This window comes from Centrocercus urophasianus, unplaced genomic scaffold (genome assembly GCF_019232065.1).
Source record: "Centrocercus urophasianus isolate 14NV4802_14NV808 unplaced genomic scaffold, USGS_Curo_1.0 seq_19, whole genome shotgun sequence".
NCBI lineage: Eukaryota > Metazoa > Chordata > Aves > Galliformes > Phasianidae > Centrocercus > Centrocercus urophasianus.
Genome location: NW_024884744.1, coordinates 15,151,910 through 15,417,550, shown reverse-complemented (window position 1 = coordinate 15,417,550; position 265,641 = coordinate 15,151,910). Strand labels below are relative to the sequence as shown.

The window sequence follows — 265,641 nt, the reverse complement described above, 5'->3', positions numbered from 1 at the left end:
ACATGCATAATTCCCCTTACTCCTACAACTGTCAGCAATATTTGACTATTAAAATAAACGAGGAGGAAAAAAAAAAAAAAAAGATTGCAGCAGGAAACAGAATGACCCAGTCCTGCTCCACAGAGAGCCCAAATGGCTCACTGCAAGTACAGGGGCAGATGTTTTAGGGTTTGACCTCTTTCTGTAAGGTCCCATTGCAGAAAAAAAAGGAACAAAACAGCTTTTGCATGTTGCTGTGGGAAATACAGCAAGTGTGTTCTCTTTAAAGCCAGAATTGGGGGAGCGCTGTTGGTTTTTTTTTTTTTTTTTTTTTTTTTCTGTACATGACTGCACACTTTGCATGTGATATCTGCTTTCAGATTTGTATGAATATGTGATGCAGTAACCATAGCTATAAAATAGTCTCTTCACTTTCCTTATCTTCCCCGTTGGGTGATACAATTGAAAAAAAATCATTCTTTTTATCACAACTTCTACAACCTAAGAAAAAATGTATATATTTTTAATTCCACAGAGATAGGCACCAGCAAAAGAGGCATCCAAAGAGTGAAGCACAGGGCAGATTTGAATTGAGTGTGTGGTGAATTCTGCCAGAAGTAGTTCTGCCAAATGCAGAATCTTATTCAAAATCACTGAAAGAACAGCAAAGCTCAGGACAACCAGGTAAATGTATGCTTTTAGTGTCCTGTCTCTGTTCCTCCTCTGCAGATCACAATAATGTCTTGCTGACTAACTTTGTGCGCACGGGAGCTGTGTTGGTCCAGTCCCCAACCCACAGCTAGCTGATGCTTCCACCTGTGGTGTGCAGTCTGAGCTGTGCAAAAGGAAGACAGGCAGCAAAAGCTTTTTTTGCTTTCTCATTCCTTACAACTTTTGACTAGGCTGTGTTTAAACAAAATTTCTGTTGCATTTGAATGATACCACAAATAAACATTAAAATATGACAGCATAAACAGCTCAACAGTTCCAAAATCAAAACAGTCTGAAATACTTCCAAACATTCTCACAAGCAGGAAGGAAATGAGACTCTGTGGCACTGTCTGAGCCCTGCTCTATCCATCAGCAACCTGACTCAGCAGACAGAACCCCTGCTGGTGTGCCCATCCCACAGCCCCACTCCTTGTCTGAGCCTTGCTGGCTCTGGTTGGTGCAAGCAGGCTGACTGTGCTCTGCATGCAGAGCCTGGCAGGAGATGTGCTGAGGCTGCTGCAATGAGTGCGTCGTGTAGTGGCACATTTCAGAAACAGGTCTAACCAGACAATGTACATAATAACAAAAATTAACGCTGTGCAACCAGTGCTGGCTTCCCTTGCAGTACCTGACCCACTTCAAGGTTGATGGAATAATACATGGAATAATAATGAAGTCCTTAACAGACTGATTCAAGTCTCTGTTCAAGTGCAAACTTATGCCTGTAATGCATGCCTGTGACTGTCATCTTGCACAAGATGACTGCAAAATACCCTGGCAGACTGATGGCCTGTAATTCCCAGCACTACAGCTTCTCCTACAGCAGCAGCTGCTGCAATTACTGTACAGACTGTTTCTCTTGTACCCAGCCTTGGTCTCTGTCAAACAAAGACTGCAGCAGTGCAGTGTAACTGTGCGAAAGCCTGGCATCCTTGCTGCTCTGCTTCTACCACACTGAGAAATGGCAGACTCTTGTGCTAGTTCCATTTTCTAGCTTTGAGCCTCACTGTCAGTAGAGAGTTTATACAGGCAGTGTGGTTTGGTCAGAACAAGACCTGTGTGCTCACATTACACACACACAAAATAAAAAATGTCAATGCTTCAGCTGTTGCAACCAATAGGGAAAGCTGCAATGGTGGTAAAACAAGTGGTTCAGGTGCAGACATTTTCCTACCTGGTAATGCAATGTTAGAGAGGAACAAATGTGTATACAATGTGTCAGAAAATGGCCAGAAAGAGGCAGATGCTTCAAACTACTGGAGGCTAATTTTCAGAGAAAATGTGTTTGTTAGGAGAAAAATAAGCACTGTGCTCCACCCCAGGTGGAAATAAGAGATCACACTGTAGCACCATCATGCACCAAGACTCCAAGGTTAAGAGAAGAATCATCCTGGTGCATCAAACACCTGCAGGGAAAGTGGCTTCTGTGAGTGCTGCCATTGAAATCAATTAGGAAAAGACTGCAAGACAAAATGATTGGACACTGAAGCTAGATTAAAATCATTTCAGCACTGAAGGTAATTATTCCTTAAAACCAGTTACCAAGGGATGTGACAGATCCTTATTCACTCTGTCAGCTGAAGCTTGGTATCTTGCTGAATAGCAAGCCAGAATCCAAACAGAGCAAGTTTTGTCAGGATGGACTGAGCTGCTTTCTGCATAGCAGGAGCTCTGATCACCAAGGTGCTCCCATCAGCTGTACCATCACAGCAGCCCACCTGCAGCAGGCAGGCAGGCAGTGGGTAGGCCCTGAATAGGCAGCAGGTAGGCTGTGCAGCTGCTCAGTGGCACACAGTGCCAGCAGGGACATTTCTCCAGGTGCCTGGCAGATCTGCTTCTTGTGGGAACTTAGTGCCAGCTCAGTTTCCTTGGGAGTGAAGGAAGTTGCTTTGAGAGTTGAGGGGAAAGCCTGTTATCACATTTTGGCAGTCATGCTTGCCAGAGATTACCATGCTTCTGGCCAGTACCAACTTTCATGCCTCAGCTACACTGATGCTTCCTGTTAGTTAAGTGACAGACTTGGTCAGCCTGCATTCTTGAAATGCCTGTATGTTTGTGGCCATTTCACACTCTGGTATAAACTCTAGGTTTCTCACATGGAAATTTTCTCCTCTTAAACATGTGCATTGTTTTAAAAGTTATTTAATCACAGCGTGTCTACTCAGATGCAGTTTGTATTCTTTCCAGATCTTTTGCACTGCCACACAAAGCCTTAGGTAGCAAGGTGAATGATCTTTAGTCAAGGTTCACCTATGTACTGGAGAAGCAGCTGGGCCTGTGTAAGAGATGACAGGCATTCAGACATTTGTCATCACAGCAGCCGTCCAGCCAGCCCTATTGAACAGTGAAGATGGTACTCACTGATCCTGTTGCCTTTGAAACACGTGAGGAGTGAGTGCCCAGGTGATTTGTTTTGGACACCTGAACTATACCAGGAAGAGGGTAATTTCCATTTTAAGGATGGGAACGCACGTCTTTGAACTCCACAAGGCCATCTCTACAATGGCCACATGACTGTAGCCTCAGAAAATACTCATTATTTTCAGGGCTGCCAGTAAACATCCTCTTCCAGACCTGGCTCTGCAGGCTAAAGATCCTGGGACTGGAATTGTCACTCCTGGAAATCAGGCCTCTTTTTGCAGCTTTGCAGGCTGGAATTATGCTGCTCTCTCCCAGATCTGCCCTGGACAAAGCACGCTGCTGGGCACAAGCCCACATTTGTCAGTTCTTTGAATTAACCCAGCTGACCTTGCCTGAAGCAGAGTATTGTGCACTTATTTCCTGGACACACACACATTTTTGGCAGAGCTGTGCAGGTGGTAGGTAGCTCAGCTATGGTGAAAATGCAGAACTAGAGGGCGAGGGAGCAAGGCTTTCAAAGTCAAAGAGGCTTGCAAACTGAATACTCACAAGTGGTCTCTTAAGTCCTTAGGTTGGCTGCCCAATGCAACTGTCTGGTTTTTCAGTTCTGCATAATAAACATCCCTGAAAATCACAACTGTCCGTCAGCCTTTACACAGCTTTCAATTCAACTTCAAGATTGAGTTCAATGCAAAAAGTGACCTGTTTAATGGATTTTATATAATGACAATAAATTTAGACACTATTCTTCTTCAAAGTAGACAATTATTTGTAATATCTTTACTACACTATTATCTAAGGGCCAACTAACAATTTTCATAGCCAGCACCAGACAAGCACAAAAAATTATAGACAGCCTTTTCATGTGAACAAGTTTGTAAATGATGTTGATAAGGTAGGTTACAGGGAAGGTGTGGCAGGACTAAGATTGTGGTTCTCAGATTTTCAGTCTGAAAAGAGTCCTAAAGCAGCCCACCTCTCTAAACAGTCATGCCATGGAATGCAATTAAGGATAAGCTTTTGATGTCAACGAGGTATTTGTTTTACCTTCAGGAAATACCGAAATAAACACTGTCTTGGTAGTATGACAATGCCTGGTAAAAGATATACTCAAAGGTAATTAGAAGACAAAGGACAGAAAAAACAAAATAGGATGAAGAACTATATACACTAGAGTGCAAATCTACATCTATGCATGACTGCAGTATCAAGATAGGCATACTACGTCTAGCAAAATCTTCCCAATAGAAATGTAGTGTGTATCAACTAAGGTTTGTTACTAATGTACTTTATCCAAGCCTGATGTGCTGAAAAGATATTTGGACAACAGTAATAAGTTTTGCAGTGGTACTCGGAATGGCAGTCAATTTCTTAGCATCTCTTTCTGACCTAAACTCTTTCTGAGGACTGAAATCTGTTGTGGCCAGATCTCAATGCATACTTGGCTCCACTTACCTGGCTAGAGGTTGTTTTATTCATGTCATTATTAAAGTCACTGCTTAGATTTAAAATGCTTTTAAAGAGTTTGCAGATTCTGCCCAGGTAGCATAAGCCAAGAAATATTCTTCAAATGAGGCATACAGGTTGCACCCAGCACTCCTGAAAATCATTTGTATTGCATATATTTGTGATCTGCTAAATTTAAGCAAATAGCAAAATTGGTACCATAGTAAAATGATATGAATTTATAAAATGCCTCTCTTTTAATATTGATAGAGAATACTAGTAGTAAATTTAAGACAATGTAAGACAATAAGAATGATTTTTGAAATATAATAATCTCCTTTTCAGTTCAAAATGATCCTGCTATGTGTAACTGGGGGTGGAGGAATACAGAATTCTACAAGTTACTTGCCTTTAATCTCCTTTTCTATTTTTCTGGTTCTTCTAAGTGATGAGTTATAACAATTACAGATGAGCGTGTGCTATCAGCAGAGACCTTTGCCAACCAATAATATAGATTCAGTTACATGATTCATTACTTTCTATTGGCTTCAGGATTTTAGTATTAAAGAACGTGAAAATTATGAAATAATCATAATATATTGGGATTTTCAAAATGATGCAATTTCACTTTTTCATCAATATTACTTAATATTTCCTTCAAGTTTACTTTGGAATTCGTCATAACAGACATCTCTGACATCTCCAATATGCAGGATGCCTTTGTGTATTCACATATATTAGAAATACCTTCTATTCATTTGCCTGTGATGGAGGACGTTTGTCACTAGGGCTCCAGCCTGCACTCCCTGAGTCACAGAATGTACTATGTGTGGTTAGGAAGTGCAGGCTTGGTGCTGGTGCCTGCCAGAAGCAGTACCCAGATGGAACCGTGGGCACCAGCAGCTGGGCTCTTCCAGGCTCCCTCAGGCCTCGGTTTGCTTTACTAAAGACATCCGTGAATTCTCCTCCTCAAAGATTTCCCATCTTATTTTGCTATTTTTTAAGCCAAGTAGGCATCTTAGCAGAAAAGGAATTTGACAAGCATATGCATAAATGAAAAACACACGGCATAAATGCTAACTGCAAGCTTAGTCTCCAGCACCAGATTGTTCAGAAAAATAACAGCAAGAAAATTCCAAGGTGGTCCCACAGTGTTTCAGAAATAATAGAAGCGATGTTCCTACTGTAGCCATTTCACTGCTGAAATCCTGCAGTTTAGGAATTCTTAGACACTGAACAACAGCTCAGCAAAGCCTGCTTGGTTTGCAAATTTCTTAAAACCAGGAGTGCCAAAGATTTTTTTTCTGCCAAATTACTTGATGTCAGCCAAATGAAAAGGTGTAAATCCTTTTCTCTTGCGCACTCAGTTCCTGTAGCAGTTCTCAGGACCTGACAGAGATTGAAATTACCTGCTATTAGCAACAAGAAAGAGTATGAGGCAGAATGCCAACTTCTAAATTAAACAAACAAAAATCCTTTTCTAGCTAGCTTTAAAGACGAGTATATTTCTTTCACACCTAGTGCTCAATACACAGTCAAGTTTAAGCGAGCAGCTGGAAAAGTACCAAAGACATATATACTTACATGCATTTTTGAACACATCCCAAAGGTCTCTGAAGACATCCCTGTCTCCGTCTCTGAGCCAGCTGCAATACTGGGAGTTGGGAAGATTTTTTTATCAGAGTGGAAAGGCCTAAGGATCGTTGCACAAGTCCCATCAGCATCATGCTGGCACAGTTGTCTTTCAAGAAACACATCTAGAGAATTTTGTAACTGAATTCTCTCCTTAATTTTATTGTAGATTTTCACTCAAGAATATTGATATGTTTTTGTTTTGTTTCGTTTGATTTTTAGATTTGCTTTTACACTTCGGGACTCCTCTAACTTCTTCAGGAAATTATTCTAGTGAACAGAAGTCCAAGAAAGCCTTTTCTCAAATGCATCCATTATCCTTAATAACACATTCCAAACAGTTCTTCACTATGAGTAAGAAAACAACAGATAAATGAGCTCTTTTCTGAAAGATAGAGAAATGACTAAAAATGACTTGTTTATTGCAGGTTTCCGTAACATAAGCGTGCACCATATGCAGGAACTGGGGTGTTTCATTGTACACTGTGGTCCCAGTAAATATAATGCTGGTCTTATTAAACAGTAATGTATGTTGTTTACTGACAAGAAAAAATGTACATGTCTGTAAGGAGTACGATGATATTCCAGACTTGCTTCATAGTATTTGTAGGAAAGAACCCATAAAGAAGAGAGGAACTTCAAAGTCCAGCTCTTCAAACCATCTGCCAAATTCCTAAACCTTGCTAGAAAGCAAGGTTGGTTCAGAAGGGGGCTAAAGACATAGTTAAATAGATGCAATTCCTTCTAATATTAACAGTCTTCCAGGCTTCTATGAATCTCCTGCTAAACCTTATGGGGTGATACATAGGCCTACGCTAGAAAACTGCTTCTCTAAGTTCAGAAGGACATGCTGATTCACTGGCTCCCTAAATCTTCATATTTGGTGTTTTTATACTTTGGCATTCAGTCCTACACCAGCTGCAGAAGTACGTGACAGGACATGCTGGAAAACTCTGATTTGCCACCACTTGGCGTGATGTTGATGTGCTCCCGTCCCCTGCCAGTGGTGAGAGGCTGCTTAGACCTCAATCAATTCACTCTGGTACTTCTTCCTATTCAAAGGTGAGAGTGAAGACGAGCTTGCCTCTCTTCCTTTGGTGGAAGTGCTGTTGAAAAGCCACATATTACTATAGTGCTCCACATACAGAGAAGACAGATCAGCAACAGGAAGAAAAATGAATACAGACGCCATCCTACGAGCCCTTGCCCACAGCTTGTTCAGAAAATACCTCAGACATTCTGCAAAACTCTGAACAGTGCCTTGCTCAGAATATACCCATCCAGTTTTAATATACTTCAGTGGTAAGATTCTTCTCAGACAGAAGCTCGAGTTCCTGTCTTAGAAAGGTTAACAGAAACAGTACAGAAATGCTTTTTTACCATCAAGATGTCCAAGATTTTCTAGTCATAATTCAGTAGAGCCTAAAACACTTGAACTCTTTCTTCATGTCATTTTACATTTTTCCTTTTTTTTCTAGATATTCATATCAAAAAAGAAATACCAGCCATCTTCCCCTGCAGAGAAGTCTATACCATACCAACCATTTCCTTATGTAGTTATACCAAGCTCTTTATGCATGTGTTAGCATTTGCTTGTGAAAATATTTTTTGGACTTTCCCTTCTGATCAAAACTCTTTGCATCTACTTCTGTGACTTCCTCCTGTGTGCAGCTGTGTCAGACATCAAGGTCTTTGAAACCGTCACGGTGCTGAACAGAGCAGGCAAGGCAGGCTGCTGTCACTGCTCTATAGTTGTTACTTGCACCAGACGTCTTCCTTTAAAAAAATATACATATTTATGTGCACATATTTATATACACACATACATGCATATATATTTATTCTCAGTAGCCTTAGTTTGCTTAACAACAATACATATTTTAAGATACACCTCATCATTCATAATAACATATGTATTACCAAGGCTTATTTGTGAAGGCCTTTTAAACTTGAAACTTAAACATTTAATTAAAACTTACTGTGCTTTTCAGGCCTGCTTGCATGGGGCCAAGCTGGGGGTAGAGCTTCAGAGCTCAAGTCTCCTTTCTACAGCAGTAAGGAAAAATGGTGCCTCTCTTCAGATGACAGAAATTTAAGCATTAGAGCAGAATTTTCCTCACAGTGTTTTCTCTTTGGTATTATGTGGTAGGTGAAATGCAGAGGATTTTGCTCTCTGTTTTAATGACAACTTGTGGCAACAGCAGAATTTTTCATTCAGGGATTTCTCAGGGCCATAGGAATGACTTGGCTTGAAGGACTGTGCGTCCAAACACACAAATTACCCAATAAAATCTATTATTTTCCTCATGCTCAACAATGCTAGCTCTATGAATCAAAAGCTCTGTTGGCTAATCCCATATCTTAATTATAATTTAGTGACAGGTATGGATTTGAAGGATTTTTCGGGGTTAATTTGACCGTGTAGTTTTCAGGTGCTGGAAAGATGTTCTAGCAATCCTACCTCATTTTCCATTTGTTAAAGTGTTGTGCAAGTGTTGTGCTTACAGTACTCAAGAAAATGTCACAGTGATATGAATAATCCTGAATGCAGGACAGCTTGTTCAGTTACCTAATACACAGTGTTTGTCAGAGCAGCACAGAGCTGGGCACCCTGCTCTGTGGCAGCAGCCTGCTGCTCAGGAACGGGCATTGATCTGGAGTCAGAATACTCCACTGCAAGTCCCTCTCCTAACCCTCAAGGAGAAGGAACCAAGCCATAGAACTGAAGATGTTAGTCTGTATTAGAAAAGTGGCCTCAAACCTGTTTAATAACTCCTTCACTTTAGGTTTGGAAGCAGGCAATGAAACGAAACCTTCAATGCCCATACTTAAACACGAGGGGAGAGAAGACATACTGCCTTATTGCACTAAGACGCCCCAGCAAGTTGCATGCCTGAAACTCCATTATGGATTTTGGCATCCTGCTTCCACAGGATAAAATGAGGAATGAAACTATTGGCTTAGAGGCAGCAAAGGAAATCCGGTAAGCAAAGGAAACCGATGCAATGCAGAGAGTGTTGTATTAATGACCAATCCTTTGAAAGAATTGTTGCTACAGACTGGGGTTGGCTTTACCTGAGTTTCTACTTTCAGCTGTAGTTAAGATTATAATAACTAGCCTATACACGTTACTGGACAGCAGGATTACTATTGTTTTTAATGTATTACACCATCAGACAAGCTGTTGGGAGAGAACATCTGGACAAGTTGGAGCTAGCCTCCTCTCAATTAGCTGTTAATGATTCTGTTTCTCAGTAATGAACTCGCATCCCTCCAGTTTTACATCCCTACTAGTTTATTTCAGCTAACAAAACAAGATCCAGAGTACATATCTGTTGATTTGGAGCACCAGAGCTGTATGCTGAATCATCTCCCCTACAGCCTCACTGTACGTTGCTCTACTTTTCTGTTTTCCCTTAGGAAAATGTGGGCAACACCATTTACCTACCTTACAAGTATCACTATTACAAGGCTTTGAAGACATGGTACAGTTCAGTCTAGTAACTGATGATTACTTTAAACAGAGCACAGGCCCATCAAGCAGAAATAAATAAACATTTTAAAACAAATTAACAGTCTAGTTTTAACCAATTTATCATAAGTGTTTCTATTGGGAAGTCATTGGTAAAGGACTGAAAAGATACCTGGAACTTAGGACTCCTCACCTGCCTAGCAATGATTTCTAGCTGCTTGCATATAAAGCACAGTGTGTAGCTCAGATTTTCCCAGTCAAGGTTCATTTGGAGCTGATTTGTTTGCATTGCAGTGCTTTATAAATAGCAGGCATCCCCTTTCCCAGAATGCTATTCTATCAAAGTAGGGAAAAAGGAGAAAAGAAAGGGGGAAACTCGCCAAGCAGCAACAAAGGAGCATACAGAGCCACCGAGGGGCTTCAGGCACTGCTGTGCAGGCAGCAAAGAGGCAAAATTACTCAAAAAGATGTACAATCCTGCACGCTTGGAAACAATTACATGCACACAAATTACAGCATGCTTTCTGTCCACACAAACAAATTACAGTGCATTTGCTGTCATTTCCATATTATTCCATGCAGCCAAAGATAGCATTGCTCCTCTGAATTGTCATTTGTATTACAGTACAGCTCCTGTTTTACATATACATAGCTGCTTCATCCCACTTCACTAATTCCACACCATATCTCAGAGTAGCTTTTGTCCCCTGTCCAGGAAAGCCCACAACTTGGATTTCTCTTGCTTTCAGCACTAAGTGTAGCAGTCCTGGTTGGGATGATGAGCAAAGCAGGACAGCACACTGCAGCAAGGGGGCAGCTGCACTTGTGAAAGATTTTTCTAAAGCCCAATGACCTTCCCACATTTGGGCAGATTTCTGCTCTGTCTGTCATGAGGACAATGGGATTTCTAAGCAGATAAGAAATCTGCACAGAAGCATGGGGTGCACACGCTGACTGGTTGGTTCTGATCCTGGAGCTGAGCACCAGCTATTTATCTTGCTTCTTGGACAGCTTTCACAATGTTTGTCAAGTTCTTTGTTGCTTCAACTAAACCGCTTCATCCGGATGGGGCAGGACTAGTTCAACTGCACTACAGAGGGGTGCAAATACAAATTCTTACTCTAAACAAAACAGCCTTTCAACAAATTACTCATTTTAAAATAAAAGAGAGACATTCAATCCCTACCCACCTCCTAAGAGCAACTATATGGAATTATTTTTGCTGAAATCAAGATGGTCCAAGTTAGGTTTCAAAACATTACGTTTGGCAAAAGTAATTATCAAGGAAAAATTAGTCATTAGGGGAATTGCTGAAAATCTGAAATATGTATAGCTCCACATTAGAATTAAAAGTCTCAGTTGTATTTTTACCATCCAAATCAGAGCAAAACTGAGCACAAATCCAAAATCAGAACAAAGTCTGCTATTGTCCCTGAATTACCCCAGGAGGTTTTGGATAGAAACAGCATGTCCTACACAGACCAAAATGGTACAGTGCATTTTCAGGAGGTAGTCTGGATGACTAAGATTAATCTTCTTTTTTTCTTTTTACCATTGCAAAAGGTACTTCCTGTTACTGAGGATTGTTGTAATCAACCACAACAGAAGTTGGGCCAACAATTTAAACTCTGTGGTGAATCTTTTCAAACATCTAATTGTATTTATTCTGGCTATATTTATTCTGTTTTGGGCCCACAATGGAGGACCTACTTGCATTATGATCTGAACTCACTGGGTAGAGATACATAAAGCTAGGCAGCACAACTTCAGAAAGTGCATCAGAAAGACCTGTTCTCTTGACTTCTTGGTGATATAGGGTTTTCCTTTCTCTACTCTCCACATCATCTTGACAGACTGTGCCTTTCAAGTTCGTTTATCACTGATTGGATGCAGGGGGTATTTCAGGAATGAAAGGAAAATTAAGGAAATTGTAAGTAATCCTCCATCAGGACCCACCAGTGGAACAGCCACACGCCCATCACAGAGCACAGCTCACTCATCCCTACTCAGTCCTCCCAGACAGATGGTTGGAGAGTCAGGTGCTAGTTAGATCATCACCAACACCTACAGTTTCAAAAGAGAGAGATCAAAAAGGAGATTACAGTTGTAGGTGGAGACACAGAAAACATAAAGCTAAGTTGCAGTGCCTCTACTTGCTATCAGCTAGTCTGTATCTGAGTTTCTTATCCTACCAACTCACCCTACTGCAGTCAGGCAGGTCACGAATTCTTCAGGTAAGCCCTTATCCCTTGTAACAAATAAAAGTGCCATAACAACCAACCGACACTTAACACCTCCCCCTCCCTTTACAGGATGAACAGAAGTCTCATCCCAGCATACTTTCAAGGACCCACTGGCACACACTGCACAAGGACACAAGCATTTTATTCTTTCAATCTTCCTTTTCCCACAGCGTTCATTTGCACATCACTAGAAGCTAAATTTTGTCCTTAAAACTTACTTCCTTCTAGCTCCTTAGCCATCCTTGCTTGAACATTTAAAAACTCGTGGCTAGTAGCCTTTCTACATAACAAAGCCACTGTTTCATTAGAACCCCTTAGCCACCCCTCTCTGCCTTTTGGTCCTCTCCTATTATCATCACAGATTTCCACCAGGATTTTCCATTAGCATTTACCATTCTCCATTAACTTATCAATTTTAGCTGTCTTGCTTAAGTGAGGAAAACCTTTGTGTACTTTCCCATTTTCCTAAAATGCAATGCTGTCAAAGCTCAGGCCCAGTTCTTCCTGGGGATCATGGGAGCTGTAATTTTCTGAAAACCAAGCCTGTGCCCCCCTAAAGCTATCAGCTAAAAGGGATAGCAAACTTCACCTTCTCATAGAATTGATCCAAGTATTTTTCAGGCAAAAATAACCTGTAAGCTTTTCTCATGCTGTAAGTTCTATCCCAGAAAATTTGAGGAAACATATTTCTTAATCATGACATGAGAAATGTAGGTATGTTATATATAATTTTATTGCAAAATAGTACCAGGAGGAGAAAAAAAAGGAAGGAGGCTGAATGTTATATGAAGTACCAAGAAATTATCTGTGAAAGGTATCTCTAGGGAAAGGGTAGCCAAGGAGAGAGTTCACTAGATGAGAGAGGCTTTCAATTTGAAATAAGGCTGGATGTGATGGTGACTGGGGCAGAACTCAGACAAGAGGAAAGTAAAACCATCAGTTTAGTAAATAAGATTTGCAATTTAACAGTTACAGGTTTGTCTCAGACCAATGACACAGGACACCTGAGTCACCTCTTAAGGACAAAACCTGCGTGTATCTAATACAACACAATGGAGTTTAGATGAATTATCCCTTCTAAAGGTAAGTTAGTAGTTTCTTACAGTATTTAAGTCAAGTACTATGAGTTTGAGCACCCTCATGGTGGCAGGCTTTTCCTTTGGCCTGAGTTGTACATTCTTCAGCATGAACCTAATGCCTCTCGCTCCTCTACCACTTGAGCACCTATCAGAAAAAAACAGGTTTCATCTTCCATGGCCCCAGCAGGCAGCTGCAGTCAATGCTCAGATCCTCCCTGAGCCTTCTCAAAGCTAACCAAAGGCGCTTCCCTCACGTTGCCCTGGGATGCCATGTGCCCTGGGCCCTCCCCAGAGAAGGGGCTGTTCACAGGACTATGCTTAGGCAATGTAAAAAAGTGCATAAAATTATTTGCCATGACTTGAGCTACCACTGCACTGCACCCTCCCCATGCCCTGGTTTCAGCCTAGATAGTGCCAGTCACACTGATGTTTGGTTCTTGCTGAGTGAGGTGTGTGCCCTCTGGCTGGGCCAGGCCTCTCAGCCAGGAAGAACTGCTGCCATGATGGTGTGGGGCAGGGGGTGGCCACGGGATGGGCTGAGCCAAGCCGCATACGTTGCACATGTCTGATTTTATCTGTTATTGTCACTTTAACTGCTGGGGATATGTTGCAGAATTACTTTGGGTTTTTGAGCTGCGTCCTTGGAGACTTTTATTACATGGCTGATTATAGGTGACATCAACAGTACCCTTATTTTTAAAGTACAGGGCAGGACAGCTGATGGAAGAGAAATATACTACAGACTCTGCAAATACAACCTTGCTTAACAGCACAGCCTGTGCCAGCTAGTATAAAACTATTTCTTCATTTGACCCAAGTACCTTGAAATCTGTAGTTACTTTTCCAAAAGAACAAGACCCCAGAAAGCAATCAGACAGCTTCATATGCTAATATGTTAAACTGCATGGCTTTGAGTACAATACAGATGTAATAGCACAGCACCAAAGATTGATGAGCCTTGGCTTTTATCCATTTTTGCATTATTCTTTACTGCATTCTTCTAGTCTCCTGGATAATCATGCTGTCTGTGAGCTACAGCAGAAATGAGCCTGGCCCATGCAATCATGACAAATGATTCTTTGTAGCTTATTGCAATGATGCTAAAGCTGGAACAAATTCCATTAACCAGCAATCAGAAGCCAACATACCAGTAATGAGCTATTTTCTATTTGGAAAACAAAGACATTGGATACCTACTGTCAAAGGTAGGAAGTGATACAAGCTGCAAGCTAAAGAAAATACCCAGGAGACGTGCACAAAGACTTTAAATAGAAAGTTTTGTGAAGTGAATGTAAACACAGGGTTTGTTTCTCCTTTGTATTACACATATTTTCATTGATGCAGTCCTGATTTCCCCAGGCTCAGAAATTAATAATGCCCAGGAAGGGAAATGCCAGGGGAATACAGAGCAATTCAAGCACAGGAAGAGATTAACTACATGGGCAGCATACATGGAAAGATGAGGGAAAGGGAATGATGCCAAAGGCTATCGAGCTCTGTGAACAAATCATTCATTCCTTAAATTCCCTCCCTTTCAGTGTTAAAGGGCACTTGTGAATAGGTTTTGGATCTGAGCTGGTAACTTTTCTTGACAGTTTTGCAAAACTGATTTAAATACTATTGACACAGTCTTACATCTCCACCTCAGCTTAACAGTTAACCAGAGGAGGTGGGTTTTTGAAAGCCTTCTTTAGGTAAGGCCTGCACTAGTACAATTTCACTGAAGTTCAGTTAGCCTACATTGATGACATTTAAATTTTGCCTCGGGTCTTTACTAAGAATTCATATATAACTGCTGGGGTTCTTAAATACATCTATCAAAAATAGAGCCATGCAAACAATGCAGGATCTCATATGTTCTATGTTTATTTTTATTTGTAATCGAGATTCTACATCTGCTGTCTTCATGGTTTGGTAGCACGAAGTACTGGAAGCCTACCAATACATATTAATATAACTTCTCTTTTGGTCTCTTTTGGTCAAAGGACAGATTCCTTTTCTCTTCAAGTCACTAATAAGTCACTGCAGGCTGTCTAGACTAATATGAACACATGATATCTCAACAACGAATGTGAGGCTAAGTTTAAAGTAAGGATGCTAAAAAGAACAGTGTACTGGGGATCTTTAGAGACGGAGATTGCTGGCATCCACTTGGAGAAAGTATTCTGTTATTGTGGTGGTATTCTGAGCTCAGACTGAAATGTTTAGAATGTGATCTCAGATGGTTACAGCAGTCCTTACACATGGCTATTCACATATGGCTCTTCACTGTAGCTAATAATTGCACGACAGAAAGAAAAAGTAGTAAAAAGGAGGATGGCCTTGCATACACAGACTAAGAAAGTCAGTGACTACATTCTCCAAGTCTGCAACCAGAATTTATAAACAGCTATATTGCCTACCTTCACTTCTCATCTAATTGAAGAAAAAAGCATATACAGTTCTTGCAGTCAGCCCATTTATTTTGCTGAACTATCTGTGCCCAAGGATGCTGCTTATTACTAGCTGGGTAGAAGTACAACAAAAGGCCAGGGAAAATTGCCTTTTGATTTTGTCAGGTATGGATGAATATCTTTTTGGCAAGGCCACAGCAGCCCATTTCTGAATTAACTGACTTTTCAACACAAAGGCAGAAGAAACATAAGATACAAGCACTCACAGACTGTCAGGAAGACTGCAGAGCTTTACAGGGGTTGCAGAACTTGGGCTGCTGTTTGGCTTCCAGACACATCACATTTAGCAATTTGTACAGGACAGGTACACTTGATCTGTACTTAACCCAGTCAGCCCATCAGCACTGGGCACTTTGGTGCTTATGGAAAGGAAAAGATGTGCATTTGTGAAGACCACTGAGGACTTCCCAAACTGAGGTATCCCATGTCCTCAGACAAGGATCAGTCGCAGAGGAAAATAACTGTCCAATTCTGCCTGAACTTATCTCCATTTGCTCTAGTTGGTCTGGGAGGCAAGAGACCCTTTGAAACCAAAGCATCTTACTCCAACCTCTCCTTTGCATATCCTTTGCATTTACTTGTCAAAGCAGGTGGCATTTTGCTCCAGGCCACTACGGTGGGTCAGCATGTGTCAGTATACACTGAGAGACTTGAATACACCACACCAGGAGCAATTATGTTCACAAACAGATTGAGAAAGGGAGTACTGTTTTCTTCATTTGACACAGAGTGGGCTGAGATTCAGAAGCACATAGGGTGTTCTGTCTCTTAAATATTTTATGAATTGTAGTACTGATTACGAAAAGATCCGTGCCAAAAGAATAACAAATAACAAATAATAAAAAAATCACGGCAGAATATTGTAAACCTTCTATCTTGCTGTATGTTCTCTTACTTGGATGGCTTCCATAGTTCAGCTAGAGATGGGAAAGGTGATGAGGACACATCGTGGCTGTGGACTGCAAAGGGCCACCAACGACCTGCTTACGAGCAGTATGGCTTGAAAGGTCTTCCTCCAATTTTCTCCCATAATGCCAAATAAACCTGGAAAAAAATGACAGAATCAATTCACTAATCAAAGGAAGGGCTAAAGCAACAATCATTAATTCGATTCCAGTATGAATTATCTTGTGCAATACAAGTTACACAGGCATTAATTTGAACTTTGGATAGATTTCCTGAATTGCATCTCTAAATCTTTTTGGTAGTTCCTTATCTTTATTACAAAAAATAATCAGATTGTTTATTTAGGTGTTATGCAAACCATAAGAAAAATTAAAGATATGAAAGTATTTACTTATTTAATTTGCAAATCTCTATACTGATTCAAGTATTATAAACATAAAAATAGTAGTTTTTAAATGTAAATTGGAAGCAACAAGCAGAAATACACAGTTCTTACAGGATTTAGCATTCATCTTCTCTCATTTTATACAGCTTTATCTTCTTGATTTGTCACTGCAAGTGTCACTTAGTTGCATTCATGTTAGCTACAAGTTTTTATGTGGGCAAAATTTGCACAGACAAAAAAATGATCTATAATCATACAGCAAGTTACATTTGTACTGATGGCAATAACAGATGTGTGCTCAGATTATTTGTGGTTCCTATTTGTGACTGTGACCGAGCAGCCAGCTTGTCCTTCAGGTAAGTGAAGCGAAGCGAAGGGTGCCCACACTGTGATGGGGGAAGCTGTGTGCTGACACCACCTGTGGCTCCTGGGGCCACCCAGGGAAGCAGAAGGAGATCCCACCTGCTGATCACGGGGCTGTGGGTGAGACTTTCTGCCCCTGTGGATGATGGGCAGCTCTCCTGGACATTTTTCCTTGAAGACCCATTCAAGCAGATGGATGCAACTCTTGAAAACAAAATGAAACAAAACACCTTTTCCCTTTCGTGAGTGTGTAAGAGCAAAAATACTGGTGCACAGGAGAAGCAGAAGGGGGCTCAGGCTGAGCTGCACAAGGGCTGGGCAGCACCCACCTCTGGGCCATGATGTGGTGCACTACAGGTGCCTCAGCACAGCCAACAGGCGTCCCATCTGCATCTCATCTGATGCTGAAAAGCATGAGCTCTCACGGGCACACATTTACATAAATATTTTGTATTACCTGGGAAATGCAGAGGGCTTTGTGTACACACTGGACTACGTGAAGGCTTAGCTAGCCCTCTGCGGCACAGCTGTAGGCATGCATCAAGCTTTTATCATTTCTCCCAAGCCCAGGCACTGTTTGGCTGGAGACCGATTTTGAGAAAATCTCTGCTTGATTGACCAGAGAAGCCCCACGAGAGCTGTGAGGTGGAAAGAGAGGTCAGGAAAAGGACTGTCCTCATCAGAAAGGCATCACCGAAGCTCAGTGCAAGGTTACCAGCTGAGCGATGTGCCACCTGCAGGGCAGAGCGACGGAGCGATGCTCTGTGCCACAGTGCCCACGGCAGGGTGCTCCCACCGCACACAGCCTCGTGAACGGACGCCCCGCCGCCTCGCACCTTCCCCAAAGGCTGTCGGCCGCGGGCCTGCCTCGCCGCCTCATGCAGTAGGGCAGGGCCTCGCCGTGCCACCGCCCCCGGGCCGCCTCGGGGGCCGGCGGCGCCGGGAGGGGAGGCGGCCCCCGGCGGCGGCGCTGGGCGGCGGGAGGACCGCCTGGGCGGGCGGCGGTGTCGCGGTGCCCGGCGCCGGGAGGGCGGTGGCGCGATGGTGAGCGGGCCCGGGGACACGGAGGGGGTCGGGGCGGCCGGCTGCCTCTCGGCGGGCAGGAGCGGCGGCCGCGCGGGCTCGGTTGCGGACGGGTGTGGGGTCGTTGGGCGGTCAGCCCGTTCTGCTTGCGGGCTGCCGGGCGACATCTGCGAAATAGCGTGCGAGACGTCTGCTCCGTTCCGCTTCACGCTTGTAGGAGGCCAAGATAACGGTTATGCTTTTAACTGAGAGATGCAATGCCTGTCAAACGTTATTTGGAGTCTTAAACTGCGGTGGGAGGGCACGTTTGGGCTGCAGTTGGAAAATCGGTGTATCTTTTCTGTGTTCCTACTTGCTTTTGCAGTATGGATTTATAAATACATGCCTGAAGTCTTTGGTGGTTGATAAGTACGGTGAAGAAATATGGGAAAAATTAAGGTAAGGTGTTTGCAATAAATGCAGTGCAATGTATTGAAAGAAATTGTTCACAAATTTAGCAGAAGATTCTAATTCCTTACTGATAAATGGCAGCTGATGTGTATCTCAAATAGTTATTAGAGGCAGGTAACAGAGCAAAAGCAAAAGTTCTGGTATTAATTTGTTCAAATTAATTTGTTACACTACGTAATTAAGCATGACATTTTGTCTTACGGACAATTGTGTGATAGACTCACTGTGACAAAAATCTGAAAGTAATTACACAGAAGAGCTGTCATTCTCAATAAGAAGTCAGTTTCATTCCAGTACCTTCTGGAAAACAGCTAAATATATAATCTTTTCTGCTTTCGTCATTACTGCATGAGCATTCTGGCATTTTCCAAGAGCTAAAGATATATAAACGATACTTAGATATCCACAAAAAATAGCCACCGAAGCCTGTATAAAAATTCAGTTTTGGTCAGGACTGTGGAGACCCAACAGCTTGCTAATGTGGCCCTATTGAGCAACAAGCAAGTAGAGCAGGAGACAAGCTAACACACTAATTGCTCCAGTACCTCCACATTAGGAGTTGGACTCAATGATCCTTTATGGGTTCCTCCCAACTCGGGATATCCTGTGATTGTATGGTGCCCTAATCCTTGAAAGAATTTGTCATAATGCATTAACGTGAATTAGCACAAGTGTGGAGGCAGATACACTCTTAAACCATTAGTGAAAGTAGTGTGTTTCAATATAATGTGTGAAGGAGTTTAAGGAATCGGTGAGCTAAGTAGTGTTTGATGAATGCTGATTCAGTCATCATACTTACACCACTGAGAGAAGGATATTGTCTCTTCTGTTGTAGACTCCAGGCTGGAGTTCAGGATAGTTTCTTGACTTTTGGAGTTTACAAAGATGAGATCACAATGCAACTTGTTGACAAAGCCTGCAAAATATTAGGTATGTGTCACCACACCTTAAAAATAAACCCTCCAGATTCACTCCTGAGACTACATCACAGATTTCCTCCTCTGCTCTTCAGGATGCCTTTCCTATGTTGCAAACATTCTGCATTCACTCTTAATCCATCTGACAGCACTACCAGAATTTCCAGGCCTTTTGTATTTATTAAGATATTATCTTGCCAGGTGTTCCTGCTGATATGGTTCTGAGAGAATTTGGAGAGTATTTCTTTGAATTTTGTAAACGTTCAGGTTATGACCACATGCTGAGAACGCTGGGTGGAAATTTGTATGAGTTCATAGAGAACCTGGATGCATTACACAGCTACCTGTCCCTGTCTTACCAGGCAAGTTCAAGTAGTAATTACTGTGTGGGTATGGGTGTGCTCTGACAGTTTGCAACCCAAGGAACAGCATGTTGTAGGTATGAATAAGGAAGAAAGAGGCCATAACAGCCTCTACTGTGTTCTAAAACTCATTCATCCAAAATGTTAGGAGAAGTTTTTTAAAGTATTCTTTTCTGAGTAGTTCTCAAAAGTAGATATTGTTTAGCATATTAACTCTACTGGATAGGAGATAACCCTTCACAGTTGAGCATATTTAATTTTCTATATTTTAGCTTATTCATATTACTGCTGATTTCATTAAGGCACAGGATGCTTTTATACAATTGAAATTTACCATATTTCTTATCAAAGAAGGATACTGAAAGTTGTTCTTTTGTCTCATCAGGAGATGAATGCACCATCTTTCAGAGTAGAAAAGAATGAAGACGGGTCAATGCATTTACATTACTATTCAGATAGAAGAGGTCTGTACCATATTGTGCCAGGTAATACAGAATACAGATCAACTGGTATGCAGTATATGTATGGACTAACCATATATTTGCAGAAATACTTTTCTCAGGTTTCAGAATCTTTTTCTCAGATGAAGACTGGCCAAAAAATTCAAACCTGGTAATCAGACAGCAGACCTCTGTATTTCCCTGCCTGCCTAATCACTTGTAGCTACCACTGGCTTCTACAAGATTTGCACATGCCAACCCAGCCCTTATGTGTCTGTTGCTGCTATAGAATTCCAGTAGAGTTCCTTTGGTGGAAGGAAAATTGAATTTCATGTTTGTATTGATGTTGATTGATTCTCAGTAATTCATATTCTTTAAATTACAGTGAATAGCAGTGGTAGTTTGAAAGCATATGTATAATCCTTAGATATGTACTCCTGCAGTACATGCAGTTTTGTAAATCTGCTGTTGGGCCCTGCTCAAAACTGAATCTTACTCCAGCAATGGTAAGAGTTAAGATTTTTTAACTTTGGGAATCTCCGCAATTATTCTTATGCAAGAGTTAAATATCTACAAGTATGTAAGAGATAATCATATTCATTTATTTCCTAGATGTTTCTAAATGAAATATTTTTATCAATTCCCCCTCCCCCCACCACCACTCCATATCAAAATTCATTTCATATTCCTCTCGAAATACAGTTACTTGGAATTTTCATTTTGTCCAGTATTTCACTTAGTAGCTAAGAAGAAATGAGAAGACAGATATTGCATCTTCGTGAAAGACTTACTTGAAAACATTCTGCACCATTCTAGAATATTCTGCAAAATCTGTTTCATATTCTACTGAAATAGATTGTTTTAACAGAATCTCTTTAGAGCCTGTACAGTTCTGGGGCTTTGGGAATTTGTATTTTTTGCTATGTATGACATTTGGTCACATTATTCAGGTATTCTGAGCTTTTTCTAGTGAAAGTAAGCATTTGTTGTCAGACAAAGCAAACAAATAATAAAAAAAACTCCCAAACTATAACCTTAAAAAATATCTCATATGTACATAATCTCATCCTAGTAACACACTGGTAGTAGGAACAACATAGGTAACTACAGGCCACTTTCTTCTTCCAGTCTCATTTGGTAAAGCAGTTCCTGAAACAGTGAAATATCATTGTGAGCTTGCTGAAAGGGAAATGGAAAGATTTTGCTGTTGGCAATGTTGTGTTTTTTGTTTTGCTCTCAGGAATCATCGGTGCAGCAGCCCTGGATTTTTTTAACATTGAGATTTCAATGGAAATAGTCAATCAAACGGAAGAAGAAGAAAGAACTGGGAAAAAAGAGCATATTGTTTTTCTCGTCACTCAAAACCCTGTACTTCCATATAAAGAAAGAAATAAATTTTTCTCACCTCAGTATCTTGCTGACTCTGAAAAACAAAATGATACTCAACTGAACAGTAAGGTATTTTAAGATTCATTATATCAACAAAATACGATTAAAATAATACACCCTTGAAAATCCCCTTGGATTTATTTCAACAGGATCTTGAGAAATCAGAGAATACTATTAGAGGAGGCTCGGTTTGTCCTGTCAAGAAAAGTCACTGGAAAACTATAAGAGGAATAATCACATTAGGAAAAGGTGAGAACATTCGGAGTGAGCTTGTCATTATCTATGAGTCTTTTCAGTAAGAAAGTCAGTAAGCCTCGCTGAGTCCCCCCACCCCTCCATGTTGAAGTTACCATTTGTGTTTCCTCTTCTTCTTTTCAAGATGTTTCTGGTTAAACTTCTTTCAGTTAGGCACTGGCAATCAAAAAAAAGAAGTGCAGATAATAAGCATGCTTACTAGTGACAGATACTTAGATGGAATATGACCTGTCACTTTTGTCTCGTAAACAGTCTTCTGAAAAGTGTTCTGTAAAGTACTGTTCTGTGGAATGTCTCATACTTCCCTGTCATGTCACATTGAACTGATGAATTTAAGAGAGTGCTTTTTTAACTTAGTTACAGCTATTTCTTCCAACTGTAGTAAATTGCTCTGTGCTTTTTGTATTTCAAACCTGGCCATCTCATTATAACGTGGAGTCCTGTCTTATAGAATGTGATGCTGACTGGTCTTATGAGGTGCAATGTGACTGAAATCTATACGCTTATCTTGCCACAGGTAAACTCCTGAGAGGGTTTGACCCTGTTTATCCCAAGACTCTCTGGATTGACACAAAAACATTTTGCAATGGGCTTCCTTTTCATATGGTTTTTGACAAAGAGGTAGGACAGCAATATAGTAAGGACATTTAATTTGCCTAAAGCATATAGTTATTTTCTGCTGCTGTGACAGTCCTACAGATCATTCCTATGTATGCTCTCTGTACAGAGCATGTTCCTTTTTAGCATTTACAGAAATGCTTTGGATAGAGACATGAAATAAAAGTTGCTCATAATAACAGTCGCTTAATTTTCTACAATAGAAATCACCTTTGACTTTATTGAGATCCCCACAAATGAAACAGTCACAGTTGTGCCAACAAGGTATGTTGTAGCAGTCTACCAAACACAGAACAGAATTTTCTGAGGTTTCTGGCAACTTTCCTGTCCTTTCATGTGCCAAAGACACGATCCATCCTTTAAATTGGCTTTGCATTTAACAAGCTAGTCTCCCTTCTCCCAGTTAACAATCTATGCTAAGGCTTTCTTAAGACTTGCTTTGCAGCTGAAGCCCTGCATGCTTTCTGAGACTCCACAGCGGAAAAACCCAGACATCTACTACTCTTTAACTAGTAGGAACTGGACCCAAAACTTTATCTTGCTCTTTGAATCTTTCATATGCATATATTCTCTAGAGCAGTGGAATTGCCTTTCCCTTTGCAGGGGCTACTCTGTGGATAGTTTCCAAATAGCCTGGGCCGCCAACAAGGTGCAGTACCTCTTGCTCCCAGTTTTGTGCAGAAATTAGCTTAACAGAGGAGCAAAGACAGAAGAGTCTGAGAACTGAACTGCAGAAGATAGCTGATTGCAGCCATTCAGGAACATGTTCTGGCACTGTGCTGATAGAGAATATGCCACTGTCTACATTAGCCAAAGTTTATTTTCTAACCTTTTGAGACATCCTTTCATAATAAAATTCATGGTGTGGAATAAGGGCAACTCCTGCAGCCATTGTTGGTGGCTGGGTTAGAGTATCCCTGATGACAAGGAGTGATGGCAGACTGGACATTTCTGCAGGATTTAAAAGCTCATATATGGTCATCAGGCTAAAAGAGAATGACTGAACATTTATACAGTAATAGTTAAAAGAAGATAATCAGTGGCATCCTTTAGAAAACTAAAGGTTTTCAGGACCTTTTGTGTCACAATTATTTTCTATTTAGAATGCTGGTATCTCTATTTTTCTCTTTCAGTTACATACAAGGCTGAGAGGATTCGTCTTCATATATACATGTATATTGTATCATGCCTGTAGCTGCATACAGAATGTATATAAAGTATACCTGTTTAGTTTTAGATTTTAGAAGGAGGTATTAGAGACATCTCCCTTGAACATTCTCATACAAACATAGATGCTTGCAAGAGCCATGAGAAATTAGGGCTTCCTATAGCTGCTATGGAGCTGGAGAAGCTGGGCCTGGGAGCACATGCCTCCTGTCTCCCACTCATCCTGCTGTTAATAGTTGGATAAAGAAGCTGTAGCCTCCTTTATCTGCTTTCTTTCCCCTAAGGAGTCTACAAGGTACAACATAAGTAATAAACTACTTTTAAAGAAATTGTATCATCTGGCACTAAAATCATAAATTCCCTTTTGTCCAAAGTTACTGTGATATCAGTTATCCTTAGGGAGGAGTGCAAGGATGAAAAAAAGGGAAAAAAGTGGAAGACTGAAATGCTTATTTCTTTACAACACTAGCAAGTATACTGAAAATTACTGTGTGTGCTATCATCCTGTAAAATATTGCCATGAAACAGTGAATTTTCTTCCCTCAGTAGTATGCTTAAATGTGCTGGAATCAGCAAGATTACATTAGGCAAACACAAGTATATGCAAAATAAGAGCAGATATGATTTTTTTTTAAAAAAATTGATACTGAACAGCACTTGGATAATAATATTCCTTTCTGGGCCCTTGGTCTTGCTATGAAGAAAACTCATTCAGAGTTTTATAGTAATAAGATAGTTTTGTACTGAGTAATAAGAGTTTGGCTAATAACATAGAAATAATCCACATGGTATTACAAGGCTGAGTGTGTATATGTATGTAAACAGTACTAAGCTGCAGCTTGGTCTGACACCAAACAGGATGTGCATTGTATCACATTGTCTGTATTCTCTTTTTAAGCTCAGAGTGAAGCAAGCTGGGGTGAGCATTCAAAAGATCGTACCTGGCCTTCAGACCATGGGCATCTGTCTGGATCACTATTTCAGTATCGTTCATCCAGAAGTACCCTTCACCATCTCTAGCATTCAGAAATTTATCAACAGCCAATTTGTTTTCCAGACCAAGAGAGAAATGATGCCAGAGTCATGGAAACAGCGGCCAATGCTGGAGCTGAGAGGTACTTCACTGTTTTCAGAAGCGTGAATGCTCATACTAAATGAAGAATAATGCTGGAGTTAAACTAATGTCTTTCTGTGGACTCCTGGCTTCACATAAATTTTAGAAGTAGACTTGTTTGCAGCAAGGGAAGGATTAGATCATTCTCTGTACATAAATAGTACTTCGAAATGCTCATAGACAAACTCAAATATTATCTCATGAGATTTTGGAGGCTTTCAGTTCGTACCAGCATTCCCATTTGAAAGGCTTGGAAAGCCTTGGGACCTGTGGAATGTGGAAGAGATACAGAGCCAGCTTCTGCTCTCAGAACCATTAGGCAGAATGTGGAGATGCAGTGAGCTGTGTAAAACTGTCTGGGTCTCACCTTCCCATAGCCTGCAAATCAGCATATCCACCTGAAATAGAATCACTTTGCATTGCTAAGAATTTTCTTTGATGAAAAAATTACTTCTTTGTACTTGGAACAACATTTTGAGCCCAGCCAACTAGCACAGATACCAGTGCACAGATCTTGGATTACATCCCTGGCACGTAAAGAAAACAGTTAAAACAATGGGTGAGGATTCCAGCAATACACAGCAAAACACATCTCTGCTGTCAGTGTGCAGTTCCAGTTCTGTCAGGGGAAGGGGAGAAAAGGGACAGAGAAAGAGGGAGGAGCTTAAAGATAAATTCCTGGTAAAATTTCTACAGCTGGAAGAAGAGAAATGTCTTCCCCTGTGACTCCGCACATTCTGATCTCTATAGTGTGAATATATTAATTATACAGATTTACTTCATACCTTTGAAGGGAGTTATTTGGTATACTGGCTAGGTTTCAAATGCGGATAAAAATAAATTAGTTAATGGTGCTTTTTTATTATTCACATTTGCAGATTGATTTGTCTTTTTTTTTTTTTTTTCTCTCTATTATGTTATGGAAGAGTTTACTGGTTGAAATTGTTGTAGCAATAGAGATTTTATTTTGCTCTATTTTTACTAAGAGAAATGAGGGAATGAGCGTAGAATAATTCTCCATGTAATTAACTGAAATGACAGTTGTTTTAAGTACTCTGTGACCTCAGTTTTGCTCCTTTGAACTATAGAATATGACCTAACTTTCCTTTATTTCCTATCACCTCTACGTGATGAGTGCCAAATCATGAGATTCAGAAAAAAACAAAGAGTTTAGGGAGACCTTGAAAAAAGTGTTGTTAACAAAAAAGGAATTTTAGCCACGGGTAAAATTTTACTTCCTATTATTCAGTTAGGTTTTTTAAAATAGAACACAAAATAACAACAAAAGAAACCCATAACCAAATCTCAACCCTGAAAACAAAAACCCAATCCTCCACTAAAAATCTCTTATAACTTTCAGACATATTTGTACCTGTTTATTTATGTGAGTTTTCAACTTAAAGCTCCAGCTTCTAGAAGAGAAACTTCATTGACTTTACTGGGACCACAATTTACCCACTATGAAATTTAAGTCTTTCACTTAAATTACTTTGAATCTCAGTTTCCCAGTGTACAATGCAAGGGAAAGGAGAGATGTTGTGAGCAATTGTGATTCCTATTGAAGAGAAGGAACCCAAAACATAGTTAGGCTCTATCTTGCATTTACAATGAATGAGTGACTGCTTTCTGAGTCCTGAAATCTTGTTATTTACCTAGTACACTTCATCCATACCAACCCACTTAGTTCTAGGAAACAATTGCAGTGATGACACAGACCCTACAGAAAGCTACCGTCCTTAGAAATCATTCCCTGGTATTCACATCAGTAGCACTGAACCTTACACAGAATTTCAGGGTGATGAACTCTCTTATCAGCACTTGTTTTAAACAGGCCAGATGATCTGGATGGAGTCTCTGCAGTGCATGCTCTATCTCTGCTCACCTTTACTTCGCACTTTACATGAGCTGGAGGAGCGACAGATGCATATTGCAGACATTGCACCTCATGACGTGACCAGGGATTTGATTCTTCTCAATCAGCAGCGACTGGCAGAGATGGAGCTCTCTAACCAGCTGGAGAGGAAGAAGGAAGAACTGCGGGTACTGTCAAAGCACCTGGAAGAAGAGAAGAAAAAGACTGAAGCTCTGCTCTACGCCATGCTTCCTCAACATGTAGCAAACCAGCTGAAAGAGGGGAAGCGAGTTGAGGCAGGTGAATGAACAGTATTCATTCATAAAGCATGAATTGTGCACCCAGTGTGATGGTGATAGAGAGACTGGGAACTAGCACAGCCACAAAGTCATTGCTGTGAAGTAGATTTTCTACTTAATGACACTCATGGGTAGTAAATCGGAGAACGACAGACCCTTCATTTCACTGGTAAGGTAGATTAGATTATTATTTTATTTCAGACATAACTTTGGAAGCTATTTGCCAGTATTGTTTCCTAGGAAATGAAAGGTAGCAGCTGCCCATTCAGGGACAAAATTTGGTGTTTCAACAGTAAAATGGGCTTTTGTTTTTAAAATGAGTATACAGGGACATGAGGGCTCAAAAAAGAAATACAGAAATCAGTTTTTCTTAGAAAATTTTCCTAGCTTCTCTGTGCTGCCTGTAAACCTGGAGTTATCATGATTCCTATTTCTCTTAAGGATAGTAAGAATATTCTTATATTCCCTTTAGTAAACACATGTATGAAATCCAGGATGAAGAGCTTTGTATTTCCTGAATGTAGGTGAGCATAGGAACATATTCAGATGTCTGAACTGTTTGAAATGATGTGTTGTAGTTTTTATATTTGAAATATTCTTATATCAACATCTTTCATATCTGAACACGTGTAAGTACTACAGCTGAAAAGTCATGTGTCCTAAAACAGTGACTAGAAAGAAATCCTTGCAGGAAACTGCCATGGTTACCCAGCCATTACTGTTATTTACATCTGTTTTTTTCTGCTTGCAGGAGAATTCAAGGAATGCACCATATTGTTCAGTGATGTAGTGACCTTTACCAACATTTGTGCCCAATGTGAGCCTATTCAGATAGTTCTCATGTTAAATTCAATGTACTTGCAGTTTGACAGACTGACCACAGTGCATGATGTATACAAGGTATGTTGTTGATTAACACTATAGAAATAGTCTGGAATCAGACTGTTTGCTTATTTATTTATTATTATTATATATTTGTAATGCACTTAACTGCTCTTTACCCCAGCATGATTTCCTAGAAACCATAAAATACTGCATATTTATAGTGACCATATAGAGAAACAAAAAATCAAAAACATATGAAGACGTGATTAAATGTGTTGAAAATTTTGAAAAGGAGAGTAACTTCTGTCATTGGCTAGAGTCTGTTCAAAATACTAATACCAGAACTGCTGTTTTGATACATCTCTCTCAAACACCCATCCAAGATCCTAGGATATCCCAGTTCGTGGACCAATCTGAATAATTTTCCTAGTCCCTTTATTCCAATCTCTTGTAAAGCATGTCAGTGTGTTATTAGATGTCTCCTTTGGTGGAGATAACTACACAAACAGTCAAAAGCTGGGCTTTGATTTCTTTGATTTTGATTCACGGAGATCTTACGCAATGGTATGCATCTCCTCTTGACCTCTGAGAGCACTGATTAGATCTAAACTGTAACACACATACTGTCTTCAAACTGTGAAGGAAGGATGAGAGCCCTGCACAGCACAGCACTGTTAACAACTCCAGAGCTACTTAGGTTTTAACAGCTGATCCTAATTTTGTCTGTCCCTAGCACATTAAATATTTAAGAAGGCAGAAATAGCAAAGAGTGAAATCCAAACCTCATTCATTCCTTATTGGGGCAAGACAAGCAGTTCATCCTGCAATAAATTTGTACCGGGAAATCAGAAGGATTTCTGCCTTGGCAGGGAAACTCTTCTCAATAATTGAAGCAACCAGAATATGGCCTTCAGATTTTAGAATGGATTAGCATCATGTTCTATCTAAATCATACATCTTGAGTGAATTATCTGTCGCTATAATAATCTCCTTTTGATGCTGCATACAACTCCCATTAATATTAAAGGAGGTAGCTAGAGCACAGGGAAGGAAGACAAGATGATTATTTCAGGGATCTGTGAAAGAAATGAAATACTGAAATTGATCAATGAAACTTGGCCCATGCTTTTAAATGCCTGAAGTCATGAATTAATCTTGTTAAATTAAATAACCTGTCACAGCCTAAAGATAGTTGGGGTATCTATTTGTGTTAGTAGCCTCTTACAGTTATTTTTGTCTTGTTAGAGAAATTACTGGTATTACTGTGGTGTGTATATCTTGATAGCAAGTATGTACAGGAACATGTTTTTCAGGACTGAACTACTGAACTGTTTTGAGTCATTATGTTAGTGATCAAGCCCAAAGATGCTCATTAGTAAGAAATCCAGTTAATCTAATTTAAGATGGTCTCTTATTTGCTGATGGTGAATGTAACAGTGAAATCTTATAAGAGCAGTTTACAAAATTTCTTGGCTGTGTAAGAGACTCTTACAATGAATCTCAAATGAATTCTGTGTTTCAAAAGGCCGTATTGCATTCCCAGCAAAATCCCTGATATGGGGACAAACCCTGAAGTATTACTCAGGTGCATTTCAGTGTGCATTTCAGGGAGAATGAACACCTGAAGTAGGACTAACCTTTCAGAATCTTTCTCACTGGCAGCACCATGTTGTGGGAGAACATCTGATTGTAAGGAAGGATATTCACAAAGTGCTTGGTTCACACCCTGCATTCTCTGACATTGTGCCATTGGGAATTGTAGGCTTCCTAATTTCACATGAACCACTTAATAATCACCAATGGATAGACTCTCTTGATTTGTTGTGACTTTTAAAATGGAAATACACTTTTAATACCAATTGTGAACTGGAGCTAATTAATAGTATTTAACTATCAGATAACTTTCTGGCTCAGGAGTTGTGCTTGAGGATAGTTCCTTACATATAGATCTGCCCTGGTGGGGTGGAAGACAAGAAGTCTGGCACTTTCCCAGCATCTCTTACTCCTTAGGGTTTCTCACAATGGTATCTAAGCTGGGTCAAGTAAGCAGGGACAGAACACACTGAATTTTTCAGTTTGGAATCAAGGAATAGATCCCCATCTCAAGGAAATTCACACGTGCTAGAGCATGATTGGAAGCATGTTTTAGAAGGAAGAGGGAGTTGGTGCAGGTAAGGAGAGCCTCCAACAGCAAAGCACTAACCTGAAGGAGAATTATAGGCAGTGCTCATATACTTGTCCTTCTCAATTAAAGGTGGAGACAATTGGAGATGCCTATATGGTAGTAGGTGGAGTCCCTGTGCCTGTATCCACTCATGCTGAGCGCGTTGCTAACTTTGCCTTGGGGATTATAATAGCAGCTAAAGGAGTACAGAACCCAGTTTCTGGAAATCCAATCCAAGTAAGTGGTTAACACACAGACTGATTCTTGGGTTGGGCTTCTGGTTAATGTATTGCAGTGGGACATCAAAGAGCTGCTTTTAATTTCTCTGTGACTGTGGTCACGTGGGTGCATTTTCCAGCAAAAGCCTTTCCCTGCGGATATTTGGTATTTTGCTAGCACCCAGTGTTGTGTTAAGGTGGACTTTTAGGTGACTCAGTAGCATTAAGAAAGGTCGTAAATAACAAGTGACGTTTTTGGGGGGTGTTTTATGTCTTTGTAAAGATTAGAGTTGGGATCCATACAGGTCCTGTCTTGGCTGGAGTTGTTGGAGAAAAGATGCCTCGTTATTGCCTGTTTGGAGACACAGTGAATATAGCTTCCCGCATGGAGAGTCATGGTGTCCCAAGTAAAATTCATCTGAGCTCCAGTGCCTATCAGTGAGTAATTCTGATGAAAAATTTTCCTATTAAAAGCTGTGCTAAAAACACTGTCTTACAGATGCAGCTTTCAGATGTAGACGGTCCTGTCTTTTGTTATGCAGCTTACTTGTAAAGAAAAATCACTGCTTGCAAAGAACTTAGTTTTGATCATTTCAGATGTCCTTGTATATAGAGGTTTGAAAGTCTCGATCCCAGAAAGTACAAGATGAAAAAAATAGATGTGATTTTTTTTGAAAGTACCAATAGCCTGATGTAAATGCTGGAAATACATATAATTTAATTTGACATCCTGCATAACCAGAGCTTTAAAATCTCTCTTATTGAGTACAATACTCTGTGGCAGAATAGTTTTATTTGCACCTATTATGGATAAACTGTATAAATCACTATGTTATTCATGAAGTGAGGAATTCACTTTCCCAAAGCTCTTGTCAATAAAAATTAAATACTGCATTTTCAAGAATCTTATATATGCACAAAATATGCAGGAAGAGGTGAAAGTGAAGACAAGCTGCAGAGGAGTAGAAAAACATGGACTGGGCACCTATGAGTGGTATTAGGAAATAGGAAAGCCAGAGACCACGTTAGCACTGATGGGTTTTTTTGTTTGTTTGTTTGTTTGCTAACCTTGAATTTTCCTCTGTCATTTTAGGTGTCTAAAATACAAAAATTTTGAGATGACAGAAAGAGGAGAAATAGAAGTGAAAGGCAAAGGAAAGATGCATACATACTTCCTCATTAGAAATAAAACTGCATGTGAGAATGAGATTATGGGAAGGCCAATAAAAGACTTAGATTCTGGCCGTGAATCTGCTCAGTCCTTTCAAGAAGACAGGGCTGAGGCAGTGCCAAGTTCTCATCAGACAGGTAGAGTCAACTTGACATATCTTTATGTCCTTAAACAAATGAATGTTAATGCAACTACAGTAAGCGTTCTTTTCTGTTCTTTCAGCTACTCATAATCAGCCAGAGAAGGACCAGACCACAACCATTGCAATGAAGTATCTTGATGTTCCCACAGATGCACAAAACAGCCTCAAAAGAAGAAATCAAGCAAAAATTGCAGATTTAACAGGTAGTTATTTAGTTACCATCTAGAAAAGGCAACAATTACAAAGCAACTTAGGAGGCTTATTATTGCGGTTTCATTGTATTCCACTTCTGAATGCTGTGGCTTTATTTGAGACAGGAATTCATAGCCAGTATATGTATGTTGGGTAAACTAACCAACTAGCACATTGCTTAAGGCCAAACAAATTCACCTTCAGAGCAATCAGAACTGTTGGTCTTGCATTAGGTGGAAAGAAGCTGACATAGCTGTCAGATTTCAGCATCAGATAATGCAAAGAACTGATAACTTTTAGACAGCTCTACGTGAGGGTAGACACAATTATTCATATGCACAACTTCTCCTAGAAAAACTGCCATTATTTTATGTAGTTATGGGGAAACCCTGATCAAGCCTGAGAGAGAGAGACCTTGTTGGCTCTGCAGCCTGTCAGTCCTCAAACCAGTCTCCTGTGGGGATTAGAAGGATTTATTTCCATGCCCACTTTCTACAGTCAAAGCTCAGTCTTTACTCAAGTAACGGATACTGAGTGATGAGTTTGATGCCTTAACAGTCTAATCTAATGCAGCAAGTCTTGTAATTCTATTTGTTTAACCTGTAGGTTTCATAAAGACTAAGAATATTGCCATTGATTGATTTCTGGGAGATGTTTTATTCCCCTCCCACCTATTTAGAAGTAGTAGTTAATCTAATATATGACAAATAGAAACCTCTGTGGTCATTAAAAACTCACACTGAAGGAGTATTTCTTTTCAGGCAAAAATTACAATTCAAAAAGCTATGGGAGTCTCCCTGGCAACCAGCATTCAGATGATGCTCCTCATCCTCTGAACAGGGGAAGAGTCAAACCAGATACTGAAGAGCCACAAATCAGAAACGTTCGCTCCAATTTTTGCAATTTGCTCTAAGTTTCTGACTTTTTACATTAATCAGAGCATTTTTATTATTATTTAGTGCATTTTCCTGTTTTGGGACCAGTTTTCTATATGAGATTCTACATCGTTTTCTTAAAAAACAAAAAAGACAGAAAAGACATTTCATCACAATTTTCAGCAAAAGGAATGGAAAGTGATGTTTTTTTTAACCAATCTGCACACGTCAGATGACACTCCCAGTGGAGAATGAGACCACCACAAGATAAGTTGAAGATGCATTTTTCGGCTTCTCCCATTTCTTTGAATATCTCTACTAAAAAATGACTGTTTGGTATCTCATGCAGCAGTAGGGAAAGAGGTGAGTCATGCAATTAGAAATGTTCATACTCAAGCAAGCAAGCAGTACAAGAAACATTCCCTGAAGGGACCATCTGTCTTCAGCACAGCCAACAACCTCCTTGTGTAAGGTCAGCAGAATTTGGTCTGTTCTATCTATTTAACTATGATGACAATTAATCTCTAGTGAGTCGTTTGCTGAGGAAAAGTATTCTGCAGTAAAAGTGCAGAATAGATTTCTATATAATACAGCTTATATTTTTGCCATCCTGAGGAGACAGTACTGCCTACTTTGTAGCACGTAACAATAAAAAACATAAAACAGTCTATGATCTTTGAGTCAGCTGTGTATGCTGTACTTAGAAGGCTTAAGAAGGAAATACACATTGTGAAATTAAGCGATATTGAATTCATCTCAACACTGAAGGCCTGTTCAAGGCCAATGAATTATCTGAGACCTTCCAACAAGCTTCAAGTTTATTTCCTATGGTCTCACTTCAGCTAAACGAAATTAAGGCTTCAGAACTACACAGGGAGTACATCAATGCTGAAATTAATGCTGCTAACATCACTGAAAATAACAGTGTTAAGGGTCAGCATTGCTTACCTGGTGTCAGAGGCTCCCTTGCTGAGTTACTTCCATTCTGATATATTCTTAGATTGCACCTAATCAGAAATAGCAGAGAAAAATCAGAGTTCAGCTGTCAAGGATGTAAGATAGAGGAGCAAAATATAATTGATAAAAAGACTGTGGACAGTCTGGCGTATCATAAATCATCCTCTTGTTCCTGTATGTGGAGCTTGTAGTAGATGGAATGTACTGTGTTTTGGGTGAGTTTGACATGTGATGTACCCTGCACACTGATGTACTATCTTTGTGTGTGGATTCATTGTGTTAAATATACAAACATGAGACCCATTTGAACTTCCAGCAAGAACCCAGCGGACAAGTCTATAGTGTGACTCCTCCCTTACAGCCTGGAGCATCACATTTCTGCCTCTGTCTGTGGCACGATCAAAGCCTTTTAAACACCAGATGGAGAGGTAAGACTGATGAAAGGAATTGCCTTCTCCCTATAGTGTAGCAAGATGAAATTTCACCTCGTTAGGTTTTGTTTTTAAATCCATTGGACAGTAGCTGTCCTGGCTGGGTGCTCTGTGGCTCTATGAACAAGCAGTGCATGCAGACCGATGGAGGAGGATGTGTAGGGTGAAACTGTGCTGCTCTCCACACATTGGGTATTTCATGTGGTAGCACACACGAAATGCCTGTTAGCTTTTTGAGCACCTTACAAGTGCATCTCTCAGCTTATTTTCATCCAGAAGAGATCCATTAATGTGCTTTGAGACCACTCTACGATTTAAAATGAAGTTCAGTTAGTGAGCATAACTAGAAATTCACTTACAAATGTATTCTGGACACTGACTAAAATGCACTTATGAACGCACCCTTTAAAGCTTTAGCACTTTCAGCAATAAAACTGGGCAGCGCCAGCCTGGGAGAGTGCAATTTTCTGTCTGTCAGCATTTATTAATGTTTTTACGTAGATGGAGTTTTCTATCTAGACATTGTTCATTATTGTGGAGAGGTTGATGTATGCTGTAGAGTGAATATACATCTAAGCATTACTGTTAAACTGGGTACGAAGATTCGAAGCACTTGATGGTGTGCTGCGCTCAGACATGCCTGCATTTCACCTGCAGTCTTAGCAACTCCACCCCATGTGGCACAGCTTCTGTTGTTCATGGCTTTGTTTTTTCATGTTGTTACCAACCTTTAAAACAACATTCCTAAGGAAAGCCAATGCCTGATTTCTTTCTCATTCACAGTGGTGTAAATCTGCAGTAACAGTTAAGTCAGCACTATCCCACCGATTTAACATGAAAATTGACAAAATTTTCTTGCCTTCAGCCTACAGATGCATTTCACACTGATAAAACAGAACTTGTCATTTAACAAATGACAGTGATGGGCTCCATCTTTTTCTGCATTTGTGATGGCTACATAAAGCCACATAGCCCCAAACTCACGTGTTGCACAGGAGGAAACATCACAGTTGCCAGTTAGTGCAGGAGGGAACTTCTTGCTGTCCCAGCTGCTCCCGCAGGCTGTACCTGCATGGCTAAATCACTTACTCTCTCTTTAGAAGGGAGAATTTTTGATTGGAAGCACTCTGTAGCCCAACAAGCCTTGCCATCAGCGACTAGGATGTGGTATATGTTAAAGAGTTTAGGTATGAATCCTCTATGGGAGGAAGACAGAAATGGTTCATGGCTTAATTGCTGTCTGCATTACTTTGCGCAAATTTTAACACTTGCTTTGCTTATACCTGTCCTTTCTGCACTGAGCAATCTATGAATATTTAATATTGGGATGTTTTAATTGCCAGTAAGTGCACCATGGTCAGATACTTTACGCTGTACTTCAGTGCATTTGATGTGCTCAGTGGTTTCTCTGTGGCCTCTGCTACTGTCTGGTCTTCTGCTTCCCTGTTGGAGATGTGGACCTTGGTCAAATCTGAACATCTTGAACTGCTTTTAAAAACGCCTGTGCACTGTCCTGTGTTCTTAAATCTGTGGATACTGCTAAAGATGTCAGTAATACAGAACTATCATTCAAAAATAAATGTTTCCATTAATGGACCGATTGTCATTTTTCAATGTCTAGTTTGATTCCTTTCCTTCTTTTCCACCATTTTTAGTTCTTCTTATGAATATAAAAAAAAAAGTTAAGACCGTGACACCTCCAATAAACAAAGTTTAATTTCTTGACTATACACAGTGATATGCATTTTTGTGGCATCAGAATCAGCAGCCTGGTACAGTTAACACTGCTGTGTGCTAATACATGTGCTAACACGCAGGGACTGACCTGCACTGAACTGACACAGGAGGGGTGGGAGAGCAGAATTCGCACCGCTGCTTTGAGAAGGTTGAGGCAGACAGGATTTAAAAGTTGAGATTTTTGAAAGCCGTCTGGAGCACATGGATTCCCAAATCCCATTAAATCTGGTGTTCAAGCATGAATGTTCAAAAGCACTTGGGGTACCTTTAGAAGTCTAGAGGCCAGGTTTTCAAAGACGCTTGTTTCTCTGTTAAGTGAAACCAGCTGGATTTAGGTACTTTACACACGTCTAGTTTCTTGCAATTGAGCTTTCATTAAAACATTTAAAAAGCATTTCCTTGTGCATGCTTTCAGAAAAGAGCTGTTCAGCAAACTTTCCTAACTGTAACCCAATTTGCTGGGAGTCTTTGATTAAAAACACTTCTAACATTACAGTGCAGCTCTGTATGGAGTCAAGCTGAAAATAAAATCCACAAATGAAATAGTGGTGAAACTGAAAAGATCATTTCATTGGGAATGTATTAAAAATGTTCTTGAATATATAAAACAATTTCAAAATAAAAAAGGGACTGATATTTTTTACACATGTATAAAACATCACTGAAAGTCAGGATGGTTTCTTTGTCTACCAGCTCTCTGCTTTCACTTTTGAAGACTCCAGAGTGTAAAAGGTAGACAATAAGACTGACAATTTGGGCAGTATTCACTCATCGGTACAGCCTGCGTGTTAAAAACATAACAAACATTTGCTTGTGGCCAAAGCAAACAGCACATGGGACACTATCCTTACTCACACTACCAGATCTATGTTATCAAGCACTCCTCATTTTTTATAAGCCATTTTATTCTTCCTTTGGTTTTGCACCAGTATGCTGGACGTCTGCTAATGATTCTTGATCTGAGCTGTGTTCAGACACCATTCCTGAAAACATTTGAGTCCTCTGGTTCAGAGTCCTTCCTGCTCTCTCTTGGGGTACGATATCTCTGATGGACACCAGCTCAGAAACAGATTTGCAGTCATGTTTACATATTGATTAGCACCTTGTGCTCCTGTCGAGTTGGACCTGAAGTGGACATCAGCAGTCACAGACAAGATTTGCAAAAGTTCGGAGTAATGTTGACTGGTTCTGTAACATCGCCTTGACTTTGCTGTGTTGGTATTGTGAAATCTGAAGTTTTAAGTACAGAAGAGACTCCCAGGTCCTTTAGCAGCTCTTCATCTTTTGCAACAAATACCTCACCTGTCAAGGGATCAGCAAACACAAGATGTGATTTGGTTTCCGCTTTTTGCAACAAACATAGCAAACCAGCTTTAACATCCTGTTTAAAGCAGTGCTGAGATGAGGGAGCCTCGAGTCGTGTTGAGCAGAAGCTGCTTTCTGGAGGAGCATTGCTATCATGTGGCTCCATCGCAGCATACATGCTTCCAGCCAGTTTTGTCATGGCTTCCATTTCCTTGCTGAACAACAGGGCAGTGACCCGAAACACCGTCTGGGTGAGTCTGTGAAGGCAGCCTGCCAAAGCGTTTTGCAGATAAGGAACCTGACACATAGCTATCATTTAAGGCCAATTTATCTCGAGAATCAATGGGCCTTTAAAAATTCACCAGCTCACATATCCTTTTCAGTGATGGTACTTAACTGTTTTGTGTCCTGATTTTGCAGGCTTTTGAAAGAACCTTGATTTCCAGCATAAGACACATCCATTGGTAACAGGAAACTAACAGCCTTTACTTTACCCCTGGAGAAAAATGAGAAAGGATTATGAGGATCGCAAATGTATAAAATGTGCACAAAACCCCCACCAGCAAGCCAAAAGTGAATGCAGGCAGCACTTGCATGATGTGTGTGGGCAGAATTTCCTGCCCTGCTGACACTGAGCTCACACAGCTCCCCAGGGGCCAGGCACGGTGTTGGCTGGCTGGCTGCTGGGAGCATCTGCCTTTGTCCATTAAGTCTTACAGTTCCATGCACTCCTGGCTCCTCTAGATAAATCCAAGGGGATACATCTGAATAGTAACTTCCAAAGGAAAAAATACTCAGTATCTCACATATGGTTATGATGTTAGAGCAAAATGTGAGAGACCTACTACTAAAATCATGAAGACCTGTTGCAGTGCAAAATGCCATCCCTATAAAAAATTATGCTTCATTAGCTTGGAGAACTCATTGCTACAAGTTATCCTGCTAGTAAAAGGCTTACCAAGATTTCTGCCTGCCTTAGCCCTCTGTGTGTAAGCGGCAATGGCCACAATTATGGCCTGAAAACATATGAAGCCTTTTATTCACACAAATCTCAGAATTTCATGCTTTGAGATGTGACTTGGACTGTTGGTAAGGTGAGGTTAAAAAACAAAACAAAACAAAACAACCTCACTCCATAGTTATTTCTTCTGTTAAAGCAGCCAACAGTGCATTGACACAAGACCCTGTGCCAGACTTGGTGCAGGCCAGTGCTGCCAAGGCAGCTCTAAAGGGAATGATAAAATAATCAGCAATATTCCTGTTACTATTAAGTAACCAGTGCTTTTCGTCCACAGATCACAAAGCATCAGTTGTAAGACATCTACACTGCTAGCTTGATAACTCTGAAAACTTTTTCCCTTTGGGAGAAAATGTTGACATTTGCCAGTGCCCCCTGCACGCTGAGTGCACATCCTGACACAAAGGCTCCCAAGCGAGGTGCCTCCAGGGCAGAACTCTCTAAAGTGTCTACGTGCATCGACTCAGAAGTCTGCCAGAACCAAGCAAAGCATATGCTGAAACCCAGCGCTATGGGGTCAGGGTGCTTTTGAAAGCGAGATGTGTTCCCTGCCTGGGTCTAAATTTACTTGTTAAAATGCTGTAAAGCACCTGACCCTGAAACATTCTTACAACAAAACAGGTGTAAGTGTTCAAGCCCACGGTTTTCTCCTGCTTAAGTGCACACTTGGAGGCCGTTTGGGCTGTCTCTGTTTTAAGCACAGCATGATTGGCACTAAAAGCAGCTATGTAAAGGGAGTCACACCGTGTGTAACAGCAGCGGGAGGGTCTGGAGCTGCTGAGTATCACAGACTCACCATTAGAGCCCTTACTTTAAATTATTGCTGTGTGTTGGAGAGCTTTTCGCCAGCGAGCAGAGGTGCTCACAACTTCTCCAGGAGCCATTCCATTCAATATAGAGCCCTGAGAACATTATTCTCGAGGCTGAAAGCATTAATTTGTAATGCTTCAGCTACAGGAGCAAAATGATGTAGAGAATCTGCATCCATGCACCACTTTATCATGCTTCCAGAAGCACAGCACAGGGTAACTCTGTATCCCTTCGCTCCTGGAACTTGGCTTGTCAGACCTGCCTACCAACCTGCAAAACCCCCTCTGCTCTGGTGGGAAGAACACTGCAACCCCTTCCCCCTTTCCTCACCCGCTCCTTTGTTTTTGGAAACGTAAGCTGCTAACACTGACCATTGGGGAGGTTTGGCAGGAGGAGCAGGACATCCCACCCTACGTATCTCCCCTCTGCTCAGTGCCTAGAGACATTTAGACAATCCGACGTATCGCTGCCGCTGAACTGAAACCCAAAGCAGAGCCACGGCCAGGTGAAACCAGGTGTGAAGGCACACTGCCCCTACCTGCACCTGCGGACGTGCTCCTGGAACAGCCTCATTTTGCTGGAACTACTGCTGGAGAAGCAGTTGGCTGGGCTCTTCCCAAGGCCTCTGCCCGCATCGCTGAGGTGCTGTGCTGCAGTGGGACAGGCGTGCAAATTGGCCCTGCCCCGCTCCTCCAGCTGCACGCTGCTCGGGGGCTGCTTGCTGGCACGGTGCGGCCTTGAGGGTGCTGATGCTGCGGTGGAGTAGCGCCGCACCGTCATGGTGGTGTCTGTGGAGCAGAGAGAAGAGCGGAGCTGGGAACAAATGCAGCCAACTTTTGGGAGAGCCCTGCCTTAGGAATATTTGCTGGAGGGCACTCAGACTGTGACGGCAGCTGTGGCAGTGCCAGGAAGCTGTCACTGAATGCTTTTGGTGGCCTAGGTGCTACAGACGGCACAGACTGCACTCACCAGCCTGACCCTGCAGCCACCACATCCACTTCTGGACAACTGCTTCTCACCTAACAGCATTTTTGCTCTTTCTGCTTCACTAAATCTTCCATGAGTGCCAACCAAGCTACAAAAGAGGAAATACTCCATCTTCTCTCCACTCTAGTAAGAGTGGGAAAAGACAGCCTTCCTTTCCTGTTTATTGCCTCGTTTCTTCCTCAGACAAAACTAACTGCCTATCTGCAAGAAGAACCTGCACCTCTGATGTGGTGTGTGAAACATCTCCCATTTGTTACTGCTAGGAGATTGTTCCCAGCTTTTTCTGAAGTGAGGTGACAACACAATTACAGTTGTTAGTCCTTTTCAGAGGACAGAAACACCCAAAACAGCACTGCGGTAGCCCATACCCACGAAATCTCATGGCACCAAATCAAATTCTGCTTAAATAAAGACAAACTGAGCTCTGAGCAGAACGCCTCAAGAACAGCAAAGCACTACACTGAGCCCAGTACAGGGGTGCAGGCACCATATAGAGGGTCGCAGACACCTCTAACATGGGTCTGGATGTGGGCACTGAAGGAGGCCGGAGCACATGGTTATGTCTGCTAGATACACAGCTGTGGCCCACCTTTGTCTCCCTGCAGATCCATAACAGCCCAACTGGAGTCACACACGAACGTCACTGTACCTGCCTGATCCACTGGGGCCGTGGGCAATGCATCAGATCCTTCTGTGGGGCAGGATGGGCTGCCCATCTCCCTGCTGCCACCTCGCACAGCGGCACTCAGCCCGCAGGTACGCAGCTCTTCTCTCAACATTCGGTTCTCCTGCTCCAGCTTGTCGATCTGGGAGTGCATCTCGCGGATGACCTGAAGGAGGTCCCTTTCCATGGCCTCCCCGACCTTCTACTGATGGCTCAGCTGGCAGCGAGCTCTTCCTGCTCTTAAAGCAGAGCCTGCGCCCTCTTTCACCACCAGCATTGCTGGATGAAGCCATCAGGTTGCTATGAGAGGGCCCATGATTTATTCATCCCAAGTGTCACTTTTCAGAGCTGAGCCCTACATGCTGGCACAAATCAGTGACATCTCAGTCCTGTTTCACCAACAGAGCCCTTCTCTGTGCCTTCACTTGCTGCAGGGTTGAGATATTCCATGGGACCAAGGCAGAAGAGTCCGCCTGGAACCCACATCCCTCAGGTGATACATGAATGCAACCCTGCATCTGCTGCACCAAGCGTGTGGCCTTTGCTGTGTCATCTTCTTTTTCTTCTTTGCAGAAGTTTATCTTCTCTTGACTGACAGCAGGCACAGAGCTTGCACTGCACCAAAGCCTCCAAAGAAACAGTGTTCCACGTGTAACCTCACCCTGCTGCTCCTAATGCCTTTAGTGCCTGTGGAGCAAAGGGCCACCATGGGGATGAGCTGGAGGAACTGGTGGAGCTCTGTGTGCCTGTCAGCACATTCCCTGTGACCAGACAGCACCACACCTGCAGCCTGGTGGAAATTCAGTGTGGTCCAAGGCATATGTGAAACACCTTGAAGTCATTTAACATAAATAACAGCTTCTCCCATCTGAACTTCTTCAGCAAGCTTCAAAAGACGTTGAACAAGGGGGAGGTTTATTCACCTTCAGCCACATCCAGATCTCTCCACTAAAAACAACTGAACAGGGGGGTGAAGTTGGGGCAGGTGAAGGGATGTAGCAGCCGCAGTGCCCTGATTTCCATGCAGCAGGTTGGCCCTGTCCCTGCAGGCTGTATGAGCTGCATACTGACTAGCATTGCTGCAGCAAACATACAGACACTGGGAGGAGCTCACGTTTTTGCTCACACCCTCCTGGCACACTGCATGAAGTCTGGGGACGTTTGTGAGTGTTTTCTCCTGAAAACTGATTTCAAGGGCTGCTGAGCTCTCGTGGGAAGAGCAGTGCCATCGCAACCCGACCGCAGCAACGCAGCTGAAACATCACCTCTGCAAAAGGAGCTTCTCTGAGCCAGCTGCGGCACAGCAATTTGTCTGTTTAACTGGTACGTAATCTGTCAATGCCCACTGAACATCCTTCGTGTTTTGCCAGCACCATTCTTGGTTCTCCCAGCTGCCTGAGCCCCAGTATGTGCACCACATGCACACAGGAGATCCCACGCAATGAAACATCAGTGACACGAACTGCTTTGACTCTTGAGTACTCGAGGCTCTGAAAAGGGTCTCATTTCCAGCAGGGGATGCTCAATGCTTTCTGAAAACCAGGCTTAACCCGAACACGGGAAACACTGAAATGCACAAGGCACATCCAGAAACCTCAACTGTGTTTTGGACAGCTGAGCATGTCTATATAGGAACACTTCGTACTTTCGGAGAGCACTTCAATGCCTGCATGTGGCATTTGATGCCTCTGGGCTCCTTTTCCTTTAAACAGCCGCAGGTTGGTCCGCAGCAGTGGGAATTATTCTGCTGTGTGCCAGCTCCCTGCAAGCACAACATATGCTGCTGGGCACAAACCTGCCTCTCGTGCATGAAAATACGTGCAGCAGGAGACGTTCATAAATAGGAATGGGGCCTTTAGCTACCCACACAGGGATGGGAGGGCTTACAAAGTAAAGCAGTGGTCACTTATGGGATATGGACTCATGGTTACTGAGCAGTGCAAAGCAGAAATCCATTTTAAATCTGGAAGAGACATTATTTCTTAATCAATTTTCTATTCTCAAACAAAAAATACCACATAAAATGCACGCCACGTTATACGTACCCAACTCAATATGATTCTGTATGCAACCTGCATACATACATTGAAAAATGCTTACATGACTGAAACTGTAAGAAATGCCATAGGATTGTTGCAGGTTCTGAAAATATATTGCACGGTCACAGATTGCTATGAGTAGTGCCATAGTAATGGCATGGTGATGAGGAATAGCTCCTAAATTTGAGGCATAAGGCCAGGAATGCAGACCACAAGCCATGTTAGCAAAAGGGAGCGTGCCCCATCCACACGGATCACCTCGCTCACCAACATTTCTCCTTGCTTTGGAAATAACCCATGCCCATGGTCTCTGCTCAGTGACAGCAACAAGTGATTGTTGCTAACTAAGGCATCTAGGGAGCAGAGCACAAAGTGCAAACAGAAAATGCATCTTATATCAATTTGACGGGAAACTGATAGGATGAAAGGGAAACATGCACTTCATTACCACCAGCATTGCAACGTTCAGGAGGAGGCATTCACCTGTGAAAATTTTGCAATACTGAGAATTTTCAAAAAAATAACATCAACACAACGTATGTAGCACTCATGTATGCATCCCATGGGGACTATAACTCCTGCCCTGAAGGACACCCATCACTCAGCCTCCACCCACACTGCCCGGTTGTGCCAGGACCACAGGAATGCACCAGCAGCTGGCTGTAGACCTGGATGTGAAGCTGATGGTCCTTCCACAGTCAAGGTAACAGTTCTACATGGGCTTACCTATTTGTGTCTTTTGGATTAATTTTAATTATCTCAGCACAATTCACTTAACTGAGAAACACATTCTGTTCCTTCCTTTTCTTCTCTTCCTTTTCCATCCTTCTTCTTCCTGCCTTTCCCTATTGCTTAGATGCTGTTCTCAAAATCCCTTATCTCTGCTTGCATTTAATATTATTCACATCCTTCAATTTTAACTGCCTTGCTTCAAAGCTCATCTTATGGCTTTAATTTGCTCATTATGAGTGTATAAAACTCATTCTTTCTGTGATAATTTAAATTTTACCGCATACTAAACTTGCTAGAAATTGGGAAATATATTCAAACACAAACCAAATGCTTCTAAATTATCCTCGCTAGATCATCTGTCCTGAAGATTCATCCTCCCCTATCAATCATAGCTGTAATACTGAGTTGTCAGACACCAGTTTAAAAATGCTCAAAGCTAAGCTGCAATGCAGCCACTGCCTCATTTCAACATGTGCAGTGCTCCGTTTTTTGTACCGAGCCCCAGAGCACTGTGCTCAATGCTGCAGTGAATCTCACCTGCCTTGGTTCCCAGCGCAGCCCTGCTGGCGTCATGCAGCCACCAACACTCCATGAGCAGGGCCATGGAAGCACGCATGGCCTTCCCCAGCACTGCACACCATCACCCTGCTCCTCACTTGGATATTACTCAAGAAACAAAAATCCCTGTTCAGACCAACATTATGTTGCCAGCATACTGTCTCTCCAGTGAACGTTAAGATATAATTACCCTGTAAGGAATGATTCCTATTAAACATTTAACACGCCTCCCTCTAATTGAAATCTAAGCCTTTGGTTGCGGTTGGGTGTCACTAAAGATGTGATTAAACATAAAATATGTATAATGCTTAATTCCTTTAGGCGTGCTGGGAGAGATTCCACTAACTTTTTTTTTTTTTTTTTTTTTAAACTCCAGAACTTCTCATTGCTGGATTTCATTTGATCATAGAATCATTAATGCTGAAAAGACCAATAATATCATCTAGTCCACCCATCAGCCCATGCCTGTTCTAGGCCAGGTCTCTCAGTGCCACACCTGCCCTTTTCATGAGCACCTCCAGAGCTGGTGACTCCACCACTGCCCTGGGCAGCCCACCTGAGGCATGAGCAGCCATTTGAGGCTGTTGCAGAGCAGGAGCAGGCTGAGGTGTGCCCCAGTGCCCTGGCAGCCCTTGGCAGCCCCTGCTGCCAGTCCTCAGCAGTCTGCCTAGAGATGGGCACGGTATGGAGTGTCCCAGGGTCGCTCCTCTTTGGGAACTCCCTGCCTCAGATCCCTGTAGGTGCTTGGCTTGGGGAGGTGTTTATCCTACATTTTCACTGCTTGGAACAGCTTGCTGCTTGCATGAAGTGCTGTACCCAGTAGTTGAAGGCTCGGTGTCTCTCAGACACCGAATAGCAGTGGGGACTCGGGGCACTAGCGTGCTTGGCGGCTGTGTCCGACACTGGAAGATGATGCTCAGTCCTCGTTTCTGTCACAAAACACAATAGAAAAGTGACTCTCAAAGGAGGAAGGCCTCCTCAGGGTGGGCCGTGCTGGAAAGCAATGTGGGGAAGGCTGCTGTGTCTGTGCACCAGGGGGATGCAGCTCCCCAGCCTCCTCCCTCCAGAGCCACCGGGAAGTCCTCAGTCTGCCTGGGAGTTAAGTTACAGGTGTTTTCCCTCTAATTTCCATACTGTGATATTTATTCATGACTCAGGCAGCAACTCATGATGCAAGGGCACCACAGGAGAGCTGGAAAGGAAATTTGTGAGGGAGATATTCTGCTAAGGTGGCAAAAGAACAGCTGGCCTGGGAATCAGAGTGTTGTCTTCCTCAAATAGGTTAGATTGTATGAAAGACCTTAGTGCTAATTAACACATCCTAGAAGAAAAAAAAAAGGATACATTAAGCTTGCTATGAAATGAAAGACATTATTCATTTGCACCGTAGTAAAAAAAAACAAAAACAAACAGGACTTCAGTACCTGACACAGTACAAAATCAAGCACAGCTCCTGGTCCTGCTGAACACCTCACTGCTTGCAGTGTCCTTCACCTCAGTGCCAGCCCACGGCAGCCACTGGCCATGGGAGCACTGCTTTGTTGCCAGCAGGCCTGCCCCTCTTGGGGCTGCAACCAAAGATGAACTGTGGACACCGTGCTGATGAGCACTTTTGCAGAAAGCATCTCCCAGAGGTGTTGGGGTTGAAGTCTGAGAGAGGGCTGCACCTCTCTGTGCCTCCAGACTACTTTGTAAAAGGTACAAGGAAGCATCTGGCCTTAAAAATCCACACATTCTCCTCCAACATCAGCGCAAGCACAGCAGGAAACCACGAGTGCTACCTCAGTTCTAAGTGCAGAGAGAAACAATTTTCTACACAAATAACATTCGTAAATCCAGCAGCAGAATATTTCATCAGTTCTGCAATATCAAAGTCATACTGCAGGGCACAAAAAGAGCAACAGTGTCAGTAAGGGTCATCACAATTGACGAGTGATTGGCTTCTGTCTTGATTACTCACTGCAAACTGTCAGTCCTTCACAAATCTGCTACGAACAGTTACGAGGCACGCTGACTTTTTTCCCCTCCCTTACATGGAGCAATTTACTGCTCTTAAGCATGACAGGCCTGCACAAGAGGCAGAGTCCCATGCTCTCAGGAGGAGCCCATCTCCACAGGCCAGCCTGCTTTCTCTCTTGCTCCAGAAGCCAAGGATCACTGCCAGACTTGGGCAGATTTCTAAAAACTCAAATTCCTTCCCTGAAACCCTGGCTCTTCTGTTTTGTACCTTCTAAGCTCGCACTTACAAGCCTTCTTACACAGAACTGGTTGGAGAAAGTGTTTAGGGATTTAAAAGCCCACAGATTGGGATGGATGTGGGATTCAGCTCTGAAACATCCACCCCCTGCAGTTCTGGTAGCTGAATTTTGTGGCAGCAAAGCAACAAACCACATTTCGTAACAACTCTACAGCCTCACACTCTTCTGCATTTGTCATCTTCTCCCCTGAAAGCTGGAACAATTCATGGTCATTGCTTTGTCTCTCCCCCTGTTGTAGACCTGGTTCAAAGCTAATGTCTGCTAATTGCTTTCATGCAACTATGTTGAAAGTGCTTGGACACAGCAGGAGAGCAAATGCCATCTGGAATAATGAAATTCAAGCCCGATCATCTCAGATACCAGTAATAAGGTAACAGCTAGCATAAGGGCTCAATTTTCAACCCCTGAGAAGGCTGCAAAGCTGGCTGCTCAAAATGAAACAAAACAAACCCCACAACTCTTAGACTGAAAAATGAAACCCATTCTGAGTTCAAGTAATTGAGAAAACAATCCAGGGATCTCCCCAGCCTAGTGTCAGCTTGATGCGTCTCTCAGTGCAAACCATCCTTTAGCAATACGTGTTGTTTCCAAAGAAGCCCAACAGATTTAGTGGCTCAGTTCTTGTTAATATTAATTAGAAATCACCTTGACGTCTTCTGAGGTACCCTCCATCAACACAAACCACAGTAAATGCAAACTGAGTTCTTGGCATTAAACCAGTGAGTCCAAACAAATCTGAAGCCCAGTGAGAACAGGACTTCTGGCCCAGGGCTCAGAGACCCACCTCCTCTATGCTGGGGGCTCCTATTGCCATCACCAATGACTGCATTCTCCCATCCACATAAACCATCAGGTAATTCCACGAATTAATACATATACAGCATACAGCAGGTTAAAACCTGGGCTCAGATCACTCCTTTGCATAGGATGATTTCAAACATCACAGTGTCTGAAGAGCAGAGCTGGACTTTCTGAGGACAGGATGAGGAGCATGTCAGGCTCCCCATCCCGCTGTGTGGTTGCACTGTGCTTTCCCTGTGAACACACTGCATGGCACGAGCGGACGGACAATCACAAGAGCCAGGTATTGCTTTGTCACCTGGGATTGTTCATGGGAATGCAGAGCTGGTGACACATCAGTCACAGTAAAGTGGATTTCCTTCTCTATGTACCACAGATAGCACAGGGCCCTGGCAGAGGAATAAACAAGAAGGACTGTGGAGGAACTGAGGTTGAAAGGAACTCAGAAGAGCTGACAGAGTAGGTCTACTTCATCCCAGCGTGATGCAGAACCATTTCACTTGAGGCACGTAGTTTCCCCAAAAGGCTGTGGGCAAAACTCAGGAATGAAAACTTCAAGGGAAGAAGAGCAGAGATTTCCTTGCCCTCAAGCAGGACTACGTGACCCTTATTTCTCAAGATGACCTCAATTTAAGACCACTCCTACAATCTGAAGCCATATTCTGCAGATGGTCATAAACTTCCCTCATCAGAGGCGGTAACACAACGCACAGACAGGAAGCAAGAGGCATCCTGATCTCTGCTGCTCTGCAATGTAACGATACGGGAATGAACCGATGCACAGGTCCTTAAAGAGGAAGTTTTATGGACGCTTTAAACACATACACAAATATTTTAATATAATAGTAACTGAAATGTTATCCATATTCTTAGTACGGCCATAATTAACTAAAAACATATTTTTTAAATTTTGTAAAAATGACATATTTTACACATCTTCTATTTACAATTGCAATATACTTAAATGTTATAAAACATCCACTCTGACCTTTAAAATATATGTATACTAGGACTTAGTATTAGATATATTATCATTTATAGCAAACTTAGGGTTTGCTGTGTAGCTACCTGTTCAGTGGAAATTGTATGATCAGCCTTAATAAAGACTCAATAAAGACTGCTCAAAACCAAAAACTGACAGCAACAACAACAAAAAAAAAGACAGGGAATGTGCAAATATTGGGGCAGGCAAAAAAAAAAAAAAAAATCAAGCTTGCAATTTTTAAAAAAACATCACTGTGAAAACTTCCAATAAATTAAAATCATAACACATGTCTTTTTTTTTTTCCTGGCATTGTCCGTGACCAAATTATTTTTCAGTACTATTAATCTAATAGGAAACGAAAACAAAATATCATCATCCCAGTCCTTCCATGGCTGCACGTTCCCCCACTCATGCCTCCATCAAGCATCAGGGTTGGATGGGGTGGCTGCTGCTGGCGCAGACGAGCTGGCTCTATTGATGATTCGTGAATACGTGCGCTCCATTCCTTGCTGTTTTGCTGAATCCTCCTTGTATGCAATCTTGTCATTAAAGAGAAAAGAAGAAAAAACGGTGAGAGAGATCTGGATATCTTGGTTTTTGCAGTACTTATAATCTAAGCAGTCATTTCCCATTTTTAGGTCATTAGATAACAATCTGCTGGAGAGAAAGAATCCCTGCTGAGGAGCCAGAAGTGACCAGAGGCTGCAGCAAGAAGGAGCGGGGGATACATGGGCCTGGGGTGCAAGTCACAGGCTTCTGCCAGCAGTGCTTCATGGGGCTCCCTGACCAAAGTTTCTCTAGCAGCTCTCACACAATCCCAGCCGAGAAGTCCCAAGCCAGCAAACACCTTCACTAGCATCTCCTCAGCATGGTATAGACTGCTCCCAGCTCAGCCCACGCAATCTTTCAAGGCATGCAGGATCCCCAGACCTTCTCACACACATCAACCACAAGACTGTGTCCAACAGCAGCCCTGGAGCCAACATCCTGCGGCGAGAAAGAGCTGAGCCACATGCCCAGGGAAGAACAGTAGCCAAATCTTGCTCCACCTTGCCTTAGCTGCAGCTTTTAGCAAAGAAGACTTCTTTTTGTTCCCTAAAAATGCTCTACTTAGCCATAGCTATTTTCCCTGTTTCAATATACACGTTCCCTTGGCCAAGCAGCCATCAGTGGTGGCAAAGAAACCTCTTGGTGCCATCAACCCTCAGACACCCCGGGCAGCTGGTCACAGCACAGCTTAGCCATGCCACATTTATTGCTCAGGCAAGCACATTTCTTGGCCTCAGGAGGATCCCACTGAGCTGCTTCACTGACCAACCCAAGTTTATGGCTAGGATCCTAACAACACGTGTCTCAACACATGTCAGGAATAATACACCACAGCAGCTTTTTGTTTTTTCTTAAAGAAAATAACACCTCCCTGTGCCTAAGGGAATCATTAGGCTTGAAACTAAATGAACATAGCACATACAAAAACCATCAAGTGAGAGAGTACATGACATTAAAAGAAAAAAGATGTAAGAAAAACGAACATACCACTTTTGGCTATAGTATTGAGGGAAATGTTAGACAGGGAAGAAGAGAAGCTGTATAAGCAAGGACCATGACAGAGCTGTCAGAAAAGAAGAACAAAACAAAACAAAAAAGAGAAAAACATATGGTGATGAAAGAGTCACTATCAGCGGGTGAGCAAGCAAAAAACTCTCTAGATCATGACAATGAGAAAGATGACAACGCTTACTGTCTTCGTAAAGAGCACAGTTATAATACAGACTTAAGCATTCCAACTGCAAAATAAACATTTTGGCTACAGTTTACAGTAGGTGATTTGCCGGAGGCAATGCTCTGCCCAGGAGCAGGGGTTTGTGCATTCCTCACAGAGGAATGGATTGTTTCCAAAAAGCCACACTGCACAGAAAACTTCTAAGTGCCCACAGTTATTAAGTGGGAGACTAGCTTCTGAACAGACTTTCAAAGTCTGCTGATTTTGGTTAAAGCTTTTTTAAGCAAAAGTCAATTTTGTCTTCCGTTGGATCAACTCTGTTACACATTAGCACAGTTATGTACAGGGCATTCTGTTTTATTTTGCCTCTTCTCTTGCATGAGGAAAACTCCAAGCACACGGATGCAGATAATAAAAACAGCTGTGAATATTTAATAGTTCCCTGAATATTTTATGCATGCTGAAACTCATGGGCTGCTCATGACTAATTTAAGCTGACCATCTTCCATTTTTGTGGGGAACACGAGAAATATGGTATCATCTCTGAACGTTAAGCAGCCAAAGCAACTTCCACCAGAGAGCAATGAGCAACCAAAGACACCTTTAGTAGAACAGTGATCAGTATTATTTATGGATGAAGTTACTGAAATGCACGAGGTTCACAAATCCTTACGCATCTAACTGGGAAGGGAGCACAGTTCACACAACAGCAACCACTGAGCCTGAAGTCTGGCACGCACCAAGCCCCTCAAAGCAGTTATGCAGGTTTATACCCTGGGAAAAGCCAGCTTCATTTCTCGGTAAGAACAGCAATGGGCCAAAAAAATCTTGTAAACCATTATTCTCCTCACACGTGAAGATGAAGAACATAGTATGGTCTAGTGGGGTGGAATCAGGCACCATCATTGAGATGCCATCATTGATACCAATGGTGAAATAAAGTAACTGCACAAGAGTAGCACCTATCTGTACTACGGGCAACTAAGGCATACAGAGAAGCTGGGAAAGAATAAATGCTTCTCAGGCACAGCGTAAGGTGGCCTACCCACAACCATAGAGAGGTACAATTAAGCATGCTTTAATTTGCAAGTAGTGTGCAGAATAGCTTAATTATTATTTACATTAAAACATAAAGCAATAAGTATCTGCATAGATACAGCATAGTGTGAATTTCAGTTCAGTATTATGGCACAGCATATAATGCAACCATGAATACTAAACCTAAAGTTGCTAGTAGCTAAAATGGAGTTTTTTGACATTATACTTTAAAAAAAATTTAAAAAATAAATCACTCTTACTCTGAAAGCCGAACACAAACATAAACTATTGAAATATCTTCTCCAGTTGTAAGTTAGGTCTTAAATGCAATTTACTGTTTTAATTAAATATGTCACAGGACATATTTAGGACAAAGCTGGCTGGCATAGAACAGTAGTTTAAATGATATTCTTTCCTCAGTCTGGACCTCAGTCTACAGTCCCATTAACATTCAAGTTTTCAATATCCAACAAGATGAGCAGAAGACAAATCTCTGTCAGGCAAGCAAGTTCACTGTATGTAATACAGCTGAAGTGAAGAAAAAAAGAGTGGAACTATGTTTTCTCAATGAATGCTGCACTACCCAATCTTACTTCTAGATTTCTGCTTTACAACTTCGTTTGTCACTAGAAGAAACAATGAACTGCTTTCATTTGGCCTCGAACATCGTTAAAGCAGACAAACTAACCTGCTCATTCATAACTGCAGAGAGCTCGCTGAGCATATCTCTATAGTGAGACTTCATTTCTCCCTGATATTCAAATTGGTCCTCCTTAATAAGGCGTTCGTTGACATCAAGAGCATGCCCGCATGCTTCTGCAAATTGCCTACAAACACAAAACCACATAGAACAACCATACAAATATTGCAGTAATGAAAATAAATACATACATACACATATACATATATCACTACTGTACCTTTTCCTCTCCTTGCACATTATACCTTGCCAGAAATTAATTTCAGAAATCATCCTCAAATTAAGAGTAAGACTGGCTGTCTCTAACCAACTGGGATAGGTTGAAGCTTCAGTAAATGTTCTCCTGAGAATGACTTGTAGGATACAGCAAATGCAGATGTAAACCAGTGTGCTTCAATTCAGAATAACTCCACGTCATGTCACTCCTCATATTAGAAGATGGCAAACCTAAGCTTAACGTTTACCTGAAGATTTCTTTCAGAAGCTTAACTTGATTATCAGGATATCTCTTTGCATTTGTTTCTTCCAGAAAAGCCCGAGCATAGGCCATTGGTCCAGCATTTACCTGGGAGAGAAATATACAGCTTAGGTGCATAAAACAAGTAGATTACTGTCCATTTTTCTTGTGCCTCAAAGGGAACTGGCCTCAGGTAACCAAGCTGGTGCAGAATATCAGAATCACTCCTCTTGCCACTTGGATGAAATCTGAAGAGTTTTACTGAGTAAAAAGGAGCTAAGTCAGCCCCACACTAACTGCAGATCTCTGCTGGCCTTTGGAGGCACTTAGCTTGTTAACCACCTAGAAAGCTGTGCATTTGAAGAGAATTTCAACTAGGACACCAGAAATGCATGCATGTATCACCAGTATCAACTTTTCTAATGAAACGAAAAAATTAATCCTGAAAAACCCTCACTTTAAAGTATTTGCATATTTGGCTGTGTGACAAGCTTTATTCTCAAGGGATACATGATGGTCTTGCTAGAAAGGTCTCAACATTTATTTAGAGAAGATTTGACAGAATTAGTTATGTTTGCACATAAATCCAACACTCAACATCAATGGAAAGCTTTCTACTGCCATATGTTTTTTGAGCAGGCTCCAACTGCACTGGAAAACAAGATACGACCAGAAGTACAAAACAGACAAAACATGTCCAGAAGGATGAAAACCAGAATAAGAATTCAGGTGAACGGGGGAAAAAAAAAAAAAACAAACCAAAACACAACAGCCAAGAAAAACAAAAACAGTGTGTCTAATTTTCATTACCTTGACACTGACGCTTCCTTGAAGTTTAAGCTGCAGTCGGATCATGTCCACTTCTTCCATTGTGCAAAGCTGATTGAGCTCCGAGACCTTTTTGGACATCTCATCAATCGCTACTTCAATGGGGTTCAGCTCTGTGCTGGTTTGGCTTATGACTTGAATACGCTTCTTCACATATGGAAACAAGTGGCTGGCTGCTCAAATGCAAGAAATACATTAGAGAGGCTCGGCTAGCAACAAGACAGTATTTAAGAAAGCAAAACAAGTCAGTCAAAGGTTTAGACCGTATTAACTTTGACACTGTCTACACAAATGGAGTTTTAATCACTAAGTAAGCAATAGAATTCAGCAGTTCTAAACTGAATTTTTGACAGATCTGGTACTGGAAAAACATTTCCTTTTGAATTCACCACCGTTTGCTACTGAGCTCTGCCAGATGCACATGGCAGAAAGCTCTCACCAATCAGATTTCAGAATGTATTAATTCCTTCTTCTGAATTAAAGCACCAAATGATAAACCTGTAATAAACTCCAAACACCTCAAATACCCCGTTGAACAAGTTTCACATCAGAGGCAGGAGCTTCTAGCTTAGCTGAATTGATTATTACATGCTAATAGATGAATCATTATCAAAGTGCCATGCTTAAAAAAAGTAAGGAGTCAGTTTTAGTATTCAACCTAATAATTACTATGGGAGCTGGTAGGGGAATCATTAATTGGTAAAGCCTCTTATTTCCAGTACAGCCATTTTCATGGATGTCAAGAAACCTGGCAATGATACAGCATGGGGTACTGTCTGATCTGAGCTGTTTAACCTTCTCCTGATTATCCTACACACTTTGTAAGACCTCGCAGACACCAAATAGGCCCTCCTTCAACGAGCATATGGTGCCAGGCAGCTCAGAGCTAAATGACCTCCATATAAGAGGGTGGCTGTCACTCCTTGGACAGCAGGAAACCAAGGACTTGCAGAGCTGGAAGGTCAAGTAACAACCAGGCATGGTAGAGAGCCAGACTGCAGCCATATCACCCTCATGCTCTGTGCAATACAAGGGCAGGACTCTGGAAAAGGGATGCCGAGCAGCCATCCAGTAACTTTGTCTGAGCACAAACAACTGCCATTAGTCCTCCAGCTGTCCTAATAAGCTTTGTTTTCTTCTCAAAATAAAAGCACTTCCGTTAGCATAGGAAGGAAGCAAAACTATTTGACTTGATCCAAAGGAAAACAGTGTTTCCTTCACAGAAGAGTACCAAGGTGAGGCAGTTGCCAGAGGGAAAGCAGGGGAGAGGTCATCAAATTCCCCCCTGATGCTGAAGATGGAGCCAGGCTGAGACTGCTGGCAGCTGATGGTGTCATGTAACAGCCAAAGGAAATTATTCTGCTGGACCAACAGCTTTCTCTGTTTTTGCCAGATGTACCACAATGGCTGCACTTTCAAGTCAGAGAAGCTGCCTGCTTCCGTACAGATCTCAAAACTCCCAAGTGCTGCTGAGGCACTTCAAAAAACCACACACAAGCAGTTCTTCCTTTCTTCTTCCCATAAACAGAGCTGTGTCATGTAACAAGATGCCCCCAGACACAGATACCTCTTTTCTGACTTGCCAGAACAAAACATTGAGGTGACTACGCCTACATTGAAAGCACCTTTCTTCACTTTGCCCTTTGGGGAAGCACACGCACTGAAGTTGGTGGAGAACAGGATTTTTGTCACTGAGAAGCCTTTGCTGTGAACATCCTCCTCCCTGCCTACTGTTGCTCAGGAGAGCAATGCTTCTATCTCAGGCAGTTCCTCATGCTCCCAGCCAAAATTCAGACAGGTCAGGTTTCAGTAGTAGTTTCACAGAGATTTCAGTCACGATAAAGAACTGAATGTCTTCTGTTTAACATGACTCAGTAAGAACAGACACGCAGTTCTCCCTACATTCCTGCCTTAAAACAGTGATTGTAACCACCAATGTGAAAGCTTGCCTCTCACATTAAAAATACTATGTAATGTGTCTTATTTCCATGCGGATAAAGTTCTTATCCAAGACTTACTCTTCACAGCAGAACAAGCACCCTACCTTGCTTTTAATTTCTTCTGTTTATTATTAAAAGAGCACTTCTGAGTGCTAAGCTGCCTTCAGCAGAACCCCTCCCAGACCCCATCATTATAAGATGCTGACAAGGAAAGATAAAAAAAAAAAAGCTGACAACTTCACAAATGAAAACAACTTCACCTGAGAAGGTCAGCAGGATTCTACGAACAAACATACTTTGCAAATAGGCACGTGGAAGAGAGAAGTTATCATTCTACATAAAGTGCTGTGCCTACTATCTGCAGAAAGGCTGGCACACGAATGCATTGTGAACCTTAGCTGCCCAAAGCAGGCTGGCGGGGCAAGCAGACGTACTGGTCAGGATGGTGCGCCTCTTGCACTGCTCTTCCACACCGCCGTGCTTCTTTCCTGAGAGCGTGAAAGGTGTTTCAAACACAAACCGGTTGACGTTGTGATGCATTTCAAAGTCAGTCTTTCGATCTTCTGCTTCCTTCTCCTCAAAGAAAGGCGTGACATATGTGACCTGAATATAGGCATACTTTGGATCCAGGTCTTTGGGGTTCACCTGTGTAACAGTGGCAAACAAACAATATTTTGTTAAGTGTGACAGACCGTCAAAGCATTTATTTCTTTTATCTACCACGGTAGTATCAACAAAAATGAGGCTTCCAAATGTTGCATTCAGACCATAAATTAATACAAACATTTTTAACTAGACACCCACATAAAAACAGTGGGATTTTTGATCAAAGATAATCCAGAAGTGAATGAGAGCTGCTTCTCCTTTACAGGAAACATTCACATGCTCTCTACATGCACATGGTGGCATATGCTCTCTTCCCACTAGCAGTAAAGCACTGCTCTAGCACTGGCATTTCCATACACACTCCCAATGCTATGAGGCTAGGTGCTTCTTTGGTTACAAAACTGGGTCATACTCGGTTCACATCTGTTCAAAAAACTGCTCACAAAACATGAACTCGCTTTTCTTTCTTGTACAGGAATCCTGTCTTTCATACCTTGTTGGAATCCTGGATGATCTTCACGTTATCTATTCCAAACTTGTCTGCGTACAGTTTCAGCAGCCTCTGAGAGATCTCAGACAAGCCAGTTAGTTTGGGCTCCTTATAGATATACTCTTTCCCTTCCTCTTCTTCAAAAAAACCCTGGTTGGAAAGAAATAGGATACAGTGAACACACTGGGCAAGGCAAAGCCTAATGGAGGCACCCAGGATGTGTCTGTATACCCACCAGTGCTTCCAATATGCCATTTTCAGCACCTAAGTAAAGGATTGACACCCTCCATCCTCACAGACACTGCCTCATGTCTGCTTTTATACAGGCTTGGTATCTCCTAACTTACCCAGTAAATAACTCATACACATTTTCCCATAAGAGATCTAGTTGTTTCAACAGTGACAGCACCTTCTCTAGAATTCTGATGTATGTAAAAAAAAAAAAAAAAAAAAAAGTCTAAGGAAATAAAACTTGGAGTTTTAACAAGGTTTCATTTGTAATAGGTTAAATTACTCGCTTGTGAAACAGTACAGTATGAGACCACAAGTACTGCAGCTGCCTGCTGGGTGCACAGCCTGGCTAGGATGTGGCACAGCCCCCAACACTGCAGCGATGGGCAGAGCTGTGGCACAGGGAGCCCCAGTGAACAGACCTGTCTGCCCAGGGCAGCTGAAGAGTAACTCTGGGGGCATCTTCAGAAGCAGCACTGGCCTCAGAAAATTAATGTGGCATTGCATCGCTACCGGTGAGACACAGCTGCTATGAGCATGTATATCAAACAGTGGAGAGCAGCAATCCCAGCTGAGCAGAAAGCAGCAGCTGACCCTTCAACAACTGGATTCATCCCAGCACCCTGAGCAGCACCAGCCTTCCCTCTAACATTTCATATGCTGCTGATGAAATTTGACAGTGTTAAATGCTGCAGCTGTACCCCTTTCACTGCAAGGTAAAGTGACCCAGTGGAAAATACCTGAAGCTGCAGGGATAACGATAAGAAAGACAGCATTATCAATGCCAGGCCCAAGGCCCTTTAAACTAAACATGATGTAGCTTGGGCAGGTAATTCTACAACATGCCCTGGCAAATTGCAATTTGTTGAAAAACAGAGTAGCACAACTGAATGAAGTCAGGAGAAATCTCCAAAATCTGTGGCAGGCACTCATTTAAAAAAACAAAACAAAACAAAAAAAACATAAAAACCAAACCAAAAAACAAACAAACAACACCTGAGCCCTTTCATGCTGAAGCATATTCCAAACTTTGGTCACTAAAATAATAGACTAGGCAAATTTTACAAAAATATACTTGTGATAAATCAGCTGTTAATTCTGAGCTTTGTTTTAGCAGAGATTAACAAATATCTGTGGCTTCTCCTCCAGTCAGGACAAGGGACAAGAAAACACCTGTTCACATCTGACAAGTGCCAAGAGTACTGTGGGCATTACTAAAACAAATGACTAATAGCACCAGCAGCTTGTCTGATAGTATCTTAATTAGCCTCACCATGACCTTCTAACACTGTGCCATTTATAACAATATTAATCAATTAATCACTGCAGGCATTGGGAAGAGCTACATAGGTAATTAGAGACCAAATCTAGAGCTCAAAAAGCTGACACCCTATTAACATTTACTGAGCTGTCACTTTCTAGTGATGCCACTGAGAAAGGATGTGCGGAATCACAGCCTGGTTTCTGATCTTGTTTCCACTGCAGAAATACCACTTTATGTGGAAACAGCTGAAAGCCTCATTAGTTTCACACAACCGTACTCAATCACGCTGCTAGGATTGTTTCTGTCAGAAAACATCCGCTGTCTGTCACTGTTCAATGCTTTTAACAAACAACAAAGCAAATACCAAAACTAAGACAAAAAAAGGCCCTTTTCCAAATTAATCACATAGCAACCTAGAACATCGCTTATCTTCTTATCTTAGATGCTAGTTCTGGATATGTTTGCATGCCGCAGGACAGCATTCATGTGCAAGGACCAAATCTGCTGCATGGCTTGCTAGGATGCTACCTCTGCTAATGGTGCTGCTCAGGAAAAAATTGAGATGAACGGTAAAAAGCAACACAAACCCCTCTAAAATAAAAAGACACAGCTAACAAATTCTGTCTCCTCTCTAACATGGGAGATAGCATTTATGAACAAATTCCCTGCAGTATTTCAGTGGACAGAAGTTAATTGTGAGCTATAAATAATCGTGTCTGCCATATGCTATATGTCTGCCTAAGACTATTGAAAGCGAGATTAAATACTTTTTAGGAGCCAAATATCCTCCAATTTAAGGATTCTAAAATGTTAAGCAGCCAGGGTCACACTATCAAAGCATATTCCCAGACTATTTGCATGCTGACTGTTTTTGCCCTTCGAGAACAGTGTAGCTTTACACCTGAAAATTACTAACATGGAGCAGCTGAATGTAAGTGAAGAGAGAACTACCTCACGGTGATGGACTTCCTCTGCACTCTGCCATGCTGTGACTGGGGCTGTGATCCCAGATGTTGGTGTGAGAGTGCTGAAAGGGCCCTTTTTACTCCTTGCATACCCACAGGTGCAGTCCTTAAAGCTCACAGTGCATTTCCTCCCTGCCCTTGGGTGGTAAAGAACACCCTGCTCCCACAGCAGGCAGAATGAGATGAGGCCTTATGCTTTAAAGATCTTTGCACAGGCCAAGTGCATGCTGGTGAGAAATGAGATTGCTGCTTATGTGGGCTAAAGTGGGCTAATGCTCCAATCCCTTACTACAGCAAGCACATCCCCACTGCAAAGAGAGAGCAAAGCACACCAACAACTCATTTCCTTAGCACCAGAGACAACCTAGCACTCACTCAGATGTTCTTGCATGGAACAGCATTTCCATAGCCAGCAAAGGCTGAGATTTGTTATTTAGAGGACTCTTCTCTGCCTGTATCGAGTGTGCAGTGCCAACATCACTTCCTGTACTAAGTGGCCTTGTGCACAACTCAATAAGAAGCTATTACAGCTGTTTTACTAGCAAATGTGGAAAAGATCATTCTGTCATCTTCAGACATAAACCTGCAGATATCTTACTGCTAAGAAAGTCTGTCCTCCAAATAACTACCAGAGCTGATTGAACAGATGGGAGAACAAAACCTCAACTTCACTCTTAGCTCACTGCACTGAACCATGTCTTGGATGGTTTTTGCTTATAAAAGCACAAGTTTTGAGCTATTCAACATAACCAGCAGCTCTCATGTATATATAATTTATATATATATATATATATATATATATATAAATTCAAGAAAGATCTTGACCTCTCAAAACATTCAACTGTGTATAAAATCATAAGCCCTGGCCCATAGCTAGTGTGGCCACTTGGTGGTGCAATGAGATGCTGTCACCAAAGGCCTTAACAGAATTTGCAGCCTAGAACAGCAGCTGCCCTGAGATCTGGCTCTCTGAACTAGTAAATAAAACTCTCCGGTAAAAATATAACAGGCACAGAGGCGCAAGCATTTCTGGCAATAGAAGAAACAAAAGGCTCCACACCTTTCCACCTGTACAGCCAACATGGAAGCAAACGGCACAAGGGACAAAGGAGCTGATAGAAACGCAGAAAAGAAACCTTCTGCAGGGGAGAAATGTGCAGGATGTGGGCGCGCACAGTTCTCTCTCCATTCTTCATGTGGTCAATCCCTATCTGTAATTCCTACATCTCATGTGGTGCTTGGTGTGTTGGTATACCTTCCTTAATCAGTTTTGCAACACTGAGTGCTATTATCCTTGGTAATTGAGGCACCAGTAATGTTGATGGGAATAATCTACCTTCAATTATTTGCACTGTGCCATACTCTTTAGTCACTATGTCTCTGCAAGGAGCAGTACAGAGCAGTTCCAATTTCTGCCACATAAAATCTCATCTGCAAAAGGAAATAAAGAAGCTGTGCTTGTTTGCATTTAGAGCTCAGTATCCATGTGCACCAGGGAATAAACTGAGCAACACACAGCTATGAAAAAGTCATATGCTTTCAAGCACTAAAGTTGTTTAAATGAAGTTGCCCTCGTGGCACCAGCAGCTGAAAGCCATCGCCCTGTAACAAAGATTTTAACCCAGTTGAGCAGAATTGCTGCAGCTAAATTACCCACTTAGATGTAGCTTCACTCCATGAGCTTGGCTGCTTGGTGTGGGGACAGCACAGGGGCAGCCCCAGCAAGAAGTTGTAAGCAGAGAGTCTTATTTTCCCCTTCACTGTCCCCACTTTGAGGAAGGGCATAAGTTAAAACTCTACTCTTCCTCAGGTACAGCAGTTTCTTGCATTTGGCAAGTTAAGCTTTGCTGATCTGTAGGGAGAGCCAGAACTCCTCACTGCCCTCTGCATCCCAAATTTGCATGCTCCTAAGAAGAGATCATGGGGCTTTGTGGCTGCCCCATGCCTAGGGTGCTCAGTTACTCCTGCCACCAAACACAGATGGACAACAGCCTTCCACTCTGGAGCTGCTGCACAGGCCAGGAAAGCAGTCTTGCATTCAAACAGCATTAGTGTGACACTGAGTTTTTGAGCACAGAAGGAAGGGGTTCAATCCTGCACCCAGTGAAGCTGAGAGGGAAACTGTCACTGAGATGAGGTGACAGCATTGAACCCCACAGTGCACATACAACATGGTGACAGATACAGCTTTGTAGTTTGGGTAACTGAACAAACAAAAATTAGTTTGCAGGATGCAACGATGAATGGAATATTATTTTTTCTGCCACAAACCAAAGAATTGAGAGTGCAGGTAAGTTAATGTTAAGTATGGCGAAGGATGGAAGATGTGTGAGGAGAATTAAACAAAACATGCAAAAGAACTAGACTTACCACAGCCTTGAATAAGATCAAAAGGAGAAAAGAGCAAATTTCTGTATTAAAATCTAATTAGCAAACAGAATGATTCACTTCAATCTGTTGTTTACACAACTTATTTTAAAGTATTGCTTGTATGCTTGTCAAAAATAGGTCTTAAAAAAGCATGCTGAATTTCTACACTGGTTTGTAGTGGAAGAAGGCACAAAATAATGCTTTGAGGATGCTGAAGCACAACAAAGGGAATAAAACTACTCTATAGTATATTGCACAGAATCAGAGGTGGCCTGAAAGCAGAAGTCAGACAGAGAGAAATAGAACATAAACCTACTGCATACCACTCTGCTTTAAGCTCTGTGAGAAGAAAAGGCCATATAAAAGAAAGATATTTTATTCAGTTTCATTTCAGTTTTATTCAGAAAAATCTGCTCTGCCTCAGTCTCAGTTTTGCTTGACAAAAAACAAGAACTAAATCTGATGTAAATGTTTGTTCTCCACTGCACCTCTAAATCCAATGTAGCAGTTTGCACAGATGCAACTGAGTGATCTCCCCTCTGAGTAAAGGCCTCCTGAGAGTTTGACCCATGATGCACTTTTTACTCCACGATTCCCTGCTGACTGTTTCCCTGTTTTAGCTTCCCTGAAATACAGCAGATTAGAAAGTACTGGCTGAAATCCAAGAATCCATGAAGACAAAAGAACACGAGTCAGCTTACCTGCCCATAGAATGCAACACGGTAGTATCGCCCAAACAGACGCTTCTCAGAGTTCACCACCTCTGCAACCTTCAGGTATGAGCGGTGGATGTCATAGTACAGATCAGACAGCCTCTGCATGGAGAGACAGAGCAAAAGAGAAGGTGAGGAGGAGCAAGTCCTCCAGGAAATGACAGAGAAGCTCTGCATAAGCATGGCTTGCTTAACTAGATACCCAAACCTTTGCAAAGATAGCTACATGTGTCAAGGGAGTAGTTAAACCTTGACATTAAAGAATTATTTCAAGGCTTCTGACATCTTCCAAGCATGCGGTTTTATAGCAGAGTGTCCACATGTGCAGGGTCACACTTCATCTCATGAAAAAGCAGTGATAGGAACTATCAAAGTGGTCAGAGGAAGCAAGTGTCCTCAGTGCAGGGAAGGGCAACGCGCCACCAACCCCAGTCAGCTTCCACACATGGTATGTTGCCCTCAGTTCCCACCACAAATGACAGTCTTGTGTACAGAGCCAAGAGTTCAAGTGAGTTTAAATCTGAGGACTTGCTTCTTCAAGATACAGCTTATACCTGCTCCTTTTCCTTTTTACTAATTTTAAACCAGAAAATCTGTATATGACATCATCATCAGGTTATCCGTTATGCTTTGAATTTCACTAGTAAACAAGAAATGAAGAAACCCTGGTGTCACGAAGCCATCACACACTTTATCAGTTATTTCTGAACTCAAATACAATGAAAATGTGATCTTGGTTTAAAAACATATGTAAAACATACATCGATTAACTGAGATAGATTTCTCCACGGGGACACGTAACGAGGGACATAACAAAAAGAATCTCAATGAAGTATGGCTAGCAGGATGTTGCTGTGGTTTTGATAACCTCTACAGGTTGATTTGTTTGAAAAGCTTTTGTTTGTTTATGGTTGCACTGATGCTGAAAAGAAACCAAAGTTTTTTTTTAATTTACTCATAGCATGAAGCACTAAAGGGAGAAATTACAGACAGGAAGAACAAAATATTCCCTGTAAAGAAGGCACATTAGTTTAAAAATATTGATCTTTACTGTTGGCTTACACTGATTTCCATAATAAAAAAGAACTTACTTTGAAGTCCCTCTGCTTCTCAAAAACAGCAATGATGGGCTTGTTAACCTCAGCAATAAGTTCATATCTCTCAGACTTCCACAAGTACTCAACACACAACTCCAGCTGCTCCACCAGGATGTTCTGCAATTCCACAAAGAATCGTATCAGTCAATAGCTGACAGCACTTCGTTATTAAGTGCATAGGAAAAGTACCTACCCACTGGTTTATTGTTATTCTGCATCTTCTGTACTAAAGTTTAGGCCAATCACACAATGTTTAGCCAGCTATTGGTGACCTAGCACTTCTTTAGACAACGAACTGGAAGTTGTGGTAATACTTGACTGCTCATTCAGTAGAACAGGATGGCACTGTGGGCTCCAACCCTGATACTTAATGCTCTGCTCAGCTGAATACTTATCCCAGATATTTAGCAAAACAGCTACGGTATTTCACTCAAAAGCAGCGTGCCTTTTAAAGTTGGGTGAATGCACTCTCACTGTAATTTGTTGCACAGGCATCCGTTAGAAATACTGCTGACTGTAAGTATAAAACAAGTCTATAAAAGTTAATGCCACTGACCTCATTATAGGGAGTATCTTGCATTCCAGAGTCTTCCTTCATAGCACCTTCTTCTTTAATGTTGGGGGTGATGCTCAGAAAAGCAGGCCATCCCATGGAAAATAAGCCTTGAAGTGCAAGTCAAAACAACATCAATTAATAACCGAATCACCACGCCCTTAAAGTTAGTTGATGCTATTAAAACAAAGCTGATTTTGTTGATGAGGTTTGTTACTTTTTCTTTCCCACAGCTCAAGTGATGAGAAGTACAAATGGAACTGACTGAGTTTATGAGACTATCATGCAATTCCTCTATGAATTAAATCAATTTGCTCAGGCAAAGGGTAACTGCAACATTTTTCTGATGCAATCTTATTTCCCTTTGGCATTTCAGTTCCTTAGCTGTGCAGGGCTACACATGCCACACTCCTTTACAAAGCAATTACCATTGCAGGTAAAGGGGTGACAATTTATACTCATGAAACCAATAAAGGCACAACACTAAATGCTGGGACTTGCAGTCGTTCCACCCATCCTGTCTCCTAACAGAGAGGCACAGTTGCCACAGGCTCATATCAGCTAATGCAGAGGTGGCCACTCCAGAATAAGCTGTGCCTCTGCTGGGCTCAAAGATGTCCCGACAGCTGTCCTCCTTATCCTGCCCTGGGAAAGAAGCGTGACCACCGTGCTGCTCGAGGAGCTCTTGTAGACAGCTCAGAGTGGTTGCTGAGGGAAGCCCTCCTTCTGCCAAGTTTCGGAAGAGTTTTGAGCAACTTATCCTTTTTACTGATGCGTAGGTTTAAAATTACCCAAAAGTTCTTCACTTTGTTTACTGTGATCTGTTATTTATACAAAGCATAAAAGTGAGACATCCCTGAAATACTGCTGTGTACAAAAGCCCCTTTCATCTTATCCACAGACACTTTCAAGATATCAGAGAACCATGGTCTTTCCAAAACTAAGTTTTCTTTTCCCAGCTTTCGTCCCTGGAAATTGCTCTTTATGAATGCTATTAAAATATCTCAAGCCGAAAATTCCTTCAAAACACACATTTCATGAACTAAATAACGCGCGGAAGCATTTCAAAGACATAAGCCTGCACTTTATTTCTCTAATTAGCTTTACAGATTAAAAAAAATCTTTATCTATACAAAGTTACATATGGATAATCTGATATTAATTCTGCCCTTGTCCCCCAGCTTTGGATAGTCAAGGAAACTGAATATGGATTTGTGTGCTAAACACCAATTGACCTGAGAAGATTGCTAATGAAGAGCAGACTGCTCTGTCCCCAGAAGAACCCTTAGCCAGAGCTGTTCTGTGCATTTCATCAAACCAGTCAAAGAGCATCAGGAAAGTAACACAATGCTTCTGACATTACTTGCTTGCTGTTACAGCCATCAACATGCACTATAAATATTTTCAGTTTGGTAGATATTTTTCCAGATCAGTTGAAGAACATTCATTCCCTAGCCACGTTATCTGACCCATGAACAGGCACGGTTAGAGCACTCACTTCCTCCAGTGTGAGTTGTTAGTAACACATTACTATCAGAGACTTGACCATCCTCCAGGAGCATACGTGAGGTACAAATCTTTTCCATTTTCCAGTAACCTATGGTAGCGTAAGATGGTATTAGTACACTGCTACTGGTATGTGTTAATACATGCATATTTAATAACAGCACATTAACAAGTGAAGCATTCTCTTTTAGCGCTACTCTACTAAACATTTAATTAACCCTCCACACAAAACACATACTGTCACTGTCCTAGTGCTGAGACTAGTACTTACAATGTATTAAAAATAAAGTATTTAGTAGAAGTTGAGCAGTTTTAAGAATACTTTATTTAAAGGTAAGGAAAGTAGAACAATCAAAAATTATTTTCAACGATATGATTTATAAATACATAGGGTTGATTTTGAACATACTGATCTTACCCTTTCTTTTTAGGTACTCCGCAATGAGAGCAGCGATGTGAATGTAGCACATAGCAGCCTGCAATGAGAGACCAAGATTCGTGTATATGAAGCACACTGACTTAGCACACGTGTGAAAAGGAATGGGCATGTACTTTCATTACTGACAAGCCACATTGCAGAAGAGGGAAAACAAAATTAATGTAACATTTTGAGCAAATAAAGGACTGAACGATGAAACCTAAAGGATTAAACAATGAAACCTCTCTGCATTTCACAAAATGCATCAGATAAAAGCACAGACTAAGTAGTAAATGAGGACACCAGGAAATTTGCTCAACAGAACAACATAAGATCAGTTAATAAACACAATAATGCTGGGCTAAGTACAGAGGTTCACATCAGTCATTCAGTTTTTTTTAAAAGGTTATGTTATAAATATGCAACTTCTCTCCTACACTGTTTAAGGTGGGGAAAAAAAAGAATTACACAAAAACCTGCATGTAAATAAAGCACTGTTTAAAACCTCGCTTACACTAACACACCTGTTAAGAGTGAAGCCGGTGAGATGCTAATATGATGCTGGACACATCTTCCCCATCAGAAGCTTTTAAGTCTTGCTCAATCACACGTCAGGCACTGTCACACTTAAGCAAACTGACGTAATAAGCACATCACGTCTCAAGGCATTGCTCAAACCTGTCTTCCAGTGTATGACAGATCGTATACATCTCTTAAATCACTGCTGTTATCTGTTTTCATGGCCCTTTTCATCTCAGCCTAATGACAAATGCATTTCCTACTCATCTGTTTATAAATTACCTCTGATAAATCTCCATTTCTTGCGTGAATCTTGGCCATGCTTTCAAGCCAGGTTCTGCGTAATTCAGGTGTGCTGGCATAGGAATTTGCTAGGCTGTACTGCAGGTCCACAAGCATCTCAGGGTCTTTCTCATGTTCCTTCATCTGAGCTGTGGCCATCAAAACTGTTCTGATGCGTTTGGTCAGATCCTTCACCTCTGCTGGGAAATTAACGTTCTTTGGGAAAGATAAGCGATACATCACTGAAACCATCCAAAGAACCACATGCAGCACCCCTGACTGAGCTCTCATTCTGCTTGTGGAACAACACCCCATCCCTGTAGTTCATTTGGTTGAAAACAGATTTACACTTCAACAGTATACACACAATTTACACTGTTACACTTGTTTTTGGCGCACATCAACTGAACAGATTAGGGACAGTTTGTAGACTTAAAGACCGCTAATTGTGGTAGCGTTTCATCAGTCATAATGCACAGCATCTTCTCTGATATCAGGTAGCCAAAATGTCTTCTGAGAATAAATTAAGCAGCAAGTAGCAAATACATTTCAATCTGAAATCTGTTGATCTAAATTATTAATTTTGTGATTTGTGAATTCATTGATGTCTGGTTGCCCCAGAAAGCATACTACATATGCACAAGTCACTGTGTAACCCAAGTCAGCAATTTTATTCACAGAAACACTTGCTCCTCTGAAGTTGTTGATATTTTGAAAGAGGTAGTGATTGATAAAATAAAAAGTTTCTTACTTTCATTTGCTTGTCTCCATTAGCAAAATTATTTATAATTGCAAGTGAATGTTGAAACCGGGATCCACCAATCCCTGCATCTGCTATCAGCTGGCTCACTGCTTTGATGAGCTGTACAAGTAGAGAGTAGCAACAAAGCCCAACAAATGGGGGAAAAAAAAAAGAAAAAAGAAAAAAGAATAGGGTGCAATTAGCAATGAAAATCAAGGATTCTAAACTTTTTTTAATGCCTGCTTTAATGCAACTTAATGTTCTAGTCAAGCAGAAATGCTCTTTTAGACCTATTTTAAGAAGATCATAGAACTGTTTGTTTTTAAGGGACCTAGAAGATCATCTAGTTCCAACCCCCTGCTATGGGCTGGGACACCTCCCACTGAATCAGGCTGCCCAGGGCCCCAGTCACCCTGCCCTGGAACACTTCCAGGGATGGCACATCTACAACTTCTGTGAGTAACCTTTCCGGTGCATAGCCACCCTCAGAGCAAAGAATTTCTGATGGAAATTCACCCTCTTAATTTAAAGCCACTATGCCTTGCCCTATCATTATATTCTCTGAATGCAGGGATTGTAAGAAAGCTTTTCATTTTTGCAATATAAGAGCATTGTTACTGGGCAATATGTTTCCGTTAATATATTATTGGATTCTGTTTAGCTACTTCATCAGCAATATTCTCAGTGCTGTAAGCAATGCACACAATTCAAGAATACCCTTATATCTGATTTATTTGGCCATGTGGCTGGGTTCACAGCTGTCTCTCTTTGGAATGGAGCCGAATAGGCCAAGAACAGAGAATTCATCCCAATGTCTTCAAACTTGGCAGAAAAATCAAACTGCCACAGAGAACTGTCTGGGGAATTCAAATGAACTGCTGTGCTGCAATGCATAATAATAATAGCAATAACGACAGAACAATGCACATCAAGTAAATACTGATAATCTTACACTTGACTCACCTGAAGATGGGATCTGACTATTGATTTCTGCTTATTAAATTCAAAGTTCTTCCTCATGAAAAAATAAAGTAGAGCAGATGCCTCCGTCTGAGTTGAACGTGACCTGTGGTTACAGCACTTCAGGATTTCATAGCAAAGTGAGCCACAGAGATCTGCTTGTCCTTGGAAGAATGCTGATGGGAACTATCGGGGAAAAAAAAAGTGTGGATATAAGCTCTCAGGCCTTGTTACAATTATTCTGAATCAACAGTGTTTGCCTGTCATGCTTCCAGTGAAAACAACCGTCTTTCACATACTCACTGACACCAGGGTTTAGTGAAGAAATTAGCCATTGGCTAAACATAATCCCATGTGCAAATCAAGTTCAAGTAAAAACAGCACACAGGTTTTCATGCAAACACCATATGCAATGCATCAATCAGGCTGACCTCTGAGAAGTCCAGACAGCAGCTGGTACACAGCAAGCATAAATGCAGAGCAGCCTATCTGCAAAGAATGCAGAACAGCTAAACAGGAAAAGAGGGGGGTGGTGGTCTGCTCTACTATAAAAGCTGCTCAGGGGAAAGAAAATGCTCTGAGCTGCAGACATTGAACTTCCAACAGTCAAGTGCTGGAACAATAGGGTGAAGGACAGCTCTGTAAGTGATACATAGTATTTATATACAGGGTGAATACAACAGAACACAGAGCAATGAAAGCTGGAAGTAGTATGTTCTGGGCACAGATCTCAAGTTTTGCCTAGAACATTCTGCTGCAGGAATCAAAACTGATCCCTGCTCCCACTGAACTACAAAGGAAGAAATTAATCCTGAGAGCTACGGAATGAATGAAAAGGCCAATCCTGCATATTTATCCATCCTCCCCACTGCATATACTCCCTCCATTCCTGACTGTCTGGTATGTAATTGAAAGCTGCCTGCGGCTGATCTACATTATATTTTGCCCATCCCCGAGGCACGTTACTGGGAGAAGCATGGTTTCCTTCCCTGACACAACCACCATCAGAGAAGGAGGCCATGTGGTTTAAACTTATCTACACTGTGTGCAGAAACATCTGGGAGACCAGGCTACCATTGGTTATTCTCACTTCCCCATACCAATTTTTATCTGCGCACTACATTTCGGCGATTTTTAAAAGGATCTCATCTAAGCCTATGACTTGGAAATTGAACAGCCTTTGCAGTTGGTACAAAATGTCTAATTGCTCACAGTTACTAATACATGTGCAATGCATGCACATAAAGAGAGTTTGATGAGCACGTTTTTGTCCAAAATCTATTCTATGTTGAAAATGACATGTTTGTAAAAATGTAATACTTCAGGTGACCTGCTGGGAAAGCCTACGAAATAATCTCCTGCTAGCTCCTCTGGGGACAGCTGGATTCTGCAACTCATCTGCCATGAGGACTGCAGACCTCTAGGATTTCATGCTTTCTTCCACAAACAACAAAAACAGGAAAGCCAAGAGGGCTGTGACATAGTCAGACACCAGACAAATTTTAATTACACATTTTACTTTTCTTTCGTAAGAATTTCAATATTTTTATTTTCCAACAGATGCAGTTTTTCAGAAGTTGTGTTTCCTGCTTTTAATCAATAAATCAGAAAATCTTCAGGAATGCGCATTCAATACAGTGCAAGTGAAAATTCTGTTGAAGTACTCAACTATCCTCAAGCTGCACTTGCTGTAACATTAATAGCTCAAATTAACAGAAGAAAACCATGGTTACCTTGCCTACAAACAGCCGGAGGGCAGCAAAGACATGCTTGAGAGCTGCTGCTGACTGGTTGATTTGCAAAAAGAGCATGTGTGTGTCAAAGACCTTCTTCATCAGTGCATTCTGGCAATCAGATTGCTGGAGCTGCCTCTGAAAAGCACACACAGAAGACAGAACGTGCTGGTTATTTAAAGGAATGAACAGGTGATGACCTGCTGGACTTGGCATTGATAGCTCCTAGTGAGGTGCTTTTTTTTTTTTTAATCAGTGTCTGCCCTGAAGTGTCAGCGGATGAGGCAGACCAGCTTGCTGCAGACATGTTTTGCTTGCAGCTTTCAGAAGGTAACACTTGCCCTGTACTCCTACTTTTGGCTGACATATATCAGATTTAAGGGTGCTGAAATGAGACACTAAACCTGAAAGGAGCTGCTTGCTCTTTTTGTAGCTATGAGACCTTCAAGAAGTCATCTGTGCTGACATTAATAGAACTAAAAAGTGAACTTAAAAACTCAAAATAGAACTTGAAGTGTAGAGGATTCACCTGTCAACTTGTGCAGATACAGATGAACATATGTAAGATGAGGTGACAGTAGATGAGCAAACCTTTCAAGCAGAGCACAGCTGTATATAGCCTTGGATATGCAGGATGCTCTGCATCCCATCTTTCTATTCAATTTGCACACTGTGAGTCAAACCATGAATGTTCATGAAATACCCTCACTGAGGACTGTTATCTTATTTCCTGATCTTGCTGTCTCAGGCATTTTGAGTCTTCTGTGTCCCTGACCCCGAGGTCTTTTCCCCACTGCAGAACTCACACAGCACCACTTCAAGCAGAAAACAAAACAGCAAAACATACCTGGTGGTTCAGAGTGTAAAGACACAACAGGTCAAGAATTGTGAGGGAAACTTCTGTAGCAATGTTTGCCTCTGTGTCCACGTATTGTATAATATCTGTTTCGTTCGAGCTGCCTAGAACATATGAAGCAATGACAATTTTCTGAGCATCCTTACAGATAATGAAATTTTGCATCCCTGTGCAGTAGAGATGGTATCCTAACTGTACATTTAAAATAAAGGGTATTTTAAAGAAAAATGTTCCTGGAAGATGGAAGGGACCATGTATTTTCTCATAATATATGCTGTCATTATTCAAGGTGACTAAAAACTACCAAATTCTGAGACAGTCCAAAGGGAAAAGAACCTTCTGTCCTGAAAAGGTCACTCTCATTGCTCAGTTTAATAAAAGTAATGCTTCAGTCAGCATGCGTCTGATTGCAGAGCAACTACGTAACCACAGATGGAAGGGATGCTGGGTATAGGGAGGATTACTTATCAGTAAGGCTACTATAATACGTCAGGTTACTTTAATTCTTTTTTTTTTTTTTTTTTTTTTTTTTTAAATGAACTTTCAAACCTTAGATTTCTTAGCATCTGAAAAAACAAGTGTAAACTCAGGTAGCTCTGAGTCCCTTCAGGCTCTCTCTCACAGACAAGCATGAAAACAGATTTAATTGTCTAGAGCTTGATCCAAATCCCATAGAAGTCTAGAGGGAAGTAAATACAATTTTTTTTGTATTTATATATACTTACATGCAGTACTGCTGTCTATCATCTGCAAGAGTTTGGGGTTAGAAAGTGCATTTTTGCCACGAATTATTGGTAACGTCTGAGATCTGTGATGTTTGTGGCCATCATGACTAGAAGCAGAATGCATCCTGAAATCCAAAGGTATCATTTAAAAATAGAAATAAGGAAAAAACTGATCATGCCTATACAAAACTTTTCCACATCAGAATTTTCTGAGGTACTTCTCAAATGCTAAAGTGAAACCAAGCAATGTGAAATTTTTCAAAGAAACAAAGAGAACATTAGAGAGGTGAACGAAACAAAACAGATGAACAGATGTTCTAGAGACCACAGGAGATGAAACTCATTGCGTATTCTCCAAAAAGCAACAGCTTAAATAGCTGGCTGGTGTTTAGAACACTGACGTTAGATGAAGAAAAATTAAAGTTAGTCCTGTTACAAAAAGAACACAGGAGAAACAGACCACACTCATGAAAGAACAAATACAGCTAAGTAGCTTCTACAAGGGGGAAAAGAATGCGAATGACAGTGACAGTGAAACTACGTGTGTTTGTATGCCTGTTCTTTTAATCTTTTTATGATGTTAAACAGTCTAAAGTATTTCATTATCATGAAAAGTTTATCGTAATTGGTGAAAGAACTTTGAATTTGTGACCACTACAGAATCCAGCAAGATTTAATATCAATCAAAGCTCAGGTTACTTATTCAAATATTATTTTTAAATGTAGCTTCATAAAATTGTGTAATTTATAGACGTTCTTGGAGAAAATTGCTTCCTGCACCTAGCTAAATCCTCTTTCATTAGTTGTCTATTAAAAAAACAACCAACCAACCAACCCAAAAAAGCCAGATTCTACATTTAACAAGAAAATTTCCAACTCAGGTATGAAACTAATGGCCAGACATTTGCCAGTCAACATGACAGTTTTCCATGATGGGTCACAGTGGAAGGATTCGGGTGGACATTTTGGCAAACCAGTGCATTGGATATTTGGAATTTTGATCTTGAGGTGTTCTGTGTTTTTGTTTTTTTTCCCCTTTGGTAGGAAGGTGATTCTCTATGAGCACGGTGACATTCAGCAAATTGGAATACATAAATGTCAATGCAAGTTAGAACTGATCAGCAATGCTTCATCTTTCAGCTCATCATCAAAGAATGCTCAGCATTACATCAGGCCAAATAAACAGCCTTTTGGACAACAAATCTGTGAGGGGGTAGTGTGTGAAGGCCCCGGAATCAGCACAAACGTTGGGTGGGTGCCCTACGTATGGGCAGTTTGTTCCCTCACAAATCTAATAAATCACATTTGCAACCTAAGAAATTGCTAGCATAAGAATACAAGACTATTAACAAGATGACCCACAAAATCAGACCCCAGTGTTTGTGACGAAGTCAAAGAAGTTTTCAGTCAGGAGAAGAACGCTCAGGAAAAAATAAAAACGTGGCCCTGAAAACTACATTCAGAAAGATGAAAGCCTCTGAAGGGCTTCGCAGCACCCTGAGCATCGCTCAGCTGTGAGAGACACACAAGGACTCTTGGCCAGCACATGCAGCTGGATATTGTGTAATAGATACATGCATATATATATATCTGTACATATATATACCAGTATATCTATGTGACTATCCCACCACATTTGTTCATCAGTGAATGTGAAGCAGAACAGCAGTTTCCTAAAGGCTGCTTGCCAGGTCCAGATAGGATAATGAAATCAGTGCTATTTCTTGAAAACTGCATGGTATGGGAACAAAGAAAGGAGCATGGGAGGGAAGCCATCTTCTCTCCTGTGTGCTAACTTTTCCACTCCAAAGTACATGCTTCTAGTAGCATGCAAATTCTAGCTACACGTAAATGAGAAAAGCCAACGATCCAAACATACAAGGAACTTTCTCAGCATGCTCTTAGATACAGCCACAAGGGTAGAGTCAAAAGTTCACTTTCTCTCTGGAGTTTTACATTATTAACTATGAAAATGCTCTGCTATTCCATAAAAGGGTCAAAAAGATTATTAAAGGTGCACTGCACTTGCAGTTCATTACTATGCTACCCATGAGAACAACTGAATCTTTCAGTCATTAGACTAGGAAGAGAAAGGAAAAAAGACAGTGAAAGACAGAGGCTGTGGAATGGCAACATGGAGGTAATGCTATAGTACTATGTTACACATAGCCACGTGGAATTAAAAAGACAGGGACCAAGCACACCTATTTTGAAGTTTGACTCTGTATTTCACAACCCAAGATTATCAAGAGACAAGTGATCTCCTGCTGTTATAAATGCATCCAAGAAATTCACCCAAAAAGCAGTAAGAATGCAAACATTTGAATTCATTCAGGTTGGGGAGAACTGTGAAGTATCTTTCAAATAGGCATCTGAGCAGAAAACAACAGCTACCCTTTCTGCATCACTTAGCAATATATTGACAGCAAGAATTTTTTGAACATAAAGTTTTAAGCAGCTTTTAAGTCCAGCTGAAGCTGAAGACTCAATTCTTTTACAGTTTACAGCTCTGGGGGCTCTGAAATGTGCTTCGGGTTGTGCTGGCTCCTTTACAATTAACGCTGTGGTTGTGCAAGATGGCTGCAGGATGACAAAAGCTGTGATTTTACAGGGGTTAATAATGAGGTGTGTCATTACCATTGTGAGAGCAGACCTGACGCCTGGCCAGAGGAGTTTGAACCTTTAAGGGTGCCATTATTCTGGGTGCCCTGAACAAATTTAAAAGCAGCAGCAATTTTCCTGTTAAAAGAAAATAACTGTTAATCTGTCAGGAATGGGACACTGATTTTGTCATGCCTCTGAAGAATAAACAAAGGCCTGACAGAACCTGCCACAGAGCATGAACTGGTTTATCTGGCGACCTTTCATTTCTCCACAGTGTGACATACAGATAAGTTTACAGTAGTAGCGTTAAATTAAAAATGAAACAGCAACTAAGACAAAGTGTGCGTTTCATATTATGCAGCTGGAAAAAGATCTCATGCTTTTTCAGGAAAGTGTGCAGAGACAGTAGATTTTTTTGTTTTTTGATTGCTGTGGAACACTTTTCTATGCCCATTAAAGCCATTTGTTCCATCACATAGATGAAAAATAGCATTCGGTTTCTTTTGTATGACATACATTGAAGTAAGGTTGAAGAATGGTTCAGAACTATGGGTTATAAATGCAACAGTGGCTCTCACAAGCAATTCATCTTTGACACCAGGCATGTACTCATCACTCTACAACATTATGATAAGAATGTCTGCATAGAAGAAAAAAATGCAGTGTACAACAGCTTGGTGTTTTCACAAGGAAACACAGGCAAAGATAAACAAAGGAAACATTCAGGCAATGTAATCAGCAACAATTTAATACTTTAACAGACAGCCTATAATATTGCAGTAATATTTAAATATTATAATTAGCTATAACCAAAAATTACCTTACAATATTGCGTTTTCCTAGATATCTGAAATTTTGAAGACACACCCTGAAAGATAAAGCAGCATTTATGTCTTTTAATGGCTTCCTAACTAAAAAGACAACAAGAAGCAGCTGAATTGTAGTGATTTGGGAAGACCTGCTGAATGTGTCTGCTCATTAGCAAACAAAATAGGATGCAGGAGTTTCCAGACTAAGTATGTAGAAGGTGTGGGGACCACATTGTTCACCCATTTTCACTTTCTCTCTGGTTGAAGATTCCTGCTTGGTCATGAGGCAAACTCAAAGGCAAAGATTTGGCTGTAAAAGCATTGCTTCCTCATCAGGTGAAGTTAAGTTGCATTTCACTTATCAAGTGGGAAGAGAATTCTGAAAATAGCTACCTGTGTGGATTCTATGGACATGCATGGGTTGGATTGAGTAGACCACCTTACAGAGATGAAAAAACAGACGTTCTTGGTTACATACCTTTTCTTAAGGTTTGCAAGGTTTAAGGAGCTAAATATTTTCCAAATGGAAGAAAAGAACCTCAATCCCATACAAGGAAATTACACTACTAAAATGTCTGGGAGAAAAACCCAAAGCATTAAGGCCTCTGTTCATAGAAATGGCCAACATATTGGAAGATGGGTTTTGTTACTAATGCCTCACTACGCCTTTGGAAGGGTATGGTAAAATAATCCCAGATACAATAGCTATTCTTAGCCTATACCATGAAGACGACAAACTCAAAAATTGACAGCATTGGCTTTCGAACATCATCACTCAGCCATTTAAATAATCATTTAATCAAATAACTGTAAAAATAAACTTACTCCAAAATGCTGAAAAAGTCTGTTATTTCTGAGAACGGTGCTCTCAGCCAGTAGGAAATTAGTGCATCTAAAGAGAGATATTAAAATATATTACGTATCTATTACAAGGAATTAAGTGTGCCACTGATAATTATTCTAATGTTCGTTTGGATTCGATATTCATACTATTTTATGACAACCTCACTCAGGCAGAGCACATTTTCCTCACCTTCTGAAATAGTTTTCATAATGTGAAGGAAACACATAAGAAGGCTTCTAGTTTCAGCTTGATCCAGCTTGTCAAAACGAAGAGTTGATCCAATCAAAGACAAAGGTCTCATGATCTGTTGAATTGACAGCAAAGGGCTTTGTTGAGCTCAGTGATAAGTATTCACATCTGGTAATCATTTTCAATATTTTCACATGTACCTTTTCACACGTGTCAGTTCTCTCACTGTTTTTTTCATTGGTACTTGGGTTAGATTCAAGACTTGCTAAGGAAGCTCTCGAGTCAGCATGGTTTGCTGCAGAGATAGCTATTGATGAAAAGGCTGTAAATGAAAGTCATAGCAAACATGCTAAACCAAAACATCTATGGATACAAAAACTAACAAGAAAAATGGAGAACTTAAAATGTGTCACATGCTGGATTGATACCAGTGCTTTGAACTTTCAATGCCAAAGATACTGATGAGTATGTTTGGTACAGAAAACATGCAATAAGTTGAAGAAAAATGATTCAGTTTGCCATTATTAATGTCATTGAAATGGCTTGTTGCATTCCATAACGCCTGACCCAAAGCCATGAAAATCATTGGGAAGATGTCCCTGAATTTCCCAGAATTGTTTGGACGCTGTGGACAAAGTAAGTTGTTTTCACCCTTCTGTTAAGCCTGGGAAAACTAAGAGTACTTTCCTCCAAGAGACTTTAGGAGTACTCGGGAGAAACCTTTGAACTATTCTTAAGACAGACAGACTGCAAGAATGAACTCAGGCACAGGGATCTGTGAGAGCCTGGCATCATTCCAAAGCAGGAGGGTAAGTGAAGCAGTGGAAGAAGAATAGCTTCACAGGAGAAATAAAATCAACCCAAAAACACCCAAAGGGAAGAGAAACATTGGATACCATGTTTCCTTGAGTATTGTATAAGATGGGTTAATGATATCATCCATGAATACTAAGCAGAAAGCACAATGGATTGAGATACACACAAATCCACCTGTGTGGATGATCAATCTGTCATACATACCTGCTATAGAGTTCAGAACATCTTTGGAAAAGGAAGTATCCACAGAGTTTGCATGTTTCATTGCTGTCTGGTTCTGAAATCCTCCAGTTGTGCTCAAATCATCCCTAGATCCCTGTATTTTGAAATAAACAGAACAAACTGCTAGATGATATCACTCATAACTTGTACAATGACAACACACATACAGTAATACACACATACAACCTCTAAGAGGTTGTCCCTCTTAGAGAGGGAGCTTGAAAACATACTTTCAGCTGTGGAGATGTGACAGCCTAAAAAAAACCCTCAAGGCTTACTGTAATATGCCAGAGCTATCTGCAATGTCAGTCAGTGGAGTTGAAAAGAATATATCAAGTCTAACTCCGCTTACTGGGTGTGCAAGCAAATCAGACCTGTATTTCATTAGCTAATTTCTGACAAGGATAAATTTGGATTTCTTCCTACCAGATTGGATTTTCTCAGACCTTGGAATCAGACCTCAGTTTGGTCAGTTGAACTGCTTTCAGTGTTCTGAAGCCACAAGAATTACCTGATTGGAAGTATTGATATTGAAAAGGAACATATCCTTCATGTAAATCCTTGGCATATTGTCCAAAAGCATTCCATAGAGCGGCATGTACAGGTTTGCTATTTGTGCCTGTTTTGCCTAAGAAGAAAAGATATAACATAAATCCAAAGAAACTAATTACTGTATACTGGTAGCTAAGGAAGTTTCACGTATTTAGCCGCTGTATGAACAAATAAGGAAAAAGAATAAACAAGTGTCTTTACCGGCTCTGCGTATCGATCATCAAATGAATGCTTTGCCATTAAATTTTTGAGCACAGCCAAAGCTAAGTGCCTAATATCCTGGTCTTCTTGCAAGGCAAACCCAACCTCCCGCAGCAGAACTCCAATTAAGAAATGTTTACGGCAAAATTCATTGGTCAATGTGTACTCTGGAATATCTTGGAACAGAAAGGACAAAAAAGCCTAAATTAATGCATGCTACAAAAAAAGCCGTCTCCTGTTTTCCAAACTTTCAATAACTGTGTTTTAGTCCACTGTTAAAGCTTGATTTCCTGGTCTGTCTGTCCCATTCATCCAGACTATATACACAATCCGAAACGACAAACTCAAATGTTTTGTACATAGTAAGACTGATCATTCCTCTGAGGCACTAAGTCCAAATTGTTATTCTCATTTTCTAGCTAAAATTTATAAAGTAGAAAGGTCTAGACTAACTTCACTTTTACAAATACTGACTAATATTTGGTTTAATTTAGTCCAATTCAGTGACAACAGTTGTTCATTATTAAGGCTCTTAGTGCAGAATTCTACTTGCTTCTTACACAGTAATTTGCTCATACCTGACGTTCGATATTCCTGGGTTGATTCTGAAGGTGTCATGGGGTCTTCATTTACCATAAATATAAAACAATAACAGGAAAAAAATATATGCTTTAAAAAATGAATAATCAAATACATGTACTTTGTAACTTTTTAAATAATTTGACTGGTATTTGAATGAAGCAGCTTCTACCAGTCTCTGCTTTCATTTCAACTTTGTACAACTGCTTTGTATGAAATAGAAGATGAATAAACAGTTTACATCATTACGCACAAGAAACCACTACAGTAAGTTTCAGCTTTTCAATTATACCAAAAAATACTACAAAATGGCCAAATGATTGTCTTCATAAAATGTTTCTAAAAATATATATTTTTTCACAATGACAAAGAAGTAATAAACTTCACAGTGGTTTAACAGCGACACGTTGCACAGCTTTTGCCCAAGCAGGTTAAAAATGAATTGTTAGCCAGTATTTGATATTTCTCCAAAATGTACTGCTTGGAAAACATAAAATCCCTGAAGCTTGCTAACAGTGATGAGCACCAGGACTGAACTCTCTTTATTGTGGCACAAACTAATGCAAAAGAAAAGAGACACTTCCCTTGAGAAATGCTGTACAGAAGGATAATTCTCCCATCCCTGAAAGGTACCCTCAGATCCCAGCGACTTCAGTGACTACATTCCAACAGAACACCCCCGAGCCCACAGAAAACTGTCAGAACTGGCAGCTGTACCTAGAGCTGAAATCCTACCATCTTTGAAACCAAGAAGAAAAGCACTTTGTAGCTGATATTGGCCACAGAGTTAGGTCCTAAACAACAGGCTTCAGTGTGCACAAAGGAGCAGCGCAGGGCTCTGCTCTCACTATCAATCAGCCTCATGCTCCAGGTCGAAGGAAACCTGCTGTGCATGCAGACTGTCCAGCTACAGGGTTGGTAGCCAGGGGGGTTGGGCCATCAGCTCAGGAAAACGTGGCTGCTACTTGTCTTGGGGCGTCAGCAGAGTAAATTAGCTCCTGCAACAAAGTCTAAACAAAATCTGCTTCTCATGTACGTTATCCACAGTATTTCCCACCTTCAGAAGTAGCTCAGGTGGCAGCACTAACACACCCTGAAATGAGCCGTTCTTGCCATGCTGCTCCATGCAAAACGCAGCAGAACTTGGTGACAATGTAAAGTGAATGCATTTGGAAGGAAAGAGTTATTGCATGGTACCCTCCTGCCAACCTAGAAATACTCTACAGATACTCCAGAGGCTAAAGTACCAACAGCCTCTTTTTCCATAAGAAGGAGGCTTCTAAATTCCTCACGTCCTCCTCCCAAGGGAAGGACTGTCATATGGACAAGTGATACAGTCAACTGCAGCAGGAAAGCTTTTCCCAGCAATTAGTTTCACAGTTCTCTAATCACCACAGCCTTTCTGTCTTCTCCTTTTTACTCTATCTGTTTAACTCCTTCCATGTGCAGAGGTTTTAGTAATTCAGGGTTTAGAGATTTCAACACATTTCCAGTAGGAGAGTCAGCTCCCACCTTCCAGCTGGGCAGGCAAGGGTTGCTTGTATTTACAGACACAGTGAAGCAACATTATTTTATCACAGTAAAATACCACATCTGACAAACTTTCATGGTTGATGTACAGACAGTACGTTAGAGTTATCTGAACCACCCAGTAATTCCCTACACTACAAAATCCTTTTAGGGGGCACCTTACCAGGAATGTTTGAAGATCGTATGGGCAGGCACAGAGGGATAAAGTGTTCATGGTGACAGACTTCTTGGAGAAAGTCAAATTTGAACTGATGTAAAGTCTGAAAATCGTAACAGGTAATAGCTCAGTTTACAGTAGAAGAAAGAAAACAGTAAGATAGAGCTGCTCTATTTATCTCTAACTGACATCCAATGATGCAACCTTATGGCTGGTTATGTTAAGCTACATGAATAACATTTGGTTTTCTTCTGTTATCAAAGGAACTTGTTGCACTCCAATCTTTACTGCATTCTTCAAATATGATTTTGTATTGAAGATGTACTGATAAATAAAAGCTTGATCCTCTACTGAGTAGAGGGTTTTCCTTGAAACATTTTATGGCACTATAGTACATCAGGAATACAGCTGTCCATGGAATTCAGGGTCTAACGGCAATTAAAGAAAGGAAGCACTTGAAGTACGTTTTCCAAGAAGAACTGAGTCTTTTTGAATGAATACCACAGTGAATTGAGTTCTAGGGAGATATTTATTCACAATTAGAATAAACGGAGACTGCAGTGTTATATATTGACACATGCACAGACTATTTATTCAGGCAGCAACAAATGCTGTTAAATTTCCTGAAAAGAGAGGCCAGATTATAGTATAGCCTTGTTGTAAAATAAACAATCCAGTTGAAGAAGGGCCATATACAAACGAACCCTGCAGGAAATTTTAACGCCTGACTCTTGCTTAGGTGTCTGACTGAAAATGAAGCCAATCCAAGACAGAGATTTCTGACCTCAGGGAAAGGCCTGTGATTTTACTTTATGGCTATTGTTTGTGTGTGATGCAAGCCTGTTCCAGCAGCACATCTGCATCGAATTCACAGTGATTTTCCTTCATGTGTCCCAGCAGATGGCTTTGGAAAGAAGCTGGGTGGCTGGCAATGTGTACATATTTACAGTTAAGGAGGCTGAATGCATTTAGATTTAGTGAATTTTGAAATACGGAAGTAATTTTCAGATTATATAATATTGCTCACAGAATTATAGGCTCCAGGTTACAACACTACTACCAAGAGACACCATCCATCTTCTCCAGAGATGATGTGAGAAATCTGTGTACAGCACGATATTTTGATTTACTAAGTGAAACAGATTGGAGTAATTCTCATTCATTACTTAAAAATACCCAGATCACCACTGAAGAGTTACAAAAAGTTAATGAACAAAAGTTTTGTAAGCTTTCTGGGAGAGATGAGTCACACAGATTGCGCATCCCGAATACATCCTGTTATCTGTTGTTTTAACAATGTGGTGAGATAGTTCACATACATGGCTGGAATAGGAGAAAGATATGTGACTTCTCTCACGGATTAAAAATGAAGGAATCGAGCTGAAAAATTTGGGACCTCCTGTAGTTTGACATTTACTATCCAAATTACATCACTGAGTATTATAGATGTTATAGAAGAAATTCATACTACGTGGAATTTCCTCATAGCAAGTGCAAAGTAATTTGGAGCTCACTGGCTTACTTGTGTTCTAAGCAAGGTACCATACAGTCAAATTTACACAATGGTAGTTTGTTCATATGCTCTTACTTTAATGCCCTCAAATAAAATTACTCTCAGATGTTACTAATATTTGTGGACCAAATCCCAAGCATATCCTCCCAAGAATCAAAGCTTAAATTCCAAGAATGGGTCGGCCTCTTTCATGTTTTACATGTTTTAGCAGCGCTCAGTGAGTAGTTGTTTGGACACAGCTCTTTACTTTCAGGAAGGAGAATAGATGGCCCCAAAGCAACCATAACAAAAAAAGCCCCACATTATGTTTGTTAATATTACTCACAGACTGGTAATTGCTAACAATACTTTACATGTAGCCAAGGTTTACACGAAATCTTTGTTAATACTTCATCTGTAAGGGAAAAGTGTACTTAAATGCACATCTGTTGATTTTTTTTTAATTTTTTTTTATTTTTATTTTTATTATTTTTTTTTTTTTGCATCTAAAGAATTTCCAGAAATGGTCATAAAAGTAATTTTCATGTTTGACCAGGAGTTCATCTGTAGGAGAACCCTTGTAAAATTAAGGTTTTAATGACTGAGTTCTGAGGATGGCAAAGCAATGGAATGCATTACGAATGCTTTTAAAATGAAATCATTCTCTATTAGTGAGTCACTTAGAAACTAACATCAAAACTATACCTTGCTATCTCCTGTTCCAAACATACTTATATAGTTGTTGACCATCTTGAACACAAATCCACGATCCATAAATGTAAAGCAGCGCTAAGAAAAGAGGAAAGAATATTATTTTATTGCTAAAAAAGCAGTACTTGACTTCATCAACCTCGCTTTTTGTCTTGCATCATCTGTAAACCTGCATCATTTGGGCAGGTGAAATCAGTAATAACAGGGGAAAGAACACTGGAAACTGATGAAAATCACCTCTTCCTCCCCGCAAATAATTACGCATTGATCACACTGTCCCTGTACCTATGTAATTGTTTCTGGCAGACCAGATTTGAAAAGAAATTAGAACAGAAACATATGCCTTATTGCATAACACAATACTATCATCTTCTCAGTTCAGATGAACAGTACAAAAATAACACACAAAACTGCAGCAACACAGATGTAACACCTCACAATACTGACTAAGCTTCTCCATCTATGCTTTTGCCTCAAACCAACATCATCTTCCAAGTGATATAAAGCCACAAATAGATGCAGCTATATATGCAGATAAGTGTGTAAACAGCTATTTGGACATCCATATTAAACAAGCAACAGAAGCCAATGTAATAGCAATTCCTATCTATTCTCAATTCTATTATTAATTTTATTTAGGTGCGAGTGTAGAGAAACCCACCTTCAGTTTGTGGTTGGTTTCCTTCTAACCTCACAGGAGCATTTACTGCTGGAATACAGCTTCCTCCTAATGCTGAGCTTCAATTCGTCATAAAAGATTTCGGCCTGGATTTCAGTGTATACTAATACAGCATTCCATATGCTAGGAGAAGGGTAGTTCCCTCCAACAGAAAGTTTAGGGGGAAATCACCAGATAAGCAGCTTCACACGCTACTTAGATAAATAGCTGGACACACCGCTTACTGAATGACAATTTTCCAATGCTTCACAACTAATTTGATGTTGGGAACTAAATATGACTGAGAAATACTAGGACAAAAAGAAAAAAACACAACCCACTTTATGACTTCTCCAACTCGCATATGAATTTGTTTATATCTAGTAAACAAAGGGATATTAAGAAAAAGGACATAAAGAGATAGGCTACAGTATTCCATACAATATTTGCACTTTGCTTATTCTGATTTGTAAAAGCTGCCTACTGTGTTTGTGATTAGGAAAAGTTTATCCACTCAGTCATTCAGAGCTCCAGTATTTAAGGAAAAAATACCGGTTCAGTGGGAAATATATATATATATATATATATATATCCAAATATAAATATATATATATATATATATTTTACCAAACTTTGTATTAATTTAAATATAACATAAGAATCTGTAGAATTCGCAAACTTGACTCTTAGGGAATAGATACAAATCCATCAAAACTGTTTTAAAACAGAATTAGAAAAAGCTTTTGCATTGTCAAAGACCCAAGGGAATAGAAAAACTGAACTATAATTCAATACTAAACTTGGAAATTGAACCACCACTCACTCAAAATTGCTTTTTCCCTTCAACTAGAGCAGAATAGCCTCAATCTTCCATTAAGTGTGGGCAATTAAGTGTAATGACAGAATATATACCTTGAGAAACCTGGCAGTGCTGTAGTTTGCATTCCTAGTTTCTTCAAGAGCTTCTTTGTACTTCCAAACAACATGGTCTGCCATGACCATCACAAGTGTATCCAGCTCAGTTTGAAATGACTCTGGAAACCTCTGAGTTCGAGAAACCTAAGCAGTAAATAGATCGTCACTTGAGACTATGTAACACTGCATATTAAACCTGAAATCATGTTTGGATCAAGAGTGAAGACAATGAAAAGCACAGATAATTCAATAGAAAATATGTAAGTATTTCTAGATTTTCATGAATCTTGTCCACAGAAAAGTGGGAAAAGCTATCTTCAGATGCCAGCACATGTACGCTTAAAGTACCCTTGAGAATTAGGCAGAAAGGAGGCCAGGAAGAAAAATGAACTTGTCTCCAGCTATTACAGGTTTTCTCAAAATTTTGTTTCAAGATCACCTATCTGCCATCTAGTTATCCTCTGCCAGGAAAAATTATAGAATTCTCATTCCATTCTAATCCATCTGTTACAAAGATGATGCAACTGTATTTTGGCTGACTAGTTCTGTACAAGCAATAATAGGTTTGAGCCCAGTAGGTCAGAGTTTTTGTGGGTAAAAACAGTATTTTAAGATGTGTAACAACTTTTTGGTTTTTTGTGCACTCAAGAAGAAATCTCCAAATACATTTATTTCACATGATTCTGCATTTTATATTTTCCCTTAGAACCTGATCACCTTGTTAATTATGAGCAACATATATGCTTACCTTTGTTTTCTTTGTATCAACCAAGTACTGTGCCATTGATTTTAACATGATTGCAAAGAAGAACCAGGAGTGCTGTTCAAAAGAAGGAAAAAAGAGATTAGGAAATATGATTATCTGACAAAGATTTTATGAGGCCAATTCCATTCTTTAGAGATGGAATGCATTTCTCAGTAAAGCACACTGTTAAACTCTCCATGACAAATAAGTGAAAGAGCAAGAGTACTGTGTACTTTAGTAACTGTAGCTTCATTAATGGGGCTTACACATGTATCAATTTCTTAGATCTTGCTTATGGGAGGAACTCAATACTTTTTATTTTGGTAACCACCCAAAAACAGCAGCTCAAATCAGATGTAAATGTCCTACTAACACATGACTATTCTCTGTGCAACAACTTCTAAAATAAAGATTAAACCAAAATATCCTAAGTGCTAATGTCATATGTGCAGTTAATTAGGTTTCCCATACAGACTTAGTAAGAGAAAGGAGGCATTTTTATGCAAACCAAGGACTCTGAGAAATGAATTATCTTAAGAAGTTGTAACTGTTGCAAGTCTGTTCTGCTGAATCAGTTCAGGTTGGATTTATGCAAAGCTCATACAGGAAAAGAAGACAAAAAAAAAAAAAAAAGAAGGGAAAAAGATGTCACAAGTAAGCTTCAGGCTGAAAAGCAGTTGTAAAATTACAAATGCTAATTCAGCATCATTCACCTTTAAAACCTGTTTCACGGTTGCTTGGTCATTTAACTTCAGAAGACCAGTCATATTCTTGGCCAGCTCCTCATGAATAGTCCTTTCCTCAAATGATTTGGTTCTGAACACATACTGAAGAATGAAAAAAAAGTCAAAATAGTACTGAAACAAACACAAAAAGTAGGTGAAGATAAATTATTGACCATAAACAGCTGACAATTTTTGCCTTCTAAAACATCTTGACTGAAAAATACGTTCACACAATCTTTAATGCCCTTAGCAGTAATGGTACAAATCTACTCCCTACAAAGTCTGAGTTTTAAGCGGAACTTGACACTGATTTCAACTCAGTGCTAAAAATCATTGCCACAACATATTTTTTCCTCCAGTAGGGCATACGATCCTCGTAACTCTAAAATGCCTTTCAAGCCATTCCACCAGGGAAGCAAAGAATAGGCAATTAGAAGGAGAAAGGAGGGTTTTTCACCCACCTAGGCAAGGCCACCTTTCACTTCCTCCTTTCTTCCAATGGCAACTGTTAGAGTAAGTAGCAACTCTTCATCCTGAAATGTGTAAAGCACCCACTAGAACTGATAGAAGGGAAACTAAACCCCATCAGGCCCTAAACATAGGAATTTAACTATCAAACTGCCCAGAACTAATAGATCTATTATTGAGGTTCATTTAATATTTTATTCAGATAATAATTTGGTACTGTGATCAATTACGGCTTCCCAAAAACAAGAGTGCTGCAACCACTTCAGTTAGGAAGAAACGTTATTTCAGTACAAGCAGAAAGAGTGTAAAAGAAAGAACTATCCCTTGAAAATATCTTATTACTATTCAGTTTTATTTCCAGAGCAGATGCAATAAGCTTCTCCCTATGCCATTTGACACTTCTGGGTCCTCTTAGTTAAGTGAGAGTAATTTCACATTATTACAGTATCTGAGTGACTCACAATTCTGAATTTACTTATTTGCAAAATAAAAGTAGGTATTATTCATTTCCTTACAGATAGATAAAAGAGATTAACAGTTATTAACTTTTGGCTGCTGCTAGAAATGGGAAACAAGCTAAATGGACTTTTGGTATAGCCTGATTAATCACCTGCTATTTCAAAGATATTTAATCACAATAGGTGTCTAATGCAAATCTCAAAAGTTATCAAGCAGATGTTAATACCCACTGAATTAACTATATTTATATGTTACAAACATTATTACTTTCACAGCCTCAACTGTTCTGCTGAACTTCAACAGAATTCCTCTGGGTTTCAGTTCTGGTACCTGAGATTAGAATTTGACTAAGGTGCTCAGATGCTTCACCCGTAAAACGCACCTCCATGAAGTATGAAAGTAAACCCACACCTTGGAGACATCAACTAACAGTTCTCAGTACTGAAACCAAGATTGAAGCACTGAATGGAGAGTCCCTACTGCATACGGTGCACTTAGGGCATGGAGGGGCAGGGTAATTTTTCCAAGGTGGCACAAAACACTTATGATAGGACTGGAATTCACTCTTCGAAGACCTCCTCGAAGTCTTGTCTTAGTTCCTCATTGCTGAGCCACCTAGCCTGCCAGTGGCAGAAAGGTGTAATGCTAACGCAGAGAAAGCTACAGAGAAGTACAACTAAGGGTAGACGAGAAGAAAAAAAACCACAAATCAAGACAAAATAGCTACATAAAATTACTTAAGTTTAGCAGCATTCATACCGTCACATAGGAATTGATGCAGTTGTCTAGCTGTTCTTCATGGCATTTAGCAACAATATTAGTAAGAACCCTGGAAAATAAACAAAAACCAAAAATACAAATTGAACTTTTGTGTCACAAGGCAGAGAAGGGTCATTTAACAAATCACTTTATTGTGTTATCAAGACCCAGTTTGAAACAGTCCTGCAGTGTCTGTGCACAGCCACAGCCCAAGTGTCTGAGCAGGCAGAGCTCTCATTTCTGTGCAGCAGGGAGAGGATGGGCATTCATGGCATTTGAAGATGCTTTGAGCTTCTGTGAAACACCCTGGTGATCATTAACATGGAAGAGAATTCCTCAGGTCATGCAAACACCAAACTTAAGCCTGTGCTTCTGTTAACAGCAGATGTAGAAGTATTTGAGATCAAGTGTTTCAGGAAGGTTATCTCTTAAATGTTTATGTGGGTCATTTTGCCTGACACCATCTTGTTTCAGAAAACACGTGAAGTTACCTTCAACTTAACCATATCATTTCTTCATTTAGGACTTTGTTTATTTTTCTTTTGTTTCAAATTTAAGATATTTTACATAGAAAACATCCTGAAATTTCATAATCTTAGCTTTATGTTAAAAGAACATAAATACAAAAACTTGGTAGACCGTATCTCAAATTCAAGGGCACTCATAATGATAGCACAACTGAAATGGATTATTAATACATAGAGACACCAACAGATACATGCCAGACTCTGGTCCACATACAAGCAGCTGTTTCTAATAGATGGGTGATCTAAGTAATTCTTATTGCAATCAAAAGCTTTGTAATTCTTTTAAGGTCATGTTTTTCACATATATCTAATTTCTTTTTGTAGAAGTAGTAAAACTTTCAGCAAGATACAAATTCTATGATGAAGTTAGTTGTGTCCATTGTGATCCTTCAGCCTTTACACTGAATTGAAAATGAAATAAGCTCTGGCAAAGATAAGACAGAGAAATGATGCCACGTCTGGGCATCTGGACAAGTAAGTAATCGTGAGAGAGTATGAAAGGCATAATGTTTTCTCCCAACACATAAGCAATTCTAAGCTTTCATTCTGTTGTTGTTGCTTTTAATAAGTTCAACATAATCTGCTCCAAGCTATTCAGAACAAAATACAATGTGTGTATATATAGGACACATCAATGAATAACGCACACAGCAGATGAGCAAATTCTTGTTGACATCAACAGTATTAGCACAAAAGCCACCACAAACTAGAAAAAACTGAGCATTCTTCCTTTTTTCTGTAACCAGGTGCGTTCTGATGCATGAAAAAAAAAAAAAAAAAAAAAGCATCTTCCTATTTTCCATCTAATCATTAAGTCTAATTTTTAAACAACTGCTTCTTCTGTTGTATTAATTTTCCTGTTGGTCAACTGATACTTCAATTCTAGCCAAGGTAAGGATTTTTCATTCTCCCTAACTGGTCTTAACACTAGTAGATTTGCTGGCTGTGAAGGATTCCAGGACAAAAGGCCAATTGTCTCTTTTCCTCGGAAAACTGCATGTAGTCATGAAATCACAGATTTCGAGGCATGTTTCCTAGCACCTAGATGTGGCAGGACTTTGTTCTGCAAGATGCCATGAACCTTTGATAAAGTATACTAAAACTCTATTTTCCCAAGGCTAAGATGAGGAATTTAGCTTCCTCATTTAAGTTTTCCTAGTTAATCCTTCTTCAGAAATGAATCCTGGAAAATAACTGGAGAAAGAAAATGTACTGACAGCAGTTGAGTATAACAGGGTTGTTGAGGGCTGAGAGTTGTCATTTTTTCCTACTAGCTATAGTCACAGTTTTTAGCTCCTGGCAGAAGTGCACCAGAAACACCCCTATAGCCAAAAGAAAACGCAGTGCCACTTTCTGCCCTCCTGCAGAGAAGAATAATAATCTTTCCAGTATTTTTTTTTTCCTGCTGCACTGATCAACAGCATCAATAAAAACAATTTCATTATGTGAGGGATGAGAAGCTCGGAAAATCATTCCAGCTGTTTGCTAGCTCACCAGAAAATGCTGCCCATGGCTTTCCAATTATTGCTGATATATATTTCTAATTAGAAAATGCCCTAGAAAAGCATAACTTGAATGCTTGACTCTTTGTTGGCTGTTGCAAGATGCTAAGTTCTTTCTATGCTGAATTCCACATCCTCACATTCAAATATAAATAAAAATTGATATTCAGGTTCATTAAGAAGTAATTAGCTCCTCAAGAATGAGACCTTTAACTGTCATTGCCTGTGGGTACAGGGACACATTCACCATGATCAGTGGTCTCTTTGTTGGTACCAGAGCCAACCACATGATGCCATGTGCTCTTGCATGAATTACTTGCAGAACCTTGTGTTAAGGGGAAGCAGGCATTCTCACTTATTGAAGTGTAAACACCGTAGTCAGCCTTCATGAGAGCAGCTATTTTTGGACAAACATGTACAGTTATGTCCTTTATATGAAACCTACTCAGATACCTGGTCACAGCTGTTGCAACTTCATCATCACTGTTTTGCACCAAAACCCAGAAGAGTTGATTCAGGACTATGGGAAGAAAGTTCATAATTACATGGATCTTCTCTATCCTCATCAAATTCTGTAACGGACATGAGAAAGAAAATTAAGAGATTTCCAAAACAAAAGCTAGTTATTTCCTCTCCTGTTTCAGCATGTGGAAGGCAGAACGGCTACTGTGATAGGAAATGGACAGCAAAGTGGAGGACTATTTCCTGATGCAGTTTGTTTTAAACATGAGTTGTTTTGAATAATCCATGAAACTATAGGTATTGTCCACATCTCAGAATTCCAATCTTTTGCTCTATCCTGATTAAAATACAAAGAAACAAAAAACCTGAGCCCAAAACCACAGCATTGAAAGAATGAACTATTTTTACAACACGCAAACATTTTTTGGTAAAATCATTCTATATTTGAATCTGGTGAAACGTACTTGTGGCTAAACTAATCATGTGAAAAGCACACTGATCAAAATATTAACATCCTGGCTTTATTAGAATGACATTATATTACCTTCTCTGATCAAGGAAGATATTGAGCTCTTAATTTAAAAATAAAATAAAATCCTTTAAATTCCTTCAATTTTTGCATTTCAGTCATTTCTAAATCTTTCCTAAATTTCTTCAAAGTTATTAATGATTTATAAATAAAAGAAAAATATCTCATGTAACATTATTCCTCAATTATATTGCATAATTAATCCCTTGTTACATACAACATTATCTCTATCTCCTAATAAAATCGATGAAATATTTTAAAAGGTAAGCTACAAGCAAATAAAACCCACTGAGATTCTGGTTATTCAGATAACTAGAAAGTAATGAAGCTTGGATTCCTGAACTTTGTCCAATATGCTTAACATTTACTCAAAAATTCACAAATAAGGTCTTCATTCAGTAGAGGTATAATCTACAATTAACTCACGCTTTCATTTTTGAAAGCATTCCTTAATCACTTTGTTAAATTAACTAGCACAAACTGTCAGTATTTAAAACCAAAGCAATCCTTTCAAATCACCCTTAAGGCCTTGCTCAGAGAACTGGGGCTGTAATTTATTGGAACATTTTGTTTGCTTATTATAGAAAATTCTCGAATATCATTATAAAATCTGCTCAAACATTAATGACAAATGAAACAGGAAAAGCACGTACACGATGGTCATGTCTAAACCCCCAAACAGCAATTAGATTTTACAGGCTGCCACAAGGAAAAATAATAAATACCAGCCACGTACAATCTTTTAGAGCTAATATAATGGTGCAACTAATGTCATAGCCATCCTTCAGTCTTCTCCTCGTCTTAAAGTTCAGTAAATAGAATGCAGAGTGCTAACTCATGAAGGAAGTGTTACAGTCCTACATTTACCCAATTCTCTTTTAAAACTGCTTGCTATACCTCTGCTACCTCACAGCTTTTGACCTCTACCAAATACAGACACATTTATCGTAGAATTTGAATCATTAAGGTTGGGAAAAGCCTCTAAGATCATCTAGTCCAACCGTATACCTACCACCAAAACATGTCTCTCAGTGGCACATCTACATGTTTCTTGAGCACCTCCAGCAATGGTGACACCACTACCTCCCTGAGCATCCTGTTCCAATGCCTCACCACTCTTTTGGAGAAGTTTTTCCTGATATCCAGCCTGAATCTCCCCTGGGACAACTTAAGGCCATTCCCCACTTTTCTGTTGCTATTACCTGGGAGCAGAGGCTGACCTCCACTTCACCACAATCTGCTCTACAACTCCCTGAAAGAGCTATAAGGTCTGCCCTGAGCCTCCTTTTCTCTAGACTGAACATCCCAGTTCCTTCAGCTGCTCACTATAAGACTTGAGCTCCGGACCCTTCACAGCTTCGTTGCCCTTCACTGGAATGCTCCAGGGATTCAATATCTTCCTTGTTGTGAGGGGCCTGCAAGTACTGAACACGGTACTTGAGGTGAAATGCTATTACTTGTTCATTTCATCTCCGCAGAAAGGATAGATTCTTACTGATTTCAGACCTTGGCAGGTAACTAGTACTCCTGATTTATACAAAGGCAAAGTACAATCCCCCCCCCTCCAAAAAAAGCCCTTTTAATTAGCAGTTTGCTGAGAAAAAAATCTTGAGACAAGTAGGAGGTAATACAAAACACAGTATATCTAAGGCAACAGAGGACGAGGGGGAATACCAGAAGCCAACAGGCCCCAGATCATTTATTTTGGACAGCCCTAGAGGAACAAAACAACACTCAACCATCTTTTAAAGGAAACTGAGGCTTTGCATAGGCTGGATTATCAAAACTGGGAATAAAACAGATGCACGTGTGCTCTAAATTGGAAAGGGAATGGGAGACATGTTTCTGACCAGCAGTACAGTTGCTGCACCAATGAAGCCTAACTGGAGTTGTCATGGACTCATTGCCTACTGCCAAATCTATGCCATGTTGAGAACTGTGCAGTGGTAGATCAGTTGAGATGAAGTCCTAATTACCATTTTATAACATAATTCTGTGCTGCAGGTTACTTTACCTTACAAGAACTTATGAAGTTTGAGGTAGGAGGCTGAGAGAAATCCTTCTCCCTTTCTTGGCACTGATAGAAAAAATTATTCAGGTACGGATCCTAAATGATAAACAAAAGTTCATGTTAATTCATGCTATAGAAAGGATTAGAATTCAACCCAATAAACTGGTTATAGAAATTTCCTGAAGACAACACTTGGTACCTAATGCCTTAAACGTAACTCCTTGGAAGATAGATCAAGTTATTTAGGTTAATCCACTGGCTACTATATATACCCTATTATATACAAAACATCTCTATGTCTTCTGTCCAATCTTTTCTTTTTGTGTTGTGAGTAATTAGTCTTCTTCTCACAATCCAGGGGATTTCAATGGCCAGAATTATTTTCCTAGCGCTCACAATTTCTGTTCTTCTTGTTAAACTGACATTTCATGACTCTTACTGTAGCATGACATTAAGTCATTTTTATTTTTTGTTAAAATGTGCATTCCATCATTGTCATCTTGCCATTCTATACTCAAGTAACCTTTAAACGTTAGAGAAACATATCATACAAGACTTGAGAGAAAGCATCTTTCAGACTTTCCATGATGCTTTTTACTTGTAAACAGAAAACAGAGCTAAGAGGAAATTCAGCTTACCTGAGTATTTACTGTTGATACAACAAAAGTAGACACTTTGAAAAGTGGCTTCCCACTATCTACCCATTTTACATCACAGCCGATCTGCTATTAAAATAAAACAAAAAACATATTTCGCACTATTTCCTATTCATTCAAGTCAGCACCTCTTTTTCACTGTATAGGTTTGCACATAAGCACATACAAACTGTGATAGCTATTTGTTTCCAAATAGCTTTCACAAATAGAGAACTAGTGCAACAAAAGCCAACTTTTCAGCAAGAGGCCATGAACATTGTAATTCAAGCGACCAGATCACTGCCCTACCCTGTCCTCATGATGATAGTAAAACAAACAAGAAGGCACAAATAACCCAAACTGGCAGGATCAGTGGGAAAGAGTGATATCACGCTGCAAAGCTGGAGAATGAATCACGATTGTGGATCAACTGGAGAATGAATGTCATATGGCCTGAGTTTGTCATTAAAGGTTCTTTCTGGAGTTTTGGAGATGTTAAGTATAATATTGTAGAAGAAAATTATAAAACGCACTTATTCCATATATGCTCTTGAGTCAGCATCATATGGCTCACAGCCCACTGTTACACACATTCATTTATATACTCAATGATACTATGCACATGAGCATTCCAAAATGGATGACTTTTAGATGAGTGTAAATGCAAACTTGATCTCACATAAAACGCTTGCAAGTTACTACTCTGTGCTACTTGAATATATGAAAGTATGAATTAATACCTTTCCACTAGTAGGTTCTTGAAGGCTTAAGTAATTGGGAGGCAAACTGCTTGCTACTGGCACGTTGTGTTCTTGGGAAGCAAGCTGAGCATCTTTCAACAACGGAAGCCATGCATATCCCACTGCACACAAGAACAAATTAATATGACACCTTGGAGAACAAGCTGCTCAAATTTAAAGGAAGACAATAACATCTAGACAGAAATTCTGAAATCCTTATTTGAATGTACACCATTTATATTTATAATTAAAAGTAATTCTGCTACAGGTACCTGGTGTTTCCAGAGCCTCTTTCTTTTTGGCATTAGCTTTTGCATTTATGTCACACGTGACATGATAAAATGAAAACAGAATGTGGTGTTTCTTATGGAGTTGAGTGGGAAGTTCAATTTTCACCTGAAATGTAAAACGTTACACCTCACTTTAGTTTAAATATCGATTAAACCAGGCATCAGACATGGTCTAAATGAATGACATCTCTCTACACAAAGATCTAAGTACAGTCTGCCTTTACTGACAATTGCTCATCTGTGTGGTGCTGTTGCTGCCTTTGTAATAGATATTTGACTATGGAAATTGCTAAGGAAAGTTATCTATCACTTTTAATTAAACAGCCTTTTTCTTCTCTGTCTTGTGGATGAGTATTTGCATTTTTGATGAGAGAACAGAAGACAAAAGAGCATAGAATTAAAGAGTTATAGACTCTGCTTACAAGTGCAGTTGTAAATAGCCATCACTGTTATCTTATTTTTAAGGCAGTCTAAATGGAAACTAAAATGAAATTTTGTTCAGCATAATGTCATGGCTTACACGAAAATCAACTTTTATTTAGGATTTCTGGTCCTTCTTAAATCCCATGTCATGTCATCCACAAATCCCTACAGATTTGAACTGACATATCATTAACCTACTGGAATAAATATACAAAGTAATCAAAACATGTTACCATAGGAACTAATGAAAAAGACACTTTGCCCTTCTAAACTGTGATAATGCTTATCCAAGCTGATGCTATGCTTAAAGTAAGGCTTAGAAATTGTTAGTAAATATTTGCAGCATTAAATCAGCTTATGGGTAAGAATCTAATACCATAAATATAGATACGAAATGGGCATTCAGATGTGGAGATAAAGACAAGTTTTTTTGATAACATTCTACATTATTTTCAAGACTGCTGTCAAGATTTGCTGTCGTTTCTAATACAAGTAACGCTTAGAATAGGTGTGTGTCTTCCAGCCATTTCATCTATTAAGGTCTGAGTTCAGTTCTTCATTTACACTGAAAGTGATTTGCCCAAAGCAAACGGCTCACTGAGATCACAGAGAAGCAAATTGTCAAATGTGTTATAACCCTTAACACTGCTTGCAAAGGAGTAGGATAAATGTAGTTCAAAAGCACTGAAAATCACTTTGATAGCAGGATCTGATGATGATCTTCAGGGTCCTTTCCAGCCTAAATTACTCTATAAAAATGCAAAAGTCCCACCCCAGCTCCTAAACACAAATTTTAAATTAATGCCTATATATATAGTTGCTGACCTTACCTCTATTTTAATGTTTGGAAGTTTTTCCAAGATCAAGTGGTTTGAAAAACACTGGTTAACTACTCTGCTGGGGCTGCTGGCCAGCATTATCACTACACAGAAACAGTAGGGAAAAATCCAGATAACACATAGGGCATTATCACACCATCAAATACACTGCTGACTGAAAGGGTGAATTTAAATTCATTTGCAGAAAGCTTGGAAATCGTAGTTGGTGTTGGTGAAATGTAAAAATGCATGGTAAAGATGGGCATCTAGCATTTGGCAAAGGCCAACATACAATCAGCATTCTAGAGCTGCATCTCCCAAAGCATGAGCTAAGCTACTTGCTGCAGCCACTACAAATCACTGTACATTCCGTTCAGATCACTGGATAAACAAAAATGCCCCAGTGCAGATCTTATGTGTCAGAGGGATTTGTTCTGACATTTCTTTCCATTCTTCATCATAACGTTTATTGTTTCCATCACATTCAGAGATGCATTGAATCCTTCCTGCTGTTCAGACAAGCACTTTAGAGAGTAGGCTGTTCCTAATCAACTCTACAGCATCTTAAACGTACTCAGAACATCTTATAAGAGGAAAGACTCACTGAGATATAACAGTTATGTAGATTGACATAAGAAAGTTGCATACATGTACAAAAGAAATTGTAACAGGTATTCTTTACACTTGTTCCTGTCTCATTAGCAAGCATTTTATGAGTAAAAAAGCAGACTGACCTCATCATAGAAATCTGGATTCTGGGAATGATGTAGCACAGCGGTGTAGGCTGCTGTTGTAAATAATGGTCCACCTGGTTTCCCATAAATGCGCTGAGAAAAGCAACATACTTTGATTACATTGTCAAATTGTGCTGATGAGGGCACTCTTAGTATATCTAATACACACCTGCATTAAAAGCAGTATCATGAAGGATTGATAATTGCTTACAATTTAATATTTTTAAACAAACTTCCAGTAATAGTTCATTGATCCATGAAAATTACCCTGAATTTTCTAAGCAATGCACTCCTTCAACTTCTTCCTTGCTGTTAATTATTCCATTTGCCTTCTGCAAAAAGCTTTACAAAAGCTACTTCATCTTTATGAGGTTCAATACACAACATAAAGCCTTTACTGACTTCTGTTAACAATCCCCTTGCTGGCACAGATCAGTCCAGAGGTTCTTGATGACAGCTTATTCATGCAGAATTCACACGACAACAATATTATGTTATAGAGCTTGGTCAATAGCAAAGTTCAGAATTAAGTTTAAAGTTTTCTAATTTCTTCCCTCATTTTTTCTTACGAAGCATCTTAAGCTCAGGAAGAAAATTCAGGTAAATAGTGAATTTTAGACCAAGCAAGTTTCACTGTAAAAACAGTAAGCTAAATTGTTCCAAATCAGTATAGTTCCCATTCCTGGGTTTTATAAGTAATGCTCTCAGAAATAATGCTCTCTGAATATATTTTGTGGTGGCTCACCTTCAGTGGCTTTGCTCCTTCTTCATCAGAGCTTTTAAATTCAATGCATACTGTTATATTCCGTGCCTGAAAAGGAAATGCATTAGCGCTCAGGTTAGGACTGGGATGGCCGTAAAAATGAAATCAGCTCTTTTCAAAAATCTAAGAAAAACATGCAAATTTGAAATGCCTTCCTGCCTTCCCTTCAGTGCTGTCAATCAAATGCAGAGAAGCAGATTAGAAAGTGACCAGCGCACAAATGCAATCAGTACTCAAGTTTCACTTAAAAAAGAAAATTCCAGATTCACTGCATCTGCATACATGATTTTATTAGAACACGTACCTTCTGAAGACTGCGAAAAAACTATTACCTCATTCTCACTAGTCCATGAATTAGTGATAAAACTTAAAACTAATACACAAATTTATTTCATTACATTTGTAGCAAAGTTTTATGACCGCAAAGGTCAAAAATGTCAGTGATTTGCATCACCATTTCCCTCTCCTTTCAATAAGTACTCCATCATTCCAATAACAGAGCTTGTGTAATACATACCTATTCAATATTGGCCTGCATTGGTCATCACATACTGTACCTTATTGAAATGTTTTTGGCTATCATACTTGAGGTGTTTTGGGTATATATATATTTGGTTCTTGTAAACTCTGTAAGGTCGAGAATATTTTGTTGATTCCTGTACAAACTCCTCAACTTCCACTGTGGGCTGATGTTCCTTTATGTCATTAAATGGCTTGATTGGTATGAAAGATGAAGTTACACAATCTTCAAAAGAGCAGAAAAGAAAAACATCCCTTATGACCTTTTTTATACAGTCTTACTAAGAATAAGCACTATTGAGATGCAGTGGGTCAAATTTCTCTGTAACATGCATTCACATAAATCCAGAATTACATACATCAACCTTAAGCACTTTATCTCACTGAAGTTAAACAGTGCAGCACTGAAAAACTTTTGACATTCACAGTATTTGAAGGTGTTTGATGGCATAACAACCATTGGTACGCTGACAGTTTCAATGAAATAAGTGAGGAATATCTGATGCAGTTTCTAATTAATTTTACAGTCCAATATCTCATTTAATCCTTTCTATCATCTAATAACACAGTAAACAAAATGAAGAAACAAGCAGCACAGTACTAGATTAAATACACGGTGTAATTGGGATGACTGAAATCCAATTAAGAAACAGAAGATGAAAACAAAAGCTGTCACCCAGACAACAGGGAGAGATACTCTGTATATCTGCACCACTGAATCAGTGAGACATGCAATCTCAGCATGAAAAACACGAGGACTGTTTGCATAAAAGCACTTGAGAAGATTTGGGTCATCAACTTAGGGGTGTCCTGAATTATTTTTGGGAACAGCAATTTGAAGGTTCTGTGTAAGAATTCTTTCCTTAAACCCAACAGTGACCCACTAGAAAATCCCACCAATCTGTGGGGAGGAAACTGAAAGAAGCTGGTGATCCCTTGCATATAAATATTCCCATAAAAACATGCTGCAAGGCCATCAGCCACTCTCCATAATTGTCCTTTGCACAGACGGAACCTCCCAGTTCTGGGTTTAAGGTTATTTTGGGGGGGAAAGCAGGGGACATGGCTGCTGCCCTCCTGACAGTTTCAGAGTTCTGTCAACAGGCATGGACCAGGCATCATTGATGCTTTCTTTCTTTCCCCTTCCTAAAACTAAACGATTTTAGCCTTCCCCCCCCCTCTTCTGCAGCAAAAAAGCAACAGATTTCTAGAAGCTTAAACGCAGACATCTCTTGATATATCCTCGTCTCTAGCTCTTATTGTCACTATCTCAAATAACATCTTACCAAAACAAAGATCTACTGCAATTGTCTAATACAAATTGATGTTAATACGAAGCAGAGCAGCGTCCATCCCCAGAGACACAATTGTACCAGCAGTTTCTTGACAACATCTGCATTCACCTTCCTTTGCTTTGGCTCTTCTTGGCAAAAAAGAGATTTTAACACAAAGCAAGACCTTTATTTTTAGAGGGAAGGAGGTGTTACAACAGAACTGGATGCAGCTGCTACAGGGGCTTCCTTCAGAGCTGACTAAAGTCAAATTTTCATCAAGATTTTAATTCTCTTTTAAAATCTTAAAATTTTAAAATTAAAATGTTAAAATCTCTTACAGCTTTTAATTTTTTTATAGCCTTACTGCAAGACATCCTCTTTGTGCCAAAGAAATGTGTAAGCTGTTACTGTTCAAGGGAATTTTCACTGACTTTCTGCATGTACTGAGCACCCCACTAGTGCGTACCTTTAGCATCCGACCTTCACTTGGCCACAGTGAACTGAGCCAGGTAATAATGAAAGATCCAAGCTGCTTTGGAACATTTGGCTTACTTTGTTAGTAAGTTTTTTGGTTTTTGTTTTTTTTTAATTCCAAATATAAAAATCTCTTTTTAAATGTTAGTAAAAGTTTCTTAAATCTAGTGCCACGTACAGATGGTATAAAATGTGTGATCATCACATATCTTAACATACACATACATAGATATTGTGACCACACAGACCACATTTTGTCTACATCCCAATCTGATCTCCATCTTGACACTGAGCAGTTGCTGTGCTTGTTCTGAACTAAATGAAAGTGACATAGATGTAATGATACCTGAACAACAGTGACAGTTACACTTAATTCAGAGGAACTGAGATGGTCCTGAGCTTTTTGCAACAGTGGGGGACAGAAATGTGTTGCTTGAAACAAAAACTAAAACAGGATTAAATTAGAAGCATCTGTACTAGGAGTTGCACTTTTGCCAGAGTTGCCTCTGAACAAAGTCCTTCATCTCATCTGCATTCTGGAAACCTGCTGGTAATCACATCCCACATGTGCTGATTCACAGAAGATACATGCATCAAAGGAAACATTGACAGTGCCAGGCTCTCAACATCTTGCTGAACAGAAGCCCAAGCCAATTCTTTGGCTGAAAGTCTTAGATATCAAAAAGTGACCCCTGCACTTACATCACATATGGAGACAGCAGGTTATGTTCTGTATCACGAAAGCATATTTGTGCAGGTGAAGGAGGAAAAGAATGGTGTAATTAAATGGAAAGAAAAAACAAAATCAGGCACATTCTCTTCCCAAACAACTGCATACATTTTTCTACACAGTGATGGATAGTTCTACCAGAATGGTCTCATTACCACAATTCAGGACAGAAAGCCTATGAGAATGTCCTATTTAATTATAATATTTAATCATAAAGTGGAATCATACTTGGATGCTCCAAAGGAACACAATCAACTGCAATCTCCAAGCTGCCAGGTATGGTCTGTATTTTGCTAATCTTCTCTGCTCTGCAATTACAGAAATGAGAACATTTTAGAAAATTAGAACAAGGGACATAAGACCCAAAATAGGAATTAAACCTAAATGAAAAAGAGACCTTGATTTAAGATATAAATATATAGTAAAAACCTTTAAAATAAACCTGTTGGTGGCCAGACTCAAAAGAAATGCAACAGGAGGGAAGAAATATTTTTTCTTTCTTGGCTTCACTCGTTCTCTACGCCTTCTCTTTGCAAGCGGTCACAGGTTACGGAAGAGAAAGAAACTGCTGAACTAACAATTATCCTTTCAAGAATTAACTTTTTCTTTTTTTTGTTTGAAATAAATGTTTTTTTAAAAGTAATTCTGTGACCACTGAGACATGAGGAGCTCACAGAATCATGGCTTCTGAAAAATGCTATGCCGAAAAGGGACTGAGACATATTCCTTGTGCCCAAGCAGCTTGAAACATGCCAAAACCATGATACTAAATTCCTTTTTATCTAGGATATGCATCAAACAGACAAGAAGAGCAGAGAATTCTTATTCAAATACCAAGAATGTAAACAAAGTTTACCAATTAGTAACAGTAAGGTAATCCAAGTGATTAAGGCATTGATCCAATTTCCCTAGTAGATACTCAATCTTTCTGTGATCTCACATAAATGGAATAGGAAAAATTTACTATATTATTTCTAGATGTTATTATTATTTCTTCTGGAGTACAGAAGAAATTTAAGCTTCAATTCTCATGTCATTCACGTAGTCTTTGCTGTAGAATTAGCAGGATCTACACCTATATGGAAGAATATCCAGCCACACTGCTATTCATTAATTTACACACTGTCAAGCACTTGGAAAAGCTTTTTCTTTCAAATGTTCTCTCTGCAGCTTGACACAGAGACTCAAACAAACCAAACCAGGAACAGAGAAACTATTAAAGAACACTTTTTCACAGTGCTATGTGTTTGATTTTGTTTGTTTTTATGATACTATCCTGTGCTGGTTCCTTTACCTGCATCTCCTCTGATGGAAGGGCAGAAGCTAATTTTAAAAATTACTATCTTTAGGTTACAGCAACATTTATTAATGTGTCAAATGACTTTCCAGGAAAACTAGAAAATCTAAAGCAGTCTTTGGCAGACACTGACTAATGTGAAAAACACCAATTTATAATATGGCTCCTTTGGCACATTGCACTAAACGATGAAAAAAAACCTGTGAAAAATAATTTTCACAGCTTTATAAAGCTTTTATACTTTCTCAAATAGAATTAAAAAGCACTCCTTACCTTCTGTATTCAGCTATTAGCTTAATCAAGTCTTCCATGGAAATCTTATTACTTTCTTGCCTGAACAAAGGTGAGAATCGTGAGTCTCTGTCAACATTTCCCTGATTATCTTTGAACACTGGTCTATAAAGAAAGAAAAGTAACATGTTTACAAACACATCAATTTGAATGCTTGGAATTGTCATGTCATCTTTTAATAAGGATATGACCTGAACTCTTCCACAGATTTAAGAACTTTCTGCAGAGCTTCACACACGAAAGCTTTTCAGAGGTGTACCTCTGCAGGAGCAGAGACAGTTCCAGTGTATTTACATACACTGCCCCAGTTCTGCAAAGAGTTAAGGATCTTACACTATGCAAACAGTCCCAAGTCACCTCAGATGTAGCCTGACTGTTGACATCTTAGAGTTCCTGCATTTTAGTGCTAGAACAGATAATCATCATCCAGCTCAGCATCCACTCATTTTTCCTCCCTTTATGTTTTGTTAAGTCTCAACGGAGAAAGCAGAAGTGTACTTCACCAGAGCCCGCTTCCTACTCCACCCTCCATTGATCCTTTTAATAAAAGAAATCACGGCAAAACATCAAATTGCAACCATTACATCTCATCACGTAAAGAAGCATGCGCTTATGCAAAACCAGGGTAGAGACCCCTAGAGAGTTTTCTCATGCATTAAATCTGTTCTGTGTCTTCCAGAAGCAAGACATCAACTCACCGTGCCTCAGCTTTCCTTCAAAAAACAGGCTTGTGGAACACTAACTAAATTTTTGGTGAACCAGTTACTAAGTGCCAAGTGAAATGGAAAGAAAGGATATGGTTTATAACTGGGAACAATAAGTATCAGCTATCGTGCACGCAGGAAAACATGCTCAGATATTTCCATTCCTGCTTGTTGACACTTGCAGGATTTAATTAAGACACTGCAATGCCCTTTGCACAGCCCCAAGGGTCACACACATTGGCTGGACTGGATAATGTAGCAGCTATCCAAATTAATGAACTTTGGATTCAACCGCTGTACGCTAAAACATTGCTTAACAAAAGTAAAATGTTCTTGACACTAAGTGCTGTTTTGTGAATCATTTGGCCAATCTTTCTTCTTTAATTTACTTCTCTGTTTCACTGCCAGGGAGAAGAGTAACTGATGCCAGCACAAATCGCTGCCAGATGCAAAATAATGGAGTAAACCCTTGGAAGAAGATCCCAAGAACGAGCACAAACACACCCTGGCTTTAATTAATTAACTGAAAAAAACACTACTATTTCATTTCCTTGTAACTGTAAAGAATAATAGGCCCTCTTCTATCAGATTTTTCCTTTCAGGATTTACAGGGAATAGAGTCCACACCAGCATCAAATATTTTAAGTTACTAGGAAGAAACCAGACCCAACTTCTGGCAGCCATCGCTTATTTTACAAATCCTATTAAACCATCGATGGAAAAAAAGACAAAAGATAAGATTAAATAACTATTACAGTACCGGTGACATTATGACGAGCTCAGCATTGTTTCCTCCTTCTCCAGACTACCAGAGAGGACCAGAACGTCGAGAAAGCATTTTAGCTGTGCCACTGGGCTCTGCACTGGGGTTGCTGAGCAAACTCAGCTTCTGTTGGAACCTATGAATAATTCCCATCCTGGTGCTCAGCACACTCGGTTAAAGAGGCACTTTGTGAACCAGGCTGGGGGCGTTCAGAGCGCACAGAACCAGATCTGTGTTGGAAGTAGCTCACTCCAAGAGCACTTTCCACTACAGGCGCAATTCAGACATCCATGGAAAGCAAGCTGATTCTCACAAATGCAAACTTCCTGCATTCAGAGCAGAGTTTGACTGCTTACTGCTGGTCAAACTATATGGACATATTCATGCTCCCAGCTCTTTAAATTTGAAGAACTGTCACAGTAGCAGTATTACATGTTTTACACCTGCAGTTCAACAACTGCATTCCCACGTTTTGCTGGATCCATTCAGTTCCTGGGCACAGACAGAGCACCTTATCACCGTGAACATACCAAAGGCATTTTAGAACAATGAGTGGCAAGGTCAAGGAAAAGCAAATGTAGCAAAACACTTCAACAGCTCAGGAGTCCAATACTTACCTAATATATTAATGATTCCTTACTACCTGCTACCTATTTATTAAAAGATCTTAAAAAGAAAAAAACAAAACTAAAATCCTGAAGAAATTGTCAGATTTCACTATAGAAAATGATACTTTTGCAGTATTTTGAATGATTCAATTATTTAACTGTTCTGATATAATCAGCTGATAGTCTGCAATTACAACAACTATTTAAATGCAGAAAATCTACACAAGGTCAGTAATTTCACACTGAAACACACTTTTCAGTAGAAAATGATTCTGACACATTGCAATTCTAACATAAACTGTATACCTGTGAGAGCATATAGGCACCAGATTACACCAGTGACAGCAAGAAATCAGTCAGGAAGGAACCCTTAGTCATTCTTTTCCATGATGGTAAAACTGGATGCCACATAAGATAACTAAAGTTTCAGTCACTTGTATAAAACTCACTGTCAGACTTTGACTCCCTAAACATATATGTAAAAATCACATTATGGTCACCTGCAATTGCTTGCAGGGGGAAATATTTCTGCAGAAAAACAGGAGTGAGGCTAATGCCAGAATGGAAATGTGTTTTCCAGTTATTTCAAATGCAGGGTTTTGCTATTTATCCCAGTCAGACCATTTTTCCCCCTGTAACATGATACTCTCCAGTGGAAACTTCTATTTTCAAGCTGAGAAAATAGAAATAGTTTGCACAGAGCCAAATTATACTTTGCTTTCACTGAAGAGTGTTCTGAGTAATGTTAAAACACAAATAGATGTAAATGAGGGCAAAATTTGACACAATGATCTAAATAAATTCCTTGTGCAACTCCACTGATGCCAACAAGATCCTACACGTGGTTTATTTGGATAACAATCTTTACACTGTTATCCCCATAAATAATTAATAATGAAAAGTTTTAAGAGCTGATAAACACACCTGAAAGTATTTTCAGTAATTAATCACACAGATGGAAGGAAAGCTCCTTAATGTTATGGGCAGTGAACCACTGAAGTAGGATGACATCCAAAACTTCTGCCTGCTGGAACTGAGGGATGTCCATAAACTCCAGGTACATCCTCTGCTCACGTGCAGGCCATCTGTGTAACGCACACACTGTAACTGCCTACGAAATGTTGAGCTTGCTCTCCATCTGCTAACACAAGCACATATTTCTATTTCTATGTGGGAAATCATAGCCAGAATATTGGTTAGATAAACATATTTAGGCATGATTTGATGCTCTCCTACAGAAGGTGTAAGATACAGCACAATGTGAAGGTCTTTTCAGTCTTGCTTTCCTGAGAAAAATAACACCAACAGAGGAAGGCTGAGGAAGGCTCAGGCTCCTGAGTACCCAATCACCATTTGTACTGAGGCACACACACAAACAGTGACTGAATTACAGGACAATAACTGAAGGTAGAGCCACCAGCAACAGTCAGCCAGGACAGAGCCAACAAAAAGCCTCAAGCCAGCCTGTCGCCCAGGCTGCACCTCTTGCCACCATACCATCTATTACATGCTAAAAGTAGCCCATCAATAAAAAAACAGACACCCATCAATATCATTCTGATGAATGGCCCTTTGGCTTTAATACAATGCTACTGTATTAATGAACACCCTCGAGCTTGCTGTGACAGATCAGAGCACGTTTTTCTGCCCTTCTCCTGAGCACATGCCCACTTTTCCTGTTCCCACTGGATACTGAGAAAAAAAAAATGTCAGTGAAAAATAAATGATTCCTTAAACGGCCATATCTTTGTATTTGCTCCTTTGCCATCCAAGCACCGTATGCTAAAAACAAAAGTTTTCACCTACATGTTGAAGGACAAACCATGTGATTCTGGTACCCCCTACTTCCACACCAGATGAACACAGCCACAGAGCCATCCCTAATGGTCATAGCACCACACATGACTTTTTCACCTAATGCTTTTTCCTTCTTCCTTTCTACAGCTTCAGGCAGCCTTCCAGCAGGCCAGCTGTGTCAGAACAGAAAAAGAGGATTGCTTGTGCTTGCTGATGGATGAGCTTTCCTTTTCATAGAGAATATAAAATATTGTATTCCCTGCTCCATGCATGGCAGAAAGACAGTGCTGCCAGAGGGACACAGAGTAGCTTGGTCAGAGAGATCTGTTATCACAGAGCTAGAGCAAACAAGAATGTAACAGGTCTCTTTCATCTAATAACCAATAAAACTGCAAAAGTACCTAAAGCATTCTCATTTCCACGGCCTAATGCACTGTATTTGGATCACTATTACTCCAGGTTCTTGGTCATACTTACTTGAAATGTGACAAGCAGAATTTCAGACTGTTGAATCTGTATTTTAGGTGGCCATTACATCCTTGTATCTGACAGTAACTATTTTTGTAGGAAATGATTGTAAAAACTGTGACTTTGAAAACCTTTCAGTAATTTTTAGCATCAGATCACCAGTGGAGCTCACGATACCCAGATAATCTGTCAGTTACCTCTGTTACTCTCTGGCAACTTCACTACTTACTTAAATAAAAGATTCCAACACAGTAACATTTAATGAGAAATTGACCAATACTCATCTGTGTGAGAAATAGGGCAATGAACTAATAAAGCTGCAGGATCTTCTGGGGTCTGCATCACACAGAAAACTTTGCTTAGCTTTAGGCAGAACAAGCGAAAAGCAATAAGATGATACAAATTCAAGAGTAGAATAATGTATAAGATGTCACTACAAATTATAAAAAGAATTAATACATACCTCACTGACCAAGCAAACGGCATGCGGTATTTTCCCAGCTTGCTACAGAATTGTTTATTGGATTTTAACACTTTCTGTGCACACTACAAAAAAAAAAAGAACACCAAAAAAACAATGAATTGTGTCACCAATGTGCCAGTAGTATCTACAGGACAGGATAACAAACTATCATTCTGCTGGAGAGGCTGCAGTGGCCCCAAAACAATTGGATCTGATACTGCCCATGACAGAAGGTTCTGCAATGGTCAGGAGAGGCATCATGGAACTGCTGACATGTTAAACCTCTTCAGTGTCCTTTAAGCCAGAACTACAGCAGTTAAATTACCATTCCAGTTTGCTTTCATACATCTATGGCAAATGCTCTACATGTTCTCAGACACGGGTAGGTGCCTACCCCAGTTATGTGAGCATACAAAGTGCACTAGTTCAGAATTCATAAAAGACTACTGAAACAGAATTTCACTTTGCTAGGACATAACTAGCATAGGAATGCACCATGCACGGATTCATATGCTCCAGTCAAAATGGCTTTTTTTTTCCATTTTGCATACCTGGGTGAAAACATTTATAAGATTGTAGTTGGTCACCACATAATAATTTACCTTAACAAAGTTAGTGGAGTTTGGGCATTTGCTTTCTTAGGACTGGTGAGATTCGCAAGCAGAATTGCCAATGCCTTCAGCTTCCAATAGGTGGAAACTTACAGAGAGGGAACTTGTTCATGTTACATTACCTTATAAGAATCAGGATTCTTAATGTAAGGCTCAGCACTGCTGGCAATGTTTCCTGTGAGCACCTTCTCTATTTTTGCTACTAATACGATCTCAGAATGAGGATTACTTATGGAGAAAAGAGCCTGAGAATAGAAAAGAGAACAGTAAAAAAGTATAAGGCAATACGGATGAAATGAAATACTGCCAATGCTCTTTGCTTATGGAAATGCCACCAAACCAAATTCAGAAGGCATTACAAAGGATATCTCTCCATGCATTCAAGACAGTCAAAGGGAAACTAAAATCTTCTTTTTAGCTCTGCAGTAAGATTGTGCCCTCAGCACCTTGCAAAGACACTAACTGAAGTGAAGAAATGCTAGAATCACCTAACCTAACCATTTGTCTGGGACAACACTCATAGCAGCCACACCTCATGGGAATGGCACTGAGAAGAAATGCAACACAGGGCAAGAACATGGGAGTACTTGGAGATCAACTGTGTTTGGATGAGGCTTTAAGTTCAGTTTTGATTGGTTGGTTTGAAAAACATCAGTGAATGAACCCAAAGAATTCAGGAAATGTGTTCGGTCTCTCTAAATGCAGACATTAATTATTTGAATTGTGAATGGATTGTAAATATTATGCATCTGTATCCAAGTACCATTGATATATATTGTTCGAAAAAGCATGCTATGAAAAAAGAACCAATGGTAGTAGAAAAAGTCTCCAGCAAAAATTAATACTACTGAACTAAAATTAGTCATGAGAGCACTAAGTCACATAAGCCACACACATGGAATACCTGTTTTGGGTACTTCAGCCATTCTTCTGGGAACCCCCTGACCTGTGGTTCTTCCACTTCATTTGAGTCTATATTTTCAACAGTGCCATTTTCTAATGAAAACGAAGAACCTGAAATCATCTGTCTGACGAGAGCATGGTTCAAATCCACATGAAAATCAGCAGACATCTTCCTGCCATCCCTGACATCATAAAGGGCCACGCTCACAAAGAAAGGCTCCACCTGGAGAAAACACCAGAAACAAAACAATGCAGTAACCAAGAGAGAGATTAAAATCTTTTACTAGAACCATAGAGCTAGAAAAAAGAAAGTAAACGAAGACTGTTTACAAATTATGAGATTCATTGAAAACACATGTTCACCCAGCAACAAAGATTCCAACATTGAGGGGCTTTTAAAGGTAGCTCATTGACACTGGGCCAGAATAGCAATCAGCAGCTAACACAGAAACTTGCAGAAAGAATACAGAAATGTCTCTGTTGCAGCTAATGATTAGAGTAAATTAACAGGCCTCAGAGAAATGCTACAGAATAATTTTAATGCAAATTTGTGCTCATTATAAAAGAATGGATAGTGAGGGTGGGCCTTCCAGGGATCATCAGAAATGTGACCAGAAATGATGACAAATGTAATGAGATGAAAAACGTTTACTGGTACAAACACAAACGCGTGGGTGTGTTATTCAGTGGGAAACACACATTCTATTCTGCTAGGAAACCAAGAGCATACAAACAGCTCTGACAGTACCCACTTGTTCTATCCCATAGTGCCAGGGAATTAAATTGTATGACTGTAAGTAACCTCTATAGAGCCTTCACTATTCTGATGAAACACATCAGTCACGATAAGAGAGACGAACTTGTGATGACAAGTTCTGAGCTGCTTGGAAATCAGAATCTTAAAACTCAGGAGATAAGGGCAATGTACAAACAGGTACAAACTGAGGCTTTTGCAGCCTCAGTAATGAACAAGTGCATGCCCTTGGTTCAGTTATCATGAGCTCCCTTAAACAGCTATTCCAGTCTGCCAAAAAAGTATTGATCACATTATGCAGAATATGCACTCACTGGAGAGGTCATCGTCATATGGAAATACACAAACAAAATAAAAATCGATGCTTCATGGAATATATCAAAGTTGAGTTTCCAGTACACATTTCTCAAAACCTTCCCTGCTTCTGAGGAGAATTAACCTAAAGCTATGGACTGATAACGACAACTTCCCTTTCCCTGCACTTTTTTCTTAAAGTAAACATAAACAGAATTTTCTGCTTTGTCCTTTTTTTAAAAATATATATATTTATTTTTAACTCTGGGCTTTCTTACTTGATGAAGCATCCAGTCCTTTCTATTTGCCTTCTCATGTGTAATTTAATCTGTCTGGCCCCCAAACTCTCTGAGAAAAACAACTAAGAATACCTCTTACCCACCACCAACTGATATTCAATTGCCTCCTTACATAAACTTTCACAGTTTAAACTTGTTCTTATAGCAACTGTTAAGGATCCTCAAGAGTCTTAACGTCTTCAATTCCCCATTCCACTGTAGCTAAAAGTTTGCAATCTAAATCAGCCTTAAAGTGCTGGAAGGTTCCCCAGCCTCATTACTGGTTTCAAAGGGATAGGCTGAGGGGGAGCAAGCATAGAAAGTGCAGAGGAAGTCTTTTTCGACGGGGGAGAAAATGAAAAAGCACACAGGGAAACAATGAAAGCTTACATTAGTTGAAGGATCATTTTCATTTTCAGTAACGCAGGCCTGCAGATTCAAACTGAGGGATTTACAAGTTATCAGGATCCGCTTAGCGGGTTTTTCTTCAAACGGCTTGATCACTGAGTTTGTCCCTGGAAACTCCTTTTTCAGAGGATTCACTGACTGAAATACATTAGGTGATTAGTTATATACGGAAAAAGCACGATAATCCAAAACTCAGAAAGCTTTCTAGAGGTGTTTACTATCACTGAATTACCTGAAAAACCTCACAAAATCACTGCTGATATCTCCATATTCCTTCTTAAGTCAGCCAACAAGCATTCATTTAGCACAAACAGAAATTTTATTTTAATCATGAAGTCTAATACTAAATAAACAAGCTGAGGATAAGAAGAAAAGCAATCTACCTTTCTTCCCATTTCCAGCTAAACTTCTTTCACATACATAAACTCGTATGCCTCCAATTGTATCTCCTGCTTTTTAAACCCATTCACATCTTGTAGTCAAATTCAGTGCACTGAATAACAATAAAAATCTGTTACTGTGACATTCCTAGTCCAATGAAAGGTTCTGCTTCTGTAGTATTTTCAGTCTGCTTTACTGACTCAAAGTTCAGCTACACCAGACAAGAGAACCTCCAGAGGTCCCACCCAACTGCAAACATTTTGCGATCAGATAAGGGCAGTCTATACACAAACCTCTGCAGAGCAGGGACAGCATTTTTCCCCCTACTCATTTTGAAGCTGAAAAGAAACACCATTTCCATTCTAATTTTATTTTCAGCCTAACAGTCCCGCGCACACAAGTGAGATTAGCACAGGGCAGAACTCTCAGTAGCTCACTGAACTCCCAGCCACACAGGTAGCTTAGCTAACCCTGTTACCTCAGCATCTGTATTTAAAAACTTATAGGAACTTGAAAAGGTAACTTTACTTACTGCTATATCAGGATCCAAGGAGAAAAGATTTAGTCGCTCTGTATTTCGAGAAGCTTTTACTGTTTCTTCTGTTTCTGTGGTGTACTGTAGTGACAGACAATAAATTAATTTTCTGCACAAGAACAGAAACCCATAGAGTTGTTAAACCTTTAAATGAATGACCGATGTGTCACTTATAATAACAGCCCTCACTTCTGCAGCAGGTATTCCAAGGTGCTTTCAAACATTCTTTGAAGGTTATGCCTTCGTGAAGAAGAATTTTCAGCCCGCAATATACTTCAAAGGAACGAAAAAGAAGACCAATTAAGTAACTCAAGTTCATCTGTGTTACTAAAGAGTCCATTGTTAAGATGTCAGAATAGTGGCTCACCATGCTGAAAACACTTTGGGGATTCACAACCCCAGGGAAAAACAGATTCCCACAAAACCATTTTTGTTGCAGGGAATGCAGAGAGGAGAGTGGGAAAGTGTTGTCCTGCCTTTCAAACAGGCAGAATCCCACAGGCTGCAGAACACCCACAAATGTCAGGCTTGGGAGTCCTCTCCTCACCCATCTTTCTGTCCTTGTTTCAGGAAGATACAGGATCAGGAGATGAGGGGCAGGCTTTGGTTACTGCAGCCAGGCATACAAAGCAAGGGGTAAAAAGAAGAACTAACTATATAAAGGGCAATACAAGCAAAAAACAACTTGCAGAACATTTATTTTAGCATTGCAGGCCACCAGTAAAGAAAGCACTTGCTTTAACTGAACTATCTGTAGTAAAGAAAGCACCTGCCTACTGAGAAAATGATCAGAAACTCTTGTTGCCCTCCCACATGAACACAGTGATTTATCTTTTGTTCTAGTCGTAGCTATTTTAATTGTGTGAGAATTTCATAAATATGAATACAACCTCAAGTAAAATGTAAACCAAATTCTGTTCTCATTTTCATTCAAATCTGTAGGAATAACATTCTCAGGCAGCATTTTGCTGTATGCATGTACAAGCAGATAGCATCTATAGATGCTCCATGACAGAAGGTGACAAACATCATACATTCACCTAGGAAAACCAGCGATGATATACATCCACCCCAGCTTCTCCTCATTTTAGCACCTTCAACAATTATCTCATTTGCATGGTGTAGTCTGAGAGATCTAGAAAACAAAATATCTCCACAGACATCTTTCAATGAAATTAGTGAAGGTGATGAACAGTTTGCAGCTTGTTTCCTTCAAGTGCTGCAAGTCATATAGGAAACCTTGTCTCTCTAAGCGCCAAAGTCTGTGAAATGCAGGTTAAAAAAGTAAATACTTTATAAACAATGCAGGGGTTAGATCCTTATTGACTTCACAGGTATAAATCAAAGCACTTAAGCAAGCATGTACTTTCTTTACACCCAGTGGAATTCTTTTCATTTATACAAAGCCATCAACTCAGAAATAATTTTATTTCCATCATTTATCATGGCTCTAACACACAAAATGGGGTGTATTCTATTTTTAAACCTTTTACAACAGTAATGATCATCTGTTGGCAGGCATTTTGACCTAGGCAGCACTTTCTACTCAGCTTGTAAGGACAAACATAACAGCCATTACTTTTGCAAAGTCTGGATGCAAGGTGTTCTCTGAAGAATCAGCCTCTTCTTGAGAGCAATCATAATTCACTGAAGCTTCTGCAGGGTCTTGAAAAGGGGAAACAAGTAAATAAATAAATAGGTCAATGTTTTTGTTATGCTTGCTCTTACCAGTGGGTTTTAAAAATCAATCCCCATCCGATCCCTTTTTGTTCTCTCTTAGAATCCATCTCTAAAATAGAGGAGATACCGATGTGACCTTTGTTCACCCCAACCTCATCTCCCAGCAGTGTTTACTATAACAGAGACTGTATTTAAGCTTCCAAAGATGCTGGACTCTACTTGCTGAAGTGTCTGGCACATCCATCCATGACAAATATTCGTGTCCACAACAAAGACATCTTCCTTTGTTCTCTCTGTCCCTCCCAAGACAACCCTGAGAATTTATGCCAACCCAAAGATTTTGGACTCCCAGTAAAATGAGTTTTCAGTGCAGTCAGTGAGGCAGACAGGACCCTATCTGCTCTTTGAGAAGAAAGTCTGGACTCCAAAAGCTGCAAATCTACATTTCCAGAAAACAGCACTATACAGCAAATCTTTTGTTTGGCTCTTGCTTTCAGACCAATGTGAAATAAGTCACTACAGACATTCAGGGCCCTTCTGCCAAGAAAGAATCATGCCTTTTGACAAGCTAACGAGCAAGAGGAATGTGCTATGATGCTATCGGCATTTTTACCCCTAAAAACTGTTTTCTGTTAACCTTATGTCTTTGATGGTTCACATGCATTTCTCTTCCTGTTAATACCCTAATGGGTGGAATTTTCAAAAGCACTTCTGATTCTGAAGTGCAAATCCCTCGTGCCTCCTAATCATAAAAACATATCTTTGGCTATACGAAGAGCTTTCTGACCCCCCCTCCTCCCCCCAGATCAGAATTTATTATAAACACTAGGTTAAAGCCTTCAGTTAACTCTGAACTTCCTCGAGATTCAGATGCATGGGCTTCAAAGCTTTGATTTAGTTCATAACGTAAGTGGTGGTGATAATTTTTACTCAGGTTTCAAGTGTTTTCAGTTATACAGTTTTAGCTAGGATTCATCAAACTGAACATGGATTTATTATGTGAAAATGATGAATTATTGTCTCATAAAGAGTACAGTATAACCAAGCATCTAATTCTTTCCTACACGGTCAAGGCACATTAATATGCAAAGTCACAAAAGCAAGAAATGAAAAGTCAGTAAGCTTCCAGAGAAAGAGCAATACACCAACAGCTGGTGGTTTTTTTTTTTTTTAAATCATTAGCTCCAGATGTTTAAAGAAAAACAAAATGCTGGAAAAAGAATCTTTCCCCAAGAGCAGATTCTTTAAAGCTTTCTTGAGACCCAAGACAGTAAAACACAATGTACCAGCAAGATCACTGACAGGGTGAACTACTCTTGAAAAAAAGCTGCATAAGCAAAGCAGAGCCATGCTGTTCCTGCTGACTTTAAGGGGAGCAGCTTTACTTCCCTCTCACAGCCTTTTGAAAATGATCTGTGGGTAGTTAGCTGACATTGTTCAGGCCTGCCAAAAGGCTGGAGTTGCTCCATCAGAAATCAATAGATACAGAATCCATTACAGGCTCAGGCAGTTAAATTGATTCGACATTGGTAGCTGAAGGCTTTTTTTTTTTTGTGCATTTGATTTAAAAACAATACAAGATTATTCACTCTTACCAAGTTTCAGATCAGTGAGGTCTGCACTTTTCCTTTCCTGAATGGTCCCCTCTGGATTTATTTGCAGGATTTTGTTGAGAGTGAAAATCCAGTCATCCATATCCTGTTCATTTTCAGCTGCCAGCACAAAGTATGTGAGGTCATTCATTTTCAGCTCAAAGGCATGTTTCCTAAGCCTGTTATTCTGTTGGAACGAAAGGAAAGGAAAAAATAAACACCAGAACCAACTATAAAAAGATACCTAAAAAGGCATCCATAAGATGGACTTCTACATAGCCATTCCTTATAGGTAAATTTCAAACGAAATTAACTGACTTTAAAGAATTTTTTTTTTCTTAATATCACAGAAAATGAATTTACATCCATTTATGTTGTGTCTGTAGATCTAACATCTGTTCAGCCGTAGAAGATCTAAGACTATGGCCAGTAACGCTTCAAATTACAGAAGGGAACATCTAAGTGAAATAATAAAAGACCTCTTATGGGGAAAGTACAACACTGCTACATGAGTCATTGCTGAATAGAGAAAATAAGGTCCAAATCTCCTGCATCAGACACTCAAGAAGATACCAAGCAGTGCTAACCAACATTCAAATTTGTGCTGTGGAAAGAGGATGGAATTAGTTCAACAAATTAAATCTAGCAGGCAAGTGAAGAAGTACATAGTGAAAGACTGTTCCACTTCTGACTGCTGTGGTTGGAAATGAATAACTAAATGTGAACAATTCATGCAACCTTCTTTTTCAAGCTATTTTCAGAAGCTGCAAACAAACTTTGTAAAGGTAATGACTACTTTTGAAGTATGTAACAAAGCTAGAAATACTGTTATTAGGATAAGGACATTCGTGAATACATTTTTTTGTTTTTGAAAGAGCTTCTGCATAATACCGGTTAGATTTTGAATAGAAATCAATAAACAACTTCAGACGATGTGAACAGGACAGATTCCTTCATGAGAAGACATTACTATGAACACTTTGAAGTGTTACAAGTGACTATTGCATTTTCAACAATTCCTCGCAGGACACCAAAGGTGAAAATACTGCTGCCCAGTCACTGCATTCTGGCCTTTTAAAGTACAGAATAGGAATCTAAACCCAGTATACTGACAATAGACTTAGCTTTGGTCTGTATCACCAGATTGTACCTGCAGTAGATAGTTGATCCATCAGTTTCTGTTATAAGAATTAACAGCTGCTTAGTTAATGAAACAGCTCAATAAAACTGAGTAGAATGATCTCCCAATGCAGTATGTTCCATTCCTCAAATTTGTCAAATGAGTGAGGCTTCCAACTGTCAGCCTTACGGAAATAATCACATCAATTGTCTCTTTCCCTTGTTTAAATCTGGAAGAAAATTAATGCTCCCTACTTCCACTGCATAACATAAGTTTTACAACTACTGACTATGGACATCAGTGTCACCATTTTACATTCCATATTCCAGAAAATTGCCCTCACATGCAATTATTAGGGCATTGCTGACACATCTAATCTTGGACTGACAGATGAAAACCAACTCATCCAACTCACACTTGGTCGTTTTGCTCTTTTTCTTAATTCACAGTCTTAAACAAAATGACAGTGGTATCCTATAGTTTTACATACCAGAATTATTTCTCAATACACAGAACCGCAGCTCTATATCAAGTTAGTCAGAACAGCATCTGATCCAGCAGTTCAAATCACACTGGTATCTTCTTTTGTGTATGAGAAACAGAGGCAAAATCTGGGGCTTATTAGCAGTGAAGGAGATAGAGAACACCGGACATGGAGAAAAAATTCCATGAACAATTTTGTTTTTGCAGCAGCAGAGATGATTTAAAAGATTCCTACCCAATCTGTTGTTAATCACTCACTCCAATCTTCATACTGCATGTCATGACCCAGCTCAGGAATCAGCAAGACTAAACAACTTCTGGAGCTACTTGGTCAATGGAATCAGTCAAATTTAGGTTTTTCAAAACTGATTCAGGCATGCATGCCTATCTCTGTGTGTACCTTTTAAATTCTGCTAATGAAAATTCTCTTGTTAGGAAATCATTTTCTCTCACATACTTTATTGAGGTGAATAATCTTTCAGGTATAAAAACTTTAATTTGCCCTACGCAGGGGAAGAATATGGTTGGGTTTTGTAGCAATTCATTCTTGGGTGTCTGGTTACATTCTTGATCACAGTGAAATCAAGGTAATCCTCTAGTTACTGCATACATTCAAATTAATGTAAAATAATAACTAAAATTTTATTGAAATCTACTTTAGCTAATAAATCATGAGGGCCTGAACAAGAGCTAAACGTGGAAAAAAACGATGTCAAGAATCCTCAGCCAGTGCCCACTCAAAACTTTTAAAGGTAGATAATTTAAGTGGATCGTGTAAACAAATTTATGCACAGTCCATGAAGAAAAAGCACTGTGCTTCAATCTGTCTTCAGAAAAAGTACGAAGATCACTACAAAGAATGCACTTGTCTGTATTGTGCCCTTCCCTTTACAGACACAGCCATGATCTTTAACTCAGGTCCTGTAACACTAGTAGACATTATCTAATAGAGCAATACATCTTGCATGCTGAATCCTAAGAACACTGTTGCAGGAAAACTTCAATATCCACTTTTCCATCTGCACTTCAGACTTCTGGCAAGCAGATGAGATCTACAGCAAAGGCTCTGTTTCAAGTCTAAAGCCAACTACTTTTTTTCCTGATCAGTTAATAGAGCAAAAAAAAAATCTAAAACCCCAAATTCCATTTCTCAGTTTCCTTCTCTGTAAGTCCTTCCATATCTATATGGAACGTGGACCTTGAGGTTAACTTGTAATCTTCAACACTTAATTCCAAATTTAAACTTTCTTTCAGAAGGAAATTACACAAGAATAAAAAAGAAACTACAGATGAGCTATAAATGAGACAGAAGGCTGTCTAATGCCTGCGGGGTCATTCTTCCAAAAGAATTGTTTTGAAGGTGCTTTGCATTTAATCTGGAGATTTTTTTTTCCAGGATGTTTACTGCAATCCAGTAAACTCTATCAAATGAGCTCAAAGTCATTCATATTGAATTAAATGTGCTTAGCAGCACACAGCTCATAAAATCAGAAATTTCACATCATAGTTCCTCTAAGCCTTCAGATTTATGCGGCATTTTCTCCAGATTCTATGGTTTCCCTGCCTATAGCAACCCTAATAAAAATTTTGTTTTTCAGTCCTATGATTTTAAGTTCACCACATTTTTATAGCAGTTGGAGTCTTTGGTGCTGATGATACTTGCACTATTATTGCCTTGGCTAAGGCTCTCACTTTTGAGTGAAGACAGCTCATAAATTCATTCAACCCATTCTAAATGTCAATTAAATAATCAAGAAAATCAGTGCCTGGTGGTGAGAGGTGAACTTACAGTTCAAACTGTTCTGGACAATTAGCAGGAATTCTATAGATTTAGAAGGCAGATGTCAATAATTGGAAGGATGATTTCAAGCATTTCTTAAGCTTTTTTTCTGCCAAAGGTTAGCGAATAAGGCCAGAAATCTTGCAGTCTAAAGATTTCTGCTACCAAGGAGTGTCATCAGAAACAACACTGAAGATCAGGCACCCTCTGGGCGAGTATTTAATTTACAGCTAAAGCCACACTGCAGAGACATTCAGGTCTTAATGAGGGTTCTGGCTGAGACCTGTCTTAAAAGAAAGCACACACCACCAGCAGGCAAGAGCAAGCAGTCATTTTTTCCCTTCTTATAAATGACTGAGCAATACCAACTCACAAGATCCAGGATGACCATTACTTTAAGCTAAGTAAATACTCCCTTAGTCACAACTAACTGCTCAGCTGAGAGCAACTCCCTCATGGCTGTACCACTGTGCCTGTAACTGCACAGAGCATGTCTCCTTCATGCTGACCACCATCTCAAACACACATAGCTCAGACTAGCACAAGAACGTGCTGCAGACTTTAGGCATTTCTAAGTAGGATTCCTGGGCAAGTTCCAGCCTTAACAGTTCCATAGTTCTATCTCCTCAATGGCCTTCATCACTTCCAGGCCACCTCTCAGGTCTTTCAAGTCAATGGACTGACAGCAGCAGATACCACTGCCCTGCCATGTATTTAGTCTTATCCTGTCCTGCATCTATTTGGAAAAGAAATACTTTATGGGATACACAGTGTAAATTGCCATTCCCTACAGAGGATCTTCAAGGAACCTATTGAATCATTTACATAAATTGAGATATTTCTCTCGTGTGTGCCATCAGCAAAGAGTGCATACTCATCTCCTATCATACTTCAGCTGTATGTCTTGTATTCCGCCAGTCTGAGCATTGGCACCAATTTGAAGAGCAAAACAAACAGCATTTTCTTTCCATGCAACTGATAATGAGACCCACTCATGTACGTTCATCTGTGTGCTGCCAATAATTCTTATCTGACACCAAAACAATCAATGAAATAAAATCAGACTTACCTGTATGACTCCTGTACAGGAATCCAAGAAAATACATCCCTTTGGCTCCTTAGATATTTTTTCATCTTTGTAAAAATTCATAATATATGAGTTATCTGACAACTGTGTCAGCTGGAAGTAGCGCTTTTTGAATGACTGAAGTGAAGAAAAAAAAGACAGACAGTTGTTGAGCTGCAAATTGCTTTCACTGATACCTGATTCACAAGGTTTAAATAAAAAGCAATTTCTACCCACATTTCAATTGCACTATTCTGCAGACAATTGCAACATTACTTTAGGATCTGTTGAAGCAATGTAACCATGACTAATCTGAGATATAAACAGATAAATGACAACAGCAAAAAAGTGTGCCTCTGTGGGAGATATAAATTGGAACAGAAAAAAGAATAATCCGGTCCCCTTACCCGAACAGTGATGCTATTGTTTACAGTGCTGTTGAAATTCCCTTTATAAAGCCATCCAGACTTGAAAACTCCTGCTGCTAATCCTCCTCCTCCACCACCGCCACCTTTTGAAGATGAGTGGGACGTTGTATCCTAGATGAAAGATGTAATTAATAGTGCATTGCAAAAGACAACTGTAATGCATGAATATCTAGTTCACAACAAATAATCATCCTTACATTCCTCTTAACATAAGACTTTATTAATAAGCCTGCTGTGTATATGTTGTTCCACTAACTTCAAAGTTACTTAAAATGTCAAACATTTTATAGGAGATAATGATTCTCCATTATCCTTTTCCAAAATATTAAAGTAATAGATAAGTCTCCATTGATGGAGAAAAGAGGAAAAAAAAAATATCAGAATACATACTTCATCCTTATCTACATCTTCGTGATCGATTTCAAAGGAATGTGATGGCAGTTTCTCTGGTCTACAGTCATTTCTGGGAGAAGAGGAAAAAATCTTTTATAGTATTAAGTAAATAAATAATTATAATGTATCATCTTCTGCAGGGAGGCAATTATGCTGGGTACCCATCAACAGAATACCTTCCTTTTTCTCTGATTCTGTATTCCTTTGAAAATCAGTATGCTTACAAAATAATGCTTTTTTTTCTTAAGCTCCCTTCATTTTTTTCCCCAGCAGTATGAACCAGCTCCTCCATATAAAAGATAAAGTACTATTACTTATTCTATTTCCTGCTCTTTCACCACAACAGACAACAAAAACTAAACAATTTGCAGAGAGAGGTCCCATTAAAGGCTGACAAATGAACCAGAATGAACTCTTCTGTAACTTTTTTTAACCAATAAAAATATTAGAACATTTGCTAAAAGCTTATATATTTCTTTAATATTTCAAGATAGGTATCTTACTATTCAATATGATGAGCACAGGCTTCAGGTAATTTTTAAGAAGGCAATCTTTTAGATGTGGTGCCACTTAAGAGCTCCACACGATAGACGGTGAAACAAAACTGAGAATCAAAGACCAAAGCACTTAAGCACATGCTTATTTTTAAGCACATATGTAGTTGTACCATCCCAAAGTACTTTGCACACTGCAGAATTAAGCCTTAAGTAACAGCCAAACAATGCACTTGGTAAAAGATATTTTTGAATTGCGAAAAAAACAGATTTTTCTGTGGCCTAACGCTGAATTCTTGAAGATTAAAATCTCATCTTGAAAGTCTTTACTACTGATGTGAAAAAACTACAGAAGCTATCGTGGTAAAAGCCATTGTTTGTTAGGAAGACAAATCTTTACAGAATAGAGTTTCATCTACTCAGACTTATCAGGTGAACAAAGAAATGCCATGTTGTCATACACGGGAGTAAACAGTAGTTCAGGAACCATGTGCTCATAAGCTAATTTCCTCTGTGATGTTAGCAAACATTAGCCCACATAAGCACACAGTGTTACAGTAATAAAAAAAAAAAAAAAAGCCAGTTACCTTTCCTTTTCCATTTTCTGTTCATTCATACACAAGTTATAGATTAAGACGATTAGAGTAAAAAGCAATACCTATCTCCTCTTTGCTTTCTCTGTTTCAAAAATCAGTGATATCATGCCTTCAGCATCCCATTGTACTCAGAAAAGCCAGGATAATGAAATGCACACTGAATACAAAAGGACACAAGACACTTTATTCTCTGTTTTAGCTCATTCCTTTTTCAATGTTTAATGTAAACAACTGATTAATATTGTGGAGAAAAGGAACCTCTGCAATCTATTGCTATCTTTGACATCTATGAAGTGTGAATACTATGAATCCCTTGGGCTTGTTCATCACTCAGAACCAAGGATGCACTGCAGTTCTCACAGAGCATGCCTTTGTGGCACTGCCCACTGCCACCAGCCCATGCACTGCTGGAGAACACCACAGCCTTTGCTTGAGGACCTGTACAAGTAGTAGTGGGGCAAGACACTGAGCTACTGAGAAAAACAAAACAAAGCAAAAGAAAAACTGCTGCTATGAGGAAAGGGAAGAAGGCGCAGGGAAGGAGGAGCTGGATTGCTGTGGTGTTGGGTGCCCTGACACTGCAACACTGCAATTCTGCCTGGCTCTTGTCACCCCAATGAAAAGGCAAGCCTGTCCCACTAAACCACAGACCTTCTGCTAGCCTGAGCACATGGTGTGCTTCTGAGAAAAAAGGAAACCCTTCTGTCCTCCCAGAAGAGCTGTATGAGAGACAGAAAAGAACTAACAACCAATGCTTCCGGTGTCAGAGTAGGCACACCATGGAAGCAAAGACAATATCAGTGGTTTGGGATAGGCAAACTACATCAGTAAAAACAGGTTTTGAAAAAATGAAAAAATCATATTTTTCTCTTTGTCCATACAAGGCCTCAGGTAAAGGTCCAGTAATCCGTAATGTGCTACCCCTTACAGCTACCAGCAAAACCCAGACACCTTAGTCTGTAGATGACACCTTAGTCTGCAATGAGATCACACAATATCCTGCAGAAGTATTCCCTCACTGACTACACAAGAAACACTCATCCACTCAGACCTCTCATTCTCCTTTTTTTACGTGGGATCCTACTCGGGTACAGTGCTCAACTCCCTGGGGCAGGCAGATAAAACATGTCTGCAGATTCTCTTTTTCTTTTCACCTACTGCCTCTTCAAACTTGCAAACTTCTGAGGCAGTGGAACTGAAATACCTATCAAACACTGGGGTTTTTCACTTTATAAGCAAAAAGTGTGCTAATGGCTTTTTCTGTTTCCAGACATGCTGTCACCACAGTGCAAACGCTAAGCAAGTCCTGGTTTTCCTCCACCCCTCCATTTGCTCAAGAAGCAAGAACACACACAACAAAGCATAAAAAATGGTGTTAAAAAGAGGTAGTGAGAGCTCACAGAGAGGAATTTAAGAGGTAAAGAGATCTGAAAAATAAACCTCAGAGGAGGAACACACTCAGAGAAAAACTAAAGTAATACCTAAAATTTTGTTTGTGTCATCCCCATGCTGTTCAGCTCTAACCCAGTGTCACAGCACTAATTTACTGAAACTGCATCAGGACACACTGCACCTTCTCCGGATGATCTGCACTACACTGCGGCTACTTCCTGAACAAAAAGGATCAATGGTGGGAAAGGACTTTGGTATCTGACAAAAATCTGCTGCACTATGAAGACATTAATTGACATCTCTTATGACTATCAAACAGAACAGTGTCCTCACACACAAAAAACTAGGAATTCCTTCCAACACTACTGAAGGCTGCCGAGTCCTCAATTTTTGTGTTTCCAAATGCAAAACCCCATGAGAAGGTCCAGAGTACCTATAGTGAATGGGAGTCCTTTAGCCACAGCTAAATCTGGTGTCACATCTCATGATGCAAAACTAAAATGCTTATCACTCATCTAACCTTCTCTATTAGAACAATCTCCTATAAAAAGAATTAAAACAACAGTATTGAGGGGGAAGTAGCATTGACACATCATAACATTCCTAGAGCATGAACTCAGGCAAGTGACATTAATCACCATATTAAAATATCCTTCAAAGAGGATGTGCATAAAGAGCTAAAATGTACCGCTTAGCAGAATAATGCAACCACGTCTGTCAAATGTATATTTCATAAGAATGAAAGTACTTAAGGTTAAATGGAAAACTTCTGCCCAGCAAACATTTTTCTTTAGCACTAAATGCATTAATTTTATAAAACAATCATTATATTGGATACATAAGAAAAGGCACTTTTATAACATCAATTAGCAAAACTGCTCTCCCTGGCTCTTTGTACTACCCTAATCACCAATGTGCAAGAGAGAAAGCAGATCTGTGAGAAGGCTTACAGCACAAACACTCTGAAAAACACATCTAACAGGACCACCAGAGTCAGTTTATTGATTCCTTCCATGATAGAATCACAGAATAGGAGGGATTGGAAGGAATGTTCCGGGATCATCAAGTCCAACTGCCCTGCTAAGAAGGCTTCTACAGCAGGCTGTACATGTGGGTGTCTGGGCAGGTGTTGAATATTTCCAGAAAAGGAGAATCCACAAACTTCCTGGGCAGCCTGTTCCCCTGCTGGCTCATGCACAACCTGTTGCCCCCCAGGTCCTTCTCTGCAGAGCTCCTCTCCAGCAGGTCATGTCCTAACCTATACTGACACTTACAGTTATTCCTTCCCAGGTGCAAGACTCTACACTTGCTTTTGTTAAACCTCACCTGGTTTCTTACTGCCCAGCTCTCCAAGTCTGTCCAGGTCTTGCTGAATGGCAGCACAGCCTTCAGTGTCAGCCACCCCTCCCAGCTTTGCATCATCAGCTCACTTGCTGAGGGTGCACACTATCTCCTTATTGAGGTCGTCACTGAAGATATTGAACAAGACCGGACACAGCACTGACCCCTGGGTAACACCATCAGTCACAATGTCTCCAATCAGACTCTGCACCACTCAGCCAGTTCTCAACCCACCTCACCGTCCACTCATCTATCCCATGCTTTCTCAGCTTTGCATCAGGATGTCGTGGGAGACAACATCAAAAGCCTTGCTGAAGTCAAGGTAGATGACATCCACAGCTCTCCCCCCATCTACCCAGCCGGTGATGCCATCATATAAGGCTACAAGGTTGGTCAAACATGATTTTCCCTTGATGAATCCATGCTGACTATTCCTGATGACCTTCTTGTCTTCCAATTGTTTGTAGAGGGCATCTAGAACAAGCTGTTCCATAGGTTTAGTTCGGACTAGTCTGCATCCAAGCCAAGTCATGAGCCCTTGTTCCAGTGGTCAGTGTTACATGCATGTAACCACTGTTTTCATCCAGTACTGTATTTTTATGTCTCAAAACTACAAGAAAGTAGGTGGTAATGCTGCTTGCTTGGGCATTCAGTGAGTTCATTCACTACACTGTAAAACAGCCCTCAGTGTACAGGATATAAACCTCCCAGAAGTGGGAGTATGTGTAGGAATACATACAGAAATGAATGAACACCAAATTCCTAATTTCTTTCCACTCCCATCAAGGAGATTGTTCCTCCCACTCCCTTTACACTGATTTAATGTACTACATCCAAGCATGGAGAGGACATTTGCTTACCCAGACAGCTGCACATTTCTGCAGCCATGTCCCATGCACTGTACCAGCACACGCACTCACTGCACACAGACCTTCTGCACTGTGCAGCTATAAACCCCTAAGCGAAATCCTACTCCTCTGGCACACAGGATAGCTAAAAGGAGAATTAATCCCAGTTAAAGGTGAATGACATTTATGCATTATTAAGGAAAACAGAATCTAGCTTTCTGTATTAACTGTGCTTTGAATATGCAAATACACACTTAAGGTTTGAATCAGCACTAACAGTTTCTCAATACTACTGGATTCTGCAGAGCCTTGAACTTTTGCTGAAAGACCCCTTCTTCCCCTTTTTAAAAATGCAAGCCTCTGTAAATACAGTAAAACATGTACAGAATATGAGATAAAGGAAAGTACAAATAAGGACACAACTCAGCAAAATGACACAAACCTTACAGGAAAAATAAAGAACTCATGCTAGATCTTACTGTGGTAAGTGTCGAAAGTCTTCTGAATACTGTTCATATTTGTAGTTCACAACATGCCACTGAGAACTGTAATATTTACAAGCCTAAAGAGAAAATAACAATAACAAGAATTAATTAAATAAGAAACTGGTATCTCTGAAAAAGAACTGGTCAGAGCCCTACAGCCCCTTGCATTGGCAAATCAATACGTGTTCTCACAAAAGAGCCGAAATCAAAAGAAATAGAAAATGGACATACATTTACAGTGAATGATCCGTTCACATCTAAACTACACAGAGTCAAGGTTCAGACAGTTAAGTGGCTTTTTATACTGTCTTGTCCTCAGACTGCCTTAAAATGTCAAATTCTTAATGATTAGTTAATGACTGTGGAGCCAGGAGTTGCACTCAATTATTCTTACAGGTCTTCTCCAACTCAAGGTAATCTGTGACTCTAATTCTACTAGAATTGTTTAGGCTCCGAAAAGGCTAAAGAAGAGATGAAAGAAGAACCTATTCCTCTCCTTCATAGAGTTCTCAGAAGAAAGTGACTGTCACATTCCCACATTTGGAAGCACAATTTCTCTTTTAAGTCAAATGCACTGAATCGTACAAGATGGAGTGGGGGCAGGCTGAAAACAACTGAACATGCTTTCCCAGTTCTCATCACCTATTCTGCAGGCATCATTAATTTAGATCCCCAGACCCTCAAGAGACACCGTGCAGTTTACGCCTGACTTGCTCCATGGACATCACACATTCATCTGTACCTGTTTCACCGTCTAAGTCTTCCATTTGTAAACGCATTTGCCTCACTCTTTTTATTCCCTGCTGTTGCAGCACAAGCCCTCTACTTCTTGTTCTGCCCCTAGGGACTGATCTTCATTCTCTCAATGTTCAGGAATATATTAACAGGATTATTATTTATCATCAGGGTCTCATTTTCCCCATCACACTGGATTTGCTCAGTCATCTCATCATCTCCCTGCAGCTTTTATTTTCTAAGAAAATGTTTTAGCTGGTTTTGCATCTCATCTGAAATCATTCTTGATATACAAATCTTCCTTAAATAAGGAAAACAGACCTGCACAAAGACTGTGTGAAGAGTTTTGCTATGCTGTCAAATAAATCAGATTAACTCTGTGATTTACTCAGTACAGAACTTTTATCAGTGCAATTAAACACGACAGTTAGATGAAACAAGATGCATGAAATATATGTTTATTGATAACATACACATCAATAAGAAGAAAAATAACCCCATGTCAGAATTTCCAGCAATCCTCACTGCAGAATATAAAATGAAAATAGGTAACCACACTATATGCTGAAGAATTTCCCCTAACATCATATTATCTTCTTCCTGCACTTCAACATTTGCCTCAGCACACATAAGATGGACAAGAAGGAAAAAAGTGGCCTAAAATCTATCAGCAGAAAGCACTGCTGAAGTTGACAGGGAAGAGACAAGTCAAGAATGAAAATTGTGGGGATCTACAGTAAAGAAAGAAACAGTGACATAAAAGATAATTTAATCTCAGGTGAGAGCAGGAAAGAGTCTCACTAAAAGGCATGGGAAGGATGAGGCTGCAGGAGGAAAAGAGTAAAGAATAAATTAAAGAGACTAGAACACAAAAAGCTAAGCAGAAAAAGTGGGAGAAGAGGCAATAAAGGGACAAGATGGGTCACTCCAGCTGGGAGTACTCCTTCTTTCTCGCCTGTCTCTCCTGATGTTCCCATGGGAGTCACTGCTTGCACAGTGGTCTTTGCCCTGGAAGGACAGAGAGGGGATTGTGAGACTGCTACTGCAGTCTGAGATGAGCTGAAAACCTAAAAATTGTGTTTTTTTTAAAAATTTTCTAGTGATTTTTTTTTTTTAACTCAGTGCTGGCTTGCCAAGTCTCCTTTTAAGCCCTGTGTAAAGCACACAGATACGTAGCCACAGATGAATTTAGGAAATGATCTCAGGTGTGACCACAGTCTTCTATAGCACCTTTGTTTGTTTTAGCATATGAAAAAGAAGATGAAGAAGTGGATGCACAGTAGTAGGCAGTCCTCTTGGCACTAAAATGGAATAGAATATTTTAATACAGCCACATGCATTCTGCAGTAAAGGGATTCCAACTGAAACTACGATCTCCTTGATCTGACATAAGCCTTCACTGTCTTTCAGACATGAGATGCAGAATAAAGTGTGACCACTAAACAGTATAAAATAAAAAAAAAAAACAAAACCAATTACTGATTATCCAACAATGAACATACTATTCCAGTATTGTAATCAGCTGACTGTGCACCTTACAGAGCAAAGCCCACAGCCTACACACGACAATCATGTTCCTACACAGCTCAGGCTTTAAATATTAAAAAAAAACACTTTTTCTTATGACTCTCCACGAAATTCCTTTGTCTCTCTCCTGTTTGCATGACCAAAGTTCTCATTTTAACTACTTGCTATTCACCTGGGTTACAAGAATTCTCTTACAAGGCAGCATGCACTCTGCTATACAAGAGCCAGTGAACAACTCATTCATTGAGCCTTGTGAGGAGGAGCACAGACTCTTCAGCTCACACTTCACCCTCTTTCTGCTTGGTAAACGTGAAATAATCAAGTCTTCTACAGAAAGGGCATCTTTTTCCCTGCAGTACTTTCAGCACTAAGTATTCTACTGAGCAAATGCAATTAATGCACGCAGAGTGTTCTCACCACAGTCTTTTACTGCAAACATTACAGGCTGAGGTACTCAAAACATAGTTGGGAATACCATGTAGAGCAGGTCACAGTGTTTTAGCTTATAACCATAAAGGCTTATTGTGCCTCTTCAAGAAAAAGCTAATCAAGATAAAAATCAAAGGGGACAAGAAATGCATTCAAGTATCATTTAAACAATTCACAGAAGGCAAGTCAATCCAGTGCAACAGCTACCATGGTTCTGTAACTTGCTTGTTGTGGTTAGCCATTATAAAGCAAATCTAGGTTTTAAAAAAGAAATATATTAATACAAGAGCACAGCATTTTCTATTCAGAGTATCCCAACTGAAAAATTAAATTCTTCTGCAGACTGCATTGACTTTTAAAGATTTTTACTGTATTTTTATATGAAAAGTACTGTAAATCTAATTTTAATAGCGGGGAAAAATACCTTTGAGGAGCAAGAAAAACCCTTCTGGAAGCAGAGATTTCACTGAGGATCCCACTGCTCTTGGCAAACAGCAGAGGCACCACTGTACAGCTGTTCAGCTCAAGGGGACTGCGGGGGAGGAAAAATACAGGCAGAGAAATGGAAGCTTTGGGATGTGGGAGGGCTGGCACATGTCTGCATGAATTTTCCTATTCTGCTGTTGACCAGGCAGGCTGCCCAACCCGTTCCCAAGGGACCTATCCAATTCACTTCTTTTCTATCGTTTTGGTTTTCTCCTTGCCCAGCTAGTCCAATTTTTCCTTACAGAGACTGACCATCCTGCAAACCTTTTTCACCTGTGTCTTCTTAGCTCTGGTTCTGGTGATGACAACAGAATGGCCACCACAGTGAAAGAGCAACTTAATAAAGACTTGCCCTACGATGCCAATGAACATTTTGAAAAAGAAAAAGGGAAGTGAGAGAAATACAACTGAAGCAAGCATCTTGGTACTTTTGAAGGCAACGGGAGTTCCTTTCCTCTGCAGCTTACATTCTCTCTAAGCTCTAGGTGTGCGGCCACCTGTATGACAACAGCTGTTTAGGGAACAACTGCAGAGAAACTGCATGCCAAGTGCCCTTCTGCCTCCTCACGCACTCTGCAAAGTGAAGCAAGAAGCAGGAGATGTTAAAGAGGAAGGGTTTGGAAACTGAAAGCAGAAAGACGCCAGAGTTGGAAGCAGCCACAAGGCTGAAAGGGAAAGGGAAGCTGCAGGGCACACTCTGCACCCTACCCCGTGATCAGTGACATGCAGTGCTGCTCCCAGCGCTGTCCGCACTGCCCCTCCTGTGGCCCCTGCTGCAGTGACCTGAGGGACAGTGTTTTGTCCAGTGGCAATTAAACTGTTTGTGACATTTACCAACAGGAGCTTCCATGTTAATTTGGCTTTGAAACATATCAGCACAATGGGCACGAGACTGAATTAAAAACCTGAGAAGACCACTGCACTGACACACACCACTTCCAGTAGGTATACGGAAGGCTGTGGCTCTTTTAACACTATGATTAATAAACCTCATGTTTAATAGTGACTTACAAATCCTGTGGAGAAAAAACACAAAATCTGAAATAAAAAGAGCTGCCAGGTGAATGGCAGGGGCGCTAAAAAACTTCACACAACTGACAGCTCCAACTTTTGTACCTAGGAAAATCTACACAGGAATGAAATTTCAGTATTATTACACTACTATTTCATGGTGATGCTGTGCTTTTCAGCCAGCACTGTCCCCCTGCACCAACGATGAAGCGTGAGGGCTACAATTACACCCACAACCGAGAAGCAGCCAGTGCTGGGGTGCATATCCAAGAAAACAAAAGTTTGGAAAGACTATATTAGGCGTATTCTCATCACTCATAAAGAAAAATAATTATATTATTTCTCAAGGAGTGAATGAAATTGTAGACCATGCAGGTAATGCTGGCTGGCATGAACGCATGTAACAGATCCTGCAAGGAGTGAGGAAATTACAAATTCAGGAATAAATAGAATGGTACAGTAAAATATTCAGGGCAGTTAAGAATACTTAGAAAACAAGTACTAAAGACAATTTTATTCTGGCTTTAAGAACTCTGTAAACTTAACTTTTCCTGGAGCCTTAGTTGCTCAAGTTCCTCCTCCCTACAAAAGGTGGAAAAAGTCATAAGGAAAAAATCCTAAGAGCATTTCAGCTACAGGAACAATAGATTCTAACAGGATTTTTTTTTAGAATATACCTAAGCAGTGTAAATAAATAAAGGTACCCAGATGTTAATCGATCAAAATGTGAAATATTCTCCTTGCATCCTACAGAAAATATTTAGTTCTCAAAAGATTGTTATTAGTTGTTTTTTGTTGTTGTTGTTGTTTTGTTTTAAACCTTCCTATTGCAGTTTCAGCAAAAAGGAGAATGTAACACAACTTGTTTACAGTGCATCCTTACGTCTCACTCATTACCATAACACCTGAACGTCCCTGAAATCTATGACAAGTTTTTTCTCTCCCTGATGAGAACTGTACATAGCAGAATTGGCACAGGCTTCCTTGGAGCTTGGCAAAAGGATGGGAGAGACAAAACGTTTTAGCACTTTATGTGAACACCCACACCCTTAAATATGTTTATGTGCACCACTGTGAGCTAACACAGCATCAGCAACAGGGCACTGCTGCCTAGCAGAAGGCAACGAACCCATGGCAGCGGTCTGGGCCCCGAGGAACCACCTGGGGCAGCTCCCAAGGACCTTCTCACTCCTGCACAGACCTGCAACATCCCCAGTGAGTCAGATACCTGAGTATCCACCGCCCCTAAAATGAAGCCTTACAGGACGCCTGATGTACTTCTGCCTCTTTTCCAGGTGAGATATGACAATATTGTTGCAACAGGAATTTTAAAAGCACTTGAAGTCCAAGTAAACTCAAAATGCTGCAGATTAACTCAGAAGTGACGCAGCTGTGAATAACCAAAACAGTTATTATCACTCAAAATGATTTACTATGCAAGAGGGTTTTTTGTTTTTGTTTGTTTTTACTAAGGGATTTAAACCCAGTACTAAGAGCAAGCCAACTAGCCAAACCATAGCAGAACTTCCTGCTACAGATGGATAGCCCTTTAGTTCCAGCTTCATGAGACCACAGTACATCTGAAGGAGGAGATACTTCCTTCACCAAGCAAAGAGTTTGCTCTTTCACAGCTCTAAGAAGAGAAGTGAAGGTCACAAACTCCAGTCCTGCACAGCTACCCAGAGCTGCTGTTCCAGGTGGAACAGAGTATGCTGCTGGGTCAGTACAGATTGCTGCAATCACTGAGGCAGACTACAATCATAGATCTTCATGGCACCCCACGCTCAGTTTTACTTAGTTTTGGACTGGAAGCCTGGAGCTTAATTTGTTTTATGTATTGCATTTGGCTTTGTGACAAAGTGGAACATACACATTTCTACTTCTATGCAAGGTCTTATCCTGCTATTTTCCATGCAGTCTTAGCCCTTTACTACTGTTTTTTCTACTATCTGCCCTCAAGTTTGGCTTACTGATATTGCAGAGAAAGGTAACAGAGCTGCTCAGTATGTATTTTACCAGGCTGTCATTAACATCCCCTTGGAGTACTCAGCTGTAATGATTCCCAGGTTCTGTGCAATAATGTTCCATTTTTAGATACACCACTTTCTCTGTAAAGCAATGAGGACAGTGCTGGCCTTGCTACTTGAAGGACCTTAAAATAAAAAGCAGACCCTAAAGTGTTGAAAGGGCGGAGAGAATTCAGGAAAGATATATAATTCCATAAGCTGTGTTATCTTTTAACCCTCCTGTCATTATAAAAAAAAAGATGATGAGGTTCAGGCTATTTGAGCTGGCATTAAGTTGTTACTGCTCTTTCTAGACCTGCTGCTGGGGAGAAATAGAGCCTGTAAAATGTCATGTTGAATAGAATTCAACAGCTATATTTCTAATATTCTTTTTCCTAACCCGCTGTGCTTCTCTCCTACTGACTTTTCCTCTGTAAGTTCTCTTGCAAGCTATACTACATATGAAATAGCCCACACTTATTCAAAGTAGAAACCCAGGCATGCAAAAACCCACCTGTGAAAAAAGGCAAAGAACACATACATTACTGGCTAATTATCAAGCGTTTGCAATTAAATTCTTTATAGAAGAAGGGCTGAAAATCTGATTCTATACACCTGTTCTGCTAATACAAAGGACGGGTTATACTTCACATTTATAGTGAAATAAGGAGAAGGTTCCAAGCAGTGGCTGAAGTAAATTCCTTTGAATGGTGCAACCAATATCTTCCATGTCCTTCAAAGTAACAAAAACAGGGACAATCCAAAATATCCCTGAGGTATCAAAAGAGCAAACAGAATGTTTTCTTTTGATCTGAGCCAAGGTACGGAACCAACATAACTACATTTTAAAAAAGCAATAGCAAGTAATCGCACCTAGTGGGCTTCTAACTGCTGTGAAAGAAGTTTGTTTGGGTTTATAATGAAAAGGTAGAACGGGTTATGTATACTGACAATAAATACAAGCTTCTAGACACCCTTCACACTTCCTCAAATAGTGACATAAACACCTCAAATAAGATATATACACTGTAATAAAAGTTTGAAATAATGTCAAATATTTGTATTTTTGAAAAGGTATCAATATTTTTCAAGCTCTAACCAATTCAGGGCACCAGTGGTAACATTCATGTGAGAATACCAATACTAATGGACTAGTAGTGACAGGAAATGAAGTTGGAGAACAGTAGAATGAGGAATGAATCCAGTGCCTTTGCAATTTTTCTAGATACAGCTATCTCAGAACGAGCAACTACAGCCACGTTATTAATCTTTCCTCATCCAAAATTCAAACCTGCTTTAAAAATCACTTCAACAATACTAAAACAAAGAGGATACACATTTCAGATCTTTACCTCTTTAACAAACAGATTCTCTGCTTTTTGTTCTGCATCTTCAGGTACAGAAGGATACAGCGTCCTGATTTCCAGTGAAATTGTATCTATCTGACAATAAAAAGAAAGAAAAAAAAAATTAGCCAGAATGATGAAAAGCAGCACTTTTGTCTCACAAAGGCAAAAGGAACAGGATTATTGGTGCTTGCATTTCTCAGTTTTTCATTTTGTGCAGCCAATACACATGCACAGGAACAACTGCAACCCAACTCCCTCCCTCATACGTTACTATCAGCTAAAGCATTAATTACAAGCAAAGTACTATTCAAACAGATTTCTGGGAACAAGCTTGTTCTAAGCTTGCATCCAGCAATCCCCTCTCAGATCACTGGACACTGCACCAATTAAGTTTTTTTGTTTGTTTGTTTGTTTGTTTTTTAATAAAGAGCAGCTCCTGGCAGAGCTACCTTGTCAGGACTGAGCAGCAAATCATGAAGAGAAGTGGATCACCAGAAGATCCAACAGGCTGACATCCCCAGTTTGCACCAGGCCAGCAAGAAGCCGGGCCGACCAGCAGTGCTCACTGCAGAGCTCTGGCAAGCCAGCAAAAACCCACAAGAGATGTTCATTCTCAAGTTAATTCAATCCTCTCTCCCTGGAGATGTCCAGGGGCCCTGGGCAGCCTGATTTAGCAACTGGCAACTCTGTCACCAGCACGAGGTTGGGAACAAGATGGTCTTTGAGGTCCCTTCAAACCCAAGCCATTCTGTGATTCTATGAGATCAGGCCCACTCATTTTCTCTGCGGAAAGCAACCAACCACCACCACACTCCAGCAGATCAGACTACTCTCAGTTACAGTGGAATAACTCAACTGAAGATAACAAGGGCAGACACCAAGACAAATGTCATCTCACACCTTATTGCTTTTTCCCTTACAGAATGGCACATGATTTCCACAGGAAGACCTGCAGCATCTGACCAGTTTAGTACGACAAAGCACCACTTTCTTCAGTGAAGCAGCCTGCAGCATCCATGGCTGGTAGCCCATGAGGATGCTTCATATCCTCAGTCTCCAACTGAACAGTGAACTTTTTTCTCCACAAATTGAAGCACCCAGGCTGTATGTGCCAATCAGCTGGCTATTATTGACCGCGTTTTTCTTTACAGCCTACATTTAACACACTGCTTCTCCTTATGACCTTTCATATGAGCAATTCTAAAAGAAAGGCATGCACCACACAGGTGGATGCAAACTATACGGGATTTCTGACTTTTTCCCATTTTGTCTGGATAGTTCAGGATACAGCATAGTAAAAATACTTTGGCTCCAACAAATAATAATGAACCCTCATAAACATGGATTCCAGGGCTCTCCTCTTTTGTATTACCAAAGCCTACGTGCAGAGAAGATGTATACAATCATTTAGTCAATGAGTAAGAGAAACAACAGATGGAGAAATATGGATTTTCAGACCACATTTAGTAATAGTGAAAATGATTGAATCCTCGGTTGCTTAGGGACTTTCCAGCAATACTCACAGTGTCTGGAAAACGTTTCCTTAATTATTTCACACATATATGACATTTTAAGCAATCCTGAGACGATGCCATCCCTGAGAACAGCTGAAAACCCCCAGACATCACACTGCAGGAGCTCTTCTTCAGGCTGGGGCCAGCAGCAGAAGCCACAAAACACGTAGGCTGCCCTTCCATGAGGTCACTGCTGCCAGAGACCAGATTTCCAGATGCAAGGCAGAGCAGAGGCAAAGAAAGGACATGTGTGATGCACTCTGCACTGAGTGTTCACATTGCCCAGATGGTGACTTAACTGCAGAGACCAACAGCCTCTTCTGCTTGACTACAATAACATTTATTTGCCTTGCAATGCAAAAGACATCTTCCATTATTTAGTTAAAACGTATATATATATATATATATATATATACATACATATATATATATAATTTACACTTAATGCAACGCTTCTTGTCAAAGACAGCACCACACTGACTGAGGCAGCCGAATGTTTTCCCATGGGAGTTGTCATGCCTCCCTTCCCTCACAGAGTTTATGTGAGAAGCAACAAGACTGTGGCAGAAGAAGAAACGGAACTCCAACCCAATGCTGCACACTCAGCAATCACCCCCGCCTCTTCTCCACAACAAGATTGCACTTGAAAGAAGAAAATAGAGCCCTGCAAAACTGAGAAACTGGGTAACATGGGGCTGGTTGCATTTGTGGACTTTGCAAAAAAAATATCATAGGTGTATTTACATAGAACTGGGACATGACAAATCTTGTGTATTGTTATATTTAACCTTGGCTTTACAAACTACAAAGCACTTCCCTTCTGAGAATTAGTTACGATCAACCACTTCGCTGCACAAGTCTGGCCACAAAAACACTTCCTGTTCAGAGCTGATTACTTCCAAAGCTCAATGGCCTTTAAGGTAGATCTGCTACAGCATTTTTCAACCAGAACTTTTTTTACTTCAAAAAGCAACTAAAATTCAATACCAGAATACATGCTGAAAAATTGCAAGCTGTCACTGGCAGAATTCAGCACGGCACTGTGCTTTGAATGCAATCTAGTTTTCTGTTTAAGCTCTCATAGGAGCTGCATACTCAAGTCAAAGGTCAAAAGAGCATCTTCTGAGAATCAAATAGCACAGACATTGATATTCATACCTAAAACCTGACATTCTACAAAGACTTCTGGATATCCATTTTATATAAATACCCTATATCCAACAGTGATTTCAGGCATTCGGGCAGTGTCTCATTTGCACGAACTGATGGCCTCAGGTGTCAGATTAGATACAAGGTGCGATTCAGTTAAGTGCCCTTTTGCAACATTCACTGAAGACTATTTCTACAATGAAAAGCAATGTTATTCCTTATCAGTGATCGATAAGGAATAATGTTTTCAGACAGTATCTACTTCCCACTGACATTGCAAGTGTAGGACTTGAAAACGGAGTTAAATGCCATTCGCTATTTCAAACATCCTCGCTCTGACTCTGTTCAAACAGCTCTTAGTCTGAAAGCATGTGGCCAGCGGTTAAACTTTTAGACGGATGCACCAAAAAAGATTACATTTACTTCTGGAAAAGGCAGCCCTCCTAAGAGAGCTAACCACATACAGGCAGAAACATTCGTATGTGTTAATGCCAAGGTGAAAAGGAGTCCAAGCAGCTTGAAAGACTGAATCTAAGTCAACAGGTTTATTTAACATTAGTGAAAATGGTTAATCTGTCAGATCACAAAGGAAGGCCAAGGTGGAACTCTGTGTGCTGCTGTTGGCCCTAGCCTTACCACAGAGAGGTGAGCTCAGGGGCACAGGGACAGGAAAGCAAGCACAGTGGGTGTTTAAGGGGACAGCTTCAGCGTGCCCCATTCCTCATAGGACCAAGCTCAGTGTAAGGGGCCATGCCCACACAGTGTTTGCTGCTTTAGCCCTCTCTTTTTAACACATGAAACATATCTTTCTCAGTCTAGCTGCCCCTCGCCTATCTGCTATTTCCAGCTGACATGAACTTGCATGTGAAAGATCTCACATCATGTTAGTCACGAGTAATGGACCGAATTTCAGTTCTTCTTTGATGACAAGATACTGCCTACCACATGGGAAAGTGTTGGATAAGCCAGGTGCCATTGAAAAGAACCTGGTAACCACCACAGTAACTCTTCTGATGTCAGAAACGATACTGGGGTTTACTGGACTATTTCCAAGAAAGCTCTCCTCCCTCATTTACAGCTATTTCTCCAGCATTTGTTCATTGTTTCACATAAAGAGACACAGTTTAACATGATCTTCTACTGTATCAAATCAAAGTACCTATTAAATACTTTCAATTGCCTTTTTATGATAATTAACGTTTATAAATCAACATAAAAGTAACATGTATTCTCATTAAACCTCAACACAAGCACAGTGTTAGCGTGATGCTAAGCCTGCTGTCACTAAGGGATGGCACCACTGAGAGGGAGACAGATCTGAATGAAGCTGTCACACTTATTTCACAATCACCTTCCCAGAAAACACATAAGAGGAAAATCAGAAATTGGAATGCCAGACAATGGCCCAGTTGCAAAGGAAGAATGTGGTCCAGTCTGGGAGAACAGAAGGTGAAATGATGATTATAAGCCACTTCTACAACCACAAGGACATAAACTCCCACATACTATGAAGTACAATCCGAGCTCACGTTCACCTGACAAGGAGCTCCTATGAAGCTGTGTCAATCCTTCCTCCACATAGCTGCTGCAAATGCAAAATTTTGAAGTAGAAATTTCCACTAACCATTGCTCATAGCACAGTGACAGAGAGACAATGTGCCCATGGGATTCAAGAGCAGATAATAGTGAAGCAAAGCTGTGTACTTTTTTTCAAAGGGAAACTGGACTTTGGGCAGGCAGGAGGAGAGTTAGCAAACAAGGATCAGTGGTTATTATTTCTTTTTAAAGAATTATTATGCACAATCACAAAAAAGGGAAGCATATTTTTCCTAGCTGGAGTTAAAACACAGAATGTGTCTTCGTAACATATATGCCTTGCATTCCTCTGTTGAAACAGAGGGAAACAGAAGAGTTTCAGGCTCAGATTAATATCAGGAATTCTTTACTGTCCTGTAGACTTACGGCAAGGTGCTAGAAATGACCTAAAAAGGTCTTGTAAGAAAGTGTGTCTTCTCTTAGAATCACTTTCAAAGAGAGAGAGGAATTTGGAGATCAAAGATAAGATCACAGTACTGCAGCTATGTAGATAATTGGCCCATAGATGATGTACACAGTGAACATTACAGATCCGGAAATGGCCAATCATCATTAAAAACAGAATTTTCTTTTATGCTCACTTCCTCACCAAGCACATTGGTTGGCTTTCACTCTGAAGATGCTTTTGCCCATAGTGTGCTAACACAGGCTCTAAGTGGGGCTGCATCATCCCTCAGCCACAAGGTCTGAAGCAGCTCTAATGGTTAATGGTAACAGTAAGACCCACAATTTCCTGAGGCATCATCGCATTAAATAACAATCAGAGCCAGCCTGAGCATCTCCTAATTCAGTCAGACCTGGATCTCTTTCTACTCAAATGGCTGACCCAGACTGCTGTGTACAGGTGATGTTTCAGCAGGAAGGAGCAGAGCTATAAATAGATGCTCTGCAGCTGAAAAACCCATCTGCTAGGGAAGCTCTGCAGCCCTGCCTGGTGACATAAGCTCTTGCTACTGCAGTTGAACAACAACAACAACAACAACAAAGAATTTTACTGCAAGGCTATAGACCCCACGTTTCACTGCCTCTGCTCTTTTGTGAGTGTAGGTCATCTCTAGTACGCAAGCAGTTCACTATGAGGTACAATTGCAAAATAATACAGAGAAAACAAAATTGAAGTCGCTGCAACAGCTAAAAATGTAATGAAAATAAGGATATGAAAATATGGTTTGATTGGCAGAGGTCCTGAGCAGTAGGATATGATTCTCCTTTTGCTGAGAAAAATCAGTTTTGCTCCACTGATTTGGGCTCAGTTATTCTAAATGCAGGGGCTCAAGTGCCTTGTGGCAGCACACAAGCAAGTGTAGTCAGCTTTATAATGCTAATTTTCAATTTCATAAATTCACAAATGTGTAAAATGGATCAAGGAATTAACAATGATGGCAAAACGTATTCTGTTTAGTTCTTCCTCAATCCCATGAGCACATTAACTCAGTTAATGCCACCAAGGAAATAGAGCCATTTAGGAAAACAAAGCAGTCTATTAGATTAACCCAGCCCCACAGGACAGAAGCAGTGCCATGAGCTGATGGGAAAGGCTCTCACACAGCAGTTCACAGATTCACACAGCGGTCACAGATTGAAATGTATTTCCACTAGAGAATGCCTATTCATGAAAACCTAAATCTTTTACAAAGATTGATTGATTTTGAAGAAGTTGCTGTAAGGTGCAGGTAATCTGCTAGTTTAGTCGCCTGGCAGCATGCCTCCCAAACCACCCTGCAGGCAGCCCTTGCCCTCCCAGGCTGCCTCAGGCTTCCAGATGCTTAAATTCTTTGCAGCTTGCCAGGCCCAACATTGGGAAACTACAAATGAGGTTGGGCAGCCCCATGGCAGTGGGCTCCAGTACCCACAGCCTGTTAGCACCCTACCACAGGGGCTACCTTGGCACTGAAGACTACATCCCCAGCACCTGGGGACAGCTTGCCAGATCTCCATCCACAATTGAGATAGCTCTCAAACTAAACAAAATCAAGTCTATTCAGATGTACTCTTCTTTTGCAAACTAATGCTGGTATATGGCACAGCTTAGATGCATGTTATAGCTACCATCTAAAAAGTCTGACAGAGCAGAAAGTCAAGAGCCATGCTGGTCAAATACATCAAACAGAATGGGATCAGAGAGACTGTAAGTAACATTCTGAAGTGCAATTATGTTAGACTATAAAAGTGGGGAGAAATTCCAACACAGGCTAAATAACCACTGTGTTGAGTGAACCAACAAGTACACGTTATGGAATAACCTGTGTTGAGTTCCTGAAATATATTCTGGAAAACCAAGGCTTCACCTTGTACTTATTACAGAACTGCAAGTTCACTTATACGCAAATGTCACACACACACACAAGTGAAACTTGGTGGGAGAGGAATAAGGAGCTGTGAATAAATCAAGAAAAGTCTTAGAGAGCCCTAGAAACATTTCCATCCCTCCTGTTAGCAGTGAGGATAAAACGAACAAACTTAAGAGAAGAAAACAACACACATTTGTTTTGCACTTACTGAAAAGTCATCATCAGGGAACAGTATCAGATCTTTAAACAGGCTATCTCCAATATTTTTCTCAATCTCTGTGATAACAGCTTCATAATCCAAAGGCTCCAAGAGTTTTGGTTTTTCCTGCTGTAGAGAAAAAAAAAAAAAGATCAGGTAATATCTCTACTCAAATTCTCCTTTCTTTCCACCCTCCATAAAATGACATCATTTTTTACATTTTCTGCATGTCAGTATGAACAATTTCTCCCCCTACCTCCCTCCAACTTCCTAGCTTGCGGCAACAGAACTGATTAAGAGAAGTGGAAATGAAGCATCTGGGCCAGTTGTGGTAGTTATTTTCAACCTGCTAATTCAAAGGCAATTTGTCAGCTCACTACAGAAACTAAACTGACCTATTAACTTGTCTGTCAGCCTCAGAAACCCTCTCATTCCCTGCAAATATATCCGGACAAACAGATAGGCACAGTTTGGACTGAATATAGACATTACTTTGAGTTAATGTGTTGTAGAATAAATAACCTACTCTACCAGCACTTGATTCCACTACCGTGAGCTAATTTCTTCATCCTCACGCACAGACCCAACCCCTTGAACTGCTGATAGTTTATGTCATCATGGTGTTTTACTTGGTAATAACCCTAAGTTACTCTCTTGGAATAAATTACCTGGCATCCATTCCCAAGGTTTCTCTTGTCAGAACCTAGTTTAATTACAATAGTGCAATTAGTGGTGAAGACAGTGAAAGTCAGAAACTCCCACAGGAATAGCAAGACAAAAGTAAATTCACACAAACTTGAAATAGAGAGACAGAAAAAAGGAAGCCCATTGGACATGCAAGAATCATAGCATCAAGAATACATTAATGAGATGTATTAAGGTAGCAACATTTGCTTAATTCAAAGATTCTGCAGCATCAGAAAGAGTAAATGAGAAAGAGCAAGAAAAGTAGGAGAAGGGATGAAAAATGGGTAAGACAGAGAGAATAGAGGATCCCAGAGAAAAGCAAATGCAGAAAAAATTCTACTGAACACTTCTGCTTGACACAATAACAGTCGTTAAATAAGCCGTATTTTACCTGTTGTTCTTGCACTGTGCTGAATAATATAAAGCTTAGAACAATATAAAGTTCAGAATACTATAAAGTTTCCCCTCCCTCTTACCTAGACCAAAACCATGGTGTATCAAAAAAGAAAGCTTGCACATCTCCATAAAACCCATTTCTCCAATGGACAATCTGATGATTATCCACCATGTACTGTTTATACAATTGTGTATATATGTGGTCCATTATACATGTGATGGTCCAAAGCTATCAGTCAGCTCTTTCTCTCTTCCTTTCAAGTTAAGTCACAGCAGCATCCTTTAGCCACAAGTTTTAGACTCTCTTCCCTTAAATCTAGCTATTATCTATATTAAATATTGCAAAAGAGACTTAACTATCAAGGAGTTAAACATGAAGAGAAAACACCACTGAGAAATGGTGAGTGCACCGCTAATGATGCCCAGGTCTGAAAACTAAAGTTTATTTTCTCTATATTTTGAAAAAAGCAAATTTGTAGAATTATTTTTATCTTCAATAAGAAGCCTGAGAGCAACCACTTGCAAGGAAACCCAAAGTAAAATGAAAAAACATGCACTGACATTTTTGAGGTACAAGTGTTTCATGAAGGCTAGTTTACTGTGTAGAGGTTTCACTAAAACACATTTTCTGCAGAAAGTTCACAACTTTAACTACACCTAGAACCCACCATTCCAAAACCAGATACCACAGTAGTAATGGCTTTGTAGCAATCTCGGGTTTTAGTAAGCCATGCATGCCACTGTAACCATGAACACCCACCCTCCAAAAACATAGGTGTGGTAAGACAGAATTAATGTAGGTTTTGCACTTTAGAGAAACCTCATCAACAGTACGTTTCAGAAATCTTTTAAAAACACACAAGGCAATAAAAAAAGAAAAACAATATAAGTAGCTACCTTCCTACTAAAGTTACAGACTAAGAAAGAGCTGGGAAATCCCACTGATCTTTGGACTCTCTTCAAATATGGGGGGATTCCCATAAAAATGCACCCAGCACTTGCAGGTTCTCTACACAGATTGGAACTACCCTTTTTGCTGGGGCTTAGACAAAGAAGAGGTATTTCTTCTTCCCCCTGGAAATCCCTGCAAGGCCAGGATGGGTACTGCTACATCTCCTGAAGACCCAGTGACACTGACAGCGAGATGCAGGTGGGGGCAGGGCAAGCCATGCTGCCTTGGCCCTTCTTTTCTCCTCAGAAACACATAGCACTCGGAAAGCTGCCCCTGATAGATGCCTGAAACTCTCCAGGGCCAAATGTCTCCTCGACAGTTGCAAGGTCATCTGTGCGAGGCGAGAATGAAACTCGAGAAAACCCTGAGGCAGAGAAACAGAGCATATAAACATCACTATTCCCACAGTACTAATTCTCCTACTCGCAGTGCTGCAAAGCGCACGAGCTGCTATAAACATTTTAACAGAAGTTAACAGAGAAGCCCTATGAGAAAGATTACACACCCAGAATGCAACTAAAAGTAAGTAGATATGACATTATCCAAATTAGTTCAAAACTTTTCAGTGAAGCGCTTCAGCATTTATGGTGATGCTGATGCAGTGACAAATGTCATTATTCCTTCCACAACTCTACAGCAAAATCCTGCATAAAGGGCAATATTGTATTATTTCAAGACTCATAAGTCAGAGATGCAAGTAATAGCCCAATCTGTTCAATGCACTGACTACAGGGATTACCTAGTCCATCCACCACTGACATCAAGCATGATAGCATCATAAACATGAGACCTCTCTTTAGAAGCTTCTACTCACTGAAATATCAGGAATCCTGCATCTTCCTATAGATCCTAACACTAAGCACTGTGCATACTCCCTGTCCTTTGTAGAGCACATCCTTTGGCTTTGGCAGAGCTGGGCACTACAGCTCTCAGCACTGCACTTATGATGGGAAGCAGCAGCTGTTCCAGTTAGCAATTGCTCTCGAAGACATGGAATAACAGTTCAGTTTGCTTGTCACAGGCAGACAGAAGCAGTGATGTGGGGATTAGCAGATTTCTCCCTGCAAGTGCTAGCAGAGATTTGTAAATGAGTAGGGCTGATTTAAAGCTTTAATAACCGGAGTGCTGTCTCTCCTCAATTTAACTTGTCTGCTCTTTTTGGAAACAGACCAACGAAGCAATCTGTGTGCCAAGATCAAATTATGCTGGCTTGGATCTTTATAGTGCTTTTTATATTCTCTATCTCAAGCGAGTAATGAATTATTTTTTGCTGTATTGAAATGGCTGTGACTACATGCAGCAAAAGGCACTCTCCAACTCCACACCTGCTCCAACAGCCACAACAGAACCATTTCCTTTACACACCAGCAGAGCTACGGAGCATACCTCCATGCATTGCTGAACCAGCTTTTCTAAAATCCTTCAGAATGGTCATCTCTAACAAGCACCAGTTAGGCACCACTTCGCTTTGCGCCAGTGATGTGGTGTTTGATCAGAACTGTACAAATCTACCTTCTCAAACGAGGCCCAAATCATAATCTTCTGATCCAGATACAACAGAACTATTTTCTCATCAATAATGATCCAACATATCCACATATTATTTCACATACACAGACACAGCACATGGCTTGCCTCCAGCTGCAAAGCCATTACGTGCTGATGCTAGTGCACACCTTTTCATCATAATTATAGGATAAAATGACTTAAGTATCATCCTCCTGAAGTCATACTACACTACATACTACACATACATACACTCCTTAAAGGAGGAAATGATGCAATTGAGACTAGCAGTCTATGGATAGTCACCAAGAACTTCCCCATTCTAAAAATAAACTAGACCAAATGCTAAGATTTTTCTAATGCTTTAAGATTTGGTGTCTGCTTCCCAGACACCAAATTCTGAGTATCTAGAGACTCTGAATTTATTACAGATGTCTAAATAAATTTCTTCTCTTAAAGTCCTCACAAAAGAAAGAAGCAAATGAAAGACACAACTAAAGAGAAGATAAAGAATTTAAGCTGATGGGCTCTGGTTACCTGAACAAATATACCTTCATGACAGGAGGATCGTCTGTGTGTTCTTAAAAGTTCAGAAGAATCACGATGGCGAGATTGGCCAAGGTCAGGCAGGACTGATTTTGTATTTCACCCAAGTTATAGTTGTCTAAAGCCACAGTTCGCTTCGGTGTACTTTTGAAATGCTGAAAAGGACAGGCTTACAAGACAAAGGGCCACGTACTGAAAGAACAGCACCTTTTTTTTTTTAAAATACACTTTTCAAGGGTGTTGTTAACCAAGCCCAATCCTACTAAATCTCAGAGCAGTAAATTAAATTAATTTCTGAAATGGCATCAATGTCAACTGGTTCTCAGACTCTTGTTCTTCCCTTCCTGTACCCAGTTATATGCCATATCTGGCACTGAACAGAACTTAAATTTTTTATGTAGCTGATATATATGCAGTTAATTTTACTCCACCAGGGTGGGCTAATTTAAATTCAACATTTCTTGGCCAAGCTGTTAGAACCAAAGCTAAATAAGAGCCAGGACTTCATGACTTTTGGAGGAGGTGCAGATTATGGGCTAAATCAAACCCTGTCTTCAGACTTGCTGACAATGCAGGCTACAAAAAAGCTCTGATGAATGTGAGCCACAAATACCTGAATATTCACAGAGCTGCAGTTGAGGCTAGATGACTCCATACATGTTTTATGGAGTCACCAAAAATAGATTCTGTTGGAGCAATGTTTGTACCAAACTGCCACTGGAAAGTACAGCAGTGACCCATGGGTGACACACTGCATGCACTTCCCCACTGGATGGGCATCTCCGTGCCCGCAGGCTGCTCAGCTGCAGGACAGGCAGGTCCCACCAGCTCAACCTGCCCTCGCTCTGCTCCCAGCTCACCCCACACCTTGCAATGGAGTTATTAAACCTTTACGGAAAACAAGTACCACATTTCAAGCACAGGAGAAGAAATTCAGGGTATGCAAAAGGTAAGCAGGGAGATGCCAGGAAAGCACTGCCAAAACTAAGAGACAGACAGTCCTTCCTTTTATAGCAGAGCTCACAATTTTTACGGTTGTTTGGCCTAGTATGCAACTACTTGCAGTCAGCAAATTCTCTGGTCATGTCACAGAGGCTCCAACTGGCTCAGGATGTGATCCACAGTCAACAAATTTGTTAAGATCAGCTCTACAAAGACAAACTTAAGTGACAACTCTTCCCTCCTACTCTCAAAGAAGTTCACTTGTCAGCTCCAAAACGTTTGATTTGTAATGTCTTTCACTAAAATTTGGAGAACTGTACTTGGAAGGAATCCAGTCAGCTTTTCAGAGCTGCACAGTATAACTGATATAGTCTTCAGTGGCAGCAGCGAGGCTGACAAGCCAGTAAATTTCATTAAAGGAATTGCCAGTTCCCACACAATTCTTCTACAGAATAAGCTGCAAAGAAATACAAAGATCCAACTCCCCTAAATTCTTAGAAATTTAGAAGTTAGTTTCCAAAATGCAATAGTATTTATTACCTTCAGGAACACAAAAGCAGGGAAACCTACAGGAGGTGTTGGTGAGAAGAGAGAAAGTGAAAAGTGATTTTCTTCCACTGACTTCTCTTTATTATGAGAAAATTCAGACTGACAACAGGAATCTGCCTGACTCAATCTGACTTATCCTATTCAAGTATAGCTTTGGAAGGGATGAATTCTAATCCCTTACCTTAGAAATTATCATCACTTATGGATCAAAATCTATAAGGCTCTACTGTGCCTGTTTTCCAGCCATAAAAGTTACTGTAAGAGAACACAGAGGGCATTTGAAAATGGAAATTCCCCTGCTGAGAGCTAAGCCTGGCCACGGCTGCTCTGACTGCTGCAGCCAGCTGTGGCCTCAGTGGCACACACAGGTAACTGCTCTGAGGGGCTGACTGGTGAGCCCTGCTGCAGAGGCACCCCAAACCACAGGGACCCGCTTCTCAGACACATCAGTGACCAAGTTCTTGCAATGCCTGTTACTTCTCAAATTACAATTAATTGTTGCTTTCATTATGAATTCTGAGAGCATCAGGCCTACTAGAGCTACGATACGAATCTGGAAGTCACACAGCAGTGTTAGTACAGCAAAGCATCCGTGGGGGCTGGGACACTTCATGTGGTGCTCCACTTACAAGCATTTCCTGAATTCTGTTTTTCAGCCATGAGTGCTTGCTTGCTGCAGAAATTTCTGAATCCAGGCAATACAAAATACATGGGCGCATTTTCAATGACTAGCATTTGAAAGGTTAAATAAAGCTACCAGTATAGTCTGCAAAACGTTTAAGGTCACAAGAAAGAAGCAGACTTGCCTCCTGTCCTTGTGCAGCAGCTGAAAACCTTTCGTAAGAAGGAGAGTATCTCTACGATGCCACTAACAACACGGCCTCCAAACTAACTGCCGCATTTCTTAAAAACGTCAAAAATGACCACTTCTAAATAGCAAGCACTTCTAAAGCCTAGACCAAATATTTGTCTGCAGGTCATCTCAGGGGAAGAACAAGAAACACATATAAAACACCTTAAAGTTGTTTTTACATTTAATTTATGCAGCCCTTTAACTTGGCACTACTCGGCCACTTCATTCCCCTTACCTGACCTTAGTCAGAAAAACAGCACAGTTAGAGCAGCAAGTGATTTTCTTCAAAGCTGAATCTATTCTTAAAGAAAGACAAAGGCGTCAAACTGGTAGGATGCTGTGCAGCGAGCTTGGGAAGGTGGGATGGGAGCAGGAGGGGACGTGGGGGACCCCCCAGGAGCTGGAGCACATGGAATGGGGAAGGAGATGTGAGCAGTCCTGCTTGGGCAGCACAAAGGGGATGCTGCTCTGTAAACAGCACTTGCCAGTCACATTTGCTTTTTCTAGGATGATCTCAGTTGAACAGACTCACAATTGCAAAGAGGAACATAAAAGAAACTATCCTGCAGCATAATGGGTTTGAGCAAAGCTTCCAAACTTCCAGTGCAGTTCATGTAAGCAATACTACGTGTGTGCCAAGAAAGACATTCAAACACTGTAATCCATAGAAAATGTATATGGAAAAAAGATGCCTTCAATTTTTGCACTTCAGTGCCAATGTAATGACCCTCATAGTAAACATGAAAAACCAGCTCTGAAAGCCACAGCAATAAGAGCACTGGTTACAGTAACAACAACAACAACAAAAAAAATCACACCAAACCAGTTCCTTCCTTCAGTCCAACCTGGACAAGTGAGGGAGATGCAGTGACACACATGAACGTACTTGTCTGTGTACAGGTTCAGGGGAAGTTCAGGAAGGAAGATGCAAGCAATGACGCTGCAAGGTTATCCTCCACCAGCCTTATCTGGCACAATCCTGATGCTGGAGCAGCTGTGCAAGCTACAGAACACAGTGCACAGCACTGAGCTGCCTGTTAGAATCATTTTTATTTACCTCAAAAGTGAAGGTTTCTTTTTAGTTGACTTTTTAAGGTGTGCATAAGACTTTGTTGTTGTTGTTGCTCTGTTTTGCAGTGAGTATTTAGAACCCAAAAGAAAACTCTAATGTCTGTTCATGAAAACATGCTCTGACACTAAAGGCTTTAATCACTGCTGTGAACTGCATGATGAAATTGCAGGGCAGTGCACAGTGGTCAACTACATTGGCCATTTTCACCTAAGTACTAAAATTTAGATCAATGAAGTCCCAGACTCGGAAACTGAGCAAACATCATTTTTTGAAGGGTGCTCAAAGACTCCAGAAATCCCTCAGTCAAAAAAACAAATCTTGGAAAGTTTATTTAGAGCCAATGCAAACATTTTTTAAAATAACATTTGATTTCTAGAGTGAACTTTGCAGTAAGTCAACATCCTGTATGATAGACCTCAGATATGCTGCCCTGCTTCTTTATAGTTAGTAAATATCTCCTTTTGTCTAACTACACTATGGTTATTTATCTCTTCAGGAGTTATAGATATTTTCATGCTACCTATCTGCTCAAATAATTACGTTTGCATTTCCACTGAGGATTCATCCATAAACAACAGTATCATTCATGCACAGTCACCATAAACTCAGCTCTCCCATTGACATGAATTTGTAATCATTTCACTGACATCAACCACCCTCCCAATCAATTAGCAACCAAATCACTCACATGCACAATGTAAATGAAAACATAATCTGCTCAAACACATTAGGCTCCATCAGCAATCTATAATCAATTAAAACTAATTATAATCATTCTTACAAAAGAATTTTTTCAGCAAATAGCACAAGTCCACCTACAGAAAACACAGGTTTAGCTATGCTGTAGGAAGAAACACTGTCATTGAATAAGGACCCCCATCCAGAGGCCACGGGTGTTAACAGCACTCTGAGACCTGCAGCACTGCTGGTACAACTGCTGATGAATACAGAGGAGAAAAGCTCCTGGCTTGGTAACAAGGAGTACCCATAGGCCAACAATTTAACATGCTCCAATTATGAAATATTGGGTAGAATGACACGGGTCACAAACCACAAGAGTAAAGCCAAGTATGCTTGTGCTTCCCAGGGGCAAAACATGCTATTGAGAAATCCATCCACAGAATAGCATGACACAGTGACCCCATCTCAGTCTATTTTCTGTCTGAAAAGAAATAAAAACAGATTCCACTGAAAACCCAACTTATATCTCACATATTATAACAGCCAGACACTTTGCAGAAGTACAGTGCACTGCCTGCAGGCATGCTACTGATTTATTGCTGCTATTTGGGCTTTGTTTTATTTCTAACCGTCTTTCCTGCAAGCCTTCAATCACTTCTAGGGAGCACTAATCACATAAAATCAGGATCTGTACAATAACAACAAAACAACCAGGATTTATCAGTATAATTCAAGTGGCACTGCCTATGTCCTAGCAAGTCTTGTGAGCTGCAGGGTCAGATGCTCTCACCAGCAGCATCAGCCTTCATTCTCAGAGATTGAGACTATGAAGTACAATTTTCTTTTTTATTGAACAAAACAAAACAGGTAGCCTGGTAAGGACTAACCAATGAAAAAGCTCATGATTTAACTCAATTTATCATTAACATTCATTAACATCAATTTATCAAAAGCAAGTAATTACTATTATCAAGGGAAAATAGGCCTCCTTAAAAGCTTAGTCATGAAACTTCCTAAAATATCAAATGCCTTCAAAGTACAAAAGGATGGCTTTTTGTTGTCGTTAACTCTCAAGAATGTTATGGTTTTCAGGTATGTAACCCTGATTCTACCAAACTCTGGAGCCAGCTTCAAGGAAACAAGAGCAGACTCAGACACTTTGAAATTGTAAGGTAAGTTTTCAGTAGTAACCACTCAGCTGCAATGTTTTCAGTCCAGAAGACTGACACACTTCACTCTTTGGAAAATCCCAACAGTTATTTGGGAACTATTGAACTTCTGAAAATCTAGCAGTGTTTGAGAGTTAACTTCAAAACCTCCCTAGCCCTTGGCATCTCCCAACTATATGACAGCAGGAGCTACATTGTAAAGTAGCCGTGTCTGAAAGATCCACTTCCATGTAAAATACAAATCCTAAATGGCAGATGGTCACAAGCAAAACACAAATACTTTACTCCTGGATGAACCGCAGACCATTCCACCTTATCTGTTACTAAATGCTACAATTGCGTATATACTTTCCTTCCTAAGAAAGCTAATGAGAATAATCATCTTCGGTGTATTATCACTGATTCTTTGTTACGTTAGCACGAAGAATAGCCTCCAAAAATCCCTCAGCAGGCACAGAAACACAATCTAATTTGCTACACAAAACTACAGAAGAAAACTGAACAGCTCTTACAAAGTAAAGGATCCACTGTCTCCAAATCATCATCAGGGAAAGTAATAAACATTTTAAATCTAAAGTAGTGCCTCCAGTTAAGAGAATACTCTGAAAAACAGTGCTTGCTTAAGTTGTCTCACAGCAAAGTTCTGTGTTTTACCTAACTTTCCGATAGTTTCACTTTTAGTTGAGAAAGATCAGACACAAAATAATTAACGTGTGCCACACTCTGGGTTTCAGAATGTGCAGTCCCAGCTCCGTGCCACTGTTTGCCTTGATGGGGCAGAACCTTGCTGCAGCTTTCCACCAAAGGCGTTGGAGCTTTCCCCTATTGCTCGCTGCAGAAGGATGGTGGCTCTCTCCTGCTCCTGGTCTCCAAAGGCACAAGTTACACAAAGCAGACTACAAAGTGTGAAATGACCCTGAAATCACACAGAAGAACTTTCTACTCCAGAGGCACCATTATGAATTTTCACAGAACTGCCAAGCGTTTGTTACCAGGCATAGCGACATCATCACATTACACTGCTGGCAGCATCTGCCTGATCAACAACACAGGATCATTATGTTGGAAAAGACTTAGACTAAGACTTAAAATCATCTAGTCCAACAGTCAAACCTACAGCCAGCATTGCCCACTAAACCCTGTTCCTCAGTACCACATCTCCGTGGTTCCTGAGCACTTACAGGGATGGTGAGCCTTCCACCTCCCTGTGCCAGTGCCTCAACACTCTTTCCAAGAAGAAAAACATGATGCTACCTTGTTTTCCTAATGTAAACTCCCTGAACTTCGCATGCTTCAGTCTTAAAAATAAGAAAAAAGTCATTCTACCACGTGCCTTATCCTACAGTCTGATGAGAATCAGTCATTCTCTGTATTCCTTCACCAAGGAATAAGTCCTGCTCTCCCCTATTTATATTTCACCTGTAATCTCACAACAATTTTGTAGTAGAGATGGAAGATGGAGGAATACTCACACAGCTCAGCCTTTGCATTTCTCCTCGATTCACTCGCCTAATGGTCTTTCTCTTCTTCCGCAGCTCACTGGGCTCCCTTCTGAAAACTCGTCCTCGAAAGCTCATTGTATCAGTAGGAATTCAAGCGGCAAACAATCACTCTTAAAAAACTGCGCCCCTGTAACCTCTTTGCTTCAGCAGCTTCAGTGCAACAAATGAAAGGTACTGATACCACTCAGTGGGGAAGTATGGCTAAAACTCACACACTTTATCCACAGAAACAGAACAGAACAGGAAGAAGAAAGCCTGCAATAACTCATTTATTCCTGTGAATAATGTTCTACTACGGCAATGGTGTCTCATTAAACCATAAATACACCATCCCCACAACCCCCTGGCTCTTATGCAGATCAAAATAGGAAGTTGTAGGAAAAAAACTTGCAACTGAACGTCTGCCTTTGCCTCAAAAACCATTACATCCTTTCTCCTCCCTGATTCGAAAGTCAAAATGGCTGCATTCTTCTTTCACGCACACGTATGTCTCCAAGCAAAGAAGCTCCTCATTAAATGGTGATCTGTTGCAGTGCAGGTAAGCAGGCCTTGAAAACAGGCCTGGCAGAGCATGTAGGTGCCACTCAGGCCTGGGATCTGCCTTGCTTTGTATCAAGGTAACAGTTCCCCTTTCAAATCAGTGCAAATATCAGTATGAGGAAGCACCCTGCAAACTTATGCATCCGCAGACAGCTGCAAAATGGAAAAAAAAAAAAAAAAGGGTGAAGTTCAAAATACATTTTGACCTGTAAAACCTGGTTTTGTAGACACCTGCCATGCGTCTGCCTGGTGGAACCAACACTGCAGTGCCCAGGAGCCATCAGTGCAGGTCGCTCAGGGCAGCTATGTGCCCTGCACGGAACAGGGCAGCCTGCCTGCTGCTGCTGAGGTGAGGCTGCTCAAAGTCAGCTGTCTGCAGGCTGACAGGGCATCAAGGTCTGAGACAACCAAACAAACCTCCTCAGTGCCCACACATGTGCATGCACACACACGGCCCCTTCTATTCTCCTCTGCTCAGCAGAGGGTTCAGCCTGCTGGGCAGCAGAGCTGCATTTCCCTTTGCAGACCATCTCTGTGGGATGTCCATAAGTCTTACGTTCAGTTAATCTAAGTCTGTGTAACCAAGAGAATAATCCATTTTTCTACTTTTTCATTCCAGATACTTTGCATATTAAACTATAAGCATCTTTTTCATAACTAATTTTAGTTAAGTATTCAGAGACATGCACCACTGCCCTGAGTACTGTCTTTTGTTGTTGTTGTTGCTTATTTTTTCCCTCTTTGAGCAAAGAATTGGGAATTCCAGTAACTCTTTCAGGCATTTTCAGCATTAGTAACATTTGATCCGTGGTAACAGACCTCTGCAAAATTTCTACATGGTTGTTCCACAGGCAGAATGCCAGGGACCCAGACATACTGAGCACAGCATATATAACCCAAGCACTACACAAACATATCCGTCCCATGATTGCTTTTGTCTTCTAAACTTGAAGTACAGTGCACAAATTCCATGAATTAAAAAACTATACCAACAGTATCTTCATCTCTCAGCTCTGTGTTTGAGATCATCATCTCATTGAAGCTGAATTTCAGCAGTCATATAGCAGGCTGGTAAAGACAGATTTCACTGCACTCCTACTTAGCAGTGAAAAGCATCCATGTTTGGCACTAGAAAACAGAAAAGACAGCCGAAGTCCTTTGCCAAGGTATGCAGACACTTCAAGTGGCTACCAATATAGCACCACAACACTAACCAAGTTGGAATCACCCTTGTTTTCTTTCCAACCACCAACTATCTTTACCAAGTCCCAAGTGCCTCTCATCTAACATAGTGAATGCAGCTGCCAAGATAAAAGGTCCTTGCCAGAAGTTAAATTTAGTGCCGGATCCATCAGCCCTGCTGACTTAACTTCAAGCAGATATCAACTGCTCTCAGAGGCTCCATAGCATATCGACTCTTTTCTGGTAACTTGAGCACACATCACAAATCTCCAGCTCTCCTTCCCTCAGCCTCCTGCAGCATTGCCTGCACACAGGACAACAGACACCTCCTGACGAGGGAACCTGGCAAAGATAGTCCCTTAACCCCAAACTGTGCAGCAAGGTGCCAGGCTGCCCAAAGGGGAAGATGGTTCCTTGCTCAGCCAGCTCCTGAGCCTGCGTAAGGCCTGCAAACTACTGGTGCTCAGTTCAGCCAAGGACAAAATTTGCACGCTTACAGTAATTTCTCAACACCATGACATTTAAAGGTTGAAGCAATGAAATAACAAATAAGCTATAGTATTCACACAGCAATATAACAGAATTAACAGTGAACAACTACAAATAATGGTATCACTTTCTTAGATGTGTTTTGAAAGCACATCCATCTGCACTTGTAACAGGAATAACATCCCCAGCCATCTAATAATGCGTTGTTCTGTAGCAGAAGTGCAAAGCAAATTTTAACAGCATAGCCATTAGCATTCAGTTTTTTTGACAGGAGGTCACAAATTCTCTAATGATTCTTTTCTTCTGCTTTCCTACATTGCTTCTGTATCTTCCACCCTCTTTAATTTATTTCTCTTTTAAATCTATGCACTGGAATGCTTCATTGACTTCAGTTTGAACCTACAACACACAGTGATATGTAGAAATGTACTGCTGGACAAACTAATCTACTCCTACAGTATGCCATTCACTTGCTGGAAAGCAGAATTAACTGAAGCTTATCAAGCAGCCCTATAACCATACAAAAATTCAGTTCTGAAAGTATGTATCTTCAACATAGGAAGCATTTCTAAAAAGGCAAAATATTTGATTTGCTGAATATTCTACTTGCAATTGTAAATACTGAATTTACAATACTGCCCTCCTAAGTAATATAATCTCCTTCTCCCTCCAAGAAGGATCAAAATAAAGCATCAGTTCATGCAAAGATCAAATTCATAACAAGTTTCAGGGAATGAATAGTTCCCTTTGGCTCAGGGTTCTATTCAGGAGGAATGCTGACACGCACAGTGCAAGTCAAAAGTACAGTCTTGATTTATGCTCATGTATACATAAATAACTGCACACCCACAGTCACTTTCGTGGTAGTACTGCAGACTCAGAGTTTTGTCAATACTACAATTACATCACTGAAACAGGCACACATGGAGAATTAAATCAGATGGGACAACCTCCAAGAAAGAAGCACAGGAGAGCTCAGAATGAGAAAGCAAGAAAACAAATACAGAAGAGCAGGTACTAACCAACAAGAGGTCATGCTTGAGCAGCCTCAGGCGCTCTCGAGCATGCATCAAGGTCCATTATGGAAGGAAAAGACTTCACCACCCCCACAGCAGCTATCTATAGGTACTCTGTGCCTCGAGTCTGCAAGCACTCTGGTATGTTTCAAAACAACAGAGAAATCTGTGCCAGCATAAACTCTGCAGTATATATAAACCAGTCTACAGAAATATGAGCAACATATACTGCAAATAGTTAACATCTGCTACACCGGCCTAAAGAATTATCAGTCTCGCCCATTTGCTTTTTGCTTATTTTGCTAAAACCTGCTCATCCATCTTTCCAGAGCTGCACTAGGAGGCTAGCATTTGCAGGTGAAGCAGGGTCAAAGTTATTTAACAGATTGGAAAAAGACAGCTTAACATGCGGGAACACTCCTGTCGGAACATGCTGCACCCAAGCCTCAAACAGCACTGTGTAGTATGCCCACTCAGAAATTATATTCTAAATGAAAGATAAACCTCTTGTAACAAAACTAGCTTCATTTATAAACATAGGCCACTGCAATGACAGTGACACTACCACCCAGGCAGTCTCCACAATACAGACCTAATGAGATACTTGGCCTACCCAATTTTTACCAAGGATTAACACTTGGTCGCTCAGCAGAGTGCACAGAAGGACCCTGCCCACCTCCATTGAATGGCTGTGGAAATCCCAGCATGTCAAGAGTTCCTGGTAGAACCACACGAGAAAAATCACTGAAGAAAAACCAAAGGATGACACTCAGGCCCTATCAGAAAACAGAAAATTCGGTGTCAGTGACTGTACACTCCACATTCATCTCATCCGCATCTTCCAGAAGTCAAGGACAGGATGTAGTCTGCTTGGGTTTGTGAAGGAATGTAAAAACTGTACTTCCTAAAAGCTTCACATTGCACAGGTAAAGTAGATCACGGCAGTGGGATCAGAAATAAGTTGTTTTTTGTGGTTGTGTTTTTTTGTTTTGTTTTGTTTTTTGTTTGTTTGGTTTTTTTGTTTGTTTTTATGACAGACTTCCTTTTTCTCCCAAATTTATAATGGTAAAATTACACATGAAGCAACCTTCTTGCAAGTCATTCTGGTATTGAATCAGCTGGAAGCGAGTTACATTGTTTTCTGAGAAATCTGACTCCAGGTACAGTCTAACAACAAGCTGAAACATCAACCTCAGCATATATAAAACAGGCTTTGTGAAGTTGTTGAAGCAGCTGATACTTGCATTCTGCCTACACATCCACACAGACAGCCCTTAGCAGACAAAGGGCAGGGAATCTATCACGGAAAAAATGACATCAGCACAGAAGGTGAGCTCTCCAAGGCAAGGTGGCAGCATCCCTTCATAAACATCCATGAGAAGAAGCCTCTTCTATTTGTCAGAGCTCTGCTAACAAAACTTTCCAGCAAACAGACCCCAGTGCCAGCAGCTGCACCTATGTCAATCCATTTCTGCCCTTCTGGGCTGACAGAGCACTGATCTCAGCATTCCTCTGTGCGCCCTTTACTTTCACCTCATGGCCCAGATATCAGCGCACCTTACACAGAACAAACTTGTGAGTTTAAGCTTCTGTATTTAGGAAAAAAAAAAAAAAAACAACAAACAACTCCAAAAACTCTGTGGCAATGTGTGTATATTTAGTCCTTCCACTTTATGACAATGCTTCTACCATCCAACCCCCCAAGAAGATATTCCCAACAGGAGAAAGGTTTCAGCAGCTTTCCAAGCTGGAAAAACCCCCTGCACCTAGCAGAAAACTAGGGCCACAAATCTCATCCCTACGGCCACTCCTTTCACACCTGTTCCACACCTGAGACAACAGTCCTTGGCAAAGCCAGCAGAGCCATGTGCTACAGTGCTGCAAATTGCCCTTGTTGCAAATCCAAGTCCCTGGAGCACAGTGAGCCACAAACTGTATGCTGCACAGCTGAGAGCTGTAACCGTGGGCCTCTGCTCCAGTTATCTTTGCTCAGGTTGAATAGAAATTGGGCTAGTAAGAATACTTCAGCAAACAAAATGCTTCATTTTACATCAGCAATCAGGATGGAAGAATAAACCTTCCATTAGCAATGTTGTCCTGCTGATGTGCACAAAAATAAGATACGCAATTACTTTAATTTCTTCTTTAGCTTGATGCGTTGGGAAATTCCAAACAAGCATTACTCTTTTGTTTTCATCTACTTGGACTTCAATCAGCCATTGATAACAAAACACATAGCAATAAAGGGTCATAAAAAGCCATTAAATTATTTAATCATCTAAATTTGCTATCCCCAGACATGTTGCCGCTGCCATGTTTTTTGGTTTCCATTGCATTCTTTTCTGATTGCAACTCCAATATTTGCTATTTCTGTTTACGCTACATTGCAGAAATGATAATTCTTTTTCAGTCTATTTGCAAAGAAAAGCTTGGCTTCAACAACATCTGGTTTACAAAGAATCCACATTTTCACCCAATTTTCCAGCTGGGATAGCTGAAGCAAAAAGAGGTCGGGAAACTCATTTAGTCAAGGTCAGAATCACCATCTGCAATGCCATAAACATACATGCATATATACATACATACACGTACTTACTGTATATAAAACAATAAAATATCCTTAGCTTCTCTTCATTGTTTTCTCTAAGTACTAAAATACTTTGCTTTCTGTATGTATGCAAGATGACAGTACAACTATTATTGTATTTGACATTACATACTTGTAGCATAAATTCAGTATTATGAATTCCTGTATGCTATCCTATCTTATAGTGGTATCTTAAGAAACTAGAAAAATATCAATTCATCATTTGGGTCCTATGGTTGAAAAGTCAATAATGGCACTTTGGAAGAGAGAAAAGGCATACAAATTTCAAAGAACCGATCAGCATGATTTCATGATCAGCATGATACTTCAGAAAAAAAAAAAAAAAAGAATGCAAGAAAATCCTGCAAGTCACATCTGCATTGGTTTAGTTTGGCAGTGAGAAAGAGACATCTTGCATCCTTTGACATTCCCTTTGTCTTACCCAATCTCTTGCAACACAAAGTAAAACAGTGAATAGTAACACTGCCAACACCTGAGAAGGTGTTTCTCACATTGACACAACTTTCTGTACTTCCAGAGAAGTGATTCACTTTTCAGTTTCCGTTTCTAGTTTCTAAGCTAAGAACTGCCAATCCTAACACATACTTGTAACAAACATGCAATCTTCAGCCCTACCAAAATAAGAAAATAAAAATTCTGGAAAAAAACAGAAGGGGCAGTGGCTGGAATCCCGGAACAAGCATTGTGGTTTGTGAAAGCCTGTGTAATCAAAACTAAATATAGCCCCAACCTCAGCAAAAAGAAATATAATCCACTAAGTTCTGCTCCCCCACTTAGCCCATCTTCTCAGCAAGCAGCAGCCAATGGATGTTCAAGGCACAGATGCATGGACAAGCTGCCAGCATCACCTGGCTCACAGGGGGAGGCCCACACACAGCAGCAAACTACAACAACCCAAAACAATCCATCGTCTATGCAGACATTACAGATGCTAAATATTTTGTAGAAAGAAAAGACACAGCTCAAACAGTCGTTCTGTCAAACAAATTTTTTTTTGCTCTCCACTCTCTTTTTCTCCTCCAAACTTGCTCTCCACTAGTTTCAGTTTATGACACCGAATTCTTGACAGAAGGAACCACAAGTGAGGTTGACTTGTCTGACACCATTCTTGTTTTTCCCAACTTCTACCATGGCCCTTCATAGTCATTTTTCAGGTCCATTCAGGTTCAAACCATGTCTATGCACTCACAGTCTACCTTTGCTGACCCTCCTCTCTTCTCTGTAATTTTCCAGTTCTGGTCCATGTGTTATGAATAGTGCATGGTATTAAAGCCCTTGCAGGAAGCTGATATAGAACTCCTCCATCCAAGAACAGAAAAAAAAAAAAAAATTATGACTTTTTGAGTGAGCAAAAAATCAGAACTATATCATTTTTAACACAGCAAAGATGTTCTCAGCTTTCAGATCTCAGCTGCTGCAAGGCAGGGAGTTTAATCACGATTCCTCCTCTTTTGCCTTCTCGGAATGGTTTTCTCTAACAGGATGAACGTCTGCCAGTATTCCTTCTCTTATGTTGTTCTCCACTCCCACACTTAGCTCTTTGTGTCCAACATGCAAGTCCTTAGACCTTCACTCTTGCTTAACCACGAGGGACCTCCATTGACCACTGACAACCTCATCTGCATCAAGTTTGCGGGACTTTTTTGTATTTTGGAAATTCTGGAATGTCCAAATACTTCTCTCTTTCCATCAAAATATCTGGAAAAACCCGACTCCATGCACTGCTTGTGCTAGATACAAAAGATTTGGTCAGAAGAATCAGAAGCTAAGAGGTTAACTTCTGACTCCCTACAAATACACAGCACAGCCAGGCATTATAAGTGCCAGAAAAGGATGTGGATGGGAAATAAAGCAGAGTTTGCTGCAGCTCTTCCTCACTTGGTTCCTTGTTCTGCTCGAAACACTGCAGACATGGTCTGGCTCTAGGAGCAAATCCTTTGTGAGCACATTTCCAAGAAATACAGTTGTCTTTTGAACGCATTTTACAAAAAGCAATATTCAGCCCCCAATTCAGATTCTTCCTGCAGGCTCTTGTAACTTAAAATTACCCTCGATTTTGTATTGAAAAGGAAAATTGACAAGCACTTTCCATGTGCAAAAGCTTGTGGCTGCTTAAAAATATTATGTATATTCTTGGTACTGGTACAAACTGGGAACTGGTACAAAGATTGATGTTTGGATAAAACAGAGGCCCAATTTCAGGCAATGTTTCTTTTAAGTAACAGTCCTCCTTCATAAACCAATTAAGACCAGATTTGCTACAGAAAGAGCTGTAGGTACACATTTCTACAGTGCTTACTGATAGAAGGAGCCTTTCAAAAGGAGGAGGGACATCTGGTTCCAGGAATTCACGATTCAGTAACTCATCTCTTTACTGTTACGGTTTCCCCTCTGAAGGATCTGATTTCAGCAGATAATTCATCACCTGTTGAAAACACCATTGTAGCACCAAAACCATGTTGAAATGCCAAAGGAAAGTTGTCAGTGATGACGCCAAGAAGTTTAACTCCCAGCATGCCAGTTTCATAGCTAACCACTCATTGACCCAGCAAGGCCACACACATTTTCCATTTCACGATTTCTTTATAAAAAGAGGAACATGCAAGCAGCAGAGTTAATCTGTTTTACTGCATTAAGTCAGAAATGTGTCCTGCTGAATTTACACATGTAAAACTGAGAAGTGAATTCGGCTGTCTCATCTTCAAGTATCAGTAGTAATAAAAAGAAAATGAGCACAGCAGTTGACAGATGAGAAGGAAAAACAAACACCAAGACATGAAGTGTGCTATTCAATTGGTTCTATACCCTGCATTCAGAGTGATGCCCTAGGCATAAAGAAGTCTGACAAACATTACAATGGCTATTTTTCATTGAAAACCACACACAGACACTATTATGTTTTAAGCTAACCACAAATTGGCAATAATTATTAACAGACTGCAACTGTAAAAGCAAGATATTGCATGCAAATTCTTTCTATTCAGACAGAACATAACATTTTGTTCTGAAGAGGCACCAAATTAACAGGAAGAAAAAGGTACAGTGTGGTTGTTTTGTTGTTTTTTTCTTAATAACATGTATTTATTTATATAGGTTCCTGACTCTAAAATAAGTGGCCTGCAGAACAATGGAATCAATGTGCCAAGCTTCCTTCTGACTGAGGATGCATCCACATGCACAGTTTGCTCAGTGGAGGAGGTGCTGGGCAACCATCTGAGCTGGCTTATGAAGGACCAGATATGGAATAGTGCCCCACAGTGTCAGAACCTTGCCTCCCAGAACATCCTCAAATAGTAAACAGTGACATGCCTTTTGATGCTGAATGCCATTCCTTCCTTCCCATGGCATTCTACTCACTACTTCAGGCCATAAAACTTGGTTATTCCAGGAAGTGATTCAAAACCCAGAGGACAAGGAATGGTTCCTGCATTTCCTGGGCCCTCTGCTTTCCTTAGGTTCAGACACTGCAATGACACTGCGATCATTTCTGTGTTCCTGAAACAGCAGCACTGCAGCATGCAAGAATTCAGTTACCTAAGAACCTTAGCAGAGTTAATTTCTCATTTCACACACTGACAAAAGCAGAGCTGCCAGGTAGCGCTAGCTGATAGGATCAAATGTGCTGAAAGGTTGCTTAGCCTTAGAAATGAAATCCTGGGTTTTGCATTTACAGATATTTCTTTGGTTAAGGCACCTTAAAATCACCTATGTTTGTCCACTTATCCAAGCTACTGGAGATACTGCAACCTGGAGCTCAATGGCATGCACCCATGGACTGACAGTAGTTGCCTAACAGTCAAAAAGCAGCCATGCCTTTCATTAGAAGCTTGCATGATATGGGAAACGGAATCTAGAAGACAGAATCTCTTGAGAGCCTTTAGAAGTCAGGTGATAACTCTCCCGGGATGTGATGGAAAAGAAGATCACGGAGGCTATCTGCATGAGGTGTTACAGCACATAGAGTAACCCACGCATCATTTTAAAGCATGGATGTACTTGCAGTGCCTTGCTCAGTTTATCCTTCTGTTGCAGCCTGGGACTATCAGCAGCTACACAGGCTTGAAATGAGATGGTTCAGCAGCTGTTTTGGGGGAAAGGGAGGTGCAGTGGCTCCTGTTGGACTGCACTGCATCACCCCACATTGCTGCTCAGAGGTTGCTGGAGAGGCTACAGAGCGACAGAAGCTACGTGCATTAAAATCAAACAACTCTTACATATAGAAGACTATGAATCATGGAGACACTCAGAGATATCTGCTGCTGTCTCACAAGCAATGAAACTTTGCTTAAGGCGAGCACCTGAATGGCCTGAACTGGAATTCTAATTTATTCAAATTAAGCTTAGACCAAGGGCATTAAAATTACTGTTGTAAAAAATAAAATAAAAAAATTAAAAAAAATCCATGGAAGTGGAAAATATCAAGAATTGTTTGCCAAACACTATTCAGATTTCCCAACTAACATGGAGGTGAATGGATAGAGTTTATCCAGAAGTCAAAGCTGAAGACTTCTCTCACTTTGGGAGAGAAGTGCCTGGGGGAGGAGGGGTGGGTGGAAGGGAGAGAGAATGAACATAGCTAGAAGGACTAACACTTACTGTAGAGCAAAACCAAAACTCTTGGAAACAACAAGCAGGGAGGGAAAAGGGCTGTCAGTAGGAGAGCAGTTGCTATGTCAACATATTGCAGTAGTTACTTGCCCTCAAAAATCAAACCTTACCCAAGTTCAACAGTACATGCCTAACTCAATTCAGGTGGGGAGCAGCAGCGTTTTCTGCTTGGCTTTTCTCTCATCTTCAAGTCATTCCCCCTCACACACACCCTTTGCCATGACAGCTTTCCCTGCTACGTGCCTGTCCCTCAGCAGGGCCACCCTGCACCAGCCCTGCTCTCTCAGCACAGCTGCTCCCAGGTAGATCAATATCCCCACATTTGTAGCCAAAGGCCTGGAAACAGATGCTGGACAGCTATATGCATTTAGATCCAGATCAGCTGAACTCATGATATTCTGTCTCTATGATTGTGCAGAAATAAAGCCACGGCAGCTCTCAGTGCCACAGTCATCAGTGGGTTAATGTCATCGGGAGACACGGAGCGAGGATGGACACTGATGCAGCTTCAGGAAGTAGGAGTTTAATCTATTTTTGAATCAACTGCAGCTTATTGCACCCAGCTCACCAAAGCCTGGTCCCAAGACAGCACAGCACAGAAAACAAAAGCCCTGCTGCCTCATGCTGCTGCTCACCTCCAGACCTCAGCCCCTCCAGCTGCGGATGCTTGCAGGCAGCACCATATAAACCCCTGAGCTATGCTGGCTGTGTGCTTGAAGCACCATGGGGCTGTTGCCATGTCCTGCTGGCTTACGAACACATCTCAACTGCTGATGGCCTAAGGCTGTAGAGGTTGGTGCGTTTTTTTTTTCCTTTTTCTTTTTTCTCCTCTTTATTCTCTTGGCTTTCATCAAGTCAGTTTCCTATAGGTAATTGTGGGTCTTTGTGCTGCCCCAACCTGCCACACAAGTTGGGACTTGCTCCTGTAACAGAGCTTGATCAGCATGGGATAACACTATTTCTCAGCAGATGCAGCAGCAGGCAGCTTTAGTGCTCCCAGTCCTTTATACATTGTCATCCTAAACCACCCACACAGCCCAGCCAGCAGACAAACAAATGCAACATATGCACACAGACCTGATTTGGTATATTCTCATATACACCACCATAAACATTTTAAGGTTTCTACAACCAGAGACACCCAATTCCAGAATCCCAGACCAGACAAGATCATTGGAATTTCCTTCTCAACTCTTCTGTTTTCCTTTGTAAAACGAGAATACTTCAACCAAAAAGAAAAGAATGGAGGAGCAAAACAGTCAGGGAAACACATAAGGCTGGTGTTTGGTACAGCCCATCAGAAGTAGAATCAGGCAGAATGACATACAGCACCCCCCAGATAGAGCTGCAGCAGATGGAGACATGCATGCACAGATTTGCTTATAAATGTGCTTAACGTGCAAAGCAGTGAGGCTGCTGAAAGCCAAAGGCTGTGGGTTGTTTTTCATTTTTTCCTTTTTCTTTCTTCTCCTCTTTATTCTCTTGGCTTTCATCAAGTCACCTTCCCATAGGTAACCTTCTCTCCCAGGAAGCATTCTGAGCACATATCTCAACTTCATAAAGCCACAAAGCCTTCATGAAGGGCTCCCAGTGAGTGCTACCGGCACAGACTTTTCCATACATGTTTAAGTTATATCCTACCCTTCTCTTTCTGGGAAGCACTGCTTACAAATAAATAAATTGCTTCTTTTGCAAAAAGGAAAAAAAATATCCTCTTCTGTAAAAGAATGCTTTCATCACCTGCTTTATTATTTTGAATCCACACACTTCATAGCTGCCATAAGAACACAGTTAATAGATTCATATTTAATCCCACATACTATAATGCTAAACACATCACTGCAACATTAACAAGAGGTGAACAACATTTTATATATGGTTCCTCAAGACAGAGATCTAATCAGTATTGAAGTCAGATGGAGAAGACTTGCTCAGTGGAAAAAGGCTGGTATTATGCCATCACTTTTTCAATTATTTGGATACTTTAAATGTTACTGCATTGCTCTCAAGAATGAAAACAAATCCCATTTTGGGCTCGTTCCTGTCTGTACTCAAGAAACTATATCCAGAGCTATATCTGCTGCTTAAGCTGGTAGAAGCCAGAACCAAACATTATAGCCCAGGAATACACACACTGCTCTGAAGAAGTGAGGAAGACACCATCCCCATAGCACTGAGCCCCACCAACTGCCACTGGGGTACACCCACTGAAAGGGAGAGTTCATGGCTATGGACTTTACCAGCAGGCCTGCATAGCACTAGATACAAGAATGAAGTCACAAATAGAACAAGAACTATTGCAAAAACACATTTTTGAACTAGAACTGCTTTTTGTGCATCACTCCAGCTATTCCTCTCTTTACTAACGTTATTCAAGTGCAGGTCTTTATTTGTTCCCACTGAGGGCAAACGTCAAAGTGCAAGTTGATTAAGATCAAATAAAGACAAATACCTTTTTAAATGACAATAACATTATTTCATTTTGAAGCTTCTGACTTGAGTTGGAAGGTAGAATTACTTTGAATATTTCTTTTGAGCCTTCCAGCCTTGAGTGATTTGGCTCTCCAATGATACTCCTCCTTTAAGTCATCAGAGTAAAAGAAGGTCCTTCACCTCACAGAGGTAAACCTAAGACTGACCTCTCCATTTAGGTGCACACCAGCCTAACTCCTATAAAATCAATAAGCTGTGAGTGGAATCTCTAAAGGATTTATAGAGTTGCCATTTATTGGTGGCATACAGCAGTAAGTATATGGCACAACTATCACTATTAAATTGTCAAGAAAGAAAACTCAAAGCCATACTTTCATCTTTTCTATTGCTAGCCTGGAAGACTAACCTTCCATTTACAAAGGGACATGAGAAGGAGCTCTGACAGCAGAGAAGCTAGCCTGCATTTGTGCAACAGGAGAAGTTCTTACGCTTCCACTACTGGAACAAAGAGAGTAAATCTCTGCAGGTTGACTCTCATCAGCAATGAAAAACTGAATACAAAGAGTAATATCGTCACCTTGCTGTTGCTGAATTCAAGCTACACGTCACTTCAAGTTAAAACATCTTGTTTAAAATGCAAAACATTTTACCATGTGTTTGTGTAGCTGGGTACCAAGAGAGGAGGGGATAATTCATGCTTTGCTCTTATCTTCCACACAAATCTCAGCTGCCAACGTTCATAATAAATCATGTGAAAAGAAAACAATAAATGACCTACTAAATAAAGCTTGACTTCTTTTCCAGTCACAAGTTCCAAATGCAGAGTGTCACACTAAGTGTTAGTACTCTATTTGCAAACAGTACCACAAAGCCCTAAGCACTGTATTTTATTTCCTCAGGCCCCTTCCTTTCCCCTCCTTCTCTTCCCCCTCTCAGAAACAGCATATACAGTCATTTGCATTCAGTCTGCGTAAGTTTTTAATATCTGAAGCCTCACTACCCCGCAGTCTTATTTTGAAAACCAGCTCTTAAAGACATATTCTTAACAGTACAGAAAATAACAAGGCGGTCTGTTCAGTGTAGAACATATCAGTTCAACTTACACATCTAGTTAGCAGCTGTTTGGATACTTATTTTATGTGTCTCCTGTATCTCCCAGGATTCTGTCCAAGATGGCAGACCATACTCAATGATAGAGGACTTACAGGTATCTTTATCTTCTTTACATCTTTTCCCTGCTTTGTGGATCCAGTCAGGATTTAAAACATCATCAACCCATCTTGCCAAGAAGAAATACCAGTTTTCTAAACTAACAAACTGCAAAAGAAAAAAAATGGTGGACAAAAACATCATTCACCCTTTTCAATAAGGACTAGAACTCTAGAAATACCTGCTGTGATGCCTGCAACTTTCAGGCAGTGCTTACTGGGTGGTTGACCAGCAACAGCTGAAATTTGTTTGCTTCTCCTTTTGTCACCCATCATAGCTGCGGTGCCGCATACTTACTCCAAGTATTTTAGCTTAAACTGCTGTTCTGTTCCTCAGGATTGCTCTCTGTATCAAGGCAACATTTGGATTTTCCTTTTGTTTTACAGGGCATGCAAACTTATGAGAACTTGCAGCAGAGCTGTGGACTTAAAAAATGCCGTTCATAAACAGGACACCATTAATCATCCAAAATTGAAACTACACACTAACACACAGTAGAAGGCACGCACCCATGGCACACCGGCTACTAAGTGACAGGCCATCTCGTCTGAAGCCTGGAAAGGCAGAAGTGCCAACTCCTCATATAATCAGAACATCCCAAGTTGGAAGGGACTCACAAGGACCACCAAGTCCAACTCCTGCCTCCAGGGGACCACCAGGAGCCTAGAGAGAGCTGGGTGCCTCAGGGCACCTTAGGCACTGCACTCTGGGATCCTCCACCTCTCTGGCCATACTCACTCCCTCAGACCTGCAAACTCAGTAATCTCATTTAAGATCAGCTTAGGTTCCGGCATCTGCACAATGTGAATAATGATGTTTTGAACTAAATACTCTTCTGCTTGCCTACCTAATTGTCTCACTGTATTTTCCAGACATAAACTTCCATGATCTACAACAGACCAAAGGGAAAAATGGTTAGGAGTGTAACACATGCTTTATTAAGATGCAGTAGCCCCCAGTCCTCTTTATCATGCTGCTCTTTCAAGTCACACATGAATTATAGTGGAAATGGGACCACTTATTCCTACTGCAGAAGCGCTCTGAAGCCAGCAGCTCTTCCCTGACACACCTGGCCCAGACAGCACCAGCCCCACAGCCAGCCTGGGCTGCTCATCCTCCCCTTCTCCAGGTGAGCTGGGGGAGGAAAGGAGCCCACACAGACCTCCTGGGAAAGGGCAGAACAAGCACCAGTGCATTAGCAATTGCTGCAGAAGCCCTCATTTCCTTGTGCCATTACTACAACAGGCAGGTGTATCTCTGAGCAAAGGCAATGGGTGGCAGACCCTTGAGTACCCCCAGCCTTGCAGGCTGTGGGGAGTCCCTTCTCACAGTGAGGGCTGGCTGCTCAGAGCCCCCATCCAAGGACTTACATGGGATCTCCTCAGGCTGCAGACAGCCCACATTCAGGTACTGGGGTGTTGCTTCCTGCCAGAACCCCAACCTGCCCTTTTCTTGCAAGGGCTGAAGCAAGTTGCATAGATGATTCATGCTGCAGTTTCTTCCAGACCTTTCTGAACTCACTATTCTTGAGCTTACCGCTGGGAGGGAGGCAACTGTTTGTTTAAATGTGGTTGAGATTGCTTATTTCACTATTAAGTTGGGGAGTATAATGTTTGTTTTATAGGTACTAGATTTTGAAGCAGAGGACAGTTGAACATCAGCTTCACAGTGATAAAACCTGCTGCCTCCCTCCATGTGATCAGTAGCTACAACCTGGGCACTGGGCAATACCCTCAGCTGATAGTTAAAGCACACTTGGATCAGATTCTAACTGCTATAGTTGCCATGACGGCAATACTCACCTCCACAGGCAGCAAGGCTCTACCCAAACCACTGCCAGACCTCATGACAGCTATTAAGCTCCCTGATGTTACTGCCACCCACTCAAGTTACTGCCCTGTGTAGTACAGTGAGGTGTCAGAGGATGTAATTCGGACTTCATTATAACATCCTTTGCAGAAAAAGAACCAAATCCAAACAATTTCAGAAGCTCAAATAGTACACGATTGCTCTGGTAAGCTGACAAATACTATCTCTGGTATCTTAATAATGTTTTCATCATGTGAGAACCAAGCAGCACAAACTCACTGCCATGTCAGACCCCAGCCACTTCAGGGCCTGGTGATGCTCGTTATACCTGTGTTCAGCAAGGAGCAGTAACTGGGGTCAATGTATTCTCCATTGTGAAATAATGACTTGTAATGAGAACAACCTTGTCACTTACTCCTAATGAAGCTATAGCGCTCTTTATATTTCAACCACAAAATGAAAATGAACCCATTCAATCACAAGAGAAAACAACTCCCTAAGACAGCAAGACTCCTTACTGAGTTGAGGGAACTCGCCCAACCAGGAAGGGGTGAGCCTGCAAACATGATCCTGCTGAAAACAGTTTGCAGCAAAGAAATATGGGAGCTTATCTGCAAACAACTTGATGTAAATTCCAGCCACATCCTAGGGGAAAGTAAAGTTTTCTCTGCCTATTTTCTGACTTTGCTTTTGTTTTTAATGATGAGCAGACTTAGCAAATGTTTTCCAAGCTGTCTGTTGTTCGGATTTTCAAGTCTGAGATAAAACACAGCCACGGGCTCCAACACTGCTCTTCTTACAAACATCAACAAAACGCATCCACAAATTAACCAGGCACAACCTTTACATGCAGCCTATGTGCAGCTCACAGCTTCAGTCTGAGATTAAAGTAACAACTCAGCTGTGCTTGTGAACAGACAGCAAACCCACAGCAAAATGATCCACAGCTGCAAATAGCCTGTCAAGCTTTGTCCAATTGCACAGTTAAAGAAAACAAATCAGATAGCATCTGTAATAATAATTCTGCAAACTCTCTCTGCTGATCAAAGTATACTATACCATGATGATGAGAGTCCTGGGTCTGCTCATTTCCTCATCACTGTCCAGTGGCAGGATTTCATGTGACAACTCCTCTCGCCGTCGTCGTCTACAAATATGTGGACAGTTCCTCTGTACCACAGAACGAAAGGCTTGAAGCAGAACAATGCTGGCAGCACAACCCATATCTGCATCCTGAAGCCTACAATATAACTTCTATGTTTACGCTATGTTTGAAAAACAGTGGCTCCTTGTCCCTGAAAACAGCCTACAGTGCAGCTGCAGCCAGCTTGCTCTCCAATCGCTTCCTTGAGTTCTGATCATCTGATCACAACCGAATAGCTTGGATGCAGATAGAGGAAAGATTTGATCCACTGAAACTGAAGCACACGCAGTATTATGATCCTTTCCACCCTCTCCCTCCCTCTCACTGCTTCTGAATTCACACGAGAAAATGCACTCCCTCTCTTGTACAGTGAGCCTCCTCCCATTCCACTTTCATGGAACTGAAAGTATTAAAATTCCAAGTTCAAACAAACCAGCTGTTTGCTGCACACACACCAACAACAACTGGTAAGATCTCTCTGCATACCTTTAAAAAAAAAAAAAAAAAAAGTCATATGTAGGACAATAACAGCAAACATCTGGAAAGTTATTAGCCCTTATTATCAGCATGCTGTCTGTAAAATACTTGGTGTTTTAACGCTGAAAATACTAAAGCTCACTGAGGGATTTGGACTGTAATCTTTTCACTTCTTGCAGTTTTCCGAAGCACAGCAAGCTCATTTGAGTTGTAAATGTAACAAGGGGAAAAAAAAAATCTGGACTGGCTCATCCAGCTCATGTTAACATAGCCGTGGCTGTGTGAGAGCCAGCAGTGTTCAGCTCCAAAATGCCTTTCAATAGTGTAGCTGTTGTGTGTTCCCACACATACATTTGTTCTGCAGAGTAATACATTTTTACATCCACACAGGAGACTTGTGTTGAGGAGGGTCTCTGCTAACAGGGTCTCACAGTGAATGAACCACCAGCAACCTTCCAGGAGCGCTAAAAGCAAAGTGTGTTTGTGCTCCATCCGTGGGGATCCAGGCAGCTGCAGGCAGCAGCAGGAGCAGCCTCTGCTCGACAAGTTGCTCAGAAAGCAGCCAGGGATGCTTAGAAACCACATGACCAACCTGGAAACAGCACAGGCTAATGGTGTGCAGTGTAAGGTAACAGCACGTGAGAGGAAGTTAACGCTAAATACATATACAGAAATGGATCTCTCCTACACACTTTGAAAACTAACAATTTCCTACAGGGCTTCCAGAGAAGTGGCTTTTAAGCTCATATGTATAACCTGATTATAAGTGCATCCAAAAATGTATTTGCTGTATATCGAAAGCCTTTGACTCCTAATGAAGGTTTGTCATCAATTTCCACGCAGCCTTATAATGGTGGTGTTGTGCTCCCTGTAAGTAACGCTCCTTCTTACAACCCTGGGCAGGAGGTGCACTGAAAGCACTCTGTGGAAGTATTTTCTTCTGGGTTTGATTAGAGTTTAATGGCTTAGCAATCTGGCAAAAGACATAATTGTAATTAAAGCATTTGCCAGAAAAAAAAACAAATATATTCTTTAAAAGTAATACACTCGTTACCATTATTTCTTGCCTTTCTTTAGAGTTAATGGCTTTGAGGGCATTAGTACAGTTAGCAGCACAACCCACAGAATCACACAGAATCACAGAATCACCCGGGTTGGAAGGGACCTCAAGGATCATGTAGTTCCAACCCCCCTGCCTAGCAGGGCCACCAAACACACACACATGGTGGCAGGGCCACCAACACACACACACACACAAACAACCCACCCAGCTATGGGGCTTGCCTGCCCTCAGACCTGCCCAGCTCAGCCCTCACATGCATACTGACGGGCCCATCTCTACAGGCACACCTCACAGAGCAGGCTGTGTGGCACGCTTGGTAGTTTGACTCATCTAATGCGATTATATGAGCACAGTGGCACAGCTGCACAAGTTCTGCACCAAACCAGCAGCCCACCTGCTGCAATTGCTCGCACTGCCATCAGTTCCCTACTACTCCAGAACTGAGCCTGATACCTCGGCCACACAGAAGATACACTTGGCAGCAACTTGGGAGAGCTAAATTCCTGCCCTAATTCCAGCAGCATCAATACGGGCTTGGATAACTTCCTGCATAATGTCTGCTGCTGGCTGTTATGGCAACTGCTCTGCTACCTTGGGGCACATCTCACATCCGCCTGTAAGGCGTCTTTACTCCCCAGTGCTCAGCTGGGAGGGCTGGCAGAGATTTCTATGACACTGGGTTTCCATAGCACAAATGACACGCACATGGGATAGTACCATGGGCCTTGACCCAAAGCTTTGCATTGCTCTCAGAAAAGTATCCCATTCATTTCAGCTGTCTTTGGTTGAAATTCTTCTCTGACAGTGGTCTAAGTGACTTCCTTACAATTATTTGTGGATTAAGATATTATTAGATACGAGTAGGAATGACATAATCTTGGCACGGCATCTCGTAACAAATTAAAACAAGGTTTAGTCCAAACCAAGTAAACTGCACAAGCCCAAGGCAGCTAAAACTGGCTTTCCAGGCCTCATCAAAACTCATGAGCTGAAAAAACAGCTACAGCACACAGAAAAACAACAACAAACAAAAGCGCACCAGCCTCTGAGGAACTAAAGAAACAAAAAACCCAAACACTTCTGAAGGAAGTCTCACAGAAACATGACCTACCTTTTGAAAGGAAACTTCCCAGCCCATGAAAAATGCCTGGAGCCCGCCTCCCACATAAACTTATTTTTTAGATGTAGGGATCTCATTAATATACATTATGTTTACACACCATTAACGGTGTTAGTTACTCTTACAATGAAACATCAAGCACTGTTTTGTGATAATTAGCACTTTAATCCAGAAGCTAAACTCACTGAAAAACTTTGGGAAGCAAAATCCTCATCTGTGCAAGCAATGCCTCAGTTCCCCATTCTGAAAACTCCAGCAACAACACTAGTTCAGGAAAACCCCCATTCAAAGCCACCCACTGCCCATCCTCCCTCCACTCTTCACCACCACTCACACTGGCAATGCTCAAGCAGCAGTAACCCCTCGATGACAGCCCACAGAAGAGGCTGGGAAGCAGACCACTAAAGATATCACCATTTGAAAAAGAAGTAGCTGAAAGATACAGAGGCAAGACAGTTCTTTTAACCCAGATGATTTCAGTGACCCAGTCCTCGGCAGCTCCAACGGCCAGGTCTGTGCAGCAGCAAAGCTGTGCAGTGGCAGAAGTGGGTCACATTTGCCATGTCTCATTAAGTCTGTGATAAGAAAGCAGAGTCCAAAGGCATCTGCATTCTTGAGCTAGCAGCTATCCGTCATCCAGCCTCAGCTTCCATGTGGAAGAGATGCCAGAGGTACACTGACTTTGGCAAGAGTCCTGCAGCAAGGTATAAACCCCTCACCTTCCAAACTCTGGCATCTTTCTCTTCTGCAGTGCTCCTGCTATTCCGCTTCTGCAGGAAGAGACACTTTCTAAAGATGCTATCAAATATTTCCTAAGAGTTCTATTACATACCTCTTTAGCACCCCACATTTGTTTTGTTTCCACATCCTTTAATTTTTTTTTTCCCCCTCTTTTTATGTAATTTGAATTTGTGTCATTTGAATGAAAGAAAAGGAGATAGCTTATCAGTACGCTGGCCATCAGATGAGAGCTTTAATTAGAAGACACCTCATGGAGGAGATCCTTCCCAAAGGAAACACTGACTCTCTCCACAGCAAAGAGAGCCCTCTGCCTGTAGCTGATCAGTCATGAAGATGGCAGGCATATTTTAGTTATTTAAGTTCTCCGGAAAACAACAGCCCCTCTATGTCTACATGACATGCATTGAGAAGTTCTGCAGAAGCCTTTGAAGCTTGAAGATCCCTACACAGCAGTGTTAGGTGAACGCCTCTGTTGTGCTGATGGCAGTCTGCTCAGGCTGGCTCCCCAGAGTCCTAAGCCATTAAGAACTAAAGACAGCAGAGACTCAGTTACAGAAAAATTGCAGGAAAGGCCTCGTTCATAGCAGGAGCAGGCAAGCATTTCAAGCAAGTTACAACAGCAAAAGTATCACTCTACCTTGATGCAGATGAAGGTCACTGAAATTTTGGTGAGCTACTGTCACCTCTCAGCACCTTACAATTTATCACCCACCTCACGCTCCCAAAACAAAAGAGCTGACATTATCTTTTAGCAAAGGGAATTTTCCTCAGACACATCAAAGGTCCTTGTCTGCAGTCAGTATTTGTTTTCTTAGAGGCTTGGAGGCATTAGCAAGGAAAATAGAGGGAAAATATGTACACAGCTCTGAAAGGCTCTCTTCATGCTTGGCTGCTTCAAAACAACCACGGAATCCTCACCAGCTCCCAAGGAATCAGCACCCAAGCCTACAAAGTATACCAAGATGCAGTCTTCACAGCAGCCTGCTTGATGAAATAAATTCATCAACACGTCTCCTTTCCAATCAGGTTTTATGCCTGAACAGTATGAACTGAAAGCTTTCAAGCTTTTTGCAGTGACCGCATCTCTAAAGCAAGCATGAGATTGCAGCAGACAGACACCACACTGCAGCAGAACCTCACAGCACTATTTCCAGTACTGTTTCCCTGCCCCCAGCTGCTGTCAGGCCGCAAGGGAAGGACAGGAGTGCACATGGATCCCTCCTCAGGAGCTGCCCTGTCCTCTCCTCCAACACCACCACATCCCAGCACTTTCCCCAGCCCAGACAGGATGCTATGTTTTGCTGGTCTGAACCCCTGGAAGCACACTGAGGAAATGAGCTTTAGCACACACACAGGGATCATACTCTCATTTCAGAGGAAGGATTGATGCACTGTTGATTGCTAAAGCCATGAATAACATCAGTGCCTTCTCTTCCTCACACGCCCTCTATCTGAGGGCTAACAGTCATTTCAAAACATTGTATTTCGTGTCATTAGTGATAGGACCAGGGGGAATGGTTTCAAGCTACGGCAGGGGAGATTCAGGCTGGACATGAGGAAGTATTACTTTTCAGAAAGGGTGGTCAGGCACTGGAATGGATGCCCAGGGAGGTGGTGGAATCACCGACCCTGGGGTTGTTCAAGGAAAGGCTGGATGTTGTGTTGAGGGACATGGTTTAGTAGGAGCTATTGGGAATAGGTGAACGGTTGGACTGGGTGATCTTTTAGGTCTTTTCCAACCTTGGTGATTCTATGATTCTATGATTCTATTTCAAAAACACTGTGTTTCAAAGTGCTGCTTCAAAACAGTTAACTGCCAGAAGCACTGCGACCTCGAACGTGGCCTTCCCAAGGCAGTGTAGGGTCAGAAGGACACAGACTTTTGCATTTCTTTAGTTTTCATCCTCCAGTGACTGCTTAGCAAACTGGGGAGGAAGCATTCACTCTGCTAAATGGTCAGTGCAGTTTCTGAATATATACATACAACCTCATCTCAAAACCACATTTCCTCCTGCTGAAACTACCTCTGACACAAGCAGTTCTCAATGCAGCATTCTGAGCGAGCACAGCGTCCCACTGAGCAGTATATGTCTGTGGCTACAGGAGAGGCATATCCCACTCAGCCGCCCAGTTCCTCTTGGTGTCAGCAGGTGCTGGCAGCACACCTGGCAGGGCTGCACACTTCCTGGCTGCAGAGCACTAGCTGCAGAGCGCGGGACGATGGCACCCTCTAGGGAAGAGCACACGAAAGACAGATTCACCACCAGACCCTTTGCTCTCTGGCTGCATAATAAGAGCAAGGCAGATGAAATAAATGACCGTGTGTGTAAAGCCTTGTCGACCACTGATGAGCAGCAGGCATTTCTCATCACAGCTGGGAGGACAGAGGCACACTGACCACAGGAATGCTGCCTGGCGCTGCATGTGCTAGTGCCTCATCGTTGGTTTCTTTTCTCCTCTTTCACCCTGACATCTGATGAAAAGTATAATATACAGAAGCTCTGCAGTGTCTGACAGCACTACAAATAAACATGTATGGAGAGAAACTCTGTAAAGAACTTCCATCAGAAGTACCAAGTAAGGCTGGGCTCACACACAGGATGTGAGTGTTGGACAAAGAAGCCACAGCAGAATGGCCAGGAGATGAGCTGCACCACACAGAAGCCATGACAAGGGGAGACCTAGGGGTGCATAACAGGAATGCTTCCCCACAAGGTGGCCAAGAGCTGGCAGAGGCACTATAGGCCCATGGGCTCCCTATCATCACAGACTCAGTGTTTGTCCTGCCAAGGGCCCAGAAGCCTGATTTAGCTGGATGGGCTGCGAGCTGGATTGGATCCTCTCCAGAAGTTCCTTCCAAACTGCATTATTCCAGGACTGCCAGAACGTGGCTCATTCAGCCCAGCAAAACTGAGCCCAGATTTGTGCCCTGACAGCGAAGCGGAAGAGCTGCTCAAGCCAATGCTTAACACAAAGGCAGGAACAAGTGGCTGGAAACTGACCATTCAGAGCACACAATTTCACTTTGCAGAGGGCTGTTTTCAGCCTCACATGGGAAGGAGCAAAAGCTCCCAATCAGGCTTCTTTCAGCTCAAAGTCAGCTGTACAATCCTTGCTTATTATTTCAAGGCAATTTCACTTTGAGACAGTCTCCATACGCAAACAGTTCAGCCAGGAGCAAGGAACCAAAATGAACACTCTCATTCAGTTTCTGAGCATAACCTTTTACAGCTGGTAAATGAGGCACAAAATGCAGATAAAGGAAGAAAGGGAAACGCAAAGTGAAATTTGTACATGAAGGGCCCTGCGATACCGGTGTTGTCTCATGTGCTGATGCCCCATCATCTCACACCCCCAAACTGAGCAGCTGCAGACGTGTCATTTGTTCTGACAGCAAAGATCCCACAAGAAGAATACAAATTATTTCCACTAGCAGTGGCATAAAATCCTTTTTATCTTGAATCCAGAAACCCAATGGTAATTTTCCCCCTGAAATGAAGAGATTGCAAATCATAAGACTCTGGAATTTCTGCAGGATGTAAACATTAAGGAAGAGTTATGTATTTGTTTATTTAACACTACTCAAAAAGCCCCAAGCCTGGTGGGTCCAAGCAGGGCAAACCAAGCAACCCTTCCCCTTTTCATCAGGCCACGTTTGTCCCAGCTGTGACACGTCTACGGCTCAGGACATGGGGCAAATGATGAATTTCTTCCCAGAAATCCACACTTGCACAAACAGCAGTCTCCAGGGATGGGAGCTGCAGATACATAGTGCTCACTATTGCCATACATCAGGAGTCATCCTTTTCCTTACTGCATGCGCCAGTCAGCACCAGGATCTCTGCTGGTGGACCTGGAACCTCAGGGAGGCTTGCACCTCCCATTACCCCAGCCAGAAAAAACAGCCCCAACAGAAAACATTCTGCACTTTTCAGAAGTGATCTTGCTTTGTTCTTTCATGGCACACGAATGTGCTCACAATATCAAATGAAGTAGCAGTTATTTTAGCATCTAACGAGCTGCACTGTGCTGCTCTGTACCCTGGACAGCTTTTCTGTGCAACATGTGTTTTTCATTTCACATCTCCTGACAGGGTTTCACTCCCTTTACTTTTACTTGAACTCCAGAAGAGAATAAAATCATACAAAAACCAAAGCTAATGAATCTGTGTTGCTGGTATCAATTAACATTCACATCCATGAGGCTCTTTATTCAACTACATAAAAAAATTAGCAAAACTTGCCCAAATGTGAGTTGTTTGGTCTATATTTCTTAAGCTGTAACACATTCTCTAAAAAACATACGTCTTCTGGTGGGTATTTCAGGCAAAAATCTTTAGAAGAGTAATATTTTGATTAGTAACATGTGTGTTTTGAAAGATTAATACTGAACTCCAAAGGAGATTAAAATATGAACAGAAATTACAAGCTAACTACACATATGTGCAAGCAGTTTTCCTTCTTACTGAATTAAAAGTCTGGTTGCAAATTATTTGCTGTTGCTATTAAAGTTTTAATCGTATCTGTTGTTAATATTCTTTATTAACTCATGTTAAAAAAAAAAAAATCCTGTCCTTACAAATCTCCTGAACATTACAAAAAAAGACAACAATTTAGCATAGAAGTGATGTTGCTCTGTATTTTGTTATGACACATCTCAAACCAACTACCAAGGGATCCTTAATTATTTTAGGTAGTACTCAAACGTTGACGCCTTCTGTTTAGTCTTCCAAGACTTCCCCACCCAAATAGAAAACAAAGAACAAAACCAACCCAATGCTGCTTTTCAAGAAGTCTTAATTATTTATGCTAGCAAACATATTGATTTATTTTAGGGAAGCAATCAGTTTTCTAATTGTGCTGAACATGCAGTTGTGCTTTAAAATAGATCACCAGCTCCCTGGACCAGCCACTCTTTCTGTCAGCAGCCAGGCATTCCATAGAGCCTTATGCTCTTAAGTACCTCCAGCTGGGAAAGTGCAACTGCATTTGTAAATAATTTAAATGCTACAGACTACATGCTGGAGCTTTAACCCTAACATTTTTTTGGTTATTTTTTTAAGGAAGTAAACACTCTTGTTGTCTACGCTGCCAAAGCTTTCACTAGAACTGGTGACATCCAAGTGAATGTATGGAAAAACAGATTTCCTTCAAACATATTCCTTTTTTGCAGACTCTGCTTTCACTCGAAATTGTGGCAGAAATTAAGATGCAGGGATAGCAATTGTTCATTTCTGCCAAAACTTACCCTGACATATAATTAGGACTCTACTTAGATTCTAGTCAGACATTAATTATCATTTATCACTCTGTATGTAATGCGATGATGACTTGAAGGCAACACAGAGTGGCAGCCAACACAACAGCTCTCACCTTGCTGTCATTTCTGCTTTTGTCAAGCAGCTGAGTGAGCTGGGAACAGTTATGTCTAAAAGGAACGCAGGCAAAACTGAAGACAGGCTGCCAGGCAGAAGGTCAGGGTTGGTGACAGTCACTCAGTCTTGCCACAGACATAGCAATGCTACATGCAAGAAGATCACTCATCATACAAGACGAGATTTAAGGAGGAGAGCACTGGGGCAGGCTTTCTGCAGCGTTCAGAAGCACCAGGAAAGGGAAACCACAGCACCTCGTGAGAAGTCCTTGGCAAGAGCCATCCCACCCTGCACAGCGGCACCTCCTGCCTTTCAGACCTCACACATCAGCATCTGACTCGAAGGGGAAATGCAAACCTCAGATATCATCACTAGAAGCGTGCTGCACCCTGACAGAAGGTACTGCCCTAAGCATCCTGCAGGGCCAGTGTTCACATGACAGTGAGCCATAGGAATCAGGCATGGTGAGAAGCGAAGGCTTACTACAGAGTTTCACCTCTGCCTTGCTATTGCTGCTGCCCCTGGGCTGTTGGCAGCACTTGCAGGGGCTTTCAGGAGATGAAAGTATAAATCACTCAAGTAAGCAATGGAGAAAATGGATCCAGCATCCCATTCCACAAGGGAATTTAGTTGGGGATGCAGAAAGAACATAATCTAACCACAAAATATCACTGGACTGGGGACTGCAGAGAAATCCAACATCCACCTATGGACAGGAGTGCTGGAAGCTTAATCTGATCCTGAATAGCGTTGGTGTGAGCCCGCACCTCATGGGTAAAGCCAATCCCACTTTCCAACCCAACTATGCAGCTAGAAATCTGAAGACAGTCCTGTGCAACCATAAAAATTGATAGGAAATTCTGTGCTTTTTCAACCAGAATCCACTTGATCTATTTAAAGCAACAGAAGATATTTCAATTCGGCTACTACTGACGTTGACTTTTGTTATTGTTATTATCATCACCATCCCACTGTAGCAACAGACACCGATGCCCCAGCTGGGTTAATATTTATGAGAAAGTCAACAGAACATCTAACAGAACAGGAAGAAGTAAACACTTCCTGTCAAGCTGTCTAAAAATAGTCGTACTATCAGCACTTACCCTTCATCAGTTTTCATTACAGTTATCTTACAGATCAAAAAAAAAAAAAAAAAAAGGAAAAATACCTGCTAAGATAAGGCCATGATAGTAGCAACTAGAAAGCATTACTCCTCACTAGTCATGATTCACTTTGCTATTTTTGCGTCCTCAAGACACGGGACAGCATTTCAGTAAAATGTACTCCGTAGTTATAGGCAGCAGGAAACACTCAGCAACCAGTCACAGGGAGAGACCAGGCGCCCATCACCACTTTGCCACCCTCTTTTTGCAGCTACTTAAACACAACAATAAGCTGCCCAGTGCTTCCGTGTATTTTTCTTCAAGAAAGGAACACATCTCCAAGAGTGAGAGGAGGACAGTGTACAAATTGGTCAGGCTTCCAGCAGATCTCAGTGTGGGACCTCACAGGCACAGCCATGTAGAGCACCACATTGTTGAACAAAACTTTGCATTTCACAAGGGAAAAAAATACAGAAAGCTAAGTTTGGTGACAGTTCCTTGCACATTCCCCTCTCTTAGGAGGAGGTGCATGCAGTCCAAAACATAATAAATGCACCCTCACCCTCTCCCAAAGAACAGCAAGAAAAGGCATAAAGGCACATTTTCATCCAGCAACAGATATTGGTAAGCAGAAGGCTCACCCTGAGAAGCCACAACTAAAAGACAAGAGATGACCTTCTTCACCCTAAATACAGCCATTTAGTCTACCTAAATACTGCTGCACTACATGAAAACATCTGAAGTTCCGCTGTTTTTCCACTTCCATTAAGCCTCCAAGCAAACAGAGAGGAAGGAGGAGGGAAAAAAAAAAAAAAAAGAGGGAAGGAAACGTGAGGGGGAAGATTTGAAGTTCTTTTAATTTCTTCAGTTTTAATTCCTGTAATTCTTGTACCACACACATAAGGACTTCTTGTTTTCAGGTTTCATCCTTTTGACTACCAACTGACCCTCTGTGCAGCTGCAGCTGTTTGATCAGGCAAACCCAGTGCTACGCCTTTCCACGAAAACCATCTTGCAGTCCCCTCCAGCACCGTGGCAGCCCCGCTCCCACTGCAGGCAGCACAAGCACAGCTTATCAGAAGTGATGCTGCCAGCACTAGAGAGCCCAGAGAGGGGCTGACTTCCACCAGCACGCTCCCAAGAACAGCAGGCCCTGCGTGCCCACACACAGCCCACTTCCCATTCCTGCAGCCACAGCAGTGAGAGCCACCTCATCCAAAAGTGGCCCAGAGGTTGTGCTGCCCAGCTTTTCCAACTCCAGCTGCAACAGTCCTTTGCTACCTCCCATCCCCAATTACACAGCTTCCCAAGCATTACAGAAACCCACATTTTTCAACCTGGATCCCTGGCCAGATTCTTTAGTATCTGGAGCTGGGGTCTTCTGAAAAACACACTGGGAAATAGTGGTAGGAAAGAGAAACCCCACAAGCATCAGAGCTCCAGGAACATGCAGGCCTGTTCTAGCACACTGCAGTATCCATTGGCACAGATATCTCTGCTCATCCTTCCAAAATCCTTGCATGTCATGTCACTCCATGGAAACAGAAGGCAGCCAAGGCAGCTACCTATTTACTTAATTGGTTTAAGTCTCTTTAAAATAGGCTTGATACAGATGTGTTGAGACATTGCACTGTATGCCACTACATATGTAATCATCTGTATATACTGCGTGTGCAATGAACAGGGAGCCACTGATACAGAAACATGTTAAGTGAGCAGACATGGCAGAGGTATTCTTGAAAGAGGAGTCACTACCTATTATTTGAATCATCTTTTATCTAAGGAACAGGCATTCAAATAGCAATTATCTACACAAAAGCATTTGTTTAACGTAAAGCCTTATACTAAAGCTGGGAGGGAGGCATGTTTCCAAACCCAAAGACATTACATTGACAGTATGGAGGTGAGGGAGTATTGCTGACACTAACAGAGCTGTGCAGAGATGAGAGAAACAGGGAGGTGGCTGTGCTGGATCCTGCAAGCAGAGCTCCTGGAAGCAGCGGATTTTGAGACGGCACGGGTGGTGAGCACAGATAGGTGCCTGCCAGACAAGGACACACTGTGCCCTGCATACAGAGGGGCACACATGCAGGCACAGAGACAAGTGGGAGAAAGGCACAAAGAGCAGTGAGCACCGAGGGCTGGAAAGAGCGAGGGGGCAGAGAAGCAGGGAGTGGGAAGATGCAAGAATAGGGAAATCAAGAGAGAGGCAGTGACTGAGTACAACACAGTAGGCCAGGGTACTGTTCCTACATAAAAACCAGCCCATTTTTTTTTCCTGTTCTAAAGTGAACAGGCTTGAAACATGAAATTGGAGCTTGCAAAATGCAATAAATAATTTTCAAAGAGTACAGAAACACCTGAACAGCCAGGCACAGAAATAAGTGGCAGGAAATTTCTGAGAGATACACCTGTAGAAAAGTTGCCACCTACCTAGACTGCAACTTTTTGTATATATTAGGGAATTCCTAACATTACTGTTAAATCACAGTTTGTTATTTGACTAGGAAAGAGGATAAACTAAGTTTCTGCTCGTGTATTTTTTTATTTTCAGTCCAGTGAATTCTCCTAACTAACCTCAAATACAGTTCTCATTAACTCTGAGAGAGCTACAAGGATAAATCCACACAGCAACTCTGCTTATGAAATATCAAGTATTGATCCTAACACAAGCCATCTGATCTGATGACACAGTGTCCACCACACAATGACATAACTCAAACAGAAAAACATGTTACTCATGTATAACATTATAATGCTATAACATGATGGAAAGTACACCAATAATAGCAAGGTGGCAAAAGCCTTTGGCTGCAGCAATGGATACAGAAACAAAGTAAGAACATTTGCTTACCTCTGGAATGCCTCAGGTAAGCAGGGATCTCCAGCAAGATCCCCCTGTCTCCACTGTCAGCCCTTCAGTGAGGTCTGAGAAGGGGTGGATCCTGGCCCTACCACTGCCAGTCACTCAGGTACATTCCATGCACCTGAACTCCCCTGGGTTGGCCCTGCCTGCCCGCCAGGTGCTCAATCACTGCTTCAAGCTGTGACTTTGCATTTCCGCTACACTCATGTAAAAGGCAACCAATGGCTAAGATGAGCTGTGAGCTCTGAAACAGGTGGATGCATTTTAGTAACTTATTTTCAAATAATAACTGTTTTGATATTTCACTTTGCTTTGTTATTGCAATTGCTAGTGGAAGTACACGTGAATGGAAGAAAAAAAGTGTGCCTATATACTGACAACGGAGGCATGATAGCTCAGCACATCTTAGTATGCACTGCATAGTATGTGAATACAAAAGATACAGACCACATCATATTCTGGAATAAATATCAGTCTGCTCATTGCTAGCTTTAATAGTTACTCATAACTGCCTTTCTCCCTGCGCATGGAATCACCATGCTAGGGGTGGGACCCAGGACTGTTTTCCCAAGTTCCTCGACTGTCAGCATGGCTCTGCTCTGTGGCACCTTCCTGTATCTGCTGAGCATGGCTTAGAATTTTGAAGGCAAGAAACAGCTCCTTCCTAAGGATGGCCAAACTCTGTTCCCTAAACCCCTTTTAAGACCTGAGACTACTCTGTAAATAAGAACAGATTAAAAAAAAAGACACACGTGCACAAAGAGAAACGAAGGTCTATACAGATATTGCTACAAACACCATGTGTTATGTATGGCCTGTGAAACAGGATGGAGGCATTCCTAACAACAGCCACCAAGGCCAACATGTGCCGTGGCACTCGCACAGCAGTGTGGAAAGCTTCCCCCCATGACAGACTCAAGGGACAAGCTGTTAGATCCATCAGCACGCCCCAGGCAGAGTTCAGCCTATCCCTTTCACTCTGAAAGACGCAAATTGGGAATACTTCCTCCTGTGCCTGCTCAGAGCACACAGAGGAGTGCTGCATTTGCTTCCAAAGGGCAGAGAAGTGGAAGGCTGTCCCCCTGCCCTCCCTTAACCTCTTCCTACGCTCCACACAGTGCCTGGGCGCAAGCAGTGCAGGATGTGTGCCCAGCACATAACGGACAGCAGCCCACTAACCCAGACTGGGGGGTAGCTTACGTTCTAGCAAACAAAAAACAGAGAAGTAAAGCTCACGGAGGAACTTGTATAAAAGCAGACATGTTTCACACACAGTGAAAGGGTTTTGGGTATCACTTAGATAAAATAAACAAGGAAACGTCCTACCTCTGCCACTGTGCTTGCCACACGGTGAGCCTTTAACTCAGATCTATGCTTACAGATCACAAGCATTCATCAGTCAGTGGACAGACATCAGCTTACTCAACAACAAAAGCAGGTTCATCCAGCAGAAAATGTACATGGTAAACAATGCATTTAAATGTCAATTTAAAAAAAAAAAAATTATATTAACCAGAACTGAAAATAACATGTTATTTCTTCCTATGTTAAACATGTCTAGTCATTCCAGTTTCAGAGACAGACGTTTCTGTACCATCCTTGTTCATAAGTAATAGCACAAAAGGAAGGGCTTTTTCTCTCCTCTGGTGTACACAGCCCCACTGCACCCATTAAATTTCATTATATCTACATCATTTAATTTAGGTCAACATGTCAAAGTAACCAAGAATCATGTTTGCTTTAAGTCGGCTGAAGTTACTCTCACAACTGAAGAGCAAGCAAGCTGATTTCAGAGTCAGCAATGGATCTCCTTGTTCTTCCTCCACACAACATAAGCGCAGAAGCAGAGAGCCATGCTTGGAATTAAGAAAGTCGGTGTCTCGTTGACAGCTCACTAAGTTTCTGTACAGCACATAAACCAACTGCACAACAACCCCAGTGGGAAGGAAATAGAGTAAAGTACTCATTAATGGTGAATGAATTGGTAATTCAACATGCGATAGTGTTGTTCTTTTTCCTTCCTAGTTTCTGAGCCCTTCTGCAGAGAAGTGACTCTTGCCAGCTTGTATCATCAGCAGAGAAATAAATAAACAAAGGTGCCGGAGGTAACAAGCAGTCTACTAAACTGCACTTAAGCCATGTGTTTAGTTTGTCATTATGTATCAGTGGCAGAGGGGGGAAAATAACCTTGTGTTGTGAGCCCAATCTAAAATAGCAAAGAGAGTGGAGAGGTAAAAATAAACAGCCTGAAGCTCTGAAGGAGGCAGGCTCTGGAAGGCCTCACCGGCACACGTCACCTTTCAGCACTCCTATTGCAGCATTGCTCTCTGCTCCCAGAGGAACACGCTCACAAAGGGAGGCAGCTCTTGGCTTCCTACTGGTCAGAGGAGAGGGAAAGCTGCCCCTACAGCAATGAGAGCAGAGGGCAGGCTGAGGAGCAGCCCTTGGCTGGGGAGCCCACCACAGGAATGGGTGCCAGGACAGCTGGGTGAGGCTCACTGCCCATTCACTGTGCGAGCCTGGGCACTGATCTCTGTGTTTGCTTCCCTTATCAACAAGACAGGGATGAAGTCAGTGCTCACTAACATAAGAATACACAGTTGGTATAAAATAGATCAAAAAAACTCATCTCACTTCAGAAAAGTACTGCTAACCTTTGTGAAACTGGCAATGCTAAAGTGGAAAGCATTACAGACAGTTAGTAAGCCTTTGTTGTTTATGTAATAACCACATGTCACTACTTCAGAGCCTTCTGACCTTGTGCTAGGAAAGTCACAAACATGTTTTGACTTCTGGAAGTGACACAGGCACTGCTGAACAGCAGCTGGAAGCTACAGTCCAAACATGGCCACTTTCCCCCAAGGCAGCACCAGGCTTTGTTCCTCTGGTTCTACTCCTTCCTACTTCCATCCCTCTCCAAACCCCTTATCTGAGCACGTAAGCAGAGAAAAGAAGCTACTGTGGCTTCTATTCGCTGAGATCATTTAGAGTTACTCAAGCTGACTCACTTCCCATGAATCTAAAACGTGTTAGTCAAGTGACGGCTTCAAGACAGCAGTGAAACACGTAGGTTTAGACCACAGTGCCCAGGTTTTGCTACCTTCTGATGACTGACTGAGGATTCCACGATCAGGGTTTATTTGCACAAGTTATTCACCAACCTGATGGATCTTTCTTGCAGCTCTCTTCATTTCTTTCCTCCGTTTGATTGTCTTTTTCAGCCTCTCCTTCCCTACAAAGTCTTTCCTCTTTTCCCCCATTTTTTCCAGTGAGAAGAACACTTGATAAACTCTTTCTAGACGAGTTTCTTCCGTCTTCTCTCTCCACTCTCTCCAAGGCTTTCTTCCCTTATCTCCCTTTCCTCATTTCTGCATCAACATGATCCTCACTGCAAGCCTCAGACGCAGTTCCTAGAATTACGCAGAAGAATCAGGCCTCTTTGTCTGCCTGCAGAGGAGGGAGTTCAGCAGCTGCAAAATGTGCAAACAGCGCATTCTTGTCTGTGCCCTTTGCTCGGCTCACTCTTACATCTGGGCTCCAGAGCCGGCTGAAAAGGATCAGATCCCTGTCAGCTCCACACCGCTCTGAGTGTCCTTGGGACACCCCAGCTGGGGAGCAGCTACAGAATTAGTCATCGGGCACTCCAAAACTAAAAAAAATATATACTAGTAAAGGAAACTACTTATAAGTAATGGTTTGTCTTTGAAGAAGTAAAGTATGCTGCAAAGGATATTAAAGATAAATTTTGGAATACAGATGTGTAAGCAAGTTTCTAAACAAGTTGTTTAAAACTTCAGTGTTGCACTACATTCACGGAAGGCTGCAAACACTCCGAATACACCTGATAAGCTGCCCACACTGAGCAGACCTTGACACCTCAAGTGCACAGAAACCTAAAAGCAAAACCTTCACTGGAAGGAGATTGCAGATAACATTTCCTTACGCCCATGAAATGAATAAGCCCTCTCCTCAAGCACCAAAATGGGCATGAAACTCTCACTCTATGCATGCGCTTCCAGGATTATTCCACAAGGCTATCATCCCAGCATTAACCAAGGAAAAAGGGAAAACATGAACAAGTCAATACATTAAGAAGTCTACAGAGAAATAGATCAATAGATGGCCTGTGAGGACTGGGCATGTACACGTATGTACAAACACACACGGCCTATTTTATCTGTAACAACACGGTACATTCACTGCCTGTATAAATGCCTTGCTTCAGTTTGTGCTGGACAAACAGTAGACATCAGACTATCCTCAGAAGAAAGGGCCCTTTCACAGCCCAGTTCCCAAAGTACTTCTGTCCTTGGAACGGCTCAGTTAACACTGTACCTTCTAAACAAATCATGATCTTACTGTGAGGGCTATTTCATGTGTTAGCCTGATTCTGAGCATGGAAGTCTGTCCTACCCTGGCTGCATAACAAGTAAAGGATGCACAACCAAACCCAACAGTACATGTGGCCAGGTTCACCCTCAGCCCCTGCTCCCATGTTCTGTCTTTCAGGGCACTGAAGAAGTTCCACTCTTACACACCACAACACCAAGTGATAAAGGCATCTTCCCTCCTCCCACCTCCTTCCCCTGATTGCTTGGACACTCCTATCTACAAACAGAATTCTGAGCTGAATATTTGCAACTGTTTTTTCCACACCAAGCAAATAAATATATTATTAAAAAAATATACATAAATAAATAAAATAAATAAATAAAAGGAAGGGAAAGCACACAGATGAAAAAGCAATACTTTTGAAGGCAGTAAAAAGGTAGAAGATGCAACTCACAGCTCTACCCTGAGACACTGCATGCAGCAGGCATTTGAGCTCTCATCAGATTGCTGGAACCCGCCTGCCCCTGATGCAAACCCTGCTGGCAGAGGCCCAGCTGTCAGTCCCCCCAGGACAGGCACAAGGGCCATGCCAGAAGGCCTCCTCCTCCACCATCCCACCTCCCCCAATTCCCAGCAGCCATTTATTCACACACCCTGCCTCCTGCCATCAGGATGCTCCAAGCCAGGCTCAGAGTACACGAGGTACTGCTGCACCCTGAGCAAGGAATAGGGAGCACCAACATGCCTTGTGCAATGCACCAGGCTTTTTCCTACTAGGAGTAGTACTTCTGGTGCAAGAATCCAGTAAAAGTTCAGCCAGAACACCCAAGACCTGTGGAGCTTTGCTCCAACAGCCACACAGCAACCGTTGCTGCAGCATCTGTCCCAGCACTGTCAGGAAGGTGCAGTGGCCAACTCTGCTGGTCCTGAGTGAGCTCACGCAGCTAGAAGGGACTTATCTCTGAAGATAACAGCTTTGTACCCTGAGTCCCCCCAAAAAAACACCAAAAAAAAAAAAAAAAAAAAAAAAAACCAACAAACAAACCAATGAACCCATATCAATCCTCTCCTCAAGGGACTCAGACCACTGTATTCAGATCTGCCTCACCCATTTCATCATTTTTCTCGTATCCTTGCAGCAGAGATGTGGCAGAACAGAAAGTATTCCTAACAGAACTTCATCCCAAATCCCTCAAACTGCAGCTAGAAAACCCAGCAGTTCAGCTGGAACATGGATTCAAACACATGCTCCAAGGTTGACAACTCAGCACAGTGCCTAGGCAGAGCCCAGCCCTACTGGGATGGTTCCTCCACAGTGCTTTATCAGCGTTAGATGTTTTATTTGACCAGGGGCCGAATCCTAATCCCGAGGTGCCCTATGACTGCCCGAACACCTTGGGATACTGATGAGTTAATGGCAAAACAAATGGTGTCGGAGAGCAGTAAGCCCCTACCAAGTTTTCACAAGTCTGAAGCATGGAAAAGCCTTACATAGACAGTCGGAGATGCCTGCAAAAGCACTGCAGGCCCAGTGATGTAAAGAAAAAAAACTTGAACTTGGTGTGCAGACATGCAGGACATACAATTTTGGCAAAGCTCTGTAGAGCAGTGGGCAATACCCGCTGAGTTACGTGAACAGGGAATCAGCTCTCACTTTCACAGAGGGAGATATAAAGCTTTGTGTTTAGGCACTGCATGCCAGCAACTTTGATGAGTGATGACATTTCACTTACAACTTTCTCTCTTTCCACCTTTTAGGCTACTTACTGAGCTGTCTGGCCTGAAAAATTAGAAAAGGAAAATATTTGAGTTACGCAAATCACAGACATCGTGATGTGCTTGATCATCTGGGGACTGGTCTCTCAGAACACGTCTCTTTAAGAAAGTCCAAAGGGACCTTAACACAAGAACGGCTGATAGACGCCTAACAAACGGCTGATAATTCACAAAGGCTGAGCACGCGTGCCCGCGAACCCGAGCGATTTACCGTCCAGCTGGGCTCCGAGAGCCAACACCGGAGAACCTCAGCGGCCGCCGGTGCCGCTTCGCCAATGGAGCCGCAGCCTCGCGCAGAGCGGGGTGGCCGCACGAGGCCGGGCGCCGTGCAGCGCCGCGTGCCAGCCGGAGCCACCGCAGCTCGGCGGCCGTGCTGCAGGCTGCGAGTCCCCAGAAGCCACACGAGTGACAGCAAATGACTGGGAGCTCTCGCTCCCCTTATCTCCGCTGCACGCGAGGCTCACTTTAGCAGAGAGCTTTTCGCGTTTCGCTTCCAGTATCCATTCAAAAGAGAAGAGAGCGCGCAAACGAGCGGCGGGCTAAAGGCTGAGGCTACGAGCCGAGGCTGCCTGCTGAGCAGCGCTGCCCGCGAGGGCTTCGGCGGGGCCGTGCCGGGATCCATCCCGGCGCCCCCCAGGCCCCCTCCCCATCCCGCCGGGGCTGTCCTGCCCTGCCCGTCCCGGCCGCGCCCCTCGCACCTGGCCGCCGCCCGCCGCCCCTCCCCGCCGCCCGCACTCACCCGCTGCTGAAGGCGGCCGCTGGCGGTGGCGGCGGCCGTGGCCGCGCTGTGCCGCAGCTCCGCCGCCTGTCCCGGCCGCAGCAGGCTCCGCGTGAAGCGCCGCGTCCGCTCGCCGGCCATGGGCGCCGGCACCCCGCGCTGCTGCCGCCGCTCCCCGCCCGGGCCGAGGCGCCGTCAGGAAGCGGAACTGGGGTGCCCCGCTCCCTCCCGAGCTCTCCTCCCCGCTCGCCCGCCCGAGGCGCGCTCCCCCCGAGCGCCGCGGGGCGGCCTCCCCCGGCCCTCCCCGGCCAGCGTGTTCCGCGCGGAGCGGCCCCGCACGGCCCCCGGGAGCAGTGAGGGGCGGCGGCGGCTCCCGGAGCCCCGGCCGGGCTGACTGACTCCTCGACACGCAACTGTGGTGCCGAGAGCCCCGCTGGAATTCCTTCTGACGGGGTGCTTCAGCTTTCCTCGTGATGAAGAATTATTAGATAGAGAGGCCAAGGAGACACTGGAGAGTGACCACCTCGTGGGGTCCATCAGTCCGCACCGGACCGGTCTGACGCAGACCCTGAGTAACCCCAGGTATAATCCCTGAATAGGCACTGATGGAGCTCAGGTGGGAGCAGGGCTGTGGCTGCACACCGTTGCTGGCACCGGGTCTCCCATCAGCACAGCGCAGAAGGATGTGGCCCTGCAGCATAGGACTTTTGTGTTTTTGCTTGGTGACAAACCTTTCTTCCCGTTGTTACAACACTGAGTTTTGAAAGACTTAAGACTTTACTCATCTTCTCTTTGAAACAATTTAAAAGCAAACAGGAACTGTGTTGCCTTTTTCCACTCTTTCTATCTGTAACCTAGCTGACGTGAAGCCAAGAGAAATGCAGCAGTGTGCTGCCCTTTGGCCACCCTGTCTCAATCCCCGTGTCCTGAAGCCACCCAGCAAAGTACTGATGGCACTATGGCATTCACAGCTGAGGCCAGGGCTTCCCCAGTGAGGGGAATCATCTGAAGTGCAGCAAGTGCCCCCGTAATGGCTTACAGCAAGTAAAGCTACCAGTCTAGATGTTCATACTGTTGGTGTTGCCTTCAAATATTTTAGAGATGATGCTTGTTCGAAAGCTGAAGTTCAGCTCTGTAAAGAAGCAGTATAGGATTGGATTTTTCTTTCTTCTTCTATTGAGAAATATTTGTCACAAAAAGTGACTCAAAGATGAAGAAAGGAGACTCATTCACTTTGCAAATGGTCCAGGTCAGGCTCAGTACAGGAAGCTGCAGCCTGATGTTGCAAAGAAGAAAAAGAAGAGCAGTCGTGGTGACTCCAAGGAAGCATTCTGCCTCAACACAAAGATGAACTTTGCAACACGCTTCACTGCAATTTGTTGCAGACAGCAAAGGAAACACACATTGCATGTGTGAAAAAGAATCATCGTGAATGTTAACCATGGCTTTCATTCAGCACGCACACTTGGAAAATGATTTTACGAAAATGAGAATGGAGGCCCAGGGGCTTGCAGCTGTTTTGGCTTTGGGCAGAGCACTTTGCTGCTGCTCAGCTGTGGTCTACCCTGCAAAAAGGCAGTTGGATTAAACACAACACATATCTTTGATTATCATCCCCTTAAACATTCTGTGACAGTATGGAGCTTTGTCATAGATGAGCTGAGTCTGCTTCTGAAGCTGTCCTGCACAGCACAAAGCACAGGTACCCAGGATTTTGCAGGAATTTAACTGTTCACCAAATTATTTATTATGCCAGATGAATTCTTCTGCTTTGTCCCATAGTTCCTCTGTGATTCAGAAGTTTTTTAATTCTCAGGTTTCAATCAGTTGTTACACAGGAGCCTTTCCACTTGACTCCAGGCATCCCCTAGCATGGTGCTGGCAGGGCCATCAGCCCTGGTTGCTTAAATATGAATATGCACAGGATCACAAGAATGAGGCAACTACCAGAAATGTACAAACAAACTGCTAAGAAAAAGCCACAGCAGTATTTATTGCACATCCTGTTAATCACCACCCCCTGAGAAACCTGTCAGCTCCTAAACATGTAATTAGCATTATTAAAGTAGCAAGAAGGGCAGAGTCACATCTCTGGCTGAGCAGAAAGTCTTGTGCTGGAGATCTGAAGCTACACAAACATGTTCTTAAAATACAAGTTGGAGCCAACACCTACAACTGCTTACAACCAACCCTAAGAGTTGAATGACTGCAATTGTATCCTTGATGGAGAACAATTTCAGCATTACACATAATGGCTGGCTGTACTTTTTTGGATGGAGTTTCCCACTTAGAACCACTTTGGGTCTTGAACATTTCCTCAATGATGATGAATGTTTGGAACAATTTTATTTCAAAACCATTACTAATAGCACGCCAAGTCCTCAATGAGCAGTTGCATTAAGCAGTAACACTACTGAAGTTTTGTCTCTTTTAGCAACAGCACAAAAACAATTTTCCCCTCACAGCTGCATGTGAGCTAAAATGGAACAATAGTTCCACTTTCTCACAAGTACAACCATCCCCTCCCCCGTGCTCATTTCCCGTGGGCACAGAGCAAAACAAAAAACACAGCAAAACTCCCTAGGTCTGCTTGATGTACACAGGCACCAACGCAGACATTTTCTCCATTGACAGAACACCTTTCTCCACCTCCCGCCTCTCCCATCACTGTTTACAGCCTTGGTGCTGCCTCCTGGTCAGCCTCCTGACTGCAAAGCTGGCTGGATCTGGCCGCTGTGGGTTTCGCTATCAGAGCTGCAAAGAAGCAATGATACTATATAATCCACACTGAGTTTCATACGGTCTTATAATTTCTTCCTGTCCACATGAGGTGAAATGGATTCTCCTGTTCAGTGGCATCCTGGAGCCATTAATTCATTAATTCTAAGAAGTCTCTGATTGCTGATGCAGCTAAATTCCACGTTTTGCAATCCCCATTACTATTGCTAGCACAAGAAAGTTAACGCTTTTAATGTGATTTTCAACTCAAGTGCCTTTTAAATTGGTCCAACAATTCAGAAACTTTTAAGACATCACTGTTCACTTCCCATCTAGTTATAGCCACTCCATCCAACTTACTGCACATTGCAGTAACCCCCAAACCCCAGGCAAACACGCATCCTTTTTATAAAGAATTATTACTAGCAATAACACTGCTTGTAGAACACAACTTGTGTGCTTGTTTTAGAGGCTCGCTGAGGTCAGAACATTTTCCCTTGATTATGAAATACCAGATCCAACCTCTTATTTAATTATATCCATGTGTTATAATTACTGTACCTTTGTAGTATTGAATAGAAGAGGTACAGGAGAAAAGAAAAAAAAATCTGCTTCATTGAAAGGACACCACAGTAGCCAAGTACAGAATATCTTCATTGAGAACAAAGATGCCTATGTGTTTATGGCATCTCTGATAAGAACGTGCCATCAGATCAGTGGTCTGAAAATGAGGATATCACAGGGATCAGATCTTATCTGCACTCCTGTACACCAGAGATACAAATACCCTCACTCCAAACCCAATTTTATTCTTGAAGAAATATTGATTCATCCAAGCCAGTTGCTTTTGGGAAAGCTGGCTTTGCATTGTGAATGGAATGAGGCATAAATTGTACACAAAAATCAAGAGAAAAGATCTCTTAGCTGGATGAAGAGCAGCAATCCTCCTGGGAGCATAACAAATTATTTTACTGAGGACTGCATAAACTTGAAATAATACAGCAAGCAAAATCACTTGCTACTTGAAACTACAGACATAATAGATCAACTGCCCCAAGTCTATCTGTAAGTGCCTTATGGGGCAGGTGGAACTCTTTTAAAAGTTAAGTCTTACTACTGTGGGAGGCAAACAAGGAAATCCTTCCATTTACTTACGTTATTCCCAATTACACCTGGTGTACAAGATGTAAAATGTGAGAAGCATTACCCATGTCCTGTAAGCTGTCTGGCACCCACAAGGCTACAAGCATCTTCAAATATAGAATGTTGCTCATAAGTGTGCAGAAAACACAGGACTGGTGGTTACACATTTCACTCTGCGAGGCTCCTACCAGTTGTCTGGCATGCAGCACTGGGCAGGATGGCCCTCAGAGTTTCACTCTTTGCATCTTTCCTCCACTGTCTGCTGAAGTTCATTTTAGAAAGTCTCAAAATTGTAACATAGAAGCTGCAAGGAAAATTATGGGAAATCAATTTCAAGTCTGTCTCATTTGGTGGAGGACTGATATGTTCTCAGCTTTAAAATATTTCTCCACTATCATCATTTCTACTAAATACATTCAGCTGAAACACTCCAGTTGGTATGATAAAAATTAATGTTTTAATTGCATCAGTCGTCACTTGTTATGATAAGTACATAGCCTGGTCATAATTAGCACGACTGAAATTGCACGTACTTACAAACATGAGGCCATAGATGAAACAGGCTTTACCCTTTAAAGCAGAAGTTACACCTGCTTCACACAGCAGTTGAGATGTGCACATCATTACAACTATCTCTGTAGTTGTAAAAACAGGCAGGAAAGTTAAACTAACAGAGGCCTAAGGTAATGCCATGCAATCAATCTTCATTTAAGAATATTCAGAACACCTGGAGAATCATAGGAAGAGCTCCACCTGCATATTTTTCACTGTACTGACACGGAATAATAAAAGCAAGATTAATTGTCTTCATGGATATTAACTCTCAGTTGTGTCCCCCATACCTCCGTGCATACATTCTTCTTCCCCAGTCAGCATATTTTACCATTTGTGGAAGTCAAGCAGGTCAAGATCCTGACCTTTCCATTTTTAAATGCTGTTTTTCCATGGTTCTCTATACAAAGTGTACTTGGCATTGAGGACTGCATTCCAGGAGGCTTCTTCTTTTTCTTTTCTAAACACAGCCTGCTTGATTTTATTTCTGCCTGAAATAATTTGTAGGATGTGTCTCATGACCTCTAAATTTTATTTTGGAGTGCACTTAGCCTGCTATCTTGCAGGTACAAAATCTCAAGAATCAGAAGCTGTAGTGGAAGTGAACTAGGGCCACCATAAGTCAATGTGTAATCCTCCTGGGTGAACACTGGATACTTTGCCACTTTTTCCTTTTTACAAGCAGGTGCTGCACAAATTCATTTTTCTTTACGAAAATGCAGAGAACAGGACACAAGTTCTACAGTATAAAAATAAATAGAAAAACTAGCCCAGGCTCTCTCCCCATATCACCATTTGTGGAGCAAAGTGAATGGGGAACCCATCCTGCCATCTTGCTCAGCCTTAAGTACAGCCAGAAGTGCAGCAAGCAGCCTTTTCCTTTACCACCACTTCCTCCCCACTCATTGAAAAATCCCATGCAGCTGGAGGAATTGTCATTAGGATGAGCAAAGGCCTCTCCTTTGCTACCCTGAGAGGACTTCCTCATAGTGCCCCGTTGTGGCTGCAGCACACTGCACCAGCCCACACTCCATGGCTGAGCTGCAGCACACACCTCTGTGTTCTATGCACAGCCCAGTCCAAGCCAAGCTGCTGGCTCATGAATCTCACTCCTCGGAGTGGAAATACGGCCAACACGGTATGGTTTTGGGGATAAACGTGGTTCTCTCTTTCTCCTCCTTCTTCTCACAGCAGGTGAAACTGAAACTGCTGTTGGTTTCACTGCGTGCATAACACCAACAACTGGCTGGGTGACCAAGGCTCCTCTCCCTTTACCACTGAAACCAAAGGGATTCAGGTGTCACCCTCAGGCCTTGAGGAATCCAAGCTGGCTGTAGTTCAGCACAACGCAAGAGGACTGGTTTGTGCCAAAGCCTCAGGATGGTTCTGGTGAGCAAATGGATGTAAGCTTGCCCTCCAAGGCAGCCAGAGACCTGTTTTTTCCTGGCTGATGAAATCTCACTGAGGAACTCTGGACCCCACCCCATTTCCCACAAGGAACCTCAGCAGCTCTCAAGGATGCATTTGCAGGAGAAAGAGAGGAAAAGATCCTCACTAAACACTGACATGCCATCACTAGGGCTTCCCTGAAGCCCTGCTGTATGGGAGTAACTGCAGTGAACTGAGACTCCTTGTACTGAGTGGTCACAAAGGAACTACAACTCTGCCTAGCAGCTATTACCGATTGACACAAGTAAAATCTGGAGTCCAGTGTAATGTTGTCAGTTTAGAACCTGTCTCTGTGTCAGATTTGCTTGGATCATACAAATATTTTAAGTTTGTACATTTTTGAACAAGCACTTGCTATTTACAAGCAGCAGCACTGGAAAGGCAATATGAAGATTTTTGATTTAGATATTAAAAATGAGATGGAATTACTGTATTTTAAACAAAAATCTTTTTAATCTATCCAGCAACAGAGCCAATTTGAGGTCAAACTCAGGTTATTATGATAGAAATGGGAGAATAAAATATCTACTTTCTGATGGATTTCTTGAATCTTTGGGGGGTCCACGATAATATCTCCATAAAGAAGTACTAACATATGTAACAGTATGAAACACACTGATAATGCTAAGAAATTATTTGTTATAAAAAGACAGCATGGACAACCACAAAGCTGCATACCTTCTAACAGGGAAAGCAATCCAAAGAGACCAACTAAAAGCCGAAATTTAACTTCTGCTAATGTCAGTCAGTACAATAGTTCTGTTCCACAGACTGCGACAATGGCAGATGCCAACATCTCACTCCTTTTCCTCTACTCATAATTAAAGACATTCAAGAAGATGGAATAAGAAATAGTGTGCTTAGGGTAACTCTATCTGTTCAGTGTTACTAGAGAAGAGTCTTAAAAAATTATCTTGCAACAGTACACTGAAGCTGCCATCAGATTCTTAGGGAGCTGCTGATTTTAGTTGATAATAATGACACATCACATTATTGAGACTGATCAAATCTTATTAAAGTTAATGGGACTAAATCCACTGTTTCCATTGCACTTTGGAATTCTCTGCATAAGCAAAAATTTGAAGGTGTTTCTAATCTGAGGACAAACTCTTGCCCAAGACATGCATGTGTATTCTCATTCAAGTCCTACAGAAGTTAAATTAATGTGTGTGAAAGATGCAGCTGTACCATTTAAGAGAAGCTTTTTATAATAATCACTAATTCCTTCAACCTATGGAAGTGTTCTACAGTAATTACTGACTCTTTTAGTCTATACACTACCTTTTAATTTACCATCTGTTCAGTGGAGAGTAGAGCGCCTCTCTTGTATCCCCGAGTGCAGAAAAACAAAGGCAGCTTTCCCTATTACTTCCTACAGCAAAAACAGCCATGCAGAATGATTTTGGCCCAGCTTTTACCCTCAGCACCTATGATATTAAGCTGCCTTGATTTTTTGGGTTTTTTTTTTTTCTTTTCCATATTCTTAATACAACATTTATGATGAGCTGCGTTGGATGCTCGCAGAAGATTAAATCCCTGTAGCAACCGGATCGAAAGAAGTTTCCATTACAGCATCCTTTTCTCTCAGTGGTTTATATGGCAGCAATCAGCTGGGAATGACTCAGGGGTGGGAATTGTGGAAATGAAAATACAAATCAGACGCTTCCCTTCTATCCAAATCTGGAGGGCTAGTGGGACTAGGAAACTAAAAATGTCTCGGAAATGCAATCAGCAAGTAGAGCTCACCTAAGTGTAAAAGCAGACCTAGATACTGAGAAGGTGCCATTTTCATTAACAGTCATTCATAAAGAGTAACTACAGCTGGAAAGCTATTGCACGTTAAAGGTGCAACGCTACAAACACACCAGAGGTGTTTAAAAGCATGCGTATTACACAGGCTGCATGGTGAGCCCCCCATGTGGCCCCAGCTGTGCCCTGGGCCCATCTCAGTGAGCCTGGTGCTCTGCTTTTCAGCTGCTCTGTCTTCCTTAAGGCTATTTCTTCAAGTCGCCTTTGGAAAATAAGGTATTTTCTCCTCACTCAATTACAAGACAACATAGATCTATGACACATAATAGCTTCTTTGAGATATATTAGCAAAGGCACTAGAGGCTAATATCAAGATTACTCTTACGACTGAACAATTGTTTATCACTGATAGCACAGTAATAATTATAGTTCTCTGAATTCCTAGTCTAACTTGCAGGGAGTCCTTGACTATATCAGTAAATGTTATTTGTATGTGGACCCCAACAGCTTAAAGCTTCTAGGCCCAACTTCTCATTATGTTATACTTACATGAAAGTAGAACGATGCATGCAAATCAGGCACAACAGATGCCATAAACAAAAGCATGGATATTAGCTTCTGCCTTCTCTGTGTGCTCACTCTGTAAAGTCCCTCTTCAAAGCTCTATCCTTACCCAGATTTCACTTGGGGTGGTGGCACTTAATATTTTGCCAGCTGATTACTCACAGGTGGGAGATGAGCTCCATTCCCGTAAATGGCCTCCCACCTATAGTGCTAAGCTACAATTAGATGATTAAAAGAGAAAGAATATTAATAATTCATTAATACTAAAAATCCAATTCAGTTGTCATTATTTATTCCTCTCTTTCAAGTGGTGAACTTCAGATAATTTCTCAAATTTCTGAATATTACCTTCTGCATCAAAGCAATTGCAACCCTTCACAGCATAGTACCATCTACAAATGTTAATACATAGGAGTAAAACAAAGACTGTGTCACTAGTGAAAACATTAATGACAATTAGACCAGACACAACCCTCTATACATTTCCTCCTGTTGTAGCAGACCAATCCATGCTCGAGCTTTGGGCAGTTTCCTACCAGCTGTGGACTCAGCTAGCAGTGACTTCTTTGCACTCTATGCTGCCTAGGTCTGTTCATGAGAATGTCACATGGTAGCGTGTTAGGAGCACAACTCACATCAGTTATGCATGGCCCTGCTCTGGGAGTACAGAAAGCCTGTCACAGAAGAAAATTCCTTTGTCTGAATGCAAATATTATTTGACAAATCTACAGTTGCTTGTGCAATCTGGGCCACACAGTAAGCCAAGAGACGAAACAAGATGCTAAAAAAAACCACATCAGATGTATACACCTCCCAGCACAGTGCAGGTAAAGGTTCAGAGTGGAAGCAGAGGTCTGGAGGACAACGAGAGATAGGCACAGGCTCCAATCAGTGACTTAGTAGTTAATAAAGGAGGTACAGCAATAGACAAAACAATTCTTGTAGAACTGTTTTAAGGAGTAGCACCAAGGAACAGATAATACAGGTTTGTTATTTTCTTGTTAAGGTCAAAGTCTTTCTGATTCACAGTGAAAATCTGAGCATGCCTCCTACTGAGAGCACTGTGTACCCTTTCTTACAGCCAGCCGGTAGCTCACAATGCAGTGAGTAGGAGAGACACAAGGTTTCTACACCTGAAAACCAGAGGAATTAACTATGCTCGTGAAGATTTCCCTAATGAAAATAACAAAACAAAAACAAAACAACAACAACAACAACAACAACAAAAGGAGCTCTGTTAAGAGATGATGGCAATAGGATAACAAAAGATCTGGATTGAGCCAACTTCTATTAACAATAGAGAATTCTGAATCACGTTGCAAAGATACCAAATACAAAACTCCCACATGCTTTAAAGCAGGAGTGATCCTGTACTGTAGCACCATGAGAATGTGCTGTGTTGGACTGTGGATTTTCCACCATAAGGTTTTTATACCCGTGCAGTTACCCTACCAGAGAGCTCCATCCAGTGTGCAGAGGCACAGCAGATGCCAGAGCTTATACATGTTACAGTACTGCAATATTTAGCTATTCCTTTATATGAGATCTGAAAAATAAAGAATTTTAAATCAGAGCTGAAAAGTATACCACTTCCACAGACACTGTCTTTATGTATGTACAGGATGTTAACATTCAAGAGTTGTACATCTCTTGCCTACGAGCAACACAAACGTTGGAGAGTAACGTAATATATAATAAGCCAGAGATAAACAGAAGCTTAAGTGCACTTCCCTCTTCATGCTTTGCAAATAAAAATATCATATAATTTAAAATTTCACCTCACTACTCTCCTGAGAGAAAAAGTCAGACTGGTTACAGTCAGCAATTCTTTATTTCACATTAAATTCAGCATATCACAAGGTACATCAGCCCTGTTGATAGTATCTCACTGATGGCAATGTAACCTGTTCTATTACTTGTTTTCTCAGGTTCACACCCAATGCATTATTTTCAAACAGTTGTGTGGCTTCACTGAGGGACTGGGGAGCTCCTGCTGTGTACAGCACAGCCCAAGGAATGGGAAATGTGGGTCTGAAATCTCTCAGGATGGGGGAAAACTTCTGACCTACCCTTTTCTATGCAAACAGTCCAATTTCAAAATACCAAAAGGCAGAACGATTGAAGGAGGACATTTTAGGACAAGGAATTCTCAGTGCGCCCTGTGTGAGCTCTGAGAAACAGAGTGTTCATCAAGTAAAACAGGGGTGTCTACAGGGATTAGATGCCAGCAGTTCAGCAAGGTTTTCAGGATCACAGTTTTCCACTTCAGTCACCTGAAGGCCATCAGCTTGCATTCTGATTAGCAAATCCCTCTTTGGGAACTAGCTTTAAAATCCTGCTGTGATCAGACCTGGCTGGTGGCTATCAGCTCATTGGAAGAGCTAGCCTGGGTTTTGTGGTGATGCCAGCTCCTGTTATCTCTTACTAATGCTCAAACTGCTACTGACTTTAAATCCCTTGCACACTGTTTTCAAGAGAAAAGAAAGGAAGGAAGCCACAGTCTGTAGTGCCATGACTACCCTTTTCAGAATTGCAAACATTGAAACATTCATCTAGGGCCAGTAGCCTAGGAAAATGCATCCATCTTCTGTGCCAGATTAGCTGCACATCCCTACAGAAGGTGTAAGCCATTACAAACAGCTTACCCATGAGCTCTGCCTCCTATATGCCATTTCCAGATACTTTTTTCTTACACAGACTAAAATTCCTACCCATACTCAAGCTTAAATTCTCTTAGCTCTTCGGTGGAGGCAAAGTAACATATAGTTTTGCTAGCAGATTGTGCTGGTTGGGCAATCTGGGTTGTGTGCAGGGCTGCCACAGAGGGGCAGGAGAAGCCCTACTGCCTTCAGAGCCCCCTGTGACCATGACCCATACCTGATTGTTACCAGGGCATTCCCAGAGGCACTGTGATTTTATAAGGTAACATAGAAAGGAAAAAAGGAATAAGTAAAAGAACAAAACATTAATTTTAAGCACTCTTTAGCTTCAAAATTTCCATGCTTCACAGAGTACATTTCTTACTTCAAATTCCATGGTTTGATCCAGTGATTTTCCTCCTTCACAGTCTTAAAAATGCTTTCCATATGTTTTACATTCCTTTACTATATTTTCCATCTACATAATATGTTGTCTATCCCATTGCTATTCAGCCATTTTGTCTAATCAGCAGGACTCTCTGATCCAATAACTAATTTGTTAACATCAGACTCACAGCCTCCCGTTATCTAGGAGTGCTCTTGTTACTAAAAGTAATTCGTTAATATACTAGAGGTAGCACTGCAGATGCTGGTGCCTTAACTTTTGCAATATTAATTAGTAAGAATCATATTCCAGAATGCTCTAGGTTACAGCTGCCCCAAAACACATGCTTATAATTTCCTCCTGAGTTGAAACTTCTCCAGCATAAATTATCTTCTCGTGATCCCAATCTGTGTAAGTGTTTTGGTGCCGAGGACAGTCTGAAGTATATTGGATTGCATTTGTTTCAGTTTAGCAGTCCCTGTTGATTAATAGCTCTTAACTCACCTCCTCACACAATTTCCTCCAAGTATTCAGATAATTCATCTTCCACTGCCAGCGTTAAATAAAAGCATCATCTTCCCTTCAGAGAGTATCATGGATGGGTTCCCATAGCCCTGAACTAATACAGTATTTCATACTTCTGTCTCCTAGCTGTCCTTACCCAAGCCATTCATAGCCTAATGAACTTCTGCTCCCAGATAATTGCTCTTCAGGAGCTTTTCATTCTCTAGACTATTCTGTGTAGAATGGATACTTAGAAGTTCTAACAGGAAAATAAATGCCTTACTCTGGGTTCATTATTGGTACAAAGCTAATACAGAATATCCTGAGGTTGGACATGGAAGCAGCAGGGTGCAGACTTTTCAAGCCTGTTCTGCCCTGGGCTGCCGCAGCAATTCTGCCATCACACGAGGTTTCCTCTTTGAGTACATGGTCCACAAATCACTTCCTTAATGTTACCTTGCAACTTACTGCCAGAAAGAAACTACTTCTTATCATAACTTCTCAGCCACGTACAGGTGCTGGCTTGAGTTACTTTGAAGGAGTAAGGTTTATGTGATGCATCTTCAGTGAGGTTGGCGTGTGGGTTGAGCCAAACACAAATTAGTAGCAAACCTATCTCAGGGTGTGAGCAGTGGGTTTTGAGATGATCAGCTGGGCCTGCATGAAGTGCTGAACACCTTCCTCTGATGGACAAAACAACCAGGGAACAGTAGTGCAGGGGAGGGTGGTACTTCTCCATTCTCTCCAGCACAGAGGCAGATTGCTGAAGCCTCTTTTCAGGCTAAAGCTCAAAACGTTTCTTTGCTGTTTCTTTTTTGATGTTTATTATAAAAAGTATGGAACAACTAGTGCTGAATGTGGGAACATAAATCAGCTCCAGATATGGCTCTAGTATTCCAAAGGCCTTCACACAAAGCAAGACATTATCCAATAGTGCTATGATAGATATGGCATGTAAAACAGACATGGGACAAAGTCCCGTAGCTTAGGTTACTGAAATGCTCCCAGAACAAGGGATTTTTTTTTAGTTCAAATGTGAACGGTAAAATAAATAAATCACTGAAATACTTATGAGCTCCCTCTGGAGGTCTGATTGTTCCCATAAACTTTAACCTGGAAGTGGCTTGGAGGGCTGCTGAAGTCAGAGTGCTGCTATGGAAGCATGGAGCACCACATACCTGCTCAGTGCCCTCAGCTGCTGCTCAGGTACACGGAACTGGAAAGCGCAGTCCCCTCTGAAATGCATTTATTAATTTGCCTTGGGAACTGAGACTATTTGGTTTGTTTTAAAAGTTAAAAATCCTAAAGAAGTACACTATGAGAACTTCTGGGAGACTCTGAGCCTCTTCATATCCTTCGAGTAGTAACAATCTCATTTTGAATGTCCTGATGTGCTAGACTGAACCCGTGATTGCCCCTAATAGCAGTGAGGATGAGGACCAGCTTGGTGACTTGCAGACTGACATTTAAAGAGAATTTCAGAAACACAAGACGAGTTACTGCCAGGCCTTGCTTCTGCCATGGGGCCTGGTTGAACAACCACCACTTCAGAGTTTACCTTCTCATTGCCTGCTTCCACCTCATCACCAAAAAGAGCCTTGATGCAGAGGTGCACTCCAGCCAGGGGCCACGTGCAGACAGTATGTAGCGAGGTGTACAGGACCGTTCACCTGGTCATTCAGAAGCACACCATCAAGTACAACTATCTGTGGGCACAGGTCCAGACTGCTAAACCCACAGTTCTCTTTTCCATGTGTATCTCTTTTTATAGTTCACAGACATCTTGCCTTATCCCAAAATCTACCAGTTATTTTCTCAGCACCCATCTTTTCAGATGTACCCCTAGATCGGTTTTTGTCCTCTTGTCTCTCAGGCCAGCTCAGCACTGGGTCCCCGGTCTGTACTAAAATTAATAAGACATAAGAGCTGTGTGCCTTTGAGAATTCTGGCTTCATCTTTGCACAGCTTTTTTAAGAGACACTGCTAACAGGGACACACAGCAATTGACATCCCAGAAAAAGTGAAATTCCCAGCACTGGTATTGAGGCCTCCTAGTACAGAACTGCTACCTTCTGCACATGCTGACTTTCTCAGTAGCTTAACGAGCAAAATGTGCCTGAACTTTGACTGCTTAGTAAGTGTTATCAAAGCTGATTTCATTAATCATTCTGCATAAATCCAGAGGACTTCCTGAACATCTGAAAAGAACATAACATTGAATGAAAAAAATTGGTCATGTTAGGGACTGCAATCTGTTCATCGTGCTGTGCTCATCAAGCTCTCCTGCCATTTTCAGAGCAACTCATTCTGACTTTGCATTATAGGAAACTTTGAAATACAGAAATGCCAAAATAGAAGAGTACTCCCCTCCAAACAGTGACTGCACAAGTGCTGAAAAGGGGGAGTTTAAATTCTTTCAAACCTCGTGCTTGGGTGGGGCTGGAGAGGGAAGACGTTTGGTAGGAGATCGCCTAGGATGTAGTTCTTCAGAGCATCAGTAGGTTGCAGCAGAGCGTTAAATACAACCTGAACCGCGGGTGCTAAGGGACACGAGCACTACAGGCTAATGCTGTGACACAGTGCACAGGAAGTCAACGCGGCGATGCACAGCTACCTGGGAGGATTTTGCTGAACAGATTTGAACAGTAAGAACGTGGTCTCAAAAAATCATCGTACGCCTAGAGCATGTTATTTCTTCGGAAGAGATAAAGGGCACCAATTGCAGTCTGAGAGTCTCTTCCCCAGCCAGTACCACAATGGAATGCCATCACTAATTTGGTAAAATGACGTTTCCCTTAATTTCTGTGGTACCAGCTCTGCAGTTTGGTCTTGATTAAGGAAGGGGGGTGTTGGGCTCGGATTCTTTCCTCCTTAGAGTGCCACAATGGAATCCAACAATTTACAAGAGAAAGAAAACAAGAAAAAATGGAAGCAATAGACTAATCTGAGACAGTAGTTATGTAAAATGGTGAACAAGAGAGATAAAAGTAAATTTTGGCAATGCAGAAACAACATAATCTCGTACTCCAATAATACAGCCAACATACGAAATTGTTTCTCTCTTGATGATACATTTGGATATAAAAAAAGAAACAGTTCTTCAATGAAAGCTCCCGCAGTCATTAGCGGGGTCTCTGTTTCCTTCAATTGTTCTTCTTGTCTAATGTGATTGTAAATAATAACTCCACAGCTGTGTCTTCTGTAACCAATTGTGTCTGTGTAGGTTCCTATATTTAGATTGCATACAAGCATGTGCAAGAAGTAACAAAGAACACTGCTTAGCCTTTAGCAAAATCATACAAAAGAGCTAATGAAGCTCACTCTAATAAGCTTTGCCGAATGACCAGCTGTAAACCTTCATTTGTATTCTACAATGGGAATACTCAGTGCTGAGGAGAATGTTACTCTTCTTCTAAGAGTATCACATTACTCCCTTTCCAAGGTCTGATGCTTCAATGGGCAGCACAGACTTCTTGCAAACTGAAAGAAACTGCATTGCAAGAAATGATGCAGTGCAACTGCTCCAAGACAGACACTTCTTCATGCAAAGAAATTTCAGATGATAACAATTTTAATGATCTTTCTAGACTGAGTCAAGCAGAAGACTACCTAAAAACAAACAAACAAAAAAGAAAAAAACAAGCATGCTGCCAACTGCATCCTGGACCGCATCAGAAGAGGGGTGGCAACTGATTGTCTCCATCTGCTCTGCATCCAGGCTTGGGGTCCCCAGAATGAGAAAGACGTGAAGCTGTTGGAGCAGTCCAAAGGAGGCCCACTGAGACGCTCAGAGGACTGGAAGAACCTGCTATGAAGATACGCTGAGGGAGCTGGGCTTGTTCAACTTGGAGAACGGCAGGCTTTGGGGAAACCTCACTACATCTTTCTAGTACTTGAAGGGAACTTATAAACAGGAGGGAATTCATTTTTTACATGGGTACATAATGATATGACAAAGTGGGAGAGTTTTAAACTACGAGAGGAGAGATTTAGATCAGAAGACAGTGAGCACACCCCCCAGCACAATAAAAAGTGTTATCTGGAGCAACTGCACTATCCAAGAGTTTATACAACAGTGTTATAGTACAGACACCTGCCTAGAAGTCAGACAAACACAGAAAATCAGGCACAAGTGAATTACAACTATTCATTACCAACACTTTTATTCCCAATAGAGCATGGGACCATAGAGTGCTACGGGGTCAAAGAGCTGATAGCTGAACGTCTTTCTTCCAGCAACTCCAGGGAGCAGTTGTCAGGTACAGGACATCTGTTGCTAACAACTGTATGACACTGTTAGGGCATGCTTACTTTGCAGAATACAGAGTAGACATCTCATAGTTAGCTAGACTGGTTACCTACAGCTGGCTGATTAAAGCTGTCTCTGCTGATAAACACTTTGATAAAATGAACCAAGTTTTGTGGAGGACCACTAAAACAATCATGAAGCTGTGTGTTTTCTTTCTGTATTTTCTGGGGCTGAATACAGACCATCTTGAGGAACAACAAGAGTGCCTGATTTTTGCCCAGATATTTGGGATATTTGCCCAGACTAACATAAATTGCTTAAGCTGTATTATTGAGTCTAGAAGTTAAGATGCAAAATTTGTGTGTTTCCTACATCAGTAACGCTTCTTGCAAAGGACAGTGCTGGCCAAGAGCCTGCCCTGGGCCTGTTAAAGGCTGAGGCAACGTGGGGAACATGACAAACTCCTTAAATAAGCTTAGACTGTAGGAGTTGGATATGCTATTCTCCAGTTAAGAGTTTTTCCAATAGTACATAATGGGAGTTGGAAAAGGTCCTCAGTAGACAGAACAGAGAATATAAAGAACTAATAACATACTTCCCTGTGAAGATCAACAGTTTCATAGAAAAAAGGTGAACCCCAAAGAGTCCAAAGAGGCTGACATCAGCAGCTGATTTGAAAGCACGAGTGAAAATATAAAACCACTCATGAAAATAACCCACCAAAGAAACAAACCTTCAGGGAAATGTCTTAACCTCTTTTAAATCCAGAGAATACTTTCATTAGGCCTCCCATGCTAACTGCTAAGAGAAATAATATGGAATATCTGATATAACATTTTCCTTTAGAAAACGCCAGCGCTCCAAAACTAGAATTTTCCTCTTAAATAATAGCCTGGTGAAGAGAACAACCACACAGAAAAGAAAGGTTCAGACTTCTCTCTGTTTGGATCATATCTTGCACACAGAATATCCCAAGCCAGAAGGGAGCCACAAGGATCCTCAAGTCCAATTCCATGATTCCACACAGGACCACGCAAACCCAGTTCCAGAGAGTGGTGTCCCCACACTCCTCAACCTCCAGCAGCTCGGGGCTGTGCCCACCGCCCTGTGCTGCAGAACCTCTCCCTGACCCCAGCTGCCCCTCCCAACACAGCTCCATGCTGTTCCCTCAGCCCTGTTGCTGTCACACACAGCAGAGCTCAGTGCTGTCCCTCCGCTCCCTGTGAGGAGCGGCAGCCACCATGAGGGCTGCCCTCAGTTCCTCTGCCCTGAACAAACCAAGGGATCTCTGCTTCTCCTCACCCTCACAGAGTGTGCTGTCGCTCTGCTGCTCCCATTGTGACTGCAACCACTCATGAGGAGCTCCCATCACAGCCTTTGCCCGGCAAAGAGCCACGGCCTGGCCTGAGGCAGTCCAGAACCCAGCATTTGCTCTGCAGCTCACACAATTTCCCTTACCAGGTGGAGGCTCTTGTGTCTATGACATGGCAGCATAATGTCATTAAGATCAAAGACAGATTAGATGGTCCATTTCCATACAGAAACAGGAGTAAAACCTGCTTTCCTCTGCAAAGAGGACTGCAGCTGGTAAAAGGCAGCAGGGAACTGGGTATGGGGAACTGGCAGATGAGGAAATACCACACCATTGGTATTCGAGCCTGTGATCAAGCACACTTTGATACCGGAATGTAACCAAAATGCATTGTTATAAAAGGAAGCTATAATGCCAACAGTGAGCTTTATAGAGTCTTTCTCTCCTGCTGGAACTGTTTCATTTTGAAGAGATGATAAAATAAAATAAAATAGTCACTGAGCCAAAAAGAGCAGTAAAAAAAGATTGTGAAGAGGTGGAAAGCCAGGGAAGAAAAAACTCTTTTCAAAGAACACATCGAAGGAGTCTGTTTCACTCTCATGCAGAATCATGACAATATTTTAAAAACTCAGTTTGCTGTAAGGCCCTCACTGAAATCATTCTGTACTTGAACTTCAACAGCCACAAACAAAGTAGAGAAAGAAGAGGAGGAGTATATCTTATTGTTGGTAAAGTTCCCACTTCTTGTTGCCACAGCAGTATGTGTGCTATCTCTAGATTTAAAGTAGACAGAAAGATCAGCTTGCCCCCCTTTAAATTTATATTTATAGATTCATAATAAAGCTACACTTATTAACATAATATTATTTTGAATGCTGTCTAAACTGTATTTTAAACTAGGAATGTTGTCCTCAATCAACAGAGTAAATTAAATGCAATGTAAAGCTGAAAAGCACTCCCTTTCATTATGAAGGGCAAAAATAGCAATATTAATAAAGTGACTAGAAGAGATGAAAGAGTCTTACTCTGTCTCTTTCAAAAATAAATGATTTATTCAAGATGTGTGTATTTTCAAGTTGCATGGTTTCCCTTGATGAATATTCCAGTATGTTTCTTAAAGTCTTACTTTAGTGAGTATGACAAGATGTTCACACACTTTGTATGGTGAGGAAGAATGCCAAGACTATAGCTGGAGAAACCAGATTTGTAATATGGTAGGAACAGTTTGGAAATTCCTAATTTCTCTCTTATTTGTTGGCAGCCAATACCAGATTTCCAACAGAAAAGACCTTCTATCCAGAATTAAAACAATTCTACCATAGCCTCAAACTGAAAACATATTTGTGGTCAATAGAGGCAGCAGTTATTCTTAGAAGTCTCCTTGGTACCCACAAACACCTTCCAGGAACGTGAGCTCAGTGACATTTAATAAAAAATGTAACAAAGAACACGACCGCCAAAGTTTGGGGACCTGTGCTGGCCCCATGCATCGTAGGAAAGAGACACGGCTGTAGTTGAAGAAGAAACCCTGCACACTGGCAGACAGGGAAATGAAAATATAGTCAGATCCAGAACAGCACAGCTCAGAAGGGAGGCTCCAGAAACATGAAACAGATATTTGCCATTAAAATATCAGACGAGAAGAATTTACAGTGTTCATGTGAACACAGTAAATTAACAGCAAAACCAATGAACCACATCTTGCCCTGAGCTTCAGAAACCACTTGGGGTGAGAGCAATCTATCCTAGCAGTTCGCTCCCAACAACAGCAATACCAGAATCAGCACAAGGTTTAAATACTACATTACAGAGTTTGGACCATGGAACACTGAAATAAATCATAAATGCCTGTAAGCAAAACTTATTCAAAGAAGATGCTACAGTCTTGTAGCTACAGATAGCTTCTCCCCTATACCAGCACAGAGTTTCTCCCAATGGGATCTTCACTGCAATGAGATCTTCAGACAGAAGCAAAATAAATGAGTAACAACCAACAGGTCAGATACTGCTCTATAGACAATCAAAAAGCTTCTATAAAGATAGATGTATGGAGAAATACGTTTCTGTAGAAACAACAGAATTACAAACCTTTTGGTACTGTAGAAAGTGCTGAATTTCCTCTTACTAATTGCAGATTTCAATTAAAGTGACATCTGCAGATAGAAAATTTAAGTCTAGAAAATTACACATGCAGGAATTGAAAGCCACAGAAGCTGTTTTAGATAGTTACGTGAATATCAGGTATATATTGGAACTTGGCATGCAAATATTTCTCAAAAAATTGATAAAACAAACATCACACTGTAACCAAATCGGACCAAATTCATACAAAATCCACTGAGTACCTGATTCAGAACAGCAGGGGGTAAGTGCATGTTTGTTAGAGAGCTGTTCTGTTGAGTGCTCTAGGGAGACGTGCTGACAGTGTGACTGATAAAAAAAGTGATTTAGGAAGTTGTAAGAGCTGACTTTCCAACTGCTCTTCCAACTACCACCGAAGTCATCGCCCCATCACTTGGCTGGGAAACAAGTTCTTAAATGTTTAAAGACAGGAGTGGAAAAGAGAAGAGGTGCAAAAGAAAGGCACAAGGATCCTGATTCAGTCCAAAAGGAGAAGAATGCTACGGATGCTAAACGCCTGTGTGGATCTTAGGAGAAGCAGGATGGGTTCATTTTGCTTTGGCCCCACGTATCTGTTCTTCTGCCCATTTTAATAAATACTGATAAGATCACATAATTCACTTCAGCCAACTTTTTTCTTGAGTAAAAGATGTCTGCCGCTTTCCAACTTGTGTTTTTAACTACCTGCTTGCTATATTGTCCTATTTTTTTTTTCTAGTTCTTCACCTCCTCTCCCTCTTCGGCCTCAAAAATATTAAAAAACAAACAGAGAGCGGAGCAGCGAGTGACTGTGCTGAGTTAGTTGCAAAAAGGTGAGCAAAAATAAAACAAAAATGAGCTGCATGGTAAAAGGATGCCAAAGGTAGAAAAGGGCAATATTAAGTCTGAAGCAGAAGAAAAGAAAAGAAGAGAGACAGATCATGGAAACAGCCAACTTTGTGCTACGTTAAGTTAGATCGTAAAGAATGAAAACTGAAGAGAGAAAGGTATTTGGTCAGCAGGAGCTGAAGTGCAGCAGCGTTCTTCCATCACAGGAGCCACCTCTCCTCCTGCTCTCACTCTCCCAGTGGCTCTGCCCATATGGCCTGGCCAGAGGGGCCTGAGATGTTGCTGCTACCAGCATTTCTTTATGGAGTTACACATTTCCGATCCCTTTGAAGGTTCATGCTCAACTAGAGCAACAAAACTAGCCTCTGCAACTGAAACTGAGAAAGTATCAGCAAGAGAGAGAGGCTTGATGAACACACCTACGTTGGCACTGCACATAACGTCACTTAATGGGGATCCCGTGCTGCCTTCCCACTGCCTGCCCCTACCCAGAAAGGATTTGTCTTCTTTCTAAAGCACTTTCCAGCTCTTCTCTCCCTGCTAGAGAGAGGAAAACATCCCCTCGTAAAACGTCAACCAAATATTACCCTGTCCCAAATCCTGTCTTTCAGATTCTTCATCAGCTTTGGACAGTTTCAGTGAAGCATCTTTGTACAGCCATACCATTGGAATAGTTTGTTTTATTTTAGCATGTATTTTGAATTAGGGACGCTCATCACACCAGGACTTTGTCTAAGAAAGCTAATGTTAGGAGTAACTGACAGCACAGCCATCTGCTCCACAGGACAGGGCTGCAGGAAGCACAGAGGTCAAATGTAACAAGAAAAATGAGAAAGGGAAATGATTTTTCTTTCTGCCTCATTCTCACTCTGTCTTTCCAACAGCAAAGAGTCTATAGCTATCTCATACATCTGCTCTATGAGAGAGCAATTCTTTTGTTAGGTAGCTGAAAGAAAAATATAGTCTGAATTTTAAAAGTATTCAAGATTAAACATTTTAGATGTTCTCAATAAAATGAAGAGATAAAACAGTTTGACTCAAAATTATGTTCTCCTCATTAACCTGCTGATAACACCTAAATTGCATTTCATGTGACATCTCAAATGTTAAAAACAAATGTTTTGTCAGCTGCAGAATGTCATGAAAAGAGAGTCTAAAATCTCAAAATTTTCACTTCATTTTCTTCAAGAAAATATTTGCAAAATTTGACTCATACAGTTTTGGATTCCCAGATTATTTTTTTTTTCCCAATAATATTTACTTGAAAGCCACACAGTTCTGCACCAGTTACAATACCACAAACAGTCTGTCCCCAGCCACGTCACAAGGAAATAACTGCAAGGAGACAGAACAAGAAAAGGAGTTAAAATTTACTGATGATCTATTTCAATCTTCGAGCTTTGCTGCCACCAGACCGATAAAACAGCAAAATACAAAGAACAACTGCATGCTCACCTGAAGATGGCAAAGCCGGTGCAGAGATTGCAGACATTTTATGTCTGTAAATCTCAGCAACCACTTCAGTAAACATGAGAAATTTTAATCAGGTAATGAAACTTGACAGAAAAGATGGTTTCGGAGTAGATACGGTCTGTAAACCACAGGGAACCTTTTTCTGAACATGGCTTTGGCTTCCAGTTGACAAGAAAAATCAGAAGCTAGTAAAAATTCAGGTGAATTAAGTTGAAAGATAGCATTTCTCCCTGATCTAAAGTAAAAAATGAAATCTTCCTTTTTGCTCATGACAGTTCAGATATTCTGTCAATAAATTTAAGTCTAGCAAATAATTAAACAATGTAATATTGTTCAGAACAGAAAAAAAAACCTAACAAGAATATCTGATGAAGCCCCATCTGTTTGACAGGAGAATGCTAACGAAGACTGAAAAAGGCAATTGCATTTGTATTTTGCTTTTAGTTGCTCTTTTCATCTATTCATAAATTGCAAATGAGAAAATTGGAACAAACTGCTAGCATATTATACTCGTGTCTAAGTTTTCCACAGCCAAGTGTCCTGCTACTCCCTGCAGATCCTTTCAGCTTTCATGAGAACCTTCTCATTATGCTTCCCACATAAGCACACCAAGACTTTGCAATTTGGCTTCCGCCTCCCCATCCTTGTCTCTTAAATGTCTTTGCAGCCCCCACTTCAAAGAGAGTGCACCATCAAGCATTAATTAGGGTCAGACTGTGGCAATATAAAAATTGCAGCCCCTCTTGAAACTCTTCTATCTCTCATTAACCATTTGTTTGGTTCTCTTTGCACTGCGCAGATTTTGGTGGCACTTTAGAAACATGGGGCCTTGGCTGGGATGGGGATTCGGCCCAGGGTCATCGAGCAGTGCTTCCAGAAGGCTCTGCCGCACACAGGTTTGAAAAGTGATAGCTTCAGAATGGCTCTGACTGAGAGTTTTCTCTTCTGCTCATCAAAAGCACTGCTTACTCCCAATTTACCGCCAGATTTTTAAGTTCCATTGCACCAGAAATAACAAGGGAATCGTCAGTAGTCACGGGGAAAAATCTGTTGCATAAAGACAGAAAAAAGGAAGCTGACAAAGCAACACATTTACACTGAAGGATGCTCACTCAAACTTTTCAATCAATAGTATTTGAGTGAAACAAAATAAAGGCACATAAACAATCTATGTTATGATGCTACTAAGGCTCAGTCGAGAGGGCAAGCACCCAGCTGCCGTGAGGCCAGTGCACAGCATGCTGCATGCCTCACATCAATGGCCCAAACATGCGTTGAGACCGGCAGTGGGGCTGGGAGCAGTGCCTGCCTCTGTCCTTCATGCTCTTCATTTCACTGGCACTGCTCACTGTGTGTGGCAGCCACTCTTTTTACAGGAAGCTCGTGTCCAGCACGCTGGATTCCAGTCTTGGGTAAAATTTGCTAGAGCTCCATATGCTTCAGACAACAATGATAATATGCTACTTTTGCAAGATTTTATTCTGATACAAAAGAGGGGGAGGGGGAAGCCTGTCTTGGATTTAGCTCATGGCTTTGCCTCAAGCTAAAATGCATGTTAAGTGAGCTGGAAGTAATAATGTCATCTCTGTGATTACTAATGATTTAATTAAATGACTATAGTTACATTCAAATAAATATCTGAATCTCATTTTATGCAGTACAAAAAACTGTTTTAATTAAACTTGATTACAGAAGTCATGCTAAGGAGCGTTCCCTTTAGTACTTCAGAAGTGCAATGGAATCCATTAATCAGTTGATCTTCACATTTGAAATACTACAAAACTAAGTGCCTGTAAAACAAATTGTTGCCACATTCTATAGAAATAGTGACACAAAACCCCATCTTTGTGGAAAATTAGAGATGAGAAATGAAAAACTCTTGAAGCTCAGAATTCAGTAATGCTGGTTGTTCAAAAACATCCAACTCTCCCTGTGCATGTGTAACTGCTCTGACTTTTACAGACAACAGTAGACTTTTCAGTTTTAAAGGAAAATATAAATATATTGTCCACAGTTGCTGTGGGAACCATCACTTTAAGTTTCTTTACAGTTGTGTTTATATCCTCAACTAAACACATTCACATTGTTGTCTCATTTTCAAATAAAATGGAAAAAAACCAAACCACAGTATATTTCCATGACAGCAGAACCTCATATTTAAACAAGCACGCTGCTCAACTCGGAGAACTGGAAGTCTTCTCACTGCCAACAGGTCTTGAGCAAAAATAATTGTAACCTAAAATAATTTAACTTCTTTGACACGTTGACCTAAATGGGCTTATTTCAGAGAGCTGAGTTTTCTATCTGGACTGACATGCCTCACTGTATTAGAGTTACTAGAAAAACAGAAGGCATATGTGCTGGAACAGAATGACTCTGCAGGGGTTGCTCGCTTGTTTTCACTGCCATTCAGACAGTTAGTGGAAAACAAGGTTTTGTAAGATTTTTAACACTAAACCTTTCCAAACTGGAACTGCATAAAGCTTCAGCTTCCACACATTTTCCCTCTTCCAGGATAACTGATGAAACCTAAGGGCTAGGAAGTTAGGTACAAGAGGAGGAATCGGGTGAAAGAAAGTATCTTTTATTCAAGAATATACACTGGGTTATTCCAAGCATCTTGACCAAAGGTACTTGGATATGAACTGACGCAGCCATCATCTGACTGTGCATTGAGCAGAACTTGGATGATCTCATCACCTTACAGTTTCTATTACTCCATTTCCTCCTTTCTTAAATCTTGAGCGCTCTTCCTGTGCTAGATATGGTATGGTTTTGCAAGTGGAATTCTCATTTCCCTCATCTAACTAAAACATGTATACTTTTTCTTAAACTCAGCTAATGGTGATTACTTCCATAGACATGGACCATTGCTGGATCCTAGGTAATTACACTGCATTCTAAATGAGTGTCTCTGAAGACACAGATATAGCCAGCTATAAACTCTTTTCCTTTTAAAGAGTGGTAAAAGCAGTCCTCATCCCAGAGAAGCTGAGCTTCCTGCAGAAATAATCAGCAAGCCTTTCTCTCAGAAAAAAAGAACAGGGATTTTTCTGACATGTTGTAAAATAAAATGTGAAGTTTCAAACCTGTGGGACAAGATTTCAGCTGGTATAAATTTATTCTGCTCATGATAATTTAGATAATTCAATTCAGACTACCTATGATTCCAACCCACGTTTCCCTTGTCTAAGAGCTGTCAGATGAAGTCCTACAGAAGGACTGATCGATACATTTCCTACCGTTCTCCCCTTGCGTTTTGTATCTGCCATTTACAATCTACTTTGACATATTTCCTTCAATAGTAAGCTCCTTTAACTTCCCTTTAATTTTCCCTGATTGTGCCAGACTATTTGCAAACAGAGAACGGAAGCTAAAAAACTGGTAATGAAAGAGATTGGTTGAAAGACTTGTGATAGTTGCACGCTGAATACTTGTTTGGCTCCTTTTCAACTGCAGTAAGGTCTCATTGCCTTTGTTGACACTTCTGCAAACATTTTAAACTTTCCAACCACCTAGCTAATACTTAATACTAGACAAAGCATTCTAATCAGACCATTAAGATTAAAACGATTTACTGATGAACAGAGCCTCAGAAATTACAGCCTCCAGCCATGGATCTCCCTGTCTGCCTCCTCTCAGACACCACCAAGTGGGGCTGACAAACACGACAGCACACACAATCACATCAACTGTAACCTGATTTAAGGAACTTATGTTGCTTGATGGCTGCTGTGCACTGCAATAACAAGTGACAGAACAATCCCACCCAATAAACCTTCCTCCAAAGTGTCTTGCAGACAAAATATTTTTAAACATTTTCTTGCATTTCAGTACAGTGCTGACTCAGTTTCTAATTGAGGACCATTTAGGGCCCTTCTGTGTACCATTAGCTTGAATTTTCTTTCAATAACATCTTACTAGCCACATTTCCCTGCCCACAAAAAACCTTTTTATCTCCTGACATTGCGATGAATACCTTGAAGTGATTCTGAAACAATTGTTGATCCATACACTGCTGTTACAATGAATCTTGTTAATTAATTTATCACTCGTACCAAAGCAATACTCGATCTATCTAGGAAACTGTGGCTTTATCTAGGAAATTGTGGCTTTGGCCCTTCTCAGTGCAGATTGAAAGCCATATGATGTTTATTAGCATGCAGCATGTGTTACTTGGAGTTGGCTGGGAAGTTGATGGAGTTGAATGGAGTGGCATTCTGGTATTCGTGCTGGCAAAGTTCCAGTTCCTCTTCGCCACCTGCAAACCACATCCTCCCCGAATGGGATGCTCATTTCACCATTCCCTGAGGCAACATCAGCTTCTGATGTATTCTCCCCCCCCCTCACCCCCCCTTTTTTTACAGGTATGTGAGGTGGTCATGTAAAGAAGCAAGAGCTTTGTAGAGCAAGCCAGCTGAGAAATTCTGAACTATTAAATTGCTTACCCTAGTTTGCTCACCATCAAATATAAAGCAGGCTCAGCCGCTTCTCAATGAACTTACTCTTAACTTCCAGTTCAGTACAAGTATGGCTGCAATCTTTAAGCTGTGCTTTGTCTTGAACTTCGCGTTAGTGAAAGACCTAACAGAAAACTTTCTGAAAGATACAGATTTGGGTCTGCCAAAATGATGGGAAATTCAAAGTTTTTGAGCTGTTCAGAAATAAAAAAATAAAAAAATTTGGAAAAAATGGGAAAGTATTCATTTCAATAGAAAACTTCATACATAAAATACACCATAGAGACTATCCCAAATTCATTCAACTCAGAGTCTATTTTTTTATTTTTAGGTATTTAAGATTTTTATTCCCTATTTAATCAGCCATTGAGAAGCTCATCTGTTAGGCTCTACACAGTCCTCCTCTTGACCACGGCCTAACTAAGAAGTAGGAAGAACTTGTTTTTAAATTTAAAAATGTTAAATCAGCTTGCACTTCTCCCTGGCATTACAGTTTCACTTTACTTTCTAAATTTATTGTTATTCCAGTGCAGCAATCTTGTCATTGAAATGCTCTGTTTTTTCTTATGATCTGAACCCACTCCCCTCAGGGATTCCACATTTAGCCAACTGGATGACAGAACTGATATTCCTAAATTTTAATATAATACTATTGAAGAATTTATTCTGCTATTTGGCATATGATTTCAGCCCATAGGTTTAGTGGCATTTGTTGCAAATCAGTTAGATGGCAGTCCAGCAAGATTTAGTATGAGCGGCAAAGCAAGAACACTGTCTTTCAGAGTGGAATAACGCCTCTGATTCAATTGGCCTTTCCAGTGGAGGAAAGAGCTATCTGAATCTCTGGTTTAAACAGCTCTTTATGGGCTGGTACTGCACCATTAGGATAGTTTAATAAGCAACTATAATTACTGGGAGAGCAACTTCTATACTAAAGGTCAGGGAGTAATCACTACAGCTCCAGCTATGAATATAATTGGACATTTAATGAAAAGTGTATATCCAGTGCTGTTTCACTTCTTAAATAAATTCCTTTTAGAGTAAAAAATACAATACAGAGGTGTGTCCTGACAGACATTTCAGGCAGAAAAGATGACTACTTTATGCAAAGCTGATTTTTTTTCCAGACGTGATGGTATAATTAATAACCCCTACAGGTACAAGTATAAAGTATAACACCAGTAGGACTGCATCTAAATTATTTTTCTGAATACAACTTGCATTTTCAAAAACCAGTCACTGAATTGACAGTGCATTCTGTATGTATTTGCATTATTTCAAGTGACAGATTTCCCCTATTAGCAACATACGTTATCTCACTAAAATCCACTGCTGCTAATTCTTGGCTCACACTTCAGAAGTGCTGTACACTTCCAGAAATGAGGTGTGCTTTGAGGGACCTTGGCCATCCTCACATTTTTATTTATAGAAGGCAAACACTAAGACCAGGATTCCTGTCTGCCACAAACCAGAGTCCTGGCAAAAGCCCAATACCTGAATAACCAAAATGCTGACTTAGTGTTTACTTTAGGGTTCTCAAAAATTCTTCCCTCATCTGAGTTTTTAATCAGAACCAAAGGAGGCAAGTACTAACTCTCCTAGCAAAATGAATGATTTATAGCATCACTTAGTGCAATGATGCCAGAGAAAAGTTCATCAGCCCCTGGTATACAGTGATGTATCTTTGTTAACCCTTTCCTCTCAGGACTTGACACTTTCAAATAAGCAGGTAAAAACAAGAAAAAAGGAGTGCACAAAATGATAGCCTTGTGTACTGGAACACCAATTAACCTATACAAATGCAAAGCAAAATTGAAAGGTGGTCCACATCCACAGGTTGCTGCTCACCATTAGACCTGCAGCAAGGCTTCAGCTGACTTCAGCCCAATTGGAAAAGCGTGTTCTGGTTGCAAATCTTCAGCTTTCTGAGAACACAGACATATATGGAGAAGAGAAAAATGCTAACTAACAAAGGAAATAGCTTTGTATACAACTTCCAAATGACATCTGCAAATATGCTTTTAGTCAGAATAATTGAATGATCTTCCAACATGCCTCCTTGGCAGAATGTTTTTTAGATAATCTAACAGCATAAAATAGAGCTTCCCTAAACAAGCATGATCACGTAGCTGCCAAAGATGAGACTGAATAGGCACTCTGTGGAGCTCATGAATGTGTTCAGAAAAAAAAAAAACAACAAAAGCCTTCTGCTTTTGACCCACTTGTGCAAACTACAGGCTGGATTTAAGAGCAAATAGAGCAATTGAAACAAATTCTTCTTCCAACTACCTTCATTTTCTCAGTGAAGACAAAGTGATTTGTCTCTGATCATTCATTCCAATCACAGGACACAAAATATGTGACAAAAAAACCTGTAGGAGATGGGCATAGGTCCTAAGATAAGCCTCAGCACTTTGAAGTGGATTAATGCTCATGTGCTCTGATCCACTGGTAGAGCTGCGGACTGAACATTCAGCTTAATGCTGTTCCTAATTTAAGCCTAATCAAAGTGAAAGTTATCTCAACAACGAAATGTACTACTGTCTTGTGACATAAATTTATACATCTCAAGTAAAAAAAAAAAAAAAAAAGAAGCTACTACTTATTTAAAACTGCCCTAAATTGAAAGGTCTTCAGTATAAACATACTAGATCACTTCTAGTAACTGAGAACTAACCTTAACAAAAGCTTTCTACATCTGTGGGTACTATCAAGTTAAGTTTCTAAAGATACATTACTACAGAATGAATAAGCATTAAAGGAATAAATCAGATTGTGGACAGCCCTGGTAAGTTTGAAGTGAGGGAATGAAGTATCTACTTATGCCAGGCAGGAAAGAAAGTTATCTAGCAGGAACAGAAAAGATAGAACAGAAGCAGGGAACTCCAAATTAACATGGCACCAACCTGATGGAAGTAAAACATGCAGAAGTGCTCTCTAGGATTGAGGGGGTGAGAGTGGGATGAGTTCAGCCCAGTAATGTTGTCTTCTGTCATCAAGATATGACAAAAACTGAACCAGAGTTTAGCTAATCCAGTATTCCTTGACTCAACTAAAAGACAGAATGTTCATCTCCCCTGTGTCCACAGCTTCTCCTCTGCACTTTCAGAAGTGAACTACCAGCTCTTGTTCCTCTGATCCCTTGAGAAGGCCGGTTAAAATAATACCTACCACTGCTGCTAAAACAAAAGTATATTTGAAACCAAAATAATATATTTGAAGCTCTTTGATACCTAAATGCTACATACAGAAACAAAGAAATCCCTTCACTTGTAAATAAAATGAAAACAACAAAAACTGTGTAATGCACAATCCAAACATAAGGAAAAATAAGATGCTTCCCTTGCTGGGAACCTTTCCCTCTCTCTGATGGTCTTTGCCTCCTTAACTAAGGCAAAATCATAGCATTGAGCTATTTTGCATATTGCTGTGGCCAAAATGCAAAACAAACACCTAAAGGAACAGCATTACATAGTGCTGTATAAGCATTTTCTTTTTGTTTCCTGTATGGGAAAGGGATTGAGGTCCTATCCCGTTAACTATCAAGACGATTCCTTGCAGATTTAACTTCTTGTGTATAAATTATCACAAACCTGTTCATATTTTGGAAGGAATTTTTTCTTAGGATAATCTTACATTTGCAGAGCTGCTCAACATGTACGCTAAGAAATCTATCTCAGCTATTCTGTGCTTCTAAATTGTTTTTATTGAATTCTACCCAAAAAAATCTGTTGCTTTTTGCCTTCTAATTCAATACAAGAATAATGCCCAAAATTTGCATTGGCTAAAGCTCTAAGTTAGAAAAATAGAACAATAGAAGCATGTATTAATATTCATTTGTATTTCTTTAGCACAGAAAAGGAGTCTGACAGTATTAAAGAAGAGACACTGGGCTAATGAAATCTATAAAAGGATGTGATGACGTGTGGGAGGAAAGCTGGAGCAGTGAGGAAAGAATCTGGTGGTTACATTTCTCACAGTGAGAAATTTTCAGTGTTGGGAAAATTTGGACTGTATTGCTCTTTCCATTTAGTTCCTTTTCCTTTTTAAGAAACTCTTGAATATATTTGTAATGACAAGACAAACCCTTTTTGCTTCCACAAAATTTGTAGCAGCGTTCTATTTTTCTGCCAAAAAATCCTCTTGCAGGTCAGTATTAACTTACTTGATGTCGATCTGTCATGGTGGAATTATTAGCTTTCTGAATATGGGGTCTCTTGCAGGTTTCCATATGCCTAGCATAGTCTTATCTTATGAAATCCGTGGATATGAGGTTTTGTTCTCACTGTTGTGGCTCTTCCTGCAGTGCCATTCACATTCAAGACCTCAAGTGACATATAGGCTGCAAGTGATACCTAGATGTTACCTAGATTTTCTTCTTTCTTTCCTAGACTTTGTACAAGATTTCTCAGTGCTCTGTGACTATATACATGACATCTGGCCTTTAATGCCTTTATATCTCCAAGAGTTAAACATTAGGCAGTTTCAATGAATATTTCCTGGTTTCTTGCAGCATCAATCGAGTTTCACCCTTGACAACCTTTGAAAAGTTATTCTGTTATGCCTGAACAGAAAAGCTCACAATCTCAAGCTCTGTTAGAGTTGTCTTGCTGAGAGTGTCTTAGTGGTGTCCTGCACAATTTTCACTTCAGATGTATTGAGGAAATCTGGAAAGCATCCAGTTCACTTGAAAACCACATTTCACAATTTTCATTTCTTTCATTTCAGATTTGCTGACTGTAGAATTACTTCCTACCACCAAATTAAAAAACCACAGTGCATTATTCTGGTAAGTCAGTTATAGAGATAATAAGTTCTCTAATTTAATTCTTAAATAGTAAGTGACTGGGGGAAGATGCACAACACAAAGTTTGATATTTATGATGGGTTTTTGAACATTGGTGCATACTGTTTCAGAAAGATAATCCCAAATTTCTTCTGCTCATGCTCCAACCTTGGTGGATAAGAGACTGAAGTGAAATGCCACCTCTACCAACTGAGCATAGGAATCCAATAAACTGATGCCAGAAGGTTTTCAAAAGGCTTCAGTCCTCACCCAGCTTCAGGTTTCTGGTAATCTTTGACAGAAAAAAATACACTTTTTTTTTTTTTTTAATGCTAGAGAGAACAGTCTCAGGTGAAACACATCACCACAAAATATCTCAGGTTTTATTTTCTGGGCAGTCAGACTGTGGGAAATTCTTTTAACAAGGTTGGCTCAGTTACTGAAATCATAAAAGACACTTAGAAGTGGATCTGAAGGATACACAACAAGATTAATATGACAAAATTAAGTGACAGCCAGTGCTTATGTCAGTTCTGACTTAAAATTCAATCACTAACCAAAGCAGTGCTGGGGGACTAACAGTGAATGCATGTCCTGACTGGGTAGGAGCAGCCCTCACACAAGACCTCCATGCCCCACACAAATGCATCGGGACCACACAACCTTGGTGGCCCTACACACATACCTTCCCTTTATAGTTCAAAGATTTTGACTACCACTGATACAGTCTTTCCCTCTGGAAAAACACAAGGAAAAAAAATCACTTCAAAAGCAAATGTTCTATCTAGAACATCGCCTCGTAGACAAGGAAAGATGTCAACTCACAAAGTCACACTGTCAAAGAATCCTGCAAGCTGACTTCAGCAAATCAAAGAGGATCAACTAGCAGACAGGAATTGCCAGGAACATATTCAGCTTGGCAAAGAAGCAGGGAAGGAAAGGAGTAAAATTCCAGTAGATCAAATTCCATATTGGCTGCATTAATCCATGGCCCCTAAAATACTTTCAAAAATGGCATTTTTTCAAAATTCATAAAGGACAACACTCTATAAATCAAGTGGAAAACAGAACAGTTATAATCTGTTGGGTATTGGTAGGCAAATTCAAATGTTCATGGAGAGCTCCAAGGATGTAATGAGTGAGGGAAAAAAAAAAAAAAACAACCAAGCCTTTAGAAAACTATTTTTCCACAGAAGTATCCTACAGTCCTTGGCTGCAGCCAGCATAGATTTGTTTTGCTAGAAAGGTCACGTACACTATTGCAACTGATTACTTCTCCAGATATATCAGCTTGGGTCTACTTAAAAATCATCTGATCTCTAATGACCTTAATTGCAAGACACTTCCCGAATTTCTTGTGTCGGGTAAAACATCTCATATTTTTCTAGTATTTGAGTTTTCATCACCAGTTATGTCATCCTGAGAACAACAGCAAAGAAAAGACAGTTGTGACAGTATTAAAAAAAGTTCTGAAACAAAACCAAACCATAGCCCCATTGCTAAACCTCTTCCTTACCCCAGTGCAGCAAAGAAGGCTCTAAAGGTTGTAAAACCAGGACCTCAATGAAAGGAAGAGAAAAATAAGCAACAATTGCTTAGAACAGAACTAATGCATTGAGCTGGCACCAGGGAATAGACACTGATGAAAGATGCAAGTTCCCAGATGTTTGTAACCAATCAGAATTTGGCACAGGCTTCCATTTCCTATACAAAAGGATTTTTTTAAAGCGTTTCAGAGGAGGAATGTGTTTCACCTTCAGTGTTTCCTAACAAGAAAGGGAGAGGGCAGGAAGCCTTGAATATCTCTCGGTAAATAAATCTCTTCTTTCAGGCAGTTCCGTGCAAACATTTACAAGAACAAGAAGCAAACTGTTTCTGTTCATATCAAAGGTTGTGCTCAGAACTGGAGTACAAATGCTTGCAATTCCACCTCCCCTGTGATAGCATTATCAACCCATCGGTGTAACGAACAGGCACGGGAGAAACTAGAGACTTCGTCATACTACTGCCAATGTTCTTTTAATGTGACATAGTGGAATAGCAGCAGATGAAACTAGAGGAATATAAAGAAATGTGTCACAGCACAGCAGACTTGTATAGGATCAAAATCATGGACCACAACTACATAAATAGTCTATAATTAACACAAGATAGCTTAATGCTTCTTAGCAGAAAGCACCTTGTATACAATCATAAATTCTAATTAGCTGAATTCTACCAGTTGCCTCTAATTTACAACCTCATTTGTTCTTATACAGACTTGTAATGTGGAACTTCATAGTGACTTCTAGTCTTAGCTCTACAATCACATTATATTTAATGTGCAGTGCACGTTTTCCATCTGACTCTTAAAATACAAATATTCCTTAAGAAATCTTCACTTTTTTTTCTGAATGTAGAAAACAAAACCAGACACAAAAAGAAAAAAAAAATCATAACCAGAACCCCACTTACATATTTTCTCTTCCCTAGTTGTAACCATCATGCTCCCAAAGCTGCATGTTTCCTATAATACCACACTAAGCACCACATGCTCCATGTGACACAACATGGCTGCCTCCAATCCCTCACTGTTTAGAGCTGATGGAAGAGCTAGCCAGGAAGTTATTTTAAGGCACACCTACACTGAAAAATAGAATGTACTTCAGAAAATCCAAAGCTAAGTTCTGAGGACAGAGCCAGCACATCCGTGTGGTGCAGTGCCTCGTGGATAAGCTCTCAGCAGGGCTTACTAGGTCTGTGCAGGAACATGAATCATATGCAGAGCCAGCCTGACTTGCAGCTATTCCCTTTACATATTGCTGCCCCATGTTTCTTTCTGTCTCCGTTCTTGAGATCACCACTAGAAGAGCCCAGACTTTGACCTCTTTGACCCAGACATGAGACAAACCCCATCCTGGAACTATGGAATGCATTCTTCAGCTCCATTTAATTGGTTTGACTTTTTTGTTCTTGCTGGTCTTATGTTTCATGCCTCATTTCTTACCTCTTTATCCCGACTCTCTTTATCTTCAGTTTAAGTATGTATCTGTGCTTGAGAAATATTAATTAAAAGTAATAAGAATAGAGTTCATTGTCATAATTATAACAAACAGAGTCCATTTCCTGACCTTTGCATGTCTTCTGTTCTGTGATCCTGTATTTCTAATTGAGAAGTTTATCAAAAAAGCAGAGTAATTGTAGCAATTCTCAAAGAACCATAATTACTATATTTAATAAAATTGTATCAAAGACTCACAGTGTTGAACAAAACTTTACATCTTCCTATTATTTTTATTATAATTTTCTATTTTTTAGTTGCAGAAAATGCATCTTCCTCATTTTATTTTCCTGAGTGATTCACAATCATTCATTTTCATCCTGAAATAGCAGAGTGCACAAAAATACATAATACAGCCAGAACACCTCCAGCTACAGTCTTGTCAGGGTCCATAAGAGAAGTGGTTCTGTACTTGAGCAGCAGAGGCCTCCAAGTGAAGTAGAAGTGAAAGTTACACTAGTAAAGCAGTGGGCAACTTATTCTCAGAGGGATGCACTATGGTCTCCTGCATACCTGTTGTAGCTCAGTTGCCTTCAGTAGGTTAAATGTGGTCACGCAGATCAGCAGATAAGTACAAAACAAAGACCACCAGTCGCACAAAGCAAACCAAATTCTTGCAAAGTGGTGATGCCAAGTTCACATCTGAGTGCCATATGGATGATTCTGGAGTTGGAAGGTAATTCTTCCATGAGATTGGAATCAGCGTAGGGCTGTTTTTAACCGTTAAAACCTCGGACTTCTTATTTTCTGCTGACTTGTTACAAAAATACGTTAGGACAGAGATACTGAATTCTAATGGGCAACTGCTCTCCCTGAAGTCTGTTACTTTCAGATGACCTTCTTACTATGCTAGAATACATTAATTGCTACACTTAATTTGCTGCTTTGTTTTGCTGCAATTAGAGAGTGACTTCCGTGCACATCAAAGAGTTTGTATAAATCATAAGGTTATAGCTGCAATGCATTTTGGAATACTTGTTGATAAATGACACTGAAAAACAAGATATTTGTCATTGTTACCATTCATCGACTGGGCTAATCCATATTCATAAACAGTTACTTAAATATGTGTGCATTAACATACATAGTTCAGGTTTCTAATTATCTCTACAGATTCAGACAGAATATCTCCTTTGCTGTAATGCTGCACTAACCCAAGGACAAAAAGAGAAACAGACAGGCTGCCCTCCCGGGGCTGTGCTGGGCTCTGGGGCAGTTCAAGCACTGCTCACCATTTGCTCCAGGAGCCTGAGCATGGGGTGCTGCTGCAGAGCTGCCAGGTTGAGGCCCTGCCTGCTGCCCTCTGTAGCAAGTATACCTTGCTTTAACTGATTTTCAGTTTTCTGCACTCTGGCTGTTGTTTCTTCTCCTGTTACTATGTATGAAATAAAACCCAGAAACGATGCAAAAAGTGAAGGACAGCTCTAGCCCATTTTTGCACACTGACAGCTTCAGTCATTTCTCAGCAGCAGAGAGACAGCACAGAGTGGCTGACACCAACCTGCAGCCTCAAGACGTTTCTATAGAACTGTGAGGTTGGCATCACAGAACCCAAGTCCAGCCACATGGTAAAGCTCTGAAGTTAACATGCAAGCTCCCTGCTGTCCATGCTATCTGAAGACTCTGGAGCAGTTAGAATGATCTGCTCATGGCAGCCCACAAGAACTTTTCACTGCAAAAGCCAAGCACAGCTGACTTAATGCTACTTAGCTGGGCCCAGAATATTTGGGTCCCACACTCTGTGAAAGAAGTACATGTAATAGGTTTTCATTCTGTGTGGTAAACCTGTTAATAAAGAAAATGCGTCTGCATTTACTTTAAATGCCCAGTGGTGTTAATTCATATAGCGAACAAAAAAAGGCTTCTTAAAATATTTTTTTTGCATTATCTGGCAGTTGTGAAGTAGGAAGGATCCCCAGATTAATCGAATACATGCAGTCTGTAGCTAAGTTCTATGCCAAGTTTCAATATGGAACAATTTACAGCCAAATGATAACACCACAAAAACAGGAATTTTAAATTGGAATTGTGATGGCCATTAGGGTATGAACGAAATGGTTGTTTAATTTAAAGATTGAAAGTCTTTGGGTCAACTTTTTTCCAAATGAAACGGGAGACTTCACCAGAAGCAGAACTGATAAAATCTTATTCCCTACAAGTTTGTGTTTGTGAGAGACTCACTGAGATCCTTTCTTTAGTAATACTGCATAGTTGTTGAGGAATTCAGGGCTGGGACACCAATCCCTTTAATAGCTGCACTTCCATGCTGCTGTTTGTGGAGTCTCATGGCACATCACAACCACGGTGCCGAGTGCATCCTCTTTCTCCTAACAGACAAAAATTAAAGGTGAAGAAAATTGACTCAAAAAAGCTGTTAGCACAATTGAGAGCAATTCTGGAAGGCGCAGCAAACTGCTGATTTTGCAGGGCTGCAGGACTGGTGCCCCCCGGTGCACATAAGGCTCCTTCCAGAACTCAGGCAGGTTTCCTAGAAACAGTGTTTGTCCCATTAGCAGCACCTGCAGAAACTGCATTACCTCGGACAGCCTGAATTCTCCATTCCTTTTTAACTCCGTGGACTCCCGCTGTTTGTAGCTAACTTTGCATCTATTTCCATTATCCCCTACCTTTCCTTTTTGGTATTATAGTCTCAATTTTCGAGAAGGAAAAGAGAAAAAATCCAGATTATTTTCTTTCTTTATGCTGTTTCCAAATATTGTCTGCCTGTTGAGAATGCCCACTGCTTATGCTGAGGGTTTAGCAACTGAAGCCTCTGACCAAGGCCACAGCTGATAGGACTTTGGCCAGCAGGGAGGCAGAGGATTCTGAGGGCTGCTGTGCCTGGCACATTGTGTAGCAAGCTGTGCTTCCTATCTTCAGCCCTTTAACAGGGTATTTGGCTATGGCTAAACCTTTGAACTTCTGGTGCAATTTAAGAACTCTATACACTTCAATGATTTACAACTGCTTTTGCAGTGACCTGCTGTCAACTCCTGTTCTCACATGGCTGAGACAGGGAGTTCATAGCTTTGGATAACTTTGTCTGTTATCCACACAGCGTGGGGACTGGGAAGAGGCCTCATCATGGACTATATGCATATATCTAAAATAACAGAAGATTATTAAGTATATTCTGCAGTACTAAACTCACTTATCACAGGAAGACTTCGGTATTTGGCTCATTGAAAACACATCACAGTAAAAAGAAAATACAGCATGGCCCAAACTGAAAAGAATATAGGAGCCAAAGCAAACTGGCTTCAGAATTAGGATGTAAAAGTGACCAGAAGTTACATAGAAATGAAGCTCGAATGAACATACTGCTTTGAAAAGACAAAACAAAATTAAGTTATTTCTGGCTCCAGATTCTGAGTAGATTGGACAGGAAATGTCGAGCCATATCAGATTAGTTTGGCTACATCTAGGTTTCTTTGATAACATAACTGATTTTCTAACCCAAGAAAGATCTCATCTGTCTGGAGCTCAGTAGATTGCCACATGGAAGTTCATTAGCTCTGATAAAAAAGGTGAAGGCTAGTAAATGAATTGTAAGAGAGTAAGGGAAATGGATAAATAGGAGATGACAATGAGCTTCACCAACCAATTTTATTTAATATTTTCAGTGACCTTACCATAAAAAGCATACTAATGAAATTTGCCAGTGACACAGATTTTGCCTGTATCAGCAACAGAGAAGACGACTGGAGGGTTAGAAAGAATTAGAGTAATAGAAAATGAATGAAATTCAGTACCTTATGACATCAGGTTGTAACAGACTAAGAATACTCATGCTATAGAAAGGAAGCTCATCTGCATAGAAATAACTGTAGAACAACACAGGCATGCTATCTAAATGTAAGGCAACAAGCTGCCACAGTGACACCTCTGGATGTACCCAAGGAATGTTTACTTCATTAAAAGCATGCAGGTAATGCCTGGGGAGCATAGAGGACGCTGTGCAGCATTGACTACAACACTGCCCATAATTTTACTCAAATGAAGGGTACAAGTGAAGCTTGATTTGCTTCTGCTAACAAATGAGAGCTGAGAACAGATAGAAGCTCAGTTTCATCTATAAATACACCACAGGGATAAATGCCAGGAAGGGAGAAGATGTCAGTGTGAAAATAGAAGATGCTGGCAAAAGAATAAAGGTACGTGAGTTTTTCCTGAATAAACTTGAAACTGGATGTCAACAGGAGGTTTTCAGCCAGAAGAATCATGTTGTACAAAGAAAAACCTCGCCAGTTGCATTGGGGACTCAAGCTCTGCTGTCCTAACAGCTCACTGAGCTCCTACACTGCCACCTGATCACCAACAGGATCCTCAACACTGCAGGAATGAGCGCTTAGAAGCCAAGACCTGCTGAATCCCCAGCTCTCAAACCAATTCCTTTTTAAAAAATTCCCTCAGTACATTGGCAGTGTCCCACCCTTCTGCTTGCCTGGGGAAGAGGTTCTGCTTTCTATCTTCCCCTGTGCCTGCAGCAGGACTTGGATTTGTTTCTCAGTTCATCCATTTGCCAGGTAGAGGCTGATAAACAGATCAGAGACTCTGCTGCTGTAGGCTGTGAGCTTGGTGTGCTGTTTTCTGTTTTGAACTAGAGCTAAGGCAAAGCATGTGCTTTGATCTCACCCTGTTTCTCTGGGTTTCTAAAGAACCCATCACTACAGTACATAGGAGCTGCAGATGTTGTTGGCCCACAGCATATGATTCTGTCAGAACAGAGAAATTGCTGCATTTTTTCCTATCTGGTCAAATAATTACTATTTCAGTTCAGAAAGCATCTACAGACTATGCTTGCAATAAGCAACACAGCATGCTTTAGTACAAGCTAAATCCGGAGCACACTCTGTTAGCTTTGCTAAGACATAACAAGAACCTGCAGACACTTCAGAAGTTGCACACGTGGTCTCAGATGTAGTTTTCTTGTAGCACTAGTGCTGCATTAATATGCCCAGCATATGAAAACTGCTTTGTTGCTTACTCCAACAGGAGACCTATTTGCAGGATCTCTGATTCCCTCAGACTTCCCAAATGACAGCACAGCACATCAAAGCACCACAACCCAAACCCTTTCAAAAGCTCTACCCTCAGTGCTAGTAACTAACAGGAACCAGAGCTGGTGCATCCCACGGACACTGACAAGACAGAAAGGCAAGAAAGAGTTTACAGATCTAAAAATAAACTCAAATAGATGAAAGTCAGTGAGCTTTTTCCACAGACCTCTGCTTTCAAAGCCATTTCTATTTTAAGTTTTGAGTCTTTAAAAAAAAAAAAAAAAAACAACTAACGAAATAACAACGAACTACACATGTGTAAATGAATGCAAATTTGATAAACAGGAGTAGGAATATGCCAAGCCCCACTAGCGGGCATGTGAAAATAAGACATTCCTCTTCCACCTCATTTCTGTTTTTCTGCTAAGTTTCCAACCAGACACTGAATTTTTTTTTTTCTTTTCCCATACATGAAGATACGTGGATCTTAATTTGAGCCAGGCGCACAATGCCAGTGCAAGTGGCTCAGCGAGGAGCAGCTCCCTCCTGTTTCCTTCGCAAGGGCTGAACAGTTGCATGTCCCTGCCTGCAACTCCCAGGTATCTGCTCTGTGCCCTTCCCACTCTGCTCAGCTCAGCCTTTGGCTTGATCATAGCCAGAGAATGCTGCCAGCCCTGGAAAGCACAGCACGTGGCTCACCCTGAAGAAATGAAACTCACCAGTGGCTGCATCTTTTAGTTTAAGGAATCATGATTTTTAAAAAACAAAGCACAAAGCTCAGCAATCTTTTGGAAATTATTATGCATAATAATTAATATTATACCATGTTCTTTGCAGAGAAAGCTTCTATGCAAACAGTAGAGGAAATAGTGTTAATTTGAGGTGTGATATAGGAAAACAAAGGTATGCATTCAGCTGAAGTATGAAAAGAACATTTTGTTATGCAAAGATACAGAACTCCACTTCTGCCACATTACTTTTTTTTTGTTTGCTTTTTGCAACAAATAATCCCAAAAATAAGATAAGAAGAAAATATGGAAAGCTGATTTCATTGCCACAGAATCCCCCTGACCTGTGCCAGGAACTCCAAAACCCCACTCTGGTTTTGCACATCATCACTGAGCTGCTCACTGGGGGATCCAAGCATGCATTGGTAGGGAGAGCTGCTGCCAGAGCTCACTGGCCACACAGGGCCCCCAGCCCCCAGCTCAGCAGCACTGCCACTCTCTCACTGCCTGCTGCCCCCTGCTCAGGGCTGCCACTCACACATTTACACAGAAGACTGACTGCAGGCAACACATCCTTGGTTTAATCCTCAGTGCTGACAGGAGACCCTGCTACCAAGCCTCACCACTCTGCCCCAAGATCCTCAGGGCAGAGGATCTCCTTTTCCTGCACTGCGCCTTTCTGTTTCTCTATTCAAGGAGCACAGAAAACCTCTCTGCAGATTATCAGAAGAAAAACACACCAAAGCAGTCTGCCAAGGGGACTTATTTTTGGTTGGTTTGTTGTTCTCTTAATCAAATAAACGGAATTCATAGAGAAAGTATCTATTTGCTCTTTGTGCCTGGAAAAAAAAATTAAGAATTGTAACATTAACATCTCCAAATGGCAAAAGATGAATTTCAAGTGGCTGGCAGTGGAAATGCCTGATAAACACATGCTGGCTGAAATTCCCTTCTCTTCACACCCACTACTCCCCATATTAACCATATGCTTTTGCAGATTAATTGCATGCTTAGCTTATAACCTGGTTCGTTACCACGCATCTGTAGCAACCTGAAGCTCCTGAAAAGTTTAGTAAAAAAAAAAAAAAAAAAAAAAAAGGAACAGAGAGGTTTGCAAATATTTTAGTCAAAAAACAAAGCATTTGTTGTGTGTCACAGAACACCTCCTGTACTTCAAGTCTTTTGCAGAGGCAGCGTTACCTTGACCATCACAGTAATCAATTACTGCTGGCTTCAGCTTCACTGATAATCTTGTCTTTATAATCCTATAGTTCCCGTGGTTAACACTGTAGAACATCAAATTCACGTATTGCAAGCATTCATTCTTTGGCCACAAATTGAAGACTGGCCTCCCCAAAACCACTTGTTTTCAGCTGCGCTGTTGAAGATTAGGAGTAGGTTCTTGTTTAGGAAGCTGCTTCCAATTGCTGGTCCTGTTCTGTGTGAGTTGCCTTGCCTCAGTCACCAGGCAGGACCAGGTGAGCACTGGAAGTCCCTTCTGATCTTAGGGATCTATCAGCAGCAGCAGCAACTTACTGGAATCAGTAAGAGTCCCATGCATGACCTGGTACAGGTTACACTTCTAACTACTAAATTGCTGCATCTCTCAACCAGTCAGTTCATGAAATATGTTTTCATTCAATTAAACTTTTAAATTATCTTTGGCTTCAAGTACAAAGCCCAGCCTTGCACTCAAGCAGGTAAGCTACAACCATGGCCAGGACTGGCGTGCTCAGCCTCACCTCTCAGGCTTCCCACAGGTCTCAGGGTAGGGGGCAGAGCTGGTAACTGCTGCAGCTGTGCCTGTTTCAGTGCAGAGCTCCTGTGTGTGGCTCTGTGCTCGTGGGGCAGAGGAAACCCCTGTCCTAACCCAGCCATCAGCAAACTGCAACAGGAGAATCACATCTGTAGAGTGCAGCATGCTAGTGACATTCCTTGGTCTTCTTAATAATTTTCTTAATCCCCATGACTCAGCCCCTGCTTGCACCATAAGAGCATCTCTGGCCTGCTGCTTTAAAAGCAGAAGGGGGAAAAAAAGTAAATCTTTTCTCTCTACCTCCTTTCCCTTCCCTCAGTGGCATTTGTACATTTCTTGAAGGAGCAATTCTTTAGAAAAAATGAAGATTTGTCAAAATTGAAGAGTTTAGAGGGACTGAGTCAGTTCTGTTGGCTCTCTGAACCCCCTGGTCTCATCAGCTCAGTTTCTCACAAGCCAAGAGGTGCCAGGGTCTGAGAAATGGGCTGGACCATTCTCATCAACACCTTCTGAGCCCTGAGCACCCTCTTAACCCAACGGGCAAGCAGCCAGCACTCTGTGCTGCAAAGGAAAGTCAGACAACTGGCTTCAGTCCCCCTAGTGCCTTCAGATGAGGGCTTTCATTTCCAGGAAATCGATTAATGCAAAGTTTCATCACAACACAGAAAGATGTTGTTTTGTTTCTCCCCATGTATGGAAATCTCAGCCCTTTAAGAACTTTAACCATAAGTTATCACATAGGAGCATGAAAAGACTTCCTTCAGGTTACATACACAGCAAGAAAGCAGCAGTCACAGACCATTTAGCTGAAAAGCCCATAGCACACCCAGGTGTAGCCTGGGCTCTTCAAGCACCCTTCCCTTCTGCCAGGACAGAAAGTCTCAAAGAGCCTGAAGGCCTCACCAATGCTGTCTGTTCTACATCTAAATAGAGGCCATGCATCAAACATTAGTCTAACAGAATATTTTTCCAGTTATGATTTTATGCTAAGTGCCATCTCTGAAGTTACACAGCAAAAAATTCACCTTGCAGGGCATGGTCAGTACAGCAGCACTCCTAATAACATCAGGGCAGATTTGTGAAGCCCATGCAAAGTAAAGTTATTCTGAATTCACTTCTAAATACAATGGTACCACACACACATAGCACAGTCCCTATTCAGCATTTCCAAATGGCACAGGGAACAACACCTCTGTCATGAACACCAGTGAGCAAACCCCAGCTAAATCTGCTTTGCTCTTTGTGCCAGCAGCCAGATAAGCTAATTAGCACAGCCAGCCTTCCAGCACCTTTAAACAGGGAAAAGAAACCCCACCATTCTCCAGTTTGGTGCCCCACTTGCACAACTCTTATTTCTCATGCAATCTGCTACGAGGCCCAGAAGCTGCAGCCCTCACTGGGGACCCACTGCTATCTGTGTACAAACACATCACAAAGAGCCTGGTCCTTGTAGCTACACAGCCGTGCTGCCAGGCTTAGAACAAGCTGACAAACATGGGTTTGTCCTCTTATATTGACAGGTGCTCCCAGTGACAACACAGCTCTGGGAATTCAAGGTCAGATCCCATAGCTGAGAAAATTCAGCAAACCAACACAGGGATGTTGAAAGCAGAAGAAAAAGAGGGAAAAGGCAATGATGGATTTCCAGTCTATGAAGCATAAGGCATTTCTGGACATTTCCACAAGCATCAGGATAATGCTGAATACTTAAAGGAAGCAAATAATGTGACCTGGCGGCTCTGTTCACGAGTGACTGTGCACTGCATTCAATCAGCCCTACCAAACGTGAGAGCACGTATGTCCCTACGGTGGGGTTCCCATTCACGTGCTACATTTGGAGCTTTCCATTTCAAATGTTATAAAGTGAGGCACCTAGAAGCCTTCTGATGTGATTAGAGAGGAGATGTGGGTAAAGCTGAGCCTGGAAGAACAACCAAGCCCTACGCCATTTATTTCGTATTGCTGCTTTCAAAAATTGCTCAGACATGCTGTCAGTGCTGATCCAGGAAAAACTGTCTCAGGCATTCCTGAAATTGGCTAAGTGGCAAGATCAACTGACATCAAGGGAAAAGCTTTCAAGTGGTGGGAAGTATTTAGTAATAAAATAAATTAACTCTATCTTCAGGACAGAGTTACACAGTAGTACTTGTATCTAGGCTGATATAAATATCTCTGCTACAGAGACCTCCACTGTGAGGACTGTGTCTGTTTAAAAAGGAACATCTGCTTTATTTGCTCATACCCCACCACTGTGTGCTACCCGAGGCCATGCGGATGGTCAGTATTTCCACCTGATGCCAGCATATAAAAGCTGCCTGAAAGAAGGCTCCGTGACAACAAGCTTTGTGAGGATGGAGCACCGAGCCTGCAGCAAATACCTGAATTTATTCAAAAACTACATACCAGAAGGTAACATAAGACATGGGGAAACATTGGGCTCACGGTGTTGACAGCTGGACTAACCCACCTGCTGCAGAATTCTGTGCTAAGCCATTAAAGGAGATCAGTGTTCTCCCAAACTGGGGGACGGATGCAGTGTCACCAGGAAGGCGCAGAGCACTGCAGGAGGAGCGACAGAGTGGAGAGGCAGAGGCTGCCCTGCACTCAGCCTGCCTGGCAGTGGGCAGTGCCAAAGATGACAGCCCATGGCATCTCATCTTTATTTTGTCAGTTCCAAAGCACCTCACAACAGCAGCGGCCAGGAACAGTTGCTGCTTTAGTAGTCTTGACTCCCCTTCCAGTATCAAAGCACTGACCCTGCTGAACACCACCAATGCTGAGGAGTTTTCTATGTCAAGTGCTGGCAACGCCTCATCCCCCAAACCAAGAGTGCTTCCAGTTTCCCTCCCATAATACATAGTTTTGGGAAAGTTCTACTACTTCATATTCTAACACCATTGAAGCACTCTGCCTTACATTTCCCTTACATTTCAACTTTGTACAGAGTATTCCATTGTTCCTCAAACGAATTTTCAGAAAGGGCAATTACTGCTCTACACAAAAGAGACTTTTGTTTCCATTGAAAACAAACAGAAATTTACAGTAACCGGAATATCCCAAGGATACTCTGTCAGCTGCATGCAGGGACCTCAGCCCATCTCAGGGAGGGCAGACTGCCTGTAACTGCACTGCCAGATACACTCAGCACCTTAAGCAGCCCTCTCATTTGGGTGATTGCAACCCAAAACCATCACAGCCTTCAGTATATTGTCACCTCCTTGAAGGCCAAGGTTAAGAGCTCCACTCCCATCTCACAGACAGAATTCTGCTTTGTGCTGTAGAAGGCAGCTTTCTTCAATGGCTGGTCTTGGAGTAGGCATGGGTAAATCAGACCTTGACTTAAAGGACCTCAGTGCAGATAGGGCACATCCCCTTTTAGAGCAGGCATGTGGGCACTCAGCAAGCCCCCAGGGGATGGGACATAGGGGTCAGCAGGGCAGACCCTGCATGCTGCTAGGCAGCCTGCTGCAAGTCCTGCCAGGTTCAGGGCCGTAATGCCATTGGTTCCTCAGCTCCTAGAGTTCAGCTATGCCACTTGTCTGCACAGGATCCATTGCGGGGAATACAGATAAAGAATAGATCTGTTTTGGTTTACTACTGAAGGCTGATAACCATTCTAGAGGATACATGCTTATTCTCTATCTTCAGAATTACCTCATGAGGAGTATTATCGTCTAAAAGAATCTCATTCATAAATTGTAAGGTTTGAGCACAATTCTTTCAAATACATACAAAAATTACAGTAGCAATTTTGACACTTCCAAGATGTACAAGAAAATTTTTAGAATAGAAGTGGTAGTTTTTTTAAATTCTATTGCGTATTTTCTTTCAAGAATGTTTTGCATTTATTGCAGGGAGGAATACTAGCTGATAGTGCAGTGAAATTGTTGCCTCAAGACAAATCGGCATTCATCATTCAAGCAGAAAAATAAATTAAGTGCAGCATTTAGGCACTCTGCATTAGGTTGTTAAGAAAATCAACAAAAGGAAAACAAATGTTATGTCAACTATTGACTGCAGAAACTGAACGAGTAAAATATTTCAGTACTTACGCAGCCATGGGATTCACTGTGCTTTTAATAGTTTACATTGGAATCTGAAGTTAACTTTGCATGTTGCAGGTAGGAATTACCAAGGTCACATTTTCAAAAACATTACCTGCCCTTTTTCATGGTTCAGTTTAGCAACTTAAAATAGGACAATAGCAATCTTATTACTGCTGCAAGTCATTAGAAATTACTGTTTTCGCTACAGTCTGGTAAACTGTAATAATGTATTTCAGGAATACCTTGCATCATGAAGGATTCAAGAGTGTACACACTTCATGGACACAAAGCAGATAAAGGCAGGGATAGTTTCACACACCAGTAGAATGGGGCCACGTTCGCAATGAAGAGTACTGGTTTTTCTTCTTTCTAATACTGTAGAACTAGAAAGCAGAAGGGAAAATTTTAATATAGTAAAGTCCACTATTAGGATATTGTCTTAGCAATATTTACTAAGGGAGCACAGGTTCCTTCCCACTTGTATGCCATGGACAACACATTTCTGTTGGACATTCTATGTCATAGAGCTATGTTTCATAGTCTACTATGAAAGAGAATGATGCATTTTACCAACTATTCACATAGTTTCCTATCTATCCATACTGTTATTCATTCACCATCACTCTGCCAGTGCTATTTGCATTCTTCGAATTCCCCTCAGTACATACTCTGAATTAACTTAATTATTAGGAAATTAACTCTCAACATTAGGAAATTTCATCATCCTTCCACTCATCCTCTCTACCTGACTACAAATGAAGGCATTAAGCACTATTCCACACACACATAGCTCCCCTCTGCAGCTAATCCTGCTCTTGTTGAGAACTGCTCGACTATTTCCCACCAGATAAGGACCTCAACCTCCTCCTGCTGCCTCTTCCTTCCGGGCTTCCAGCCACAGCTCTGCCCACAAAGCAAGCAGCATCTGCTGCTCTGCCCACAAGTGAGCAGCCACCAAGTTGCCTTCTGCTGACATGGCTGGGGTTGGTACCATGCAGGTACAGCCTGAATGTCTGCACAGGTGGCTGTTGAAACAGTGTTCAATTGCACATTCAATTTCAAATGCAATCCACTCCTCTCCTGTCACCTTATTGCAGCTCAGAGGCGTAGCAGAATTGTTCAGGGTTGGATTAGGAGGGTGATTCTTGCAGCATGCACAGCGTTTTACTCCAGATGCATGGACATGATATAAACTCCTTCTACACACAAGCTGATCCCAACAAGCAGCATGCAAGGGGTGCATTCTTTCTATTTTTTGAGCTTTGACAACAAAGGCTAATGCATATAATCCTTGCTGCTCTGCACATCCTGATAGAACTGAAACATCCTAGCTCCAGGTGAACTGAGCTTGATAGCATGATATTGCTGATGAAGAAATTGGAAGGGAACAGATTTTTATGACAGTCAAACACCTGGAGCCTTTCACCCGCAGCCTTCAGGGGGCTGCTTCCTCACAGTTACCGTCTTACTCACCAACATGACGTTCACGTTATTATTAGCTGAAAAAGGGTTAAGCTTCACAAAGTAGAAGAGGGGCAGGGCAGTGACAGCAGCACTCCCCAGCCAGCTCTGGCTGTCACTCTGTGCCACCACCATTGCTTCCTGCCTCTGGGGTTCCATCTCCAGCCAGCATTGGAGGTGCTGGGTCCACCTCCCCCACTTCCTTGTAAGAAGTGAAGCATGTCTGTGGCTTCTCCCTGTTTCCTTTCCGGACTGAGCTTAAGGAAGAGGAACATAACTGTTCTGTGATTAGCTTGTAATCTCCCTCCCCATTCCTACACCCTCACATTCTTCCTTATTTCTGTACCTCTCAGCCTTATCCCTAACACCCATCTGATATCTATATATATCCCAGTCTCCTCAGGTCACTGCTCCTTCATGCTTCTCAACACATCACTCTGAGACAACATACATGCTCCATATCTCTTGGTCTTTTCTGTGCTTCCCTAAGGGCATATTAATCCACCACAACAAGCAGGTTTAAACAATAATCACATCATCTAGGGTGGTTTGCCAAACATGGAAGGTCAGAAACTGCATGGCACCAATGATCTACAGTCCACTGGCCACTAACAAATGAATTACTGTGTGCAACTCTTCACTTTATCCAGAGCGGGAAAGAAGTACAGAGCAGAAAAAGCCCATTACTTCTGAAAGGATAAATCAGAAACAGGTAAGAATTTTTTTAAACATATGCCTCCTTAATAAGAACATAAGCAATAATAACAATAGCTCCATCTTTAAAAGCTCAGTTTCAAAACTCTGTTCTGAGTAGGAGACATTCATTCTTCTTTCCTATCAAGAAATGTGAATTTTAAGAACAGAGTACTTAAATGTATGTAGCTCCATGCATTCTCCATACACATCAAGTCATTCAGTGCCAAACTGAGGCTTAAAGGTGGTGATTAGGTGAGCTACAGAAGAGGGGAAGGCAAGTGAAGGGACAGCAACTGAATCCAGGGCTCTGCAAAAGGAGGAAGAGGACAGAATGTCAGAGACATTCAAGAGAACAGAGACTCTTATGTCAAGTCCACACACACACATATATATATATATATATATATTTCTTTTTTTTTTTTCTTCCCCCACCTCATTATTTTAAGGGTCCTAAAAGGGAAGAAAAAAAAAAAGCAGCAGATATTTTACCAGTTCAGAAGCAGTTACTAAGCATTCAATATTCCTTTGAAAGCGACCAATGGGTGGGCAGGCTACACCTACTAGAGCGTATGGATAGTATGCAAGGAATTTGAATGAATGCCACTTTTTGGCACAAAATAACCGAGACTCACTGAGTTACTAAACTTCACTTATGTGAGATTGCTTGTGAGAATGATTTCCTTCTATCACTTTCCGTTTTTCATCTTTTTCAACCTTATATCAGTCTTCTTGTAGTTCGTAGGTCGCTTCAAACATAATGCCTCATTTCTTTCCTGAGAAACAACAGGTACAAAGAGTATAATAAAATTTGATGAGGCATTTCTAGGTGAGCTACAAAACACTTCCACAACACAGTCACCACCATTACTTACACATTTTCACCAGCAATGAACAAGAATCGGCATGCCATGCTCATAAAAATCTGCACCAGCAGAGGTGACCTACAGTTTCACAACTGCTATGGTGGCACTGTTGCTAGGAAAACGTTGCTCATATTGCACTGTGCTCACATCTGCTGTTTGGTCTCCACAAACATCCACCAAGCATTGATTAATGTCAATTGGTGCCATTTTCTCCTGCATGGAGGAGTTTGATTCCACATCTTTGCATTGTAAACAATTCCATGTCAGATGCCATTCTGTCAGACTGCCCCTCTGCTGCCATCTGTCACACTGCAACAGAACGGAACAGGATAGGGGCAGGAAGGTTCAACCTCTACTGCCATATCGCCATCTGCCTCTGACATTGGGGCCAATGTATTAAAATAGGAGGCATTACTTTCAGAACAGCCCTTGTACCTTTTGCTGATAGCTTACCCTACATGGATTCTCCACCCTTGGTCTGATACATGGAGTGCTTTTGTCCACATCTTATTTTCACTGCGTATAGATACATACTCATACTTTGCAGGCAGACTCAGGAATCATCCCTGAGCTCAGTTGTTTTCTCCTTTTTCTTTTAGTATCAAGCAACTTTGACTTAAATCACACAAAACTCGCCTGTGCGAGACAAGATTATTTTGAACAAGAAGCAGTTAAGCCCTCACTGCAGCTGTACAGGAATTTTGTTAAGCCTGTTTAAATGAAAAGGATCCTATCATTTTTTCTATCTACCAGGTTACTGTCCTAAAGTAATGCATAGCAAATGACAAACATTTGGTGGATGAATCATACGAGTATTTTCCTTTGCATGTAAATATGACCTTTATGTTGAAGACTGCTGTACTGAAAGAGATTGTACACAACCAAAGTACTATACAGCCAACATCTGTTATTCAAAAGACCTGAGGGGTGGGGAAAAAAAAAAAAAAAAAAAATCACAGGAAATAATTTGACCTAAATATGTTTTGCTCAGTGATAATAAAATACACTTTTACTGTCTGACTTGCCAAATTCCTCCTGCCTTAGAATGACACTTTGTTAACAGAAATATGTAATTTATGTAACCTTTATGTTTAAAGAATAACAATTAGTTACAGCATTAATAGTCTCCACGTCATTCATCACACAGTGAACTCTAGATGCTGAAGACAGATGGACCACCAGATGGACCCTGGGAAAGATTGGTTAAAATGTCAGTGATAAGCTAACAAAATGAAATGCAGTAGACTGAGGAGACTATTCAGCTGAAAACTCTCTACAGAAATGGGGTTTGTATTATTCACATTCATTAAAGCACACTTCAACCATGCTGTTTTGACATTTTCTGTTTGGAGACTTTCAAGTCAAGCAGCTCTCTCTGTGTTTGCTGTTTTGCTGTTGTTGTTTTTTTCTTTTCCAAATGGTTGTTTGATGATAAGATTTTCAAAAGCGACCCTAGCTCTTTAAGGTGATTGCTTTGCCATTGAGGAGTCTTGCTGTTGTTATATTCAGCCATCAGATTTGCAAGTACACCAATTCCTTACATCAGCTTGCTGTTCAGAGATGGATGAAAAATTTATAAGGGCCAAAAGTGAGTTATTGCTTGCTTCTGGTAAACTAGCATGACTCGCTTTCCAATTCTTGCCATACATTTATTTGCAATACTAAGTCCAATAACTTCTTTGGGTCTGGCCCTGAGAATTTCATTACAAACATGGAAAGAAATGCATACACACTGCAGTGTACCAGCAGTAGGGAACAAGCTAAGACAGGTCAGGAGTTACTCTAGGCAGAAGCTTTGCCACAAAACAGAAACAAAACAGAGATTTGCCTGATTTCATATGGTTCCTCATTCAGCTGCTTGATTTCTCCACTCTCTATTTGCTTCACAAGAAGAAAGCTGTTTTCTTCAAGCTTGCAATATTAGTTGCGATTCTGCACCAATGCCACATGGCTGATCTATCCATAACTTCATAAGGATATTCTCCAGTTTCAAGTACAGACCAACTGTCATAAGATCAACATGAAAATCTCATCTTCACCAAGTCACACTACAAACACTGTCATGTATATTGCCATTCAATGATTCAGAATTAAAAAGAAATGTTGGCATTGAGAGGTATTTCACTCTAATTTGAAACAATACACAGTGTTCAGAAAATGGGTGGAGAAGACTTTGTGGTTTTTTTTTTTTCAGGTTTTGCTTTACATTTGTAAACTTTGAAATTAGAACATGTTTATAACAAAAGTGGCTCAAAATTAGAAGAAAAAAGCTAATCTTCATCATTTGACCTAACAGATAGGACAAATAAACCCTTATCCAGGGATGCACCGGATTGCCCATCAACTGAAATCTAAGAATTTCTTAATGTCGTGCTGTACCTACAAAGCCAAAAAGTTACACAGCAGTTTAAAGAAGATAATCGTAATAGCCACAGTACTCTTTTTCTTCCTAAAAGGTATCATAAATCAATTTGACATTCTCTACCAGCAAAGAATAGAATGAAGTTAAATACGCTCATGTTTGTACTTCATTAAAATAATGAAGTGCTGCAGAAATACTAATGGAATATTACGCAGAATCTAGCAACATAAAATATTTAACTGCTCCATGTCAAAATATATCCAGACCAAGAACAGAAGCAGCATTCACAATGAGCTAAAGCAATTACAACCGCAAATACCAGCACTGCCATTTTCCACATGGCGCAATTGCACAATGTACATATTTCTTCTTGGGTTTTGTGTCCTTAAGGTGTGGGGGTGTCACCATAAATTTATGGCATTGTAAATACATAGTTTACATAATGCAATGGTCACTTCATATGGCAGAATTTTTTTTTTGTCATCTGAAAGCTAGAACAACTGAGATGAAGTTCACTAAGCATCATATAGACTCTGAGTGCAAAAGTGCATATTGCCCTGAAGCACAAAACTGCATACAGGCACAGAGGACTGAACCCCTAAGGTCATTAAACTAGACTCTCAAAACTGAAAAGGCATTCCCTGTTGTTCTGAAGGTAGCTGTTAAACTTTAGCATAGGCCTCAACTCCACAGCAGTGTTTGTGGGACCTCTGGAATGCCACCTGCATGAGGTCTGAAGCCAAAAGCTACCTTGGCTAGTTCTCTGCCCCTGCCTGCTCATACCCATTCAACCTTCCATAGCAAAGCTGAACATTTTAAAAAGCATTCCCCTTTTAGATCTGCTTTGATTCTGTGGCCCAACTTAAAGTCAGGACACCTATTGGGTAGGCAGTACACTGAGACATGGGGCAAGAGCTTCTTTTAGAGTGCTATAGCATTATCACTGCAAAGGATACCTGAGAATTGGAAAGTTTTACTCTGCCTACACTTTAGAAGGACATGTTGAATCCCACATGATATTTCCTCTCAACAGTTTAAAATCAATATATCCATATTTGCTGTTCACTATTACCAGACTGGCTTAACTCAAAACCTTATCACCCCAAAGAATTTACACAAAATATGTTGTTAATATTCAAAAGTTATTTAAGCAGACTTCCTGCATTCAATTTGCCATAGTGGAGATGTACTCAAATCAATGAGATTTTGCAGGAGAGTAGACTATATTTTCCATCAAGTGTAGCTTGAAGTTATTGGCTTCTTCACTAAAAAGTTATGGCATCTCCTATCATTCTCAATTAAACGGAGAATGCCAGAAACAGTATGATTTTCTATCTGTAAGTTAGAGTCATATTAGGGAAACTAATAGGATTTGAACATGACTCATAAGATGTAGTTTGGAGCTCCTGATTGCTGTTTTGAAGTGTCAGACTTTTCTGAAGCTGAAAATGAATTAAAAACTTGAAAGTCCCTAGATAAGAGCTTCTTCTGAAGGAACATCCAAGGGAAGTTTAATATAGTGTGAAGATTACGTTATTATCTCTTAAAATAGACAATGCAAACACTTAAAAAGATTTAAAAGATTTCCATTAAGAACATAATAGATGTAGGTTTGTAGCAACAGAATAAAAGTACAGATACTGTGCATTTATGATAACACAAAATTTCACTTTGCTTTAAAGTGTAAAGCCCTTCATGCTGAAACCACACTGACAAAACCCACAGTTTCTATGTGCATATATACACAAACACTGGCTGAACGCAGACACGTACACATTCAAACCTGTATACACAAGCACCCATTGTGGATGCAGCTCAGTGTTCTTGCAATGACAGCAGGCAGCAGTTACACACACTCACCCCAAGTATGGCTTAATGTTAGGGTACAGAACACTGTGCACCACAGAATTGATTTCCTAGTTTTAGGAAGGCAGCTGGAGCAGGGTAACAGTTTGTTAGAGACCCACAGCCACACATACACCACTGGAGCATGCAAACAGCTCTTGGTAGGAAATTCTTCATCAAACGCACATTCTGAAAATATAAAATCAGCAGTTTACATACACTTCATCAGTAAAGGCAATTATGGATTCAGCTTTCAGAAGTGAAAGTCTCTTGTATTTGAAGCTCACCAAAACAGTCTAAGAGATCCTGGGCTGCTGAGCCTTGATCCTTCCCTTGGAAGGACTAAAGTTTACCATTTGCTAATTTAAGATTTATTTATTTATGGAACCCATCTTCTCTCTATGGCAATGACTTGCAAGATTTAATTACTTGGTGTGTATAGAAAGTAATTTTTTCTTTTAGCAGTTAAATCTGATACCCAATTATATCATTGTTAATTTATTTGTCCTTAGCATTGTAAGAAATAATAGATAATTTGCCTTTTACCCACCTCATTCTCCTATTCACTGCCTATGAATACAATACCAGATCTTCCATTCAGATATCCACTACTTTAAACTGTCATTATTGGCTGGGTTGAAAGCTTTTTGTTGGTTTTTGAACTTTTTTTGTGTGTGTGTGTGCTCCAGAAACATTCACAAGAATTTTTAATATCCTTTGCAAGATTGTCTCTGCATATATTTGTTATTCACACATTTTGACTTTTATTAAAACTGGCTAAGCCACCCCATCTGCGTAAGACAGATACAGTCTAGTTCCAGCTTTCATTCATTATAATGGATAGAACTCCGTTATTTATCACTACTTTCTTATTCACACGCTCCTCCAGGGTTAGTTTTTCTTTTCTTTTTTTTTTTTTTTTAAATAAAAGAAACTAATTTTCTCAAAGTAATTTCACATTTGTTGCCATGAACTTTGATACTATTTGAAAAAGTTACTGTGGGTAACTGCAAGATCATAGAATCATAGAATGGCCTGGGTTGAAAAAGACCACAATGATCATCTGGTTTCAACCCCCCTGCCATGTGCAGGGTCACCAACCAGCAGACCAGGCTGCCCAGAGCCACATCCAGCCTGGCCTTGAATGCCTGCAGGGATGGGGCATCCACAGCCTCCTTAGGCAGCCTGTCACTGAGTGAAAATGATGCTTCTTAGAAAGCATCTCTAAGGCTGAAAGAAAACATAGTTTCAAAAATATTTAAGTTATAAGAGTCAAGAGATATAATTTCATTACTCTAATCAAGCTTCCTGTTCATAGAATATCAGCAGTAAAACCCCTTCCCCCCCGGTCCAAGTGACCAGATCAAGCTAGTTCTTAATTGGCAGCATTTCATTGAAAACCTGTGCGACCCTGAGTCCCCACTCAGAAAGAGCTGCAACAAAACATATTTGTGAAATAAATAATATGTAGAATTGGTTTGTAATCCCAACATTACTGAGCTGTTTATGCAGTTTGAAGGAAACTGTATGGAGTTTCATGTTTGATTTTAAGTTGCTTTTCATAACTACATTACAATCTATTACTTACTCACAGCTAATGAGGTACATCTGTTCTTGGTTAAAACAACTCAGGAAAGCAAGATGAAATTAAAAATAAAAACAAAAACTCAACAAAACTGTTTATGTCACTATAAGACAAAACATAAAGTTTTAAAAAGAAAGTTTAAGAAGAAGTTGGTCTTGAGCTGATACGGTTCCTTTATTACTCCTCAGGTTTCACTCAAATCTCTTCAAAAAATGTTTAATGCACAACCTATTCTACAAAAGAGCAAACTGGGTATTTTTCCAACGTGAATGGCTTAGGCAAAATTTGAGAAAACTTACACTCATTCAGAAAGGAGAGCATTCACAGCAGGTTTAAGAACTGAAAGCAGATGAACTTCACTATGTCCAAAAGATTACTCACTTTTGCATGTTTTCATATCTGGATGAAGTCTAAACTATTCTTGGCATCGACAAAAATATGAATCATCTATATCAACACATTCCTATTCACAGCCACGGTCCTGAAGAGCACAATAATCTGGTCTTGCAAGTTCAGGATGTTTATGGTTTCACTTTTGTTTCTCACCTGGGGTTAGAGAATTCTGCTTATGCTATATAGGGGCCATCAACTGTGAACTGTATTTTTTTTTTAATCAGTATCTCAAATAGCCTTCCCCCAGCAGACTGTACAAAATGCTCCCAATAAATGACCAACGCAGTACCTTCAGACTGTAAGAGCACACAGCTGCCCATAATGGTTCATCCACATCAAACTCCTGTCTTTGTCAATATCCAAAATGGAATGTTATATGAACAACAAATAAATACATACAATTTTTTGGGATAATTCCCAGGAAAGTTCTCCCAACTACTTTGAGACTCAGCAAACCAAGTTCAGACATAGCCCACACTTGTGTGGTCAGTGCAACTATTTTTTTCAGCACACACTTATAGTAGCACAATGAAAAGGTTTTCGTTGTTTTAAAAATCAGGTGCAGTTAAGAGATCAGAATTCACACTCCATTCTGAATTTAACTGGAAAACTGGACTTGTCTTGCATATCCCTGTAAGTTCCCACTCAGCCTATTAACTACTTTTGCATATTTTACCCTGCCTTCTTTTAGAACTCTCATACTTCAGAAACCAGAAGAGAGACTGCACAGCTCCAGGTGCAGAGCTGGAGACAGGACCCTGAGGCTCAGCTGTGTGCTGGGTGAGCTCTCACTGGTGGCCCTAGGAACTGCTGCACAACAGCTAACTACAGCTAAGAGCCCTCTGGTCTCAGCTCTGCCTTGACTCCTCCATCCAGGTCTACTTGTCAGCAGGAGATAGGATGGACAAGGGTCTGAGCTTCTGTGATCACAAGGGATCAATCCGCCCCTGGGACCTTCTCCCCAGAAACTGAGGCAGGTTAGAACAGAAAGGAACTGAAATCTGGAAATACTGTGTAGAATAGGAAACTTGTGAAGAGAGGAGTAAGTTTTCTCATATGAGAAATGCCAAGTTCTTTAAGATTCATAATTTAAAATGTTTATAGACTAATTTGCTTTCAGCTTTTTGTCAGTTGAAGAGGAAATTCCATTTAATAGAATCTGTAACACAGTGACCCTGCGGGGCTCACGCACACCGTGTTCTAAAATTACTTTGTTCTGTGGCTTGTGCTGAATGTTTTCAAGTCCTGATCCAGAGAGATTCAGGGGCAGCTCCTGAGGAGATCTCAGCTTCTCTGTCGCATGGCCAGCAATGGAAGCAAGGGCACTCTGCAGCTCTGAGGAGCAGGCCTTGCTACACTGAGGGTTCAATCACTTCAGAACATGAGGGAGTTGCATACTTAGTTCAGCTGCATATTGATGCTGAGCATGGACATTAAGATATCTAAAGGCAATTATTCTTGTCTGATTTAGAATTAAAAATTCTAATCAGAGCAACTTTGAGTTTTGTATTATGCAGCAGATACAAGAGATGCATATAATCACAGTACTCACCTTCACATTTTCAAGGAGACTTGTATTATATTTTGAAGTACTAAATACAAACCTTTGACTACTATAATGCTTAAAATACACAGGCTTTGTTTGGAATAGCTTACATGTGAACAGGAAATTCTGGTAAAGAAACTAGCATTGCAACAGCATTTCCTTCCTATAAAACTAGGGAAGAATTTCTCAAGAATTGCCATTTCCAGCATCATATTAGATACAAAGGTAGCATCTAAGCACGCCCCTTTCCAGGTATAACTACCTTCAATTATAAAACTGTTTTTTTCTTAAGTAATCTTCCTTTTGTACTGTAGTCCACCCTTGGGTTGCTTTAGACTGAGTACCTGCAGTTGCTGCACACCATAGAGCATCCCTACAGTGCAGAGAACTATTTGAGAAACTAACCATCTTACAGTCAGCAAATCAAAGGCTGAATACACCTGTCCTACCCACCAGCACACACAGTACAGGACAAAACTGCCCACTCCTGCAAGTGTCCTGGTACAGTGACGTCCATAGGGTTCAGCCACCTGTAGCAGCTGAGGATGTGCCCAGAGGTCGTGGTATGGATTCCTTTACTGCAGCAGACACATGAGTATGACACACCCCAAACATTATTTTTCTTTTCATATATTAGGAGTAGAGGAACGAAAGGGGAAGGAAAGCGTTGCCCTCACACACAAACTCAGCTAGCAGCACAGCTCTCACGTGCCAGCCATCTAATTGATTCAAATGCCACCTTCCAGTGCAGTCTTGTGGCTTCCCAAATTACTGCAGTTTCCTTTCATTTACATTTTCAGAGGCTTTTTTAGAAAAAAAAAAAAAGTATATGAAAAGAATGATTTACTGAGATAATTTGTATGATATTTTATTCTCTTTAAACATATGCCTTCCTTTTCATGTTTGTCACTGACCCACCGTCAATCTCATCTCCATGAAAAAAAATTACTGAAGCACTTCTCCCACATCAGCATTCATTAGCAGCTCTGAGTTCCTGGCACACAACGGGGGTTTTTGCCTACTATGCAGTTTGGGGATGTTCTAGACAGAAATCAGAGCAGATAATGAGGAAAGAACACAAACCTGTACAGTTTATCACCAGTGCACTCATTTACTACAGTGAGCAGTAATGGGGAAATACCTCCACATGCCAGCCTGCCCTGCAGCAGCTGCAGTGGAAGGCCCCTTCTGGCCTTCTTCCCCACCACCCACCAGCTGCTTACTGCCCTTCCCACCCACACCCCACAGCAGGGTGCTGGGAGGGACTGGGCACAGGCAATGCTCTAAAGGCCAGCTTGGAAGAAGCTGCTGCCCACTGAGCAAGAGGTCAGCACACCTACATTCCCACAGAACTCAGCTTGCCTGACTGGCACAGTTATTAAATGGACTGCTCTATAGTCAATATTAATTCTGGCTACAGGCCTGCAGCTGTCCGCAGGAACTTGGATGTCTGTCTTCTCAACTACGTGAAAAAGATTTGTTACAATTTTCTGAATCAAGATGTTCAGTTTTCTTACTGTTGTTCCTGTTCTTGCCTCCCCACTCTGCCGGCTTGCACTTCAAGGTTCATTCACTGCAGTTTTATCCTACCTATGGCTCAGTAACTAGCAAAGAGAAGCAAGTTCTTAGAGTTCTTAACTGTTATTATTTGGCTCTATTTTACACATCATACAGCTACATCTCCACATGTTATCAAAGAATGGAAGAGATTCCTAAGGAAACATTTTTAAATTTAATTCTCTTTCTGTACCAAAGCAGGTTCAGCCTTCTCACAAGTGCTGTGTGAGGTTAGCCACTATATTAAAATTTTAAATTATTCCAGAGTTTTAAAATAAGAACACAGTATAAATTTACCTATGTTATCATCAGAGCCATGGGGCTCCAGAACTGTTTCTTGTTAAATACTAAAATCTATGACAGGGCTGATCTGTGGGGAAACAAATGCAAAGTTTACTCTTAAATCTTTCTAAGGCTTACAACAGATCATGCTACTTAAAAGAATTGAGAAAGCTAGCACAAGCATGACAAGAATTTCCATTAAATCTAGCCAGACCCATTGAATACAGTATAGATATTAAAACAAAAGATCTGAGTGATCTCCCAGTTTTTCTGGATGTAGCAGAAAGTTGTACAGCACCACTGCTGTTTACAACCCATCACAGCTTGCTCAGGGCAAATTCAGAGCAAGCCAACACCAAAGCAGCACAAGGCAAGCCCAGATCCTGCAGCCATACAGCTAGGTCCTCCAGGTATCTGCCTGGCAGTCAGCAGGAGATGGATACAAACGCAGATCAGCAGCCTATTAAGCAGATTTCAGCTTTACTACAACAAAGATTTGTGCTCCTTAGGAGTGACATATTGAAACATTCACAGTTTGACTCCCATATGCATAGCCTGTGCATAACAAACACAAAGTTATTTCTTTTCCTGCCAATTTCAAGCCCTCAATGCCACATTACATAAGGGACTTAAATTATGTAGCTGTATAAGACAGTTCATCATACACTAAACCTAGACATCTCCTTTGATCCATTCTCTCTTCTAAGAGACAAACTGACGGACAGGAAAGTGACTTCTCCTTCCCCTGTGTTAACATATTACACCTGCAGCCAGAAAAGCTGGGATCTAATCTCAATCCTCTTAAAAAAAAAAAAAAAAAAAAAAAAAAAAAAATCAGTGAAAGACTCATTAGCTTTAATGACTGTAAGACAGCAGCACTCCAGAGCAGCACCAGGTATCTGCTGTGGAGAGAACACCTTATAACACAGGCGAAGTCCTGTCACAAGTACACATACTAAGACTTCGGTGCCAGCACCAAACATATAATTTTCTTCTGAATAGTATTTACTACATAACCCAAGTTATCAAGTCACATTAATTTAATACAAAGTGGTACTGAAAACATCATGAAAGCTTTTATGAGATGTTCATTTTTAAAATGAAAGAGTCTCACTTAAAAATAAAAGCTTGCATACTGAAAGCGATGCCCCAAACACCCTCAGAACGGACCTCCAATCACACAGCGTGCCCCAATTAACCATGCCTTGCTGCTGCAGAACTCCTACTTTTTTCCTAGTTGGAAAAGCAATTTGAGTAGTAAAAGCATGAATTGATAATATTATACACTAAGATAGTATAAAAATGAAACATGTTGTGCAGACACATGCAGTTCGGAAAAGCTTGCTTTTCTTCAAGCCTACTCTCTTGCAAATAGAAAAAGAAAGGAAGTAGGAGAGTCTCACCATACACAAAACCTGGCCAGCACCTCTGGAGCTTTTACCTGATATGAGAAGCGTGCCTCACCCGAAGAATAGCAAGATGTGGGTGCCAGCTAGTGGAGAAAGCAGAAGGCAGAATGAAATACCAACACTTGGCCTGCAGCAAGTCTTTTGGGAGGGCACAGGCCTCCCACCTTCCATCCTGCCAGCACTGCCTTCCTTGCAGGACAGACACACTCAGCACTTCAACTGCACTGGGATCAATCAGTTCCCTGCTGCACCTCCTTCCTGCCAGGCTGGGCAGAAGAGGCCATTTCTCACAGCACAAGGCAGCCAACATCAAGTTCTGTGCCACTAGAAAAGCACAGCAGACCTTCAGCTCTATCTCAAATCCAGCTTAGACAAAAAGAAGAACTGGGGCAAAGAAACATGGTAGAAAGTGCATCCAGGCTTTGAAAGAAACAACAACTCTTGAGATAGCATATTTTCCTCACAATTACTTTTTATTTTCAATAAAATAAAGGATATGCATTCAGCCAGAGTAATTAGATTTCATTAAATAAAACATTTAGGGATTGATTCACATTTTGAAGAGGAAAGAAAAATATGGGAAGAAAAACACCAGCTGTTTTCACAGCTGTCACAAAGGTAAATTCAAACACACTGAACCATTTTTCAAAGCCATGTCCCACTGGGAATTCCAGAGCTCTGCAACTGCCATGCTCATCTTCTGCAGAAACTGTGTATCCTACTAATGATGCTCAAGTTTTGGTCTGCTGTCAGACATGGAAGGAAGTTGTGCCTTCCCAAAGAAAAACCAAGAAATTGTATGTCACAGATCATCAGCCAATCTAATTATTTTGTTGAGATAATGTTATGTTCCAGCAGAAAAATAGCATTTAATTAGGCAAGATGAGCATTATAACCAGAAACAAAATGAAAATTCAAACAAATGCCACATAAGGGTATAAACTTTACATAAGAAATAGCAATTCCAATAATACAATTCATTTGTCAAAATGTAGCGACCTGCATCAAAAATGAAGGAAGAAAAAGTTAGACTCCAAAAATGTATGTACGTAAAGATATGTCAGCTCAGGCCTGGGAAAAGAATTATAGATTAGTATAATAATTATAGATTAGTAGTAACGTTATCCCAGGAGTTCTCACGGTCAAACAGTAAAGGACGAGCCCTAAAAGCCTCAAGAAAGAAGGATGCAGGAATCAAGCTCTTGAAACATTCTGCCTGATTTACATCATGTTAAGTCCAAAATGTGTGGGAAAGAGGGTGTCAGAAGTCCAACTAGATTAATTGGGCTGATGGGCAACTCTGGCCCACAGGCTGCAGGTTAGGTACTCTCACTCTCAACAATATGGAAAGACAGAGTGAGTCCACCCTCAGCCTCTCTGCTTTCAGAATCAAAGACTGAATTTAAACTGAAATTTCTTTTGAGCTGTAAAGGAGCCTCCTAGGAAACCAGATTTTTCCTTGATGTCCTTTTCCCAAGTCCTATTGTAGTGATCACATTGATAGGCTTTCTCTTGCCTGTCTTTGTGGACTAGTTCCCTGTTTCTGTCCCTCCTCTATTTTCTCAAGGTCAGATCTTAATCAAGAAACAGTGCATGAATGACAACTTGAGAATAAAGCAAGAAGTCAGAATTGAATTCACACAGTGGCTTGCTCTAAGATAGTCAGGCTTAAGGTTACAGGCAGCAGCAAGTTACACAGACAGTGGCTGGGCTGTGAATGGCAGGGCAGCAAAAGGAGAGTCATCAGTGCAGCAGGGCACATTCATCTCTCTTTTTTTAGCAGGGAACAGCTCTGTCTTCAGGAGTTACCCTAGACTTACACTTATGCAGCAAAGAATCAGATCCTTTAATACTGCCAAGCCCCAACAAATAAATATGAGGTGATCAGGTGTATGGTATCTAAGCAACCTGATGGGGAACACCGACTATGCAGCTTTTAGTACATAAAAATTGCAAAGGTAGTATTTGTATGGAAGAGGAGGAGGGAAAAAAAGCTAACAGTGAGGCTAGACTTCCACTTGAACCTTGCGTCTACAGCTGAGGAAATGTAGCCAGACTGATAGGATAACACAAGATCAAAGTATGAAAAACCCAAAGGAATTCCTGAATTCACCAGATAACCACATAGTGGTAAGCTTTATCTGCAAAAACTACAGAGCTAAGCAATCTCAATTAATTGTTTGTCTATTAAACAGAATCACAGAACGGCCAGGGTTGGAAGGGACCTCAAGGATCATGAATCTCCAACCCCCCTGCCACATGCAGCGCCACCAACCTCCACGTTTAATGCTAAACAGCTATGTGTCCTAATGCTCCTTACTAATGCAGTATTTTTGAAGCTACATACATCAAGAAGAATTTGTTGAGATCTCCAAGTGCTCAGAGATCAATTTCTTTCCACCACTGTGAGCTGCTGCTGCTGCATGACCAGTGCTCTTAGGCTCAAGTCCCATTCTTGTTAGACTTGTTTGCTCTGCTCTTGTGGATAATACGAGTGAATATGAAATATCCAGAGATCAATAATTAGCGTTGTTCACATTCAAAATACAAAAAACCTACTCTCAGGTACTGTTCTGTCATGCACATGACTTCCTATAGATGACTATGAGTTTCTCATGATAAATTAGAAGCGTGCAGCTATGTGTATGTCTAGGTGCCCCCTCTAACTTAAAATACACACTTCTTTACTATTGCAAGTCAATGAAGCTGTCATTTCTCTTAAATCATTGTGTGCTTTTAGTGTCGATTCTCATCTTGCACAGCTGCAAATGACTCAAATGTCACAGGAGAGATATAGTCATGATTTCATTTACAAGTAATTTATTTCTATAAAGTATTTAGTGATTTTGACCATATAGGTTCAGTTTTCCAATGGCAGAGCTACGGAAATAAGAACATAATTTCAGAGTAAATAAAAAATCTCACTTTGTAACAACAATTGATAAAAATCTAAGTGCCTAGACACAGTTTGAAGAGATCAAATGATCAGATTATTGATAAGTGTGGAGGCAGAGACCACAACGTTACTTTCAAACCGCTATCAATCATGTCTCATATTCCACTCAAAGTAATCAATGCCTGTGATTAAAAAAAGGAATTTTTCATCTTCTACCAGAAAAATGCAAAATCTTTATAGCCTCCTGCAAGTGCCTGTGAACCAGCCAGCTGGAAAAGTCCTCTGCTCTACCTGAGAGAGCAGAACTAGATTAGACTTCAGACCACCTAAGTCATCTAAGCACTTCACCCTGACCCCAGGTTACTTCTGTGTCTTACAACTCACTCACTGTCCCCACACCACCAGCTCTCTGGGCTTTATCATCAGTCACAGAATCTAGAAGCAGCTTGAAGAGGATTCAGAACACTCTTTCTGTCCTTAAATAACTGTCACATTTGTGCCAGTTCTGCTAAGCCAGGAAGCTTGGTCTCTCACCTCAGGCCTTTCAGGATCTAGTCACTGTTGCACAACACAGCCTGATGTCCCAGCTGTTACACTATACTGCTATAGTCCTTCAAGTCCTCAAAAAAACATGTTATTTTTCCCCAGCAGTTTACTGGAGGAAATCAATAAGAATTACTAATGGTCAGCTTGGCCAAAACCTCACGATGAAGGCCTGGAAAATTTCCCAGACACAAAAACAAAAGTATTTTGCTTATAATACAGTAAAACATTTGTCACCAAAGCTCCTCACTTCCTATTACCAGGGTTCAAGTTAAAAGGTGTCAGTTTGACACCATATGCAAAGCTGCTAGGTACCTAGATTGGAAGTTAGCACTTTTATTCCCTACAGACTGAAGTAGTACACATGAAGGTTAGAACAGATGGTGGGGAAGTCAGGAAACGTATGGTTTTTATCTGGACATCTTCACACTGAGAAATGAAAGAAATCACCTTTCCTGGTCTGGTAGAGAAAAAGCTCATGCTTTTTACTTCCCCAACTTTCAGTAAATTAATTGCTTCCACTCCCAGGGGCAGAGTGAGCTAGCCCTGCCCCTCCTCTGCTGCTTTGTCTTAGGGAGGATACTGCAAGTAGGCATGGAGCAAGCAGTGCAGCTGCATGCAGGGCTGCATGAACCTCGGTGTTATTTATTAATTGTAAACAACTAAAAAAAGGGGAGCAAAAGAATCACAGATTTTACCAATTAATGCTGCATGACTACTCAAACAAATCTACAGAGAGCCAATAGAACTACAGCTTTCTACTGCAGCAGTAGTACAGGTAGGATGCACAGTCTCTGCTGTAATACAAAGAATTAAAGAACTGTAAGATGAAGGATAACAAAAAAAAAAATCAGTCTTCCATTTCTGTAAATCATACATCTTGAATGAGATCCAATAAAGTTATCTTTAAATTAAGTATTATTATTGTTCTCCATTGAATTAGCTTGTAAAGTTTCAACATTGGACAACTGGTGTTTCAATAAAGTCTCTGGTACCACATAAGCGCCACATTATTTAGGTTCAGGGAGACCATAAAACTTCATGAAAAACCTTGCTGAGCTGCTCCCTGTTACTGTGCTGATTCTATTGCTTCCAATATACTAAAGCCCATGACACACCAGTTTTCCTCTGCCCTATGAAAGAAAAGGTTAGTGTGATAAAGATTATCCCCACAGTACACAGCAACTGATTCTAATCTGTCCATTTCAGCCTCAGAGGGCTGAAAGGCAAAGGTGAAAGCATTGCATTTTACATGCACAAACTGCACAGTGGCTTGCTTTTGATGCAGAATTTCTGTTGGACAGGAGCCTTCATTCACCAAGAACATATTATCTAAAAAGTATTCTAAAGCTCATGTCCAGCAGGATGCAGTGCAATCTTAGGAAGAGCACATCCCAAATCCTCACAACATGAATATTTTCCATGCTGGGCATTGCTGTGATGATACTGTAAATGGAGAAGGATTTCTTATTGTCTTTTTGCCATGGCTCCTAGGAAACTGTGCTTTGACAGCAGTAATTATGACTAATGCGTGTATGCTACAACCACAGGACAAAGATCAAATGATTTAAAAGTCCCAAGCTTTTGTTTTATTAGAATGCATTTCTGCCCTGAAATTTAAGCCTCTCTAAAAATCACTTAGTGATTCTATGATTGTTGCTTTTCACCCCCCCACCTAAGTACAGTTTTAAAAAACCCTCAAAGTAATTACTCAAGAGTATGTTACTCATCACTAGCTAGACAGACAAAAAAAACACTGATCACATTTTGCTGTTACTACAACATGAGGAGCTGCGACACTTTATTCACAGTTGTATGAAAACAGATTTTGTGATCATGAGAACTTTGAGTCCAAGCTGGGTAAGGATATAAGAAAATACACAAGGGAAACCAAAAGTCTCTGCATACAAGAATATTTTGATCAGCTAAAATACAAAAAATTCTTTGCAGTATTTTTTGAGGATTTATTCTCAAGAAAAATTCACAAGCTTTCGATTTTTCATTGCTGCCTCTCCACAAACTAAAGGTAAATTAAAAGTATTCCCTCAGATGCATTAAGGTAGAGCGTGATTCTTTATGCTCCAGTTACTGGAAAGACCAAAGCAGTGGAAATAACTGAACTAAAAAATTCCATGAAATATACAGCTCCTTTTGTTCTGTAACCAGGGTGGCTTTTCCAAAAATCACTGGCTTCAAGTTCTTGTAATTCTATGAGCAGATTGTGATACTCAGAAAGGACTGTCCTATTTATCTGCAATTGAGCTGTTATGTGTGAGGTTTTTCTATTTTTACGTAGTTTAACTGGTAAACTCATAATGCTTATCTTAAGAAAAAAAGCACAGAAACAACATAGACAGAAAATCCAGGAGCCAAAAACACATAGAGAGAATAACACTATAATGTGATGGAAAGCACAGCAATAACAGCAGGGTGGCAAAGTCCTAGGCTGCAGCAAGTGAAGATAAGCCCAACTGCAGCAGCCCACGATGCAGAAACAAAGGAATAAACCTTGCTTACCCTTAGAAGGCCTTAGGTAGAAAGGGATCTCCAGCAAGATCCCTTTGCCTCCACTGCCAACCCTTAAATGAGGTCTGGGAAGGGGTGCATCCTGGCTCCTCCCCTTTCAATCACTCAGGTACATTGCATACACCTGAGCTCCCCTTGCTCAGGTTGAAAAGTCAGCCCTTCCTTCCCACCAGGTGCTCAATCACTGCTTCAGACCACGACTTGGCATTTCCGCTAGAGAACATAATAAAAAATAGCTGGTATTCAGTGTGGAAAAGTTTTGGTCCTTGCTGAGCACTATTCAAGCAAAGGGGCATGTTATAGCAAATGGTTTGTGGCACACTTCTTTGCTTTGGCTTACACAGCAACATCTAAGCAAATGGCACATCCTAGCCTGCACGTTGCAACACTGCTGTTCAGCAGTAACATCCAGGAATAAAGACCTACAACTAGTTCCGTGCTTTTTGGTCAGTCACAGAAACACTTAGAAAAGATAACTGCAAGTTGTGCTTAGAGGATGCAGAAGAGCTGAAAACCATGCCTCTGTGGGGTAAAGAGAAAGAAAAATATATATGGAGCACAAAGTAAGCATAAGGCAGGCAGAGAAATGGAACCCACCAGGACAAAAGGCTTCTCTTGCATTTTTAAAACTGCCTTCTCAAGAAGAATAAGGGACAGGGATTGAGGACATAGATCTATTCTAAAACTGAACAAAGCCTATGGGCAAACAGAGACAATGAGCTGATCAACAGTGTGCAGCGATACACACGCAAGCAAAGATAAGTGTGATTGGGTGGCATATGCAAACCCACTGCTACTAAGCAGACAGATTAATCCTCTTCCACATGACCCAGATCTGACAAGACCAGCAGTATCACAGCACAGCCACTGCTTCATCAACACAACAGCAAGATAGAACAAGGTTTCCCAAAATTAACAACAGAAGTGATTGAAGAATTAATTTCATTTGTAGTGGAATGAGAAAAGAGATTCACATCAGAAATTAACCGAGTACAGTAAATATACTAAGCAGTTACAAAACACCACAATGGGAAAAAAAAAGTTATCTGTATGTAAGTAGTCTGAGAACAAGAACATGTGAAACACAAAGAACATTTTTGAGAACAATAAGTATGGTTCCTAGGGAAGCAGCTGAAAACAATCACTTCAGTCTTACTGAAGCAGACTGAAAAACTCTTGAAAACATATACTGAGAAAGTAATTCCATTACTGGACGTCCCAAGAGATCTTTTCTACCTTTAACGTGCTTCAGTCTGCAACAACCCTTCACAATCATGGAGAAAATAAAAAGAAAATTCCAAACTCAGAACACAGAGCAATGCAAAGAAGAACAGGAATTGCTCTTAAATCAGACTCGAATTATTGGCACGTAAGTTTGGGTGAATTAAAAATAAATTGGTGTTTCTTTTAACAATATTGTTTCATAAGCATGTAGCATAAATAGATATCTAAAGATAAAAGAAAGATAATCTGAAGTCTACACATCTGTTTGCTGATGACTTGCATTGTGTATAAATGAAAACTGACACAGATAAAACAGGGAAAAAAAACCAATAATTATTAGGCACTCTCTTATCAACAGAGCATTTTTTTTAGTGCTGTTTCCCAGTACAGTATCAGGACACAACAGCAAACAGCTGAAGCTATTAAATATTCCCTTTGTGATAAAAAGGAGTTCCATTTCTTTTAAGAAATTAAAAACTCTATGTTAATAAATACTATTCATAAGCATAGAACTGTAAAATATTGTGGAAAGTGTTATATGTTGTGGAAACTTGCAAGAATAAGTTCACCAGCACTTGTAGATTATGCAAGGTGGTATGGTTAAAAAACAAACCAATGGTTATGGTTAAAGACAAACCAACAAACAAACAACAAAAAAGCAACCAACAACAACGCAATAGAATTTTCACCCTTTCATATAAAAATAAAGAATGAGAAATCAAAAATGACCTTCTGAGAGTATTTCACTAGGCTTGCAGTAAAACAAAGAATACTATGTACAAGCAGTTCCCCTACTGCTAGCCAGAACAAAAAGGCAAAGACTGAAAATTATCACTGTTAATTGTAAGGAAAGCAGATATGGAGGGAAGCACAGCAAAAATCACTGCATACTGGAGCTGGTCAATCTATGCTGTTTTCTTCAAGCCACACTACTCAAAAGGCTTCTGTGAAGTTTTTTCCACATATGGCAGCCTTTTGGAGGCTAGATGTAGGGCCTTTAGCCCCTTTTTGGCCTGACTCACTTTGAATCACCTCCTCATAAGACTTATGTTCCAGAAACCTCCACCAAGTACTTGTAAGAGGTTATTGATTTCATGAACAAGTAGAATCCTTAGGTAACTTACACACCAAGCACTTGGACAAGCACATAGTTCCTGTCACTAGAACAGCAAGCTTGCACTGTTCACAAGCACTGGTGCTATATCAGCACAAAGAAAGTGGACTCCTTGAGTTAGACCCCAGACCAGGAGCCCCGAGCACTGCACCTCATGCTATCCAAACCCCTCAGAATGAGTACTAGTATCTGCTGCCCGCCGCATTCTTTACTTTGCATAAAGAAAAAAACTAACTGCAGTTTCTATAGTGCAATATTTGTCATTTATGCCTAAATATTTGTAACAGCTACTCAAAATCACATGCTACAAACAGAGCCAAAAGCCCTTATGTTTTTGCTTAAACTCTCGCCCCCATTTGGATTTCCCTGAAGAAGCAGGGCAAAGAGGCTCGCTCCCTTTCATTCATGATTACCAAACCTTTTCCATTGCACCTATTTCAGCTCTTACATTTTTAAATACACTGACATAGCAACACTGTAGTCCAGCCCACAGCTGCTCACAAGAAAGCATTACATCTGAAGCAGAAAAAAAAAGCTAATCTTCCACCTGTGTGAAAAAAGCAGCAGTAACTGTCTTCTCAACAAAAGGAGGTCAGAATCATCCATTATGCTACCAAAAAAAAAAAAAAAAGTTTGCACACACACAAAAGAACATTTACAGCAACACAGGAGGAGAGACCCACGAAAACAATTGTGTAGCCCCATCCTGTACTCATTTGTCAATTATTACCCTCAAATGGTCCCAGGAAACAAAACAGAAAAGCCTTATAGAAACATAACACTCATTAAGCAGCTCCATTTCCAGTAATGAACAAGGGGATATCACAAGCAAACTGATGGTCCCTCCTGGGATGCCTGTGCAGGCATGCCACACCAAGGACAAAAAAAGAGGCTGCCCAGGCTGTAACAGGGCTCAGCACACACATCACCAGCACTCCCACAGCAGGCAGCAACTTCTTACCTGGACCTTCCCTCAGCAGGATCCATCGAAGTAGAGCCAGATAAAATCCGCTGCTGCCTGCCCACAGAGCGCTCTTTGCTGAGGGGCAGCAGCTCAGGCCCTGCTCCCACAGGTGGGGCTGTTATGGGCGAGGCCGAGCTGATTACCTCAGTACCTGGTGCAGCTGCACCCCTAGGGCAGGAGCTAGGCTGCACAGCTCTCCTCGTGCTGTATAGATGTTACAGGCCATTAAAGCCCTTCTGGAAGCAAAGATGGAAGCAAAGATGGAAGCAAAGATGGAAGCAAAGATGGAAGCAAGTGGTGGGCTGCCTGGGGCATTCAGGTAGGCTGGTGTATGATGCTACTGGCAGTGGGGTGCTGGCAGGAGGGGCTTGGACTGATTAAAATCTGTTGAAGCATGATGAGAAAGGGATCATCTGTGGGACACAGGTGAGCAGCATTGTCTTAATGATGAAGATTTAAGACAAAATCTGAAGTCTAGCCCTCCCTTGTTTTCCTAAGGCCTCGGCTGCCCCACAAAGCACTGAGTGCCCTGGGCACAGAGTACTATGAGGGGGATCCCAGTCAGGTGCTGGGCTTGTCGTTTGGTGGTTCACGTCCTTAGGTAAGGACTTGGGAAGGTCTGTGTGGTGCATGGCTGTCTTGATACGTATCTCTTAATGTAATCTCTGCTGTTAAATGTATTTTGCGTTTTGAAAACAAGTTCATCTGGGGGAGGGCTGCATGAGAGGCCTACCACTGAAAGTCTCTACATCTGTGCGCTCGGGGCAGCAGCACTGTAATGGTGCCTGGACTACAGAGATTATCTGTTTGTATAGGAAGCAAACAATAATAACCTTGCAAGAAGTACTTTTGCTTGTCCAAGCTCTAGGTGTTTTTTAGGATCAACAGACTCAGTCTAGATGCTAGAACGCTTTTGTAGGAAGCCCTCTTAAAGTAGGGACAGCTGGAGTTATTACTAGCTTTTGTTAACGAATGTCTGCAGTGGCTTTAACCACGTCTTGGAGTTTGTTAGCCTTCTTTGTAACACTAGAAATTGCTAGAGGTCCAGACTCCCTCGATGTTTGTGCCTTTCTTTACAGCATGTCAAGAAGCAGTAGGTAGTCTGCAATGTTGTTGTTCCTGTCTCTTGGTCTTCTCTTTCTTGTCTTTCACACACTCATCTCTGTGTTAGCCAGGAAGGAGGCAATACCTCATAAACAATAAGGGAATAAATAATGCATCTTATAAAGGGGATGGATTCTGTTCTATTTTGTTCTTGCTTGTTTTTTCTTTTGTTGCCTCTGATTCTGATGGGTAAGAACATGGCTGCCTATTTACTGAAAAGGGAATTTGTTTTGTCCTGTGGAGCGAAGTCAGGTAGTCAAGCTTTTAAGTGAATTAGGACTGGGGTTATGAATTCTGCTTTCTTTGAGAGAACAAAAGACTGTAACGCTCTTATTTCTTGTGTTTAAAGTGATTTCCTTATGTAAAGTCATCTAAAGGAGAATATATCTTTTAAGACTCTTGGAAGTCTGAGCTTCAGTGCTGTCTACATCTCTGGCAGTAACTTGCTGGGCAGGATCCAGGAGAGCTATTCCTATGCTCTAATCCAGCTAAGTGTTTAAACAAACTGTTTCTAATCTGATATTTATCGCACTGACCTGAGGCCTTTATGGAGATGCTTTGTGACTCACTGCCAGTTTTCTGCGCAGCAATTCTTCAGTAATTCTGAACATCATGCTGTGTGCCTCTTGCCTACTCACTGTGTCATTTTTCTGTCTGATTTTTTTTTTTTTTCCTTTGGTGCCCTCTCTGTCTTCTTAGCAGCCCTTCTTAAAGGTTGTGCTACTATGTGTGACTGCGTTTTATAAGACTGCAGTAGTGATTACTGACTGGAATACCAGGTATGCCATTATGAAAAAGGGCCAGAAATCTAGACTGGTGTAAAACACCAAACTCATCAGCTCCAGGGCAGACAAGTTTAATGAGGAAATTGACTTTGCAGTACAAAAAGATACAGCAGAAGTGTACCATCTGGAGGGTGATGTGCTGGTGAGCGTGCATTTGTATGTTACGTTTCAGTGGGAGTAGGAAAGGAATGCCTCAATGTGCTGTTCAGAGTACAGTAGGGGGTCAATCCTCATATCCCTCTGTATGCAGAGCTCCCTTTGGAAGCTGATAGGGAGCATCTTGGAGAGCAGATTGTTACTCTGTGAATTCCTTTTATTCCTCATTTTCTCTGACTTCACTGTTTAGAAATTTCTGTTATTGCTTTTCATGCTGTGTCATAGACTTGGTGTCTGATATTTCATGTCAAGGCCAAATGCTTGGTCTTGGAACACTACCATCGGAAATTGGTGGGAAAAGTCTGAAAGAGGCAGGAGAAGGAGAGAAAATCAGAGAGGTTTTCAGATGTGTTTTGTTTGTGTTTGTGAACACATCTGTATGGTTTCTTTAAACAGGAGGCAGATGCTTTAGAGCAAGCAGGACTGAAATTTTGCAGTGAAAAAGAGATCTGACTTAGTAGAGAAGACAGAGTCAATGTTTTGCTGCTTGAGTTTACTATCTATGATATCCTTCCTGAAGCCAAGCAGGAGGACCTTCTCAATTCTTGTTGCTGCTCAGTCAGTGTTAATAGTGCCTCAGGGGAAAAAAAAAATCTAGATATTCATCCAATACAGAAAACAGTCCAGTTCATCAATATGTATATGTAAAGAAAGGGACTGATAGGCAATGTTGTTGTATGATTTTGATGATACTAAATTTAATTGTATGTGTGGTTTAGTGTCCTTGAAGTGCAGTCTACACCACTGGATGAAAATAATCCAGAGTAGTTTAAGGTGTGTGGGTTTTCTTCTCGTTTGGAAGCAGTGTGAACAGGAAATGAGGAAGGACAGGGATGTATGTGAGGCCTCAAGTGCAAAATATGATCTGGCTGTATAAATTGTATGCGGAAAAAGTGTGCGCACCCAAACTGAAGGTTTAAAGATGAGGATGGTGAGTTAGAATAGGCTAGGAAATTCAAGTCAGGTTGTCAAGGATTTTCTTGGTAGTCAGAGTCCAACTGTATTATTTCCAGTAGCTCCTTGCTAAGCTGCAACACAATTTGCCTTTCTATTCAAACCTTTGGCTGTCGGGCTGAGGTCTTTTAATGCCATTGTAGTGTGGTGCAGTTACTGTTCCCTTAATGTTCCTGTTTAGAGTTTGCATCAAGATGTGTTACGGATAAATGAAGAGATAGAGTTAAGATTGAAAATGTCTTCATTTCCTCAGAGACTATCCTTTAAAGGTCGTTGAGGTTGGGGCTACAAGCAGGAATGATGAAGGCAGTGCAACTGTCACAGCACTTGTAATAGTAGGAGAATTTCTTTCATTGGATGAAATCTCCAGTAAACTGCAAATTACTTAAATGCAGCCAGATCTCGTTTTTGCATATGTTGCGTATCTCTTCTTTTGCAGTCTCTGTTTTCTTTTCATGTTTGTACTGGTTTTGAAATGGGAAACCTAGTGTTCATTCTGGAATGAAGGAATAAAATTACTTAACGTTGTCTTCTATTTAATAAATGTCTAACCACATAATATTAACCTTAATGTGTACTTTCTGTCAATGACAAGCTAATGCAGTGTACTGTAATTGATAATATATGGATTCACTAGAGCATACTGACCCTTATAAACTATCTTGCCATGTCTATCAGTAGAAAATTAAAATTCTTGCAACAGAAGTCCTTTTTCAGAGTATGTGTATATATATTATTTTAAAACAGGGGAGAAAAGGCTTCTACTGATAAATTACTTTTTCATTTTGGTTATTTAATGCTTCATTTTTAGCATGTTTCATGAATATAACCTTGTGTACATGTGGAATATATGTTTTCTCTTGAATGTTTGTAGCTCTCTGCATATGTGGCATGCTTGACCTTAAGAGTAACATGCTTAAGCTTTTCCCCATGTCAGTGGTGACATGAAACTCAGGAACCCATTAGAAGGACAGAATGAATCTCTGCCCTGTGCTGGTCTTGCGTTCCCCTCCACTTGATTTGTGTGCTTAACGTTTTTCTTTTCAGACAGATGTAATGGACTGACATCCTTATTCATAACAGCCAGGTATGTATTTTCCACTTCATTCACTCAGGTCCTTTTTACTGGCCTCTTCTCAAGCTCGTACAGTCTTTCTAGGGTTTTTGCTGTGCTTCTCTGTGAACAGCTGGTGTAACAGAACTCTGTATTGGGACTTCTGAGGAAGTGTATGGAATGTTGCCTCCTTGAAGGCTCTGTGAGCAGACATAAATAGGGTGGTGTTATGAGCTGTACAAGCATTGCTTTCCCCCAGAGATGTAAATGACCTTCGTGCAATAGCTGACATCTACCAGTGCAGGAAGTAACATAATCTTTTTGCAAGGGATAGCACTGATGGTTTTAGGAGGCTTTTGCTTGGCATATGTAGGTTTTTTTTTTTTTAAAAAAAAAAAAAAAAAACAAACAAAACCTGGAACTGGCAATAGACAATGTCTTACAGAAGAAGCAAGAATAGCAAGTCAGTATATTTTTGTATCTATGTGTGGCTTACTTTAAATTGCATTTATTCTAAAGCCTTGTTTAAAGAAATACTTTTAAAATAAGCTGTGTACTAACTTACATTGCACAACTGGTAAGTGGGAGAGAAGCATTATTGTTCTCGTCAGATAAAGATGGGGTGCAAAGGGCATTTCTCTGCAGCTCTGCATCACTTTTGAAACCAGGTACATAGGCCTTTTACCTATGAAGGGGTTAGGTCATCTCTGATGAATGCAGCTCTAAGGCTACAATTAAAACTATGGCTTGTATTCATTTCCACTAACTGCTTCAGCTGTGCTCTCATGGTTCCTAATGGGTAATAATAATTTAAATGACATAATGACATTATGAAATCTGACACGTGCTGCAGTTGTAATTGTTTGCTTTAAAATAAGTTTCGATTAATTGTATTTGGGAGTCACTGTTGACAACAGTATGCTTAGAGCTGTTATGATATAGGAGTTAATCAGTTTTAAGGAACAAATACAAGTCGAGATAATCAAATCTTTTCCTGTTCTGGCCAAGTAAATAAGTTTCATTTGGGGATAAGGATCAAAAGGATCTCTTTGAAAAGATTTTAAGCCAAATGAATTTGGACAAAAGCTGCTGAGAAGTTGTTTGTGTAAATTCTTTCATGTGTAAGGTTCAGAGCAACCTCGAAGTCAATTATTTTGCAGTAATTTGCAAAAATATAAATGCCTTAATTAAGCAGGTTTTAAATAAAAAGAGGAGTTAAATTGTTGGCTTTAATGTGTTTATACATCTATGTTTTTGAGAATTTGGGGGGGGGAAAAGCATTTTAATCTCACAAATCAAAGTGAGATTGCCATTATATCCTCAGAACTTCTGTAGAAATTTTCATGTTCATCTGCTTTGTAACTGCTGCCACATGGTGTTAGTGTAACTAGCTAACCTGATGGAATCAGATAGTCTTATCTGAGGCAGTTTAATCAATCCTTTTGATTGTTATCAAATATAATGTTTTCAAGGGAACCTGTATTAGCCCAGATTGTACACCAAGTGACAAGCAATCCCCTAATGGAATTCATTGCATACATTTTGGTCCCAGCTGGGATTATTGCTTTCACTTTATTAAATGTAAATTTTGGATGTTTGGAGTGAGTGCTTTGTCCATTAGGTGAAGCCTAAGTATACAAGCAGTTACTGTTTACAAATTCCTTTACTTTCAAAAGAGGACCATTGAATGCTGTTCTGCCCTGATTTATTTGATTGCTGGATAATCTGAAATGCACCCATCTTGGTTCTCCTTCCCCCACAAACTGGCAAAAATCTGGAGATAATTGTGGAGAACGATTGAATGTAAAGCACGAGCACAGGTCTAGGTATAAAAGTTCACAAAGCACCAAGGTAACCAGGCTTTTATTCTCATAGCATTGCTGTACATCTTTTCTTGTGAAACAATCAGTCTTGCTCCCCAAATTCAGTAGAAGCCTTTACTACAGATACGTGAATATGTAACCAGTATAACCTATTGGATACAAATGCTCACTGCTGACTGTGCTGCATACCTTTGACTATTTATTGAACTGCTGTATTACAGGCAGCGAAGCAAATATTTGGACCTCTGCAGTGTCATTGCTGCAGTCAGGAGCCAGATCATCCTGTTTTATGGTCCTATTTGACTCCATGTATGCTAACAATATGTAACAGACTGAGCCTTCTCAAAGTCTGTAATGATGCTGCAGGGATGTATAACTCAGCAGCTACAGTGAAACGTGGAATTAATCTTCCTATTCCATTCATTTAGTTCTAAATCACATCTCCTGATCTGAACGTATTTGAGTTCCTGCCCTTGCCCATGTTCCCCTTTACCTCCCCATGTAAGCAAATCCAGGTGCAGGTTTGCTGTTTTTTTAAATTGTTTATTATTAAATGGAAAAACTTTGAAATTTCAACACCTGTATCAGTGATCAGGATTGATTTAGTTGAGATCTAAATATGACTCCAGAACAGATATTTTTTCATGTGTGTGGAGAAGAGAGGAGGAACAGTGCTTTATGGCTTTGGTCCAAAGATGCTGATGTCCTCCAGCAGCAGAGCTACTATGCCTTAGCTTGGTTAAAGCAAGCAAGTGATGGGCAGAAGCCATGAGTGTGATGTTGCTAATGCAATACCCAGTCACTTATGTTTTCCTGTCTTGGAAGACTGCTTGTAACCAGATTGAAAGTGCAAGCTTTTTGGTGTGGGATTAAAGCTTGTATATTGGAAATGCTGAGTGAAGCGGTGATTGAGCACCTGGTGGGAAGAAAGGGCCAACCCAGGGGAGCTCAGGTGTGTGCAATGTACCTGAGTGATCGAAAGGGGTGGAGCCAGGATGTACCCCTTTCCAGACCTCATTTAAGGGTTGCCAGTGGAAGCAATGGGATCTTACTGGAGATTCCTGTCTGCCTGAGGCCTTCTAAAGGTAAGTGAGTTTTATTCCTTTGTTTCTGTATCTATGGCTGCTGCATTTGGTCCTGTTCTCATTTGCTGTAGCTTCAGGCATTGCTACTCTGCTATTATTGCTGTATTTTCCATTACGCTGTATTGTTACAAGTTTGTAGTTCTGTAATAATGCTTTCACCCCTGTGCAGCTCTTGGTCTTCAGGTCTCCACTGCAATAGTGTCAAGAGATTAGGCAGTATAAATGAGCCAAGCTTGTTCTCTCATAAATCTTAGGCTTTTGCTGGTTCTTGATTGCTAGAAAAATCAGAGTTTTTGTTTGGGGTTTCTGAATAGCTGCCATTTTGTTGGCTTTGCTGTATTTGTGTAGATAACCAGATGAATTAACTGACTCTGGGGGAATCTTGTCTCAATTTAAGCAGCGTAGCTTCTCTCTGAGGAGTAGAAATTATTAAAAAAAAAAAAAAAAAAAAAAGTGGTATTTCCTTTTTGTGATTAGCCCAGAATATGATCTATTACTTGTGGAACAGCCAGTGCTGACCTCATCTCTTCACTTGTCCTCCGTGTGCTCAGGGTTCTGTTGGTGGAGAACTCATGCTAATTAGTGCTTAATATTAATTGAACAGTAATGATGACAGAAAATGCATTACTAAAGCTGATGTAAGTAAGCAGAGAAGCTATTGTGGTAATTGTTATTGCTGTTCTTTCTATTGTCTGGCCCATTTGGTTTCTAATGTAAAGTGGCCGATTTGTATATATGATCTATTTACAATGGTAATTTCCCACCCAATGTTAAAAAAGGAACCAGTGGGCAATGATGACACATCTGCTGGTTCATCAAGCACCAGCCATGTGACGCTGCATCTAAGTATAAAGCAATCCAGTTTAATGATCAAGCAGAAGATGAGGCAGCAGCACTTCTAAAAATGTTCTAGACCTTGTTTGTGGACCACAAACTGAATATAAAGTTTGATACCATGCTGTTTCTTGATCCGTTCTGGGTAAAGGAATAGGGTGGTCCTATCTGCAGCATTAGTATAGTTTGGGAAATTCTCTTTAATAACTATGTTGTCAGAAAGGCGCAGACAAAAATTCCGTGTGTTTTATTGTTGGTATCTTTTGGACAGTATGAGCTTTGAGAAGCTTAGGCAATTAATGTTCAGTATGTGAGAGGTTGTAAACACAGAGGTGACCTGCTGTTGTCTGTCACAGTGAGAGCAGGCTTGAGTATTTTCAATCCAAAGCAGCTTAGACAAGGAGCTGATCTGATCTCTGCCTTTGGAAGCCTTTAACGATAGGTTAAAAGCACCTGTGTGGGCCGGATTGTAGATCCTTCTCAAGCTGGAGCAGGGCAATTGATGATGTGATGTTTCTAGGCTTATTTTCTCAGTACCGTGTAGCATGTGGAGACTCTTAACATGGTGATCTTCATGTCTAGCTAAGTTGTTTTTGCAGGCTTTCAAATCTGAGCTATGATCTTATTCAGGTAGGCTTCAGGACTAAGAAGCATCCTGGGTTTTTTCCCAAAGAATAGATCTTTTTGACACAAGCAGGAAAGCAGTCCAGATTTTGCATTATCTCAACTTTGATTTCTGGCTTCATTGACTGAGCAGCTGGGATCAGTTCCATCTCAGTGTGCTGCAAGAAGAATAATGATGATTGCAACTCACTGTGGAAGTACTCAGAATATTTCTTGTTCAGGGTTTAAATTAGAGTTTGTAAGTGTTTGTAAAATTAGTGCAGGCTATGCTTATGTGCAGCTGAAAGCCTGTTGTATAAATGAGCAAAAAGATTTGATCCTACGTGTTTATTATTATGTGGGACTTTTTTTGCCTCAGTTCAGTGAATATGAATGGAATAAATCCTGGCCTGATGAAATCTAGGAAATGCTCACACTGACTTAAGATACACCACAGCTTTTTTCCCACAAATGCTAAAACCATATGAGCTAAGTTTAGCACAAGGCTTGTTTTATTCTTCAAGCAGCAGGGAAGATCCATGAGCTCCTAAAATAGCAACTTGTTTTGGTACTGGTGACACAATAATTGCACTAATATTGCTGCTGTGAAATGTAAAGACTTTTTAGGAGTGAAGTCACACAAAGTAAAAATACACGAATTACAGTAATAAGGATTTGTTGACTTCAGCATGACAACTGAAATATAGGACTTTTTTCTCATTCTAAGCGCAACCCTGCCATCATATCCAGAATTATTTCCCATTAATCACTTTGTTAAGGATTTGCCAGCATGCAAATCTCACCATGACTGGGAAAAATCAGTACCCAGAGTGAACTGGAAAGCAGAAGCGCCACAATAGAATATATGATGTGTTAAGCATTTGAAATGCTGAGCTATTGTCAACAGTCTGAAAAGCAAGTTGGCCAGTAAATGAGCTGGTATGCCAGGCTGCAGCCTAAGAGTGCTGACAGAAGGAGCTTGCTGCTTGATTAAATTGGTGTGGCACAAAACTGGGTGGAGAGCAGCAGGAGCTGCTCTGTGCCTGCCTGCAGAGCCCAGCTGCAGGGGCTGTGCTGGGGGGAGAGTCTGCAGCATTGGAATGGCAAATGTCTGCTTCTGCCTCTGCAGAGCTGGGGAAGCATTATGGACCAAAGTGCCTTCACAAACATGGCTTGAGTTGGGCTACTTTATTTCAGGAAATACAGAATGCTGCAAAATTACCAGAAGCACCTTCTCAGTGAACAGTTTGTCTTTAAGAATCAGGAAGCCATCTTTTTCTGGATGCTTTCTCTTCCCTCGTAATCCTTTCCAAATTGTTTATTAAATGTTTGCTTTCAGTATGTGCTGAACCCCACACTGCTTCTGGACGACATGCCATCTTTTAGGTATTCACCAAACTTGTCATGGGGTGGCATCTGCTGCACTGCATTTGGTTATATCAGTTGTTTCTGAATGACCAATGAAAGCTGTGGCTCTCTTTGCTTTGGATGTGTGTAACATCAAGCAATGACCTTGCATGACACTAAAAAGCAAATACTGGGCATGTTGTATGAGCAATGGTTTTCATTCCTTCTGAGTATATATTCATACTACTTCTATATCTTAGTTCTTTGCAACCTCTTGGCCAAGTTCTGTATGGAAATACAGGAAGAATATTTGTATTTCTTGCCTGATACCTTTCTGAGAGAGAGAGAGAGAGAGAGAGAGATGCAGTCCTAGTGCTTAGATAACTGGTAGAGGTGGGGACTTTATAAAATCAGTCTGTGCCTGAATTTCCACAAAAAAGCTTAATGTTTCTTCAGTATTTCATAGGGTGGTGGTTAGTAAAATAGTAAGAAAGAGCAGTCTGCAAAGAGGAGGACGAAAAATAATAATAATAAAAACAGCCCATATCTGTTTTTATAGTAAATGCAAAAACTGATTACAGCTTCTCTTGCTTCTGACCAGGACCAAATTGGAAGTAGCAGCTTAGTGCTGAGAGCATTTATATCTTATTTCTTGTCCCTTGAGCTGTGCAGTTCTTCTGCAATCAGAGTTGCACAGAAGCAAACCTTCCAAAGCAAATAAATAAAATCCCAGCTGACATGCTAATATAAATGGTATGAAACAGAAGGGTAAATGGGGAAAAAAAAGACTGATTTGACATAAACAAATTAGAGCTGTTGACAGTGTGGGTGATTTTGAGAAGTGCAGTTCCATTAAATTCACAGATATGAATCCTGACAAATAACAAGCCCTGGTAATTTATATAAACAAGGAAAGGGAGTAATGAGTGGATGTGGAAATCTAACAACCGAATTCTTGTTAGTGCAGAACAAAATGAGGCAGTATGGATGGAGGAAACAGCCCCTGCAACGATGAGGCAGTGGCTCACTGAGAACTTCTAGTGCTGTGCTGGTGTTGGAAGGCTGCTGAAATGGCTGCCTTCCACATCATAGAAAAAATAAAAGTACCCTTAATAGACAAGGTGAGATTGTGAAGTCACACAGAAGCTGAAGCCTTTTGATGCTGTGTTGTTTGAGAGCAAACTAATGTTTGGGGGCCGATTTCTCCAAGGCCGATTCAAACTAGCAGATTCCTAGTGCTGTACAAGCAGTAGGTCCACGGTTTGGAACCTGGGATTCTTTTCCATTCATCCATCATTTTATCTGCTTTTTGCTCAAGTTTCTGCGCAGGTACGCAGTGCTTGTTCAGGGTGATTGGCCAAGGTCACATGCAGCCTACTGCTTCCTGCCTGCACACCTCCACAACTTCATACTGCTCTCTTATTATTTTAGAAGGAGCTTTTCTTTTTTTTTACTCTTCATTGAGGACTGTTAATGGAAAAACCTATTAAAAATTCAAAGCAGTGAATTTATTTTGATAAAAGCTGTTAATTATAAATGTCCAGCCATATGGCCATTAAGACTAATGTTTAGTGGGATAAAGGGGGATGAATATTTTAGACAATGAAGGACTGTTTTAGAAAATAGAAACTTTCCTGATGTTATGTTTCATGTGGATTTAACAGTGGTGTGGTGGTTGATAGCCTGCAGTGGTTCAAACTAAAGAACCTGGTCTTCCTTTTTTTTTTTTTTTTTTATTTTTTTTATTTTTAATGCCTTGCTATTGAAGAGTCTTAGAAAAGAAGAGAAGAAAAAGAAATGCCTCAAGGAAAGCCAGATGGCTCAATATTGGCATCTGAAATGAAAATAAAATATTCAGCCATACATATGTGCCTTAAATACACTTAGCTGTAGTCCTTTGTTTATGAGCCAGACTTTTTTCTCTATTGCTTTTGCACTGGTAACTTTGAGCTTATTTTGCATATGTTTTAGTAGATCAAAGTTGAGTGAAAATGTGCTTAAATATTTGTGCGTATTGCTTCTAGTCCCAAATCAAAGACACAAGGTCAGCCTTTGGCCAGATGGCACAACCTGAAGTAATAGGGGTTACCTTTGGACGGGAGAAGAAATGAGGCTTTCTGCAATTTCTAGCAAGTCTGCAATTTCTTGCAAGTCTGGCAATTTCTATTTAATTTTTTGATTAAGCTTTGCATGTAGACAGGGACATCGGTAATCTTTCGAATGCGTTGCAGCATTTCCTAATAATAATATTACTGTTGCCTATGGTTCTGCTCATACTGAAAATCCTTCAACTTCAACTGCTGGTATGGACTATGGACATAGAGATTTTGGAAAGGGTCCAGAGGAGGGCGACTAAGATGATCAGAGGGCTGGAGCACCTCCCCTATGAGGACAGGCTGAGGGAGTTGGGCTTGTTCAGCCTGGAGAAGAGAAGGCTGTGGGATGACCTCATTGCAGCCTATCAATACCTGAAGGGAACCTACACCCAGGAGGGGAGTAAACTCTTCAAAAGGGCTGACAATAGCAGGACTAGGGGAAATGGATCCAAGTTGAAGGAGGGAAGATTTAGGTTGGATGTTAGAGGGAAGTTCTTTACAAGGAGAGTGGTTAGGCCCTGGAACGGGCTGCCCAGGGAGGTTGTGGATGCCCCGTCCTTGGACGTGTTCAAGGCCAGGTTGGACGGGGTTCTGGGCAACCTGATCTGAATGTGTGTGTTTGGTGGCCCTGCTAGGCAGGGGGGTTGGAACTACATT

The 265,641-nt window shown here is 40.9% G+C and overlaps 2 protein-coding genes across 10 annotated transcripts; one reads left to right on the top strand and one right to left on the bottom strand.

The window, feature by feature from the left end:
- Window positions 1-18,226: 18,226 nt before the first annotated feature.
- On the top strand, window positions 18,227-35,868 carry LOC122161604 (guanylate cyclase soluble subunit beta-2-like). Of its 3 annotated transcripts, none has more exons than XM_042821159.1 (15): window positions 18,227-18,491; window positions 19,339-19,433; window positions 19,622-19,782; window positions 20,168-20,267; window positions 21,463-21,680; window positions 21,761-21,860; window positions 22,384-22,487; window positions 24,550-24,766; window positions 26,597-26,917; window positions 27,668-27,816; window positions 29,996-30,142; window positions 30,407-30,561; window positions 31,217-31,431; window positions 31,517-31,639; window positions 32,588-35,868. In XM_042821159.1, the coding sequence occupies exons 1-15, from the start codon at window positions 18,289-18,291 to the stop codon at window positions 32,737-32,739; spliced, it is 2,460 nt and encodes an 819-aa protein (XP_042677093.1). In that variant the 5' UTR covers window positions 18,227-18,288; the 3' UTR covers window positions 32,740-35,868. The 3 variants fall into 3 exon arrangements, with proteins under 3 accessions (XP_042677093.1, XP_042677094.1, XP_042677092.1); XM_042821160.1 differs by having other exon boundaries at window positions 20,168-20,246; window positions 32,390-32,680; XM_042821158.1 differs by having other exon boundaries at window positions 32,390-32,680.
- A 12,183-nt stretch (window positions 35,869-48,051) lies between these two features.
- DOCK10 (dedicator of cytokinesis 10) lies at window positions 48,052-184,516 on the bottom strand. Of its 7 annotated transcripts, none has more exons than XM_042820431.1 (56): window positions 184,397-184,516; window positions 136,922-137,041; window positions 130,167-130,256; window positions 122,615-122,697; window positions 117,462-117,534; window positions 117,051-117,182; window positions 116,647-116,781; window positions 112,198-112,381; window positions 110,502-110,587; window positions 108,920-109,003; window positions 107,989-108,144; window positions 106,274-106,495; window positions 105,492-105,614; window positions 104,759-104,841; window positions 99,938-100,060; window positions 98,596-98,675; window positions 95,928-96,115; window positions 95,353-95,418; window positions 94,608-94,700; window positions 92,615-92,738; window positions 92,343-92,464; window positions 91,606-91,692; window positions 90,971-91,063; window positions 88,419-88,537; window positions 85,937-86,006; window positions 84,239-84,352; window positions 83,529-83,600; window positions 82,778-82,924; window positions 81,202-81,285; window positions 79,011-79,107; window positions 77,317-77,361; window positions 76,739-76,914; window positions 76,497-76,613; window positions 75,968-76,079; window positions 75,148-75,269; window positions 74,948-75,062; window positions 74,740-74,806; window positions 73,926-73,973; window positions 73,139-73,240; window positions 70,502-70,626; window positions 69,768-69,880; window positions 68,921-69,058; window positions 67,191-67,373; window positions 66,237-66,347; window positions 65,486-65,701; window positions 64,685-64,742; window positions 64,259-64,357; window positions 62,764-62,870; window positions 62,202-62,324; window positions 61,099-61,212; window positions 55,571-55,717; window positions 54,906-55,116; window positions 52,514-52,704; window positions 51,711-51,811; window positions 51,235-51,373; window positions 48,052-48,324 (listed from the first exon to the last, which is right to left on the bottom strand). In XM_042820431.1, the coding sequence occupies exons 1-56, from the start codon at window positions 184,514-184,516 to the stop codon at window positions 48,205-48,207; spliced, it is 6,570 nt and encodes a 2,189-aa protein (XP_042676365.1). In that variant the 3' UTR covers window positions 48,052-48,204. The 7 variants fall into 7 exon arrangements, with proteins under 7 accessions (XP_042676365.1, XP_042676361.1, XP_042676363.1 ...); XM_042820427.1 differs by lacking the exon at window positions 184,397-184,516 and adding an exon at window positions 164,721-164,900; XM_042820429.1 differs by lacking the exon at window positions 184,397-184,516 and adding an exon at window positions 164,721-164,900 and having other exon boundaries at window positions 75,148-75,254.
- Between the last annotated feature and the right edge of the window lie 81,125 nt (window positions 184,517-265,641).

Bases quoted from the DNA above. Each gene is read 5' to 3' on its own strand.
- LOC122161604 (XM_042821159.1), top strand. From the start codon at position 18,289: ATGCTTTTAACTGAGAGATGCAATGCCTGTCAAACGTTATTTGGAGTC. The intron at 22,488-24,549 runs GTAGGACAGCAA...TCTCTTTTTAAG, and splicing joins ATATGGTTTTTGACAAAGAG to CTCAGAGTGAAGCAAGCTGG. The intron at 31,432-31,516 runs GTAGAGTCAACT...CTGTTCTTTCAG, and splicing joins GCCAAGTTCTCATCAGACAG to CTACTCATAATCAGCCAGAG.
- DOCK10 (XM_042820427.1), bottom strand. From the start codon at position 164,885: ATGGGTTGTGCTGCCAGCATTGTTCTGCTTCAAGCCTTTCGTTCTGTG. The intron at 95,419-95,927 runs GTACAGTATGTG...TTTCCTTTTCAG, and splicing joins GCCAAAAACATTTCAATAAG to GCACGGAATATAACAGTATG. The intron at 69,059-69,767 runs GTATGTTTTGCT...TGTGCTTTTCAG, and splicing joins TTTACACTCTGAACCACCAG to AGGCAGCTCCAGCAATCTGA.